At 37.8% G+C, this 285,117-nt stretch overlaps 20 protein-coding genes, 1 long non-coding RNA gene, 2 other non-coding genes and 8 pseudogenes across 35 annotated transcripts; 11 read left to right on the forward strand and 20 right to left on the reverse strand.

Moving 5' to 3' along the window:
• Positions 1-3,301: 3,301 nt before the first annotated feature.
• LOC147925504 (uncharacterized) lies at positions 3,302-3,643 on the reverse strand. The gene has a single exon (XM_087492643.1). The coding sequence runs from the start codon at positions 3,641-3,643 to the stop codon at positions 3,302-3,304; it is 342 nt and encodes a 113-aa protein (XP_087348769.1).
• Positions 3,644-12,621: 8,978 nt separating this feature from the next.
• Positions 12,622-13,833, reverse strand: LOC147925505 (uncharacterized). Its single transcript, XR_015585119.1, has 2 exons — positions 13,448-13,833; positions 12,622-13,115 (listed from the first exon to the last, which is right to left on the reverse strand). It is a non-coding gene; the product is annotated as an uncharacterized LOC147925505 (long non-coding RNA).
• A 4,625-nt stretch (positions 13,834-18,458) lies between these two features.
• LOC147925506 (uncharacterized) lies at positions 18,459-22,515 on the reverse strand. The gene is made up of 2 exons (XM_087490450.1): positions 21,741-22,515; positions 18,459-21,653 (listed from the first exon to the last, which is right to left on the reverse strand). Exon 2 carries the CDS (start codon positions 20,900-20,902, stop codon positions 18,860-18,862), a length of 2,043 nt encoding a protein of 680 aa, XP_087346576.1. The 5' UTR covers positions 20,903-21,653; positions 21,741-22,515; the 3' UTR covers positions 18,459-18,859.
• A 1,431-nt stretch (positions 22,516-23,946) lies between these two features.
• On the reverse strand, positions 23,947-31,811 carry LOC104774708 (putative F-box protein At1g65740). Of its 3 annotated transcripts, XM_087493377.1 has the most exons (3): positions 31,665-31,811; positions 30,234-30,251; positions 23,947-24,930 (listed from the first exon to the last, which is right to left on the reverse strand). In XM_087493377.1, exons 1-3 carry the CDS (start codon positions 31,782-31,784, stop codon positions 23,947-23,949), a joined length of 1,122 nt encoding a protein of 373 aa, XP_087349503.1. In that variant the 5' UTR covers positions 31,785-31,811. The 3 variants fall into 3 exon arrangements, with proteins under 3 accessions (XP_087349503.1, XP_087349502.1, XP_087349501.1); XM_087493376.1 differs by lacking the exon at positions 30,234-30,251 and having other exon boundaries at positions 23,947-24,964; positions 31,684-31,811; XM_087493375.1 differs by lacking the exon at positions 30,234-30,251 and having other exon boundaries at positions 23,947-24,911; positions 31,628-31,811.
• A 9,667-nt stretch (positions 31,812-41,478) lies between these two features.
• LOC147925507 (small nucleolar RNA R71) lies at positions 41,479-41,574 on the forward strand (annotated as a pseudogene).
• Positions 41,575-52,567: 10,993 nt separating this feature from the next.
• LOC104750369 (putative acyl-activating enzyme 12, peroxisomal) lies at positions 52,568-56,096 on the reverse strand. 2 transcript variants are annotated; one of them, XM_010472155.3, is made up of 3 exons: positions 55,726-56,096; positions 54,803-55,656; positions 52,568-53,713 (listed from the first exon to the last, which is right to left on the reverse strand). In XM_010472155.3, exons 1-3 carry the CDS (start codon positions 55,921-55,923, stop codon positions 53,026-53,028), a joined length of 1,740 nt encoding a protein of 579 aa, XP_010470457.2. In that variant the 5' UTR covers positions 55,924-56,096; the 3' UTR covers positions 52,568-53,025. The 2 variants fall into 2 exon arrangements, with proteins under 2 accessions (XP_010470457.2, XP_087347985.1); XM_087491859.1 differs by having other exon boundaries at positions 54,790-55,656; positions 55,726-56,033.
• Positions 56,097-66,780: 10,684 nt separating this feature from the next.
• Positions 66,781-66,887, forward strand: LOC147925508 (small nucleolar RNA R71). The gene has a single exon (XR_015585544.1). It is a non-coding gene; the product is annotated as a small nucleolar RNA R71 (small nucleolar RNA).
• An 11,825-nt stretch (positions 66,888-78,712) lies between these two features.
• LOC147925509 (transcription factor MYB3R-2-like) lies at positions 78,713-83,646 on the forward strand. Of its 5 annotated transcripts, none has more exons than XM_087493343.1 (9): positions 78,713-78,967; positions 80,037-80,297; positions 80,378-80,444; positions 80,545-80,605; positions 80,675-80,735; positions 80,820-80,903; positions 81,939-82,067; positions 82,188-82,675; positions 82,768-83,387. In XM_087493343.1, the coding sequence occupies exons 2-6, from the start codon at positions 80,252-80,254 to the stop codon at positions 80,867-80,869; spliced, it is 285 nt and encodes a 94-aa protein (XP_087349469.1). In that variant the 5' UTR covers positions 78,713-78,967; positions 80,037-80,251; the 3' UTR covers positions 80,870-80,903; positions 81,939-82,067; positions 82,188-82,675; positions 82,768-83,387. The 5 variants fall into 5 exon arrangements, 4 of the variants coding, with proteins under 4 accessions (XP_087349469.1, XP_087349467.1, XP_087349468.1 ...); XM_087493341.1 differs by having other exon boundaries at positions 80,820-80,861; positions 82,768-83,174; XR_015585327.1 differs by lacking the exon at positions 80,675-80,735 and having other exon boundaries at positions 80,797-80,903; positions 82,768-83,646.
• Positions 83,647-88,206: 4,560 nt separating this feature from the next.
• LOC147925510 (uncharacterized) lies at positions 88,207-90,898 on the reverse strand. 2 transcript variants are annotated; one of them, XM_087493344.1, is made up of 11 exons: positions 90,508-90,898; positions 90,310-90,412; positions 90,210-90,235; positions 89,824-90,048; positions 89,652-89,723; positions 89,470-89,562; positions 89,349-89,390; positions 89,150-89,254; positions 88,903-89,068; positions 88,702-88,811; positions 88,207-88,434 (listed from the first exon to the last, which is right to left on the reverse strand). In XM_087493344.1, the coding sequence occupies exons 1-11, from the start codon at positions 90,715-90,717 to the stop codon at positions 88,348-88,350; spliced, it is 1,239 nt and encodes a 412-aa protein (XP_087349470.1). In that variant the 5' UTR covers positions 90,718-90,898; the 3' UTR covers positions 88,207-88,347. The 2 variants fall into 2 exon arrangements, with proteins under 2 accessions (XP_087349470.1, XP_087349471.1); XM_087493345.1 differs by having other exon boundaries at positions 90,310-90,401; positions 90,508-90,734.
• Positions 90,899-92,201: 1,303 nt separating this feature from the next.
• On the forward strand, positions 92,202-100,587 carry LOC104750374 (uncharacterized). The gene is made up of 7 exons (XM_087490565.1): positions 92,202-92,428; positions 92,719-92,808; positions 95,634-96,239; positions 96,328-96,394; positions 96,641-96,720; positions 97,090-97,193; positions 97,303-100,587. Exon 7 carries the CDS (start codon positions 98,603-98,605, stop codon positions 99,722-99,724), a length of 1,122 nt encoding a protein of 373 aa, XP_087346691.1. The 5' UTR covers positions 92,202-92,428; positions 92,719-92,808; positions 95,634-96,239; positions 96,328-96,394; positions 96,641-96,720; positions 97,090-97,193; positions 97,303-98,602; the 3' UTR covers positions 99,725-100,587.
• Positions 100,588-106,199: 5,612 nt separating this feature from the next.
• Positions 106,200-109,831, reverse strand: LOC104750375 (NAC domain-containing protein 86-like). 2 transcript variants are annotated; one of them, XM_010472161.3, is made up of 7 exons: positions 109,471-109,723; positions 108,156-108,433; positions 107,739-108,071; positions 107,311-107,667; positions 107,130-107,214; positions 106,659-107,025; positions 106,200-106,577 (listed from the first exon to the last, which is right to left on the reverse strand). In XM_010472161.3, exons 1-7 carry the CDS (start codon positions 109,625-109,627, stop codon positions 106,364-106,366), a joined length of 1,791 nt encoding a protein of 596 aa, XP_010470463.1. In that variant the 5' UTR covers positions 109,628-109,723; the 3' UTR covers positions 106,200-106,363. The 2 variants fall into 2 exon arrangements, with proteins under 2 accessions (XP_010470463.1, XP_010470462.1); XM_010472160.3 differs by having other exon boundaries at positions 106,200-107,025; positions 109,471-109,831.
• A 4,998-nt stretch (positions 109,832-114,829) lies between these two features.
• On the reverse strand, positions 114,830-119,312 carry LOC104750376 (PH, RCC1 and FYVE domains-containing protein 1-like). The gene is made up of 9 exons (XM_010472162.3): positions 118,952-119,312; positions 118,532-118,618; positions 118,327-118,416; positions 118,144-118,230; positions 117,865-118,059; positions 115,889-117,784; positions 115,661-115,807; positions 115,212-115,573; positions 114,830-115,120 (listed from the first exon to the last, which is right to left on the reverse strand). The coding sequence occupies exons 1-9, from the start codon at positions 119,003-119,005 to the stop codon at positions 115,033-115,035; spliced, it is 3,006 nt and encodes a 1,001-aa protein (XP_010470464.2). The 5' UTR covers positions 119,006-119,312; the 3' UTR covers positions 114,830-115,032.
• A 5,300-nt stretch (positions 119,313-124,612) lies between these two features.
• Positions 124,613-132,546, reverse strand: LOC147925511 (uncharacterized). Its single transcript, XM_087492644.1, has 5 exons — positions 132,535-132,546; positions 131,897-132,094; positions 131,626-131,704; positions 130,872-131,509; positions 124,613-124,747 (listed from the first exon to the last, which is right to left on the reverse strand). Exons 1-5 carry the CDS (start codon positions 132,544-132,546, stop codon positions 124,613-124,615), a joined length of 1,062 nt encoding a protein of 353 aa, XP_087348770.1.
• Positions 132,547-132,897: 351 nt separating this feature from the next.
• On the forward strand, positions 132,898-136,396 carry LOC104750377 (cytosolic isocitrate dehydrogenase [NADP]). Of its 2 annotated transcripts, none has more exons than XM_087492941.1 (15): positions 132,898-133,333; positions 133,697-133,740; positions 133,824-133,933; positions 134,047-134,084; positions 134,192-134,269; positions 134,352-134,405; positions 134,486-134,587; positions 134,718-134,803; positions 134,905-135,008; positions 135,115-135,183; positions 135,283-135,398; positions 135,516-135,550; positions 135,652-135,794; positions 135,880-136,002; positions 136,095-136,396. In XM_087492941.1, the coding sequence occupies exons 1-15, from the start codon at positions 133,285-133,287 to the stop codon at positions 136,180-136,182; spliced, it is 1,239 nt and encodes a 412-aa protein (XP_087349067.1). In that variant the 5' UTR covers positions 132,898-133,284; the 3' UTR covers positions 136,183-136,396. The 2 variants fall into 2 exon arrangements, with proteins under 2 accessions (XP_087349067.1, XP_087349068.1); XM_087492942.1 differs by having other exon boundaries at positions 133,133-133,413; positions 133,669-133,740.
• A 952-nt stretch (positions 136,397-137,348) lies between these two features.
• On the reverse strand, positions 137,349-139,243 carry LOC147925512 (uncharacterized). The gene is made up of 3 exons (XM_087492645.1): positions 138,779-139,243; positions 138,582-138,632; positions 137,349-137,789 (listed from the first exon to the last, which is right to left on the reverse strand). Exons 1-3 carry the CDS (start codon positions 139,241-139,243, stop codon positions 137,349-137,351), a joined length of 957 nt encoding a protein of 318 aa, XP_087348771.1.
• Positions 139,244-144,799: 5,556 nt separating this feature from the next.
• Positions 144,800-145,405, reverse strand: LOC104750379 (defensin-like protein 17). The gene is made up of 2 exons (XM_010472168.2): positions 145,302-145,405; positions 144,800-145,199 (listed from the first exon to the last, which is right to left on the reverse strand). The coding sequence occupies exons 1-2, from the start codon at positions 145,363-145,365 to the stop codon at positions 145,021-145,023; spliced, it is 243 nt and encodes an 80-aa protein (XP_010470470.1). The 5' UTR covers positions 145,366-145,405; the 3' UTR covers positions 144,800-145,020.
• Positions 145,406-148,436: 3,031 nt separating this feature from the next.
• LOC147925513 (uncharacterized) lies at positions 148,437-150,881 on the forward strand (annotated as a pseudogene).
• A 3,075-nt stretch (positions 150,882-153,956) lies between these two features.
• On the reverse strand, positions 153,957-158,740 carry LOC104750380 (uncharacterized). Of its 3 annotated transcripts, none has more exons than XR_015583527.1 (16): positions 158,386-158,697; positions 158,210-158,293; positions 157,849-157,989; positions 157,627-157,697; positions 157,432-157,525; positions 157,090-157,167; positions 156,543-156,609; positions 156,334-156,419; positions 156,144-156,194; positions 155,600-155,654; positions 155,305-155,425; positions 155,024-155,204; positions 154,740-154,877; positions 154,538-154,650; positions 154,360-154,431; positions 153,957-154,275 (listed from the first exon to the last, which is right to left on the reverse strand). XR_015583527.1 is itself a non-coding variant. In XM_010472169.3 (16 exons), the coding sequence occupies exons 1-16, from the start codon at positions 158,647-158,649 to the stop codon at positions 154,160-154,162; spliced, it is 1,725 nt and encodes a 574-aa protein (XP_010470471.2). In that variant the 5' UTR covers positions 158,650-158,740; the 3' UTR covers positions 153,957-154,159. The 3 variants fall into 3 exon arrangements, 2 of the variants coding, with proteins under 2 accessions (XP_010470471.2, XP_087346035.1); XM_010472169.3 differs by having other exon boundaries at positions 155,600-155,647; positions 158,386-158,740; XM_087489909.1 differs by lacking the exons at positions 158,210-158,293; positions 158,386-158,697 and having other exon boundaries at positions 155,600-155,647; positions 157,627-157,693; positions 157,849-157,978.
• Positions 158,741-159,913: 1,173 nt separating this feature from the next.
• On the forward strand, positions 159,914-164,190 carry LOC104750381 (glutamate decarboxylase 2). The gene is made up of 6 exons (XM_087492943.1): positions 159,914-160,431; positions 160,526-160,730; positions 162,441-162,641; positions 162,771-163,239; positions 163,331-163,383; positions 163,524-164,190. Exons 1-6 carry the CDS (start codon positions 160,346-160,348, stop codon positions 163,995-163,997), a joined length of 1,488 nt encoding a protein of 495 aa, XP_087349069.1. The 5' UTR covers positions 159,914-160,345; the 3' UTR covers positions 163,998-164,190.
• A 227-nt stretch (positions 164,191-164,417) lies between these two features.
• Positions 164,418-165,580, reverse strand: LOC104750382 (peroxiredoxin-2C-like). The gene is made up of 3 exons (XM_010472172.3): positions 165,099-165,580; positions 164,901-164,980; positions 164,418-164,817 (listed from the first exon to the last, which is right to left on the reverse strand). The coding sequence occupies exons 1-3, from the start codon at positions 165,251-165,253 to the stop codon at positions 164,564-164,566; spliced, it is 489 nt and encodes a 162-aa protein (XP_010470474.2). The 5' UTR covers positions 165,254-165,580; the 3' UTR covers positions 164,418-164,563.
• A 13,546-nt stretch (positions 165,581-179,126) lies between these two features.
• LOC104701190 (peroxiredoxin-2B) lies at positions 179,127-180,773 on the reverse strand. The gene is made up of 3 exons (XM_010416841.3): positions 180,126-180,773; positions 179,909-179,988; positions 179,127-179,559 (listed from the first exon to the last, which is right to left on the reverse strand). Exons 1-3 carry the CDS (start codon positions 180,278-180,280, stop codon positions 179,306-179,308), a joined length of 489 nt encoding a protein of 162 aa, XP_010415143.1. The 5' UTR covers positions 180,281-180,773; the 3' UTR covers positions 179,127-179,305.
• Positions 180,772-182,300, reverse strand: LOC104789594 (alkane hydroxylase MAH1 pseudogene; annotated as a pseudogene).
• Positions 182,301-183,994: 1,694 nt separating this feature from the next.
• On the forward strand, positions 183,995-184,929 carry LOC147925514 (uncharacterized; annotated as a pseudogene).
• A 3,758-nt stretch (positions 184,930-188,687) lies between these two features.
• Positions 188,688-190,187, reverse strand: LOC104753587 (uncharacterized). The gene has a single exon (XM_087492647.1). It carries the CDS (start codon positions 190,185-190,187, stop codon positions 188,688-188,690), a length of 1,500 nt encoding a protein of 499 aa, XP_087348773.1.
• Positions 190,188-206,610: 16,423 nt separating this feature from the next.
• On the reverse strand, positions 206,611-211,624 carry LOC147925515 (uncharacterized). The gene is made up of 10 exons (XM_087492648.1): positions 211,600-211,624; positions 211,346-211,491; positions 210,925-211,072; positions 209,687-210,804; positions 209,134-209,351; positions 208,879-208,933; positions 208,291-208,823; positions 208,033-208,177; positions 206,916-207,866; positions 206,611-206,826 (listed from the first exon to the last, which is right to left on the reverse strand). The coding sequence occupies exons 1-10, from the start codon at positions 211,622-211,624 to the stop codon at positions 206,611-206,613; spliced, it is 3,555 nt and encodes a 1,184-aa protein (XP_087348774.1).
• A 55-nt stretch (positions 211,625-211,679) lies between these two features.
• On the forward strand, positions 211,680-211,786 carry LOC147925516 (small nucleolar RNA R71). Its single transcript, XR_015585614.1, has one exon. It is a non-coding gene; the product is annotated as a small nucleolar RNA R71 (small nucleolar RNA).
• Positions 211,787-227,496: 15,710 nt separating this feature from the next.
• LOC147925517 (uncharacterized) lies at positions 227,497-229,616 on the reverse strand. Its single transcript, XM_087492649.1, has 3 exons — positions 229,300-229,616; positions 228,549-229,110; positions 227,497-228,147 (listed from the first exon to the last, which is right to left on the reverse strand). The coding sequence occupies exons 1-3, from the start codon at positions 229,614-229,616 to the stop codon at positions 227,497-227,499; spliced, it is 1,530 nt and encodes a 509-aa protein (XP_087348775.1).
• A 259-nt stretch (positions 229,617-229,875) lies between these two features.
• LOC147925518 (uncharacterized) lies at positions 229,876-231,030 on the reverse strand (annotated as a pseudogene).
• Positions 231,031-232,661: 1,631 nt separating this feature from the next.
• On the reverse strand, positions 232,662-234,225 carry LOC147925519 (peroxiredoxin-2A pseudogene; annotated as a pseudogene).
• A 13,122-nt stretch (positions 234,226-247,347) lies between these two features.
• On the forward strand, positions 247,348-264,467 carry LOC104753589 (uncharacterized; annotated as a pseudogene).
• An 11,673-nt stretch (positions 264,468-276,140) lies between these two features.
• Positions 276,141-282,831, forward strand: LOC147925520 (uncharacterized; annotated as a pseudogene).
• Positions 282,832-285,117: the final 2,286 nt, after the last annotated feature.

The raw sequence follows: 285,117 nt of genomic DNA on the forward strand, positions 1-285,117 counted from the left end.
TGCTAGTTAGTTTGCTTGCTTGTTTATTTGCTTGCTGGGGTAGTCGGGTTGGGAAGTAGAATCCTGTTTAGGAGAAAGGGGTACCCAGGCTCACTGAGTAATCTTAGATTACTCATGATAATATTTTGTTTTGCAGGAAGCCTAAGTAAGTCTAGAGCTGGAGCAAACATTAGGGTACCGGATAGGGTTTTCTTGTGTTCTTTGTAAAACCCTATATTTTCATAAGTGATTTATGATAAATTATCCGACTATCTCTATATATTGCTTTAATGATTTATTTTAAATGTAATAAACTATTGAAGTAATATATTCGGTTTTCGGGAAAAGCATGGCAAGTTTGCAAATGGTACTCGGCCTTGTCCGGGTCAACACAACGCACCAGGCCACAAAGGTTGCAAAGCCTAAGTAGTCTCGGTTGCGGGTGGAATTGTGCTAGGGAGGACCGGTCGGGAAATCTGCAGCTTCCGCCCCTCGACTGGATCGCCTCGGTGCAGTTCCCATCATAGCGTCCCGTGGCTGTCCGATGGCCTGTGTGGTCATAGAACGGTTCGGGGGCGTTACACTCGGTGGACTTGGTTAACTACCTTTGTTGAGGCTGTCTACATGATGGTGTAGTTGAGGTGTTGTACCAGTTGCATGCCTTTGTGGTTGTAATACGGGTGTTCAATTGTAGTGAAGTGGAATGCAGCATATTCGGGCCCTAGTAAAACTTGTTTAAAAACTATCTGTTATTCAAGTTTTGCATGTTGCATTAATTGCTTGTTTATGGTTATTTGCTTGGTTTATTACCTTCGGCATGCTTTCTCTGATTTTTGTGATGTGGTGATTGATTCTTGACATCTATAGGTTGAGATGAGAATCTAATCCTCTGCAGGGACTCCAGAGACTCTCTAAGTATTTATCCCTGCAGGTAACCATTTGAGGGAAGCTAGAGGGCATGTTGGACGATAGGAGCCCGAACTATTTTTTTTTCCTTTGTATCAAAAAGGTATGTTATGTATAATCTTTTTGCGCTAGGCCTGGCCACAAAATCTACAAGTCTTTTGTTAACTTTGTGAAATATTTTACTTAATGAAAGAAATCGGTTTTATATTTTCGTGTGTACGAGTAATGTCTGATAATGACTTAGTCCGAGTCGGCTCAACACTTGGGCATCATTAGGGTTGGCAAGCCTAAGTGATGACTTAAGTTGATGTGAACGCCGGACGGCCTAGAGACTCGGACGGAGTTCTACGTCGTTGGACGTATGGAAACGAGTTTTGAGGGGAAATGGACGAGTATAATACGGAATAGAACAGAAGGAGGTGGGAAATCGATGGTACAGATGGCTGAACGCGGTAGCGGACAAACAGACCGGGGAGTACGGACGGTGGCTAGCGAACCGAGTAAGAAACTTGACCTCGGTTCTCTAGAGGATGATGGAATCGAAGTGGGACACAACTAACGATCAAGGAACGCCGTGTGCAGTGTACACGAGCGGTGGTGAGCATCGTACGCCGACTAGAAGAAGAGCGATCCCAGATCGATCCTTCTAGGGTTTCTTTCAAGCCAAGTCCCGGACTTTGTTGCGAGAAAGAGGGTTGAGACAATAAACAAAGATTCACTCTTTGGAAAATTATGATTTCATTCAAGTCTAAAGAGTCTAAGCTAGAGGCGTTGGGAGTTTAAATAGTGTAAGAGTTTAGAGGGGATTAGGGACACGCGGACTCGCTATGGTCCGCACACATTGCCTTTGACGCGTCTCCATAGACGGGGAACACGTTGCCCTCTATATGGTTTAAACAAGGCCACACATGTCACACTATTCCAACGTTGACAAGGGAAGACTCTAGATAAGTTCAAACGCAAAGTTTAAAGGAAAAAGACAAAAGAGAGGCCGCGTCCTTAGGCCGAGTGCAGATTGCCACATCATCAATGATAAACGCGGCGTTGCGTGCGTCCTTGGGTTAAACGCGGCGTTGTGCGGTAGGACTCGTCGCCTCGTTAAAAACTTCTCCGGTAAACCTCATGGGAAAAACCCGAAGTAAGGAAAAAGAGTACGAGTCATGATCCTACCGTCTTTGGTGCCCTCATCCTTGGGTAAGGACGTAGGCCGTACGGACGATCTCGCCGATGGTTGTCGTGGCCGAGTCGATCTCTTGGTCTTCTTGGACGAAAGCTTGGACGAAGTGGTTGATCCTTTGCTTGGACGTCCTGGATAAGCTCTTGCTCCACGTGGTTGCACTGGGAGTGATCCTCGGCATATTGGCTCCGAGTTGTCCCACCGGTGATACAAGTGTTCTGTTGGTGTCCGGTTCTGGTGTGAGTGTTCCTGGCCGCGTCTCCGATCCGGTGCTCACATCATTCCCTTCCCCTTGCGAAGGTTTTGTCCCCAAAACATCTTCGTCATCACCTGCATCAAACGGAACAAGATCAGCAACATTAAACGATGTTGATGTGTGGTACTCACCGGGCAGCTCAAGTCGATAGGCATTGTCGTTGATCTTCTCGACGATCCGGAAGGGTCCATCGCCTCACGGGCTGAGCTTGTCCTTCCTTTTCTGGGCGAACCTCTCCGGCCGAAGGTGTAGCCACACCCATTCGCCAGGTTGGAAGAGCATTTGCTTGCGTCCTTTGTTGGCATAACAGGCATATTGTTCGTTCCTCCTCTCGATGTTGGCTCCGACTTCTTCGTGCAGACGTTTGACCAGTTCGGCCTTAGTGGCTCGGTCTTGGCATTCGGTCTCGTCCGGAGGCAATGGTAACGCTTGGTTGTAGGCAAACTCGATGAGTGAGATGCATTCTAACGAAGTCCCTTTGTTGCTCGCAATAGCTGTACGTAGTAACGCACCAAGGGTCCGGTTGACGACTTTGGTTTATCCATCGGTTTAAGGGTGTACGGCGGTGGAATAGAGTAACTTTGTCCCCAGTTTCTTCCACAAAGTACGCCAGAAGTGACCAAGGAATCTTGGTTCCCAGTCCGAGATGATCGTCCGAGGAAGGCCGTGAAGACGGACCACATGGCTAAAGAATAGGTTGGCTAAGTGCACTGTGTGGTTGCTCTTGTGGCACAGGATGAAATGGGCCATTTTTGAGAACCGATCGACCACTACCATGATGGTGTCCTTCCGATGTATCGGCGGCAATCCGAGGATGAAGTCCATGGACAAGCCGATCCAAGGACCTGTCGAGACCGGTAACGGGGTGTAGAGTCCGTGGGGATGAGTGGTAGATGTGGAGGCTCGACACACTACGCACTGGCCGCAATGTTTCTCGACCATGCTCCGCATCCTTGGCCAGAAGAAGTGCTCTTGTAGCATGGCTAGAGTTTGGCCACGTCAAAATGTCCGGTCAGATCTCCTCTATGCGCTTCTCGGATCAATAGGTCCCGGATAGAGCCGGCTGGGATGCAAAGGTGCTGGCCTCTGAATAAGTAACCCTCATACACATAGAACTCCGCATAGTTGCCTTTGCCAAAGTTCTTGAAACATTCCCAAAAATCAGCATCATCTGCGTACGCGTCCTTGATGCTCTCAAACCCCAATACTTTCGCATCCATGGTAGTGATCAAGGCGTGCCTTCGGGAAAGGGCATCAGCTATGATGTTCTCCTTTCCTTTCTTATACTTGATAACGTATGGGACGGTTTGAAGAACTCCAGCCATTTGGCATGCCACCTCTTGAGATTGGTTTGGCCGCGCAAAAGCTTCAAAGTCTCATGGTCCATGTGGATTACACACTCCTGAGCTCGTACAGCTGCTTGTCATATGTGGGATAGTTGAGGATTGCACCGCTGAGCTTCTCGCTGAAATAGGCCACCGGTTTACCGCCTTGTGTGAGAAAGGCTCCAATTCCAACGCCGGATGCGTCACATTCCACCTCGAAAGTCTTGTTGAAGTCGGGCAGGACAAGGAGAGGAGCTTGAGTGAGACGCTTCCTGAGTTCCAAGAAGGCTCGTTCTTGTTTGGCTCCCCACTTGAACTCCTGGTTCTTCTTGATCACCGCGGTAAGGGGTGCGGCGACAGTGCTGAAGTCTCGTACAAAACGGCGGTAAAAGCTGGTAGTCCGTGGAACGATCGGACTTGGGAGATGCTAGTTGGTGTGGGCCATTCTTCTATGGCTCGGATCTGCTCGCCATCTACCTTTAGCCCCTGTTCACTGACAACAAAACCTTGCATGGTTTTCCATTCATCTCCTTCGTTCATCCTTGGTGGTAACCACTTTTGAGGTCGAACTTGGAGAAAATGGTTGAACCGCTCAGCTCATCCAACATGTCGTCCAGTCGCGGAATTGGGTGCCGGTACTTGATCGTGATGTTGTTTACGGCCCAGTAGTCGACGCACATGCGCCATGATCCGTCTTTCTTCGAAACAAGCAGGACGGGAACGGAACATGGGCTAAGGCTTTCTCGGACATAGCCTTAGGACATGAGCTCGGACACTTGTGGCTCTAACTCCTTGGCTTCGTCCGGGTTTACTCGGTACGCGAGATGGTTGGGCAGTTGTGCTCCAGGAACCAAGTCGATCTGGTGCTCAATGCCCCTGAGCGGTCGTAAGCCTTCGGGCAGTTCATCCGGGAACACGTCCAACTATCTCCTAAGCATGTCCTTAATGACGTACGGGAGTGTGTCCTCTAAGCCGCCTGTTCCTTCAACCAACAAATCTCTAAAAACCATCTATAAGACTTGGTTGGAGTCCCTAATGGACTTTCTAACGTCACTTGACTGAATTAGGAAGTTCATTTTAGGGTCCGAATCTTTAGACAACTTCATTTGCATTTCCCTAACTTGTGTTGGAGTTAAGGGTTTTAGACTTATACATTTGTTATCGTGTACAAACGTATACTGGTTGGTGCAGCCGTAATGCGATGTTCCCTTATCAAACTGCCATGGTCTGCCTAACAAGAGGTGGCTAGCTTGCATCGGTACTACATCACATAGGACTTGGTCCTTGTACGGTCCAACACTAAATGGGACGCAGACTTGGTCCTTCACGCGTATCACGGTCTTATCGTCTAACCACTTAAGCTTATAGGGATTGGGATGGCATGTGGTTGGTAAAGAATGTTTCTTGACCATGGTGGAGCTCGCTACATTCGTGCAGGAGCCTCTGTCAATGATCAAGCCACATACCTTCCCACTCACCGTGCATCGCATGTGAAAGATGTTGTCGCGCTGGTTGGAGTCATCTAGCTCGTGGCTGGTGTTGAGGATGCGTCTGATCATCAGAAGTTCCCCATTGTCGGATTCGGCTATGGCCTCCTCCATGTCCGCCACATCTTGGAATTGTCCCTCCGTCATTTTTCCTTCGGACTCGAGCTCTATGGACTCGGTGATGATCATGGTACGGGCGTTCGGACAATCGCGGGCATAATGGACTCGGCCTTGGCATTTGTAAACAAAATGATGTCCCGGCTCTGCACGTCATTGGTCGTCTTGCGGGGATCTTGTCTGTTGTCCCTGGTCGGATCCTTGGGCTTAAACTGCGAGTCGACAATGGCCGCTTTAGACTTCTCTTCTGGTCGGTTGGATGGCGATGTGTTTGGCAACCAGTTAGGAACACCTTGTCCTCAGGTCCGGCTTGCGGTTGCGAGCTTCTTTTTGATTTGGGTCTCTATTTGCATCGAAAGATGCAATAGTTCCTCAAATCCTTGGTACGGTTGACGCTCGACCTTGCGCACAATTCGATCTTGTAGACCATCGAGAAACTGGGCCATGAGGGACTCATCCGTATCTTCTACTTGGATTCAGTTGCTTAGGTGCTCAAACTCCTCGTAATACTCCTCAACGGACCGTGAGCCTTGAGTGAGTCTTCGAAATTTCTTTTGGAGCTCACGATGATAGAGCGGTGGGACGTAGCGACACCTCAGAATGGCTTTCATGACTTCCCAAGTGGCAATAGGCCAGTCATGGTTGCGACGCTGTTCAGCAACCAGGCGGTCCCACCCCGTGAGCGAATAGTCAGTGAATTGTGCCACGGCATAAGAAATCTTGCGTATCTCCGGGTAGTTGTAGCAAGAATAGATGTGATCCATTCGGCTCTCCCAGTCGCGGACAGCTTGTGCCCCGGTTTGATCGGACGTGGAGCATCTTCGTATCTGTCATCGCGAAGGTTCTGTTGCCTCGGACGCGGCTCATACTCATCGTCGGACTGGTCACTCTGTTCCGGCTCGTGTGTCCGTCTTCGTACAGGCGGCGGATCTTCTCTCAGAGGGTTTACGAGTTCAAGTCAGACCATTCGTTCGGCTAATTGTTCTATGCTGTTGTGAAGGGCCATTAAGGTGGCACCGATCTCCGGCGGTGGTAACGGAACCCCTGGTGGTTGTTGTGCGTCCATAGTGTCTGTGGTACGGACGGTGGTCGTACGGACTAACGGTGGTATGGTGTTTGGGGTTGATGGATGGACTGAAATCTCGAACGGCTGATGTCAAGAGCTGACTTCGGGTCACGAACGATGACCTGGACTTGGTCCGTACGCGATGTGCTGGTCGAGTGAGTCACATACCTCGTCAAACAAAACGAATATTCGTGAGTGTTCCGTTGGTGTCTTGGTTTGGTGCGAGTGTTCCTGGCCGCGTCTCCGGTCCAGTGCTCACATCAAAAGTGGTAGGAATAGCACCGATGGACTGGCTAAGGGTCTAAATAGGTTTTAGAACCTCGATCGGATCATTGGTGACAATTTCCAAGTAGGCTCCCAAGGTTGTTCTAGGTGTTCCCGGTTCGGGGGCGTTACACGGTTCAGGGGCATTACAGTCGGGTCCACATTTAGTTCATGTGAAATGACGTTTGGGTTAATACCTGTCATCTTGTCGACCGACCAAGCAAAGGTCGTTATGTTTTCCTTCAAAAAGGAAATTAAGTGAGCCCTGATTTCGCTTCCCAAGTCAGCTCCTATTTTGATTTCTTGATCCGGAAATTTTTCATTAATGAATATGGCTTTAGTGAGGTCGCTTCAAAGTTGCTTTCGGATTGGATTCTTTGCGACCTTGAGCTGTGGTTGCTATTGGATTAGTAGCTTGTGACTCGCGAGGTAACAGCTCCTGGCTACTCTCTGGCTTCCCAAGATCTCCCAAACTCCCTCCGGGGTTGGTAACTTAACGCACTGATGGTACGTTGAGGGAACTGCCTTCATCTAATACAACCATGATGTTCCCGTTATTGAATTGTAAGCTGCGGGACGGTCCAAGACTACCATTTTAGCACTCCTTGTGTGGACACTGGCAGTGCGATCGTCCCTAGAAATATTGACGTTTCGCTTGTGAACGAGACTAGAGGCAAGGGGAGACCTGCGATGTGTTCTCTTCCAATACCCATCCTAGTGAGGGTTCACAAGAAAATTAAGTCCACCAAACTGTCGCTGTCTAACAAGATGCGGCATACTTCATGGTTTGCAATGACTAATGAGATGACTAGAGCGTAATCATGAGGATAATCTAAATTTTCTGTTTCCTTTTCCAAAAAGACGATCTCGGGCAGGTCACTGCTGATGATATTTATTCACTTAGGGCCCAAACTCATGAGATTTCATTGATGATCCTTGATTGTCGTTACCGAATTGCAAAATAGACGAGATCACTTGTCTGACTGCTTCGGCTTCTTGGGAGGCGGAGAGTCGTCGTGAACATCGGGTGCTGCTGCTAGCTATTGATCAAAGTCATCGATGGTCACGTTCGACATCTCGCCTTATACGAATTTTTTGGCGAGAAGGTGCACCAACCTTTTGTTGTCTCTGGTAGAATGCCCATTGGCTTTGTGCAGCTTGCAATAGGCGTTCTCATCATGAATCCATTTGTTGCTTGGGTGGACTCCGTTCTTCGAGCATGGTGAAAAATGTGGTTTAGATGGTGAGCCTCTGGGGGAACCTGTTAGACCCAACCCTAAAATCCCGTACATAGCCGTACATACTATATAAAAAAATTTAGGACCTATCAATTTTTAAGTCATTCATTGAACAATATGCGACAGCGGTTAAGTAAAACGGGATAATAACTTAAATTCATGCCTTTAAAAATAAATATGAGGTTCCACTGCTGCGAATTTCATGCAATAGGCTAACACATCGTTTTAAAATACTAGAACGAACATAAACTACCCAAGCCACCATCTTCTCCCTTCCTTGCCTTCGTCACGCGAGCTGCTCAGTCACTTAAATCCAGTTCATCGAACCTTTCCTTTCCTGCGACCATAAAAGGAGGCGTAAGGAAACAAATTTGCTTAATGGAGCCATTATCCCGTCTCACTAGGCTCAGTCCAATAATCTCTATCTAACATATGGTCTATTCTAATCAAATCACGTAAGTTAATGATCACATAAGACAGTCGCCTAAATAATTTAGACCAACCATCGTTCATATTGCAATAGAACTCATTAACCATTAACCATGACAAGCAAGCAAAACAAGACTAAATAAACCATGAGTCAAGAGATCGACCAGAGAACTCGGCCACAATTACGCACTCACCTTCGGTTGTGAGCTTAGGTGCTAGTTTCTTGGTTCTACTTGCTAATCCGATCCCCGCCTCTACACGGAGATATCAACATCGTTAACAACCAATGTTTAGAACCATATTCCATCAACGGATCAAGGTGGGAAAACACTTACCATTCTCTTCTCGACTTATGACATAGGACCTCTCCGTTTAAGCTCCTATGGAAACTCTGCTTTCTCTCGCAACGGCGGAAGGACCTATCCTATATATAGTGTCGACCAAACCGCCTTAAGTTTACTCAAAACGATAAGCTCTATCGCTCCCTAAGTTCCCATCTTTTTTAACAACTATCCTTATCCGGTCAACTTTGCCTTTTCCGCGAGTTTCCATTTCTCTTGTGTTTCCATTCCCGTGAGCCGGCTTACATCTTTGCAAGATTCCCTAGTTCCCAGGCCATCCATCGGCCCACAGTCAAGTCGGTCCAACATTGTTCCATAGGCCCGATCCATTGTTCACCGATGCAACCTCATCCGACAGTTTCTACTTCACTGTCACTCTCACTATCATTATCACTACCACTCGGATTATCACTCGGACTGTCACATAGACTAAGTACAAAATCATCCCATTTTATCGAGAAACTTACATGCCTACATCATCTACATGAAAGCTAAGGATTCCGTTTCTTCAACTCAAACATCTTTTCACTACTTCGGTAGTCTCGAACTCTCCATTCTCATTCGGATCCCCTTAGTCTATCAAACTCATGGACAATGTCCTTTTATACCATGTTCCATACGGTGTATGTCCTGATACCGTCTTGATATTGTCCTGATACCGTCATGATGATTGTCCTAATACCGTCCCATCAGCGTACCGCCATCGACCCTCTGGACGAACGACTATCGACCCTCTAGTCGTACCGCTACCGACCTGTTAGCATACCATTATCGACCCTCTGCCATACCGTTATCGACCCTTTGGTCATACCGCTATCGATCCGTTAGCGTACCGCTATTGACCCTCTGGTCGTACCTCTATCGACCCTTTGGTCGTACCGCTCTTGACCCGTTAGCGTACCGCTATCGACCCTCTGGTTGTATCGCTATCGACCCTTTAGTGTACTGCTATTGACCCTGGTATCATACCGCGACTCGTAAAGCATACGTATCGCCGGTGCGGTGGAAACGGGTCGTTACAGAACCCTTTTGTGGATACTTATCCACTGCAAATTTTCCCATCCCGAGCAGTGTTTTGAACGGTGGCTTGGAAGCGACCTTATACTTTTGAGTGGCGGCAGCCTTGTCTCGTTCCACAACTATCTAGTTCGAAGCTCGGTGCAACGCGTCCTGGATAGTGGGGAATTGTTTAACAGTCAGTTCCTCTCGGAAGTGAGACTCGTGCCACAGTCCGCGAACAGCTTGCAATACCCGACATCTGCTTTATGGGGCTTGAGGTCAACTCGACTTGCTGTCAGCAAGAAGGTCTTCAGATGCGTGAAGCTTCCTTAATCGATTTCTAATAAATATATATGTGAACGCAAAATTAATTTTAAAGAAGTAGAAACCGAGTACTATTGATATCGAATCGAGAGAAAGAAGAAGAAGTGGATGATAGAAAGAAGAAGATAATTATGTGTCCACCTAGGAAAAAAAAACTGATGTGTATTAATTGTTTTAATTTGATTGGATATTGATTTTATGTGATGTGTCAACACCAACATGAATGTTAAAGCTGACGTGTCACACTATAAAGAAACTTATCCTAGTTTTATTGTATTGATTCATTGTATTTTATCGGATGATGGTCAATGTATCTAATTACAACAGTTCTCAATGTGTAGTCCATCGAGACAAATTCAATCCTATAAATAGGAAACAAAATATATATTAAATTTAAAAATATATTACAAAAATGAAGTTTAGATCTCAAATCATAATTTTACCAGTAATTATATTAGATTTTGTAAACAAAATTAGAATAAAATTATTTAATAATTAGTTTATCCTGGCTTGTTATCGAGTTACTCAATAAAGTTAATTCAAATAATTTTCTACCCAAAATAAATGTAGTTATATTTTGGGAAAAATAAAAAACCTATAGAGGAATATAAGCCAATAGATCTAAGAGATTTTCTAAAAACGCAATTACATAAACTCATAATGAATATTGTTGAACGTTTTTTGTAGCTCAATGTAACCCCTTAATTATATAAATGTATCTCTTAGCAACGGCTCTCAATTTATAAATCATCAATCATAATCAACGCTATAAATAAGAAACTAGACTAACCATGTGAATATAAAACAAACACAACACGACTAATAACAAAAAAAAACGACTATGAAAAATTCATTGAAAACACTCGTCGTTCTCTCTATAATATTTTGCTATGTCATCAGTCCATGTGATGGATTCAACCCGTTTGCTAAAACCGCTGTCTCTATCACCAACAATATCATGCCGCAAACAATCCTGAAAATAAGCTGTAGATCTAAAAATGATGATCTAGGTAAGCATGTGTTGCAGCGAGGACAAAGATTTCAATGGAAGTTTAGACCAAACTGGTTTAGAAATACATTGTTCTTCTGCAGGTTTGCTTGGAATAATCAAGTTAAATGGTTTAATGTATATACAGCTGAGAGAGATCAAGGTCATTGTTATGAATGTAATTGGTCTATCATGGCTGACCGTCTATGTATATCAGGAAACTTCGACAAAAAGTTTAATAGGTGTTATCAATGGAATTAAAAAAAAAAAAAAAAAAATTATTTGGTACAATCTCAGGTAATCATATTCATTGATATTAAACTTTTTTAAAAATTAATATGATTTGGTATTTCAACATCATTATTTAATATTTTTTACAATATTTATATATTACATAACTATGAACTTTAAATAAATTAGATGAATTATAACCATGAAATTTTTTTAAAAACGGAAAAAAACATTCAGCTTTATTGGATTAAAAGACAAACATGATCTCTCGACGGTACACAAATTTAATGCACTTACTAGTTATATACAAAGTCTTCTTACTTTCCTACCATGGAGTTACATTTAATTATATAATTTTGTGTTTTAAAGATATATTTTGGTTTCAGTTAAAGTGTTTGCATAAAATTTAATGAAAACAGTGTGTCGGTATATATATCTATTTTTGGGAAAAGATTTTCTATTTTTCCCGAGCTTCTTTAGAAGTTAGACATTAGAAAGGTAACAACCCTTTAGATTAAAACATAAGGTTTGAATTTGATGACTAAATTTGGCCAAGGGAAGGGGGGAAGGCATTTTACCCTCCTTCTAAACATATGCATAGACTTTTTCGTATAAAAAACACTAGATATTTCATTTTAAACATCAAAAAATATATTGAGAATTAGTTATAAATAATATATCATTTTTCAAAAATACACATTTTTCCGAAATATATATATATTTTTTGCCATTTTCATTTTTTTCCTCCTTTAATTTTTAATAGCCATTTTACCATTAAATGAAAAATATTTTAATCAATAAAATAAAAACAAATTTTTTCCACCAAAATATTTCCGACATATTTTCCTGCCAAAAAAATTTTGAAAAAAATTTCCCGCCAAAATAAGTTTTGTCAAAAAAATTTGACAAAATATTTCGACAAGACTTTTATAAGACTTTCCGTCAAAAAGAATTTACAAGACAATTATAATGTTTTTATAAAGTTTTAAACGATTTAAAAATATTTATAAGACATATATAAAGTTTATATATATATAAATATTATAAAACATTATACAAACATTATAAAAAACCTTATAAAATTTTTATAAAAACTTTACTCTCTAACATTCCGATTTTGAATTGACTTGGTCCTCGTATGAGCCTTCACTTTGGAAACCCATCTTCGAGTTCCCTTTGTCATCCTCATCCACTTTGATTCTTCTGAGTTCTCCGGAGGTCTGCGACTTTCTCGAACTCTTTCACAACTCCGCGAACCTGACAACTTGCGAGCCGGACCACCTTGATGTCGAACTCTTTTCTTTTGGTATAGCGGTTGACATGTGACTTTCTATGTTTGGAACACATGAATTAAAAATAAAATAAGGGCACAATAATATCCTGTGAGATCGGAGGTGTACCACTCTGATCTGAGTGATTCCGGGAGCGGAGGAGTTAATCACCATTCAAGTTCCAAACTGATTTGTTATATTGAGAGATTGTTCTTGAGTAAAATACGCAAATGGTCTAGATATTATTGCCAGAAAATTGATCCGTCCCTACAAAAATATGCTTCTTAAGATTTCTACTAAGAGCTTTCAATGAAGAACCGATCTGTTCCATCAATCTCGCATATTATTTATTAATGACAGCTAACGGAATCTTGACTTCTTCCACGAACTCTGAGGTGATTGTTGCGCTCCCGTCGATTTGGCCTGGTTTCTACCCACTTCCCCTGATCGGGCCGAACATCCTTTTTATTCCAGACCAAACCGTTTGCTCGAGAAGAGTCATATAATCGAAGTGATTTTCAGAACTGTCTCCCGATGTCTACAACATAAATCAGTTGTAGAATGTCATCGATCTTGCTTTGTTATACGGAGAGGAAGAAACCAGATTTTCTTCTTCATGAAGCCAACCCTATAAGAAAACTCTTTATTTCCATGCATGTATATTACCGGTTTCTTGATTTCTGCCACATATATCTTGAACTCGTCGCTGAAGCAAACCTATTATCACATACAAATTGACGTCAATTAGAAGACATAAAAAGACGTCTACTCTTTAATTATGTTTAAATTTAATTTAAAAAATTATAAAAATAATAACCACGTAGACTTCCTACATTGAAATAAAATAAATTTACATATTAACGAGTCAAATTAAACATGGAACGGTTGATTAAGCTAAATTTATTTGATTTAGGGTTTGCTTAAGTAGACTTATTTGTAGACTATTGGTGGTTGACTTTGTTATGCCATCAACCGTTATATTAAATTATCTTAATTTCATCGATAATTTAGCCTACCAAACCGATAACTGAACCTAACTGAATGCGTACCGATTCTTTGATTTTAACCTAACCGGACATCTCAGATAAGTATTCTCATCATTTCTCGCATGCGATTTGGTTTTATAACGCTTTAGCTAATTTTTTTGTTCGAAAATATATATGTTTTCATCGTTTTTTGTTCATTTAGTAGGGTTTCTCTAGGTTCGATGGGATCTAAGGGGATGATAGGGCGGCCCGGGAAAGGGTTGTTGTTAATGTCCACAATGGAGCACCGCCAAGATGTGCAGATGCTACGGAAGCGTTTGAGTTCGACAACGGAGAACAATCGAACGGCGATAGAGTTGAGGAGCTCCTCCGGTAAATTAGACCAATCTACTACCATTTCTCTCAAATCTGGTTGTTTCGGCTACTTTGGTTGTTTGTGTTGTGTGTGTTGTGTTGTGTTGTGTGAGTCACATATATATACATTTAAATAAAGACCTAAAAAGATTTCGAATCTCATTTAGGCTCCTTGCCTTTTTAACTTTTCAAGAAATACTAAAATATATAACCAAAAATAAGTCATTTCCATAAATGAAAATTGAATACATTGAATCTAAATGTAAAATATTGCACCGAAATTGCTGAGTATTATTTTCTCATTTTCTATTCAGATTTTATAGCATTAATGACTCTCTTTTTTTTGTCAAACCATTAATGGCTTTTATGTGGATTGTCTTTTTTGTCTTAAAAAATATAATTGGCTTTATAAAAAGTTTTTTTTTTTTGTCTGGTGAGTAAACAAAATTGATGTTTAAGTTATTATTATCCATAAAAAATTAACTCTTAGGTATATATATATTGTAATGAAATTTAATAGCTAGTAATTTTCAAAAAAACTTTTTAGTAGAGTGTCAAAAAGTAAATAGTGCCCAGTCAGAAAATAAGGGGTGTGCAACCCCTATTAAGAGGAAGACACACGAAATCAGCTGTGATTGAGTTTGAGACCACGAAATCAGAGGAAGATTCAGAAAGTGTTTTCAGGTTGAGAATAATGGAGGAGGAACTTATCAAATACATAGATTTGTTTTACCAATAGTCAATGTAAAGTATATACAACCAAGCGTTGATAGCTCAATTGGTAAAGACTCTGACAAAAGTCTAGAGGTCGCCGGTTCGAGGGACGACGCTTGGGAGGGTACCATATAAAATGCTCTGGTCTCTGGCCTGAGGGGATGTACGGGTCTAGGCCCGGAACCTCTTAGTAATTCAAAAAAAAAATGTAAAGTATACAAGAGACTAGTCATCATAAATTCATGTAACTAATTAAATTTTGGTCATCCAGCAAAATCTATGAAAATGATACTCTTTGATCACACTTTTATTTTATTTCAGGCACATTTTTAGGGTTCTTTTATTTTAGTTATCACTGTTACAACGGGCAATACATCACCAATTTGTAGATTTTATTTCATCCAAAATATGTAAGTATCACCAATGACCAATGTCGAAAACACCAATAACACCACCACTTTTGTTCAACCAAAGTACGACAAATTTACCGTAAATTACTCACTTTTATGAAATGGGGAAAACATCCTATTTTCCCATGAGAAATTGAGAACTATGATATCGTACCAGATAGAGCCCAAACTTTACCCTCGTCCTAGATGGCTTTCCTGAAATTCCTCCCAACCTATATACCCATATATCTTGATCTTATCGGTTGAAAGAGTAAACCGATAGAAAACCATTCATACCAAATACAAAACCAAAATTAAAACCCGAGTGACGTTTATAACCTGACCCGGGGTAATATGTCCAGAACACAAGTAAAATACCCAATTCCTCAAATCAAATCCCAAAATCCTAAAATAAAGAACCCTAAAAGAAAAAAAAATCTGAAATAGATCTCTGCTACCATGAGCAATGTTTCTGGAGCTTCGAGTGGTTCATCAAATGTCCGACAAAGTGGATTCGTCGTTGGTGTGCCTAAGACATGTTGGTGTGGGGAACAAATCGTGGCAAAGAATACCAAATCCGAGCGTAATTCTTGTTGGCGATACTTTCGATGTCGAGAAGCAGCAGGAAAGAAGGTAGTATGTTATGCTTTGTTTGAGATCGATTCTCATCAATTCTCATTGTTTTGTATGATATAATGTAGCTTGAGAACGATAACCACACCTTTAAGTGGGTGGATGAGGCACAGTTGGACGAGGTCACAACATTGGGTGTTCAAATGGACATACTAAAAGAAGAGATGAAAGAGCTTTCAATAGAGGCATTGCAAGACCAGAAGATGAAATTTGAGAAGATGCAAATGGAGTTCAAAAAAGAACTATTTGAGAGGGTCGTAGAAGTTTTGTTGGAAGCAAAAACTGAATTGCAATGTAAGATGAATAAGATCATAATTGTTTGTGTTTTCGGTTTTATGATCATGTTTGCCTTGTTTAAGCTAGTATGATGAGTTATTGTAAACTATTGTTTGGTTGTGTGCTCTGTTTTATGCTCTTGTTTGTCAAATTCTCTTGTTGGTGTTGCGACTCTAATTAATAAGATAAGCCATTCTACATCTCATAAAAGGCAGAACATGATGAACACATGTTCTGAAAAACAAGCAGAATGACAAGGTTTTGAAATCATGTTCTCAACATGATCACAGACCAAAAAACATAACCCTACTAGTCTCTTAGACCAAAATACAGACCCAACTATTCTCTTAGAACATAAAACAGACCCCTACTAGTCTAATATTCAATATTCAACTTGTGAAAGTCCCCCACCACCTTGTGAAAGTCCTCCACCACCTTGAGATAGTCCTCCACCACCCTGAACAACTTCTCCAACACCAGATTGAGAAAGTCCACCACCTTGAACAACTTCTCCTCCACAACCTTGAAAAGCCTGAAAGAACGCAAAAATACAAGTGAGAACAAGAAACCGATTATAACAAATATAATGAAAATATAATACATAACCGATTATAACAAACTAACCTATCGCAATGGTGATATAGATGATAGCTTCTATCTCATGGAAATACAAAACTCAAATAACAATGTCGAGGGTATATAGGTTGGGAAGAATTTCAGGAAAGCTATCTGGGACGAGGGTAAAGTTTGGGCTCTATCGGTACGATATTATAGTTCTCATTGGGAAATAAGACGTTTTCCCTATGAAATGGCCAAAAGTCTTACATTAACATGTTATTACACATAAATGAATTGAAAGTTAAAAATGACGATTGAAACTACAAAAGCCCTTTATCCTTGTATCTCACTAAAAAAGTTTTGAAGATATTAGATGATGCTTGGAATTAAAGAGAACTTACATTGAAACTTGTCTGATAAATAAAACTGAATTGACCCCTCGTCGACGATCTTGGTCTTCTTATGAAACCCTAGTCGGGCTGGGAAGCTGTGGACAAAAGCATCAGCGTCACCTCCAATGTTGGCACGAAAGGCAACGACGACGAGGCTCATTACCGTCCTCTTGCTCTCTCTACCGCTCCTCACCAGAATGACATCGTTTAGCTCTGCCCTATTTGTTTCGTTAGCTTTAATTACATTATTTCCTCCATACAGATAATATATTATTTTAATGTCTTTTCCATGTAAATGTAGTAATTAATAGGACCATATGAGATGAATACAATTTCTAACTTTACAATCACAATCACACACACATATATATAAGTGGTTCCTCTTTTCACATTACGTCTTAACTACGAAACAACTGCTCACGTGTCACCGTTTATCTCTTCTTGTATATACGCCTAAATGAAGAAGAAAAAGAAAATTAAACCTAACTTGACCGTAATATATAAATCAAACTGGTTTAAACTTTGTTTCAACCATAAACTTCCTCAGCAAACACGAGTAGTATTTATTTATCACGACTGACTTCAATATATATATAATTATAATGGTTTTACATCATGTGAACCAGAGCCCACCATCATATTAAAAGCTCAATCGTAACCCTAAAAATAGTGATGTCAATGACAAAAAATTGTTTGAAGGATTTCTTTTTTTGATAAAAACATTCAATAACGTTTCATATCTGAAGCGAGAAAGAAAAACATTTTTCATTATATGTTTAATAATTAAATTAACTAATCTCGTAAAAGGAAGTAGGTGATATAACACATTCAAACAACGTTTTTAATTCTAAAAAATCTTCTAGGCGTTGATAGAAACCATTAAATATCAAAAGCCAACATTGATTAAATAAAACAAAACAAGTAACAATAATAATGGTATTCCAATACATTCTAATACAAGAAAGAATTTGATTTTAATCTACAATAATAAAACTATCAACACATAATAACAAAAACCTAAAACCAAAAATATTACCAATGAACATTGTTAAAAATTATATTAATAATGATTATTTTAATTACAAACACATATAAAGACTATCCAAAAATATTAAAAAAAAATATATATATATAAAACATTTCCGCGATGCCGGTAATATCTTTAGGTTAATTATAAAATTAATTAATGTTAAGATTTAGCTCTTTTGCCCCCTTTTGCTTTTATCTTTCGCTCTAAGGCTCTAATGTTTAAGTTAATTAATTAGTTACTTAATAATAAGTTTCATGGAGTATGGTTTATAGCTTGATGACAATGGCACAATATCCCAAATCTTCGTAATTGTATCTCTTAAGAATATCTAGGCAGCTGCAACTCAAATCAGCTTTGATATTGCTTTAACTGTTTACTGAGAGCGAGAGGACGAAAACAGATTGCCTTGTTCATGAAGAAAACCCCTCTAAGAAGCTCTTTCTTTCCATATATTTAGGTCTCTTGATTTCTCCCACATATTTCATGATAGACTCCTGGTAAGGAATCTGCTTCCCAAGAACACACTCGCAGGGTTTTGAAGTTGAACGGACGGAAAGATGATGAACAATGGTTCGAAGATGAAACAAAAGATCGACGAAGAAGGTGAAAGGGTTGAAATGATGCAGCGGATGAAAAGGGGATTGAAATGAACTTCCAAGAGAGATGGAAATCTCCTAGACTTCAGGCTCGAATTCAACTTAGATATTACACACTAAGAAAAAGACAAGTTGAGAAGATATTACACACTTTTCAGATCAAACAAGTAGAAAAGAAGTTTTGATTACAATGTTTGATGAGTTACAAATGAGAGATACATGGTGCTTAAATAGAAAAGAGGGAACGAAGGAGAAGAGTCTAGAAGGAGAAGAGGTCGAGCACATGCAAGAGTCCACACTCATGCAAGCTAATGCACAAAGTCTTGGAAATTACAAAACAATAAATGCAAAGAGATAGAAAGAAAATGGGCCAAGGCTTTGTAATGGACCTTGGACCACGACTTGAGCTGGAAAAAGGGCTTGAAAATGTTACTTAGGCCTCATTAAAAACCTTGTCAAGAAAACCCAATGGGACAAAACTTGACCAAGGGAAAAAGAGCACGAAAGCAACATTTTACCCTTTACCGAGCACCTTAAGCTGTGAGCAATGTCATAGTGGTTTGAGCCACGTCTTCTTGGTTCTTTTTCAGCTCCTTGAGTAGTCCTTGGATGGCTTGGTTGAACCTCTTGGCTTTGGACCTTGTTAGCGGACCCGCCGGAATGATCAATGCCTCCTCCAGTACAAGCTGCTCCTTTGATGCTTCCGCTGGTACAAGCTGCTCCTCCGGTGCTTCCTCTGGTCCAAGCTGCTCCTCCGGTGCTTCCTCTGGTTCAAGCTGCTCCTCAGGTTCGTGCTGTTTGGTTGAGCTGGCCATAGTTTCATCATCCTCTCCCACTTGAAAAGGATTTGACCTCAAATCCGAATTATCTGCAAAATAAGGAACAAGATGAGAAACATTGAAACTACCACTAACTTTGTACTTACCTTGGAGGTCGAGTTGGTAGGCATTGTTGTTGATCCATTTGTGCACTTTGAATGGTCCATCAATTCTTGGCATTAATTTGGAGTCCTTTTCAGCTGGAAATTGTTTACTCGTCAAGTGTACCATTAGTTGTTCTCCAACCTCAAAGATCATCCTAAAACAACCATTGGATTTATGATCATGCATCAAAATATCTCTAATTCCGGTCCTTGCAAAGACTCTGGATGAAAGAATTGCTAAATCTGGGGGCTCCTCTTTTGTACCTGCAAAATTGTCAATACCTTTGGCAAAGATCAAGTGCGTCATTATAGTCATGGTACAATTCTGAGCTTGGTACAAATCACTATCCTTGTCATGTTCTGAATTTTTGTTGAATAAACCTAACCTTTTCTCATGGTTTTCTGAATGTAAAAAACTGATAATCAAAGCTCTCGAATCATGACTGCTGACATCTTGGTGCTCATCTTGATCCAAATCAGGTGGTTTGAATCGTTTATCTCCCACTTTCTTTTCAATTTTGATTATGCGCTTCTTGACCACTCTAAAATCTGTATTTGGCTCTTTTGACAAAGACAAGCGAATCATATCCGGGTGATCTTGGATAAGAGAGTCCTTGAGAATAAAAATACTTATCTTAAGATTGTTGGATATGAGCACAAGTATTGCATCAGGTGGTTCATCTTTGAGCATTGAGAAAGCTTTGACTATTTTTCCATGCTCTGCAAGATCTCCTACATCAAAAGGAAAAAGTTTAGGTACATAAGAAAAGTTTAAACAGATATTCATGTAATTGTTATTAAAATAGAGTTTTAGATTGGAGCATCCTTGGGCGATCAAAGTTGTTTTCCGGAGATACTTCCAGCTTCTAACTCCAAAATGATAAATCATCTGTTGGCATATATCTGGTAGTTTCTCCTTTATTTGAACAGAACATGTTTCTTCTCCAAAGTACTTATGCTTCTCCATGTAACCTGTTCCTTTTGTTGTACTCATGGGATAGAACAAATGCATTATACTTGAAATAGAGAAATCAAAAACATGATCTTTCACAGTTGGTTTGAAAAGCTCATTGTACAGTTTACCATCACACAACTCTTTTTCAAGCAAATGTCTCATGTCAGAAAAAGGTTTAACCACTACATGCTCAAATTTACTTTTAAATGGTTCCATTGCAATGCTACACAAAGAAACTCTCAAAGAAGAGTTAAAGTCAAGAAACTTCTTAAACAATAAACCTTTTGGCTTAAAGAACTTTTCAAAAGTAAATGTTTCAAAACTTGGAATCATTTTGTTAAAAACAGATTTTGAAACACAAAATTCTTTCACATTTTCTAAACCAAAACGTTTTTCATCTTGAGCAGAAATCATCACAAAATAATTAGGATATGTCCTAACCAAATCAAGTTCCTTACAGTGCTTTCTTGGGTAGTCACAAAGATATGGTATAGGTACTGGGTTTGGCACCATGTTGATCTGCTCCGAATCACTAATCAATCGCAAACTCATTTGTTTTGTTTCTAGTGATTCTTCTTCCTGAACCTGTAAAAAGGAATTAATTCTACTCGGTTGCTCCGGTTCCAAATGGGTTAGTTTTTCAAGCACAAAATCAGATTGAATTAAAGAAAGATCACACTTAGCTTGAGATAGAGTCATAGGTCCAGTTGGTATAACAACATCATCCTCAGCAATGAACTTTCTATCATTGGATTCTTCTCCAAGCTGTTTCTCCTCGGTTCCGGATTGATCCTTTCTTTCAAACTCCTTATTCTCCTTTTCTTGCTCTGCTTGCTTCCATTGTCCTCCATTAGAATCTGTATCTCAACACTTTTGGGAAAAGACAAGTGCATCATACAAGAATTGGAATTTTCTAAACCTTGATCAATTAATTCCTTGGATTTTGAAAGTGTAGAAGACTTACATTTCTTTGGTTCACCACATGATTCAAGCGATGAATTTTGACTTTGCTTGTGAATGACAATCTGTTCAGGTACCTTCTTTGGTTGAGATGTTGACTTAGCTTTCACCTTCTCAATTTTAATGTACTTGGTTAATGCCTCAAAAAGATCTGATTGCGCCTTAGCCTCAACAGATGTTGGGTTTCTCTTTTGGTCCGGGACTTTGACTGGTTTCTTTTCAGGAACTGCTTTGATTGTGGCATTGGTTGGTGGAGCACGGTGTAGTGCTTGTGGAGCATACTTGTTCCTTAGAAGTTTCTTAAGATCTCTCCACAATGTGATATTCGGCTCCTTGTAATACCAACGGTCATCAACTTCTTGCAACAACCATTTGTAAGCGTCTCATGTGAGTTGGGTAACTGCAAAAGCTAATCTCTCCTTTCCAGGTATGTCCTTGTAGTAGAACCAATCCTCCATGTGTTTCTCCCATTCAAGGTAATCTCCTTTTCCTGCAAATTTATAGAGTTTATGAGCTAAAGAGATTTTAGAATGAATCACAGATTTAGATTTGGGAGTGTGAGATGTTTTCTGTAAACTGCTTCAGGTTGATCTAGATGTGTCATCTGGTGGCTTGGGTTTAAGATCTTGGTGTTGTCTTTGACGTAGAGCACCAAGCTTTTCGTCAAGCATTGTTGCCATAGCAGCTGTGATTGATTTCGTGATTCTCCTTTCCAGGCTAGAGGTGGATGACTCTTCTTCTTCCAACGTCACCATGGTACCTGAAAAGACAGAAACAAAGATCCACCAGTAAATAGTTCTAAAGACACGTAAATGAAAACAGATCTGGGAAAATTATGAAAACGAATCCAAAAATTCTCAAATCAATTTTCAAAAATACTAGACTCAAAGACTATCCAAATGCAATTGATTTCGTAATTTTTGAACGAGTAAAACATTTTATAAAACTCTTGTACGATGAAGAGACATATCTGAAAATAAGAGAAAAGTGACGATTGGAATTCAAAACCTGATTGCAGAGCGGTTGCTCTGATACCACATGATAGACTCCTGGTACGGAATCTGCTTCCCAAGAACACACTCGCAGGGTTTTGAAGTTGAACGGACGGAAAGATGATGAACAATGGTTCGAAGATGAAACAAAAGATCGACGAAGAAGGTGAAAGGGTTGACATGATGCAGCGGATGAAAAGGGGATTGAAATGAAATTCCAAGAGAGATGGAAATCTCCTAGAATTCAGGCTCGAATTCAACTTAGATATTACACACTAAGAAGAAGACAAGTTGAGAAGATATTACACACTTCTCAGATCAAACAAGTAGAAAAGAAGTTTTGATTAAAATGTTTGATGAGTTACATATGAGAGATACATGGTGCTTAAATAGAAAAGAGGGAACGAAGGAGAAGAGTCTAGAAGGAGAAGAGGTCGAGCACATGCAAGAGTCCACACTCATGCAAGCTCATGCACCAAGTCTTGGAAATTACAAAACAATAAATGCAAAGAGATAGAAAGAAAATGGGCCAAGGCTTTGTAATGGACCTTGGACCACGACTTGGGCTGGCAAAGGGGCTTGAAAATGTTACTTAGGCCTCATTAAAAACCTTGTCAAGAAAACCCAATGGGACAAAACTTGACCAAGGGAAAAAGAGCACGAAAGCAACATTTTACCCTTTACCGAGCACCTTAAGCTGTGAGCAATGTCATAGTGGTTTGAGCCACATCTTCTTGGTTCTTTTTCAGCTCCTTGAGTAGTCCTTGGATGGCTTGGTTGAACCTCTTGGCTTTGGACCTTGTTAGCGGACCCGCCGGAATGATCAATGCCTCCTCCAGTACAAGCTGCTCCTTTGATGCTTCCGCTGGTACAAGCTGTTCCTCCGGTGCTTCCTCTGGTTCAAGCTGCTCCTCAGGTTCGTGCTGTTTGGTTGAGCTGGCCATAGTTTCATCATTTCATGAACTGGTCTCTGAAGTAAACCTGTTATAACATTCAAAAGAAAGTCTTCAAGAAGTCGGTAAATATTTGTTTTTGATTAATCAGTTTTAACAGGTTTAGGTTGTAAGAGATTCGAGAAAGGCAAAAAAGTTCTCCAGAAATGAACAGAATGGCTTACTGGTTACACTCTCCTAGACAATTTGTAATGGCTGCGGATTCGATTCTTGGAAAATGTCAAAGAGCTCACATTACTCAGCTACACTTGTTGTAAGGACAAAGGTTTTTTTTTATGAATAAAATTTACATTCATTCAAAAAAAAAAAAAAAAAAAGGTCTCTAGAGTTGGAAGTTGTATACGTGTTGTTGTATTCATCTCGATTATTAATGAACATCATGAAATGGATTTGTTTTGTTTATAAAAAGTTTTGGATCGAAAAATTTATACGTTTGTGAAAGAAGTTCTTTCATCTCAGATGTTTCCTCTGCAAGAGGTTTATGTCATGTAAGCTGCAAATCTAGAAAATGCCCTGCACATTTGCTAATGGAAGAGGCATATATTATTCAAGGGCGACACTCATTCTCAAATGGTAAAGTATGGTATGTTAGATAATTTCGTTCTGCCAGTTCATCTTTTTGTTGTATCCGTATCCGTACTGTGCTCGTCAATCTTCTAATGCGGTCTTAAAATATGTCAATGCTTCGTGTGTAAGAAGAAAGATATTTTAGTTGTTCTTATAATATGACATTGCATTGCTTTGTCTATAACGATGAAAAGTAAACATTATTATTATTATTAGAGATGATTGGTACTTTTAATTATAAAGAAAGTAGCTTTGACTTCCTAAACAAGTTTCAGAGAAAGCTAGGAGAAAGCATTTGGAAATAGCTCTTGGAAGAGTTTGATGGGATGATACTTCCATTATCATTGTCTAGCTTGAACACCTTAGTCCATAACTTCTCGGTGAAGTAAATAGAGTTTTGAAGGCATCCGTGAAACTCATGAGCTAAAACCGAGAAACAAGTATCGGGAGACATCATAAATGCTTTGTCTCCCAATGTCTTAACTTCTACCCATTTTGATAACTCCTCATCCATCTTGTAAACCTTGAAACCGACCGTCATGGAATAGTTCAATTTAAACCCACCTTTTCTCTTTTGGGGATTCTCTTTGGGGATGCGCTCGACAACGTAAAGCTCTCTACAACCTTCCACAAATCTCATGTCTCCCCAACAGCCATTAGTGATAGTTTCATTGACAGAAGCGCTTAGGAACCTAGAGATTTGAAGATCGGAACTAATACACCAAACAATGCCTTGTGAATCCAAAACGTAAGTTACCCCTTTGTGAACTATAATGTCAGAGAAGTGATCACCCATTTGTTCGAGTCTCCTCAAGACATTACCATTCCAGTAGGTTATATATCCATCCCAACGGATACCAAGAACTCCATGATGGTGATCTTCTCCTTCCTTGACTTTGACATGAGCACTTCTTTGGAATCCAGGATCTGTTACTCTTGCCTTGGCTTTGGTAAGAACAACATAGGCTTCTTGAATCTTGGAGACAGTGACCTTCAAAAGATTGAGGCTCTTGGAGTAACAGCGCAACGGATAACGCGAGAGAGGGTAAACGGGACAGATTCTCCTGGAGTTGATGATATCCACATCAGATTTGATTATCCAGCCTTTGCTCGGGGAGGAGGAAAGAGTGACTCGGAAGAAGGCTACGTGTGAGAGGACCGCACCGGGATTGCATCGGTAGACCACGTCGTGTAGTAGGGTTTCGCTAGGTTCGATGGGATTGAAGTGGATGACAGGGCGGCCCAGGAAAGTGTTCTTGTCAATGTCCACAGTGGAGCGCCGCCAAGATGTTTGTGTTCGACAACGGAGAACAATCGAACGGCGATAGAGTTGAGGAGCTCCTCCGGTAAATTAGACCAATCTACTACCATTTCTCTCAAATCTGGTTGTTTCGGCTACTTTGGTTGTTTGTGTTGCGTTGTTGAAACATGTTCTTTTGTATGTGTGATGATGATGAATGATGGTACAGATGATGGATGAACAAGTGGATGCAAGGTGTTTCAATTACCCTTATGTTGTTGCAGCATAAAGGATATCAATCCATAATGGATGTGATGCAAGCAATTAGGATGTGGATACTTATCTAAGTTAAGCCAAATGTGATGAATGTTTTTATCTAGCAACTAATGATGATGAAATGCAGATTGCAGAGTGGTTGGTCGAGTTGGAGTGCAGATGCAAAATAGAGACAAGACAACAATGGAAACAGAGTAAGACTAAAGTAAATCAAACTAGAAACTAATAATAAAGCTTGAAATAAAGAATCAACAGTTAAAGAAAGGTCCTGAGGATGGATTCATCGGCTGGGCTTAAGCAATGGTTATCTAGTTTGACCAACAAACCTCAATCAACAATGAGCTAATCTCTAGACAGTGATCTTCCAAGACTTGTTACTCCATTCTCATGGTAATAACAATGGAGCTTAGATACTCATAGACTAGCTCTCACTAGCTATTACATATAAAAGCAGACATTAAAACCCAGATCACTATTGTCAAAAATCAAACAAAACATCTAATCTCGTAGCATGCTTCATGATAATCTCTAGTGTTAGCCTTATCTAGCAACTTAGACATTGGTGTGATGCTAAGAAGCTTAAGATCTGTTCTTACCTTCTCAGTATAAGAGCATCATAGAGCTTATCTAATCTAGAAGAGATCTATAACAATAAAGCTTGATCAATCTAAAAGCCCATAACTTTTACCCAGCCTAATCCATCCTTAAGATCCTAAGCCACTACTCACAATCACTAAACATGATGAACAAAATCATAAACCCAGAAATCATTGAAACTTGCCTGATTAGAAAGATGAGATAGAGTTCTACAATATTGAAGAAGAAATAAAACTCAAATACTCAATACTTAGAAAGTTATGAAACAAACAAACATCAAAAGATTCTTGGTTTTTGGTACAAAAGTGGCTAAAGATCTTAACAAAAAGAAAGGAAAAAGTAGATAATCCCAAAAGGGTAAAATACTAGGTTCTAGATATTATTTCTGACTCTCTCTGACTTGTGGGCGGCCATGAGGTACAAGTGACTTATATAGGAGAGAGGGGAAGCCCTAAAATGGCTAGAAGACAAAATAGCTAGGCGGCTCGGTCAACTCGACTAGGTGCGGTCAAGTACATGGTTGAGTGGTCTCCTCTTCTGTTTCTTCCAACCGATCGAGTCCCTCCTAGCACACGGTCGAGTGGACTCGCGGACTTGGTTCCCTCTGCTATATCTCATTGATCCTCTTCACTTGGTAGCTCAAATCCTTCTCAGCATCCTTCCATACTCCTTAGGATCCAAAATCACCTGTTTATGCAAGAAACTATGCAAATGCAATGCAAATCTACTCTAATGCATAAACAATCCTAAAGCTACTCAATAATGGCCAAACTAGATATTAAAACATGCAAAAGATGTGAATATACTAAGGTGAAACAGGGTAAAATATATGAACATCAGTTGTGTTGTGAGAGTCACATATATATACATTTAAATAAAACCTAAAAAGATTTCGAATCTCATTTTGGCTCCTTGCCTTTTTAACTTTTCAAGAAATACTAAAATATATAACCAAAAATAAGTCATTTCCATAAATGAAAATTGAATACATTGAATCTAAATGTAAAATATTGCACCTAAATTGCTGAGTATTATTTTCTCATTTTCTATTCAGATTTTATACGAGTAATGACTCTTTTTTTTTTGTCAAACCATTAATGGCTTTTATGTGGATTGTCTTTTTTTTTTTCTTAAAAAATATAATTGGCTTTATACAAAGTTTTTTTTTTCTGGTGAGTAAACAAAATTGATTTTTAAGTTTTTATTATTCTATAAAAATTGACTCTTAGGTTTATATATATTGTAATGGAATTTAATAGATAGTAACCTAAGAGTCAATTTTTATGGAATAATAATAACTTAAAAATCAATTTGAGTTTGACGACGGAGAACAATCGAACGGCGATAGAGTTGAGGAGCTCCTCCGGTAAGTTAGACCAATCTACTACCATTTCTCTCGAATCTGGTTGTTTCGACTACTTTGGTTGTTTGTGTTGTGACTTGTGAGTTACATACATATCTATATTATTATTTCTGAAGTACATTTTGGTTTATGCCCTTCAAGTTTTACTTATTTAATATGTTTTATTTACAACATTAACCCCTAACAATTTTCCTAAAATAACTTTTCGTAAAAAATCAATTAATGGAACTATTTAAATCTACCTAATGTGATATGTTTATTGCCATAAATAGTTGGACAACATCTATACATTTCGATTTTTCCACAAACAACTCTACACATTAAATTATTAATCCCATAAAAATCTTCAAACCTATTTTAATAGATCTTTAGTGAAAAAATTTGTTAGTTTTCTTACATTATCTCGGCTTAATTAATAGTTTCCATTTAATATTTTATACATTTATTGAAGAAGTATACATAATATTAGCTTAAAATCGAGAATAGAAACAAACAATATCTCCAATTTCTTAAACAAGGATAACAAAAAGAACGAGTAAATGCTAACAATAAAGCGTGCAATCAAAATCAAATCTTTGTGTTAAAAACTTAAAATAGTTATATCAAAAAAAATTGTTCGATGAATGATTCTACAAATATGACTATCATATTTAAAACATATATATATTTAGCACATTTTAGATTGCAAAAAGATTTGATCACCACAATACGTATATTAATTTTAATATACATTAAACACATAAAATAACTATTACTTCTCACATATCTCCATTTTATTCGACATAAAAAACACAATCAAAAGCCTGACAGACTACTCCAGCCTCCATTAAAGAAGCCATAGCCAGATCAGTGCTTGTAACTCCGCGTGTAAGGGAGTAAGGCCTCTCCGGTGACTTCTTGCTCCCAAGAGGATCGTTGAGGCTTCGCCACTGCAACACCACCAGCCTAGACCCTGGAAAGGATCCGAATTTTTCCAAGAACCATCAATCTGACAACAGGGAAAACCGTTCCTGTCCTCCAATAAAGGCGGAGGATCCAGATAACGCGCCGAGTATAATTTGGCCTCCTCCCACAGTAATTTGTCATTAATCGCTTGATTCATGATCTCAATTGGCTCTACCTCGACACCTTGGAAAACCTATTTGTTCCTATCTTTCCAAATTGACCAAACAATCCAGGGAAGACGAAGGGCTATATCCGAAACCCCAGATTGAGAAGAAGCCCGCCAAAATATGAAATCTCAAATAATATTTTTACCAGTAATTATATTAGATTTTGTAAACAAAATTAGAATAAAATTATTTAATAATTAGTTTATCCCGACTTGTTATCGAGTTACTCAATAAAGTTAATTCAAATAATTTTCTACCCAAAATAAATGTAGTTATATTTTGGGAAAATAAAAAACCTATAGAGAAATATAAGCCAATAGATCTAAGAGATTTTCTAAAAACGCAATTACATAAACTCATAATGAATATTGTTGAACGTTTTTTGTAGCTCAATGTAACCCCTTAATTATATAAATGTATCTCTTAGCAACGGCTCTCAATTTATAAATCATCAATCATATTCAACGCTATAAATAAGAAACTAGACTAACCATGTGAATATAAAACAAAGACAACACGACTAATAACAAAAAAACGACTATGAAAAATTCATCGAAAACACTCGTCGTTCTCTCTATAATATTTTGCTATGTCATCAGTCCATGTGATGGATTCAACCCGTTTGCTAAAACCGCTGTCTCTATCACCAACAATATCATGCCGCAAACAATCCTGAAAATAAGCTGTAAATCTAAAAATGATGATCTAGGTAAGCATGTGTTGCAGCGAGGACAAAGATTTCAATGGAAGTTTAGACCAAACTGGTTTAGAAATACATTGTTCTTCTGCAGGTTTGCTTGGAATAATCAAGTTAAATGGTTTAATGTATATACAGCTGAGAGAGATCAAGGTCATTGTTATGAATGTAATTGGTCTATCATGGCTGACCGTCTATGTATATCAGGAAACTTCGACAAAAAGTTTAATAGGTGTTATCAATGGAATTAAAAAAAAAAACTATTTGTAACAATCTCAGGTAATCATATTCATTGATATTAAACTTTTTTAAAAATTAATATGATTTGGTATTTCAACATCATTATTTAATATATTTTTAGAATATTTATATATTACATAACTATGAACTTTCAATAGATTAGATGAATTATAACCATGAATACTTTTTAAAAACCGAAAAAAACATTCAGCTTGATTGGATTAAAAGACAAACATGATCTCTCGACGGTACGCAAATTTAATGCACGTACTACTTATATACAAAGTCTTCTTACTTTCCTACCATGGGGTTGCATTTAATTATATAATTTTGTGTTTTAAAGATATATTTTGGTTTCAGTTAAAGTGTTTGCATAAAATTAAATAAAAACAGTGTGTCGGTATATATATCTATTTTTGGGAAAAGATTTTCTATTTTTCCCGAGCTTCTTTAGAAGTTAGACATTAGAAAGGTAACAACCCTTTAGGTTAAAACATAAGGTTTCAATTTGATGACTACATTTGGCCAAGGGAAGGGGGCAAGGCATTTTACCCTCCATCTAAACATATGCATAGACTTTTTCGTATAAAAAACTCTAGATATTTCATTTTAAACATCAAAAAATATATTGAGAATTAGTTAGAAATAATATATCCTTTTTCAAAAATACACATTTTTCCGAAATATATATATATTTTTTGCCATTTTCATTTTTTTCCTCCTTTAATATTTAATAACCATTTTACCATTAAATGAAAAATATTTTAATCAATAAAATAAAAACAAAAATTTTCCGCCAAAAATATATCCGACATATTTTCCTGTCAAAAAAAATTTGATAAAACATTTCAAAAAAAATGTTTTCCGTCAAAAAGAATTTACAAGATTATTATAATGTTTTTATAAAGTTTTAAACGATTGAAAAATATTTATAAGAAATTTATAAAGTTTTTATATATATAAATCTTATAAAACCTTATACAAACATTATAAAAAACCTTATAAATTTTTTATAAAAACTTAACTCTCTAACGTTCCGATTTTGAATTGACTTGGTCCTGGTATGAGCCTTCACTTTGGAAACCCATCTTCGAGCTCCCTTTGTCATCCTCATCCACTTTGATTCTTCTGAGTTCTCCGGAGGTCTGCGACTTTCTCGTACTCTTTCACAACTCCGCGAACCTGACAACTTGCGAGCCGGACCACCTCGATGTCGAACTCTTTTCGTTCTTCTGGCATAGCGGTTGACATGTGACTTTCTATGTTTGGAACACATGAAATAAAAATAAAATAAGGGCACAATAATATCCTGTGAGATCGGAGGTGTACCACTCTGATCTGAGTGATTCAGGGAGCGGAGGAGTTAATCACCGTTCAAGTTCCAAACTGCTTTGTTATATTTAGAGATTGTTCTTGAGTAAAATACGCAAATGGTCTAGATATTATTGCCAGAAAATTGATCTGTCCCTACAAAAATATGCTTCTTAAGATTTCTACTAAGAGCTTTCAATGAAGAACCGATCTGTTCCATCAATCTCGCATATTATTTATTAATGACAGCTAACGGAATCTTGACTTCTTCCACGAACTCTGAGGTGATTGTTGCGCTCCCGTCGATTTGGCCTGGTTTCTACCCACTTCCCCTGATCGGGCCGAACATCCTTTTTATTCCAGACCAAACCGTTTGCTCGAGAAGAGTCATATAATCGAAGTGATTTTCAGAACTGTCTCCCGATGTCTACAACATCAATCAGTTGTAGAATGTCATCGATCTTGCTTTGTTATACTGAGAGGAAGAAACCAGATTTTCTTCTTCATGAAGCCAACCCTATAAGAAAACTCTTTATTTCCATGCATGTATATTACCGGTTTCTTGATTTCTGCCACATATATCTTGAACTCGTCGCTGAAGCAAACCTATTATCACATACAAATTGACGTCAATTAGAAGACATAAAAAGACGTCTACTCTTTAATTATGTTTAAATTTTATTTAAAAAATTATAAAAAATAATAACCACGTAGATTTCCTACATTGAAATAAAATAAATTTACATATTAACGAGTCAAATTAAACATGGAACGGTTGATTAAGCTAAATTTATTTGATTTAGGGTTTGCTTAAGTAGACTTCTTTGTAGACTATTGGTGGTTGACTTTGTTATGCCATCAACCGTTATATTAAATTATCTTAATTTCATCGATAATTTACCCTACCAAACCGATAACTGAACCTAACTGAATGCGTACCGATTCTTTGATTTTAACCTAACCGGACATCTCAGATAAGTATTCTTATCATTTCTCGCATGCGATTTGGTTTTATAACGCTTTAGCTAATTTTTTTGTTCGAAAATATATATGTTTTCATCGTTTTTTGTTCATTTAGTAGGGTTTCGCTAGGTTCGATGGGATCTAAGGGGATGATAGGGCGGCCCGGGAAAGGGTTGTTGTTAATGTCCACAGTGGAGCGCCGCCAAGATGTGCAGATGCTACGGAAGCGTTTGAGTTCGACAACGGAGAACAATCGAACGGCGATAGAGTTGAGGAGCTCCTCCGGTAAATTAGACCAATCTACTACCATTTCTCTCAAATCTGGTTGTTTCGGCTACTTTGGTTGTTTGTGTTGTGTGTGTTGTGTTGTGTTGTGTGAGTCACATATATATACATTTAAATAAAGACCTAAAAAGATTTCGAATCTCATTTAGGCTCCTTGCCTTTTTAACTTTTCAAGAAATACTAAAATATATAACCAAAAATAAGTCATTTCCATAAATGAAAATTGAATACATTGAATCTAAATGTAAAATATTGCACCGAAATTGCTGAGTATTATTTTCTCATTTTCTATTCAGGTTTTATAGCATTAATGACTCTCTTTTTTTTGTCAAACCATTAATGGCTTTTATGTGGATTGTCTTTTTTGTCTTAAAAAATATAATTGGCTTTATAAAAAGTTTTTTTTTTGTCTGGTGAGTAAACAAAATTGATGTTTAAGTTATTATTATCCATAAAAAATTAACTCTTAGGTATATATATATTGTAATGAAATTTAATAGCTAGTAATTTTCAAAAAAACTTTTTAGTAGAGTGTCAAAAAGTAAATAGTGCCCAGTCAGAAAATAAGGGGTGTGCAACCCCTATTAAGAGGAAGACACACGAAATCAGCTGTGATTGAGTTTGAGACCACGAAATCAGAGGAAGATTCAGAAAGTGTTTTCAGGTTGAGAATAATGGAGGAGGAACTTATCAAATACATAGATTTGTTTTACCAATAGTCAATGTAAAGTATATACAACCAAGCGTTGATAGCTCAATTGGTAAAGACTCTGACAAAAGTCTAGAGGTCGCCGGTTCGAGGGTCGACGGTTGGGCAGTTGTGCTCCAGGAACCAAGTCGATCTGGTGCTCAATGCCCCTGAGTGGTGGTAAGCCTTCCGGCAGTTCATCCGGGAACACGTCCGAGTATCTCCTAAGCATGTCCTTAATGACGTCCGAGAGTGTGTCCTCTAAGCCGCCTGTTCCTTCAACCAACAAATCTCTAAAAACCATCAATAAGACTTGGTTGGAGTCCCTAATGGACTTTCTAACGCCACTTGACTGAATTAGGAAGTTCATTTTAGGGTCTGAATCTTTAGACAGCTTCATTTGCATTTCCCTAACTTGTGTTGGAGTTAAGGGTTTTAGGGTTTCTTTCAAGCCAAGTCCCGGACTTTGTTGCGAGAAAGGTGTTGAGACAAGAAACAAAGATTCACTCTTTGGAAAATTATGATTTCATTCAAGTCTAAAGAGTCTAAGGTAGGGGCGTTGGGAGTTTAAATAGTGTAAGGGTTTAGAGGGGACTGGGGACACGCGGACTCGCTATGGTCCGCACACGTTGCCGTTGACGCGTCTCCACAGACGGTGAAAACGTCTCCCTCTATGTGGTTTAAACAAGGCCACACACGTCACACTATTCCAACATTTACAAGGGAAAACTCTAGATAAGTTCAAAACGCAAAGTTTAAAGGAAAAAGACAAAAGAGAGGCCGCGTCCTTAGGCTGAGTGCAGATTGCCACGTCATTAATGTTAAGCGCGATGTTGCATGTGTCCTTGGGTTAAAGGCGGTGTTGTGCGGTAAGACTCGTCGCCTCGTTAAAACCTTCTCTGGTAAACCTCATGGGAAAAACCTGAAGTACGAAAACATGATCCTACCGTCTTTGGTACCCTCATCCTTAGGTAAGGATGAAGGCCGTACGGATTGTCTCGCTGATGGTTGCCTTGGCCGAGTCAATTTCTTGGTCTTCTTGGACGAAGGCTTGGACAAAGTGGTTGATCCTTTGGTTGGAAGTCCTGGATGAGCTCTTGCTCCGCGTGGTTGCACTGGGAGTGATCCTCGGCATACTGGCTCCGAGTTGTCCCACGGGTGATACAAGTCTTCCGTTGGTGTCCGGGTATGGTGCGAGTGTTCCTGGCCGCTGATAGACAGGTTTTCACCCAGGGTATCAATCCCCTATGCAGTTGTAGTACAAAGGGTTATCAATCCAAGTGGTTGCGTATTGCTAGCAGGAAGGATATGATCAGAACAATGCAAGTCAAGCCAAGCAATTAGGGTTTTGGTTCTAACGATTCCTAAAATAAACAAAGTAAAAGAATATAAACAAGTAAACCACACGACCTAAGCACTCGATGCAAGCAATCGTGTACAGGATCGAGTGGGGTGATCGAGTATGCAAGTGAGATATGAACAGCTCGAGGTATTATTCGATACAGGTTTTATTCGAGTAAGTGAAAGAAATGCAAATAAATAAAATACGTAAGTTCCTAAGGATATGGGTAATCGAATCCTAAGTGTTCTAGACCAGTACGGATGCCTTACATGCCTCAAGCAATTATTTCCTAGACAATGAACCTCTAAGACGTTGTCACCACACTTTCGCACTAGCAACAACCAACCTTGAACACATTACCACACTGTCGCACTAGCAATATGAACAAGCAGGCATTAAGGACGATTCATTATTGTCAGTAGACTTAAACTCATCTAATTTTGTTACTCAGATTTAAGTAAACCTCTAGCATTGGCTAAATCAAGCATTTTATCTATTCCTTTCGGCCTGTAGCATTTGTAAACGCCCTAGATCCAATCTCAACCTTTCGGTATGTTGACAGCATTAAGAGCACCAATCTAGAAGGAAATCTATCAATCATTTACAATCAACTAAAGCATCCTAACCGATCAAGAACACAAAATCATCTATCCCATCCCTAGAAACTTTACTACACTACTCGGACATAGAAGCGAATAACAAAGCAATCAAAATGAATGAAAATGACATTGTATTAAAAGATAGAGTAGAGTAGAGAAAGTAAAGGATAGAAATATAAGAAATCTACAAAATAAAAATGCAAAACAAGAAGAAAAATGTTGAGTCGCTTAGTTCTCTCACAGAAGCTCTCACTCTCTGGTTTGAGGGTCTGCGGCGTGCTCCTTTGCAAGCTAGGGGAAGAGGGGGTTTATATATGGAAACCCATTTGACCTAGCTTCCCAGACCTGCCCGATGATCTACTCGATGGGGTACACGAGGGTGAAGTCGGGTTACTCCTCGGGTGGATCTTCGGGTTGCTCTTCATGCTCTTGGATCCTCCTCGATCGTGTTAGGGTTTGGACTTGTTCTTGCAGCTCGATGGCTCCTTCGGGTACATGCTCGAGTTGTCCTTGTTTTTCCCCATTTTTGGCTCTTTAGCACCTGTTTTCATCCAAAATATGCAAATGCAGAAATGCAACACCCTAAATGCTCTAAAAGTGAATTCCTACAGTAAATGACCTAAAAATGCTAAGTTAGAGGTATGAACAATGCAAAATATGGACAAAAAAGGATGCTAAAAACATGTAAGTTAGAGAGTTATCAGACCCCCAAACTTAAATCTTGCTAGTCCTCTAGCAAGGAAGTAAGAGGGTACGGTTTGAAAGTGGGGACTCATAACCTTAAGATGCTAACCGAAAGATTTAAGCTATAGTCCTTAAAGATAGTTTAATGGTGCTAAGATCAATCAACATACTTACAAATATTTTTCTATGCTTATTACCATGCATCGATCTAGCTCAACCTCCAACTAAAGATAAGGAACATCTCTTTCACATTCAATTAAGTGTTTGGCGAATTCTTGCAAATGGAAGGTGAATCAAGCTCAATCGGTTTCAAGGGTAAGGCTTTTTAGTAAGGTGGTTTCAAACAAATTCTTTGGATGGTTTTCTCTCAAAAGATGGAATGCTAGACAGTTGTGAAAACTATCTAAGACTGAGAACAATTTGGGCATACAAAGCTTAACTCTTGATGATTTACCCTTTTCTCATTCACTCTCATTTTCATTTTTTTTATTTATTTAAACCCCCTAGAATTTAAACTACCCACATCCTTGATTTTAACTCTCTTTTTTTACTCCCTAAGGTTTAGACTTTTAAACTTTAAACTTCTAGCTCTCTCTCTCACTTTTTTTTTTTCTTTTCTTTGCTAAACTCCTAATGTAGATATATTCTTCTCTTTCTTTCTAGGAGACTATAACAAGAATTCTTCTTTCTTTCTTTTTTGTTTACTTAGAGACTTAGAGCTAATTGATTCTAACCTTAGGGACTTTTTCTTCTTCCTTTTTTTTTATTCCACAACCCAACCCCAAATAAACATTCTAACCACCTAACCTTCAAAACCGAATCTATTAGCTAGTTCAAATTCTAACTTAGCTAAATCAAGAGCCAGTTCTTTGTCGTTCTCAATACTCTCAAGGTTTAACAACCTATAGCACAATGAAAGAGGACTCACTCAACAATTCACAACAAGATTTGAAAGAAAGGTTTGGGTTCATGGGTAGGACAAACGAATCGGGTTAAACGAAAAGATTGGTAAAAAGTGGAGTGCTAACCCGAGTTTGGAGTTACCATGAGCAAGTATTCAAATTCCATAAGCAAGACAATTAAAGTTCAAATTAAATCCAATAATATAGAGATGTTCTAATGTTCAAGCAAGTGGCGGAAGCATTCAATCGACAGAAAGGGTCTAAGGAAAGATTTTTCATTTTTTTCCAAAGACTGATCTAGCAACAATGAACTGTGACTAAGGGCTATAGCTTCAATCCTAAGGTTTGATTTTAAACAAGTTGGTTTTAATCATTATCCCCTAAGATGCATATGCGAAAGTCCTATATGAAACAAACTAGACTCAATCCTAATATGCAAATGCAACTACATGAACACTCTTTTCTTTTCTTTTTCTTAAAATTTTTCAATTTTTTTTTTTTTTTTTTTTTTTTTTTTTTTTTGGGTTTCTAATGCACATAGATGCAATGCAGACTCAAATGAATAAAACTAGCATGCAAAAATTTGAAATAATAAAAATAAGAAAATAAAACACAATGATAAATACATTCTAGGACCCTCCCCCAAACTTAAATTACACAGTCCCTGTGTAAATAAAAGTTTGAAAAAGAATCCAAGAATCACACAAAATGAATTAAACTAAATGCAATGTTATATACAAAGATCGGATGATAATGGTACCTCATGGGTTGGTGAAGAAGGAGGTTTCAACAGCCTCCATACTCGCCAACGTGTAGCCTGGGTCGTCTCCGGCTTCAGCAGGTGTTGGTGTTTGCTCGTCAGAGAGCTCAGAAATGCGCACTGACGACTTATTCGGACCAGCATCCGAGGTGTTGATCGAGGGTGGGATCGCGTAGTTCATCGGGTAGGGCATCGGGTAGTACGACGGAAATGGCGGAAAAGGTCCAGAATGATCACCCGTGTAATCACTCGTAGGGTGCATCGTGTATGGCGTCGTGAATGGCATCTGGTAAGGTGGAGGGAAGATCCCTGTGTACTGACCCGATTGGGTGCTCGATGGGTGCATCAAATAGTTCATCGTGTATCCCATCGGGTTGGGCGTCAGGTAAGCATCAGAATGGCTTCTCCGCGATGCCTCAGGTCGGGTGATGTTCTCCTTGGCTTGGGGCTCGTATGATGATGCTCTGTAAGGTTCTGGAGGTGGCAGTCCTCGAGTTCCTCCTAGCGGTCCGCTTCTCCCCATCCAAGTTGGTTCTTGTGCCGAGGTAGGAGCTGAGGCAAAACTTGTCTTATCTTGCAACTCCTTGATTTGACCTCCCATTGTCTTCACCGAACCGGTAATATCTTTTACTTTCTTCACCAAGAACTTGTTCATCCCCTTCAGCCAGACGATCCTCTTGTGAGCTTCCCTCACTCCAACCGGTTGCTTTTGAGAGCATACATACTCCTCAAAATCGAACCCCTCCAAGCTGTCTCCCTATCTCTGCCCGGTCTCCTCTCTCTTCTGAGCTTCGGACTCCTCCTCCGGGTTGTACAGCTCCTTCAACGGTGGTGCGAAGTCAATGTTGTCGCCCAGTCGAACCTTGGTGCATATGACATTAGGTAGAACCATTTGAGCAGCTCCGGCGGTTGGATGGACAAACTTGAACAGCGTCATGTCATTAGGCCTCTCATGGGCCAAAAATCTCGCCATCACGAGGTAGTCCGCATCCAGCCATCTTGGTTCATGAAAAATTCCCTTCAAGGGCACATCGCATGCCACTAGGATTGGTGTGACTAGTCCCCCAATGGAGATCTCTCCGCCTCCTTCTCTTCTTTTCACGGCCCACGATTTCAGATAGAGGAATTGATCGAGTAACACAAACAACATGATTGTATCAGCAACATCTCCAACTAGTGGTGTACCATCCCTAGTATTGTCCAAAACTCCACACAGTGCAATATCTAACAGCTGGAGCTCATGGTCGTTCACATTCCCATTCTCTTTTCTAACAAAAAGAGTGCATGCAAGGGACTTGTGAAAATACCTCAAGACAGGGCTCCTTATTTGAGCGGATTTGGAGCTTGTGGACTTGTAGGGGTTCTTGTCTTCTATTGTCAGCCATAGGGACCTCATTTCTTCTTTGCCTACCTCCATACCTTCCCCACTACCAGATTTGAAGCTATACAGCTTCTCCATCTCTTTGAAACTGAGTCGGTAGTCCTTTTTCCTCACGGAGAAGGTGATGAACCTGATCCCCCCATCGGGTAGTAGGGTCGGGTGGTCCTCAAAATAGTGCAGCTTCAAGGTTGAAAGGAAGTGGACCGTCTCCTCCTCATATGCTTCAAGGTGGGCTCGCATCCATTGGCCCAGGTGGCACATATCGAACAGGTACTCGACGTCTCTAGCGATGCCCAATTGCTTCATTGTTTCTCGGTGAGTGTAGCAGGTACCAGCAAAGCTCATCTTCCAGAAAACTTGAAGAGTCTTGCCGGAGTATCCACCTCCTTCTGCTTTAGCCTCCGAGAGGGTTGGCGGGTCCTCTCTCTCTGCTCCTCTTCTCTCTCTCGGTCCTCCTCCTCAGCGTGTTGATCCTCTTCCTCAACTGCTCTCTCAACCACCTTCTCAGCCTTCTCCGAAGCTGTTCTCTTCCACCTTGCAACCGCAGCTCTGCTCCTTGATCGAGAGGTGTGGATCTCCCCTTGCTCTTCTCCTCCGGCATCAGAATCGACCTCCATAGGGTCGGTAAGGGTCTTTTCAGACGTAGACAGGTCCCTACGTCGAGGAGAACAGCGGAGAGCACTCGCCATTGGACTCGGTGAGCGAATTCGGGGGCCTACTCGATTGGTTACTCGAGAATCAGGTCGGGTGGTGGATCGGGTTGTGCATCGGGTTGGGGAGGCTAAACGTCCACCCAACGGTTGGGAATGTGGAGCGTTTCCTCTTCCTTGAGACTCTCGAACTTCGACGGCATCACCTCCGGTTGTAGCAGCGGCGGAGGTTGATCTTCTTCCTTTCCTTTGGTAGATTTTAGGGATTGGCTCCATGTTTGATTCCTTGAGAAGAAAAAGGCTAAGTCTCGAGGTTAATAGGGTTAGTCCCAAAGAAATCGAATAAAGCTCGAGTTTGAGGGAGAATAGAATAGAAACTTTGGAAAGCAAAAACTCTAGGGTTGAGAGATATTTATCGGTGATGGAAGGGGAGAGAATGTCGAAACCCCTTAAATAGGCTAGGGTTTGGTTGGTGGGCTTCACTGAGAGTGGGCTTTCTTGTGGGATTCGTAACCCACTCGCCACCCGAGCAGGGACACAATCAGGCGCATCAAGTACGGTTTTGGGTTGACCTTTGGGTTCTTCAATTTTCGTCTTCTTAATTTTCCATTTTTTTTTTATAAAATTGCAAAAAGAGAAAAAGTAAATAAAAGTAAGTAAAACAAATAAGCTAAAATTAAAAGATACCTTTGGGACTTCCTCCCAAGTGAGCTTGTTTAAAGTCACTAAGCTTGACTCTTGATGCTCCTTAAGCATGGGGTCCATGTGGTAGAGGTTCTGGAATCCTCTCCACTGCAGTAGGCTGGTTCAACAGATTTTCCAGGTCTTGTCCAGGTTCTAAGGCAAATGTGTTGTTGACCTCTTCAAGATGTTGCACCTTCCTTTACTTGGTCTTTGTAAAGAAAGCTTGACCATCAATGGTTGGCCTCTTAATCCCCTTCTTCACATCAAACTCCATCTTGAAATGCTCACATGTTCTATTCTGATCTTGCCTTGCTTCACCTCGATCACAGCACCAACTAATGCCAAGAATGGTCTTCCTAGAATCAGCGGATCATCCAATTCCTTGTCCATATCGAGGATCATGAAGTCGGCAGGCACTTCCAATCTTCCAATCCTGAGAGGCAGGTTCTCCAGGATACCAATCGGATGTCTCACTGTTCTGTCGGCCAGAACAAAATACAATTTACTTGGTTTAAAATCAGTAAATCCTAGCTTGTTGGCAACTGAAAGCGGCATAATGCTAACTGAAGCTCCAAGGTCGCACAAACAGTTCTTGAAGATCCGAATTCCTATCGAACACGGCAAGGTGAAAGAGCCAGGATCTTCAAGTTTTTCCTCAATTCGCAGCTCAGGATCCAAGCAAACTCCACTTCTCAGAATTTCAAAACCGATCTCCTTGACAGCTTCCTTGACCTCATCCTCCAATCGAGCTGCTTCCTTGGCAGGTTCTTGCTGAAGCTCGTGTGGAAGCAAAAACTTAGGTGGTGGAGCTTTACGCTTAGCCATTCGCTCTGCAAGCGCCTCCAGCTGGATGTCAAGTGCAGCATTGAACCTTTCCTCTAACTCCTCTTCTACTAGTGCAGGTGGTTGAGGCTAATCTATCTTTTCAACATCTACTCGATGCATCATCCGATCAACACCATCGTGTAGGTCATCGGGTTCCACTTCGGGTTGTTCTTCGGTTTGCGATTCTCGAACCAGTGCTCGATCATCAACTCGATCAGTCTCTTTGGGTGAAGACTCCGGTTCATACTCGGATATGTAGTACTTGGCCTCATTTCTCATTGGGTGTTCCACCTCCTCCCCATATTGATCATCACTGTCCCCAGTGAGGTAGTCCTCATAGTCATCATCAAGGAAGATGGCTTGAGCAATTGCATAATCCTTGGGGTTTTGAACAGCTTTACCTGGGAGTTGGTTGATCTTTGGGGCTGGTTGGTTGTTGTGATGGCCTTCCAGGTATCGAACCTTTGTGTTAAGTGATTCGTACTTGGCATTGAGATCATTGTACCCTGAGTCGATCTTGTTGATCATCTCTGCGAACCGTTTCACGATGTCCATAGAAGCGGTAGCCTGATTCTGAATCATTTGCTGAATGAGACCGCGTAACTCAGCTTCTTGTGATTGGTTTGGTGGACCTTGGTTTTGTTGGAATCCAGGTGGTTGGTTGTAGGTTCCTGAATACTGCTGCTTAGGTGCATAACCTTGGTTATATTGGACAAAAGGCTTCTGTTGGATCTGGTTCCCTTGAACTGCAAATGGGTAAGTTTGGTCCTGAGGATTCGCAACATTCGGGTTCCGATAAGACAGATTTGGATTCGGTTTGAAGTTGTTGTACCCTCTGTTGTACCCTCCTTGGTTGTTGATGTAGTTAACATCCTCTGGTTGCATAGTCTCCCCATCTTGTTGTTGAAACTGCTCTTCCTCTGATATAGCATGAACATGCTTCTGCTGGTTGAGGAGCAGATCGAGCTTGTCATTGAGGGCTTTCATGTCCCTCTTGTACTTGGCATCTTCCTCTCCTGTAGATCGCACAGAGCGATCATATTCCTCATCGTAGTTGCCATCAGATTGAGCCAAGTTCTCCACTAGGTCCCAACCGTCATCAACATCTGTGTTGAGGAAGTCACCATGGCTTGCGGTGTCCAGCAACACCTGTATCTTGGGGACCACGCCTCGGTAAAGTGTGCTCAGCAATGAAGCATTACTGAAGCCGTGATGTGGGCATCGAGTAGTGTATCCCTTGAAACGTTCCCAAGCTTCACTGAACGTTTCGTTGTTCCTCAGAACGTTTCGTTCTGATTATTCATCCTCTCCTCAATTATTGATGGTTCTTGTTGAACTTGTTGTTGTCTGAGTAGCCGAGGTCTGTCGATGTTGTCGATGAAAGGACTCAGGTTTTGGCTACCTCTGGATCGTGTTTGCATGCACAGGTATGTGTCCGAGTGTGTACACGAGGATCAACTTGATCTAGGTGATCGAGTGAAGGGTCGGGTGGGTGCTCGGGTTGTACCTGAGATTCAAAACAAACAATGCGAAAGCAAACAAGTCAGTATCCAAACCAAATATAAACAAACAAACTTGATCTAGCAAGCGCTGAAATCTGAAACGTACCAAAAGTAAAACAACCAAATGGCAACAGCGCCAAATTGATAGAAAGGTTTTCACCCAGAGTATCAATCCCCTATGCAGTTGTAGTACAAAGGGTTATCAATCCAAATGGTTTTGTATTGCTAGCAGGAAGGATATGATCAGAACAATGCAAGTCAAGCCAAGCAATTAGGGTTTTGGTTCTAACAATTCCTAAAATAAACAAAGTAAAAGAATATAAACAAATAAACCACACGACCTAAGCACTCGATGCAAGCAATCGAGTAAAGGATTGAGTGGGGTGATCGAGTATGCAAGTGAGATATGAACAGCTCGAGGTATTACTCGATACAGGTTATCCTGTACCTGATCGGGTAAGTAGTCGAGTAAGTGAAAGAAATGCAAATAAATAAAATACGAAAGTTCCTAAGGATGGGGGTAATCGAATCCTAAGTGTTCTATACCAGTACGGATGCCTTACATGCCTCAAGCAATTATTTCCTAGACAATGAACCTCTAAGACCTTATCACCACACTTTCGCACTAGCAACAATCAACCTTGAGCACATTACCACACTGTCGCACTAGCAATATGAACAAGCAGACATTAAGAACGATTCATTATTGTCAGTAGACTTAAACTCATCTAATTTTGTTAATCAGAGTTAAGTAAACCTCTAGCATTGGCTAAAACAAGCATTTTATCTACTCCTTTCGGCCTGTAGAATTTGTAAACGCCCTAGATCTAATCTCAACCTTTCGGTCTGTTGACAGCATTAAGAGCACCAATCTAGAAGGAAATCTATCAATCATTTACAATCAACTAAAGCATCCTAACCGATGAAGAACACAAAATCATCTATCCCATCCCTAGAAACTTTACTACACTACTCGGACATAGAAGCGAATAACAAAGTAATCAAAATGGATGAAAATGACATTGTATTAAAAGATATAGTAGAGTAGAGAAAGTAAAGGATAGAAATCTAAGAAAACTACAAAATAAAAATGCAAAACAAGAAGAAAAATGTTGAGTCGCTCAGTTCTCTCACAGAAGCTCTCGCTCTCTGGTTTGAGGGTCTGCGGCGTGCTCCTTTGCAAGCTAGGGGAAGAGGGGGTTTATATATGGAAACCCATTTGACCTAGCTTCCCAGACCTGCCCGATGATCTACTCGATGGGGTACACGAGGGTGAAGTCGGGTTACTCCTCGGGTGGATCTTCGGGTTGCTCTTCATGCTCTTGGATCCTCCTCGATCGTGTTGGGGTTTGGACTTGTTCTTGCAGCTCGATGGCTCCTTCGGGTACATGCTCGAGTTGTCATTGTTTTCCCCCATTTTTGGCTCTTTAGCACCTGTTTTCATCCAAAATATGCAAATGCAGAAATGCAACATCCTAAATGCTCTAAAAGTGAATTCCTACAGTAAATGACGTAAAAATGCTAAATTCGAGGTATGAACAATGCAAAATATGGACAAAAAAGGATGCTAAAAATATGTAAATTAGAGAGTTATCAGCCGCGTCTCCGATCCGGTGCTCACATTATCCCTCCCCCTTGCAAAGGTTTTGTCCCCAAAATATCTTCGTCATCACCTGCATCAAACGGAACAAGATCAGCAACATTAAACAATGTTGATGTGTGGTACTCACCGGGCAGCTCAAGTCGATAGGCATTGTCGTTGAACTTCTCGACGATCCGGAAGGGTCCGTCACCTCACGGGCTGAGCTTGTCCTTCCTTTTCTGGGCGAACCTCTCCGGCCGAAGGTGTAGCCACACCCATTCGCCAGGTTGGAAGAGCATTTGCTTGCGTCCTTTGTTGGCGTAACGGGCATATTGTTTGTTCCTCCTCTCGATCTTGGCTCGGACTTCTTCGTGCAGACGTTTGACCAGTTCGGCCTTAGTGGCTCCGTCTTGGCATTCGGTCTCGTCCAAAGGCAATGGTAACAAGTCCATCGGGGTCAATGGTTTGAACCAATAGGCGACCTCGAATAGTGACTTATTGATGGCCAAATGAACCGCTTGGTTGTAGGCAAACTCGATGAGTGAGATGCATTCTAACCAAGTCCCTTTGTTGCTCGCAATAGCTATACGTAGTAACGCACCAAGGGTCCGGTTGACAACTTTGGTTTGTCTGTCGGTTTGAGGGTGTGCGACGGTGGAATAGAGTAACTTTGTCCCCAGTTTCTTCCACAAAGTATGCCAGAAGTGACCAAAGAATCTTGGTTCCTAGTCCAAGATGATCGTCCGAGGAAGGCCGTGAAGACGGACCACATGGCTAAAGAACAGGTTGGCTAAGTGCACTGCATCGTTTCTCTTGTGGCATGGGATGAAATGGGCCATTTTTGAGAACCGATCGACCACTACCATGATGGTGTCCTTCCGATGTATCAGCGGCAATCCGAGGACGAAGTCCATGGACAAGCCGACCCAAGGACCTATCGAGACCGGTAACGGGGTGTAGAGTCTGTGGGGATGAGTGGTGGATTTGGAGGCTCGGTACACTACGCACTGGCCGCAATGTTTCTCGACCAGGCTCCGCATCCTTGGCCAGAAGAAGTGCTCTTGTAGCATGGCTAGAGTTTTGGCCACGCCAAAATGTCCGGTCAGACCTCCATTATGCGCTTCTCGGATCAATAGGTTGGGGATAGAGCCGGCTGGGATGCAAAGGCGCCGACCTCTGAATAAGTAACCCTCATACACATAAAAATCCGCATAGTTGCCTTTCCCAGAGTTCTTGAAACATTCCCAAAAATCAGCATCATCTGCGTACGCGTCCTTGATGCTCTCAAACCCCAATACTTTGGCGTCCATGGTAGTGATCAAGGCGTGTCTTCGGGAAAGGGCATTGGCTATGACGTTCTCCTTTCCTTTCTTATAATTGATAACGTATGGGACGGATTCGAAGAACTCCAGTCATTTGGCATGCCTCTTCTTGAGATTGGTTTGGCCGCGCAAATGCTTCAAAGTCTCATGGTCCGTGTGGATTACACACTCCTGAGCTAGCAAGTAGTGCTGCCAAGTCTCCATCGACTTGGTTTGGATACACCACTCTCTTTTGGGCAATGGCTCTAGTCCTCAGTCGGCCTCTCGGTTGTAAAGTCACGGACTGCGCGTCCGGCTGCCCTCTCGATTGTCCCTCCTGGTATGTCATCCTCGGCCTCTTCGAACTGCTCTCTCCTTCCTCGAACCTTACATGCCCTTGGTTCAATCTCCTTAACTCAACCCTTTTTCCGATCCTCTCCCATTCTAGGTCTCTTGGTTCTTCCTCTTGATCAGCTACCACCATCCGCAAAGGTATGGCTCGAATAGGACTGTTGTGTCTCGGCACAATCTGGTCTGGTACTACTTGGTCTGGCACCACTTGATCTGGTCCACCATGGTCTCTCACATCTTGGCTTGAACTGGTCCTTGGTCTCGTGTCCTCTCTATGCTCCACACTTGCGTCAGCTTCTTGATCTCGATCTCTCGTTATCACTTCTTAATTTCTCCTTGGTTTTACCACCAAAGTCGGTATCCCCTCGTCATCGCTTGACAAAATCTCGATCACCTCCATCGGTTGTTCCACACTGGTACCTCCGGTCTCGGGTGTTACCCCATTCCCACTAGCAGCAGCTTCTTCTTCTGGCGTATACATCTCCGTCAAGAAGTTCAGAATCTTCTCGACTGCCTCCGGGTACTCTCTCATATAATCCTCAGTATTAATATCGTCGTAGTGATCCTCCACAAGTTCCAACAGCAAATTCTCTAACTTATCGGCGAGCTCAACCTCCGCCTGTCCATGATCTCCAATTGGAATAGTCTGAAAATTTCCTTGCGCGTCTATCCTGACTTGGATACGACTCGGCTCACCAACCTCCAACACAACCGTCTGATCATCCTGATCCACTTCCACCTCCTCCGGTCCTTCAAAGCATTCTGATGGATCGGTCTCTATAGATGGGTTAGCGTCATCCCCTCTAGCAAACCCTCTAAACTCCAAGCATCCGGGATACTACTCTCGGACTTAGTCGACAAATACCCATTGTGATGCTCATAGTCCTCATGTCTCGGCCCCTTATCTCCTAAACCATCCCCGCAACCTGATTCACCTGAAGACATCTAAACCCACAAGAAACAAGGTAAGATGCTATTCCATTCTAAGGTTCAACTTAATACTAGACAAGCAAACCACCGAATAAAATTTTGTGTTTTTGTGACACATTTACTCGATAAAACTTTGAAAAGCACAAGTGCTCGCGGGTTCGAAAACACCGCCCTGATACCACCGTTGTAACGCCCCCGAACAGCCGTACGACCAGACAGGACTGCGGACGGCACTGGGACGCCACATGTGTGGGAACCGCACCCTGGTGGTCCAGTCGAGGGACGGAAGCTGCAGCTTTCCGACCAGTCCTCCTGGACGCGACACCGCCCGTGGCTGAGGTTCACTTAGGCTTTGCAACCCTTGCATCCCATGCGCGTTGTGTTGACCCGGACAAGGCCGAGTACCATTTGCAACTTGTCATGTTTTCCCCAAAAACCGAATATATATTACTTTAATAATTTATTACGTTGAAAATAAGTCATCAAAGCAATATACATAGATAGTCGGATAATTTTACAGAAATCATTTAGGAAGATATAGGGTTTTACAAAGAACACAAAAAACCCTATTCGGTACCCTAAAGTTTGCTCCAGCTCTAGACTCACTTAGGCTTCCTGCAAGACAAAATAATATCATGAGTAATCTATGATTACTCAGTGAGCCTAGGCAAGGATGAAGGCCTGCAATGAAGTCGAGTCTTCTTACAACCCGCATGATCACTGTCACAATAGGATGATAGAGATAGATTAGAACTCCTTTTTATACACAAATCCATGTGTAACGTACCTTTGATGTAACACAGTATTTGTTTGAGCAAACCCAAGTCAGAATCTGTTGGTTCATGCATTCTTTGACACACGAAGTTGACTGCAAATTGAATGTCAGGTCTAGTTATTGTCAGATATTGAAGCTTCCCTACAAGACTGCAAAAATAGGTAGGCTCGGAGAACAGCTCAGGATTCATTTTGTCCAAGTTTTGTGGAAGTGGTGTCGGCATTGGATTGCAGTCGGACATAGCAGCGTGATGAAGAATATCTTTAGCATAGGCTGTTTGATGGAGAAAGTATCATTCTCAGCATTTTTGAATTGCAACACCAAGAAAGTAGCTCGGAGCTCCTAAGTCTTTCATAGAAAATCGTTGATTAAAAGACTTGAGGAGATCTTGGAGTAGATTTTGATCATTTCCAGTAAGCAACATATCATCAACGTACATGAGCAACACCAGAGATTTACCATTTTTATGATAGGTAAATAGAGAGGGATCAGACTTGGAGCAGGTGAATCCGAACTCAATCAAGTACTTGCTGAAGGTATCAAACCAAGCCCTCGGAGCATGTTTAAGTCCTTATAGAGCCTTTGTAAGCCTGCATACATGAGAGGGTCTCTGCGTATCGACAAAACCAGGAGGTTGCAGCATAAACACCGATTCCTGCAGTTCTTCATGAAGAAAGGCATTAGACACGTCAAGTTGTTTGATGTCCCAACCTTTTGTTGTTGCAACATCGAGAGCCATTCTAATGGTTGCTGTTCGTACTACCGGACTGAACGTTTCAAGGTAATTACGCCCTTCCTCTTGATCAAAACCCTTTGCGACAAGTCGAGCTTTGAGCTTGTCAACCAAACCATCAGGCTTTAGTTTGGTTTTAAACACCCACTTGCAACCCAAAATGTTCATATCTTCTGTAGGTTCAACCAAATCCCAAGTATGTAGCATGTGGATTGTCTTTATTTCGTCATATGCAACATCATTCCAACCTGGATGTTGTAGAGCAGCAGTAATCTTTCTTGGTTCTTTAGGAGCAAACCGAGAAGTAGCCCTGGGCAAAATACCCGGACCCAAAACCCGAACCCGAACTCGATCCGAAAAACCCAAAGCGAACCCGTATCCGAAAGAAGAGAATACCCGAATGGGTTTAGGATGTTTGAATTTCGGATACCCTAACCCGACCGGGTAATATCTTAAATCCGACTTAAATCCGATCAAAACTCGATGATCTAACAGCCCTCGTATAACCCCTACTCCTATGATCAAAGGCTATGATCACTCATCTCTATCTCTAACCCTTTTGATTTGTTGCTTTTACCTCTCACGGCCGGTTCGTTTTCCAGTTACAAGGTCTTTAAACACTATTTATCTGGATTTAAAGCTGGAAAACCTAAACTGCTTCTCATCTCCTCCGTCTGAGACTTCACGGATACATTCGCAGGTGATTATTTTTGTTTTATCTTGTATCAATTTTTGTCTACGAGTTGTACTCCGTTTCAATTTCTGTTGTATCTTGTATCAATTTCTGTGGGTTTTTGGATTTGTTTGTTCGTTTGATCAATTTCGGTGGGTTTTTCTCAATATTGCTTTGATTGGGTTCTGTTTTGGTTTGATTGGGTTCTGTTTTGGTCTAGCTTCATGATTTATTTGAAGTTCTATGTGTTCTTCTATTGAACTGTTGAGTAAAGCATGATATTGATATGCTAAGAAGTTCTGTTTTAGCTTCAATGGTGGTTTGTTTGTGTGATCGATGGTAATAGTTTATGTTTGAGATTCAATGATTAGGTTCTGTTTGATTGGGTTCTGTTTTAAACTTGATTTAAACTTGATTTCCAGCACCAGATTAAAACTTGATTTCTGTTCGTGTACGTAATTGTTCAGATTTTAGTAACTGGTCCAGGTTTAATTTAAAAGTCATGTATATATCGTTTTGTTTTACATTGTCATATATAAAACATAAATCTCTTTTCTTCAACTAACAATTTAAATTTTTGAATGGGTATGGTGGTATCCTGGACCATGGAATGAATATGAAACCGTTCGTTATTGCTGTTGAGAAAATAGCTGAAAGTGTGATATGGGAATTTATTTTTGTGGGTGTTTCTCAATATTGCTTTGATTGGGTTCTGTTTTGGTTTGATTGGTTTCTGTTTTGTTTGCTTTGATTGGGTTCTGTTTTGTTTGCTTTGATTGGTTTGAATGTAATCTTTGCTGCTTATATTCACGGGTTTCGTGTTGATCTTACTAACTTTTTTTTTTTTACAATTAGCAGATGGATTCTTCATCTCCACATCAACATGATCGAGATAATGATGCAGATGGATTTGAGTTTGACGACCAAGGAGAAATGATGAACCCCAGGACGATGGCCAGCATACGGACACGGACGAGGACCGGAGCGCACAAGGAACCAAGGACGCGGCTACTTCCGGAACTAGACGGCCATTCACCCAAGCACCAAACTTGATGCCCGGAGCCACCACAAGGAGACGGACAGCAGCAAGGACCACAAGGAAGAAGTGCCTCATCTTTGTCCAAGCTTTCGTCCAAGAACAAGAGACGCTCGATCACGGACCCGACGGACAGCGAACCGAGGCTCTTCTCACGGTCTTTACCATTACACAAGGGTGAAGACCTCCAAGTCATTAGGGAAAGTAGTACTCTTTTTCCCACCTTGGGTTTGTCCCAATGGGTTTACCAAGGGGGTTTTAATGAGGCTATAATCCCTAGTGCATGGTCGTGGACCACTTAGGCCACATGTCCATGCCATCATTAGTTATTTTCGCTTATGACTGTTGTCTTTTAAACTATTTCCTGTACGCTGCGTTTTAGTTTTACCCACGTGTTAGGGTTTGAGAGCTCCCTTATGTAAGCCATCCTATATAAAGGGGCTAGACCTCATCATGTGAAGGTAGACTATCATTAATAAAGAACAAAGTTATCTCTTTCCTCTCGTTTTTAGTGATTGAAACAAAACCCTAGAAGTTTCACGAACCGGATTCGTAATCTTCTAGCTTAGCCGTATCACAAGGAGAGCCATCCCTCGTGGGTCGCTACTTCAATCCACTTCTATCCCTTTCTCATTGAGAATCTAGCGAGTCGAGAACCTCCTTGTGAACCTCTCTCCGTCTGTTCTTATTGTTCCATGGTGTTGTTTCCATCCGTTCGCCGCTCCATCCGCCGTTCCTTTTCCATTCACGTCCCAAACCGAATCGTACTTCCGATCCGATCCGCTGGGTTTGCTCCGTCTGTACGTCTGTGGTTCACGTCCGTAGTCAGAGGCCATATCAGTTGGTATCAGAGCCGAAGTTCCTCGCAAGGTTGTGTCTTTCATCTCTTTACGTTTTGTAAAGTCAAGTTTGAGTTTTGGTTTGTTTGTCTAAATTTTTGTTCTTGCTAGGTCTTTAGTGTTCTTGAGCTGTTCTTCGTTTTGGTAGTCTAGATCCATAAATTTGTGTTCTTTTGCTTGGTCGTTGTTAGTGGTGGCCTAAAAACCACGTGTAGCGTTTAGAGCCCCAACGCGTGAAGTCCGCTTTTTGTTTTAGTCTTAGGTTGTCTTGTGGTGCTTTTGCTTTTGCTTTTTGATTTACCTTTTATCCAATCATTAGCTGTACAAGGCTTGTCTATTTTGCTGATCCTATCAAACAGAGAACCCACATGTTCATCCTTTGTGTAGGATCTGTTCGAACGGACACGCGTCACGGATCGACCGACGATAACGTTTGCCACCATCAGACACGACCGTACGCTGGAAGATTTATCAACCGCAGCAGTACCCACTACTGACCGCCATTAGTATCACTTTTCCAACCAACCACTCCGTAGGCCACCGTCCGACCAGAACCTGACCGCCGTCCGTACATTAGCCACCGTACGTACAGCAACCACCATCAGTACAGTAGCCGCCGTCCGTACAACCACTGCCGACCGTACATACATCATGGCCGAGCAAGCTGGAGAGCCGCTTCCACCCCCGGAGATTGGAACTGTCTTAGTCGAGATCCGGACTCAACTAGCCCAACTAGGAGATCGACTCCAACGGATAGAGGGCAAACATCGTCAACCTGCGGTTCGTGGCCCACCAATCTAGGACCGCCAACAACGCTATGATCCGGACCTAGGAGGGACGTCCGAAAAGGAAGACGATGGCCCACCTTACCGAAGGAGACGTCATCGCCGTATGGACGAACATGTGGACGATCAACCCTACCGTCCAATTGAACCAGGTCACAAAATCACGGCTCCAACGTTTGCCGGAAAGGTAGATGTAACGACCGACTCTCTCTGTAATGTCCCAGAACCGTCCTATGACCACGCAGGCGAACAGACAGCCACGGAACACTACTATGGGAAGTGCATCGGGGTGGTCCAGCCGAGGGACGGAAGCTGCAGCTTCTCGACCGGTCCTCCCTAGACGCATCTCCGCCCGCAACTGAGACTGCTTAGGCTTTGCAACACTCGCGGCCTGGTGCGTTGTGTTGGCCCGGACAAGGCTAGGTCCCAGTCGAACTCACACCAAGATAAATAAAACAACTTTCAATACTTTAATTACTTAACGAAATAAGTTCACAAAACATTCATAACGTTTTTGGTACCAAGCCTATAGCCAAAATGCGATAATTGAAAATACAACAACAAAACATCTTGCAAAGGCAACACAACACTACACCGGCTGGCCTAACGTCCTGCGCTCCCCTCTTAGGCTATTCCCACTAAGGTTACCTGCAAAAAAAATTTATGGAGTCTTGAGTGCTAACACTCAGTGAGTTCGGAAACCTAACAAGAAACCAAACCCAACCCCAGCAAGCAACACACAACATGCAAGCTAACTAACAACAACTACATGAAAAACTCAAATGCAACATGCAAGCCAAAAGCAAGAAAAACAAGCAAGGTAATATGCAAGTTAGTCATGCAACAAGTATACTATCAAAGTATACGCATGCGGAAGCTAACAAGTATACGTGAGATGGTACGTACGCAGTACGTGAGATGGTACGTACGCGGTACGTGAGATGGTACGTACGCAGTACGTGAGATGGTACGTACGCGGTACGGCAACCATTACCGAGAAGTGCCGAGAGCGGTACGACAACCAATGTGGAGAAGTGCCGAGAGCAGTACGACAACCATTGCTGAGAGCGGTACGACTATATAGTACTCTATCTTTTGCATTTTATTTTCTAATGAAAGTCATACGTATTAGATTTGATTCTAAAGATTTTTCTTGTAGGAAATAATTTGTGTGACTGAAAAGTATTAAATAATAGAATATTTTTGGTATTAAAATAAATTAAATAAGAAGTTAATATTTTGTAATTGACAATTTCAAAAGAATCAGTTTCACTTACTTAATTGATTTGTATTTCACTATTCATTTAGTTCTGAAATTGTAAAACAAAACCTAATTAATTGTAAGAATCAATGCATTAAATATATATACTAAATACACAACACCATAACATAAACGATTCAATAAAACAATTTTCTAATATTAAAAAAATATATATTTGAATATTTTTATTGGTCAACGCCAATTAACACTCAATTCTGAACAATGGTGTACCAGAATAAATTAGTCGTGATGTTAACCAGAGTCGACGACATATAATTAGTACATATGGACATGCAATACATTTAGTTCTTACTTTTCACTACATATAATAATTTAAGCTTAAAATATGTGATCATGTATTCTTGTTACGAATCTTACTTTTCACTCCAAGGTTATAGCATTCCTTGTGTCTTATCGCTTTGTCTCAAGCCTTACATCTGTCTAGTTCAGTATTCTCGTTTGTGTCTTGTTCTTGCTTCACACAAACCGTTTAGAACATTAAAGAGAAAAACACAAGAGACTACATTTTTGTTAAAGATCTTTTTATATAATGCTTACACAATAATACATAACATACGCGCGTATTGGTTTATCTCCACTTGCTACTCTAGAAACCTAAACGTTAATCATGACTCTTACACAACCCACACTCCTAGATACTAGGTTCACTTGTCCAAGCAACATTTAACAACTACACTCAACTAGACACTTCAACTAATGCTAGTTCCTTAGCCCATTAACCTTTATTACCTAAACTTCTTATGTTGACTTTTCTCCCTTCTTTGTAGTTGACTCTTCTTCTTCTTCGACAGCTTCTTCTTCTCTTCTTCGTGCTCTTCCTTAGCTTTGCTTCTTCTTCTTCGACTAATTCTTCTTCTTTTCATCAATGGCAAAAGACAATTATCATTCTTCATTACGTAATAGACAACCATACATACATATGTCTAGAAGTTCTAGATTCATAGAATCATAGAATCATAGAATCAAAGTCGAGAAGTAAAGTGATCAACACGCCGATGAACTTTTTTAGATCTAACATTGACCTTATCCTCGGCAACCAAACCTTTAGCGATGTCTCTTAGGTTAGGCTTAAGGATCTTTCCATTCCCGTTTTTAGGCATTTCCTCCAAAAATACCACCTTTCTCGGACACATAAAATGTGGCAGATTCTCACGGCAATACTCTATCAAATCTTTCTCTCTCATCACAGATTTACCTTCACGATCTTCTTTATCAGCCTTGCCCTTTTGTAAAACAACGAATGCACACGGGGTTTCACACCACTGAGAGTGAGGCATGGCCACGACGGCAACCTCAAACACTTTTGGGTGCTTGTAAAGAACATTTTCGACCTCAACACTGCTGATGTTTTCGCCTCCTGAGATGATAATGTCTTTCGACCGATCTTTGATCTCGATGTATCCTTCCGGATGAATCACACCTACGTCCCCAGTGTTGAGGCATCCATGCTTAAATGCTTCAAATGTAGCATTGGGATTCTTTAGATACCCTTTCATTAAGATGCTTCCTTTAATGACAATTTCACCCATCGTCTTCCCATCACGTGGGACACTCTCTTGAGTTTCGTTGTTCTTCACGTCAACTTCAGCTAGGCCTAAGACGCCTAGGCCTTGCCTTGCTTTTAGCTCCATTTGTTGATTTTCTGGTAATCTGTTTAAATTGAGTGATAGGGCTGTCATATAGTCTTAACGTAATGACAAATGTCATTTGTAAGTAAAAAAAAAAAGAGAAGATATTAAGCCATTCATTCACCTATCTTATTTAAGCTAATGAAATAATGTCATGTTATATTAAATTAAATCAATAAAATAGATATTAATAGATATTTTAAAAAAATTATTAAAAAATAGAAAAAATTAAATTAAGTAAATCAAAACCGATACATAATCTTGTGTAATTATAAAATTTAAACATTAGTTTCCTTTATAAACTCAAACTAATATATAACTTTGTGTAATTGTAAAATCTAAACCCTAATCTTCATTTATCAACTCAAACAAATATGTGATCTCTCTTAATTGTAAAATCTGAGCCCTAATTTTCATTTGTCAACATAAAATTTTGTTTAATTCTAAAAAAGATAAACCCTAACCATCTTTTATAACCACATATAATCTCGGTTAATTGTAAAATCTAAATCTCAATTCTTATTTATAAACTCAAACTGACAAATTGTATTGTTTAATTCTGAAATATAAATCATATTTATAAACTCTAACCGTCATATAACTTTGTAAATCAAAGCTCAATGATATATTATTAAATTTTAAAAAGTATAAATAATATGTTTTTTATTTTTTTTATTAGGTGGCATAGTCTGATTAATTGAAAAAGAATGAGGTGTTTTAGTTCACCCAAGTATTTTCCAAGAAAAAAAATACTCACTATTAAATTTTAGATAAAAGCAATTCTAAAAAAGACCAGCAAAATCTATCCGGCAAATATTAATAAACTAAAACTAAATTCTAAACTTCTAATACTAAACCCTAAACCTTATATAATAAATCTGAAACCCTAAAAACAAATATTATTAGACCCAAACTTTTAGATCAAAAACTAATCAAATTTAATTTTAATTTTTGCGATATTTTTGGACTAAAGAGTTTGTAATAGTATTTTAGGAAAGTGATGGTATTTTGCGGTTTGGAACGAAAAAAAATATTTATTGGTGTTATAGGGTATTTGCTTAAAAATGTCCTTTTAAATAATTAATGTTAAAATTATACCTATGATTATTACCTGTTCCACTCATCTGGCCACTCACAAAAGAGCACTGGACCAGTGGCCTCCGTAAGCCCATAGGCATGCGTAACTTGAAACCCAAACTGCTGAATTTTCTTAAGAAGAGCAGCGGGTGGCGGTGAACCCCCGGTCAGAACATGCACTGGCCCAGATCTATGTGACAGGTCAAGTGGATTACCTCGCAGAAGAATGTTGAGAACCGTAGGAGCACAACACATATGTGTCACGTTATGCATTTCTATGTTCTTATAGATCTCCGGGGAAGTCACGTGCCTCATACAGACATTGGTGCCCCCACGAGCCGCCGTTACCCATGTTAACGTCCATCCATTACAATGAAACATAGGGAGAGTCCAAAGATAGACAGGGCAGGTCCCCATTACCCAACCAATAATCATGCTTAATGAGCTCAAATATGCTCCTCGGTGAGTGATCACCACACCTTTTGGGTCGGCCGTGGTACCCGACGTGTAATTTAACGAGATCGGATCTTGTTCGTCTTCAATATTGAACATACGTGCGACCAACGAGGGCGTGGGCTCTCCTCTCTGGATGAGACCCTCATAGTCTAACTCCCCGGATGAAACCCTCTCAGGGAAACTGATCTCGTCAATGAATATGACCGGCAGGTTCAGTTGTGAGTCGGCATATGGTAGTAAATGGGTGATTTCTCGTGCTAAGGGCTCAAAACTCCGGTCAATGAATAAGAGCTTGGGCTTGGCGTGGTGGAGGATTGCGGCAATGGATGTTGCGTCCAGGCGAGTGTTGATAGGGTTAAGAACAGCTCCAGCCATGGGAACGGCAAAGTGCATCTCATACATGGCCGGTATGTTTGGAGCCACAACGGACACCTAAACACAACTATAATCACATACCTCTTATATGAATGAAAGAGAAAAAGAGAGAGAGTGACATATTACCACATCGTTCTTGGCGATGTTAAGAGATATGAGAGAAGCGGCTAGACGACAGCAACGGTCAAAGGTCTGAGGCCAAGTGAAATGAGTTTGTCCGTTAATGATCGAAGTTCGATTAGGATAACACTCCGCAGCTCTCTTTAAAAATGTTATAGGCGTTAGAGGGACGTTGTTTGCTTCACATAACATCAGATTATCCATCTTCTTCTTCTTCTTTTTAATTTATGTTTAGTGAATGTTTGTGTGAGTAAAGAGGGATATGCAGACAGATACTATATGTCTATAAGTAGAATACCAAATACTATAATTTATGTTTTTAAGATGGACGGTTGGTATTTAAAGAAGATATAAAACGCTGATAACTTTGGGAATACAAAACAATCGGTCGCTCAATTATTGCATTTAATTTGGGTCCTTTTCCTTATCAACATTTTTATGTGATCAGAATTTGAGCCACATTTTTGTTTGTGCTACTGTTCGACAGTGGTTGAGCCAAATAATTGTATCCATAAATTGAATAGAAATAAATTTGTATGTTTCGTCAATTTAAATCCAAAGGGTCACCGCCATATATAAATCTGTATATTAACGCTCTTAATTTGTTTTTGTTTTTTTTTTTGTTTGAATTTTGATGCAAGTAATGAAGTAATCAAAATAATGATATACGTCCATACAAAAGCATCTATTTAGATCATGGAAAATTTCTTACCAATAAAATTTATTGCAATTTTGACAGCTAATCGCATAAAGGACGTTGAGATTCAATTGGCCGGTGGTTTTTGTCCAACCAAATTTTTTTCTTTATGGTGATTCAAGTAATTTCGACCAGTTGTTTCAAGGGATAATTGGAAAAATAATACGTTTTAGAAACTTAATCTGAAATCGAAATCAGTACGTTTACTATTTATAATTAGCAAAAACCCTAAAGATGTTGACAAATAAAAAGGTTAGCAAAAACCCCATTTTTCACTTTTTTTTTTAACAAACGATATGTTTCATTCCATTAGATAGAAAATAACATACACAATAAGTAAGATAGCTTAAACATCAACATAAGGGGCATTCCTTAAAATCAAACTTAACAAGAATACAAGGAAAGATAGGAGCAAACAATAGAAGGAGCTATGAACCAATTATGGACTAGCAAACTGGAACCTGTGAGGTCAAGGAATATCGATACCGCTTCCATGATCGGGTCAATGGAACGGAAGGTGGCCATTGTCTTGAGTAGAAGACTAGGTTAGCAAAAACCCCATTTTTCACTATTTACTATTGTTTGACTGATTTGTATGTCATTAACAAAACATGTTATTTATGAATATGCCATTGAAATAGTTACAAATGATAGGAAAAAAACAATATTTTTTTGCATGATTTTTCTAAAACAAAAAGTTACAAAAATTAACATTTTACTTATTAGAATTGATAGATTATGTAGTAATAATAATATTAAAAAAATGGAATCCAGAGAATGAAAAAGTTGCCCTAAGTCATTTCTCTTCTCCCTTTTGGAATTTAGAAATGATGTGCTAAATGTGAACCTGTGAATCGATTTGTGAAGTTTTGGTGAGGGTGACGATCAACTCCAATGGTGGGTTTCGCTCGACACCCTATGCGGTTAGGTTGTTCGGTTCAATTTTTAATTTCCCAGTGTACGTAGTTGGTTTAGGAAAATCCTAACACTCGAGTTTATTAGAAAAACTCGACTTCCGAGAGTTTTTTAGCCGCTTTTGACATTCCTAGAGAGAAGAGAATATAGAAAAAGTTCATGTGGAAGCTCTAGAAGCTTTACCTGAGGTTCTTTGTTTCTGTTGATGAGTTTTTTTCCTTGAGGGTGAGGATTTAAGGTTAAAGACGTGTGAGGAAGGTTGTTGTGGTGCCAGTTTTGTCGTTTTGGGTTCAGAATCTTCTTATTCTAAAGCGGAGTGCATGTCCATGGTTTATTTATACTGATATCTCTGTTTCTCTATTCCATGAGTTGTTTAATATAGTTCTTTGCTTGTTTCTGTGTGATTTGTGGTCCCTATGGCATGTGATGGCTTCTAGTTGAGTCGTGGTTGGATTGGAGGCGGTGGGAGGCGGAGATCAGACCTTCAGCTTTGAAAAGAGCGTGGTCGGTGTTGATCGACACCATGTGGGTGTTGGTTGACACCAAGGTGGTGACGGCACAAGTGCTTTGGCGAGTATTGATCGGCACAACTATGGTTTCGGCCTTATCGAGATGGGTGTATGTCGACACCAGGTAAGTGTCGGTCCACACCAGGTGGCCAGTGTCGGTTGATACCATCATTAAGCAGGCGGCTAATGCATGTTTTTCTTACCTGGTTTGATTTGTATTGTTGTTTGATGCATGTGAAGATCTTATTACTTGCGTGCATAGCTAGATAAATGAAAGGATTGTCTCACTAAGTATTTTTGGAAATACTTATGCATCTCAATTGTTGTTTCTGGTGCATGTAAAGACAAAGTGTAATCGTAGAATTAAGACAATGAAAAGGCAAATGTTATAGAGGCTTATATTAGTTGCGTGTTCTTTACTTCTATTAGGTTGCTAGAATGAAACAATGTTGTCTATAACATATATTTAGGTTGATGGTTCTACGACTTTTATTTTATGAAATTGGCATTGTTGTATATATTGTCATTGGTTTATTCATTATTGGTTTATTGGATTAATCTTATAGAATTTTTTTATTGTTATCCGCTGATTGGTTTGAGTGTTGTTGTTAGATTTTTAGTGAGTGTAACTGGACAGGTTGTTTCACTAAATTTGGAAACAAATTTTTTTTTTTGCTATTTGTGAGAATTGCTCTAAAATATTACAAATTCTATATATACCCTTAATAATTTTATTTTATTTTGTATTGAATGTGGTGATATTTTGTGTAATATCTTACTAAAATAAATGTTATTTTATAAAATGTACTTAAAATGTTAATAGAAATGTTAATAAGTCACTGAAAACAAACCTGTCCAGGCAGAGATACTATATCTATACTGTATATCCGGGCAGAGATACTATATCTATACTGTTTCTACATTTTTAAATATTTTAATATATAGATCCTTCATAAAAGATGTGGGATGGATTTGCTCTAAGACATCGTAATAATAATGATGATGACGCATAGGGTTGAGGAGAGAGTTGACTTAGTTTGTATGGGTCGTCCGAATTGGTCTCCTGCTATTTATTAATGGGTCTTTTTTTTATTAATGAAACAGTGTATGGGTCGTCCGAATTGATCTCTTACTATTTATTAATGGGTCTTTTCTTTTATTAATGAAAGAATGTATGGGTCATCCGAATTGGTCTCGTGCTATTTATTACTGGGTCATGTTTTATTAATAAAACAATAGTATAGTGAAAGCATTTATAGCAAATTTAATTTATCTCTATATTAGTAAAAAAAAGTACAAAATAAAATTCAGGTTGGGTCAATTTGAAAAAAACCCAAAACTAAATTTTCAGATTTTTTTTTTTTGCTAATAAAGGGTACAAGATTGGCTCAAACAAGTCAATACTAAAGAATATGGTTAACATAATGCGGAACTGTGCGAACGCGTCACGCAAGATTATCCGTTTTACCATTCTGAGAGCACATAATGTAGACTAATGTAAAGGAGGTAAACTCCTCTTTATCCGTCTGGATGTCCTCCAAATAAGGTGTAAAAGCTGGTCACTCGGAAGGCGATGACACCATCTTCACTAGGTCAGAGCAGTCGGTAAGGAAAACAACAGATTGGTTATCCGCTCCAATCATACATCGCATGGCCCAGACAAGGGCCTCAATCTCAGTATAAAGAGGGGTCAGACTACGGCGAAGATTGGCAGCTCCCATACTGGGGACATCACCATAGGGCGACGTGCAGAACCACCCTCTTCCTGCATAATGGTCTGTTGCTTTCCAGGAACCATCTACAAAACAAATATAGTTCGACAAAGAACAAGGAACACTGAAGCCCCTGCTTCCCTGGGGAACAACCTCACTAGGAAAATTTTCGGATCTTATAAAATCGGATATTTAGTTAGGTGATAGATATTATTCGAATATTTTGCGAGCAGATTATCCATATATATTTTTAAATTTTGTAAAATATCTCTACCTACTTTAAACTAATATATTGAAAAAAATTATAACTCTCTTTTCAACTTCATTTGATTTTATTAGTAGTTTATTATATTTAAATACAAAATACATATAGAATAAAATATTCAGTTTTTTTGTTGCAATTTGAATTTTTTAAAACGGACATATATTACTCAATCAATAAAACACAATTTTGTATTGACAATACAGTAGCTCAGAAACATTGTAAATAGTGCTAATATGCTTTGAACTTCTAATGAGCAGGAATTTTGATATATAAAGCGTCCAATTATTTATTTGAGCAAATTTAATCCAGTTATTTCTTTGTTTGATCAGTTTCATGCAACATCACAACATGTGATTTGCCACTGAGTCGATCCTAATCTACCCAACCTTACCCACACAGCAACAGCTATGCACACTCGTATATTCACTCACCATCAAACCTACTCAAACAAATCTTTTCTTTTGGTTGACTCTTAACTCACACTTTCTTCCTCTAAAGTGCTAACCCTAATAAGATGCACTTCATTCACTTATATAGGCTTCAACAATCTTCACACCATTCCTCTTTGTCCAACGAGTACTACAATGCTTCATGTCCTTCACAGCCCATCTCTTTATCCAGTAGGTCCTGAGAAGTTCCCCATCATCATGTTGACTTTATGATGTGATTCTCCCAAGGTATCGACACTCTAAGGTAGGTAGACTGATAATCCTAGAACTCTGATGGCTCGCGAATCTGGATGATAAGGCGTGAGATAAACTCGAAAATCCTTATGCCCCAAAAGCTCTTAAAACAAACCAAACAAAGCAAGGCGGTGGAACTTTAGATAGAAGCTTCGCGGAGACAAATGACAAGGCATGAGACGAATCCCGAAAATCCTTGTGCCCTAGACTCTCTTATAACGACTCTTCAACCCTCAGCTAATGAATGGCAACGTCAAGTGCTGTGGAATCACTTGATATACCGAAAACTCTTTGATGTAACCCACCAAGGAGAAAGAACAAGTTCCGAAGGAACAAAGGAGTTTACCACTCTCAAATAAAAGATAAAAGACTTCTTGATTGATTGATTTTCTCAAATGAGATTACATGTGTTTATAAAGAGATAGAAAACTTGGTCACAAAGCCAAGTATTGATTATTCTTGAAACTAAAAACATTAAAGATACTAAGTTGAATAAAGACCCAACTCTTGGTGCATGTTTCCTTCCTCCAAAGTGAATTTTGGTGCATGTATCTCTTATTTTCGTCACTCTTCTTGGACCACAAAATAAAGTAATAATTTTGGGCTTTGTTGGGCTTGTATTAGGCTCAAAGTGGACTGGACTTGATAGATATCATCCCAAATACAATTTCTCATGTTTTGTTTGCTCCAAATATCTTCAAATATAGACTGAATAGCTCTAGTAAGCTGTTTGGTCCTTGCCCTTGTCATTGGTCCAACGGGTACAAGCAGAGCATCTTCAGGAACAAGCTCAGCTTCGACTTGATCATCCTCATTGCTTCCCATTATCATATCACTTTAACACCCAACTTGTAGCCTCCAACAAACACCTTTTAGGCTGAAACCTTTTTCGCCCATGCTCTTGCTACAGTCGAAGTTGCTCCCCATCTTCATACTCGATGTTGTTGCACTATCCCCAATGTGTTGCACTGGCAGTTGCAACTTGACATTTCTCGCTTAACCTGAAGACCTGTAGACACGACTTGTAAGTCTTATGGACATTCTGTTTCTTCACAATGAAACATAGGGAGAGTCCAAGGTAGATATTGTGACACCCTGGTATATGGAGACGTTTATAAGAATATATTTAGCCACCTATGTCACCAAAGTGCAATTATTTTTTCGGTCAAGGGTCATGAGAGAACTCTAGAGTTAAGCGTGTTTGAGCTGGAGTAATCTAAGGATTGGTGACCTTCCGGGAAATGATTGTCGAAACTGTGCGAATAAGAACAAAACACAAGGAAAGATCATGTGGTGATTTGTAGGGATGATAACAAGTCATTAAAGCCTCTTGGATGTAGCAAACTGACCGTCGGAGATGGATGGGCTCACGGCCTAGTGAGAGGACGTGAGGCCCATTAAGGAAGGGGGTCCATGGACTGGGATTAGACATGGGGCCTACAAATAGGTTACGATCGGGGCGTTACAAGTGGTATCAGAGCTTGATCTAGAGTTAAATCAATAACCCAAAGCACACTCAACCACGATCTAGTGGTGCCGTCGTAGTACTTCAGGGTCGAATCCACAGAGACCAAACGATACACTATGAAATTATATAGACCGAGTATAGCTAAAGCAAAGAGGAAGTTTGTTTTGCAAGTAACAGAATTAAAACAGAAAATAAATAAGAGTTTGTAAATTTAAAAGAAAGTATTGGGCGCAGGGAATCAATCAAGGGTTATGATCACGAAATTGGGTGATGGATTGGGATAACTTTAGGAACCGTTCTTGAACTCGGATCTCAAATATAAAAATAACCTATTGTCGCAGTGTTAGTTATCTAAGCAAGAAATCGAATGAACCCTAAACCGTCGTTTGGATCTAAACAATCCTAGCAAGCATTAAGTTCTAGTCCGATTATGTTCACAAGGTGCCCCAACTTCAACTGTCGTTGGCTAAGGATCACCTTGCTCACCTATGTTCTTTTCAAGTAATTCAACAACACTTTTGATGCCTAGATGAATTAAACCTAAGATCATAAACTAGGTAGCTAATCTAGTTTAAGCAATAAGAACAACAATAGATGAAGAACACAAGAGATCAATCCCAAATCTAACAACCTAAATCAATAAATCATAAAACCCCCTTTTGAAACCCGAAACCCAACAGAGAGACTACTCAGACATCGAACAGAAACAATCACAAATCAAATATGAAGAAAACATGTTTGAATTGCAAAAAGAGATAATAGGGTTCAGAATTCTTCTCCAAAGGGTTAGAAAGGATTAGAGATCTTCTCCCAAGCTTACAAGTGCTCAAAAACGGCGTAGAGTAAAGGTTGTCTTTCTAGGGGTCGAGCCCCGTGGTTAAATAGTAAAATAAATCCCTAAAAAGTCGGTGTAAACCAGAAAAGGAAAGATTGCGTCGGGGACGGGGACTGGTCGATCCCGAAAGGATCAGTCGATCCGGAATGAATTTCTGCTCTTACTTCATCTGCCTTCTAGCTCGATCAGACTTCAACCAATTAAGCTCCAGATGCATATTTTCATCCCCAAAACGCTCAGATTCCTTCCAAAGTCACCTAGAACCTGTAAAGACTCACAAAAGACAAAAAGGACTCTAAAAGCACACTTGGACCTAAGAAAAGACTCAAAACAATCCTAAAAACTATAGTTAAAACCCTATAAAATGCAGACACATCAATTCCCCCGGACTTGAATCTTTGCTTGTCCTCAAGCAAGAACAGACAGAAACTTAAGAACAGAGAAAAGGTTTGAAAGTGGAAACTCACATATTCTTTGGACCCTCTTCTTTGCACTCTTCATCACATCAAATCAAGAACTACCTTCTGTACTTTGCCCATGATTAGGATCAACACTCCCTACTCTGAACTCCACGGCCTTAGAGAACCTTCAGTCTCCCCATCGTTGTCTCTCTACATCAGATTAGTAAAAAGGTGCGGTCTTACCATGGGAGTATCGATCATTGAAGTTGACTCCTTCAGCCTCTTATCACCCAAGACCTCCTCTTATGCTCCCTTTCCTCTCTCTTTTCTCACTTCCAAAGGGTTGATTTCTCCCTAATTTTCTAGGGTATCATTTTATTTTTTTTATCAATCCTTTGCTCTTTTCTTGCAGACAGGTTTCCATGAGTTCCGAAGGATGCACGGGTTTACGCACAACCCTCGGTTCACTTCTTTTATTACCTATATCCTCTTCTTCTCATATTTTTTTTTCTTTTCTCTCCTTTTTTTTTTATTTTTTACTGAGTACTGAAGGGAAGAGAGAGGGGAAGCATACTTTGTGAGGAGATGCACGTCCTGTAAGGCTTGAAGGGAGGAGTCTTGTCCGATGTATACCAAGCCCCAAGGTAAGAAATTAAATCCGGTTAAGTCCTGTTAAAGCTAGAGTCAACTTCTGGTTCGACTTAGTGTTCTCCTTGGCGAGTGTCTTTTGGGGCGTGTTGAGACTGCTCATGTTCATTCCAAGCTTCATTCCAAATCAGAAGTACAAAAGTAATCATAAGAGTGTTAGTTCAAAGCAAAAGACTCCTACAAAATGATCATAGTTTCCCAATTTTTTTCGTTTTTTTTTTTTTAGACTCGATAAAAATAAGAAAATGGCTCAAAGACTCGAAAAATTAAAAGGAAGCAACCAAAGAAAACGACATTACTAACATGGAGACATCCCTCCCCCGGACTTACTTCACACTGTCCCGGTGTGAAAGGAAAACCAATAAAAGAACAAATCCCACAAAGAAAATAAGAAAAATGAAAAAGAAAAAGTAAGGACAAGAAACAAAAACCAGTGATCTCGCAGTTGGTGTCGGAGTTGTGTTGGCAAGGGTGGGGATCGATTGGTCTCTGAATGGGATCGATTGATCTGAAACATTATTGAACTTGGAGATACCCGCAGCAAACCAACGGGATCGACCGATCTGTAAGGAGGATCGATCGATCCGAAGCTCCTGGAACAAAAAATTTCGGATCTTCTGCGTTTGGAACCTGTTCCTGAAAATACTTAACACCAGACGTGATTTCACAGTAATAAATCCTAAAAACAAAACCAAAATCCTAAGACAAATAAAAATTAAAGGGTAAGCCAGCACAAACCCCATGGGTTGCCTCCCATAAGCGCTTGTTTAAGGTCTATAGCTTGACCGTGGTTTCAGGTGTCAAGTGATGGGAGGATGAGAACTCATATCAGAACAAGCTCTCCCATTCGTCAGCTTAAGCTCCAGAATTTTTTTCAGCATACCATCCATTGCTTCTTGGCCTTTTTCTTTAAACTCCGGAGTGAGGATGGCTGTAACCTTAGAAAAAGGCCGAGACTTTCCTTTACACTTCACCTTGTACTCAATGGTGTCTCTAACATATTTCTGGGGTACCAAGGTTATGTGAAGATCTGGTATTACTCTCTCTATCTTTGGCTTGTCTCTCTTCTTAACCTTCTTAGAAGAATGAGTGTATCCATCCAGGACTTCGTTGACCTCATTCTTATCACCATTCTCTCCCATTGTCATGACATCCACCTTCTTCTCATGTTCTACAACTAGACAAGAGCCATGTCGTATAGCTTTATTTGCAGTGATTGCGTTGTAGAAGACTTTATCATCAATGTTGGAGAAAGTGATCCCCTTATTAGGCAAGTCAACAACTGCTCCCACTGTTGCTAAGAAAGGTCTCCCAAGAATCAAAGGCATAACAGAACCCCCGCTCATTTCCACAACATGAAAATCTGTAGCAACCAAGCAATTCCCAACTCGAACATCTAAATTGTTAATGAAGCCTTGTGGAGTCGTGGTGACAGCATTTGCAAACTTTAGAGAAACCTTAGAAGCCTTCATATCATCAATCCCCAACCTCTCTGCAACAGCCTTAGACATTACGTTCACACTGGATCCAGTGTCACAAAGGGAATCCTCAAAGTTCACTCCTAAGATGGAGCATGGAACAACAAATTTTCCTGGATCTTCTAATTTGGGTAGTCTTTTCAAAGCTGGAGCATGAATGTTCTTCTTCTCTAGAGCCAAAAACGCCTTAACCTCCACCAAATCTTTTTCTTCAACCACAACATCATTGTAAACCTTCTTAAACAAAGAGATATGCTTTACTGCCTCTGTAAAGGAAAGGTCAGCTGTGAACTCACTCATAACTTCTTTGTACCGATCATACTTCTTTTCATCCAGAGGTTTCTTCACATGTCTTCTTGGAAAAGGAATTTGTGGCCTATAGGGCTTTGGTTCCACAAGAAGTGATTCCTTAGCATCTGTATCAGAGACAAACGAGCTGGAATTTTCCATACCTAAAACAGGGACTGACCGTTCTGTACGTAGATCGGTCAATCTGAGACTTTCCGAGACAAGTTCTTCGTCAATGACGGGATCAATCGATCTATAAGGGGGATCGGTCGATCCAACTTCTCTGGGGATCAAACTCGAATTATCAGAATGGATGGGACCGGCTGGTCTAGTCTCAGGATTGATCGATCCCGTCTCTGCGGAAGCCAAAAATGAGTTGATCCCACCATGGAGTGTTATAGCATTGCATGACTCTTTGTTCTTAGAGCTAGAAGAAATAGCAGAGACTCTCTTATCAATGGAATCAACACGTGAACTCAACCTCTCAAATTTCCCAGTCAAATCATTGTACATGCTATCAATCTTGACATTAATCTCAGCAGAACTTTTCTTATGGCCCTCCAACAGTGCTTGCATCATCAATTCGAGTTTGTTATCTCGTGGAGCTGCAGATGGAGCGTGGTATCCTTGGGTATTTGAGCTATTAAATCCAACACCTCTGTTCTGAAATCCTTGTGGGAAGTTACCTTGTTGATTATGTGGAGGATACACTTGATCTTGAGGATTCTCAACGTTGGTGCTTCTGTAGGAGAGATTAGGATGATTTCTATAATTCTGATTAAACCCATGATTCTGATAGTTCCCTTGTACTCCTACATAGTTCAACTCCTCTGTTCCCTCAAATTCTGAATTCACTCCAACTTGCTGATACGCACCCGTCTGCCCGTCGCACATGTTGACAGCTTGCTGATCTCTCTTCAAAAGAAGGTCTACCTTGGCAGTGAGACTCTTAATAACATCTGTATTCACGGAGCTAACAACACGCACAGAACGATCATACTCATGGCTATGATTGCTGTTACTCGCTGCAAGGTTTTCGATCAAGAGGTTTGCTTCAGCGGCAGTGTTAGTAGAAAAATCTCCTCTGCTGGCAGTATCGAGTGCCATCTGGTACTTCTGGTCAATTCCTCCATAGAAGATGTTCATAAGATTCTCTTGTGAAAAGCCATGATGAGGACAGTCCCTCATATACTCCTTGAATCTCTCCCACGCTTCACAAAAAGACTCTGTACCACCTTGTGAGAAGGTAGTGATCTTGCTCCTTAACATAGCGGATCGTGACTTAGTGTAGAAGTGGTTTAAAAATGCTGCTCTACACTGCTCCCAAGTGGTAAGTGATCCTCGGTCCAAGAGATTTAGCCATCTCAAAGCCTTATCTCCTAAAGAGAATTGGAACAAAGTCAACATGAGGTAATCATATGGAACTCCATTAGACCTTGTTGTACTAGCCAATCTCTCAAAAGCTTCAATATGGTCCAAAGGGCTCTCTGATGCTAATCCATTAAACACATGGTTCTGAACCAAATTGATGAGACTGTGCTTAATCTCATAGTCTTGTCTCGCAGGAGCAGGAGGTTGAATCGCAGAACGATTCGCAAATAGCCTGTTGTGAGCATCTTCATCCCTCAAGGTGGCTTGCCTTGCAGGTGGATTCAGTTCAGCTTGCTCTTGCTGGTTCTGCCTCTGCTGTTGTTGGACGACACCCAGCTGAGGGTTGGGCGGATTAGCCCCTGTATCTCCTCCTTCGGCCATAGGGTAGGCCTGGGTTCTTGCTCTCCGGTTTTCTCGTTCAAGTTGTGCTAACTCCTTGTTTCGCAGGTTATGCAAATCAGTAGGCTTGTGGCTTCTTGTTTGCATGCACCTGAAACGAAAGAGGAAGAACGCAAGAACAAGTCAGTAAAAAAAAGTAAAATAAACCTTAGACTAAACGTGAATCTAAAATTTCAAAGGCAATGTTATGGTCCCCGGCAACGGTGCCAAATTGATCTAGGCGTTAAATCAATAACCCAAAGCACACTCAACCACGATCTAGTGGTGTCGTCGTAGTACTTCAGGGTCGAATCCACAGAGACCAAACGATACACTATGAAATTATATAGACCGAGTATAGCTAAAGCAAAGAGGAAGTTTGTTTTGCAAGTAACAGAATTAAAACAGAAAATAAATAAGAGTTTGTAAATTTAAAAGAAAGTATTGGGCGCAGGGAATCAATCAAGGGTTATGATCACGAAATTGGGTGATGGATTGGGATAACTTTAGGAACCGTTCTTGAACTCGGATCTCAAATATAAAACTAACCTACTGTCGCAGTGTTAGTTATCTAAGCAAGAAATCGAATGAACCCTAAACCGTCGTTTGGATCTAAACAATCCTAGCAAGCATTAAGTTCTAGTCCGATTATGTTCACAAGGTGCCCCAACTTCAACTGTCGTTGGCTAAGGATCACCTTGCTCACCTATGTTCTTTTCAAGTAATTCAACAACACTTTTGATGCCTAGATGAATTAAACCTAAGATCATAAACTAGGTAGCTAATCTAGTTTAAGCAATAAGAACAACAATAGATGAAGAACACAAGAGATCAATCCCAAATCTAACAACCTAAATCAATAAATCATAAAACCCCCTTTTGAAACCCGAAACCCAACAGAGAGACTACTCAGACATCGAACAGAAACAATCACAAATCAAATATGAAGAAAACATGTTTGAATTGCAAAAAGAGATAATAGGGTTCAGAATTCTTCTCCAAAGGGTTAGAAAGGATTAGAGATCTTCTCCCAAGCTTACAAGTGCTCAAAAACGGCGTAGAGTAAAGGTTGTCTTTCTAGGGGTCGAGCCCCGTGGTTAAATAGTAAAATAAATCCCTAAAAAGTCGGTGTAAACCAGAAAAGGAAAGATTGCGTCGGGGACGGGGACTGGTCGATCCCGAAAGGATCAGTCGATCCGGAATTAATTTCTGCTCTTACTTCATCTGCCTTCTAGCTCGATCAGACTTCAACCAATTAAGCTCCAGATGCATATTTCCATCCCCAAAACGCTCAGATTCCTTCCAAAGTCACCTAGAACCTGTAAAGACTCACAAAAGACAAAAAGGACTCTAAAAGCACACTTGGACCTAAGAAAAGACTCAAAACAATCCTAAAAACTATAGTTAAAACCCTATAAAATGCAGACACATCAGAGCTGAACCTTGACGAGTGTGGAGTCGAGTGGGCTCACACCATCGGGGGTGATGGTTTTGGTGTGTAACGAGGACGTTACAATTTGTTAGTGGAAGTGAATTGTGACATGCTAGTATACAGAGAGGTTTATAAGAATTGATTTTTCCACCTATGTCACCAAAGTGCACTTATCTTTTCGGTCAAAGGTCCTGAGAGAACTCTAGAGTCAAGCGTGTTTAAGCTAAAGTAGTCTCAGGATGGGTGACCTTCGAGGAAGTAATTATCAAAACTGTGCGAGTGAGGACAAAACACATGGAAAGATCATGTGCTGATTTGTAGGGATGGTAACAAGTCTTTAAAGCCTTCCGGACGTAGCAAACCGGTCGTCAAGGATGGATGGGCTCAACGGTCAGTGAGAGGACGTGATGCCCATTAAAGAAGGTGGGCCCATGGACTAGGATTAGACATGGGGCCCACTAAAATAGGCGCTACAGATATGGAAAGTCCCCATTTCCCAACCAATAAGTGCGCAAAATGATCTCAATTATGCTCCCCGGTGTGTAATCACCACACCTTTGGGGTTGGCTGTGGCACCCAATATGTAGCTGAACAAAATCGGTTCTTGGTCGTCTTGAATTGGAACATAAGTGCGACCAACGAGGGTGTAGGCTCTCCCATCTTGATGAGACACTCCTAGTCTAATTCCTCGGAGGAAACCCTCTTAGGGAAATTGATATCATCAATAAATATGGCATGTAAGTTCAGTTATGAGTCATTACATGATAGTAGATAGAAGGTTCTCAGGCTAAGGGCTCAAAATTGCGGTAAATAAATATGTGTTTGGGATTGGCGTAGTGAAAAATTGCAGCAAAGGTTGTTGCGTCCAGACGAGTGTTGATAGGGTTAAGAACAGTTCCAGCCATGGCCGGTAATCTTTTAGTTTGAAAAAAGTTTGAATTGATTGATATCCCTTGTCACGTTTTCCCTGTGCTACTACTAATTAACCAACATGGTTGAGCCAAATAGTTGTATCCCTCTTCTACTCAATAAACTGAATATAAATAATATTTGTATGTTTCGTTAATTTAATTAATTATATAATATTTTTGTTTTGGGTATTTTTTTCTTTTGTTTGGTTAAATTTTGGATAATTAAAAATAAATAGAACATTTGCACCAAGGAAAAATTCCAACAGTCTCTCAAATATATTATTTTATTATTAATTATCTGAATTAATTATGGGCTATTGACAAAAATAGCACTATTTTAAGTTTTTGTTCCAAAACTAGCACACACTATTAAAAATTCCAAGTTTAGCACAATCTTTATTAAAATAAAATAAAATGAATAAGACCCTCACACAATTCGTTCTATCAATTATTGGAACTCCGACGAAATTTATGAGCTTTTGGAACTCCAGCGGAGCTTACGAGGAACTCCGACGAAGATGACAATGATGATTTCAAAATCCCTTCTTCCTCCCAGCTTTGGATTCGTAAACCTCTTTAACCTGCAAACAGAAACATCTCTCACCACTCTACAAACAAGAAGCCTAGATTCAGTCGTTATCTGGGAAAAGAGAATGTGACTCTGCCTCCATCTCCGCCTCCTGAATCTAGCTCCAACCCGTTTGTTGACTATGGTACGGATTTGCTTTGCTCGTCATCTATTCTTGATTGTAGCGTAGTTTGTATCCTATCAAGTATTCATTGCTCTATAAGAGATTTCACTACTCCAATTTGTTCTCTTGGGGAAGAGGCCCATGGTTTAGTTGATAAATTAGTAAATGATGTACGTTTTAAGGTGAATTGTGAGAGCTATTTATACAATTCTATGTAAGATATGTTATCAAAGTCGAGAATTCATCTTGGTTATGGGAAAACTCTGATTACAATTTAGTTTTAACCTAAAATTTGATAAGCTTGTATGTGTTTGATTGAATCTGGGCTTGGGATTGAAGAATTTTTTTATTTTCTATATTCTATTGCAGTTGGGTCTGAGGAAACTCTTGATTCTCTCTAACAGTGAAATGAAGTTTAAGGCATTTATGATTGAGAATGGTGGGAGTCTTTTAGAGAAGATGTTTCTTCCAACATTTGAAAAAATGGGGAAGACCTGTCATCTTCTTCTCACTAAAGAACACTAGGTATTCCTTTATAACTTTCTCAACGATGATGGAGTGTTCAGCTTCGCAAAGATGTTCTCTTTGAATGTTGTTTTTCTGTACCAAGCAGTTAGAAACATTGTTAGTATTTGTACTGAGTTCAGTGGTGGGTTAGCTTCAAATAAATTGTAGATCACTAGTGAAAAATCAAATCTTAGGTGTTTCTTATTGTGATTTAATTTTGTGTAGTAAATCGTCAGATGCTTCTACTGTATAGTTGTTGATGTTCAGATGATCGTGTATTAATTCGTTTCATAGTCACATTTGAAGATTAAGGAAGCATTGTTGAGAATTCATGAAGACTTTCCTGAAAATTATTCCATGATTTCAATATTTATTGCAGGAAATGGGGTTGTAGATTTCTCTAACCTACGTGTTCTATCTTAGATGACACAAGATGCAAGTATACTTTGGATATCTGCTGATGAAACTGTGTTCCTTTATTCAGTTTTACTTTATATATTGTTTAGACATATATGATGTTTATGTTAGGATTTTGCTTTAACTGTGACTGAACTTCATGAAAGATTGTATGAAATTCGAGAAGAATTCTATGAAATTTAGGAAGGATTGTACGAAATTCAGGAAGAATTCTATGAAACTCAAGAAGGATTTCCTTGAACTTCATGATGACTTTCATAGAAAATTTAGAATTCCAAAAATAAGTTTTTTTTTTTGACACAACAACTAGCTAGATTGGCTCATACAAGCCTATATGATCCAAACATCAGAATGTAAATGTCATTACCCCTCACTAGTGGAGTAATCTACAACTATTTGACACATTGAAGCAAAACACACAAAAATAGAGTTTTAGAAACACATTTGTTCAAATTTAGTAAAATTACAATAGTACTCAAGAAGGACACTTTGAAATTCAGGATATTTTTCATAAAAGTAGTGGAGTAATGATTGAAAACAATAAAGTGCATGAATTCATCATAGTTGAGTAATCAATGATACATATAAATAGAAGATTAAAAATTCATTTATTCTAATGTAGGAAGAATTTCATAATGTTTAGGAAGGATTGCATAATGTTTAGGAATGCGTTCATGAATTTTAGGAAGCTATTCCTAAATATACCAAAATCTCAAAACGGGAATAACTAGAACCAGAAGATACAAGCAGATTCATATAACTTTCACGCCAAATACACAAAGCAATCAATTTTGAAACTAAGAAGCCACAAATTCCAATGAAACCCATCAAAAGGGAAATTATCGAGGCTTGTGTACTCGAGACCATGTTTGTAATGACGAGTTCTCCTAAGCTCTTCACCGCAGTAATTGAAATTCTCAATCTGAAAATCATGCTCCTCATTTCGTCTTTCTCCTACGATTCCAATGGTGATTCTTCAACAAGCGAGCTTCCAATTGATGCGTCAACACTGTACGACTTCGAGAATCGTGATGATTTAAAAGACAACAACGAAGTTTCTTACTTTTTACCAACTACTTTGTTCCCAATGATATTATAACAAACACTTGGTATGCAACAACTGTGGTGTTGATATCTGCTGACTTCGTATAACACCCATCCAGTTTGGACATGTGATTCATCAAAGAATAAACATTGTTAGAAATTTCAAAACCAAACATAATCCATTAAACAATACTCTCAAGTTCTTATTCAATATGTCAAAACTGAATCAAAGTGACAAGAAAAGCTGCAAAACTGTACTCTCACATAATCCATTAAAAGTGATTTGCATCTTCTCCAACAATCACTAAACAATTTGTTTTATTTATTTTTTATTAGAATAGGTAGAACGCAACCTAATAAGATGAATAAAGTAAAACACTAATTACCTTTAGGATTTGTCTTTCCCTGAAGTTTTACCTCGTTTTCAATCACCTTCGTACATGCACCCATCTGCCGAAGATACTTGCCAGATCTGTGTCTAAATCTGCTGAAGAAGCTTTCAATGTAGAGATCTCTGTTGGGATTTGGGAAGCAGCTTCTCAACATCAACTAAAACGTGGGAGTCACATGCCTAGTCGTTTCTTGAGATCTCGATCTCAAGAAATTTAAGCTGCAAGTGGAGAAAGAGACTGGTGCCATAATCAAGACATTCCGGACAGATCGGGGAGGAGAATTCACGTCACACGAATTCAACTTGTTTTGTGAAACCACTGAATTGAGAGACATTTGACCGCACCATATTCTCCTACACAGAACGGAGTGGTAGAGAGGAGGAATAGAACATTAATAGAGATGACCAGGAGCACGTTGAAGCATATTAAAGTACCCAATTACTTGTGGAGTGAGGCGGTAAAACATGCTACGTATCTTCTAAACAGAGTTGCAACAAGGGTCTTGATCGAGAAAACTCTGTATGAGGTCTTCAAGGGACGGAAACCAAATATCGAGCATCTTCGTGTCTTTGGATGTATCGGGCTTGCAAAAACATAGACACCGCTTCTCAAGAAGCTGGACGATTGTTCAAGACCGTTAGTTCACCTCGGTACGAAGGCCTATCGGTTGTTACACCCAACTACTCGAAGAATTGTGGTCAGTAGGAACGTGGTCTTTGATGAATCAAAAGGATGGGAATGGAGCAGTGTAGTTAGTGAAGAATCTAGAAAACCAGGAGTGTTAAGGTTCAAGTTTGGGGAGTTTGGAAACAATGGTCTTCAAGGAGAAGATGCAGTCGAAGAAGGAAATTGATGTGTCTGTATTTTATAGGTTTTTAACCATAGTTTTATATTTGTTTTGGGTCTTTTATTGAGTCAAAGTGTGTTTTTAGAGTCTTTTTAGTCTTTTGAGAGTTTGTATAGGTTATAGGTTACTTTGGAAGGAAGCTGAGTGTTTTGGGGATCAAAACAAGCTTCTGGAGCCAGTTTGGTGAAGACTGATCGGACTAGCAAGCAGATGGAGCAAACAGAAAAAAACATCCAAGATCGGCTGATCCGCATTCGGGATCGACCAGTCCCGTACCCGACTCAAGTTTTCCTTTTTTTGTTTTAAATCAACGTTTAGGGTTTTATTTTGATATTTAAGTTAGAGGCTCAGCCTCCAAAGACATAAGCTTTATTTTCGGAGACTATTTTGTATATAGAGCTGGGAGAGAAGATCTCTAATCCTTCTTGACACTTTGGAGAAGATTTCTAAACCCTATTTTCTATTCTTTTGCAATTCAATTATGTTTTCTTCATCTTTAATTTGCTGTTTCTGTTTCTCCATGTCTGAGTAGTTTCTCTATTGGGTTTTGGGTTTCAAAGGGGTTTATGATTCTCTAATGATGGTGTTTTAGATTTGGGGTTGATCTCTTTTGTTCTTCATATATAGTTGTTCTTAAAGCCTAAACTAGATTAGCTACCTAGTTTATGATCATAGGTTTAATTCATCGTGGCACCAAAAGTGTTGTTGAGTTGCTGGAAAATAACTTAGGTGAGAAAGGTGGACTTTAGCCAACAAAAGTTGAAGTTGAGGCACCTTGTGAACAGATCAAACTTGAACTTTTATTGCTTGCTTGGTTTGCTAGATCCAAACGACGGTTTAGGGTTTAGTGAATTCATTGCATAAATTGTTAACGCTGCGAAAGTAGGTTAGCTTTACAACCGTGATTTGAGTTTTAGAACTGTGTCTAATGCATCCCCATCTAACCACCTTAGTCCGAGATTATATTCCCCATAGATTCCATGTGCCCAATATTTCCTTCTTGATTTAGAAACAACTTATTTACTTTCCGTTTGTTTAATTATTACTTGTTTCACAAACTTCCTCTTTTGTCTTAGCTATATTTGATCTTCATAGTTTCATAGTGCATTGCTTGGTCCCTGTGGATTCGATCCTGAAGTGTTACAACGATACCATTAGATCGTGGTGGAGTACACATTGGGTTTTAATTGACCTGTTGATCAGAAATCCTGAAGCAGAACATGATACAGAGAAAGATGAGAGTGACGTTGATGGAGATGAAACCACAAATGATATTCCCAGGCTCGAAACAGAGGATGTATCTGTACAAGAACAAAGTCAGCCGATGTTGAGGAGATCGCAGCGACAAGTTATAAAGCCCAAATATCTTGATAATTATGTTTTGATGGCTGAATTGGAGAGTGCGAAACTGTTACAAGTAGTGAATGGAGAACCATGGGATTATGATGAAGCCAAATAGCTTAAAGCATGGAGAGAAGCGTGTGAAGAAGAAATCTTTTCCATTGAAAAGAACAAAACTTGGGACTTAGTTGATCTTCCTTCTGGAGTTAAGCCAATTGGTTTGAAGTGGGTGTTTAAGCTGAAAAAAAAACTCAGACGGAAGCATTAACAAACACAAAGCGAGGCTGGTGGCTAGAGGTTATGTGCAGAAACATGGTGTTGACTTCGATGAGGTATTTGCTCCGGTAGCAAGGATTGAGACGGTACGGTTCATCATTGCAATGGCAGATTCTCACGGGTGGGAAGTTCACCATCTTGACATCAAAACCGCGTTTCTTCACGGTGAACTAAAGGAAGTAGTATACCTAACTCAGCGGGAAGGATTTACAGTCGAGGGAGGAGAGGATAAAGTGTATAAGCTGAATAAAGCACTTTACGGATTAAGACAAGCGCCTAGGGCTTGGAATCACAAGCTAAACGAGATTCTTAAGGAACTCAAGTTCATAAGGTGCTTGAAGGAACCGTCATTGTATCATAAACAAGAACAGGGTCACCTTCTTCTTGTTGCAGTTTATGTGGATGACCTCTTGGTCACAGGTTCGGGTTTAAGCATGATACTCGATTTCAAGAGAGGAATGGCCTCAAAGTTTGTAATGAGTGACTTGGGAAAGTTGACTTATTACCTTGGAATCTAAGTTGTTCAGCTTAACGGTAGTATAGTGCTCAAACAAGAAAAATATGCGTAGAAGATTCTTAAGGAAGCTGGAATGAGTAAATGCAATCTGGTTCAAATACCAATGGACTCGGGGTTGAAACTGTCTAAAGAAGCAAGAGAAGAGTGTATCGATGGACAAGAATATAGAAGGAACATTGGGTGCTTAAGGTATTTACTCAACACGGCCTGATCTCTCTTATTTCGTTGGTGTACTAAGCAGGTATATACATGAACCGAAGGTGTCGCATGGAGCAGCATTAAAGCAAGTCCTTCGATACTTGCATGGGACAGTCTCCTATGGTCTCGTGTTTAACCGTATGGATAAGAGCGGACTGGTTTGCTACAGTGATAGTAGTCACAACGTGGATGAGGATGACGATAAGAGTACAACTGGTCATATCTTTTACCTTGATGGGTGTCCTATCACATGGTGTACGCAGAAACAAGAGACGGTGGCTTTATCCTCATGTGAGGCAGAATTCATGGCAGCCACGGAGGCAGCAAAACATGTGATTTGGTTACAAGACCTTCCTGGAGAGTCCACTGGTGCGACAAGTGAGAGGGTAACACTTCGTGTTGATAACAAGTCTGCCATTGCACTTACTAAGAACCCGGTGTTTCACGGTCGGAGCAAGCACATACATACTAGGTACCATTTCATCCGCGAATGTGTTGAGTGTGAGCAGATAGAGGTTGAGCATGTTCCCGGGAGTGTGCAAAAGGCTGTCATTTTAACAAAGGGACTTGCAAGGATCAAATTTAAGGAAATGAGAAGTTTTATTGGAGTACAAGATGTGAAGGAAGATGATTTCAAGCTTAGAGGGGACAATGTTGGTGTAAGCTTGAAATAGCTTGGGGATCAAGCTAAGTATATTTAGGAGATATCTAAATATACATATCTAAAGATTTGGGAGTTATCTAAATTATGTAATATTTCCTAAAGGTTGATAGGAAAAATATTTACCTCTTCTCTATATAAACTCTAATGTTGAGTTGTGACATTAGACGTGAGAGAACAGAGATTTGAGAGAAGAGAACTTAAGTTTTTAAGTGATTTTTCTTAAGCAAATAAAGTGAGTTTTACTTTTAATCTTCTTGAAATTCTTAAACCTTGATTCAATAGACATAACATCTTAAAGACTAACCGTAGAGATGATCACTCATAAACATTTTCACTGATCGACCGACCATTTTCTATGCTAAAAAAAAGACTGGCTGATGTCCACTTGACCTCTAAAATAAACCACTTGAGAATAAAGTGATCGACTAATCTCACTTGTATTAGTAAAACTGTGAAAAATGAATTAAGTTTACGCTTCCTAAACCTAATTTTTAGTTAATCACCTTCTCATACAGTTATAAATCGCTGTCTTGACTGTCGAATTACAACTTGATAGCTTTTTCTCTACAACAGTCCACTTGTCCCTAGGCTTAAGACTCTCAACCCCTTTCTCATCCACAACTTTAGGAGGCTCCCAACCAAGCTCAATCGAATTCCAGCAATCTTCATCAAGGTTACTAATAAACGCTTGCATACGAACCTTCCAATACTCGTAATTCGTTGAATCAAGCAATGGTGGTCTTGACATAGATGTGCCTTCTCTGTATGAATTCATCACAAATAATTCAAAGCTATGCCTTACTTCCTGAACTACCCTCAACCTTGATCTACCCGAAACTAGACTTAATCTCTATCGAGAACCCGCTCTGATACCACTTGTAAATGCGGATGAGACAATAATAAAGTGCAGAAAGTAAATAACATAAGAACTTTGTTAACAAGGTTCGGTTTTTCCTACTCCCAGGGACCATGTCCAGATTTCGATTTCACTAGAATAAAAAAGCAAATACAACCTATTCGCAAACGCGTAAATCAAGCACAACCCTCTTAATTCACCATTTTGTTCTATAACATTAAATACATCTTCATGGCGTGCTTCAAGACCAAGAAAGTAGTGTATATCTTTGGGGTCTTTGAGTCTGAAACGTTGTGCTAGGGATTGAAGAGTTTGTTGGAGGATAGTATTGTTGTTTCTAGTGACGATTATGTTGTCCACGTAGAACATGATGTAAATAAGCCGAGTTCCAAGGTGAAGAATGAAAAGAGAATCATCCGCCAAGGAGTTTTTGAAACATGCACAAAGGATCAAACGTTTGAGTTCCTCATACCAAGCACAAAGAGCATGTTTAAGGCCATAAAGACCTTATGGAGGCAACACACATGATTAGGGCAATTGACATCGACAAAACCCTCGTTACTTGACATACACCTCCTTAGTTAAAGACCCTTGAAGGAATGCGTTGTTGACGTCAAGATGTTAGATTGTCCAATCAAAGTTGATGATGGTTTGAAGAACAATACGAAGAGTAGTTGCCTTGATCACTGGACTAAAAGTCTCAGTATAGTCGATGCCCTTGCGTATATTATACCCTTTGGCGACGAACCTTGCTTTGTATCTATGCATAGACCCTTTAGGTGAGTCCTTCAATCGAAAAATCCATTTCATATCAAGGACGTTTTGTCCTAGAGCAGGAGGAAACAGAGACCAGGTAAAGTAACATATCTGGGAGATGAATTCATTAGACATGGCAGCCCGCCATTTTTCATCGGCATGGGCTTGAATCACCGTGCATGGTTCGACAGCTTGTTTGGAGATGGCAAGGGCGTACTTGGAATTGGTTTTGACAATCCTTTTCTTGGTTCTAGTGGCCATGGGTGATGATTTATGAGTGGTGGTGGTGGAAGAACCGCAGCAAGAGGAGATACAGTCGGTGAGGCAGATCGCGATGAAGGAGTAACACTTGGGCCCTGATTGTTTGGTGGACTTGATGGTGTTATTGGGCTTTTGCGTGATGGTCTGGAGTGAGATGTTGATGCTGATGGGCTTGTGGGTCGAGAAGAATGAGCCGAATTAGTGATATTGTGCTCCAAAGGAGTATTGAGAGATGTGGGTGATGAGGAAAACAAAGCACCGACGAGTGAAGATGATGATGTCGGAATCGGATCGGTGGTAGAAAGAAACGGCGAGAGAGTGGCATGGATTGACGATGTGGAGGTTACCGGTGATGATGAATGATTTGAGCCTAGGGTCACCGGAGAAGATCTCACGACGTCTACGAGCGGTGCTGCAGTGAGCGGACCTTCCGTCAGTGGAGGAATCCAATCGCCGATTGGCTCAGATACATTGGGCACCATGGATAAGGTATGAAATGGAAATCGATTTTCATCAAATTGGACATGGCGAGAAACATATAAGTGTTGTGTTGAGGGATCGAGGAAAAAAAAGGCGTTATGGGTGAGAGAGTAACCGAGAAAGATGCATGGGGTAGAGCGGGTTTTAAGTTTGTAAAAACGGGATGGTCTTAGCCATGGAATATAGAGGCAGCCAAAAATTTTGAGTTTGGAATAGTTATAAGGTGTCCCAAATAGACGATGAAACAAAGAAGATAGAGAGAGAACTGAAGTGGGAAGTCTGTTTATGATATAGACAACAGTGACAAAGGCGTAAGACCAGTAGGTGATTGGAATATTTGATTTTGTGAAGAAGAGAGAGGCCAGTTTCTATGATATGATGATGGTGTCTTTCGGCGAGAACATTGTGTTCGGGTGTGTGAGGAGGAGACATCAAGTGATACTGGCGGTAGATAGGAAATCATGGAGGGCAATGAATTCTCCACCGTTATCGGAGAAGAGAGTACCAATTTTTGTTTGAAACCGGGTTTCAGTGAGAGCTTTGAATCTTATGAAGGTGTCTTTGACATGAGATTTCAGATTTAGTGGATAGAACCAGGTGTATCGAGTGAAGTGGTAAAAAATAATGAAATAGTGCTTAAAGGAGTCTATGGAGAGAATTGTAAAAGTCCACAGGTCGATAAAGATAAATTGCATAGGTCTTGTAGAAGAGATGGAGGTTTGAGAAAAAAGCTAGTTTATGAATTCTATTGAAAAGCAATCAACACATGACAACTGTTTGGATAAAGATTCAGAAAATGGTAAAGAAAATTTTTGAAATAACAGTTTTGATAATCAGACGAGAAGGATGCCCATGTCTTGAGTGCAACTCGGAGACTAAAGTCTTTACTGTGAGAGTTGCAAATGTAGTTACTTTTGGAATTGGCCACTCTTATAGTTCATTTTTAGTCCTTCCTTGGAGTAGGCGGGTCCCCCGAGCTGAGATCCTTCACTTGAAAGGAGGCCGGGAAAAAATTCAATAGACAAGTTATTGCCATTGCATAAGCCATAAACTGAGATCAAATTCTTTTGGATATTAGGTACATGAAGAATATTTGTAGGAGAGAGTGAACATGTTGAAGAAGGAAGAGAAGTGGAAACTGTATTGACAATGGGAAGCACTGCCATCACTGATGAGAACTTCATCGCCACGGGTGTACGGCTGACAAGTTGGCTAGATTAGAACTGATGTGGTGAGTGGAGCTAGAGTCCATGAGCCATGGATTTGAGCTTGAGGCATGAGCAAGGTTAGCACATGGCATCCATGAGGTTGGTGGAGTGGGCAGCAGTAGAGGCTGAGAGTAAGCATGAATTCGGATTAGGTTTTTACAAAATTGTTGAGGAACTATGATGACAGAATCTAATGATTTGAATCGATCAGAATCCGAGTCTGGTATCAGTGCCGCCACCCAAGTTATTTCTACCCTTTCAATTGACTTTTCTCGAGGGTATATTTTAATTTTGTTCGTTTCTGAATTGTATACATATATTGTGGCTACTTATTATGATGGATTTTGTTTTTTTTTTTTGTTTTTTTTGTGGTAAAAGATGCAAAAGAGTGAGTGGTCCTACGAGAAGATCAACTAAAGGAGGATGGACTTCTGAAGAGGTATGTAGATCTTTTGCAAGTTTTCATGTTTTGTGTGATTGAATTATTTTTTCCATGCATCATCTACAGGACGAACTTTGGACGAATGTTGTGCAGATGTACAAAGGGCTTACCAGCTGGAAAAATATTGGTAATTGATATTATTGTTATACTCTAAAACCAAATTTGTAACTCTTGGTCTCTTTGTTTAGTTGAGCGTGTTCCTGGATTGAAGGACAAGAGGAGCGAAGTCCAGTGTCAGCACCATTGACTAAAGGTTCTTGATCCAAACCTCTACAAAGGAAATTGGACAAAAGATGTAATTTTTGGTTTCCTTTATCGATATATGCTAGCTATACCGACGTTGTTTCAAAGGCTTTGAGACAATGATTGTCTCTTTTTAGAGTAGGGCTTGTCAATACCCAGGTTCTCTCATGAAAATGGATTGAGCTTTAGAAAAATGCTAAAGGTAAGAACACCTAGACACATACAAGAATAAAACTTTGTCTACCCAAAGGCTCCCAAAGTGTTTTATCCTAGCAATCTAAACCCAAATGATCCTAGTTCTACCCTTTAACTTCTTCTTTTCTTTTTCACCCTTTTCTCTTTTGGTTTTCAAGTCTTAGGAGATGTTTCTTATTTGATCTTTCTAGTTGGATGGGGGATTCTTACTTATTTGCTATGGTTCTCTTTTCTTCTTATTCTTAAGACATATAAGCACTTTGCTAGACTTTCCTTTTCTTTCTTTTCTTTTCTTTAATTAGAACCATTCTCAACATTTTTTACTTCCCATCCTTTCACTAGACTTTTACTTAAACACATTCTCCTCTTAAAGACTCTACTCTCTTTTCTTTCTCTTTTTCCTCTTTTCTTTTCATAACAGCCAAGTCCCAAACCCAACAAGTGAACCACCTAGTCCTATCTAGTTTGAAAAATGCAAACTAGAACTACACAAGGCTTTACTCTTGTCAGTTCAAACCTAACACTTTCTACCAAGCTCAATCCCAAAAAGACCTCACACACACAAGAATAAACATGGCTTGAAAGAAGGTTTGGTTTAGGGGTAGGGGAACTGATTCTTAATGAGGAAATCAGCTACTTTTAGTACTGAGTGGTCATATCTCTTGCTATATATATATATAAACAGGAAGATGACCTCTTAACTAAATTGGTTGAGAATCATATGAAGAATGATAGGCCTCAATGGTCGAAAATTTCAAAGCAACTCCCTGGTCGCATCGGCAAGCAATGTCGTGAAAGACCTTTTACATTGTTTTTCTTTTCGCATTTGGTTTCCATGCATCACATTTTTCCCATAAAGCTGGTTATGTTAATTTTTTGTTATGTATTTTAGGTGGCATAATCATTTGAATCCGACTATTATAAAAACTGTGTCGACTAGAGAAGAGGAACTCATTCTCGTTCAATCACAAAGAGAACACGACAATAAGTGGGCAGAGATTGCCAAGCTCTTGCCTGGAAGGTTTGTGCTAATTATAACTTAGAATAATACTGATCAACTTTGTCAGGTTTTAGATGAAGAGATAGTGGGGCTGGTTTGCCTTTTATTTCTCTCTAAAATCTTGGTCATGGAAACTCACAGGACGAAGAACAATATTAAGAACCACTGGAATTGCCGAGTGTGGACAACGTTTTGTCAAATAGAGTAAGCATGAATAGGCTGAAACTGTGGACAACGTTTTGCTGAGTGTCCTTTTGTACCACAGATTTGACAGCGTCTGAGATAAGTTTTAGGAGTCCGATGACTAGCAGAGTGCTGCTAGTTAGACCAGGTTGATGGAGAGTTGTTTTTGGACGCTGGTGATTGTTCTTGAAAGAGCGAGGAAGGTTGTTGGTGTAGTTCACAGAGATCGAAAAAGAGGAAGTAGTGGGAGCAGAGGCAAGCAACTTTGCTTCATAATTGAGGAGCTTCTCATGGAGTTTCGAGAGTGAGGGGGGCGGGGAGTGTCGTGAGCTTTAGTCTTATCAATGATGGGTTTGTAGTCCTCGGGAAGACCATCGAGGATGTAATCAATCTGATCTTCATAGGTTTCAGGTTTTCCCAGAAGAGAAAGTTGATCAAAATTGATGGTAAGTCCTTGAAAATACTCAACAATAGTACGAGATTCTTTCTTCCAGACATCAAGTTGGTGCTTGAGTTGACGATCGTGACTCTTGCTTAGGTTGGCATAGGTGGTTACCAAGGTATCCCATATATCAGCAGCCGTGAAAGCTCGAGAGAGAATTGGTTGGAAAGAGATGGAGATGGCACCAAGAATAGCTTTGTAGATCAGCTTGTCCTGGCGTTTTCACACGGTGAAGGTTGGGTTAGCAGAGGTAATCCCATTCTTGGTGATTGTGGGATCCGGTTTGGTGATGGCAGAGTCGAGAAATGGAACCAGATCATAGCCATCGACGAGAGCGTGGACTTGACCGCTCCACATAAGGTAGTTGGAGGCAGTGACTTTTGTCACGTTGTCCATGTTGATGTTGAGCATAGAGAAGGTGTTGAGAGGAACAACTTCAGTGGAGGCAGCGACCTCTGGGTTTTGGGCGTTTGTGTTTGAGGAAGACATGGTTTTTGCAGAAATTGAGAGTAGAGGATGAAGGAGAAGGAGACGTGAGAAAGAAGAAGCGGTTAGAAGTTTAGGTTAGGTTAGGAACGATCAGCTCTGATACCATATAAGATTAATGTGATTGATGATCATTAAGAATAGCATTGTACAACATATATACAAGGCTATGACTTGCTGATCAAGTATAAGACATAATTACAAGATATAAAGTTTACATATTTAGGTGATATGATTTAATCCTCTTCATATCTACACAAATCCAAAGAATTAGGTCGGTTATCTTTGTTTTTAATTAAGACTAGATCATGATGATCTCCAGTATACCGCGGAACAAGTTTTAATTTTAATTTTTTGTTAATGTATTTTTTAATATTAGTTTTGCTAATGTACTATTTTGTTAATTCTAGTGATTGTGTATATAACATGCGGTATACCGCACAATAATATTTGTATAACACATCATAATTATATCAGTTTGATTCCATATATCTTATATTGGTATTATTAAAATAGTAAAATGAAGATTTAACCCATATTGAAGTATCATATTAATGATATTTTATTTTTTAGTATTAAATCAATTCAACCCTGTCATGTCATATATAACTTGTCCTACAATATAACCCATTTCTATTATTTTCAATTATAATATTTTAAACTTCTTAAAAGTTTATTACTATATATGGATAAATTAAACAGTTCAATTAATAATTGTAACGTCCTGACCGCCACTTCTTAATGCACCTCATGTCCAATCTCAGTCCATGGGCCCACTTTCCTTAATGGGCCTCACGTCCTCTCACTAGGCCCTTGAGTCCATCTCTATCTGACGGTCGGTTTGCTACGTCCGAGAGATTTTAAAGACTTATTATCGTCCCTACAAATGACCACATGATCTTTCCCTGTGTTTTGTCCTCACTCGCACAGTTCCGACAATCACTTCTCGGAAGGCCACCCATCCTGATACTACTTCAGCTCAAGCACGCTTAACTCTAGAGTTCTCTCAGGACCCTTGACCAAAAAGATAAGTGCACATTGGTGACATAGGTGGCCAAATCAATTTTTTTAAACATCTCCCCAAGTCTCTGAAACCGGGGTGTCATAATTCACTCCCACTAACAGATCGCAACGTCTTCGTTGCGCATCAAGACCGTCACCTCCTGACGGTGTGAGCCCACTCGACTCTACACTCATCTGGGTTCGGCTCTAATACCACTTGTAACACCCCGACCGCCACTTCTTAGTGGGCCCCATTTTCAATCCCAGTCCATGGGCCCACTTTCCTTAATGGGTCTCACGTCCTCTCACTAGGCACGTGAGCCCATCTTTATCCGACGGTCAGTCTGCTACGTCCGGAAGATTTTAAAGACTTGTTACCATCCATACAAATCACCACATGATCTTTCCTTGTGTTTTGTCCTCACTCGCACAGTTCCGACAGTCACTTCCCGGAAGGTCACCCATCCTGAGACTACTCCAGCTCAAGCACGCTTAACTCTGGAGTTCTCTCCGGACCCTTGACCGAAAAGATAAGTGTACTTTGGTGACATAGGTGGTCAAATCAATTCTTTTAAACCTCTCCGCAAGTCTCTGAAACCGAGGTGTCACAATAACTCAAATTAAACTCGCGATATACCCTAGAACTATATTTGTTTAACACAATCTTATTTAAGTTTGACATACATTGGTGTTGTTAAAATATTAAAATTAAAATTTAACCCGTATTGAAATATCAGATTAATGGTATTTTATTATGATTATTGTTGATTCAAAATCGTCCCGTTATATATATATATAAGTCGTCATGCAATATAATTCGTCTATGTTATTTAAAATTATAATATTTTAAAATTTTTATTAAGTTTAGATATATCATTTATTTATTTTAAACTTCTTAAACATTTAAAATTTATTTATTATATACAGTAAATTTAATATATATATGTATGTTGAATACACATTTTTATATTAATTGGTAATATATGTCCGTTTTAAAAAAATTAAATCACAACATATTCAGAAAAATACAGTTTTATTAACTTTATCTATTATAATATGATTCATAACAATTAAAATTAATTTCAAACAAAAATGATAAAAAAATAAAAAATTTAAATATCAAATACATCTTCTAAATCTATATATACATTTTTGAAGTACATTTTGGGTTCTATCCTTTTATATGTATTTATTTAAAAACTTATTTACAAAGTTAATCCCTATATATTTCAAAAAATAGCATTATTTCAGATTTTGTTTCCTAAATATTTTACATTCCATTCCAACTAAAACAAATTACAGTAAAATAATTATGGAAACAGAAACTATGATATATTTAACCACACATTCTATTGTGTTTTGAAGATATTCTATCTTTGAATCATTTGCAAACAAAGAAAACAACAGTTCAATTCCCATTTTGTTTTCCAATACCTATTAGCTTTGATTTTTAACGCAAGAAGAACTTCGATTCACATTTATTTAAATATTATAATTAATATATATGTATATATCAACTTAATAAATTTTAAAAATATTACGAATATGTAAAATTAAAAAAATTTAAAAATACTATGTAATATGGTTATATAGTAGATGAATTATAAAGAGGACATTTTGAAATTAAGAAAATATCATTAAATTTGTACTAGCACGGGTTAAATCCTCATTTTATTATTTTTCAACACTATTAATATTAGAATATTGGACATATAAATTCAAGTTGATTTAACTAAGCTTGTCTAAAATAGTTAAATCATTAGGAACAATGTGACTTAATCATAGCGTATAAATGACTTATTATGTTTTCAAATCTCTTAATTTTTATAATAATTAAAAAATCAAAATAGAATTTCAAACATTAAACAAAACAAACTAAATATAACAAACAAATGGTCATGAAGTATATTGCGGTTAAAAAATTAATATAAATATTTAGCCGTATAAATGGCCGGAAAATCATCTATTTACAAAACATCCAATACTTAACGAACAAATACAACATAAAATATAGATAATAATAAAAATTATATGCACGCGGTGTACCGCGAGTTTTAAAATCTAGTATCAATATTAATTATAAAAAATTTATATATATGGATATTTAAAATATTTTAATTATCTATATTAACATTTTTGAAGTACATTTTGTGTTATGCTCTTTTACTTTTGTTTATTTAAAAAATTATTTACAACATTAACTCCTAAAAAATTTCCAAAACTAACATTACTCCAGATTTTGTTTCCTAAATATTTTACATTTTATTTCAGTTAAAAAAATAACAGCAATCAATATGGAAATATAAACAATCATATATTTAACCATACATTATGTTGTGTTTTGAAGATATTCTATATCTGAATTCTTCGTAAACAAAGAAAAAAACAATTTGATTCCCATTTTGTTTTCAAAAATCTGTGAGCTTCGATTGACAATTATTTAAATATTATAATTAACATATATAAACTTAATAAAAAATTAATTATTATGAATATGTGAAATTCTAAAATTCTAAAATACTATATAATGTGGTTATATAGTAGATGAGTTATAAAGAGAACATGTTGAAATTAATAAAATATTATTAAATTTGTGTTAACACGGGTTAAAACTTCATTTAATTATTTATCAACACTACTAATATTAGAATATTTGACCTAAAATCAAGTTGATTTAACTAAGTTGTATAAAATAATTAAATTATTAGGAAAAATATGACTTAATCACAGCGTATAATTACTGATTATGTATTTAGATCCCTTATTTTTTGTTATAATAATTAAAAATCAAAATAGAATCTCAAACACTAAACAAAACAAACTAAATATAACAAAGAAATGGTCATGATTCATGAAGTGTATTGCGGGTTAAAAAATAATATAAATATTTAGCCGCACTACAACTAGAAAATTTAGTTATTCCTCTATTTACAAAACATTCAATATTTAACAAATAGATACAACATAAAATAGAAATTATAATAGAAATTTTATGCCCGCGATGTACCGCGGGTTAAAATCTAGTGTTTAGTTATAAGAATAGTAGAGAAAGTTAACTAAAGTTGTTTAAATATGGATTTAAATAATTAATGGCATTCAATGCTAATAGTTTCCAAAACAAAGATTCTACAAAAAATACTAGTATATATGAGGCAAAGTTTTCCATAATGAAACCCAATATAAGTCAATTAAGTAGAAGTTTTGCAATCCGAACAAACCAAAGAACCATAACGAATGAGCTAAGCAAATATATATATAGTTGATTATTATTGTTGGTCTTCCCAACATAACTAGACCAACCTGCCATTTAGTCCAATGCATAATCCCCTAATAATCTTGGAAAAAAAAATCAAAATCTCTAACAACTATCATTACCAAATACGGTAAAACCTCTATAAATTAATAAACACTATAAATTAATAAATTTTGGTAGTCCCAAGTCGGGATAGTGTAAAAAATAAAAAAATTTGATAAGATAATAAGATAATATTTTTTTTTGAAATCCCTATGTAAAATATGGTCCCAATAATATCATAAATTAATAATCTTGTAAATTTACATATACTTTTTTCTGCTGCGTAAATTTACATATATATATATATATGTTTATACAGTAAAGTATATTTCTCTTAAACCTCATATTATAAAATAACTTTTATGTTGTATCTTCAAACTATAATGATATAAAATATTCTATAACATTTCATAAAACAGCTAAAACTTTTAAAAGTTTTCAATTTCTAAATATGCATCATTTACATTTTGATAGTTTGATAGACTATTAAAATAGTATAATTGATATTCTTATTCATAAATTTGAATATTTATGTTATTTTTATAAGTGAATTTGTCTATAATATTTGTAATTCATTGTCAATAATATTTTTTAATTATTTCAAATTCAATTCCAATACCATAAAATTTACAACATCCAAAATTCTAATCTTATTTTGCAAAAATTGTCTCAATTCATAATTTTTTAAAAATTAAACAATTAAAAATATACCTATAAATTAATAATTATTAATTTATACTATAAAATAATAGTTATTAATCTATAGATAAATTAATATCACTATAAATTAATAAAATTTCTTGGTCCCAACATTATTAATTTATAGAGGTTTTACTGTAATAGGTTCGGCGTGTCTTGTGGAATGCTTGGAGAGTTGTTAAAAAATAGAAACATCATCCACAAGCTGGAACTGTAGGAACTAACGGCATTGATGTGTCTCTATCACACATATCCGAAGTAATGTTTATGACTCGTTCACCCTGCCATGTTTAATTATGAAGTTAAAAAAATATGCAACTTAGAAACCAATTAATGTAAATGATATTTTCTTGAATTAAAACTACATTATATGAATATGTGGGTTGTGTTATTGACCAAATCTGGCTTTGGTTTGTAGTTAGTCCACCAAACTAGGGAATAAATTCATATAAACTAAATCACAAGGAAATGATTTTGTTACCTTAGTGATGAAGAGATTTAAAAAATTTCGAAGTAGTAAGATATTAGGGTTGGCTAGGTTTTGTTACCTTAGCGATGTTTCTGAAGTATGAAGTTGTAAAGTTTCCCGTTGGAAACAAGGCTTCCACAATATCAGCCAGTACTAGGTTTGGTTGTGAGATTGCTCCGTCGTACCAGTCTTCTCAGTTTCAAATTCCAAAACACGGTTGTTAGCTTAAACCGATAGAAAAAAAAAGAAAAAAAAAAACAATGTAGTAAGACTTTCTTACCAAGAGTTGTTCCGTTTCTAACCCTTTTGTCATATCTCCAGATGCTCTGATTCGCAAGAAACGCAAAACAAGAGTTATCATCCACGTTTATGTTCGCCAAAAACGTTGTCTGTGTGTAATTTTGAGGGTCTGACGATAGCGTTTCATCGATCACCGCATCCACAATCTAATAAAATCAAATTTGTAGAAGCAGATAAGTTTTTTGGTCATCAAAAAGATAAAAGCAAAACAAGTGTGTCCCGCTTACGCATAAAATGGCATGGAGTGCTTCCAAATCATCAGGATCAGTGATATTGTACGAGACTTTGTTTATAGATTTGTCGATATTTTCTCCACCCGCATCTTCTATAAACTGTTGTATTTGTAAGCAGCATGTTCAGTTGCAAAGATGTTTCCAGATATTTAAAGGAGTAATTAGAAGTTCCAAATGTTGCATTACTGAGTACCTTTAGCTTGTGTGATTCCTTAGTGAAACTCCAAATGCATCCCTTGAATGAAAAATACACACCATGAGTTCGTAAACACTGATGAGCAAAACTATCAGTTAGAACAATCAAGTTTTCTTACATTTTGATCATATCCCATCCAGGCTACAATTGGCTTGAAGGATTTTTTCTTGTTGGCACCCATTTGAGACAAGCAAGTATAGCTTGCTTTAACCTACAAGGTTCCATAACATACTTTATTAAGAGCAAGAATAGGCCATGTAGACAATTGCTTCAAAGAGAAGCACGAGTTGTGTCACTCACCGCATCATAGACTTGATTGGCTTTAGTTTCAAGATTGGTAAAAGCTCCAAGGAATTTGATCCACTCCGCTCGCTTATTCAAGATTAAAAACCAGCATAAACACAGATCAAAATGTGTAAAGTTGATCACTATTGGTTAGGTTCAAATGTATGCAAATATTATAATTTGATACCTGAAGAGGTGTGCCTTCACTGAGTGGGAAAAAATTTGCAAAATTGCAAGTCTGAGGTTGGTCAGTGTCGCTGATGAAATGCGCTGCGAACTGAGATAACACCTGCCCTTGTTGTTCACCTTCGTCAAGCTTAACCACTTCCCCTGCCTCATACAGTTTCAGAACACACGGTGAAGCTACCGCTTCCGATGTTATTCCCTTCAAGCTCCCAAGTAATCCAAGTAGCTGTGGATATAACAACAAACTTTGTTGTTCTGCTTAGAAACCAAATTTTCACCCATTCTAATGCGTGATCCTAAAGAATTGTTTACACTAGTGCCAACCAAAATCTAGATCTGATTTAACGCAAATCCAAATCTTAAAATTAGCTATAAAGGAGTGTTTACCTCAAAGAAAGAAACCGGAATGCCTCCTGAATAAGCAAACACAGAGAGATCTCAAAAACAAAGTCTCTAAAACAAAACAGGGCAAAAAAACAGAGCATACCTTGAGAAGATTGAGTGTCAACTGAGTAGTTGATTAGTGGAATCACATATGACTTAATCCTGGAAGTACAATACTTTGTCCGAACGGCCATTCTAGAAGAGTTCTACATATTATCCTCAGATTTTCAGACACGGACCATACCATACATTTGGAAGCAAAAGATAAGAAAAAGACAGGTTAATGATAAGAAGCAAGGACCTGAATAAGGAGATAGCTCTTGCCATCAATGGCGTTCTTGATGACTTTAAAGGTTTGTCCATAATAGATATGGAAATTCTCAGCATCTTCCACTTTTGAAATGCTTCCAACTTTTACATTGTTGGGAGCTCCGTTTGATTCTCTAACTACCATGCACCACAATACTAAAAACAGTACCAGAGGCCAGGAACCTTTAGACAATGAAGACATTATCACTGTTAATGGTGTTAAAGAACGAAGATAAAATCAACTAAACCCTTTATGAATTTAGATAGGCTCTTTTTGAATTCACACTACAAGTATCTGTAATGTTTCAAGAGGGTAGGAGAGAGAGAGAGAGAGAGAGAGAGGAGAAATATTTTATGACTATTGTTTTCTTTTGGAATGATATACTTTTTTTTAATATAGGCTAGCAATTCTATTGGAATGTACTTTTTGTTTTTTGTTTGGTTTTTAAACAATTGTGGAATTCAGATGGAATATTTTGCCTCACTGGACTTCCTTATTTAAGAGTAAATTTATATGCAATGCAACCACTATTTTATTATAAAGACCGGTACAATATTACATTCTACATATTTATGATGACTATATGGAGCTTTCTCTTATGAAAGTTCAAACATATATAAAAACTTAGGTGTCAACATTGCTAAGTCATGCGAATAAACCACTTACTCACTTGCCCATTACCATATAGAGTTTACAAACTCTAAAAAGAATAAAATGTCAAAACTTAACATTTCATTAAAAAAAAAAAAAAAAAAAAAAAACAAGAAGAATGAGGTATTAGTAAGGACTAAGGACTAAGAATATTATGTTCATTTTTACTGATGGTAAATATTAGTTTGATTTACCGTCAAGCTATTTTCGACCTACCTTCTTCATTACTCTTAAATGTAGAATAAGATTCCGGTTTAGAAATATAAAAAAAACTGTATTATTTTTTTTACTATGCACAACAAATAAGGATTGTAAAAAAATCTAGTTGTATGTATAATGATTTAGTTCTTTTAGTGAAAGTTAAAAGTCAGCCTGAATGGAGTGTAATCATGTTGAGGTCATGAAAAGATTGTAACACATACAAATAACTTCTTATAAAAAAAATATCACAAAGAAAATAGAAACTGATCAGGTTTTTTGATTGGAAGTGAGAACAATAGAGGTGGTGACCCGTGAAGAGAGAGCACGCGACTATTATTGATTTGTCATTTTGTGTTTCAATAGTTAGCACTTTCGCTTTCTTGTGATTTTCTGTCTTCACCCATTACGTCTCACCACGTGCATCCCATCCCCATTACCACAAAGCTCGAGTGCTCGACTCCAAAGCTTTCTGAGATCGTAAAGTAAAGAGATAATAATGCAAATCATGGTCATTTTTAAAGTATTATAGCTACTGCTAATAAATAACAGTAAAGGTATTAACACTATTGAATCTTGAAAGATATGGGGAGTTGATTTTTGTCCTTCTTTAATGTACCCAAGTAGGGATTTATCATATAGTCCACGCAAGCAATAGCCAAAGCCATAGTAGTACGTACGTAACGTATATAATAAGATTGTAACACTTCAATTCAATATTCATAAATAACTTAAAAACATTCGATGAACTTTGTAACGTAACACTTCAATCCGGCCCATTAAAGCCCAAATACCCAAGTCATTAAACGGCAAAGAGATGTGGGTATGTGTTGCTCGTGTGTATATCCTCCACTTGGTTAAGCCGCATAAGTCACCAACGCATCTCAATTTTAAACCCTAAACAGAAGAAGAAACTCTCGAGCCGCAGCCACCATTGAGTTTGCAACTGTTCGTTGTTGTTGTGGTCCGATCTGATCTGAAGGAGTTAAGATCGAGTTTTTTGCAGTGGTGAATAGATCTCGCTGCGAGGAAACCGTAGATAAAGATGTCTGATCAATTTGAGGTAAACCTTAGTTTTTCATATAAAATTTCCTGATTCAAGAATTCTAATTCTAACCATACGTGAGCAAGTATGGCTATATTAATTATTAAAGCTGATTTCCCACAAAGAGGGAAGCCGTAAAAAAAAAAGATTTAGCTGTCACATAGTATTCTAGCTTGTCGTGTCAACAATAATTGTATTTGTCAAAATATCCAAAACTCCTAATCTATTTTTGAACTGTTTCTTGTGTTAGAAGTTAGAAAGTGCAATAACTGGTTTGAACTACATTTCTGGATTTTTGACATATACAGATGACTCTTGCATGACAAGCTAATATTGTGACGGCTCGGCTTTATCTTTTTGGTGATTTCAATAGCCTCTCTAGACCTTTGATCTAGCGGGTAACAAGTCTATTTCAACATTTACACTTTTCATTGTACTTATTTATACCCTAACTTTGATATTATGCTGATTTGAATTGAGATTTAGTGATCAAGCCTTACTTGCTTAGGTTTGGCCAAAATTCTCTTCCGAAAGAATCTGAAATTCATTTTTAAAAAAATATGAAGTCAATGAATTTTCACCAACGAGCTAGACAAATTGCAAATGGAGTTAACCTTTGATTGATGAAGTGTTTGTGTCTATGGTAAAGTGTGACTGTGAGATCAATAACGATGAGAAGGAAGATGATCTAGGGACTTATCGAAACGACCGACTCATTTTTTTGTTTTTAATTCAATATTAAACTATTGATCTCATACTTAATAACATCTTAACCTCAATAAAACACAACAACAGAAATAAACATCAATAAACCAATAACATCAACCAGCAAATATCCAATAACCAATAAACCAATAATAATTCAATAGCACCTAAACCAATAAATCATTCCAAGATAAACCAAGGAACTAACAATCCTAAACAACATTCTAAAGACTCAATTCTTGCAACCTAGCAGAAGTCAGACAACAACCAATCGAGTCACTAAAACATCCTCCTCCTCATTGCCTTGATTCCACGATCACACTTTGTCTTTACCTGCACCACAAACAACAATTGAGATGCATGAGTATTGTCATAAACACTCAGTAAGACAATCCTTTCATCTACTGGGCTATAAACACAAGCGACTCATGGGCAAAATACCCGAACCCGATCCGAAAATCCCAATCCGAAATCGTATCCGAAATTTTAAAATACCCGAATGGTTCTAGGATTTATTTAAATCGGATACCTAAACCCGATCGGGTATTATCCGATATCAAAACGGATACCCGAACTAATACGAACATATATATATATTACTCTTAAACCAGTGCAAAATAGTAACTAGTGGGATATGACCCAATCACCTTAAGCATTTAATGGGTGCATTTTAACCATTTTCCGACTTTAATCTTTGTGACTAATATTAAAACCTTAAGTATTTATATATAATTAAGTGCAACTTTTTTTTTTTTTTGGAATTTTAGATAAGAGAGATTTTAATTATTATATTTTTATTGCATTTTTTAATTCACACTCATGAATTCTGGATAGTAAAATATTGTTTTTACATAGAAAAAAAATATAAAAAATGAAAAATACAAAACAAATAGAATATTTTCAACAATAAATATGTTTGCTATAGTTTTTCTTCACCATTAGTATCTGAGTCCGAAAGATTTGAATTCAGATTTGTTTGTAATTCGAATTAAATTCTAGTATTTTGTTAAGTTTAAGATGTAAATATTCAAAACGAAACTCAAATCTGAAATATATTTTGGGTAATCGGATACCCGAACCCGATCCAAACCCGATGGGTGTTTATCCGAACCCGACCTGAATACTAGAAATACCTGAATGGGTCTAGGACTCCTTTACCGAAATACCCGAAAATCCAAAATACCCGACCCGAACCCAAACGGGTACCCGAATGCCCAGGCCTAAGTGACTGACACTCCAATGTTTAACAATCAACAAACAACCAAGATAAACAAGTACCAGCCCCCTATTGAAAGGGTTGGTGTCGACCAACACTTTCTCCCAGTGTCGACCGACACTGCCTCCTGGTGTCGATGGACACCCTTCTTCGACCCGAAAACCTTAGCATCGACACTTGTCCAAGTCTCAGCGTCGTCAAATTCCTTGGTGTATCGACACCGACCCCGAAAATGCGCTCGAAGCCAAGAATCTGTTTATCGCTTCCCACTGCCTCCAAATCGTTCAAGGCTCACCCAAAAGCCACATAAGGCCATAGGAACCATGAAACAACCACAACAAGCAAGAAAATAATCACAATCTGACATAAAGCAAGCAAAACAAAGAAAATTCAGGCTTAAATTAGCCATGGTCATGCAGTCACCTTTCTAACAGAAGATTATGACCAGCAATTGACGAAAGCACACTCTTAGCAAGTCTTTAACACCATCCTAGCCTCAGATCTCTCAATAACATGTAGATTTCTCCAACAATCTCCCAAAAGTCTTAAGAACTTCTCTTTCTCTCTAGTTCTCTCTAAAAACGACAATGAGCGGCCACTGAAACCCTCAAGTCGACTTCTCCCTTAAATACTTTGGTTTAGGGATGTCACTTAAATCAAACCGAACCGAATCAAAGATTTAAGGAAAACCCATCGAACCGAAAATTGGTGGTGCACTCCCCCCCCCCCCCCCCACCCCCAAAATCTCATAATTTGGTTCGTGGATGTTACACTTATTGATTGTAATGGCTTTCTATGATTTATTGTCAGCTAGGTTGTTAGTTTTCGAGCTGTTGTTGGTTAGAATTGCCGATTAAGTTATTTGGTTATTGGATATTTGATTTATGACAATTGATGATTATTTGGTTTATTGTTGGTTTATGTTTCCGCATTGGTCTGATGACATGTTTAATGTTGGAATTTATTAGTAATTATGGAGTTATTAATTAATGAATTAAAAAAACGAGTTGGTTAATTTCAGTTTGGTTTCAGAGCCCTTACGTAGGACATCTTGAATGGATCGTTTTAGAATGATTTAGGAATATTTAATTGGTTTAATTATTTCTTATTGCATGATGCTTGATGTGATTCATTAATTGATTTAATTAATTATGTGGTAGTTAATCAATTGTGTGTGGCATTGAGTCCTAAAATCAACTTATTCAAGTCTTTATTGAGATTCTTAGATGAGAATACATGGTAAGTTGTATGTTTTGTTGTGTGGTGGTTTATAGTTCTTAGTTTTTATTCTTTGTAGCACAGATGGCAAGAGGAGCTGGCAGACGTGGTCGTGGAGGAGCCTCGAGAGTGACGGGAGTGTGGCCTAGAGTACCACCGCGGAGCAAGTTGGAGGTTCTCATGCGCATCAGGAGGAGTTCGTAAGTGTGACCAGTGTAGGTGCTAATGAGCCCGGTTTGGAAGCCGGTGTGGGAGCCGGTGAGGCTGACATTAGTGCTTGTTTTGCTTTTGTGGCCAATGTGGGTGCCAGTGGTGTTGGAGTTATGGGTGTGTGGGCATAGATGTCAATCGGGCTTGTGGCCCGCGGGCATAGCCCGTTAGGTGGCATAGCGGAGCGGATATGGGCCTTGTAATTGAAGCCCAAAAAATAGCGGGTCTGGAGGATTCATACCGTTTTGTCTGCGGGTGCGGCGGTCATGTCCATCGCGGGCAGTGGGTTATCCGATGGGCGATGAAAAATTCTGCTGCATCGTCTTTGTTAGTCTCCTAATTGGATGGTGAATCAGAGATTCGAATACGGAAGATATTAGGGATTCAGATGCGGAAGAGATTACGAGAGTGATTGGAAAGATGAATCGAGAGCACAAAAGTTTAATGCTACGGAAAACTACGAGAAAGATCTTGCAAGAGGTTCTTCTTCTTTTTCCATCATAATTCATAAGTCTCTTAAGATCTCTCAGTTTGTAATCCTACTTTACATGGGTTTGAGTATTTGCAGAGGTTGAACAACTTCTTGAACCCAAAGAAAGAGCAATTCTTCAACAAATCTGAAGATGATATCAACAGTAAGTTCTCTCAAGTGATTTTATCTTTAAGATTACATTTCACAGTCATTCTCATAGCAATCTAATGACCATTTGCTTCGGTTTAAATTCACAGTCATTTTTTTGATTGAGCTTTGTGCTTTGAGTTAGTACTCTATTGATGGTTTCAACGGTTCAACACTTTGTTTTTGTTTTTTCCAGAGCTGAATTAGTGATTTGTTTTTGTTTTTGTTACTCTCTTTACTGTTTGTTCTCTCAATTTGGAAGGATACTTCATGTGGTTGCGTTAAAGACACCTAAGCTCCGGGGACAAGCATGGTTGTCTTCACTGAAGTCACAAGCCAATGGTACCTTTTCTCATGTCTTAAGTTCCAGCTCTTTCCGTTATAAATTTGAGACTATAAAAAGCTCAGAAAGTTGCAGAGATTAACTTAGGAGTGGTAATTGAGTTTGATTGCTGATTATATTAAATTGAAGGAAATATGATGACATTAGATGTTGAGGGCAGACACAAGTGATTGCTAAGTAGTATACTAGTGAAATCTGAATTGCCATTACACATTACTATTCATATCATGGTGATGTGTGATGATCTGTTTGGGTGCAGCGGATACAATATGCAAAATCAAAGTCAGATTGTGTTCCTAAAGCCGAAGGGACTTTTGTGTTAATTTAGACGAAGCCACTTATTTTTTTAATTTTCTTTTGTTTTGTAGCTGGTGACATTGTTTGCTCTTGGGGTCGAGGAAAGGATGGGCAATTAGGTTACGGAGATGCAGTGGATCGACCTTCTCAAGTAACATGTTTACGTTGTTGCCATGTGAGATTCTTTTTTATTTGTCTTTAAAGTAATGAACAAAATTGCAGGATTTGGTTTCATGTGCGGACTTGAGTTTGCATCTAGTAACTCACGTCTTTTGGCTTTTCAGGTACTCAAGTCAATAGAGGAGAACATCGAGCTTCAGTGCAGGCACTATTGAGGATTCAATAGGATAGACCCATCAAAGTAGATACCAACAGTGGGACATGCACTATTGAGGATTCAATAGGATAGACCCATCAAAGTAGATACCAACAGTGGGACATGAACTTTGGTTTGGCTACAGCCTACAACAACCTTTAGGTAACCTTTGTCTAGCTTGTTTTAAAGTTCAAACCAAACCCTGTGACACACCTAGAAGCTTTGAAAGATAATTGAAAAATAAATATTTAGTAATTAGTAAATACTAACTAGATATTAAAAGATTTAGTCGTTTAGAGGTTGTATAAAAGCTGAAACCCTAAATAGTTTAGCAAATCACACACGACTTCATCGAGACACACGACTTCACGAGACACACCAAACGTGAAGTATTTGAATGCAGATGTGAAGTTTATAAGCCGGAACACAGCTGCAGCAGACGTTTACAAGTTCTATGAGAATGAAACAGAGAATTTAAAGAGAGAATTAGCTCACCTTCCAGGGAGGATTAGCTTCACTTCTGATTTGTAGACTGCAATCACTCATGAGGGCTACATGTGTCGAACAACACATTATGTTGACAGGAACTGGAAATTAAACAGCAAGATTATTGCTTTCTATGCTTTTCCGCCTCCACATTTAGGTATGCACATAGCAATGGAGATTCTAGAGAAGTGGAAGGATTGGGGAATTGAGAAAAAAGTGTTTTCCATCACGTTAGACAATGCTACTAACAATGACACAACACAAGAAATTCTGAAATCTCAGCTTATGTTGCGGAATGATTTGTTGTGTGGAGGAGACTATTTTCATGTGTGATGTACAACACATATTCTCAACATCATTGTTCAGATTGGCATGACAAATATAGGTGATACAATGGATAAGATCAGAGAGAGTATCAAATATGTTCAAGCTTCTGAAAAACGTGAGATATTTTTTGGAAAATGTTGAAGTGGTTGGTCTACAGTTGATACTGGGCTTGATTATGGATGTGAAAACTAGATGGAATTCAACATACAAGATGCTTGATAGGGCTCTCAAGTATGGAGCTGCCTTTGGTAATCTCAAAGTCATTGATGGGAGAAACTATAAGTTTCACCCTACAGAAGTTGAATGGTACCGATTGAAGCAGATTTGTGAGTTTTTGGAGCCTTTTGATGAAAACACTAATCTGATCTCAGGTTCAACATATCCAACTTCAAACTTGTATTTCATGCGAGTTTGGAAGATCAACAATTGGTTGATATCGAATTCACATAGTCAAGATGAAGTCACCACCTCTTAAGCGGTATGTGAAGAGAATGGTATCAAATGGTTTCAGCCCTGAGGAAGGAGCATTGCTTACCAAGGATGTCAATGCAGTTCTTTTGAACCAGCCTCCACAGAGGAAGAAGGAGAGAAAGCATGATGTGGTTGTCTCTAAGGAAGTGAGTCCAATAATTCAGTGTAGAGTTGCAGAGAAATTACCATATCTTGGAAGCTTTGTACTTGATTGCTCTATCTTTGCAAAACGGTTTGCTTACTCACTTTGTGATCTAGGCTCTAGTATTAACTTGATGCCACATTTTGTTGCTGTGAAACTAGGGATGACAGAGTTCAAGCCAACTCAGATTGCTCTTATCTTAGCTGATAGATCCAAAAGAATTCCTGAAGGTGTCTTAGAGGATATTCAAATTAAGATTGAAAACTTCATGATTCTCACTGACTTTGTGGTGCTGAAGTATGATAAAGAGCATAAGGACTTTCTCATCTTAGGAAGATCTTTCTTGGCTACAGCAGGTGCCATCATAGTTGTACAGAAGGGCCACATAGCATTGAATGTGGTAGGTTTGAGTATTAACTTTGAGATGGATAAGCTGAGGAGGGCTCCTACTATTGATGGACAAACTTTTTCGGTTGAGAAAGTTTCTGTTACTCGAGTTGCAGGCTTAGCATCGATCGATGCTACATTAGCATCGGTCTACATCCCTCCACATCCAAGACCGAACTTGTCCAAAACAGTTGCTCCTAGTCAGAAACCTGTTTCCAAACAGAAACCTCCCCATTCCACACTCCATAATCCTCAGGTAAGGCAAATGTACACATCTTCTGCACCCAAACCCCCTCCTATCATCAACAAGGCTTTCAAAGGTACAAAAACTGTTTTGCAGTTAACCAAGCTACAAGATTATCGTAGAGCGCTTGTTTCTTTTGTTGATGATATTGCAGGACACAAAAAAAGCAAACCCATCCCAAAATCCTGCCCTGGTCCTGTTCCTCATGTCCTTGGTAGACCTCACTCTTCTACTGCTTATACACCACCTTGGATGAAGAGGTCATGCTATGGGAGGCATTCACTGCCACGTTCTGATCCACCAGATGCCTCAGCTTCAACGCAGTCCAGCTAATGACTGAAAACAATCGCTTAGTGGGAGGCAACCCACTTCTAGGTTTTTATTTTCCTTTTGAATCATTTTTTTTTTGGCATTGAGTCAATTTTTGTTTGAATTTTGTTTGAAATTATGAACTGTCTATCTATCATGTTGCTTTTAACTTGTGTTTGAGTGCTTCTTAACAGAATAATCATCCAAGGATTGATCCAACAACTCATTAACACAACTAACTGCAACTAACAAGGAGTCTCGGCCAAGAATTCACCATTCGTCGAGAGCATCGATCGACACTGCAATGGTGTCAGTCGACGCTAATGGGTAACAGAAACAGTTCATCTTTTCATTACAATTTTCAATACGTTTTGTTTCTTTTAGCTTTCCTCTTACTTGAAAACACTAGGGAAAGTGTTGTTTAAGTCTGGGGGAGGTTAGTACTAACTACTAACATAGTTTTGGTTTTTAGTGTGTCAAAACCGATTTTTGAGTCAAATTTTTCAAAATTGTGTTGGGGACTATGGGGGATGTATTCAACTTGACATTTTAAGTGATTTGTGTGAAAATTACAAATTCTATGTTATTCAATCATGGATTTTAAAAAGTCTATTAAAATTCACTGTTATTGAACTGATGATTTAAAAATCTACTTTAAAATCCATTAAAATCCACAGTTATTGAACTGATGATTTAAACATCTACTTTAAAATCCATTGTTATTCAAAACAGTTTTGTGGATTAGGATTTTAATAATTTTTAGGATTCTGGAAGATTCTAGAGGATTTGTTTAGTTAAAAATATAGAAATCCAAATCTCATGGTTTTAGGTGGGATTTGAAAGAATTTTACAGAAAATCATATGAACTTCTCTAAAATCTATCAAAATTCTAAATTTCCTAAATCCCATCAAATTCTCCAAAATCATGGTTTGAATACACCCCCCTATGATTTTTCTTTTTAGGTGTATTGTCTTGGTTGATTAATGCTGCAGATTGAATCCACTAATCCGACTAATGAAAAATCCAATGGTTGACCAGTAAACCAGAGACATCCAAATTTCCAACGGAATTCATAAAAGCCTAAGGTAACTTCTGCACTTTTCTTTTATCTCATCAAGGAGATTGATGTTCATAGAGCTTGACTCCTTGTTCATACATGACAAGTAAGATTTTCAAAAGAAAATGGTATTCCTCTCCCTTATTTAAGTTGAAAAGATTATTCCTGAGAGCTTTGTTTAGAAAAAAAAAGAGAATAAAAGATGAGATGATTTTGATCAGTTTAGAAAGGTAGGTAAATTACCTGTGACCTCATTATTCTACTCTTGAGTCAAATGATCACACAAAGCTTGGAAACGAGGATAGGTAAATTATCGATGACCCCATTATTCGCCTACAACTTTGAGAAAAAGAATTAAAAAAAAAACAGCAAAGTAAGGCTCAAAGGAGGATAATAATAGAATAAGTCTGGGGGAGAGGAAGAATACCATATGTTGTAAAGAGTTATATCTTGCTTGTTATGGTATAGTACGGGAATGAGTCTAGAAGATTCTTGACATTGATCAAATTAATGAGACCCACCGATGAAGGCTTAACGGAGGAAGTAGTAGAATTTAGTTTGAATTTGGGATGCTATGAAAGTTAACGGAGAAGTACATGGTAGTTCAATTTGGATTTGTCTGCTAAGCATATGGATTATGGTTTGGATGATCATGGCATTACCTTAGAGAGAAAATGAGTTTCTGTGTTTTCAAACCTCTTTCACAGGTCTAAGTTTCTGTTTTGCTTGAGGGCAAGCAAATGCTAAGTCTGAGGGAGTTGATATATCATGGTTTTTATGGTTTTTAACCATGATATAAGGAGTCTTTTGATTTGGTTTCTAGGATTTTTTGAGTCTATATAGGTTTTCTAGGATTTTGGCATGAAAGGAGCAAAATAGAGCAATTAGAAAGGATTTTGGAGCATTTAATCAAAAAAATCAATTTGGAGTCTGATCCTATGAAGAGCATCGACCGACACCAAAGGAGCATCGGTTGACACCAAGCTGATCCGACACAAGACTTCAAAATTGGAAGTTTTACAAAGTTGCTCGAAGTTTTCCATATTTGCATCATTGGTCCCTGACGTGTTTTAGGACATATATATAGTGTTTTTGGGTTTTGTAAACCTTTAAGTTTTATTCAAGCAAGTTTTATTTTTCTGTAATCCTGTGAGATTTTGAGAGCTTTTGGGAGAGAGATCTGAACTGCTTTGAGAGAAGAATTCTTAAACCCCCTCTTTATTCTTTTAATCTCAATTGCTTATTATTCAGAATTATGTTTTGTTCTTCATTGAATATGTCTGAGTAGTTTGCTTGTTAGGTTCAGGATTTTTCACAGGGATTTTATGATTTATTAGATCTGTTTATTTAGAATTCATTATCTTTCTAGATCTTTATCATAGGTTGTTATTCATATTAATCATTGATTGGCCATCTAAAATTAATAACCTAGGAAAATAAATTGATATGAGAATATAATTGATTTTCCTGATAAAAACTTTTGATGAGCAAAATTATTTTCTGCAAAGAGATTTGATTTAGTAATTTTGGAAACTTATCTAAACTTGTTTTTAAAGCTGATTTTTAACCTAAAATTTTACAAAGAGATTTGGATTTTCTGGTTTTAAATTAAGATAATATTTGCAGTGAGAACTGAATTATTTTACAAAACTGTTTAGAGTTCTAGATCTGATCTTAATTGCTTGAATCCTAATTAATTTATTGATTTAATATTTCATAATTTCCTGAGAACTTCTCTGGACCTAGCTTTTTGATCATCTGAATTTACATAGCTTTTATTTAATATTTTGCATTGCTTTTCTTTATTTAAATCAACTTGTTTAGCGTAATCATAAAACTCTATAATTTATTGTGTAGACTTGAGTCCTTGTGGAATTCGACCCCTAAGTATTACAGTGACCTCTTAATTTGAGAGTGTAGCTTTAGGGTTAAATTTGAGCATATCACTCATTATCTAAGCAAGTTTGTTTGTGGATTCAACAACCTGTCAGCAAAGCAAAACAAGAAGAAAGTGAAGGTTGTTAGTAGAGAAGTCATGGCCCGCGGGCATGCCCATTAGTCTGCAAAGCTAGGTGATACTAGGATTTTTGTTTGTCCTAGCAGGTTCAATTAACCTTACGTGTTGTAGTACTTAAGGTGTCAATCCAAATGGGATGTTGCTACCACTCAAAATTCAATCAAGATTTCACAAGTCCAGCCAATTCAAAAGAGTGTTTGTCTAACAATCCTAGAATGATGAAAATGCAAAACAAAAATGGACTACAGAACTAGAAACAAAGATGTACGACAAGAAGTAAATATGAGTAAAAAGCATAAATGAGTCTAAGCGTGAACTAAACAACAAGAACCGAAACAGTCTCATGAAAGCAATAAAAATCAGAAAGATGGAAGTCCTAAGGATGGGAGTAATTGATGTCGGTGGAATATCCTAGTCTACAGAGTGTTTAACATGCCGCAAGCAAACTATCCCTAAACAATGAACATCACGACTTAGCTAATCCAATCTCTTGACAGAAGCTACTCAGACTCAACCACTTCCATACCTAGCTCTTGCTAGAGAAACATGGTCGAGCAGGCATGACAAACAAGTTCATTCACGTCAACATACATCCTAGACAACTAATCTCTTAGGCTAGGAATGCAAGTCTTTGGCAAAAGTTGGTCAGACATTTCATCGAACATCTTTTGGGTGTGGAAATATCTAAGACCTAGTTCCAATTGATCAGAGAGAAACTAATATTTCTAACTCTAGTCCAGAAGGGAATCATACAAATCAAAGCTTAAACACCCTACATCCTAAAATCCTCCATATAGTATATCCCATCCCCAAGAACTCTAACACTACTCAGATCCGAAATTCATCATCAAGAATGCAAACCCAGAAAACATTGAACAAAACATAGTAAGATAGATAGAAATGAGAAGAACAACTTTGTAGAAGAAATCCAATGCAAAAACTCAATAAAATCAAAGCTATCGGGATTACAAGATCGGAGAACGTTTTTGGTGGCTAGATAAACCTTTAGAAAAGAAACGAGATAAAAGATGTCTACGACAAAGACTTAACAAAATGTATATATAGTCCAACATGGAAAGCCCTAAACATAAAACGACAAGGTAAAGAGACGGTTTGGGAATCTCCTGAAGCGTGTAAGACAAAGCGTCTTCTGACATGTGTGATCGAGTCGGTGTGCGTCTAGTGGCTCGATTGGTATATGAAAGTGGCTCGAATGGTGTGAGTAGGATTGGCTCGAGCGGTGTGAGTGAAAGTGGCTCGAGCGTGGTTGGTGAAAGTGGCTCGAGTGTGGTCAGCTCGAAGGAGGTGCGGGGAGGTTGGCTCGAGCTGGGTATATACGCATCCACTAAAACGATGATAAATCTTGAACCACACCTCCGATTGGCTTGAAATAAACGACATTGGAAATATAACTCAATTCTGTACAACTTTTTTTAAGACGTCAAAAGCTGAATACCTAGACCAGGGGCTCGAGTGATGGCTCGAGAGTGGCTCGAGTGGTGGCTCGAGTGGTGGCTCGAGTGGTGACTCGAGTGTGGCTCGAGTGGTGGCTCGAGTGGTGACTCGAGAGTGGCTCGAGTGAGTGGCTCCACTGGTGACTCGAGAGTGGCTCGATTGGTGGTTCAAGTGGTGACTCGAGAGTGGCTCGAGAGACGGTTCCGGGAGTGTTGTGAGATTGGCTCAAGAGAGGGTTCCAGGAGTGTTGTGAGATTGGCTCGAGAGAGGGTTCCGGGAGTGTTGTGAGATTGGCTCGAGAGAGGGTTCCGGAGTGTTGTGCAGCGGATGGGTCGAGTGATGCGTTCCTGACGTCTCCTAGATACCTGAAATACTCTGAAATGCACAATATATGCAAGGATGATGCAAGAACTACCTAGACATGCAAAATGTATAGAAAGGACTAGAAATGATGCAAAACAATGAGTTATCCAAGCTAAATGCATGATAAATATATGCTAGGTATAGACAAAATATAGACATATCACTAGGCGGAGCGGGCATGGGAAGTGATACGTCGCTCGCCGCTCGTGGCAGACCTGTCTGCGGCGGATCACTGAAAATACAGGACCGTCACGGTCAGTCCGAACGGGCGCGGGCATGCCAGTTTGACATCTCTAGGTGTGGGATGAAATTGGAGAGAAATTTCCTCTCTATCAGATGTCTCTTGAAGTGTACCAGGTTGACCTAGTGGTTCAAAACCTGGATGAATGTGGCTGCCAGGAGGGTGCAAGCTGATTTGGTGTGGGTGCCTTTGTGGCAGAATTTAATGCCAAGTTTTCCTCTAGTAGGCGGGGGAGCGGTTGGAGTCGCAATCCCTTTGTGGTAGAATATAATGTCAATCTAAATGTCCATTGCATCATGCACAAAGAAATTGGAGTTGAATTCAACCACAAAATCATCCCAAGTCATCTTAGCATGCACTCTTCTGGAAATCAGTCCTCCACCACGGATGTGCATCTCCCGTCATGTAGTGCATCGTTAGGTCAACCTAGTACCTCTTGGGACATCAGAGAGATTGGAAGTTATGCTTCAACCTACTCATCCACTCATTAGGCTCACCAGGCTCAGTACTTCCCGAGAAGAAACCTGTACCAATTCTTTGCAACTGCTCCATCATCCTGAGATACGATGGGAGCTCCTCAGAAACTACAGCCCTCAACTACACTCCCACCACATGTATCACAACTGGAACTTGCACTAGTACAGATCTCGATAATCGTTGCAATAGAAATGTTAGTAGGTCCCCCAGCCAATCATCCCAATTCTAGGCTAACCGTGTTACAACTTCCCCACCCGGGAGTCCAGCACCAGAGGCCAAACCAGCACCGATATCAACTCCATCGGCTCCCCCGGCCCCGGCTCCCCCGGCCTTGGCATCACCTCCACTGGCCACACTCACATACCTTTATGCCTCAAGCAACATAAAAATAATTCACCAATTAAATTTCTAAACCGTTCTAAACACTCATTCAATCCGTTCTACAACATGACCTGATTAAAATTCTTTAATTAATGATCCCAAGAATTCCAACAGTTTACTTTGAAGCATTAAGCTCATTTTAATTGAGATATCACTTGGTAGACATTTTTTTTCGGGTTTGAACCATTGGTTAATAAAAAAATTGATAAGAAACATAATCTGGATATTAATGTTTAAATATTATAGTCTATGTATGCATTATAACAAAAAAAATAAGAAAAATATCTTTAGTAATAAAATTAACAAGTAAACAGTTTTCCACCCAATTTATCTCATATGGGCTGATCTTTTGTTGTCAAAAAGAATAATAATAACATTAACAAAAAAAACAATTAAACTTACTCATATTTTATATTGTACAGTGAATACTGAAATCGTTGACGTCCCAATCTATTCATGTATATGGCATGAATCTGCTCAGATATAATCTTACATAACAAAGGAAAAGAAACAAAAGATTGATCGTTCAGTCTGAGAGGTCATATAACTTAATACAGAAACAGAAAAGAACCACATATAATTCGAAGAAATCAGTTTGGTTTAGAGAAATGGGAAAAACAAAAGAGAGGAAATATGACCTAGCTAGTTTAAGGCATATATGACTTCAATACTCAAATAAGACTTATGGTAGAAACAGCTAAGATGATAGCAAGGGAAATCCCCAACTTCTTCAACAAGAAAATATCTTGAACCCACAAACCACGTTCATCAACTCTGCCTTTTTCCTTCTTCCAAATTTTTCTTCTCTCGACAGCATTTTCCATCATGAGTATTGTGCCCGGATTGTTGCAATCTCCTACCTTGGGCTGCGCCGAGTACCTTTCACTGCTTTGGTTTTTGTTATTGTTACCTCTTTGATGAACACAACGCATCAATAGAAGCATAGGAATGAAACCAAAAACATACGCGAGTTTTCTCCATGGTCCGAGAAATGTTGAGACTACTCCGTTCGTTTGAGGATTTATCTTTTCACGGACACGAGCCTCCTCTTTTGATGTCACGTTATGACAGAATTCATGGACACCCGTTGGATTTATATAAACTATAACGGTTTGCGATGGTACAATCTGTTGAAAGAATGTATTGGTTACTTGACGAGTTGTAACAAACAGTCCATGGCTAACCTCAACTTTCTTAACCACGTCAAAACGTGGCGAAATCTTTGTGTCATGATCACTCTTGTCCAAAAGAATCTCATTATGTTCGTTTTCTGAGAACTCAAGTGTAAAAGCATCATCCACATCTCCATTGTTGTTGTTAACGTCCATAAGATCTTCAAAAAAAAAAAAATAAATAACAAAAACAAATAAAGAAATGACACTAAAATTAATAAGATAAACTTAATTCAAGATATTTAAAAAAAAAAAAAAAAGCTACCTTGATTTTCGTGTTCTTGAGTATCTCTATGATAGCTCCAAATATCTTCTATAGGAACCACCGTTGAGTGTTCTTCAATGAAGCTCTGAAATTTGAAACAAGATCAAACATAAAGTTATATTTGATAACACCAGTCACATATAAAATATTTTGCACTTAAAATATATTGAAGTACCACTACCTTTTCTAGTTCCTTGCTTGATACTCCTACCCATCTCAAGTTTTCAACAAGCCTTTCTTCCTTATACCTCCCATAATGTTCTTGCATATCTACAGCCTTCATGTTCGCCTGTATGCATGCGAGTTTTTCTCCGGAATAATTAAAGTCTCCATTGAAGGTTCCAGACGCAGAATCAAGACTGTTCCGTGGCTCTTGGGAGGATTGAGCCAATGCTATGATCTTGCTCAACATTTCATCTGTATCATTAGCTACGTTGTTTCCCAAATATTCTCCGTGTGTGAGATCTTCTACATAAAGTGGTGGCACCGTTGGCAACATACGATTTTGTAGTCTTGCACATTCTAACTCTATCTCAACCTATTATGAGAGGAGAACTAAAGATTAGTTTGAAAAAAAAAGTTTACATTTCCATTATCATTTAAATTTACCTTCGTTGGAGGATATGAGATTGTTCCATATTGAGACTGAGCTGGGAAGTTGAAGGAGGTGTCATGCGACATAAACTGATTCCATTTGTTTTCTATCGTTTCCATTTCTAGCGATGACGTATTACCGAGTTGAGTTAAGCCTCCTGTGTCGGGTGAGATTGGATATTCCGAGTTTTCTAGGTTTTCATACATTCCATCGGTATACAAACAAGTACTAGAAGTAGATTGTTCACTATTAGTCGTTGCTTTGTTCTTCATGCCATGGTGTTGTTTTTCTTCTATCTTGTTGGCTAAACCACTCTTCTTGAACACTCGACAAAGTGCATACGCATCCTGGAATGTTCATATATACTTGGTAATTAATATAATAATTAAGAAAAAAACTTTTAAAAAATTATAACTTTGCCGTTTGGTTACTTGTATGCCGGATTTAGATTCACATTCTTGCTCTTCAAGACGGTACTCATGCATGACCCAGTCGGTACGTGAGCCATGAGGCGCTCTACCTCGGTAATATACTAACGTTTTCTTTGTTCCAACCGTCCGCGAATGTGAATTGACTTTACGATCTTTCCCCGTAGCTTTCCAGTAACCGGCTTTTGTTGCCCGGTTTGTTCTTGATCCATTTGGATATTTCCGGTCTCGAGGACTGAAGAAAAACCATTCTAGGTCTTTACTTGGCAGCAAGGACTTCCCTGCAAGTTTAGCAAACAAGGATCACATGATTAATAGAACATTGTAATTAGGTTTATCCAACATTAATTTGTATACACTACTTAAAGAAGCCATAACATGACATGAAAATCCAAAAGATAAGGAAATAAGAAAAGAAAGACATATAAAATTGAAGGTGAAGTTGAGGGTGTAAGAGAAGCTTCCAAAACCCTAAAGCACATGTGAAATTATGAGTTACTTTTTTTTTTTTAATCTTCTTAACTTTTTTGACTCGGTCTTCCGAATTTGTCTCACTAGTCATCACCGCATCTCTCGGTTTTATTACAATCTATTTAAAGAATAAAGATGAGGGTGGGTCCATTTAAATTTTATTCTAAGATAAAGTTGGGATCGTTATTATATAGATTTAGTTCATAAAGCATTCACGTTAGATGCTAAGTTCGATGCGTGTCCTAGAGATACATAACTTGGTACGTACAATATGATAAAATAAACTAAAAATAATATAAGTACGTTAGGAAAATAAATATAAAAAGAAAAGAACATATATCTTTGAAAAGAAAGGACATCAAGTGTGTTGAACAAAAAAAAAAGAGAGACATTAAGTGTCTCTTCTCTCTAGGGTTAAACTTTCAAAAGGTAGTTTCACATTATGTAGTTTTTAGAAATGAATCTGTAATTCGTTATCCTAATTAAAGTCCAAAAAGATTGATCTTACAATAAACGTATCAGTTAAATGATTATGACCTAAATAATTAGAGGAAAAACAAGATAGCCTCTTCTCGGTTGCTATAATATATATATTGTCGAATGATTCGAGTGTAGTTTTCTTGTGTTTTATTTTCTTAGTAAACTAGGGGCTTTGCCCCTTTGTCCGACCAAAAAAAAAAATCTATATATATTGTCTTATTTAATTTGAACATGACACACAACAGCTTGATGTATAGACGATGCAGAATCATAAACGTATACCTTCCTCGATGGTAAATGTGGATGACAATAAAATGATGGATATGCATATGATGAGAACAACATAAGAGGGAAGAGAGAAATATACCGGGTAAATCCCAAGGTTCGCATTTGTAAAGATCAATCTCGGGAATGATCTCTAACTCGATCGTTCGACCATTAATCTTTCGCTTGAGGTAGTATATGACAAGCTCTTCGTCAGTTGGATGAAACCGGAAACCAGGAGGCATTGAAACAGGAGCCATATCCACTTCCCAATGTTGTAGCTAGAACCAAAATGATTGAAGGGACAAATATGAACATAAATATGTAGAACTTGAGAGAGAAAAAAAGGAGAAGGAGAAGGAGTGTGAATATAAAGAGAGAGTTATATATAAGAAAGAGGCGTAACATAAGGGTTTGAATTCGATCGATCAGTGATGGAATTGTAAGAAAGACAAAAAGAGATTAAAATTATGTAAAAGAAGATGCAAAAAGCATTTAGGGTCGGTTGCCAATTGCAAACCCCACAACATATCTTCTTCCACTTTAAGTCTTTACCTTTTCTTTTTACTTTAATGTGTTTATATATTTCCGTGTAAATTTGATTCTCAGTACCGTTCTTATTAAGCTTTTTTTTAGTATCATCTTCCTCAATATTGGAAAATTTAAAATATCAAGCCAAGTTATGGTTAGGCTTAAACCTTCAATTCATTATCTTTTGACATTTTGAGATTTGGTTCTATTGGAGTTGCATGTTTTAACGATTTCATATCACCGTAAAAATTATCACTTTCTTTTTCTCCTCTCTTTTTTTTGTTTTTAATTTTTTTTCCTTCATCTGTTTATTCCTCGTAAAATCAGAACCCCAAAACTAAAAATAAAGTATTTTCTCATATAATTAATTATTTCGTTCCTTTCCATCATTTCTCCGTTTGATTCCGTCAACAAATTTCACCAAGATGATAGGTTGGTTATAAAAAGTAGAGAACAATATATCAATGTAATTATAATTTTACAAATAAGCTAGTTGTGTAAATCTAAAATCAATATAACTAATTTTAAAAAGTTTCTGACTCATCACACTTTTTTATTTTTGAATTATATTTAAATAATCTTCTATTGTTAAAAAATAAGTACGTAACATTGGTATGTTATGAAATAGGTGCATTAAGTAAAAAAAATTGAAACTAGACTTCAATCATATCATTTCAAAATCAAACAAAATTTTCTAACATCTGCTGAAAATTGCATTTTTTTTTTTGTTGGCAACATTGTGTTTTATTGAATACTAGATGAGGATCCGCCCGATGTGCGAGTTTAAAGTTTTATAAATGAAATTAAATTTATTAAAATTTGTTGTATGTTATATATAAATTTTATTTTTGTTATAATACACTGATTTATATCCATTTACAAATCTTTATCTATGTTACTATTAAAAGTATATTTTTTATACCTAAATGTACTCTTGTATGTTACAAAAATATTATTTATCACCATCTAGAAACTGTTTATATAAACACATAAGCCAAGTATATTACTTTCACTTCTGCATAGTTTTTTAATTACTAAAATTGTTCGCTCAAAAAACATTTTGAATAAAAAATGTATTACATAATATACTAATCAATGATGTATCATCACAATAATGTGTGACCACCATGGAGAAAACATCGGCTCCGCCTTCATCCCTTATGGAGAGAACCTTGCGTCCAACCTCCTCCACCATGGAGAGAACTTTGGCTCCGCCCTTCTCCATTGGAGAGATAATCTTGCGTCCAATCTCCTCCACCTTCATCCCTTACGGAGATAACTTTGTGTCCAACCTTCTCTACCATAGGGAGAACCTCGGCTCTGCCCCCCTTCTGTGTGGAGAAAATATGTTCACGTCTTTTTGATATCTCAAAATGGGTTGTTCCGACAACCAATGAAAGTAAAAACAATTTTCTAACTTCACAAAAAAATCTTTTGATAGTAACTAATGTTAAATTTCTCAATGTATTCGTGATAGTAACTATGCCAAAGTGAAAGTAAAATATTTGGCTTAATGTGTTTATAGATAACATAATATACTAATCAATGATGTATCATCACAATAATGTATGACCGCCATGGAAAAAACCTCGCCTCCGCCCTCATCCCTTATAAAGAGAACTTTGCGTCCAACTTCCTCCATCATGGAGAGAACCTTGGCTCCGTCTTCCTCCCTTAGAGAGATAACCTTGCGTCCAACCTCCTCCACCTTCCTATGTTGGGTAGATAACCTTGTGTCCAACCTTCACCATCATAGAGAGAACCTCGGCTCTGCCCTCATCCTGTGTGGAGAGAAAATGTTCACGTCTTTTTGCTATCTCAAAATAGCTTGCTCCGACGACCAATAAACGTCAAAACCTTTTTCAATCATCACAAAATCTTTTGATAGTAACTAATGCTAAATTTCTCAATGTATTGGTGGAAGTGTCTTTGACACACCATGATGTAGCCTCTATCTCTATAACGCTTCAATCGCCACATTGTTTAGTGAGCCCATGTCTACTCTCAGTCTATGGACCCATCTTCCCAAGTGGGTCCTACATCTATTCCCGGCTTGTGGACCAACCCATATTCGATGGTCGGTTTGTTACGTCTGGAAGTCTTTAAAAACTTGATTACCGACCTTACAAATCAACAAATGATATTTTCTTGTGTTTTGTCCTCACTCGCACAATTTCGACAATCACTTCCAGAAAGGTCACCCATCATGAAGTTCTCTCAAGACCTTTGACTGAAAAAATAAGTGCATTTTAGTGACATATGTGGCTAAATCAATTCTTTTAAATATTTCCGCAAACCAGGGTGTCAGAGTCTTTGAGCTCCTATGGATCTATCAACAACGAATTTATTTTTTTCCAATCTATCTGTCTATGTTTGTTGTACGCTTGTGTTTGATTAGCCTATTTTATCAATTCATTAGGTTGATGAGCTTTTATTCGTTATCTCCCTTTGGGATTGAATGAATAATGGTAACAATTATGTTTGTAAAAAAAAAAAAAGGGTTTATGACCAACCAAGCAAGGTTGAGAAATTGAAAGAAAATTAATTTGGCATAATTAAATAAACAATAGAAAATTATAAGCATGTTAATATATGAATCCCAAATCATTCAAAGATTAAAATATAAATTTAAACAATCTAAAAATACTACAATAAATTTTAAAATACAGTATTAGAAAAAAAAGACTTATATATTAATCTTTTTTTTGGTCAACATATTAATCTTACCTATTCCCAACTGAAAAAGGAGAAAGTAGTAGAAAATTTTGGCTTAAGAAAATAAGAAAAATTTACCTTCCCATTAAAATATATTTCCAATTAAACAAAATTGAAAGCAATGTTTTTTAATAAATTATTTAAATATGAGGCGATCTTTGATTGTATAGAAGTGAGTACAAAATTTTAGAATTAATAATTAAAAGTATATTTTCCTTAATCCTTTTTCTATTTTTTTAATAATTAATCACTTAAATTAAAAATAAGAAATAATATTATAATTTCGAATTTTATGAAATATATATATATATATATATATAATCTCCTTATAATTATTTTAAAAAACTTTGTTTTTTTTTCTAAATTCTGAAATTTTTTATAATTATATTTTTACTTTATTAATATTTTTTAAAACAAAAAATATTTTCTTTTTGTTGTAATCAAATTCTTCCTATTAAATATCGACACATGTCAAAATCTTGTTAATGACTAACTTTCAAAACCCAACTTTATATAATAAGATAGTGGAATAAATAAAATAACATAAACTATAATTTAACCCGAAAAATATGTTTAACCACCATCATAATTGGATCAATTTAATTTGAAATATTTAATATTTTAATATTGATTATGCTAATAAAGATTACACAAAACGGATTAATTATATTTTGAATTTATGTTAATGTCGTTCCAAACATGTCCTGATATGTACCCACAATGAAGTAAATTAAAAAAATTGGATATTCTGTTCAAAATGAAGAAATCTAATGTCACATTTTTCAAAGTAAGTTGAAATAAATTAAAAGATTCTCTTAAAAAAATACATCAAAAATAATAATCTAGATTTTAGGAGGTAGATTTATAGAAAATGTACAGCTCTTTGCACCTATTCTAAATATATATATATATATATATATAACAAGATAAGTTAAGTTCTATTATATGAATAATAATGAATTTACTAATATAATAATTATTTAAAGTTATATTAGAAATAAATTACCTTTGAATTTAAACTGTTATTTTAAATTAATGTGTTTCGTTAATTAAAAATGTAAGAAAATAGAATGTATATTATGTCAAAATACATTTAAATATCCAAAATAGAAGAAAAAGTAAATGAATATATCATTTTCAATAGGACTAGTAAGAAAATAGAAAATTACTAGAAGTTGTGGAATGTAGTAGAGCCAAAAAAAATTACTAAATCTCTTAGATGGACTCAATTACAGTCCGTAATAATATATATATATATATATATATATATATATAATCTTTTGCACATATTGTAGGTAAAAAACATTTATTTAAAAAAAATATATATAACTAAAATGAGATCAACCGATTTATGAAGTTATTATAATTGGTTAAGAAATTTTTTGACACTTTTCTTCTATTTTTTTAAATTTAAAGAAATGCCTTATGATTAAGTAATTATTGTTTGTGCGATAAAGAAATTGAACCTGGTCTAAATAGAACATTTCAATGTATGAAAAATATGTACAAATATGTAAAACTGATGATTCTAAGTTATAATGTCTATTGAAATTTTTTTGTCACAAAAGCTTTTCAGGATAAATGCAGAGTATAATATATTTTTTGGCTCTTGGCTAACAATAGAAAAACTGAGAAAATAAGTATAGATTGTTTGTGATCATGTTGATGTGTTAGTATTTTATTTCAGCATACGCGTTAGATATGATCTTATTATTCTGCATTTTTGATAAAGTTAGAACAACAAAAGTCCAAATTCAATTTATCATAAATAAATTATTCGAATTAAATCATTAAATTATTGAACATGCAACTAGCAATTCAACAATAAAAATAAGCCGACAAAACCAAATAAATGTTAAATAATATTTTGTTATGTAAAAATAAGAACGAATTAAACTTTGTATTTAGCTAAAAAATTATAAAATGGAATAGAGGAAGTATGATTGTAGCTTGTATAATTTTTAAATTAATCTAAGAAGTTATACGTATGAATAGAGATTTGGTTGTTGTTTGTTAGACGCCGTCCAAATAATTTTTTTTATGTGAATTTTGATTATTATTATTATTATTACTAGTTGTAATTTTTATATTATATCTTTGACCTATATTATAAAAGTTTATGATTTTCATCACGTTACGAGGAATTTTGTTTCATTGCTCAAAACCACAACAGTTTTCGTCACGCACATATTATATCTTAGTTGATCATCAGAATGTTTTTTATTAATATATACCATATTTATTAGAATTGTATTTCCTGTAATTTTATGTTCAATTTTTCTTAAATACATAATAATTTTTAGAAATAAAGAAATACTTTCTGCAATAGATATAATCACTAGCAAACATCAAAATGAATTTAAAACACGTTCAAGAAATCTACTCAGAGTTAGTTCATGCTTCAGCATCATAAGTTAGTTCATGCTTCAGCATCATACTTGTTATAGACCAAAACCTGCTTCTCTTCCCACCATCTTTGTGCTTCCTTCTCTGAAAACCTCTTCCGACTACAACCAAAGTTAGAAACAAATCACATAAACACTTAAAGCATACATCAAATCACATAAAACACTTAATCACACTTCACATTTTCTTTACCTAAACCGTACGCGTTTAAGCGTCTTCCGACCGCAAGGCAAAGCCGTGAAAGTTATATATACACCAGGCTCGTATTGCTCCACTTGTTCTGCTGTCGAGTCTTGTGTTCCGTTTTGGTGATGTCCTGTTCTTGTGATGGCAGGCGATGCATCTACTAATAGCTTAACGTTGCTGTCACGGTTCGAGGATTTCGTGACACATTTCTCTACAAGTTGTCTGTTTTCGGGTTGGGAACGAGATGTAGTGATTGGTGTGAGATATGGAATGGACACTGAGTCATCAAAGATTGGTGAGACTTGAGAAGGATTGCATGCAATGACGGTTTTAGGAGGATTGCTCGGTTTCTCTTTATTCGTTTGAAGCTGCAAGGAAGATACCGCGAAAATGTGAGTCACATAAATAAACAGAAAAGAGAAAGATGAAAAAGAGAACTATGTATCTTTCTTTACCTTAGACGCCAAGGCTTTGATTATCTCTTTCGCAGCTTTCGACTTCTCGGCTTCTTCTTTAGCAACTTCCCATGTCTTGTCGAGTTCTTGTTGGCATTCTTGCATCTTCTCATTGCCAAGTTCACATTGTGTCTGGAGATTTCTTATCTACATGATCATATAAGTGTACCTTTAGTGTCTAAAATGTTGATATTGTTACTAGTAAGAAAAGAAAAAAAAATTGTTTACCTCGGCTTTTAGCCTTTCGATTTCTTCAATTAAGATCTTATTCGACTCAGACGAGGTTGATGTCATTGTAGAAGATGGTCGCCTCGATGATACTGACAGATTCATAGGAGAACTAGTCGAAACTTTATCGAAATGAAACAGAGAAGGAACAGAGACTTGTCCCCATCGAGGCTGTTCACCTTGTGGAAGATTCTGCATCTCATTCTCTATTTCTTTTTCAGTCCAATCCTCAGATACCCTTCGTGTAGTAACCAGCTGCATCCTTGGAGTATGATTCTCCGTCTTGACATTTCTTGAAAACTCTGTTATACTCCATAGATGATCGAAGCAAGAATCACAAACCCTAGAGAGCTTGCTTTTGTTTGGTGCCAAGGAAGCATTTACAGCTTTCTTGCTACTACAAGCGTTACAAAACAAGAGACCACAGTTGTAACAGTTATGTTTTTTCCTTGTGAATCCAAAAGCTGATTTGCAAGAACTGCAAGCTGTTTGATCAGTCAAAGAGATCTCTTTATGCAAACATATCGCAGCCGTCAAGTTCAACCCACAAGCTATACTCTCTACCAACCTATCACCTAAAGGCTCAACAAGAACCGGCGAGTTTCTATCTCTAACGTCACCTAACCCAAGTTGTCCGTTCGTGCCTTTTCCCCAAGTATAAACATTTCCAAACGAAGTTAACACAGCTACATGGTGTGAACCGGAAGCAACATCCTTAACAAACTGCCGTGTTAGATTGCCCAAAACAACATTTATCGACTTGTCCTTTGCTCTTGGACATCCCAACTGCCCATGGATCGAGCTACCCATTGTATAAACCGTTCCTGAAATGCTGAGTGCAACAGTTAAAGTCCATCCACAAGAGACTTTTGTAAAATCATGATCAATGAGCTCTGTAACACAAGTTGGCACTAGCTTTCTCTTGCTATCTGTATGTCCTAGCCGTCCTTTATCTCCATCTCCCCAAGTAAACAGCTTTCCACAACTCTTAGCATTGTAAAACTTCCGGTCGGACGCGGTTTCAACTACCGCAGCAGTGTGCCATGGTCCACAAGAAACATATAGTACCTTCATACGTCTCAAAGACTCCACTTCTTTTGGTTTTGTTACACTCTCAAGACTCCCATGTCCAAGAACTCCAAAAGTTCCACTACCGTAAGTGAAAAGCTGACCACAACTAGTCACAATCGCCGTGTGCCACGCGCCACAAGCGACAATATAAACACTCTGAGATCCGCTTAAAACGTCGGATACTTTTCGAGTCAAGAACTGGCTTCCTGATTGTTCAATGGTTCCACCATCGATTCCCCATAGATACATCTCTCCTGACTCCGTAACAGCACACGTTTGATGATCACTACAAGCAACTGATCTAACAGCAACATCCTCGAGTGACTCAACGCGTTTTGGATGGTCGGTGTCGATGTTAACTTTAAGTCCGAGCTTACCACTGTTCCCATTGCCCCAACAAAACACTTCACCTTGTCTTGTAACCAGCGCAGCATGTTTTGCACCTAGAGAAATACTCTGTACATCAAACATTTTGGCAGATTCTAAAAGCTTAGGAGATAACGCATCGTTCTGATTCTTCGAGCCATCGATAAGACCAGTTATAGCTCCCCATATCATTATGTCCTTGAGGACATTGGATCTTGTAACCGGCTGTGTTATGACAGAAGGAGGTGGAGAAGCAACAAATCTCTGTGATGAGTTCTTGCAAAGTTCTGAACCTGTAGATTCAAAATCCGAGTTCCTAATATCATAATCTGTTTCATAGTAATAAGAAACAGGACCAATGGCATCAGATGCAGCAAAACTGTCGGAAGAACATGACAACCCGTTAGATAAACACCGCTCTTCAAGTAACGTAGATGGACTTCCACATAAACTGCGTATCTTCAAGAACATAACAATATACATCAAGAAATCGAAAAACAATCTCTAAAATATATAAAAAGAAATGGTTCTTTAGCTACCTGAGTGTAGTCAGGGGTCTCTTCAAGAAGTCCGAGATTCTGTTTCCTTCGGATAAAACCCGCAGGACTATTACTACAACTTTGAGCTCCCCTACTAGTCCGAAGATTCGTAGAGGTCCTAACGTTATGGTGCTTTGTTATCACAGCTCTAAGGCCTTTAAACCAAGATTCTGCTTGTGCTTTATCTTTACATATCTACATATATAACCAACAAAACATCTATAAGAAGTCTTGAATATTGCAACTAACTTGTTAAACAACATAATAACCAAAACTTACAAGATCAAGAGTGTGTTCTCCATTAGCATAAATGAGTGAAAAAGACTGTTCCTTTCGATCCGATTGAGCTTGTTTCTGAAAGTTTGGCTAAGAACAAGATAGGAAAACATTTCATCATCATCATCATCATCATCATCATCATGTTCCTTAATCTGAAAGAAATGTTTAAAATGAACTACATACCGTAATTTGTCCTCGGACAATTGTAATAACCGAACTCAATCTCAATTGTCTCTCCTCTTGTCCTGAGTACCAAATCAAGTACTTCTCATCCTTCAAAAAAACCAAAAGAGCAAAACTGTAAGCACCACAACTCTTTAAAGCTAAATGGTTTTTTTTTGTACACTCAAGTTTTTGGAATTGAAAGATCATAGAAAAAGAAACTTACCATTGAGAGTTTAAAAGGACAGAACTTTGGGTTTCCTCTTCTCCTACATTTCAGAAGCTGTGCACCTTTCTTCAAAGCCAAGATTGCCTGTAAATAAAACCATCAATAATTCATAACTACAAAAACCAAGAAAGATCTTGAATTGTATGATAGATCTCTAAATCATTTCGAAAACTAACTATGAAACAGAGTGATTGATTATAAATGTGACAGAGTGAGGACTAAAATTGTCATTTGAGGGAAAAAGAACAAAAACAAGAATTAAGACATAGTGTGAACAGTGATCTCTCTCTGCGGAGATAAAACTAGGAAAAATTCAAGAAATGCATCAGTTTCTTGATTTCTATAACCCAAAACAGAGTGTCAAAATCAAGAATCAGTATATGTGGAAGGGTAAAGCAGAGGAGAAACAAAAAGAACCTGTTCATCAGTTCTATCACGAGGAACTGTAGCTGAGATTTGCTGTTCGCCCATAGCTTTGTTTGTCAGAGAAGAAGAAGAAGAAGAAGTAGATTGGTGTATAAATAAATTTGTTTGGAATTTAGAGGAATGTGAAACAAATTTGTGTACTCTCTCCTCTCTCTCTCTCACACACACACAGCAACTCTTAAGGTGTTTTATATTCTTAGAATAATATTGATTTTTTTTTTTTTGCTTTTTTTGGTTTCAAGTTTAGTAGTAGCTAAAACAAGTGTAGTACAAATCGTAATTTAATACTTTTGTTTCCTTAAATAACCGAAAATTCAAGATTCTCCCAACGTTTATGCCACCGAGTTTGCTTGATTTAATTTTGTTTGCTGTTTTTTCTTGTCTTTTTGAATTTTTGATATCTTAGTAAATCGATTAAATTTAAATACATTTAGTTCACAAGTTCGAAGAGATTGTGCAAGGAAAAAGATTTGTAAGAAAACTTAATTTCTTGGTCAAAGTATTTAAGGACCATAACCCAAACTTCCAAAATTTAGATATAATAATCCAATCTTCGCGCACACAAAAAAAAAATATATATATATATATATATATAATAATCTAATTTAAATTCATAGTAATGAAATTGACTTAGAACTTAGGAAAATATCTTTGACAATTCTTGTTTTAGTAATTTACAATGAAACATTTTGTGATGTGATTATAAATAATCTTTTTTTAAGTTTTAATAGTTTTGAAAGAAATGTTGTGTTTACTTTCGTGATTTATAACTAATAGAACTTTAAAACTAAATAATGATATATAATCACTTTTTTTTTACTATTCACTTTTCAAAAAACATGAACTAACTATTCAATATTTTAACATATCGAGCAATCAATCAAAAAACTTTGTTTTAATAATAATTTATCATTGATAAAAGCAAACTAGTTATACATTCTTGTCCAATCAATTAAGATCAGAAAATTTGTTTTTGGGGATGTATATATTTTATTTAATATTGTAAAATATTATCTGTATAACTTTAGTGGTGTATTTTTGTGATTTTTAGAGCTGCATATTTTAGTTGATTTAAATCATAAATCGTTTATTTTAAATAGTATTTAATTTAATTAAAATGATGATTATAAATTTGTGCAAAAGTTAAATAGTGATTTGTTACTATCTAATCAGAATTCAAGTCTTAGAAATAATGTGTTGGCAATGTACGAGTATATAGATAGTGAGTCATTAGTTATATACTGTGTATACTCTTTAAAGCTAATTTTAACTTCATTAAGAAGAAAAAAAATAAGAGGAGGGAGAGAGTCGCACGTGTGCAGAAAACCACATGGGTTACTTTCAGTATTTTTCTTAATTATTACTTATTTTCTTCTGCAATTATTAAGTTTCTCTTTTTTTCTTAAATTTTTGTTTTTATTTTCCGCAATTATTAGTTTCTTACTGGTTGCCTCTCTATTTTCTTGTCCTTTTCCTCATTCTTTATTTTTTACTTTTGTTATTTTTCCATTAGACAACTGGCATCAAGACAAGAGTACGACACAATCCCAACATTGTCAACCTCTTTTGTAAGAAACCAAGCAAACACATACAAAACTCTACGTATTTTGCATATGTTTAGATTTTTAGCAAAACTAAAGTTGTAACTTTGTGATTTCAAAAAAAGAACAGTATATAAGATGTTTTTAACTTTTAAGGATGGAAAATATCATGATCATTAATAGTATTTATTCAAACTCTTTAATTGTCGAAATTCTTGCATGATTTTACTACAAATTCAATAATTATTTTATTGTAGACAAAGAATACGTTTTGAAATTAGTAACATATCATAATCGTTCAGTAAAATAGTGTGGTGGATCAGGTAAATGTAAAATCAGTGTGTTAAAAAATACAATATATTTTTTTAATTTGTTTTGTTTTTTTAAGGCTATAGGATCTTATCCAACCGGCCATCGTATTGTAATAACCTATCTATTCAACCATAAATAATGGCTATAACATATTATTAAATAAACATTAGTTATGCAAAACAGTATGAGAACATCTAATAGAATTAAACAAGAAAAAGAAAAAGTTAAAAAGTTAAAATATATCCTATAATTTGGAAATTTGGATTTGGAATATAGAGAGTACTATGTTTTACATAGGGGTATATATGTATAGACACTTTTAGCAATATCTCTCTTTTTCCGTAATTGGTTTTGGCGATAATTATATTTAGGGTTTAGCAGGAAGCCTCTGAACTCTGAAGGGATGTTGTACAAAGTCCCGAGTTCTAGTTCTGACAGTCGGAGAAGACTGCTTGCAAAAAGTATTTGATTTTTTTTTTTATTTAATGATTCTTGAATTAAAGAACACATGTGCCGCAAACTCAAGCATTCCATGGTCACAAAAGAAAACCTTTTAATGTATAATATATATAAAAACGTAGAAATTAGGTGGTCATTTTTGTACCATATAAACAAGTATTGTTAACCTACGCAATATAGTCAATGACCGTATCGTATGAGTATCTCTAATGTTGAAAAAAGTACCCATCACTAACTTTAGTTCTTTTTTTACTAACTTTAGTTTTTCATTTAAATAAATTTGAAAAGAAGACAATCAGTATCTTACGTACATAGCATAACATACATGCATGTATATGCATCACATCTGGTTTGGGTCACTAAAAAGTATATTCACGATTGGATGGTATCCCTTCGATACCAGAACAAGCCACACCTTAGGAGCCTTTTTTCAACGTTGATTCCATGCCTGAGGAGTTTGGGATCACCTAAGTGTCACGTTGGTCGTTGGTCATATCCAAATTATAACAATTCTTATAGATTGACTTTCAGTTCTATCAGATGCTCTAGAATGATTGCCATGATAATAATCATGTGTTGAGTAAAGGTTGGAGGATTTAATTTGGATGGTATGGACGGAAAATTCTAGAAATGATTTACAACTGTTTTAAAAAGTTCTAATTGAAATCGCCAAAGATAATCCAAAGATAGGATTCCAAAAGAGCAAGGGGCCCTAAGATATAATATCTACTTTATTGTAAAAAGGATTAGCTGGTTATCGTTTTGTTATTTGATATATTTTTTTTCTATCTTATAAATTGTGTCGTTTCATTTCTAATGTCAATTATAAATTTCCATATAAAAATGACTTTTTCTAATTATTTTTTATGGACAACACTTTTTATATTAGAAAACAATATGTAACTTCAAAACAACATTCGTTGTCTTTTAACAAAAAAAAAAAAAAAAAACAACATTCGTTGTAAAACGAAATAGATTTAATGGATATTTATTTCCAAAGTGAATGATAAGAAATGGTTTATTGGTATAACCGTATAAGTTAATTTAAGCACGTTAACACATCAGAGTAATTTAATTGATAGTTTCTTGGAACCTCCGACCTCATACATTGAACCGACGCATGAAATGTACGTAGTATATACGTGCCGAGGACGAACACACATGCCCATGCATCCTCGAACACTCACACACACTCACACTTCTATAAATATACATGTTTAGTTAATGTAGGCCGATGGCTATCTGTACGTACGTGGATATGCTAAAAACGATTTATTCATATTAATTTATTTCAAAGCTTATTATTATTCCATGAAAACGTGAGGCATTCATGCATGTAAAGCACTGAAAAAATATATTTATCTAATTAATAAAAGAACTATAGTTCGAGGGATGAATAATCTAATTAGGTCTCTGCCCAAATCGAGAAGAATTATGAACCCAAAGATCTTGATTACAATAATAATAATAAAAAAATTCTATTGCCATTCTAAAAATTACCATATTTTTGTTATTTCCCAAAATGTGGTTTATGAAGTCGATTACGAAGTTCTTTTCAGTTTGCTAAACACCTTCATAAATATGCTGAAAAAAATAATAATTTTTTTGTTGTTATATTTTGTGGTATGTTTGGTAATCCTCATAATTAAATGTTCTCACATTGGCCATTGGGATACCGGATTTGGATCCATCAGCCAATGTTATGCATCTGTTTAGAAGAGTTCAAGAACGTTGTCAGAGTATAGGTACGTTCGGTACAACCAAATGTTATGCATCTGTTTTTGCCTAGAACATAGAAAATAAAAAGCCAAACCAATAAAAATTGTTGGATTTGATTGATTGGTTTAGATAAAAAAAATCATGATAGTATTTGAAGAAGATTTGATTGGTTAGTGGGCATAAGATTTGATTCGTTATATTCAGTTTCTTGGGTCCCAAATGATAATAAAGAAAAAAACATTTCGTTTGTCATTTTTGTAATTGATGTATCAATTATTGTGGCGATAACATTCATGATTGTAAACTTAATTATAGGCCGTATGTCTTGGGATAATATCATATGTAATACAAATTCCAACTTCTACAAATACATAGTATTGTATACAAATTAATGTATATACTATATTATAGTTGAAACTTAAATAAAATTTGGGAGGGATAATACCAAACCCTATGATCTTAGGCCACATACCAGACTTAATTTATCCTACCTCGACTTCTTTTAAGGCTTCTTTGAAGTCGCTTTGGAACTTGATATCTTTGTTTTCCGTCTTTTTATTTGTGTGCTTAGGATTTTAATAAGATTTACAAATTTTGTTAGTAATCGAGACGAGAGCCATAGTTGCCTATGCTGTCTTTTAGTCTCATTATTTTTCTATCTACCGGGTTTTTTACTAACCAAATAAACTATAGATCTTATGATCTATTGTCATGCCGGGTTAGAGATCTAAACATGCTGAACTAGTCTTTTCCCGATTATCAAGATTCGATTTCGAGATATTGCCTACTTGGCTACTTTCCTAAAAAGATTTGTATAATTCAATAGGTTGAACTATATATCGATAGTGCATACTAGATTTACAAAGCGCTGTATACTCTATTAATAGATATATATTTTTTTTTAATTTGTCGTTTGGATTTTATTTTCAATCTTTTGGAGAGAGGAGGATTCAAACTTCATGTGCAAGAATCCTTGAGAGGTAGCAACGTCACTTATTCTTACGGATCCGAACAATGAAAAAATAGATTATAGTTCCATCTTCGTTTTGTGATATTCACTTTTTCCCATGAAAAATGGTGATCGAGTTTACTATATATGTACTTGAATTCAAAATAGTCTCATGATTCGAAGCAAAGTTATAGATCATGCATGTTAAGTCGTCGTCTTATAGCTACATTTTTCAGTTATGATGTGTGTATATTGTTCTTGACTTTTGAATACTCTCTCTTTTTTGGGTTCATTGGTTGTATGTAAGTTTCGTTTAAAAATAACTTTGCAAAAGAAAAAGAGCATTGTGTGGCTATATATACAAACAAATGTTATGAAATTCAACTCATAAAGATCTAGTTGACTTGCCCAAAAACAGAAAACAAAAAAACAAAAAAACAAAAGAAAAAGGTCTAATTGATAGTCAAAAACCAAATGCAAATTAATGATATTAAAGATCTCGTTGAGCTAGCTTTCAAAGAGACCATTCTTGATGGCTCTATCAATATGACGATTGGCAGTTCCATGTGTACGGAGATCGATTTGTGTCATTTGTTGTTGCCGCCAGTCCATATATAAGTGACAACGTTAATTAGTGATGATTTTCCTCAAAGGTGGTGAGAGACTTAGAATCTACAGGCCAATCAACGAGTTGAGTTCAATTGTGCGAAGAGAGATACCATTTAGATATCGAGTAATCACGATCATTTGTCTCAATGCATGGTCTATATGCAACGGTGGCTTCCCTCCTCTATCTACGTACAAATCCTACATATAACCGTGGTTAGCGTATCATCTGAAATGATATTTGTCAAGTTGTATGTTTTGCGTTCAAGCATGGCTGGTAATCTGATTTCTTTGCAATAGCAACACAATAAGGGAAGGAAATAATGATTTAGACGTATAAATTAAGCTTGTGTCACTAGACGCAATTTTGTCCATTTCAAAAAATTAATATATATATATATATATATATATATATATATATAATATTCACTTAATTAACTACAAGAAGAAATGTCTTTAGTAGCACTCTGATTACAAAGTAATTTTCCTAAACTAGAAAGAAATGGAAAAAAAGAATACAAAATATCCGTCTTTATTAGACAAAAGTATAATTACAGCTTTGAGAAAACCTGAAAGGCTGAAACGTTGTGCTATTGTGGTAGTTTTTTTAATAAAAATGATCTTGATTTTTTTTCGGTTCAGATTGCTATTACAAATTAACCCACACAGAAATATATAAAATTCGAAATCTCACAAAAATAAAATATATATAAAATTCAAAAAATTCTATTATAAAAAAATGGAATTAAATAAAATCCAACAGTATTGTTTATTTATACATGGCTTTGTATTTAATTAACTAGTCGGAGACAAGTCAGAGAAGTGCTTTCTACCATGTCTTTTAATGTTTGTCAATTAGCTCATACCACAATGTCTTGTTTTCATCACCTATGTCCATGTGGCATTTATAATAGCTGAAGAAATTATAAATAAATCTAATTTTATGGGCACATATATGGCTATAAATAATTTAGAAGTATCCAAACCAAATCTTATTATGATATATTGTTTGAATATTTTGTGAAACAATTGCATTTCAGTAATCAGTAATACTTAAACTCATTGAACAGATAGATGGATCTCCAAAGCATTCTCACTATAACACTAATACAAATCATTACACTACAAGAAAGCTGCCTATTTTCAAAAATACAAATCATCTGGTTAAAAACTCATCGAAAATTTTGTAATTAAATTAATTTATGAGGATTAAAAGTGGTCAAACTTTATGATCAACCACTTATTCGAACCAAATTTTGACCAACTTTATCTTGTTTGAAATTTCAATTATAATGTTAAAATATTGAATTAAAATAATAACATTCTAACTAAAGCAAGTCTTAAAGAGTTTGTCCAAAAAAAAAAAAAAGCAAGTCTTAAAGATAGTATAGAGAACTAAATAAATATGGTTTTAACTAGTATATTTATGATTTGTATTACTTTTAACTTTTAAGACTCGTTTTAGTTGTCTAGGACATATTTTAAGCTAAAAGGCCACTTTTTCAATAATACAAATACTTTGTCCATATTTTTAGTATTTAACGTAAACATGAACTCGTGTATGGTACTTGTAGATATTTCCTTCAGAATGTTTTTTTTTTACGAAATATATTTCTCACCGACCTTTGTAGGTAGTGTTTTACAAATAGCCCTTCTTTTTAAAGGCGAGGGAAAAAAATTAAATGGTTTGTCCAGCCAAATTTCTAATTTAATAACTCTTTTTTCAACAATATTTCAATGTAGACGTAACAATCAACCACTTTGAATTGTAAGTAACACAATAGTGAATATCAAAGCCTATAGTGTCGGAAATGTCAACTGAGTGACCATGTAATAGTTAAAGATTCATTTGATCGGGGCTTCCTGGTTTTGTACGTAGGACCTTTACAATAAATAAGGTAAAATCATTTATGTGACTGCTAAATTATACGTGCGAAGAGACGAGATTTTGTGTGTATAGAGAAGATGGGCTTCATATGTAAAAAAGAATTGGGAGAAGTAGGGTATGCATTGTTCATACAATGTTCCCTTTCGACTACGAAACATATATACAAGTCACAAGGCCATGTTCCTTGTTAGGTATTTGTATTATCCGAGGATGTGAAGATAAAGAGTTTTTTTTTTTATATAGTTCTAATGAATCCAAAACTTTATGTATAATTTTCTGAACCAATTCTTGACGGATCCAAATCTATCTTATATAAGTTTATATAACCTACACGGCCCACATGTTGTTTAGGTTACTAAATTATTAGAACGGAACTTATTAAAAATCAAAAACAGAAGAGAACGTCCTTCCTAGTTCGAGCCGTTTTGGATGTGATTCTTATTTTATTTAACAGCTATCCCGGGGCCAAAGGAGATAAAGGTCATGCCTCTAACTTCCAAGGGAAACAATACTGCAAGAAACAAAAAAATATATATCCGAGGAGTATCCTAAGAATTCTAGCGAGTTAGTTCGAACCATAAGGACCATAAGCCATGTAATTCATGTGTCTCCTCATAAAACAGACTGGGAATTTAACAAAGATTTTGAAATGTATTTACCAACAAAACCAAAACCAATTTTGACAATTGCGGTTTGCGGTACATATCAGCAACTGAAAAGAGGGGCTCTGCACAAAATGCAGCTAAAAGATTTTTATGTCAATGGACTTATGTAGACCCATTTCCCAAATGCTCTTGGCCTCTCGGATTAAAACAGATCTTTACCATATTTTAGAAGGCTTATTGTCTTCTAAAATTTTAAATCGTTTATTGTGTTTGGGCTCAAGATATTTATAAAAGCAAACCCAATAATAAAGTCTATGTACAAAAAAATATTTTATATCACAACTTCTTTTAGAAATACATCTACGTATAACTTATGTTTGTTTATATGAATTTTGATCATATCTCTAAACGGCAATCCACCGTGTTTGCTACTTCATTTCTTCAATCTATTGCAACTCATTAACTTCACTAATTGAAGTGCTTTGAGTGTTTATCACTATCTGATATATATTCCTCGTACACTCTCTCAAATCGGTTATCTTTTTTTGTCAACAAAAGATTAGTTAGACGAGTCAACTATGTGGAAAAAAGTTTACATATAAAACATGGTGCGGGGAAATACGCGCTTGGCGTGTAAAAGAATTCGTACTTACATTTGCGTTTCTAGAAATAAAAGATAATGAGAAGGTTGAGAACTCTTCCTTGTCTATCCTGATGTCGTCGAGGTACGCCGAGAACGCTGACCAGTCCGAAGGAAAAGACACCATCTTCACCAAGTCTGAAAAATTTGTAAAGAACGCCACATCTCTGAAGTCATGTCCGATCATGCACCGCATCGCCCAAATGAAAACTTCTATTTCAGCATGTAAGGGAGAGAAACTTTGTCGGAAATTTGTGGCTCCTCTGGTCGGCGATGTGTCTTGAAAGGAGGTATAAACCCAGCCTGCACCGGCAAACGGATCATCCGCTTTCCAAGATCCATCAACAAAGCAGTGATAACCCGTTAATAACGGAGGGAGAATGATGGCAGCCACCCTTTGCCGAGACTCGGTAGCGAGAGGGGTACAGATCAAATCCATACAATCCCCATCCACCTGAGCATGTTGCCACGACAATGCCTCACCTTCCGCAACCAAAACAATCTCTTCTGGTCACTCAACAATGTTCTCATAAGCCTGTGCATTCTTGGCTTTCCAGATATACCACATTAGCCATGGAAACACCAAAACCTGGGATGTATACATACTCTGACGGGAAAGAGTGTGATCTCACCATTATCTGTGCTAAAGCCTAAATCTGTCGAGCCATACACTAATTCATAACTGGTTTTATGTTTTTGTTTGTTTGTTTTTCTTACAAATATATGACTTTGTGAATACGCAAGTTTAGAATTTTACCAAAAACAAATGATGCTTTTTTTTGGTAAATGTAGTTTAGATAAATAAATAAAATTATTTAGATGTATTTATTTATCTAAACTACATTTACAAAAAAAAAACATTATGTGTTCGTTTAATACACTTTTTTAAAAAGTTGCCATATAAAATATGTTTGTTTAATTACATTTCCATCCAATTGGCTCGTTTGAATTAATTTAATATATACTAACAAAAAAACATATTTACATCCAAATGCATCGTCCAAATTAATATTTTAAGTCTTGTTCGTTTGATTATTTGACATTCCAATCATTCACATAAAATATGTGGATAATTTAGATGCATCTGCCAAAGGAACAAGACTTTAATCAGTTCATCTTGCATTTTGAGTAAGCAACATTATATACGGATATAGAATGAGTTCTTTGCATCTACAGGTTCGGTAGAGTATGTATGTATTGTTTTGTATAAAAATTAGGTTGCTAACCTAATTTGTACGTATTGCTTTTCTAATTATACTATAATTATGATTAATTTAATAAACAAATATATATATATATATAATATTTGATAAAGAGAACTTCACCAAGAATATTTGGTTATTATTCTCACTACTAACCAAAGTAAGCTGCATATCAACTAGGATAACTGGATAAGGGTAGAAAGGATGAGAATAACATATGTAATAATATTATTGTTAGTGGTTTTGGGTAGATTATTTTAAATCTTTGATACATATATATTTTATATGGTGTTGTAGCCCCTTAACCAAAGACATTTCTTGTCTAGTGTATTTATGAGCTCTTGATTGGATCCTATCAATTTTCATTATATAGAAGTTTTATATAAAAAAACAAATATAAGACAAGTTTTAGATGAAACAACGAAAATTGTATTCATGAATGAAAGAATTTTTTAATATAGAATCAAAGAAAATTTAGTAACTAATGGTATTAAACGGTAACTAACGATGTTATTGAAATTCTTTTTTTTTTTTTATTGTGTCTAACGAAAATTAGATTATTATTAGGAATGTCTCTTAGATTAATTAGATTCGTACGTCCAATCTCCTCTCCTAGTTAAACTACGTACTCGCGCGCCACTAATAAAACACTAGATCATTAACTTTAATTAAGGCAAAAGAAGGGAATGATAAGTGGAGTTTGATGAGAGCCCTGAAACGTCCACATCGAAATGGTTTTGGATAAAGTTTTGAGAATGCTAAGGTTTTAGTTAGATGACTGTTCCTCTCTTGAAGAGTCTTTTCATTGTTAACCATCAGAAAATAATCCATCTGATCCGTAAGACGACAAGGACACTCCAAAAGGAACAAAACTCATATATTCAGTTTTTGCTTCTTTTGTTAGGTGGCAAAAGTATCCCCACATCTAAGATCATCTTCTTCTTTTTTTTTGGTAAACCATCTAAGATGATCTATGTACATAAATGTTAGAGAGACAAAATTCCACATGTGTCAATTTTGGATCAGCTACGAAAAACATTGTCCTACACAGCAGAAGTGGTATTGGTTTGAGATTTATGAAATTTTTTGAAGAGTTCAACAAATTAATTAAAAGTGAATAAATGAAAGATTGTTAAAAATTGCTAGAGAGTTTTGTTGATTAGTTTTCTAAAATCCTCCAAACAATCCCTATATTTTTATGATACTTTTCATGACTTTATTTTGTAAAGAAAGTGTCTAAAATTATGAACCAATAACATATTAATTGAACTCATTAACAATTCTAGATTCTTTTGTTTTAATTGAATAACACAAAACTTTTAATGACTTTATAAAAGTCTGAATCTAATAACCCATATTTGTTAAAATTTTAAATGACTTTTTGCAAATCACTATCTAATAACACTAAACTTTAACAGAGTTTAACAAAATCTTGATCTAATAACAACAGATTCTACATAACATTTAAAATCTTTAAAAACCCAATTCAAATCTCAAACCAATAACCCCTAAAAGTGATTAAACTTTTTTTTCTGTGTTAAATAATAATAATTAGTTTGTACAAATTGTACTATATTGCCTGCCATATTGAATTAATGATACTAATGCATTAAATAACTACATATAGTATATGTTTGATGTTTCGTGTCTAAACTTTTGTAGTTATGAGCTTATGACGTTAAGAACAACATTATTGTCAAATTTAAAAACTAGGAACCATCAATATAAAAAAATTATTTTCATAAATATTTTAGAAATTTTTAATATAATATTTAGATAATTTTTTTTTCATTTTTAAAATATTTTAACGAAAGTTAATTTAATTTCTCTAATCTCACTTTTGATTTTCATATTAGGCTATATATTAACTATTGCTAATATATGTTTTAACAAGTATCCATACTTTTTTTTTTTTTTTTTTTGTCAACCAAACATTAAATTAGAAAATAATCTCAAGGTTGGTTGCCCAAACTGCAGGGAAAAAGTTTACAAATGAAGTTTCAAAAGATAAAGATCGCGAAGAACGAGCAAGACAGTCGGCCCGGACATTTAACGACCGCGGGATCCGTGAAAGCATGAAGACCGGAAAGGAGGATCGAAGTAAGCAGAATTCGTCCAACATGTTAGAGAAGGCGGGCCATTCATCAGGAGATTGCACCATCGCTACTAATTTTTCACAATCCGTCTCGAAACTTTGACAATCAACACCTGCCGCCAGAAGGGATTCCATCGCCCATATCAACGCCTGTACCTCCGAATGTAGGGGGGAAGGACTACGTCGCAGACTCCGTGCTCCTAATAGCAGATTGATATCCTCACTGTTACAAAACCACCAGCCCAGACCCACTAAAGGATCAGATGTCTTCCAAGATCCATCGACCTGACACCGAGGAGAAGGAACCCGAACCTCCACATGCAAAAGCTCTATGGAGTCTGAATAAGAGGACTTGGCCTCTTCCCATAACACTCTATCATTGGCTGCCTGATTGATAACGTCAATAGGCTCTGTCGTAAGTCCTTGGAATTTTTTTTTATTCCTGTCCTTCCAAATTGACCAGACAAGCCATGATAAGCGAAGGCTTATATCCGAAACGTTTGACTGGGATGGTGCTCGCCAGAATAGGAAATCTAGATCAAGCCATAAGGAAAGTCCCCGGAACATATGTCATCCGGAAATAAATCCCAGATCTGCCGCGAATGAGAGCACTCAAAAAGTGCATGATTTATGGTCTCCACCTCCGAACCACAGCGTTTGCATAAAGTATCACACCGAACACCCCGCTGAGCAAGACGTTCCATCACAAGGAGGGAACCGGAGGCAACCTGCCAGAAAAAATGTTGGACCTTTGTGGGAATCTCAAGTTTCCATGCATGTGCCCTAAGGGCCGTACACGTCGGCCCATATTCAACCTCTTTAATTAATTCACGTGCGAGCCGATAACCCGATTTGACCGAATATTTTCCTGACTTAGTATAGTGCGAGATCAATCTATCGGGTTTAAAGACTTTACTGACCTCCATAGATTGAATAATCTGTATATCCTCCGGGTTCATAAACTCTTCCAGGATTGGCATATGCCACTCCTTAGTAACTGGGTTTATTAAATGATTAACCATTAGATTGGGATGTAGCAATCTCTCGACCATTAGCTGGTCTTGGCTGAGAATCCAGTATCTAAGGATTTCGCTATACCGAAACCTGACAGTCCGAACCTATCAAGTAAAGGATATTTCAAAATTAATATTTATTCACTAAAACTAAATTATCTATACAAGTATATATAACTATTAGTATAGTTTAGTAAATGAAATTATTAGCATCATTTTGATATTTTTTCAATATATATTCAGAAATAATGAAACATATAAAACTGGAAATGGCTGTCATTAAAAAAAAAAAAAAAAAAGGATGCGGCAAAATATAAGAAATCAAACAAAGTGGATCTGGTTAGGGGTCAGCGTCTTTTACGGAATTTGTGATATATTTCAATAAATTTTCTATCTTGTGGACCTATCCCCCATTCCGGCATTCCCCCACCCCCAAAGTGCATGTGAAAGTGACCACTTCTCTGCCTTCTGATCCAACTAATCCATTGTCATATTCATCAACAGTAACCAAAAATGACTTTAAAATTTCAGTAACACGAACAAACCAAAAGAGACATTCTAAAGCCTTTTTATGTCTTAAATCTAACTTACCGACTTTTGCAAAAAAATTTTTACTAAAAATTTAATCTATCGATAATCAGCTAAAGCTTTTTAATTCGAGGTTTAAAGAAAAATAAAAAAATTATTAAATTTATTATGTAAAGCTAGAGTTTTTGTGGATTCGATTTTTAAATATTATAGTGATTTTTTAATTTGAGAGATTAATTCTAGAGTAAATTTGAGCATATCGTAGATGTGGTGAATGTGTTACTATGTGTTCTATTTAATAATTGGTTTGTTATGTTTTATTTAGACTAAGCAAATAGGTAGATTTTAAACTTGTAATTGCATTTCCAAGTTTGTTTTTTGAAACCGGTAGAGGATGAAACTTAAATTCATATCGTTGAACATATCTTTGAATTTTGTTGTTCACTCATCTCCTTCTAGAATTTAGTGGCGGCTAGTCTCTAACAACGAAAAAAAACAAAAGATGGGGACCGAAATGTAATAAATAATAATAACGGGGTCAAAATAATAAAACGTCATCGAACTTTTAAATAGCATAAATACAACCTCCTGAGACCTCCCCCAAGCTTTTCTTTCACCTACTTCATCACTCACCCACCAGCTCTCTCTCTCCTTCAACGACGATCTGCTTCTCCGGCTTGATCTTACCTCCGACGATCGGAAAAGATCCAATCTGATCGATTCAAATCCGTTAATCTTACGAAAAAACCGAAAGCAAAGAAGAAACTATGGCGTTTGAGAAGATCAAGGTGGCAAATCCCATCGTCGAGATGGATGGTGAGATCTCCTTCTCTCTCGATCGATCTCTCTTTAGTCAGATCTTTTCGTTTGATTTTGATACGAAACGAAACGTATTTGTGTTGTTACCTTCGCTTGCTTAGTTTTTATCGAAGTTTCGTTGCTCGTTCTGATCTGTGAGATAAGAGTTTACGCATGTGTAAAAACTCGTTGCTCGATTTGGTTTTGGTTTGTGATTTACGCTTTTTTTGATTTGATCATCTTGTTCTGAGTTTGTATTACGTTACAGATCGAATAAAAAAAACCTTTAGCTCTGTTTGTGAGGTTGATTGATTTAAGTTTATCTGAAGTATTTGGTGTATTTTTACTCATAGTTATGATTCATTGGTCTGTGTGATGTAGGTGATGAAATGACTAGGGTTATCTGGAAGTCGATCAAGGATAAGGTATGAAGCTAACTTATATTGATGCAGTTCATGTTTCGCTGTATTTGTGCATATTGAACTTCGTTTTCTTGAATGTTTTTCAGCTGATTACTCCTTTTTTGGAGTTGGATATCAAGTACTTTGACCTTGGTCTACCTCACCGTGATGCTACAGATGACAAAGTTACTATTGAAAGTGCTGAAGCTACTAAGAAGTATGTGTGTTTTGAGCTTGAAACATTTACTAGAATGGTTTTGTATCTCTGTTATACTGTGTGTATGTAATATTATGTTAATTTTAAACGTTTGTAATTTTGTTTTGTTATAGGTACAATGTGGCGATCAAGTGTGCTACCATCACTCCAGGTATGTCTTGTTAGCTATTTTGCAGTTGAACATTTTTTACCAGTTTTTTTTTTTTTTTTTTTTTTTTTTTTTTTCATTTTACTAAGTATTGGTCTTTTTTGCCGCAGATGAAGGCCGTTTCACTGAATTTGGCTTGAAGCAGATGTGGAGAAGTCCAAATGGGACCATCAGGAATATCCTGAATGGTAAGAAATTGCAAAATTGTAATGTTTAAACCTCATCCAATATCATTCTCTGTTTCCTTACATTGTGTTTTGTCTCTTACAGGAACTGTTTTTAGAGAACCAATTATGTGCAAAAATGTTCCCAAGCTTGTCCCAGGTAATTATTGACAATGGGCTAGTTTCATTAACTGTTTTTTTTGGCAAAGGGTTTCTGAGAATGTCTTTTTTTTTATCCAGGCTGGACAAAGCCCATTTGCATTGGAAGACATGCTTTTGGTGATCAGTATCGTGCCACTGATGCTGTAATCAAGGGACCAGGAAAACTGACTATGACCTTTGGTAAACTTATAACCTTTCATTTGTCAATTTATTTGGGACTGGCATTGCATAACTTTGCAATCTCTTTCTATTTCAACTTTCCAATTTATCTGATACTAATAAAATATGTTATGATGTTGATTTTTTTCAGAGGGAAAAGACGGGAAAACTGAAACCGAAGTCTTTACATTTACCGGTGAAGGTGGTGTTGCTATGGCAATGTACAACACTGATGAGGTATAGTTTATACTTCGCTTCCTTTCAACTAGAGTCCAAATTATTTACTCTTTTAGAGATTGTCCTCCCAAGACGATTAATATATTTCTCTTATAATACAGTCCATCCGTGCTTTTGCTGATGCATCAATGAACACTGCTTATGAGAAAAAATGGCCGCTTTATCTTAGCACAAAGAATACCATTCTTAAGAAATACGATGGCAGGTATGTGACTGTTACTTTTCATTATATGTTATCATGTAGTCCTTTCGCTCATGGTTGATGAGACTTTCACTGTCAATATTTAATGCATATTTGTTTTACTATAAAGATTCAAAGACATCTTCCAAGAAGTCTATGAAGCCAGCTGGAAGTCAAAGTATGAGGCTGCTGGAATATGGTAAGTCGCCTCTTTACCTTTTTTTTCATCCTATAGATATCATGGTCCCTTGTGTGTTACCCCTTCTCTGAGAATGACCTAAATGATCAAATGGGTTAGGTATGAACACCGTCTCATTGATGATATGGTGGCCTACGCTCTTAAGAGCGAGGGAGGCTATGTGTGGGCATGCAAAAACTATGATGGTGATGTCCAAAGTGATTTCTTGGCACAAGGTTTGTGTAAATCATAAATGAATATGCCCCTTAAGTACTTATGTCTGTCTTATTGTCGAATTCACATTGGTTTCATTATGTTTCCTGTTACCTAATTGTTTCTTAAAATGTGTGTAGGGTTCGGATCACTTGGATTGATGACATCTGTTCTGGTAATTCTCACAAATTCTCAGATATATCTTCACGCAGTCTCTTTAGGCTGTTACATGATTCTAAGTTTCTGCTTTTACAATGGCTATATATTTTTGATTAGGTCTGCCCGGATGGGAAGACAATTGAAGCTGAAGCAGCCCATGGAACGGTCACCCGTCACTACAGAGTTCACCAGAAAGGTGGTGAGACCAGCACAAACAGCATAGCTTCCATCTTTGCTTGGAGTCGTGGACTTGCACACAGGTAACAACAACAACAACAAAATGTCTCTAAATATTTTTTCATTAATAGGATGATGATTATATATAAGCCTATGTCTTTTAAACAGGGCCAAGTTAGACGACAACGCAAAACTCTTGGAGTTCACCGAGAAGCTCGAAGCTGCTTGTGTTGGAACAGTGGAGTCAGGAAAAATGACCAAAGATCTTGCACTCATCATTCACGGCTCAAAGTAATTAATTCAACGATTCTTCTTCCGCCTATAGTTCCATGTTCTAATCAAAGATTACTTAGATTTATGGTTTGTTGTTGTTTTGTTTCCAGGCTCTCGAGGGACACTTACTTGAACACGGAGGAGTTCATTGATGCAGTCTCTGCTGAGCTCAAAGCAAGACTAGGCGTCAAAGCTTAAGAAAATTTGGAAAAAATTCGAACGTTTCAGTTCCTAAGTTTCTTACATGGTTAGTGGGGTTGGTTGGGATCGGAAGGAATAAAAAAATGTAACTTTGGTGGAGAGGAATGTTGAGAACGATTTGTTTCCTCTCTTATAACGTTTCTAAATTATTGAAACATGTTTCCATTTTTATTCAGAACTCAATTTTATGTTTCTGATTGGTTTGATCAAATCCTTTTCTTTTCTTTTTTTCTTTTCTATCGATTCATGAGATTAGATGTATTAGACCTTCACTCCAGAACCTCTCCTAAGTTGTTCAAAATTAAACAAATTATATAATTAATATTAAACTAATCAAAACAATCTACTTACAACTTTAAACAAAATCATCCTTACAATAGAAAACCCTTAAAAATGTTGCTCAATCATTAAAGTATTAATTTTTTAAACAATTGTTTATTATTTATCAAATTTTAATAATCTAAAATGACTAAACAATTATTTGTTTTGGTCGAATAATTTTTTTTGGACAAAACAATTATTTAAATTATTTATATTACATTTAATAGAAAACAATAATATTTTACTAAATTCAGAATATTAAACATTTTACAAAATTTAGAATAAGTTTTATTGTTGAGTTGTACCAAATTTTTGCCAGATATGCTCAATCAAGTTTTTCTTCGGACGTTTATGCATTTTTGTATTATGAACGTCATTTCGAACGCTCGTCATATTAGTTAGATTTGTTGGTCTATTTGTAGAAAACGATAAATCCACATGAGAAGTTCTGCTTCATTCTCCCTGATAGAACTCTGATGGATCGTAGAAATTGTAGTCATGTCATTTATCTTCCACTATCATGTTATGCAATATGATACATGCTCTTATTATCTTGCCTATTTTTTCTTTATCCCAAAAAATGCATGATTCTTCACGATTGCAAATCGAGCTTGCAAGACTCCAAATGCACGCTCTACATCTTTTCGGCATGATTCTTGACATTGAGCAAAGAGTTTTGCTTTTAGACCATGTGGAAGTGTAATTGATTGGATCAAAGTTACCCATTTGGGATAGATACCGTCAGTGAGGTAGTACGCCATTTTGTATTGCCGTCCATTGACAACATATGTAACTCTCGGAGCTCGACCCTCTAGGATATCATCAAACACTGATGAACGGTCCTAAACATTGATATCATTTAATGTACCTGGTGGTCTGAAAAATGCGTGCCAAATCCATAAATCTTGCAATGCCACATCCTCTAGTACGATTGTCGGTTTTCCAGATCCACGTGAATATTGTCCTTTCCATGTCGTGGGACAATTCTTCCACTCCCAATGCATAGAATCTATGCTCCCTACCATTCTGGGGAAACCGCGATGTTCCCCAATATTCAGTAATCGTTGGAGGTCTTCCGCTGTAGGACTTCTGAGATACTCATCTCCAAAAAGTTTGATAACTCCGTCTACAAATTGTTCAAGGCATTTGTGGGCGGTTGTTTCAGCCAATCGTAAATATTCATCCACCGCATCTGCCGAACATCTGTATGCCATCATACGAACAACTGTCGTACATTTTGAAGTGCAGAAAGACCAAACCTTCCAGTAGCATCTCGTCTTTGTCTGAAGTATGGGACTCCATTCTCAATACTATTAACAATACGTACGAACAATGGTTTGTTTATTCTGAAGCGACGACAGAACATAGCGTGAGTGTAAGTTGGATTCTCACTAAAATAATCATTCCATAACCGAATGTGGCCTTCTTCGCGCTCTCTATTAACGTGCACTCTTCATAATAATGGAGTTGGTGGTACTTCCGTGTGAGTGTAGTGGTATTGAATCTCTTCCACTATACTATCAACTTCCTCTTCTACCACTTCATCAACTTCTTGATCAGAACTCCATTTAGACATTTTTTGTAATGAAAATTTGGTTTGTTGTAATGGAAATGGGTTGTTGTAAGGTTTATGGAAATTTGTATTTGTAGTAAGGCATGGAAATTTTGTTTTGGTTGTAACACCCAACTTTTTTTTTTGTTGCTGTTGAATATTTAACAAGAAGAAATGAAAAGAAGATAAAAGAAAGGAGAAGAATCGGATGAGAAGCAAATGAAATAGTAGAAAATTTTGTTCTATATATAGACCTAACAAAAGACACACGACCAAATAAAACCCATTCACGGGTCAAAATACATAAAGTCGACCAAACAAAACCAATTCACGGGTTGGACAAGCCGTCAGTGTCCTTACAAAAAGCCATACAAACCTTACAAAAGGCAAAAGCCGACCACACTTAACCCTACAGACCAAAGAGAAGCCAAATCCATACAATGTCACACTAAAAACAACACCCATTCACGGGTTAAAACACCACTTTGCTTGTCAGACAGCTTCCATTCGCTTGACAACAAACTTGTTTCCCTTCACGTGACAACGAGACAACTTCATATGTCGTCCCAAAAACCTGAAACAAAAGAACAAGACAACAAGAGTTAAACACAACACAACTAAAGAACAACACAACAAGAGTTAAACACAACAAGAGTAACATAACAAATGAAGAGAATCTAAACCTAAATGTTTGTCAACGAGTTTGTCTCTAAGTATTACTTCAGCGGGTGTTAGTTCACCCTTGTTACTCAGGCTTTCTAGCAATCTCATTTTGCGGTGCCTCTCTTTAGCCGCTTGTTCTTGATCTAACTTACCCACATAACCATCCTCCACATCACTACTCAATTCCGATTTGTTCCCTTTTTTCTTGGAAGCTTTAATACCCGGAGGACTCATCTGAGCTCCACCATTAGTCGAACTGGATGAGTATGCTCCTTCTAAAGCAAGCTTATTCCTCTTATGGCTATATTCGTCTATGATCCATTTCTGATCATGCTTCAATTCCCTCCAGCAATGCCCTAGAGTAAATGGCTTCTTCATGTCGTTCTTGTAAAGCTCATACGCCACAGTCATCACATCATCTTTTGATTCTCTATTTTTCTTTCTTGTACTCGCTTGTGAGTAACACCCAACAAACTTGTTAACTTGGTGGATTATCTTGTTCCACCTAGCCTTACATTGCATAGTCCCTCTTGCGTTTGAACCAGATGCTCCATCATTTGCTTTGTAATAGTCTGCAACCCTCTTCCAGAAGCTATCTATTCACTGCTCGTTACTTACTACTGGATATTTGCTTGTGTTAACCAGGCGCTTATGAGATTGACATCCTCATGTGCACTCCACCTCCTCCTACTTCCTCTGCCTCCCTCTTCTTCATTCTCATCTACCGTAACCTTAATACAGTCTTCAGATTCAGATTGGGTGCTAAAGTTAACAGGCTGAGAAGATAATTCAGAGCTGAAGTGGACAGGCTGAGAAGAGAATGTAGAGCTAAAGTGGACAAGCTGAGAAGAGAATGGGATGCTAAACTGAATAGGCTGAGAGGTTTGTGCGGAATTAGGAAGAAGACTATTATCAGAATTGTTGGAGTCTTTTTGAGAATTCAAAAGATCTACAAAATTATGCAGTGAAAACCCAAAAAGGTTTCTAGAATCCATTGATTGTGTTGTAGAGAAAAAGCTAATGGTTTAGGTTAGTGTTTAACATTGAGGGTTTATATTGAGCTCAAGGTTTGTTAAAAGTTAAAACTAAAGGTTAGACAAAGAAACTAAAGTTTTATTGAGCTAAAGGTTTGTAATGAGTGTTTAGTACAAAAGCTGTAAAGGTTTGTAATGAGTGAAAAGGTTTGTAAAGGTTTGTATTGAGCCAAAGTTTTATTGATATACTTTTCAGTATATCTCTATAAGTAGACAACTGAAACACTTTTTCATTAAATCTCTATGTTTAAAATTATTCCAAAAGTTGTGTTTAAAGTCAATACTAATTTCAAATACAATCATGCTTTTTTATTAAAAATTAAAGCAAAAATCACTTTCTTTGATTTAAAACCAAACCAAATCGACTTGAAAAACACCAAACAATATCACAATAAAAAAGAACAATAAACAGGTTTTTAATTTTTTTAAACAATTGAGCAAAAAAGACAACATCACACGGTTCATCCCAAACAAAAGAGAAACAAAACCTAACAACAATATATGAAAGCTAGAGGAGCATACCTTTTCAAGTAAGACAATCCAACCGCTTTTTCCTGTTCATGAACACCACTCTTCACCATTTAACCGCTTTTTCCAGTTGATGAAAACCTCGCAAAAAACATGACAAAATAGTCAATATTAATCACACAATTACACATACAAAACATCGAACAAATCTCACACTCTACTCCTAAGAACAACACACGGGTTTAAAACAAATATCAAACATTCTCACAACCAAATAGAACAACAGATGGTTCATCACTCTACTACTAAACCCATAGCTCACAATCTAAAACACAAAGACAAACATAAGCTAACAAGAACATATAACAAAGCTACTCATTCATACCTTTTCAATTAACAGCCAGATTAAGCTCTCTTCACCATTCATCCGCTCCCTCCAGTTGATGAACACCTCGCACAACACAAGGAAAAACAGTCATCTATCAGACAATCAATAAAATTAAACCGAAACCTGTTAACCCTCCAAACAAATCCCAAAATCAATTGAAAATTAATTGAACATCAAACAAATCTCAAAATCTATGCCTCATCTGACAAATTGACAGAAAACATTAGCCACTCTCACAATCAATCAAATTAAACCGAAGCCCTAACATTTAAAGGCCACAGGAGATGAATTACAACAACATGCAATAAATCAGAGATGAGAAGATGAACCTTCTCTGTCTGATTCGTTAGCCAGTGGACCTCGCCGTCCACTTTAGGCCATCAGAAGAAACCTCCGCCGTCGTTGTCGCAGAAGAAGAAACCTCCGCGGTCGTTGGTCGTGAGAACCAAAGCGTCAAATCTTAGGGTTAAGCCGATCGGAAAAGCCATCGCCTTAATAAACAAACAACTGATAACTCTCTAATTTACATGTTTTTAGCATCCTTTTTTGTCCATATTTTGCATTATTCATACCTCTAACTTAGAATTTTTAGGCCATTTACTGTAGGAATTCACTTTTAGAGCATTTAGGGTGTTGCATTTCTGCATTTGCATATTTTGGATGAAAACAGGTGCTAAAGAGCCAAAAATGGGGGAAAACAAGGACAACTCGAGCATGTACCCGAAGGAGCCATCGAGCTGCAAGAACAAGTCTGAACCCCAACACGATCGAGGAGGATCCAAGAGCATGAAGAGCAACCCGAAGATCCACCCGAGGAGTAACTCGACTTCACCCTCGTGTACCCCATCGAGTAGATCATCGGGCAGGTCTGGGAAGCTAGGTCAAATGGGTTTCCATATATAAACCCCCTCTTCCCCTAGCTTGCAAATGAGCACGCCGCAGACCCTCAAACCAGAGAGCGAGAGCCTCTGTGAGAGAACTGAGCGACTCAACATTTTTCTTCTTGTTTTGCATTTTTATTTTGTAGTTTTCTTAGATTTCTATCCTTTATTTTCTCTACTCTACTCTATCTTTTAATACAATGTCATTTTCATTCATTTTGATTGCTTTGTTATTCGCTTCTATGTCCGAGTAGTGTAGTAAAGTTTCTAGGGATGGGATAGATGATTTTGTGTTCTTGATCGGTTAGGATGCTTTAGTTGATTGTAAATGATTGGTAGATTTCCTTCTAGATTGGTGCTCTTAATGATGTCAACAGACCGAAAGGTTGAGATTAGATCTAGGGCGTTTACAAATGCTACAGGCCGAAAGGAGTAGATAAAATGCTTGATTTAGCCAATGCTAGAGGTTTACTTAACTCTGAGTAACAAAATTAGATGAGTTTAAGTCTACTGACAATAATGAATCATTCTTAATGTCTGCTTGTTCACATTGCTAGTGCGACAGTGTGGTAATGTGTTCAAGGTTGATTGTTGCTAGTGCGAAAGTGTGGTGACAAGGTCTTAGAGGTTCATTGTCTAGAAAATAACTGCTTGAGGCATGTAAGGCATACGTACTGGTCTAGAACACTTAGGATTCGATTACCCCCATCCTTAGGAACTTTCGTATTTTATTTATTTACATTTCTTTCACTTACTCGACTACTTACCCGATCAGGTACACGATAACCTGTATCGAGTAATACCTCGAGCTGTTCATATCTCACTTGCATACTCGATCACCCCACTCGATCCTGTACTCGATTGCTTGCATCGAGTGCTTAGGTCGTGTGGTTTACTTGTTTATATTCTTTTACTTTGTTTATTTTAGGAATCGTTAGAACCAAAACCCTAATTGCTTGGCTTGACTTGCATTGTTCTGATCATATCCTTCCTGCTAGTAATACACAACCATTTGGATTAATAACCCTTTGTACTACAACTGCATAGGGGATTGATACCCTGGTTGAAAACTTGTCTATCAACAACCTTCCAGTTTTAGCCGGAAAGATCAATGGATTCGAGGTGAATCAATTGATTTTTCCGGTTTCTGGATGAATCGTCTTCGTTTTGCCGTTTGGCTCGAGAGAGAACAGAGAGACAAAATCTGGAAAGAAAGAAGAAAATGGGAAAAAAAATTTACTTTTTATATTTACGCATCCACGAATCAGAAAACGTTACGTAGCGTTGCTCATGGGTTGCTCATGTTCTTTCCCGCAGAATCGATTCTCGACTTAATAGACCGAAAAATGAGTTTTTAATTCGATTTTTGGATTCCAATTGGAAGAGCAACCATGAGAGCAACTCCCACTAAAGATAGTCTTAGGGTTTTTTAGGTTATAAAATCACGGAGGTTTTACCATAATACACTCACCCAACCTTACTCGACTTCAGTTTTCATTTCACCAAAAAGTTTTGACCAATTACAATCCATACAAAAACCGAACTGAACCAGGCAAGACAAAAGCAATGCTCTTAGTTTAGGGAATAGTAGAGTCTGAAGAACTAGTTTGACGGCGAACAAGCATTTAAGAGAAGAGCAAAAGCCCAACCTGAGAGCAATTAAAATCTAATTACATGGAAGACTTGGGAACAGAAAAGGGAAGACAAAAAGCAAAAAGCCGTGTAGAATCATTGAAATTGAAAAAAGAGTGAAATACATATTGAAAAATTTAGAGATTTTCTATCTACCATAGGTTTTGATTGGTTACATTGAAATTTGTAGAAACATTTTTTTTTTGTAAATAAAATACTCACTCTGTTCCATAATATAAGCTTTCTAAGAAGTTTTTTTTTTTTTTTTAAGTTTATAAGAATATATGATGTTCTAAAAAATTTTATACTATATTTCATGTTGTTTGGTATTTTTGACTCTTTAAATACTGCAGTCTTTTTTTTGTTTTGATTAGTTGAACTGTTTTTTTTTTTAACTAATTATTAAATGATATCTAGGTTTTTAAAATTACTATTTCTTAACCTTTGTGGGATTGTCTACAACATCTTTTAATTTGGGACAGAAGTAATTATATAAGTTATCAATAAAACAAATAATAGTTTAAATGGGACCGTTTCAGATTTTTGACCACTTCATTTCACAATCCATAAAGTTTGACCTCTTTGCAAAACATCCTAAGCTAATTTAGTGTATACATACATTTGAAATGTTAGTTTTCGATTTGTAAATAGGTAACCAAGTTTTATTGAACTAATCTGAATTATCCAATTAGTCTCGGTCGAACTTTAAAAAGAAAATGAAAAAGCCATTCATCTCTTCTAGCTGCAATCCAATGGATGAGATATATGTCAGTTGCTCTGTGGTACGTAGATGAACCGTAACTAATGAGCCATTATTTATTTCATCAATAATGAAGTAACCTAACAGTCATTTTCGATATGCTTTGTCTTCTCACTAAATACCAGATTAGCAGCAATATGTTAGACTGTCTTATTGTCGCGAAATAGACGCATAAGTTGCGGATGAGAGACACCAAAACACAAAAGTAGTGAAACTCATCGAGGGATACTCAGCTAAAGCCGAAGAAAATGACACCACATCCTGTCTCTTCATCTTCAAAGCAACAGGTGAATCTCCCAACATGATAATAAAACTTGTAATTGATCGCTGAGGCATAGGACAGGCCGACCAGTCGAAATCGCAATAAGCCGTACGTGAACTGTAATTCTCAAGACATTTCCTTGACCAGGACATCCTATAAGATATCGAACAATACTTACGACAACATCCCAACGGCGGACCTACATAGAGGTTAGGGAGGTCAAGTGACCTGGTAAAATGTAAAAATAAAGTTTTTTGCATGTAAAACACTGAAATTCTTGTAGCAAAGTTGGTTTTCTTTATTAGTTTGACACACCAAAAACTCAGGTTCAATACTCTCATACTACAACAATAGTCTCTTTTTTTGTGTGTTTAATATTTAACTGCTTATAACAAAATTATTGACCTGGGCAAATTTTTCTCCTGGGTCCGCCCCTGCAACATCCCAATGTTTAATGTAAGGTTGTTTCATAAAGGTTCATCCGAAGGATGAAAATAAAACGGAGAAATGTCTGTCACCGTTATCCCATTACCGCCTTCCGCAGCTTACTTATTCGTCGTCGCAAGCTCTTTGTTGCGTTGTCCACCATAGTCCACAAAAGATTTGCGCATATGGAACACAAAGATCACTATTTTTTTTGGATAAAATGTGAATTTTCAAGACCAAATTTTATTTATATTGTATATATTTTAGGTGCTTTTTATTGTGGTACATATAACCTTACGTTATTATAACAACGAACACAAAAATACAGTATTACAGTGTACAAGTCATGTGATATAACTTGTGGAATGAAACAAGACTTATTTAACGAAGACACACACAGAACATGTAGCACCAAAGATATATATGTAGCACCAAAGATATATGATGCTTAACATGGGTAGTAACAGTAACACATGTGAGCTGGGAAGACATAGTTGCAAGATCCATGTTGTGCGCCCTCGAGTGTAATGCACTGATTCTTGCACGCATCGTTACTTCCACATATTCCTGACCATGTCCCACTTGGCTTCTCGCACCACTTTTGTGCTTCCACCATTGTAGGTGCTTCTGCATTTATATATCTCACATGGTTAATCATCAAAACATAAATGAAATATGAAATCTAAAACATATTTTTGCATGCATGCATATGATAAGATCATTACTCACCAAAAACAGCAAACAGAACAAGGGCAGCGAATATAAAAGTGATGATGGTTGAAAACTTAGCCATGACTATTAATTACTAGTTACTTTGTTTTCAATGGATGTGTTGTGTGTGAGGAAATAAGCCTAAGATCAACCTCTATTTATAGGAGCTAGCTAGTGTCTAATACTTGTTCGTAATATAGTAACGTGGTAACCTAGCTAATTAAACACGTCGTCTACTAATTTCCACGCAAATTACAAAATAATGAATTATAAATCTAGACCAGTTGACAAACAATGCTGATCAATGCTAGTTACGACACTCCGATCATCATTTTTAAGATTTTTTATGTAATGATTTGTGGAAATAAAAAAAAAATTACAAGAGCCAATACTTAGAGCAACTTCGACGCCTCCCAAATCTTCCTCGCAAAAACTATATTATAATGGAATTAGAAGCCTTATTAACCTTCAACATGTATATTTATCATATAAAATGTGACACAGAAAGGCTATAGATTATCACTTAAACAATATAAAGTAAACGTGAGTGTTACTGTCACGTACAGATAAAAAAACTAAAGTCCCTAAAATCAAATGCGTGTACAAGAACTAAATTGTGGTGGTCTAGTCATTTTTATTTGAAAAGGAGTTGTCCCGAGGAAAGTAAGGTAACGATGTTTTCCATAGGGAACGATCCACTTTGTTGTAGGGTGGAATCATTCCCGTAGATAGAAAAACATCGATCCGGATAAAAATTTCTATTACTATCATTTTATTTGGTTAGTCAAAATTGTATCATGCTATAAGAACATATATATATATATATATACACTCTTGTATATAACGTGTCGTAAAATAAAACAACTCCTATATTTGTACACTCAAGTCAAGTACGTAAACATTACACACATAGTATTGCTACGGTAATATGAGTTACTTTTACTAATTAGTATTGTGACTATGGATAGGATATATGATTATTCTGTAACAATTATTTTAGATATATTGAATGTGCTCTTTATGTACCAAATTTTTTGGTGTAATTTTTAGAGAATTTATTTGGCAATTGTTTTGAGATCGAGCGAATGAGGGATACATGACATAATAAATCAAACTGCGTACATGCATGGCTAGTCGATAAATCGTTCGATCCTTCTAAAGAAGTGAATTAATTAATTAATTATGTCGGCCGAGGGTGGAGTCTAATGACTGGCTGGTAACGAGCATGACCTTTGGGTGTTACACTCCAACGCTTCTATCACGAGAAAGCATCAAATACCATCAATTTCTATCTCTATCTTCTAAGTTATATTGATAAAATAGTTTATTATCGTCTATACAATATGTGATTATAATACTGTGTACCATTTTTTTTATGTAAAAGAAATGTAGAAAATGTAAATCTTATTACATTTTTTTTAAAAATTCTCAGTTAATATGACTATAGAAACCTGTAGAAAAATACAATACGCTAAGTACGTACAATTAGTAGATCCAAAATTTAGAGCTACTTCAACGCCTTCTAAATCAATTCCACCAGAAAATATATGTATTATATAATTTATGCATATAAAAGCACACATTACAACAAAACATGTCATAGCCGACTACATTTTACGACTATTATTCAGTCGCTAAATTTAGCGACTATTTGGTTACTCCGTTACGACTATTTTACGACTAAATAAAAACGATCGTACAGTAGTCGCTAAATTGCGACCAAATTCAGTAGTCGTCAAAATAGTCGCCATTTAACGACTACATTACGACTAATATATAGAATTATAAATGCAGTCGTAACCTTGTCGTTATATAGTCCCTCAGTTACGACTATCTAGGTAGACGCATACAAGTCACCAAATTAGGCGACTATATTACGACAATATCGGCGGATCGTACAGGTTGTCGCGTAGTAGTCGTTATTTAGCGACTATTATGCGACACTTTCGGTGGGTCGTAACATAGTCGTATAATAGTCGTAAAATATCGGTATTATAATTCACGTTTTTTTCGTTTGGGGGGGGTTAGTTCGAATAAATTTTCTAGCTCAATGGAATTGCAAGGCAAGCTTGCTTCTTCTTTCTAACGTTTTTATATATTTATAAATATGAAGGGAGATGAATATAGCTTATTTAAATATAGTTAATGATTATTTTGGGACATACAATATTTTTCGCCTTTGATTATTTCAGAACTAAAGAATATGATTAACTTGGAAGTTTTGAGTCTTGCTCAGAATCATTTAGACGGACCTCTCCCAATAGAAGGTACCCCTATGTATATTATTTTTTAATGTCGATAATATATATATGTGTAACTCATATTTGTGTTGATATTCCTAAACAGCCTCCCAAGGAAGGAATGGCTCAATGTTTTAAAAGTTAATCCGAGGGAAAACATTGCAGGAGAATATGAGAACAAAGAACCGACTCTTTTGCAAACAGAAAATGATGATGCTGTCTTGGTGACTACTATTGAAGATCTGGTTTTCGATAATTTAGAAGAAATAAATGAACCAATAAATCTTGATTATGATGTCGAAGATGCAGAACCAGAAGATGAATTTCAATGTAATTTATCATCTTCAGACGATGAAGTAGATGAAAACGAAGATCCTCCTAACTAATTATGCTTGTGTAAAATATTTGTATCAATTTGGATAATTATGCTTGTATCAAATATTATTAATAATTATGTTTCTATTAAAATAAATAATTATGTGTTTATAAATATGTGTTCAAAATATTAAACTTTTAGTTTAATTATGACTAATATTTAGTTTCTAAATATTAAACTTTTAGTTTAATTATTGTGACTAATTAGCGACTAATTAGGGACTAATTAGCGACTAAATTAAATAAATATGAATTAATTAATCTCAACCCAAATAAACCCGGGAAACCAAAATAATTTCCCCCAAAACCAAAATTATTTCCCCCAAAACCAAAAAAAATTCGATTTTCCCCTTTACCTAAAACCTAATTTTTCCCCCAAAACCAAAACTTTCCTCTTCTCTTCTCTTTGATAACTCCGAAACTCTCCTCTTCGATAACTCTTCGAAACTCTCCTCTTCCCGATTTCTCTTCTGAATCCCGATTTGCTTTCTCTTCTCTGTCTGTCTTTCTCATCTGTCTCCCGATTCTCTTCTTCACGATGGCTCCTACACAATCTGTAACGAAGTCTGCAACTAAGGCTCCGACCAAAGCTCCAGTTAAGCGAGGAAGAAAGAGGAAGATGGACCGTAATTTCTTCCAAAGAACCGAAGGGTCGACCCCCATCAAGGAAGCGAGAAGACCAAACCCTCTACCGCCACAATACAACTTTACGCCGGCAGCAGATTTGCCCCATCCTCAAACACCCCAAGAGCAAGACCACGTTTTCCCGAGACCCTCACCGTCAGGAGCACCACAGATCCGCAACTATCCACCGCCACAGACTCTTTTCCAGACCTCGGTGAACCAACAACGTCAGACTCAACAGCCTCTTTCGTCAGAGGAGGTCCAAAACAATCCGCGACAGTCTCCAGCTGATCCTCCACTACAAGACGCTCCACCGTCTCCAGCTGATAACTCTCAAGCTCAGAGCCGTCCATCATCTCACGGTAACAACTACCATGAAGGCTTTGAGGCTTCAAATCCGGAGCTCCAGGAGGACACGATTGTCACTCTAAATGCCCTGCTTAGAGTTCCAAACCGTGAGAAGTTTACCACCGTCCTCTCCCCCACACCGATGCCAAAGACGACCTGGTATTAATACATTCTTCTAATGAGCTTGTCTGTTTTGATTGTTTGAGGTGGTTAGTTTGAGGATGGTTAGTTTTAGAACATTAATCCGGAGCTTGTCTGAGGATGGTTAGTTTTGATTGTCTGTGATGCTCTTTGATGGTTAGTTTTAGTACATTGATGTCTGTTTACATTGTTCTTAATAGGTTCTGTTTTGTGTTGAGCCGGTTTGTTGGTATAAGTACTCAATCAAACAAACTATAACTGATTTGTTGGTATAAGTACTCAATCTTTGATGGTTCTTAATAGGTTCTGTTTTGTGCCTATATATATGTATAAGTACTCAATCTTTGACATCTGTTTTGTGTTGGACCTATATATATGTCTGGTTTGATTGTTCTTAATAGGTTCTGTTTTGCGTTGGTCCTATATATACATAAGTATAAGTACTCAATCTGTTTTGACATCTGTTTTGTGTTGTTCCTTATCTGTTTTAGAACATTGACATCTTTTTTGCTGTTTTGTGTTTGCAGGTTTACTCGTGACGAAAAATCGCGACTGGTAAGGAGCATTACTAAAATTTTTACAAATAAATTTGATGGTCCATACTACAGCTGGACATGTGTGCCTCGGGACAGACAACAGAGATGGTTCACCGAGTTTGCTGTACAGTTTTCTTCTCTCTTAACCTTTTCACATATAGGTTTACTTGTTGAGTTTCCACTAACATCATTATATTGCCTTTGCTATGTAGAAAACACACACATGGGATCCTTTGATTACTGGGACAGTTCAACAGTTTTTCGAGCTCATCTGCCAACGCCGGATGAAAGACATGATTTGAAATGCCAAGACTAGTGGAGAGCGACCAAAATGGATCAGAGATACTATTTGGCAAACAATGGTTGATTATTGGGAGACTGAAGAAGCACAACAAAGGAGTCTCACCTACTCTAAAGCTCGTATGTCTGATCGTGGTGGTCTTGGTCCTCACGTCCACTTATCAGGGCCAAAGTCTTATCAACAAATCCATACCGAAATGGTTAGTAACTTTTATATACCCATAAATTTTGTTTTTCTTTACATTTGGAGCTTTAAATGATGTCATAACCCTTGATTCTTTTGTAACATTGCAGGAAAGGGAATTGGGAAGACCGGTTAGTCTTGGTGAGGTTTTTATTAAGACACATACCAAGCCAGATGGTACTTATGTTGACCGGAAGGCGGAGCAAATCTCTCTCAATTATGAGAAGAACTTGCAGCAGAAGTTGTCCGACCTTGGGGAACATACTTCACAGCCTCCAGAGCTCACAGCAGATGATTACACAAACATCTTTATTCAGGTAAATATCACTTTTCACAACCCACATTGAATTATCTTTCGATTTCTACAGCCTCTTTATGTAGTGTTTTTCTCTTTGTTTTCTTGTAGTCTACTCAGAAAGATTCACGAGGAAACCTGTATGGAGTTGGAAGTCTTAAGCATACTCTTCAACCTCTTCTCAATGGCAAGGAAAACCAACAACAAGAGTCTGCAATGTTTCAGTCATTGCAAGAGCAAATGAGGGTAACTCAACGTCAAATCGAAGAGCAGGCTGCTTATAATTCTCGTCGTGATGCAGAGGTTGCTGCTCGTGATGCAGAGCTTGCTGCCCGTGAAGCACTACATTTCCAAGCTGTGGCTGAGCAGAAGGACAAGTTAGAGCATTTGTCCTTAGTCGAGAAGTACCTGCGCAAAACTGACCCTGCCTTTATAGAGTTTATGAAGACTCAATCAGCTGAAGCAACCACAGAGCCACTCTCAACCACACTTCCTGCAACAGCTCCACCTTCAAATCCGGTTCCTTCTCCATCTTCAAAAAGTGATGCTTTTTAGGTTAACTTCTCACCTACAATTTCATAGACCAAACTAATTAGCTTGTCTCTTTTGTTGAGCTTGTCTCTTTTGTTGAACTTGTCTCTTTTGTTGAGACACATGTATACTTGGTATGCATTTGTCTCTTTTGGTTTGTATATTTGTCTTGTGAGAAACTTGGTCTTTTGGTTTGTATTATAAATCATGGTTAATATGACTTTATTGTCTTAATCTTGTTTTTGTTCTATTTACAATATTGGTTTCATAATATTTTGAGAAACAGGTACCAATTTCAATTTAAAACATTTATAAATTTGTTTTCCACAAAACATTAGTCGCTAAACAAATTAAAATTACATTATTAATTTGTTTAGAATAGTAGCCAAATAGTCGTAAATCAATAAGCATGTTACGACTACGTTACGACTACAAGCAAAATTACTGTATATCATGATTAGTCGTAAATCCGTCGTAACCGAGTCTTCAAATGTTACGACTACACTACGACTCCTTTACAACTGCCTATATAACTGCTGGTTAATCGTAACTCTGTCGTATCGTAGTCGTAATTATTTACGACTCTGTTACGACTATGTTTACGACTACGGAATTTGGTCGTACAGTAGTCGTTAAATAACGACTATTTTTACGACTAATTCTTTTACCGACTAAGGATTTACGACTACACGTTTTAGCCGTAACTGAGTCGTAAACAGCAAATTAGCGACTACTTAACGACTCTTACTGTAGTCGGGAATAGGCTGTTTTCTTGTAGTGACATAAGCTTCATGCATGTATACGTTATGAGTCTACAGGAAATTAATTGAGAATTATTTGGTAAGTAGTATAGATATTGTTACATAGACCACAAAACGTAAATCCTTACAACAAATTACATATATTGGCTTACCCAAAAAACAAAAAAGGAACTATGACCAAGTAAACAGAACTTTGCTAGATATTTTTTATTTCTAATTATTATTATCTAAAATAATCCATGTAATAGTTGGGTCACTGGGTGGAATTAGTAAAGGCTGCATCATATAACAGCCGTATGAATTGATTGTTATATTGAGACGATAATTACATGTCGAAAACGATATTTTACGAAGATATGAATGTTTTATAATGGTGGAATAACCACAGTGTATGGTTTAAAAAATCATATCTCTGTTTTTAGGCCGACACTTGGTTCGCTATTTCTGAGAACTTGAAATACTTATTGACTTGATTTATAGATCGCTGTAAAATATTAGTCTATTTAATTATTTTCTTCATTTACAAGGTTCTAACTTCTAAGAGTATATAGCTTCCAATTAAATAGTGACTTTTATTAGTTCCAGATTCAGCATGTTTAACTGTAAAAAAGTTTCATGGTGAACTACAAAAAATACTCAAATAATTATTTTTACATAGCATAGAACCTACAAAATCCAAAACAAAAACCAAATTGCTTTTGCAGTATACAGTTAACTAGTGAAGTATAAGACATTCAAATCGCAACTCTATTAGAAACTATAAGGAAATTGACCTAGCTTTGGTTCATAAACTCTTTAAGCCATTGATGAAACAACAATGTCCATGAAGTATAGTTGATTTCTCATTGTGGTTCAACCCTAAGTACTAAAATGGTAGGATCATTACTACATTAAGACTTTAATTGACAATTTGTTTTTTTTAGGTACACAATTGACAAATTAATATACAATATTAATAATATTAATAGATCACAACAAGAAAACATGGTGAAATCCTACCAAATTTACTACGAAAATTTTGGTAAGACAAATTTCCTACAAAAAACTTACGATTATTTTACAAAAAACAGTTGTCGAAGAAAATTGAGAGGAAATTTACGAAATATAATCGTGAGAATTTCACAGGAAATTTTCTACAAAATTCTTTCAAAACGTAAAATCGTAGAAAAATTTGTATGAAGATGGAACAAATTAAATAGGAAAAGAAGGGTTAAGAATTTGGTAGGAATAATTCTTTCTAATTTATTACAAAAAATATACTGAAGTTATTTAGTAAAAAACTCGGAGAAACTTTTCCTACCAATTTTTTACGAAATATGTTTCCTACCAAATTTCTACCAATGGAAGAAATGTTTTCTACCAATTCCTACAAAAAAGTTAGTCGTAGGAAAATTGTAGTTTTTATTTATTAAAATTTATATACTTATAAATTTAAATTATGTATTTTACTTTACATTTACAAAATAATTTTTTTTTATCTATTTACTTATAAATTTAAATCTCTACTACTTATAGTTATAGTTTTATTTTAGAAAAATCAATAAACTTTTTCAAATTTAACCCTTAAAGTTTTAAATAAAGTCATTTTCTTAATCCTAAAACACTAACCGAAGAATTTATTTATTTTACTAAAATATTAGAAGATTATTTTCAAATAAAATGTTAGAACAAACATACTGGTTTCCATTAAAATTCCTATAATTAAGGCTTTCTCACACATTAATATAGTAATTAGTGAAAGCTTCTTATTGGCCAATATACTGAAACAAGGATTGCACTGCCACTGTTGATATATTGAATCCTACGGCCTATATCTTCTTCTTCCTTTTCTCTTCTTCTCCTATGTCTCTTTTACTCCACCGATGAAACACAGACTCGTGTCGTCAGTTTCAGTCTTGTGACAAATGAGATGATGATGAACAAAGAATTTACCAGTATCTTTCGAGCTTCGAGATATGATGGTAAATAAAAGAATTTTTAGGTTTTAAGTTTTCATATATGTCACAATAAATTTAATATTTACGTTTTCACAAGTATGGATTTGTATTTTATTATGTTACCTTCTGAAATCCTTCCAATGCAACTAGAACGGTCGGTTCTTGGTTTTTCTATAACTAAAGTTCGTTCGTTGTACCGAGAGTCTCTGGTCGCCAAATCTAACTCGATCACTTCATTTCCTCATGTGTTTGGACAGTCTAGTTCCAATGTCATGTCCTCGTCATTGTCAACGTCTTCAAGAATTGTTGTCCTCAAATTAGGTGTGCTTGCATCAAAAGAAGCTGAATCAACAACATTAGAACTGGAAGACACATTGTAAATCATTCACTAGACCGTTGTATAAATTATATACCATGAAGTTGTATTTAATCTGCGCAACTACAGGTTAAGCATCGATTCAGGCGTACCAAATTTAGGGATGAAAAAAAAGTACCAAACCCACAAATTTTTTGGGTTCTTAACTTCTTGGTTCTGATATTTTGTGAATACATCAAATGCCACTTTTGAAGACACTTTTGAACCAATTTCTGCATCATAATAATTTCATACTCTGCATGTAACTCGCTTTACACTATTTGTGATACCGTTGATGAGTTGCCCATAGAAACCGTAGATGGAATGTTTTAGCTTCTTCATCCCTTGAAAGACTTCCATCAATTCTGAAACCACAAAAAAGTAGTTTGAAATTTACACACAAGAGTTTAAGAGTATAATTTGATCGTTTGGGATGGTAGTTTCCTTACCCAGAATAAGACGTAACCGGAGGTAACTCATTAGCATTACAGATCTGGAGATGATCGACTTCTCAACAAAATCTAGAAAATACAAAACCACAATCTACGTTATCTTTGTAAAAATAAAATGAATACGTTCTAATTATCCAAGATCTAACTTCATATTACAGTTCTCAAATCCAGTTACCTGATTCAGAAGGCGGTTTGTAGTCAAGCCCATAGACCGCATATTTGGCATAAGCGAGTAGTCTCGTCCGTTTTGGGGCACCTAACTTCAAAGTGATTGACCGCACGAGTCCACTGTGATAGAGTAAAACAAGGAGTTAAGTGAACAAGGATGAACTCTTTCAAGATTTAATAAATAGTAAAACCGAGGATGAGGATTGTACTCTGTTCGCAGTACGGTTAGAAAATCAGGTGGAAGAGACCCCATGAAAGTTGTTACGTCTTCCAATCTCAAAAGCTTCACCTCCTGTTTCAGTTTTTGCCTCTCTTGTTCAGACATCCCTTTCCCCAGTCCTGATTTGCTATTACCAAGAGGCAGGGACAAGAATAAGTCTTTTTTGCATGTAACAATGTAAACGAAAACCAAAATGGTATCGTTATTAAAAAAAAGTCTAGTCTACGATTCTAGCTTTACAACAAAACAATGGTGGGGAGCAAACACACATACCTTTCACTAGTTCTTCCAGTGAATATGACAGGGAAGAATTTGGCATATTTTCCAACCCCAAACTGTTTCCCTAATTCTTGTATCTTTTTTGAGTCTAGAAGAATCAGAGCCTCCCACAACCGACAAAAGTCCCGCCTAAATCCTTCATCCAATGATTTACAGTTCCCGTGGTCTAGCAGAACTTTTCATCCAACCGTGAATTTGAAGAAGAAGATTGAACGTTCTATCATGAGAATCTGGAACTAGTGAGAGGTCGAATTGAATTGCGAACATAAAAGTACCTAGAGAGAAGCCATTATAGCCTCCGGGAGAAACTAGAATATTTCCAGGATGCGGGTCACCATGTATGAATCCGTGAACAAATATCATTTCAGCAAACACTTCAACCAACACTTTAGCAACCTATAGGAATATGGGGGGAAAAATTTAATGCTTCCGCAAAGAAATAAGAAACATATATTTGACAGCTCGAATGGTATGCGTATATTTGATAGATCTAACGCTAAGCGTATATTTGTCAGGCCATACTGCCAAAGCTGTATCTTTTTAACTTATGCCTAAGAAGTCGTTACCAACCTTTTCTGGACTTAAATTGGTGCTTTTGAGGGATTCCACATCGTCAACCTGAAACCTAAGGAAATTGGAGTTGGTTGAACATACAAGAATTACAGTACACACGAGCTGCATGAGGATCTCAAAGGATATAAAGTATAATATTATAATGTTAAGTTACATAAGTAAACCACAACTGAAACTCAAAGAGGTCCCCTGGTTTGGAAAATTTATCCCAAATTCAAATCTATAGCAAAGGGGAAATCAAAATCTATCGCGTTTTGAATTAATCACAGATAATTTCTATCAATTATTTATCGCAAAGAAATTGAGATATAGATTTTTTATTACTAGACAAGTTAAACAGCCAACACAAAAAAAATTAAACTTTTCCATTTTCGCTATAAAGCTTTGAATACTATCTCATTTCAACCTTTCTAAGTATTTAAATTCTTTGAGATGGCTTCAGACTTCATTCTTCACTTATGTCTTCTAAATGAATAACTAATAATTAAGATCTAGGATAACAGATTAACTGTATGAATGATTAATTGTGGAACGTCATTACCTTGAAACCCTTGCAGAACTGCATTGTCAGGACTTGAGTGGTTGTGAACTCCTATATATTTATATGGATGACAATATCAAGAAAACAAAATATCAACTCAACATGTCCTACGACTATGGGAAAATCGACATCAAAATCAAAGACAATTAATGATAATGGTAGTAAAGTTATGAAAACTCTTAAGTCATACCCAAAACACCGTGGGAACTGTAATCATTTTGTTATGTTTGAAATTTTTGGCAATTCTCTCTGAATTTTTTGCCTCTTGTATGAAATCTGTGGACAAGAAAATTAAAGCAGATATGAAATCATCAGATTCACTATACAAAACTCTAGAAAATAAAACACAAACACATGCGCACAATGCAGTGCTTGGTTCTAAAGTTTTAGGTTACTGACCAAGTTCCTGGGAAATTGACTTTACGAATTCATAAACTAGCCAATCAAATCTGTATTCTGGAAATATCTGCAAAGTGGAAGAAAAAAAAATAACAACTTTAAGAAATTATAAACGGCTGCATACGATTTGCAGCCAATAAATATATGAATCAGAGATGCACACACAGTTCAAGTAACTGCATCATTGATCACAACTAACAGGTTCCACAACAGCACAGGCTAAGGTCACAAACTCACAATCACCAGCAAAACAAATGAAACTAGAAGGAAGTAAACGAATGAAGTCATGACCATGCCCAAGCAGCATAAACTACTCCAGGACACAAGAGATATCATCTGCACCAGCAGTTCCCTGTCAATCATAATGAAAGTCCAAACTCCAAAACTATACGCTCAAATATTTTATCATAAAAAAATGATATTCACATCAAATTCCAGTATCCCAGATCAGTTGGTTATATGACATCACCATCATTAAAATCCTATTTCTTTCCTTTCATATTTAATGAACATCTATAGATATAAGGCAACAATAAAATACAGGAACCTTGGCGACTGATTTTGAAAGGAACGACATGATCGTTGTATCTAACTTCATGTTCTGCTTCAATCCAGGGTATTGCACCTATTTTAACATCAAAAAAAAGAAACCCATCAAAACTGAGAATCTGGCAATTAATATTAACAAGAGGACCAAGGTTTGCCCCATTTACGTCTTAAGAAAGCAGCATCAGGAATGACTAATGGTAAGTAAGATAGACAGGAAAAGAGAAAAAAGAATATCTACGAAAACCAAGTTTTAAAGTAACCCTAATGAATGATGAAGACATGGGGTTGTTGCAAAATGAACATAAGCAAACCGAAAGATTTATCTTGCAACGAAGTTAACCTTTACTGCTACTTTCTGATGATCATTCAGGACAGCATGATGTACTTGAGCAATAGATGCTGCCGCAATTGGTTCCTCATCAAAAGATAAAAATCTGATGTTTTATGTATGAGAAATGTTAAATCAGTACAACAGGACACCCAGACTTAATCAGTACAATCATAGATAGTTTAACAATAACTGTTCAAGACTTACATCTCTGTGAGATTTTGACCCAAGTTGCTTGTCAGAACGTGTTTTATTTCTTGAAAATTACAAGGAACTGCCTTCAATGATTTTTACAAGATAAAAAAAGTTTAGAAACAGAACAAACAATTAGAGTCCTTTCTTCAGACTGTTACAAAGTCATATATGTATCAAAAGACAGCAAAAGTTTACGCAATACACATAAAGACTTCAATATAACAGTAACCATACCTGGTCCTGCAAAGACGAAAGGGCCAAAGAATACTCTTTCGGAACAAGCTTCAACGTAGCCACAAACTGACCAGCTTTCACATAAAAACCTTTATTACTTTCACACAGTTTAAGAATTCGTCTAGCAGACCGTGAATGAACCTACAAAATACAAAAACAAACCAAATTGCTTTTGCAGTATACAACTAGTCAAGTATAAGACGTTCAAATCACTAATCTATTAGAATCCACAAACAAATTGACCCTAGCTTTGGTTCATAAACTCCTAAAGCTATTGATCAAACTTACAATTCCATGAAACAAATTTGAACATCAAGAAACTTCGAATCAGTGTTAAAGAAAACGTATAAAATTTGCAAACCTCTGTTAATCTCTGAAGGTACTCATCGGAATCTGATGGTAATCTACGCAAGCTATACTTGTAATCGGCGACGGTGAGAGTGATCTACAAAAGTAGAGAAAAATTAGAATCAATGAAATGGATTGGAATGAGAAAAAATGCTAAAACCAATAGAGATAAAAGGAAATTTTACGAACGGCGTAGATAGCGCGAGAAGAACGGACGACGCCTTCTACAGCCGTGGCGATTTTATTGGAAGGAGAGTCCCGGAAAACAGATACGACGGTGGCGGTGCCAGTGACGGCAGTGAGAGCAAGGCCGGTGACTGTAAATGCAAAGATCCGAGGAGACTTGGATCTACCGGGAAATTTGAATTTGCGGAGTGTCTCCATGTTTGTTGAGATGTCTTTGTGGGGTTTTGGGTTTTTTTCGGAGTAACGGAGAAAGAAGACGAACCTCATGATGACACTTTCTAAGTCGGGTCGGGTCGGGTCGGGTCAGATCGGGTCGGGTCTCATAAATACAACATACATCCATTATATGCTCTGCAATATGATTTAAATTCTAATTCACATCTTTAAGTATTTGTGCTTAGATGAAATATAAAAATAAATTTAAATACTCTTTGGGAATGTTTTGTTGATATAGACATTTGTTTTAATATCCAGAAAACAAAAGGATTTATTTATTTCATATGAACAATGAACACGTACATATTATATGGTAATGCCAAACAGATAGTACATAACTACAAATTTATACGTTAATCATGAAAAAAAAAAAAAAAAATTCATTTATTCAGAATGGACATAAATGAGGCAAACTACTACCAAACCAGGAGCTGTGATTGTCACCAGGAGGATTAATGTATTTTTTTCATCACCAAATTAGTTGTTTGTTGCAGTTTTGTTTGCAAGCTTCTTAGCAAATTGTAGGAGTAGATTTTTTATGTAGATTTCAAGCACTGTTGGACATAATCTTTGCACACATTTCTACATTGTTTAATTGAGAATGTGAGCCGAAAACATCATCGTTAATATAGCTACAATCATGAATACAATGTGTATTTTCTAAAATTTTCGAGTTGCTATAATGTACGCTTTTATTTAATGCTAAGAGGGATGTGAATTGTGATATTTTACTAACAAGAGGATTAGCATTTACCATTATTGCCAACCAAGAGTAAAAAAAAAAAGGGGATGATCCATTAATCAAGAAATTAGCATTTGGAGTGTTTACCATTGTTACCATTTATGAAGATAAGTTCACCACGAGTGATGTGATATTTCAAACCAAAGTTAACGTTTATATATACAAATAAAGGTTAAAGTTTATGTGTATTTAACTATATATGTTTTATTATGACTAGTTTAGTTTCTAAACTAAAGTTTTTATTTAGCTGCAAACCATTAAACTGTTGATGTGTCACCTTTTCTTTCTATTGGATGTATCATATTTGATTGGTTTTATTTTAAGTGAGTTGTTAATCTCTCATAACACAAAAATGTTGAAACTGCTGGATAGGCAGATTCGAGATGTCATTCTTGCAAAGAGCCACCGTAAAAATTCAGAAAGCTACTACAAGATTGGTTGAGGTTTGGCTAGAGTTTATTGGCTAATGGTTTCCAATTTTCAGATATTCTATTGTCTTCTATTTTTTTTTTTTGTGGCAAAAGCTATCTCATGTTTTAAAAGCTATTGTAAACACTACAATCGAGTTTCTTTGATGAAAATTCACAGATTTACAAAAAAAAAAAAAAAAAAAAAAAAAACACAAAAATGTTGACATGTCTTAATAGTTAATATAGGTAATACTTGCGGAAAAAAAAAAAAAACAATTTCCACGGTAAAGTAACTATTTTGTAGGTATCACTTTTATCAATTCTTTTAGTAGGTACAAGCATATATGAGAGTATATGAAATCAATTCGGTATATCTTTACGATCTTGTAGATATTTACATGCGAATATCGTTTTAAAATATATACAAAACTACAAATTATATAAAATAAAATAAAAAAAAAAGGAAAGACAGCCAATATGTAGGGTCACTAATCAATAGTATAAACGTAGCCTTTAGCTCTTCATCTCTTCATATCTTTTTGGTCTTCTTCATCATCTCTTTCTCGCTCACACACTCACAAGAAAGAAAGAAAAGATGGTTCTCGCAAGAACGGCAACGAATAGTGATGAATCTGTCTGCACCATGTTCGGATCTCGCTATGTTCGCACTACACTTCCCAAGTAAGTACACCAATTATGATCTAAGAGGAAATATATTTTCAACTCTTTTCATATTGATGGTTTTATTCTATTTCATTGATTGAAAAAAAAAAAGGTATGAGATCGGTGAGAACTCGATACCGAAGGACGCTGCGTTCCAGATCATCAAAGACGAGCTGATGCTTGATGGTAACCCCAGGCTTAACCTAGCTTCGTTCGTGACTACATGGATGGAGCCAGAGTGTAACAAACTCATCATGGAATCCATCAACAAGAACTACGTTGACATGGATGAGTACCCTGTCACCACCGAACTACAGGTCTAAATCTCTACATCTTTTGATCCATAATAATTAACTAATGGTGCTAGCTAGATCTTTTTCTTTGTTCTAGTTTGCTTTGGAATGTGCAATGGTTTCATTAAAAATATATTATTATTTTGATAAAATATGATTTAAATTTAAGTTTCGTTCCAATATACAGTACTTCTGTTTTTGTCTTTAACGAAAAAATTGGGTTATAGGTTCACGAAAATAGTAGAAAATTTGGATTTGTTCAAAAAAAAAAATAATAAAAGATTAGAGGGAGTGGAAGATGAATTAAAACTGCTGTTTAGATAAATTTAGTATTAATCCAACAATTTATTCTCTTAACAATATAGAAAAAGACAAATTTACATTATTAATTTCGTTTTTTTTGTAGTATTTAGAAACGAAAAATATCCCATACGTTTCTAGTTTTTATTGGCCGACATGTCCATGCTCTTAGACTAGTGGACTTGGTCGTTTTGTAAGTTGTTCTCTAACTTAATCTCTTGACCATAAATAACTGGTATTGACTTATGTTAAATTGTCATCAATTCTAGTGGGTCACTTGATATGAACTTTGGAAAAGAACACATTCGGTTTATCAATAAACCAATCGGTATATGCATCCGTTTCTTTTATTTATCTGAAATGAATCAAACAAGTAGTATGATTAAAGTTGAAAACTTCTAAATCATTGAGAATCAAAGTATGGGAGAAAAAGATGGCAAAGCAGAATAATTGAATAGTCGTAGGACAAAGTTATCACTCTTGTCGGCAACCTCTCTTTGATTTTTTTTTTTTTTTTTGGCAAGAGGGCTTAGCCTCTCTTTGTTTTCCACACATTATGTTTGGTTTTGATTGGTCCACGCAACTTTTTCCCACTAGATGGTATGGTACAATTTAATCGAGTATGCGTGGTAAACGTTGTATGTTTTGACAAAAGATAACAAGCAAAAAATGAATGAATAAACTGGAAAAAACAAAAAAAAAGGAAGATAAAAGTAAATAAATTGACATATGAGGATACAAACAGTTGCGACTTGTGATGAAACTTAGGAGGAGCCCACCCACCATAGAAATTTCGTGATTGCAAAGTCAATCGTCACATTGATTCTATCATGTGAAACTTTGAAAAATTCACCATTAAGAAATTGGTACTTGTTTGTTCGTATATGGATATGTGATGCCATCACTCTGTGCCTTTGGTGCTTGATAGTGTCAATATGATGATAGTAAAATATCACAGTCACACAGTGTACTTTATCGCGATTCTTATGTTGTCATCTTGTTTATATTTTTTTCTTCATAAAAATAGATAAATAGCACATTATCAATACTATAATATCTTTTAATTTACCAATATAAATTACCTTTTTTTTTTTTGATAAAAAGAAAGATACTTTGACTAATATGAATCAATCACTGAATTTGGTAGATTCATAAATGTACTCCTTTCTGTTTTTATGTGTTACTAGTTTAGGTTCTTAAGTCATGGATCAATGAGGTTTACTTGTTGAAAATTTAATGAATCAACAAAAAATGAAGAATAAACTAAGCTAGTACAGAAGAGATAAAGATTGACAAAAATAAAATAAAAAATAACAATATTAAATTTCGTTTTCAAAAATTAAATTAAAGAAACAATTGAAGAATGGTTACTTTTGTTATACTATATATTGAACTCATAATTCATAATTTCGTGTGTTATTTTTGGAAAAACAGAACCGATGTGTGAACATTATCGCTCGACTGTTCAATGCGCCACTTGAGGAACATGAGACTGCTGTGGGAGTAGGGACAGTTGGTTCTTCCGAAGCCATTATGTTAGCCGGACTGGCCTTCAAAAGAAAATGGCAGAACAAACGCAAGGCTGAGGGTAAACCCTATGACAAACCCAACATTGTCACTGGAGCCAATGTTCAAGTAAGTATCTATACATCTTCATCGTACAATGGTGAAAAGCATAATAGATAAAGAGAGGGTTTTAAGAATATTGTCCCAAAACATATATATTAAACATAGTAACTCATAAAGAAGGTCTAATATTTTCAGGTGTGCTGGGAGAAATTTGCTCGGTACTTCGAGGTTGAGCTCAAAGAGGTAAAGCTAAGTGAAGGTTACTACGTGATGGATCCAGACAAAGCAGCAGAGATGGTGGACGAGAACACAATCTGTGTCGCGGCTATATTGGGGTCAACACTCAACGGTGAGTTCGAAGACGTGAAGCGTCTCAATGACTTGCTGGTCAAGAAAAATGAGGAGACTGGCTGGAACACACCGATCCACGTGGATGCAGCAAGTGGAGGGTTCATTGCTCCATTTATCTACCCTGAATTGGAATGGGACTTTAGGCTTCCTTTGGTTAAGAGCATCAACGTGAGTGGTCACAAGTATGGACTGGTCTATGCTGGTATTGGTTGGGTCGTTTGGAGGGCACAAGAGGACTTGCCTGAAGAGCTTATCTTTCATATCAACTATCTTGGTTCTGATCAACCCACTTTCACTCTCAATTTCTCCAAAGGTATGTTATATATGTTTCACATTATATATGTAATTGAATATTTCATGATGTTATATTTATGTAACATGATAAAACTTTTTTGTTGTTGTAGGATCGAGCCAAATTATTGCTCAATACTACCAGCTCATTCGTCTTGGGTTCGAGGTGAGTCTAGTGTTACTCGTAGTAAACCATAAAACCATAGATCTTCATACAATATATATATATATATATATTTGGTCAATTTCTTTATTTTTTTGCTGACTCTAGTGAATTTTTTACATGGGACGTTTTGGTTTGAATAGGGCTACAAAAATGTGATGGAGAATTGCATTGAAAACATGGTGGTTCTCAAAGAAGGGATAGAGAAAACAGAGCGTTTCAACATAGTCTCAAAGGACCAAGGAGTGCCAGTTGTAGCCTTCTCTCTCAAGGACCATAGTTTCCACAACGAGTTCGAGATCTCTGAGATGCTACGTCGTTTCGGTTGGATCGTCCCGGCTTACACTATGCCTGCGGATGCACAGCACATCACGGTTCTGCGTGTTGTCATCAGGGAAGATTTCTCAAGAACACTCGCGGAGAGACTTGTGGCAGATATTTCCAAGGTGCTTCACGAGCTAGATACCTTGCCTTCCAAGATATCTAAGAAGATGGGACTAGAAGGGGTCGCGGAAAATGTGAAGGGGAAGAAGGTGGAGAGGGAGCTTCTGATGGACGTTATTGTTGGATGGAGGAATTTTGTGAAGGACAGGAAGAAGATGAATGGTGTGTGCTAAGGAAGTGTGTTCTGTTGTGTTTATGTGTGAACAAAGATGTACTCGTGAGGACTTGGCGTTTTATGTGTTGGTATCTCTATTTGAACCAGTTATTATGGATTCTATTATTCTATAAGCTTAAAACTCATTTTAAGCCGTTGTTAATTGTCATTGAGCTATTTGTGAAATAGTATTAAAATAAGTTTCCTAAGTATCTAATGCTTCGTAAGTTCAATGTGTGCCACCAAATGCGCTTCTCCATTGTTCATAAGGCTTACTCGTCGACCAAGCTATCTTGTTTGCAAACACACATTTCTGTAGTACAATTCCGGTTACCTAACTTTTAGGTTCATACCTACCATAGTCCACAAAACAAAGAGATTTGGTATGCATCTTGACGCGAATTACTCATATCTTTCAGGAATCAACCACAAAGAAAAATAATATCAAAACCAATTAATACTTTATTTTATTATATCAAGCAAGTCACACGCTGCTTTATTATGCATAAAATGAGGCTATAGAATCCTCTACTTCACATAGAGCGGTTTACATAACACAATACAATAAGCAAAAGATAAAGTTATCTAGAGAGCCTTGAGGATATCTTCGGCGCTGGAAATGGTGAACTCACCGCCAGATTCAACATTGGCTACAGACACCTTGAGGTTATCGAGCAACATAGCGAATCTCCTTGTCCTAACGCCCATACCCTTGTCCTTTAGGTCAAGCTCAAGTCCTAGTAGGTGTGTGTATTCCCCTGACCCGTCACCTACAAACTTCACGTGCTTGTTCTCTGTGTATGTCTTTCCCCATGCCTTCATCACATACGGATCGTTTGCTGCAACAATCAATGGTATATGACGGCGTCAGTACTTAAACAAAAACACATTTTGCACATCAAACATATCAGTTAATACTCACCGCTAAAGCAAATGATCTCATCAATACCCTTTGACTTAAACTCCCCTGCTTTCTCAATGAATCCAGGCACATGGCTCATACTAACCTCACAAACAAAAACAAAAAAAAACCACAACCCGGTTCTCAAATCGAAACTAAGGATCTTATAAAGCCAATTCCAAGGAGAAACCTGAAGAAAGTTTGAAACTTTATACATACCTGCAAAGGGGAGTGAAAGCACCAGGGACACCAAAGAAAACTACTTTTTTACCGGCGGCGAAAGAGTGAATGGAGACTGTCTGAAGCTGATCATTCTCATCGAAGAATGAGATCTTTCCGTCTGGTATAACATTGCCGACTGTAATTGGAGCCATGTGGAGAGAGATCTCTGAGGATTTGAAGCAAAATGGGCTAATGAATGAGTTTTGTTGGACTTGAAGATGAATATAATAGAATAGGTGTGTATATGGCACAATTTATAGTGTTTTACGGAATGGAAAATATATATCATTAATTGAATATATTTATTATCATTAAGAGATTTCTAAAATTAGTTTATCCAAAAATAAACTTTGTTTTCCAAATATATAAACATACACATTTATGACCACCACAAGTTGGTCTTGGATTTCTTGAAATGACTGAATCTGAATCCGTCAGGCGACTAGAGATATTCCTGCTGATGCAAGCTTTTTGGAGTTGAGCATTTCCTTGGATAAATCTTCAAGCCTTTTATCTTTTTATCTTTCATATAATTTGAATGATTCTTCCTCTATTTCAGGCTTTAAGTTGAATGCAATGCTTTGAATTTAAAACAAAAAACTTTTTTTTTCCAAATAGAATAACATATGTAGACATATTTGGAAAATCTTGTATGACAAGAAAAAATTGAGTTTTTTTTTTAATATATAACTATGTTTTGAACCCACGCGTATTTTGATATATTTTGGTAAAAATTATATATGATTAACGACAATTATGAAATATTAGCTTAAATAAAATTTTAAATTATAATTGATTGGTGAAAATTTTAATTTATAAAAATAAAAAGTCACTTGTGTTAAAAATTAAATTTTGATCAAAAGAATCATGAAATTAATTGGACGCACAGGCGAGACGGATCGAACTGGTGACCTAGCATATCCTAATCATGAACTGGTGACCTAGCATAAACCGTTTTTGACCATCACACAAGCAAAACATTTTTATAATCATGAATTAATCTGGTTTTCTCATATTTAAATGATTACCACCATCTATGTATTCATGAATTATTTTTCACTTTCTTACTTTTCATATTCTTTCTCATCATTTTCATTGTCAAATTTTCATGATAAATGTTATTGTTAGTTTTACCGTCCGATTCTTCATTATACTCTTGTTCTTCCTCTTCCTCATCAGCTTCGTCACATTCTTTCACTGATAATCATTTAAAACTTTTTTTTAGACTACCACACAACTTGTTAACCCATCAAACTCTAATACCAAAATCGTTGTCTCTTGTCTCGTAAAATTTGTGCAATTTTACAGACCAGCTTAATCACTACATGCACCTAATTATTGATACTTTCACCTGTATAGATCTACACGTAATGAGACTTTTCAAACCAATATCCTTAATACTACAAAATTGCAAATTACTTGTAGAGAAAGTAATATGAACACATGTATAGCTAATAAAACATGTGTGCTTGTCATCGATCCTTCTTCTTTAAACCTCAAAAATTAACTCAAACAACATCAAGTTAAGATCTTGTGATGTCAATCCTTCTTCCTTTGACCCAAAAGATATTTTTACAGAAACAATATAAAATCATCTATAAATTCATACTTAAAACCATGTTTAAAATTTTTGAGAGTTATATATTAATAATACTTAAACTTTCTATGGAGGTATTTATAATATTTTTAAACATCCTATAAAGTTTAAATATTTATAATATTTGAACTTTTTAAAAGTTTTAATAATTATAATATTTTAAACTTTTATTTTTTTTTAAATCTGGATGCCTAATAAATCAAGCTTCTTGCTCATTCATAATTGGAAGCATATTAGTCTTATTTATAATGGTTCTCAGCCATTATCTAAAATTTTCTAGCCGATGTGAGACGTTGTAAATACACTTATTTATAAGTATTTTAATATATAAATTATACTAAAACTTCTTATAGAGTTTAAATATTTACAATATTTTGAACTTTCTATGGAAGTACTTATAATTTTTTTAAACATCCTATAAAGTTTAAATATGTATAATATTTGAACTTTTTAAAAGTTTCAATAATAATATTTTAATTTTTTTTTTAAAATTTGGACGCCTGATAAATCAAACTTCCTACTCATTCGTAGTTGGAAGTATATTAGTCTTATTTATAATGGTTTTCATCCATCGTCTAAACTTTTCTAGCTGATGTGGGACGTTGTCCATACACTTATTTATAAGTATTATAATATAGAAATTTTCCATAATTTTAAAAATGTTAAATATTGAGATAGCTGATCGAGATGGGTATTTAAAAAATCTTAATATAGGCAATTCTGAAACTTTTTTAAAATGTTAATTAGTGACATGTCTAATCCCTATTGGTTGTTTTAAATCCCATGTGGACAGATTTAAGAGCTTATAGCTTCTTCTTTTATATAGTACTAGGTTTTGAATTCATGCTACGCGTGAGTTTATTTGCTATATTTTGGTTAAAATTTTATATGATTGATGACAGTTATAAAATATTAGCTTATATAAAATTTTAAATTACATTGACTGGTGAAAATTTTACTTTTTATAAATATAAAAGTCACTTGTGTTAAAAATTCAAATCTGATCAAAAGAATCATGAAATTAATTGGACGCCCAGGCGAGGTGAATCGAACTGGTGACCTAGCATATCCTAAATCGTTTCTTTGACCATTAGACAAACAATTTTTTTTTTATAATCATGAATTAATCTTTTTCTCATTTTTAATTGATCACCACCATCTATGTCTTTGTGATTTATTTTTCACTGTTTTCTTACTCTTCATATTCTTTCTCATCATTTTCATTATCAAATTTTCATGCTAAATGTCATCGTTACTTTTACCGTCCGATTTTATACTCTTCTTCTAACTCTTCCTTATCAGCTTCCTCACATTATTTCACTGAATAATCATTTAAAACCTTTTATTTTAGACTACCACACAACTTGTTAACCCATCAAACTCTAATACCAAAATTATTGTCTCCTGTCTCGTAAAATTGCAGTCACTACATGCATCCAATTATTGATACTTTCACCTGTATACTTACACGGTTATAGATCCACATGTATTGAAACTTTTCCTACAAAATTACAAATTACTTGTAGAGAAAGTAATATGAACACATGTAGAGTTAATAAAACATGTATGCTTGTCATCGATCCTTCTTCTTTAAACCTCAAAAATTAACTCAAACAACATCAAATCAAAATCTTGTGATGTCAATCTTGCGATGTCAATCCTCCTTCCTTTGACCCAAAAGATAGTTTTACAGAAACAATATCAAATCATCTATAAAGTCATACATAGAAACATGATTTAAATGTTTGAGAGTTAAATATTAATAATACTTAAACTTCTTATAGAGTTTAAATAATTAAAAATTTTAAACTTTCTATGGAGGTATTTATAATATTTTTAACTAACTATGAAGTTTAAATATTTATAATATTTGAACTTTTTAGTAATACCTTTTAAATTTTTTAAATTTGGACGTTTAATAAATCAAGCTTCCTACTGATTCATAGTTGGAAGCATATTAGTCTTATTTATAATGGTTCTCAACCATTGTCTAAATTTTTCTAGCCGGTGTGGGACGTTGTAAATACATTTATTTATAAGTATTTTAATATAGAAATTTAACATAATTTCAAAAATGCTAAGTAATGAGTTGTCTGATTGCTATTGGTCGTTTAAAAAATATTTTAATGTAGGAAATTCTCGACATTTAAAAAATGTTAATTAGTGACATATCGAATTCCGATTGGATGTTTTAAATCCTAGGTGGACAGCCTTAGGAGATTATAGCTTCAACTTTTATTTAGTATAGACTAGATGAGGACCCGTCCGATGTTGTAACATCCGCGAACCGAATTCCCGGTTTAGGGATTGCAGCGGTTGATGCAAGGTTGTTTTCTACGGACGAGTTTAAGTGAAACGCTGCGTTTTGGGCAAAAGAGAAGGGGAAAAACTCTTAAGTCGTTTCTTTTGTCTCATTAGTTGTTTTGGCTGCTTTTGAGAGAGAAAAAAGAGAGAAAGAGTGTTCTTGGTGATTTTCTGTGGATTAGTGGGTTTTTCTGGTGAGATCTTAGACTTAGGACGTTGTAGGAGCTTCCTAGGAGCATGTTCTTGATTTTTTAAGGTTCAGAAACTTCTTGGCAAAGGTAAAGGCAAAGTGTGATCGTGGAATCAAGGCAATGAAGAGGAGGATGTTTTAGTGGTTCGCTTGGTTGTCTGGCTTCTGTTAGGTTGCTAGAGTTGAGTCCTAGAATGTTGTTTAGGATTGCTGGTTCTCTGGTTTATGTTGTTTGGATCATTAGTATATGATTTGGAATTAATATCAGTTATTGGATTATGATTGGATTATTTATTGGTTATTGGTATCTGTTATTTCCGCTGCTGGTTGTGTTTGTTGTTAGGTGGCTAGTGGGTATGAGACCACTAGCTGTAGTGTATTTATTATTTATTAAAAAAAACGGGTCTGGTCATTTCAGTTTGGTAGCAGAGCCCTTACGGTTCTAGGTTTCTGTTGTTGATGTTGGGATTGCATGTTTTGATTGATTATGTGAGTTAGGCAATTGTGTGTGGCATGGAGTCCTAGAACATCCTCTTCGGGCCTAAAGTGTGATTCCACGGTGAGTTAATGTTTCTGTGTTATGATAATTGTGTGCTTAGCCTTCTGTTCATGGTAGTGCAGATGGATAGAGAGGATGCTGTCGCTGGTCGTGGTCGTGGTCAAGGACGCGGACGTGGTCGTGGACGCGGACGTGGTCGTGGTAGGGGCAGAGTCTCAGTGGTTAGTGAGACCGAGGACCAGAGTGTGACAGCAGAGGGTGTCGGCGAGTCGCAGAGTGTCTAGGGGGATTCCGTGAGTGTGGCCGGAGGGGGTGGTGTTGATGCTCCAGTAGCTGGTGATGTTAGGGCCCCAGGTGCGGGTGTCCCAGTGGGTGGAGTCCCGGATGTCGACCTTGCGGGTTTGCTGGCACAGTTGATAGTGCGGTTGCCGCTAGTGGCACCGACCCAAGCTCAGGTTGCCGCCAGTGGCACTGGCTCAGGCTCAGGTTATATCAGCATGCTGACAGAGATGGGTCATATTCGTACCGAGCGGTTTTCGGGAGGTACAGATCCTACCGCTGCGGAGGCGTGGAGGACGAGTGTGGAACGTAACTTCCATACTCTGAGATGTCCTGAGGAGTTTTGGGTTGACATTGGGGTCCACCATTTGACTGGTGATGCTCAGTTGTGGTGGAGTTCTGTGGCAGCCAGGAGAGTGCAGAGGGAGATGACTTGGGCTGACTTCGTCTTGGAGTTCAACCGCAAGTATTTCCCTAGAGAGGCACTCGATTGGTTGGAGGTGCAGTTCTTTCAGCTAGCTCAGGGAACTCGGTCAGTGCGGGAGCTTGACTTGGAGTTCTGTCGACTTCTGAGGTATGGAGGTCGGGATATGGAGTCTGAGGAGGCTCAGGTCAGGAGGTTTTTGAGGGCCCTACGTGATGACTTGAGGGTTCATTGTAGAGGGCGGAGTTACGCTACGCGTGCAGAGATGGTTGAGACTGCAATATGGGTTGAGGAGGATATCCTGGCACAGTCAGTGGCGGCTAGCCCAGCAGTCCAACCTAGCAAGGCACACCATCAGGGAGGTTCTAGCAAGGGTGGCAAGCCTGCGCAGGGAACCAAGAGGAGATGGGAGGCTACACAGAGGCCGGGTGGTCCGAGTTGCTTCAGGTGTGGAGGCAAGGATCACAAGGTTGCTAGCTGTCCCAAGAGGAGTGCTTAGACGACAGCAGATCGTGTGTGCTATCATTGCAGGGAGCTAGGGCACATCAGGCCTTATTGTCCCAAGTTGCAACCGGTAGTAGTGGCAGCGTTGCAGCAGGTGCAGCCGGGAGGGCAGCAGGTGGCACGGATTAAGCAGGCGCCACGTTTACACGACTGCAGAGACTGGTGGAACCAGTGCCGGAGCAATCACAAGTATAATTTCTGGTACTTTGTCTTTGTGAATTCTTAGTAAGTTCAGATTTTATGTTGTCCTGTGATAAACTGTTAGGTTCTCAACACATGAGGTTTGTGTAGGGACCTTTTTGGTGGGAGGGTCTAAGTCCCATGTTCAGTTTGACTCTGGAGCTACTCATAGCTTCATGACCCCGGAGTGTGGAGAGAGCGCGGGTATCGTAGGAGATCCCGGAGAGCGTGCAGGATTTGTTAGAGTTGTTGGAGGCAAGTTTCAGAGGGTCATTGGTCGAGCAAGGGGTATTGATATTCAGATCGCGGGAGATTCTTGGCCTGCGGATTTGCTTATCAACCCAGTGGAGCTTTATGACGTTAATTTGGGGATGGACTGGTTGCATCGGCATATGGTTCATCTGGATTGTCATCGGGGTAGAGTGGATATTGAGCGCTCAGGAGGGAAGTTGGTTTATCAGGGGATTAGACCGACTTCAGAGAGTCTCGTGATCTCGGCCATTCAGGCTGGTTCGATGATCGAGAAGGGTCGTGAGGATTATTTGGTTACTATGTCTATGCCAGAGTCAGTGGGGAAGTCTATAGTTAGCGGTATTCGGGTTGTAGAGGAGTTTGAGGACGTGTTCCAGTCATTCCAGGGATGTCCACCTTCTCGGTCTGATCTTTTTACGATTGAACTGGAACCAGGAACGACACCGTTATCCAAGGCTCCTTACAGGATGGCTCCAACAGAGATGTCAGAGCTGAAGAAGCAGCTAGAGGATTTGTTGAGCAAGGGATTCATCCGTCCTAGTGTATCACCGTGGGGAGCGCCGGTGTTATTCGTTAAGAAGAAGGATGGGAGTTTCCGCTTGTGTATTGATTACAAGGGTTTGAACCGGGTCACTGTGAAGAACAAGTACCCTCTTCCGAGGATCGATGAGTTGTTGGATCAGTTGAGAGGTGCTACTTGGTTCTCTAAGATAGATCTGGCGTCGGGTTATCATCATATCCCTATAGATGAGGCAGATGTGAGGAAGACCGCTTTCAGGATGATGTATAGGCATTATGAGTTTGTAGTGATGCCGTTTGGGTTGACTAACGCACCAACTGCGTTTATGAGGTTGATGAACAGCGTGTTTCAGGAGTTTCTGGACGTGTCTGTCATCATTTTCATCGACGACATCCTGGTTTATTCTAAGAGTCCTGAAGAGCATGCAGTGCATTTGAGGGCAGTTCTGGAGAAGCTGCGGGAGCAGAAGTTGTTTGCTAAGCTGAGCAAGTGTAGTTTCTGGCAGCGTGAGATGGGCTTTCTGGGTCATATTGTGTCTGCAGATGGGTTTTCTGTAGATCCGGAGAAGATTCAGGCTATCAGGGATTGGCCTAGACCGCAGAATGTCACGGAGATCAGGAGTTTTCTCGGGTTGGCAGGGTATTACAGGAGATTTGTGCAGGGGTTTGCGAGCAGAGCACGTCCTATGACTAAGTTGACGGGCAAGGTTGTTCCTTTTGTCTGGTAACACGAGTGTGAGGAGGGCTTTGCAAGCCTGAAGGAGATGTTGACTACTGCTCTGGTGTTGGCTTTGCCTGAGCAGGGAGAATCCTATGTGGTTTATACAGATGCATCTAGAGTGGGTTTGGGATATGTGTTGATGCAGCATGGAAAGGTGATTGCCTATGCTTCGCGGCAGTTGCGGAAGCATGAGGACAACTATCCTACTCATGACCTGGAGATGGGTGCTGGAGTTTTTCCCCTGAAGATTTGGAGATCTTATCTTTATGGTGCAAAAGTACATGTGTTCACAGATCATAAGAGCCTGAAGTATATATTCACTCAGTCCGAGCTGAACTTGAGGCAGAGGCGGTGGATGGAGCTGGTGGCAGATTATGATCTAGAGATAGTCTATCATCCTGGTAAGGCTAACTTGGTTGCAGATGCTTTGGATATGGAGTCTCTGGTAGGGGAGATTAGTGCGTTGAGTTTGTGTGCGGTTTCTCAGGAGCCATTGGGTTTGGTTGCAACTGATAGAGCAGATTTGTTGAGCAGAGTGCTGTTGGCTCAGGAGTCGGATTTGGGGCTGGTGAATGCCTCAAAAGATGTGACTCAGAGTATCAGGTTTCGACTAATGGTACTATTCTGGTGCATGGGCGGATCTGTGTGCCCAAGGATGAGGAGTTGAGGCAGGAGATTCTGAGAGAGGCTCATGCTAGCAAGTTCTCTATTCATCCAGGAGCGACTAAGATGTACCGAGATCTCAAGAGGTACTATCACTGGGTCGAGATGAAGAAGGACGTGGCTAGTTGGGTTGCGAGGTGCGATGTGTGTCAGCAAGTGAAGGCTGAACATCAAGTACCAGGTGGTTTGCTGAAGAGTCTTCCCATTCCAGAGTGGAAGTGGGATATGATTACTATAGACTTCGTGGTAGGTTTGCCAGTGTCCAGAATGTTTGATGCTATTTGGGTCATTGTGGACCGGTTGACTAAGTCGGCACATTTTCTGGCCATTAAGAAGACTGATGGAGCAGCGGTCTTGGCTAAGAAGTACGTGAAGGAGATACTCAGGTTACATGGGGTTCCAGCGAGCATTGTGTCTGATAGGGATTCCAAGTTCACTTCAGTGTTCTGGAGGGCATTTCTGGCAGATATGGGCACTAAGGTGCATATGAGTACAGCGTATCATCCCCAGACAGATGGACAGTCAGAGAGGACGATCCAGACGTTGGAGGATTTGCTGAGGATGTGTGTGCTGGATTGGGGTGGCGATTGGGCAGATCATTTGAGCTTGGTAGAGTTTGCTTACAACAACAGTTACCAGGCGAGTATTGGCATGGCTCCTTATGAGGCTTTGTATGGTAGGTCATGTCGTACATCGTTATGCTGGAATCAGGTGGGGGAGAGGAGCATGTACGGGGCAGATTTTGTTCAGGAGACTTTGGAGAAGATTCGGGTTCTCAAGCTGAACATGAAGGAAGCTCAAGATCGGCAGATGAGTTATGCCGATAGGAGGAGGAGAGATCTTGAATTTCAGGTTGGAGGTAGAGTGTACCTCAAGATGGCCATATTGCGGGGTCTGAACAGGTCATTGACTGAGACTAAGTTGAGTCCGAGGTATATGGGTCCGTTCAGAGTGATTGAGCGAGTTGGACCAGTGGCATATAGACTGGAGTTACCTGAGGTTATGCGTGCATTCCATAAGGTTTTCCATGTGTCTATGTTGCGGAAGTGTCTCCGCGAGGATGATCAGTTGTTGGCTAAGATTCCTGAGGATCTTCAGCCTAACATGACTTTGGAGGCGAGACCAGTGAGGGCTCTCGAGAGGAGGATCAAGGAACTTTGGAAGAAGAAGATTCCTTTGATGAGAGTCCTTTGGGACTGTGATGGTGTTGAGGAGAAGACTTGGGAGCCTGAGGCGAGGATGAAGGCAAGGTTTAAGAAGTGGTATGAGAAGCAAGCCGCGACTTGAGCTTGCCTAGCCTGGTCCCATATGTAATTCGTGGCTGGAGCGGGAATGGAGTATTCCAGCCCATCTCTCTTGTTTACTTGGTCGCTTGGGGTGGTTGGTTGTGCGACTAAGTAACAAGATGAGGTGGTGTTTGGGGTACAAAGTTTCCGCGAGGCAGTGTGTTGGAGGAAAAGTTCATGTTTTAGAAGTTTCTATAGGTGGAAAGTTTCCAGTAGTGGAAAGTGCAAAAAGTGGAAAGTTTTGTGTGAGTTAGAATTTGTCCATTTTTAGTTGCGGAGAGCCTTGGAGAGGGCTTGTGTGGCCTTTGTGGCGGGCTGTTTAGCCATTGTGTGGCCTTTGTGGCGGGCTGTTTAGCCATTATGTGGCCTTTGTGGCAGGCTGTTTAGCCATTGTGTGGCCTTTGTGGCGGACTGTTTAGCCATTGTGTGGCCTTTGTGGCGGCTGTTTAGCCAGAGTGTGGCCTTTATGGCGGGTTGTTTAGCCAGAATGCCTGTTGAGGCGGTCCTTCGAGTCAGATGGTCTTTGGTGGCGGTCTTTTTTAGGACATTTGTTTGGTTTTGGTGGCGGTCCTTTTTAGGACATTTGTTTGATCTTGGTGGCGGTCCGGTTTAGGACATTTGTTTGTCCTTGGTGGCGGTCCTGTTTAGGACATGTGTTTGGCCTTTGTGGCGGCCCGTTGGGCAGTGGGATGATCCTTGTGTGGTCATAAGGTATTCCAGTGAGGGGATATGTGGTTGGTAGGGCATCGTGTTATCTTACGCGAGCCACGGAAAGGAAACCTGGATAGGGATAGGACTCAGACGTGTTCAGAATTGCTTGCTTGCGACTCTTGGGGAACTTAGGTTCTCCTATTACCGTCATATTCTAAGACTTTGTGGCTTGGGAGTATGGCTGGTATATCGACTTCGGATGATGATCCGAGGGCGCGCTGTAGGGTGGCAACCTGAGAGACGAGTATTGGACTCCCTTATATACATTATGGCATGCGGGCTTAAGCCCGATGAGGAGCCAATATTATGGCATGCAGGCTTCGGTCTGATGAGGAGCCATTAAAAACTCAAGGTTTAGGCCTGTGAGTAAAAAGGAGAGTCTAAAAGTCGAGAGCAAATAATGCCTGGAGCGTGAGTCTATCGCCTAGAGGTGACCTTTCGTATGTCGGTCGGAGGAGTGCGGGCCGTTGAGACGGTAGCACGGGGGTCATTGGCTGAGTGTTGATCGAGATTCGAGGACAAATCTAAATTGGTGGGGGAGAATTATAACATCCGCGAACCGAAATCTTGGTTTTGGGATTGCATCGGTCGATGCACTATGTGCATCGGTCGATGCACTATGTGCATCGGTCGATGCAAGGTTGTTTTCTGTGGACGAGTTTAAGTGAAACACTGCGTTTTGGGCAAAAGAAAAGGGGAAAAATCCTTAAATCGTTTCTTTTGTCTCATTAGTTGTTTTGGCCGCTTTTGAGAGAGAGAAAAGAGAGAAAGAGTGTTCTTGGTGTTCTTGGTGATTTTCTGTGGATTGGTGGCTTTTTCTGGTGAGATCTGAGACTTTGGACGTTGTAGGAGCTTCCTAGGAGCGTGTTTTTGATTTTTTAAGGTTCTGAAACTTCTTGGCAAAGGTAAAGGCAAAGTGTGATCGTGGAATCAAGAAAATGAAGAGGAGGATGTTCTAGTGGTTCGCTTGGTTGTCTGGCTTCTGTTAGGTTGCTAGAGTTGAGTCCTAGAATGTTGTTTAGGATTGCTGGTTCTCTGGTTTATGTTGTTTGGATCATTAGTTTATGATTTGGAATTAATATCGGTTATTGGATTATGATTGGATTATTTATTGGTTATTGGCATATGTTATTTCCGTTGTTGGTTGTGTTTGTGGTTATGTGGCTAGTGGATATGGGACCACTAGCTGTAGTGTATTTATTATTATTATTTATTATTTATTAAAAAAAACCGGGTCTGGTCGTTTCAGATGTGCGGGTTTAAAGTTTTATAAATTAAATTAAATTTAATAAAAACATATTAAAATTTTTTGTACATTATTTATAAATTTTATTTTTATTATAATACACTGATTCATATCCATTTACAAATTTTTTATGTGTGTTACTATTAAAAGTGTATTTTTTACACGTAAATATACTTTATATTACAAATACAATAGAACCTCTATAAATTAATACTCGTTAAATTAATAATCTCTATAAATTAATAAATTTATTTGGTCCGAAGTTGGGACTAGTGTAATTTTGGACATAATTCGATAATATAATAAAATAATACTTTTTGAAAATCCTTTGTAAATATATGGTCCCATCAATAATATAAATTAATAATTATATAAAATTATTTAAATATATGTATTTATATATACATTAATTTTTATTTGAGTTTATTTTTAATATCTTTACTGTATTAAAATCTTTGAGTATCATCTTCAAAACATGATAATTGCTACTTTCATTTTAATTGGTTTTATAAAAATATTAATTATATTTTATTTTAAAACTTTTTTACCAAATTAGGAAAGTCTCTTTATAAATTAATAATTATTAATTTATCGAGAAATTAAAACCTCTATAAATTAATCGAATTTCATGGTCCCGACATTATTAATTTATAGAGGTTCTACTGTATATTCTTTATCACCAATTAGAAAATGTTTATATGAACACATTAAGCCAACTATTTTACTTTCACTTTTGCGTAGTTTTTTAATTACTAAAATTGTTGGCTCAAAAAACATTTTGAATAAAAATATATTACATAATATACTAATCAATGATGTATCATCATAATAATGTATGACCACCATGGAGAACCTCGGCTCCACTCTCATCCTTTATGGAGAGAACCTTGCGTCCAACCTCCTCCACCGTGGAGAGAACCTTGGCTCCGCCTTCCTCCCTTAGGGAGATAACCTTGCGTCCAACCTCCTCCCCCTTCCTCCCTTTGGGAGATAACCTTGCATCCAACCTTCTCCACTATAGAGAGAGCCTAGGTTCTGCCCTTCTTATGTGTGGCGAGAACATGTTCACGTCTTTTTGCTATCTCAAAATGGCTTGCTCCGACAACCAATAAAAGTAAAAACCTTTTTCTAACGTCACAAAATCTTTTGATACTAATGTTAAATTTCCCAATGTATTCTTAGAAGTATCTTTGACACGTCATGATGTAGGCTCTGTCTTTGTAACGCCTCAACCACCACCTTGCTTAGTGAGTCCATATCCACTCTCAGTCCATGGGCCTACCTTCCTAAGTGGGTCCTACATCTATTCCCGGTCCGTGGACCCACCCATATTCGATGACCAGTTTGTTATGTCTGGGAGGCTTTAAAAAATTGTTTACCGACCCTACAAATCAACAAATGATATTTTCCTGTGTTTTGTCCTCACTTGCACAGTTTCGAAAATCACTTCCAGGAATGTCACCCATCATGAAGTTCTCTCATAATCATTGACCAGAAAAAGTGCATTTTGGTGACATATGTGGCCAAATCAATTCTTTTAAACATTTCCGCAAACCAGGGTGTCACAGACTTTGAGCTCCTATGGATCTATCAACAACGATTTATGTTTCTCTAATCTATCAATCTATGTTTGTTGTAAGCTTGTGTTTGATTATCCTATTTTATCAATCCATTAGGTTGATGAGCTTCTAATTGTTATCTCCTTTTGAGATTGAATGAATAATGGTAACAATTCTGTTTACAAAAAAAAGAAGAGTTTATGACCAACCATTGAAAATTAGAAGAAAATTAATTTGACGTACATAATTAAAGAAACAATAGAAAATTATAAGCATAGTAATATATGAATTCCAAATAATTCAAAGATAAAATATAAATTAAATAAAACAATTTTAAATATAGTATTAGGAAAAGAAAACACATATATTAATTTTTTTTGGATCAACATATTATTCTCTACTGAAAAAGTAAAAAGTAGGAGAAAATTTTGGTTTAAAAAATAAGAAAATTTTATCTTCCCATTAAAAAAAGATTTCCCAATTAAACAAAGTTGAAAGCAGTGTTTTTGAATAAATTATTTAAATATGAAACAATCTATGTTTATATAGAAGTGAGTATTTCCAAAATTTAAAATTAATAGTTAACTCTATATTTTCTTTAATCCCTTTTTCTATTTTTTGTACAATTATTAAATTAAAATTAAAAATAAGTAAATAAAATTATGATTTCGAATTTTATGATATATATATAATCTCCTTATAATTATTGCAAAAAAACTTTGTATTTATAATAAATTTTGTAATTTTTGATAATTATCTTTTTACTTTATTAATATTTTTTGAAACAAAATATTTTATTTTTGTTGTAATTAAATTTCTCCTTTTAAATATTAATTTTTACACTTGTCAAAATTTGAGATTGATAATTTGACACATGTCATAATTTTGTTAATACTGGGTGAGACCTAACAAACAGCAAATGACAGCTCATTTCTCCGGTTAGTGAAAGTGAGACACAAAGTAGCAGCCCTCAAGATTAACATCTATTAAATGTTCGTTAACACATTTGAAGGCCAAGTGTGCATGATACCAACTTTTTGGTACGTGCTTATCATCAATCAGAACAACAATGGAAAGATTTGGTATGCATATTTTCACGTGAAAATTACTCAATTTCATAAATCAACCGTAGAGAATAAGACTAAAACCAACAGTTTATTACACCAAAGCAAGTCCATCACACACCGCTTTATTTTTATAATACCTACTTGTTTGAAAACGAGGCGATATAGAATACAGCGGTTTACAACAAAAGCAAACGATAAGTAACTTAGAGAGCCTTGAGGATATCTTCGGCGCTGGAAACAGTGAACTCGCCACCAGTTTCAACATTGGCTACAGTCACCTTGAGGTTATCGAGCAACAGAGCGAATCTCCTTGACCTAACACCAAGACCCTTGTCCTTGAGGTCAAGCTCCAGTCCTAGAAGGTGTGTGTATTCCCCTGATCCATCAGCTACAAACTTCACATGCTTGTTCTCTGGGTATGTCTTTCCCCATGCTTTCATCACAAATGGATCATTCACTGCAACAATACACACAAATCACTCCGTGAATACTCTTTAAAAACCAAAGCAAATATACACATTTGGATCCGTAAAACGCATCAAGCAGCCTAAGCCAAATACAACCCGTCTAATCTTAGAGCTCATCAGAGACCAGACCCTTCAAAGCTCAATTCATTGTACTCCAAAACTGTCTCATTCCAAGTTCAGAACATCATCTCCTGTCGATCTACAGAACTATCTAAACCCAACACCAACCACCATTCACAATTTAGCAAGTTTGACTAACCAACGAATTCAACATATTTGCACAAGTATACATGAACAGAACTCATCACAGAGATTAAAAACAAAACAATTAATACTCACCGCTAAAGCAAATGATCTCATCAACACCCTTTGACTTCAGCTCATCTGCTTTCTCAATGAACCCAGGAACATGCTTCATACTAACCTCACCAAACCAAAAGCAAAAACACAATTTTCAAATCAAATCTAAGAACCCATCAGCTAAGAATTAAAACCCACATCTTATAAAACTAAATCCAAGGACGAATCTGAAGAAAGTTTGAAGCTTTATACATACCTACAAGTGGGAGTGAAAGCACCAGGGACACCAAAGAGGATGACTTTTTTACCGGCGGCGAGAGAGTAAACGGAGACGGTCTGAAGCTGATCATTCTCATCGAAGAATGAGATAGTTCCGTCTGGTACAACATCACCGACAGCAATTGGAGCCATGATGAGATCTCTGCGGCTGAGAAGCAAAAGAGGCTAAAGAAAGACTTTGGTTGGACTTGAGACCGAGAGAAATGATATTTAGGGATTCGGACAATTTATCAGCGTTTCCCGGAATTAAATATTGCATTTTTTTTTTTTTTGGTTCACAAATATAGAATTTAATTAATTTCTCAATTTGATGTAAAAATCTGAAACACCCAAAAAAAAAAAAAAAATTCACTCACTCTTTTTTTCCCCGGACCGCTTAATTTTTTTAGTTACTCAATTTTAATTAGAGTCAATTTGTGTGACCGCTTATTTTTTTTAGTTACTCAATTTTAACTAGGGTCAATTTGTGTGATAATCAACATCACAAATAAAATTAAGAATATAGCAATAATTAGGAGAACAGGATGAGCGTGGAGAAAAATTATTATTTTAGTGTGTTGTAATAGAGGAGGAGAGTGGTGGCTGGTGGCCAACGACGATGGTGATCTCCGTCCTAATGAACAGCGGCAACGACAGTGATGAACTCCGCCTTTATGAACGGCGGTAACAACGATACAAAGGTATTGCATAATATATGTTCAGATCAAGTTACATCTCTTAGTGACTGTAACTTTAAGACCATGCTTCATGTAAAGAATAATAGAAGGAAATGGCTCGACCTTGTGTCCTTCAATGACCTTTATCTCATAGTTTTGTATAATTTTCACAGCTATTGTCTTCATATTCGTCATAACCACGTCTTTCCCCAAACAAGTCCTTGGACCGGCATTGAATGATAAAAACTTAAAAGAAGGCACATGAATCAACCTTCCACTCTCTGAAATCCATCTCTCTGGTTTAAATTCCGATGCATCTTCTCCCCAAACCGATTTCATTCTCCCCAATGAGTAAAGAAAAATGAAAATCTTTGAACTTGCATCGACTTTGTGTCCGCTCGGAAGGACATCCGAGTTTATAGGAGGCTTGTTCTGAAATGGAACCGGTGGATAGAGCCGTAGTGTTTCACACAATGCGCCATGTAAATACACCAACTCTTTTACCTCCTCAGAGTTGAATGATTCAAAGTTCTTGGTTCCTGGAGATAGTTTTGCGTTGATTTCCTGACGAATCTTGGTTATCGCCTTTGGGTTCTTAGAGAGAAGAAAGAAGAACCAAGTGAGAGCAGAGCCTGTGGAGTCTCTACCAGCTACCATGAAGTTTACGATAATGTCTCTAAGGAATTTTTCATTACTAGGATTCAACAACTTGTACTTGGTCGTATCGAGATTCATGCAAGACATCGACAAATCTTTAGAAAAAGAGTCAATATCTCCACGGGCGATTTCATCTCTCTTAGAAACTATGCACTTAGAGCAAATTCGGTCGAATATCGAGTGAGCTTTTTTAATTTTCAACTCATCTCCAAACCCAAACCATCTTTGCATCTTCCAAACCATCTCTGGCTTGACATGTCTGTACAATATCGCTTCCTCTGCTTCGTCTAAAGCTCTTGCAAACTCCATATGCGGCATTTCGATCGAGAGACAACCTGGATCAACCCCGGTTATAAGAACAAAGGAAGTGTCGAAACCAAATCTTTTGAACACGTCTTGTAAGTCAACGACCAATTTCTTCTCAGCAACGTGATCAAGAAGTGGGACAAGCCCTTTCTCTAGCTTACTCAAGCTTGTTTTTAGTGTAAAGGTTTGAAAGTCTTGATGATTGATAATGGTTTGAGCTGATTTCCTCAGATCTTCCCATAACTCTGAGTCCGCGTTGAAAATCCCATCTCCCAAAATATCGAATATCTTCTTGAACTCGGATCCTTTAGGATAATTCTCGAAGTTTGAGCTCAAGATGTAATGGATATTGGCTGGATCAATGGTGAGCAACATGTCGAGTCCCCCAAACCATGGGCCTTTGAAAGCAAAAGTCATGTTTGAGGCCTCGAGAACCTCAGTTGCATAGTCGAAACCCTGAGGGATCATCATGACGAGTAAACCCGGAAGCATACCGACTAACGGCCAGTCCGTCAGGAGGCGACGGTGAGATTTCTTGCTAATCAAGAAATATCCGAAAATGAAGCAGAAAAAAAAAGGAAAGAAATTGAGACTTCAAGTAGGGTTATCGAAGCCATGAGAGATTATTGAGAAAGTATATCTTCTTCTCCTTTTGAGATAACTTGGTTTTGTTCCCAGTACATATATAATACAACATAATGTACTTGTCTCTGTCGCTTGGGTAATGAAATGAGATAATAATATTTTACTTTATGTGGTTATTATTGATCCATTTTTATCAGTATGGGCCAAATTTGGAAATCAATGCATGAAGACATACTAGTTGTAATTACACAATTACGTAGTTATTTTTCGCAATTGATTTATACAAAGGACCTAGCTGGTTTCAATAACCAAGAAACCAATAAAAAAAAAAAAACTCTGATTGGTAACGGCCGTTGCTTTTGGCTGTAAAAACTTTGACTTTAAAATTTTAGCTGCAGAGAATTTAACTGTAGATGCTTTGACTGTAGAAACTTGAACTCTTAAAATCTGATTGTTTACCAAGAACTTTGTAACTGTTATTTTTATTATTATTATAAATATTAATAATAAATAAAAATATTATGTAATAAATCAATTCATATAGCACTTTAATGACAAAATAATTTTCATTAATGATAAAATAAAATTTTGAAAAATATAAGTCAATCAAATGTGTGATTTTGTATAAAAACTAATTAAAAACAAATAACTATAAGAATAAGAAATAAATAATTGAAGTTGTAGACATCAATTTATTAACTTATTAAAATTATAAATAATGCAAAAGTACATAAAAAAATCTATTAACCACTAATCAATGCATTGTTTGAATGTTATTCTCTTATTAATCATGAATTTCATAAACTCTTTTATAGTATTATTAGTGATGATGATGAAAAAATAAAATTTATTATTGAAATGGATCTTAAAAGAAAGAGAAAAAAATGAGAATAATTAATTTATAAAAATAAAATATGTAAAATATTTATATATACTTTTTGTAGAGCTTTTAAATATAAAAGGGAGAAAAAAAGAATGCTTTAAAAATTGTTTAGTTTTAAAGCATGAATTTGACTCTTTAACAAAAAAAGAATACAAGGAAGAGAAAAAAAAAGTAACTTTTAAAACTTAACAAAAATTAAAAGCCAAAAAAGCGTGATTGGCAAAAAAATTGGCTGTCAAGACTTTAAACATTTTTAAAGTTTTAAAAGTGTGTTACCAATCAGGGCCTAAATCTTTTAATTATGACGGCTTTGATCGGTAACTTAATGACGTTTTGTAATCCGACTATATAAAAGTTTGCCAATAAAGATATATGCATAATCACACTAGAGAAAGCAGAAAAAAAGTGTTTTCACCTAAAAATAAAATAAAAGTAAAAGATCATTAGGAAAATCAGTCGGTCAAAATAATGGATTTTTATTGTTTTACCCATAAAAATATTAGCAGTTATAAAAGTAAGATTTTTTTTTAACAATGAAACATATATTATATTTTTTGTTATGAATAATAGATGAATGCCTGTTATAAGGCCCATTTTCTAAAATTACTTGTAAAGTAGGTTTATTTTGTCATCAAGTAAAACCCTCTCTTTGTACTCCTATATAAAGGACCTTTCATTCATTGGAATAAGATACCAATACATTCCTCCTCTTTTATCTATCTATAACACGTTATCAGCACATTTTTGGAGCTAAAAGTTATGTCAAAACTCACTAGTCTTGATTTTGGAGCTCTTGACATAAGTGGAGACAAATACTTGGCATGGGCACTAGATGCTGAGATTCATCTAGATTCAAAAGATCTCCTTGACACCATCAAAGAAGGAAATCAAACTCAAAGCAAGGACAAGTCCAAAGCTATGATTTTGCTTCGTCATCACCTCCATGAGGATCTCAAGAATGAATACTTGAGTGTGAAAGATCCACAAATCCTTTGGAATGATCTAAAGGAAATTTATGATCATCAAAAGACTGTGATTTTACCTAAGGCTCGCTATGATTGGACTCACCTGAGATTACAAGACTTCAAGTTTGTAAATAACTTCTAAATTGGAATTATGTGGAGAGAAAGTCACAGATGCAGACAAGTTGGAGAAGACATTCTCCACTTTTCATGCTAATAACATTGTCCTGCAGACACAGTACCGTGAGAAGGGATTAATGAAGTATTCCCAATCATTTCTTGTCTTCTTGTAGCTGAGAAACAAGTTGTTGTTGACAAATCATGGACTACGCCCATCTGGTTCTGCTCAATTCCCTGAAGCGAATGTGGTATCCTACGATAAGACCAATAATAATGGTCAAGGTCGTACCATGGTCGTGGACGTGGATACGGCCGAGGCTGTGGTCATGGGGTTCAGTTTAAGAACCACTCTCACCAGAAGTGGGAAAACAAAGGTGGTTACAAACAAGAGAAATCAACATATCCGAATATATGTTACCGTTGTGGAGGAAAAGACCAATGGTCTCGTACGTGTCGTACCCCAAAACATCTTGTTGAGCTCTATCAACAATCATCAAGGAAAAGGGAAAGAAAGTGGAAACAAATATGGTGTTTGAAGATGATTTTGACTTTGGTGATTTTACTCACCTAGACATTCCCGATTTCTTCCCTTCTGAAGAAGAGAAAAACTGATCTAGCTAGATTTATTCAACCTTGTCTCTTATTTTATTGTCTTTGGCTTTTAGTTATTTGGATTTCTGATTTATTTTTATTTGATTTTTATATTCTATGCATTTATGTATTTTGAGACATGATTAAAGTTAATTTATTAAGATCTTTATTTATTTATGAATTTCTATTTATAATTTAATTAAGGAATACTTATATGAGATTAATTTATTTTTGTTTATTTATTTGAAGAACAATGAATGGTGGAGATTTATGCCTGGCCGACAGTGCAACTAGTCATACCATTCTAAAAAATAGGAGTTATTTCTCCTGTTTAACAATGAAAGAAGCAAGTGTAAGTACCATAGCAGAATACTAGAACCAGACTCCATCACTTCTCCCCCTTCTTGTGAACACAACAGTTAAAAACTGCTAAATCATTCTGGACAATGGATGATTCTGAATCAACCTGTAAACCACATCAATAAGCCGCTGAAGAGCTTGAGTAGTATCAACTAATGCTTCATACGAAACCTCTGCACTATCGTGACCAATATACGGCATTCGAATACTACCCAACTGAACAACCTCAGATGTAGAAGAATACCCTTCACCAGCTTGTCTTCCAACTGGTGATTTTAGCATCAGTTCATACCCAGTTCTGACATCCTTAGTATAGTATCCAGCAAAAATTTCTTCCTCTTCATCTGACCATTCAAGCGGACCTTGAACGATCTTGTATACTACTTGAGCTCGTTTGACTGAAGGATGATTCCTATGAACAGAAGGAACCCAATTAAAGGCTGACAACATCATGAGAGCTGCAACTTCTCCAGGTAAATCTCTAACTTTGAAGTTTGACCACGCAGACTTGTCTCTTCCACTTAGAACTTCTGCAAGTTCATCTTTACTCAACTTATCTACTTTTGCACTTGCTTTCCTCTCAGCTTTAGTCAATGGGGGAAGGTTAAAAGCCTGATTGATAACCTTGGGTGAAAAACTCATACCAATGTCCTCTCACAAACACTTGTACACCATCCCTAGCTCTTTTATTGGGCAGATTTGCATAAAACTCACAAACAACCTCTTTGACATAAATAGAGGGATCTTGAACAGTATCTCGTAATCCTAGAGACACTACTTTCTCTATGAACCCAAATTCATCAGTTTGAGACATGTCTAGTTGTCTTTCAGCTGCAACCTTCCTAGTAAAGATCTTAGAGTACCTTGTTTGAGCCGCCTTGGAAACAAACCGATCTGACTGAAATCCTGATTTAGCTCGAACATTCCAAGTACTTGGTTCTTCGGATCTGAATCGCTTTGACTTAAAAGCAGACTTCTCCTTTTTATTCGACACAACAGTTTTCTGTTCTTTACTCCTCTGCTTCTCTTTGTGCTGCTCAATCTGCTCTTGTACAGAAATCTATTCACATCCAATCTCTTCATCAGACTCTGAAGCAACATCCTTCCCTTTTCGCTTGCTAACAACTTCGACCTCATCGTCAGTTGGATTTTCTCCTTCGAGATCATCTACCCCTTGATTTTTCCCCGATTCACCTTTAGATGAATCATCATCGTTGTCGGATCCATACAGCACAATTCTAGGTTGAACTTCTTCAACATCACTCGGTTTATCAACCAACTAAGGTCGATTAGCAATACCATCACCTCGAGACATCTCCAATTGTCTTCCTCTACTCACCAATCCACTTCGAGTTGCCCTCAACATCTCCGATTCGTTTTTCTTATTGCTAGGTTTTCCACAAAGAAATTTCTTCGACACACCCGAAGCGCCTCTTGACTTCCTTTTTTTAAAAATATCTCAACAAAAGATTTTTTGGAACTTTTGGAAACTTCAAACATCTTAATATTCTCCTCAATATTTGAGCAAATCTTTTTACTAAACCCCTAATATTAACTCCGGTTTTCTCTATTCCACAACTGAACCTAATAAACCAAAATCCCTTCTTAATAACATTAAACTGTACCAGATTCTCATACCCTATCTTTCCCTGTTCCAGTTCTCGACCCATGTTGTGATTGATTCACATCTCACACTCACCAATCAAATTTCTTAATGTAGAGACTTGATTAAAATCAAGAGCTTTTGTGAAAATATCAGCTACTTGTTCCTCAGTATCAACATGCTCAATCAAAACTTGCTTTCTTTCAACCAGTTCTCTGATAAAGTGATGTCTCACATCAATGTGCTAGGTTCCTGAATGTTGAACTGGATTCTTAGAGATATCAATTGCACTCCTATTGTCACAATACACTTGTAGCACCCCTGAATCCATACCATAATGAGCTTTCTTTAGCTTATATACATACTCAGGCCTAACTGGATCTTCAAAACCTTTGGGTTGTTCAACATACACTTCTTCTCGTAAAATCCCATTCAAGAAGGCACTCTTAACATCCATCTGAAAAACCTTGAATTTCAAAATGCAAGCCATTCCTAGAAACAGTCGAATTGACTCAAGTCTTGCTACTAGTGCAAAGGTTTCTTCAAAATCTACACCTTCGATCTGCGTATACCCTTGTGCAACCAATCTTGCTTTATTGCAAACCACAACACCACTCTCATCAATTTTGTTCTTGAAATTCCACTTAGTACCAATGATATTCACATCTATTGGTCTACGAACCAGTTCCTAAACATCATTACGCTCAAACTGTTCCAGTTCTTCTTCCATGGCCATAATCCAAAAATTATCTTGAACAGCTTCTATGTGATCCTTTGGTTCGATCATTGACACAAAACACTCATAAAAAACGGTTTCTAGAGTTGTAAAGTAACTTGTCATCTTATTAAAGTCAATCTGAACTCCTCGAGTCTTCATTTTCTCATTCAAGTCTCCTATGACATCATATGCAGAATGATTCTTATGAACTTGTTTTACTTCTTCAGGTTTTGTAACAATAATGTCCAACTCAGAACCTTCATTGTGTGCTTTAGTGATACTTACTGGTTCTGAATCGCTATTTGAATCATCATCTTGTACAACTACATACTTCTTTTCAGCTAAGCTTTCCACCTGCATTGGTCCCATCAAATCCATGTGAATCAGATCCAGACTGACTTTGGCTGAACGTCTGGAACCTTTTTGTGCTGAATCTTGACTTGCTTTTCCTGATTACAAAGTCCACACACCATATTGTCTTCACCTTTAAGCTTAGGTACCCCTCGAATTATCTCTTTATTCACAAGAGTAGTAAGATTTCTTGTATTCATATGACCAAGTCGTTGATGCTAGAGATCTATACTCCCTTGAGCATTGTAGCATTTAATTGTATGTTTCTCCCACATGTAACAATTATTTCCAGATCTCACACCATATAACTTGACATTACCTGATTCATCCAATGCTTTGCAATCAACCTTTGTGAATAAGACTGACAATCCTTCGTCACAGAGTTGACTAATACTTATCAAATTGGCATGCAATCCTTGAACTAGATCGAAATTCACAAGCTGTGGAAGCTCTGTATCACATGTTGAACCTTTGCCTTGTATGAACCCATGACTTCCATCTCCAAAAGTTATTGTACCTCCTTTCAATTTCTTAATATTCTGTAGATTACTCTTGGTTCCAGTCACATATCTTAAGCAACCGCTATCGAAAATCCAAGGCTCTGCGTCTTCTTGTTTTTCAGTAATCATGGCCATATTGCATCTAAATCCTGATCCAGAAGCTACAATTGATCCTGATTGATATAGGTCAGCTTTCTTCATCCAACCTGTCTTCTAACTCCATTCCAGAAGAATCTTTCTTGACGCTTTAAGGTACAAACCTTCTGCCAAAATTTATAACAAAGCCGTTTGTAGTGACCAATTTTCCACAAAAATAACAGCTCATAGATCCATTAGAAACACCCGTAGATGTCTCCTTCTCAGATTGATACGCTCCAGCAGATACAAATTTGGTTGTCTGTGATTTAGCTTCCTTGTTCTCATTATAGCCTAATCCTCTATGAGTCTTCTCAGTTCTCCCATAGCTCAAAATCTTGTCAAGTTGCTTCGTGCCTGCAAACATATGAATCTTCCTATAATGTTGATCTAATTCAGATTGTAGTTCTGCAGATTTTTTCTTTCCTCTACGTAGCTCTTCTTCAAGATTGTTTGCTTTTGCTGATAAAACCAACTTCTCTTTCATCAGATCTAGCGAATCTTTAGCAATCTTTTTCTCATCCATCAATTCATCTTGCAAAGACATAACAAGTGCTTTTAGACGAAGTTTTTCTTTTATCAATCCTTGATTTTCCTTTCCAAGAGTAATAAGTGTGTTTCGCACTTCTTTGTAACTCTGAAAAATGTTAAGGACTTCTTCTCCTTCTGAGTCTGAATCAATTACCTCTTCCCCATTCTCAAATTCAGTGATTCCCACCATAACCACTAAATTAAGGAGCTCTTCTTCACCGCTGCTGTCACTATCTGAATCATCCTCAAAGCTAATCATAGACTTTTCTTTCTTAGCTTTAGGGTTACTCACACACTCATCATGTGTGTGTCCAGTACCCCTGCAAATTGTGCACTTAGCATCTCGCAACTTGATTGTTGGGCACTTTCGGATAAAATGACCATATCCCTTACTTTCATGACACTGCATATCAGCCTTTTTGTCCTCACTTGTGATTTTGAACGAGTTATCCTTCCTTTGACCTTGATCTATTCTTCTTAAAGCTCGATCAAATATTCTTACCAACAGGCCCACAACATCTTCTTCTTCTCCTTGATCAGTTATGTCTTTGCTAACTGCTATAGCTATTCCTTTTGGTGTCTTAATTCCATTAAGTTCCATCTCGTGTGCCTGTAGCATTCCGATCACTTCACCATAACTGAGATTTTCTAAGTCATAAGAGACAGTTAAGGCTGTTTTGTATCCCATGAATCTTGATGGAAGACATCTTAAAAACTTTCTGACTAACTTCTGATCCTTATAAGTTTTTCCAAGAGTTAAGGCTTCTTGTGCTATAGCACTCAACTTTGAACTAAAGTCTGAAATCGATTCATGCTCCTCCATCCTTAGATTCTCAAAGCTAGAGGCCAACATATCCTTTCTCGAACTCTGCACTTTTGTTGTACCTTCATAATGAATTTGAAGGATATCCCATGCTTCTTTAGCAGTTTCACATCCTTGAATCAATTCGAACTGTTTTCTCCCAACAATGCAATGAATAGCGCTTAACGCTCTTGAGTTGTACTTTGATCTCTTTTGTTCTTCATCGGTCCAGTCAGCCTCGAGTTTGGGAATTCGCTTGCCTGATTCATCTTTGATCATCGGTTCCTCCCACTTTTACAAAACAGTCTTCCAAGAAAGACGATCAATACCTCCTATGATGGATTTGATCCTTGACTTCCAAAACCCATAGTTTCCATCATCCAAGACTACTTTGTTGTTGTTGATCAGATCTCCGTAGCTCTCCATCTTGTCCGTAGGATCTCACCTATAGTAATCCGAACAAGTGTTGCTCTGATGATACCAATTGAAAGTGTGAGAACTTATGATCTGAACAATAAAACAACGATTTCTTTAAACTCGTTTGATTGATAGAAAATCTGTTTACAAGTTTGTTCTAAACAATTTTCTAACCTCTCAAAACTCTCTTAAAGAAACTTCTCGCTTTCTCTAAGTTCTTAGTTCTTTTTTCTAAAGACTAAAACTTAGTAGCTAGATTAACTTTCTCTTGTTTGTGCTAAAGCTCAACCTTGCCTTAGCACCCCTATTTATAGATCTAGGTATTGGCTATTTAATTAGCAAACTACCTAATCTAATTCTAAAAAGAATTGGACAATTTCATTTTTTCTTTATGGATTAGGAAATTATCATTTTTCCTCATGTTTACATTTCCATTGTAAACATGAAACTCTCGTATCTTCTATATGCTTCTAGCACCTTCTAAGTCCTTCTAGAGTAGTTCAAAACCATCTTCAAATGTTGCATCTTCACAAACTACTCATTCCTTAAGCTTAAAAAAGAAATACATGCTAGTAGTTGGCTAGTTTATATAAGGTAATCAACATTATAAAAGTAGAAGAGAAAACATAAAATTTCTAAAATCAAAATATTGAATCTTTTTAATTTGATAGATATACGTACCTATAGGCTACAACCTAGTTTATGGAAGTTTTGTATCTCACTCCTTTATCCCTACATTTACCGTGGTTTAATTTTTTTAAGCCGTCGTCATATTTTCCTTCGTTATAAAAGAGAACTTTGCAAGTCAATATTTGTCAACTAGACCAAAACACCGCAGAGATGCAAAGTAGAGAATGATAAAATAAGAAGGAATTATCCAAAAGTTGGTTTATTACTCATATCTTCTAAAAATTGCTCACATGTTTAGTGCCCTAGGTGTAATTACAATTTACCCTTTGGATTTAGTTTTTCGATTTTGATTAAAAAAATATAAAAAAATACACATCAGCAAATTAAATACACATCATTTTCGATTTTCCACGTTACTAGTCAGTTTTTTTTCCCAGAATCGAAAGTTACTTTTGTTTATATCTAATGAGAGGAAAGTGAACAGTTTTTACTGTTCACAAACCGCGAAAACAAAAAAATACTCGCTCTCTCTTGTTGACACAAATCTCTCTCTTGTCGATGAATCCTAATTCTGCCGGCGATATTCTGTCTTTCTCTACTCTCTCGTTGTTATCTCTCGCCGTCCACGCTCGATATCCTCATTCGCTCTTTTTCTCTTCGTAGTCGCTGTCTTGTTCGTTTCCGTCTAAGCTGTCGTCGCTGTCTTGTTCATAAACCGCGAAAAAAAAAAATCTCTCTCTCTCCCGTCGACACAAATCTCTCTCTCTCGTCGACGAACCCTAATTCCGCCGGCGATATTCTGTCTTTCTCTACTCTCTCGCCGTCATCTCTCGCCGTTATCTCTTGCCGTCCTCGCTCGGTATCCTCATTCGCTCTTTGTCTCTTCTTCGTCGCTGTCTTGTTCGGTTCCGTCTAAGCTGTCTCATCTTTCAGTTCCGGTATGTGTCTTCCTCTTTATTTTTGAGTTTTGCGAATGATTGAGGGTTTTTATCGATAGTTTACAGCTGATTGTCGACGTCATTGATTTACATATGATGGCTGATTTGTTAGATCTATTCGATTCGATGGCTGAATTATTGTATGCTTTACCATTGATTTATGATTTATTAATGCATGTGGCTGAGTGTGTTTGATGTTTGTGGCTGAGTTATTTTACAATTTCCGGTTGAGTTGTGGTTAACAATGTATTTGGGTCTGAGTTATCTTATGCTTTACGGCTGAGTTATGAATTGATGGCTGAGTTATCTTGTGCTTTAGAACTGAGTTATGTATTTGTGGTTGAGTTGTGGCTGAGTTATTTTATACTTTGTGTACGAGTTTGTGTTATGTTATGGCTGATTTATTTTATGATTTACTGATGAATTATATTTATCAGATGTCAATGGAGATTATCTCTGGAGAACAAGCAAGGGATTACCCCCCAAGACTTTACCTTGAAGGAAAGTCTATTCTAGATGGTAAAAAAATTAATAACAATTTTAAGATGGCAGATTTCCCTGAGATTAGGGAATCAATAGGACATGATGTGTGGAATGAAACGAAGAATTTACCTATTGGAATAATTTCTAAGCTAGTTGATGGTGAATTTGTGTGGTCTGGTAAGGTTGCACATTTCCTACTATGTAACCAGTTAATAATACATAAGAAGAAGCTTTGGTTTCTTATCAACCTATAAGGTTTAGCTTGAATGAATTTGCTTATGTCACGGGGTTAAACATAGACCCAATGCCTACAAAAAAGTTTGAACCTGAAGAGGACTACAAAGCGTTCTTCAAAATTTTGAAAGTGCCTGGTGGGGAAGGTCCAACGTTAGATGAACTCAGGGAAGGATTAAAAGTGTGCCGGGTATGGTTCCCTAAACCCCGTAAATGGTTGGGGCTGTTGTTTCTTCAAGCCATTGTGATGCGGACATCAACCCTACCGCCCAAACCGTTGAACCAGATCAAGAACCCTGAAGTAGTTCATCGAGTAGTACAAGAAGTGGTTCAGAGAACGTCTATTGGACCTAGATCGCATCCAAGTTAGTCCTATTCAATATTTTCGATCCTTGCAGGTTCCACCAACCATTACAACGGCTAGAAAGCGTGCTCATCAAGAGAGATCAAGTTTGCTTTTGTATTTTCTTTAATTAGTTTATTTACTTTCCAAAAATAATGGTTTGTGTTTGATTTTATTTTCTTTCCTTTGTTGCATTATTTTGCATTTATTTTCGGCCTTAGGGCTAGCTGAAGGAATCGTACAAAGTCTCCCTACAACAGTTGTACGATTTTTCACCTTTGATTATTAATAAAACGCTGAATTTTCTTACTTCTTCTCTTTAAGTACTCTTGAGAGAATAAATTTCTTCTTTCTCTTGTGTGTGAGATTCCACAAGGCTTAGTTCGTGTACTGTATCAGAGACCAATCACATCTTTGTGGTGTACTTCATTCCGCCAACACTTCCCCTTATCGATCCCACACGAGAGAAGCGACCGCCATCGTGTTAGATCTACATCATCGACCATCTTTCCTTCACAAGAGAGAAGCGACCGCCAGCTTGTGAAGCCATCATCTCTATCCGGTACAAGTCTCACCACCTAGTCTTGTATCATCTGGTATCAGAGCACAGTTCACACTGTTCCCTTGCCAGGTTTATCTTTTCCATTTACTCTCATTTGATTTGTAGCTTTTGTTTTATTTTATATATAAAAAAATCCTAGTTTATTTTATTTCACAGCCTTGTCTCTAGGTTGTTTAGCTTTTATTTACAAACCTTAAATAAAAAAAAAATATTCGCAATTTGTTTCATTAAGTTGTCTGTTTCACTCTCTGTATTAGTTGTTGTACTAGTTCACCTCGCATTTAACAAAAAAAAAATTATTATTATTATTTCATTTTTTTTGGCTTTTGTTTCATTGCTTTATTGTCTAATACTGCTTGTCAATCGTAATATTTCAAAAAAAAAAAAGTTTATTTCATTTTTTTTGTGATTTTTTTTTTCAATTCCTGTGGTACATTGATCCTTTGTTGTTTTTGTTTAAGCGCAGATCCGTTCTAGACACTCACTATGGGAGAAAACGCAGTAATACCCCAAGACGCCATGATGCAAATGATGAGAACCCTCACAGAGCAGTTGAGAGGACTTGGCGATAGGATAGGTCGTTTGGAGCAACCTCAGACGAGGGTTGATGTTGGACCAGATTCAGAACGAAGGAATGTCCGCGACGTGGAAGACGAATCCATTGACATGGATGATGATGATGATCCATCACCATATCCATTAAGGCGTCAACATCAGCGGAGAGAAGATCCTTTGATGTGGAACCGCGCTAGAGAGGTTGAACCACGAGAACAAAATCGAGTTGTTTAATTAATACTTCCTACTTTTGCAGGAAAGTCTAATTCAGAGGTTTACATGGACTGGGAAAGACGTATGGAATACATATTCCAATTTTATGGCTATGGAGAAGCCCAAAAGGTAGCCCTTGCATCGGCGCAGCTCACTGACAATGCCTTGTCATGGTGGGATAGGACGGTAGCCGATAGAAGGAGGCAGCGGTTTGCTACCATCAGCAGTTGGGGAGATATGAAGTACCTTTTAAGGTTGAGGTATGTCCCTGATCATTATCAACGAGACTTACAAAAACGTTTTAGAAAATTGTCTCAGGGAACAAGGATTGTGGATGAGTATTTTGAGGAATTTGGGAAGCTCATGAACTCTTTGTAGCTGGAAGAATCAAGTGAGTCCCTTATGACTCAATTCATTGACGGCTTGCAAGAGCGTATAGCCCAAAAGGTGGAGACATCGAACTACAACAGCCTACATGAACTACATCATAAGGCTGTACAAGTGGAACAGCAAATCCAGCGTAAGATGTCGTTAAGGAACCGTACTAGAAACAACACGCCTTGGAATGCAAGCAACAACCGGAGCATGGACAAAGGTAAGGCCGTGGACAATGACTCTAGGTTCAAGAACAAGTCTAATGAGGCACCTAAAACCTCTAAAACCGAACCAGGTAAGTTCCCTAACATTAGTTAATCTCGTACCCGTGACATTACTTGTTTTAAATGTCAAGGTAGGGGACACATGGCGAGAGAATGTCCAAACAAAAGGGTGATGATTGTCACACTTAGTGGAGACTATGAGTCTCAAGACGAGCAAGATGAGTACCAGACCAATCTAGAGAATGACAAGGAGTATCCCGACGTAGGAGAGCTCCTTGTGATCCGACGTATGCTGAGTGTACTTGTCAATCCCGAGGAAAAAGTTCAAAGGAAAAATATTTTCCACATTCGATGCCCAATCAAGAACAAGGTATGTAATTTGATTATTGATGGAGGGTCTTGTACTAATGTTGGACAGTTTAGGCCTTCAGAAAACAAAGCACCCGAGGCCATACAAACTTGGCTGAACGATGACACCGAGCTGAAAATTGTTGAACAAGTTATTGTATCATTCAGCGTCGGGAAATACCAAGATCAAGTCATTTGTGATGTAGTTCCAATGAGAGCCGGACATCTTCTTCTGGGAAGACCATGGTAGTTTGACCGAGCTACAACTCACAAAGGTCAAACAAACCATTACACTTTCACGCACAATGACCGTAAGTTCAACCTTGCCCCTCTAAGTCCTTCTGAAGTTCATGAGTTGCAAAAACACATTAACAAAGAGGTCGAGGTAAGGACTTCTAACCTTTATTTGAGATCCAATGAGATTTGTAAAACCATGAGTGCCAAGGGCACCGTGCTACTAATGTTGTTCAAAGAATGTTTGTAACATCCGCGAACCAATTATTTGGTTTTCTGGGATGGGTGTCGATCGACACCATGGTGGTGTTGGTCGACACCAAAGATTTCTAGTTCGGCCAGATTGATTCAATTGTTGATTTTGGTCGGTTTGGTTTAAGGAAAACCATAGACCCAGATTATTTAAGTGGCAAGTCGACCTAGGTCATGGAGTTATGTTGTTTTGGCCGCTTAACAGAGAGAAAAGGAGAGAAAACAGTTCCTAAAGGTTTTTGTGAGAGTTTGTGAGATTTCAAGGCTTGGTGGGTGAGATCTTGCTGTGGGAGTGAGGATTCAAGGCTAGGAACGTGTTAGAAGGTTGTTGGGAGTGTAGGATTTGTTGCTGTTGGTCTAAATCTTCCTGCAAAGAGGTGAGTGCATGACCATGGCTAATCTAAGCCTTTGATTTCCTTGTTCTTGCTTGTTTGTTGTTGTTTTGTGTGTTTTCTTCGTGGGGATTGGTTGCTATAGGTTTCTAAGGATGTTTCCGGCTTGGATTTTAAGTATTGGACGAGTAGGTGGAGTTTGAGAGGGAGATTCGACTCTCGACTTCGCAGCGGATCATAGTTGCAGGGGAAGTGTTGATCGACACCACTTGGACACCAGCAAATCAGGCATCAATCGACACTGTGGGGTAGTGTCGGTCAACACCAAATCCAGTGTCGGTCGACACTCGGCTGGTGTCCTTCCAGCGAGATGATGTTTGTTTTCCTGGTTTGTATGTTTTGTTTGTTGTTTGTTCAGAACATTGGAATCACTGTTGCTTGTGTGTATAGCCCAGTAGATGGGAGGATTGCCTCACTGAGTGTTTATCAAATACTCATGCATCTCAATTTGTGTTTGTGGTGCAGGTAAAGGCAAAGTGTGATCGTGGAATCAAGGCAATGAAGAGGAGGATGTTCTAGGGACTTGTTAGGTTACTAGAGTTGGGTCTTTAGAACTTGCTAGGTTGCCGGTTCCTTGTTTCCTGTTGTTTGACATTGGAATGGTTATGTTTGGATATTAGTTATTCTATTATTGAGTATTATTTGATATTGGTATCTGTTATTCCGCTGTTGTTTGTGATTGTGGTTAGGTGGCTAGTGTGTATGGGACCACAAGTTGTAGTTTATTTATTCTGATTATTATTTTATTATTATTTATTATTTTAAAAAAAAAACGGGTCAGGTCGTTTCAGTTTGGTATCAGAGCCCTTACGGTTCTAGGTTTTGGTTCACTAGGTTTCTGTTGTTGATGTTGGGATTGCATTCTTTGATTGATTATGTGAGTTAGTCAATTTTGTGTGGAATGGAGTCCTAGAACATCCTCTTCGAGCCTAGAGTGTGATTCCACGGTGAGTTTATGTTTTTGTGGTTTTGTGTTATGTTCAGATTGCTTGTTAGCCTCTGTTCTTGGAAGTGCAGTGGTTAAAGGTGTTTGAGTTGTTGGTCGTGGTCGTGGACATTGTCGTGGTCGTGGTCGGACGGGTTTCCGAGGCTAGTAAGTGTGTGGTCCAGAGTTCCACGAAGAGGTATGTATGAGGAGGGACATGAGGGGGTTAGCTGGTGAGTATGCCGGGGGTGCTGGAAACCCAAGTGTGGATTGCAGCAGGTGGAGCCCAGGGTCGAGATGATCGCTTGGCGGATCTGTTGGCGTGCTGTGGGAGTGGTTACCGAGAGGGGTACCAGTGCAGGCTCCAGTTGTACCGCATGTGGCGGGGTGCAACCGAGGGCTTCGGATGTTGAGGACTATCCATCTTTTGTTAGGAGGATGGAGTAGTTGTAGATGACCGGTACGAGATTCTTCTCGAGACGTATCGAGCCTAGAGGGGCAGATAGGTGTTCATATGCAGTTGGATCAGATATTTCTCTGTTTGGTGGGTAATCCAGGTTGATATGAGAAGTTGAGTGGGCAGGTGTAACATTGCAATGTTGTACTCAGACCATAGGAGGTATTTTTGGTCGGGAGATGTTTATAGTTGTTAAGGATTGTTGCTCCTGAGGGGATGTTGATTCTCCTGAATACCGATAGCTCGAGGGGCTGAGGGCTCTGAGAGTGGCAGAGGGGATGATGTTCCCCTGAGGGGATGAGTAGTTCCCCTCATATCGAGATCTTCAGGATTTGGTCCAAGAGTAAGACGGTATAACTCTAAGACACTGGTCTGAGAGTGAAATCAGTATGGCTCGAAGGTTTCGACCTAAGGGTGGAGGAGTTGGGAGCAAGCAATGCCTAGGACGTGAGTATAAACAAACCGATTGAATGTAGACCTCGAGAGATTGAGGTTGGTTTAATCTTGGGTTTTGGATGTATTGACCAATCGGTCAGGGTTTTACGACCAGAGCGGTTATGAATGTGTGGCTGTTGCGCCGGGATTGTGAGGCCGGTGGTGCTGGAGTCCCGGGAAGGGGAGTTGCCAGATACATAAGTTCACAAGAAGCCTTTATGGCAGGATAATCTAATCGTTGCGACGATTTTGGTTTACGTTCATTAGAGATGGACATGGTTGCTAGATTCAAGGTTTTGGTAAGCTTGTTGAGGGAAACAAGGCAAGTGGTTTGAGTTGACGGCTTGCAAAGCATTCGATGCGGTGAATAAGAATATGCGAACGTATGGTACTTGTTTGTTTTATTATGCTCGTATTGATGATTGGTTGTGGAAAATTGCTAAGTGGGAAGTTAATTTTGTAATAAGCTATCTTGTGGAATTTTCCTTAAGAGACAAGTTACTAGAGGTTCTTGGATGGACAAGAGGTGTTGATATTCGGGTGGTGGTGAATTGATGTCAGCATACTTGATTATTAGTCTAGTAGAGCTGAGGAAGAAAAAAGGGATTCTTACGTCTTATCACTGCACCGTGGGGAGTGTCGGTGTGGTGCGTCAAGTAGAAAGACAAGGTATGGGTTTAAGAGTTCGTGACGATGCTGTTTGGGTTGACAAATGCGCCAGCAGCGATTATGAGGTTGATGAACAACGTGTTTCAGGAGTTCCTGGACGTGTCTGTCATCATCTTCATGGATGACATCCTGGTTTATTCTAAGAGTCCTGAGGAACATGCAATGCATTTGAGGGCAGTTCTGGAGAAGTTGCGGGAGCAGAAGTTGTTTGCCAAGTTGCGCAAGTGTAGTTTCTAGCAGCGGGAGATGGGTTTATGGGTCACATTGTGTCTGCAGATGGAGTTTTTGTAGATAAAGAGAAGATTCAGACTATCAGGGATTGGCCTAGACCGCAGAATGTCACAGAGAGCAGGAGTTTTCTTGGGTTGACAGGTTACTACAAGAGGTTTGTGCAGGGGTTTGCGAGTAGAGCACGTCCTATGACTAAGTTGACAGGGAAGGATGTTCCTTTTGTTTGGTCACAGGAGTCTGAGGAAGGCTTTGCAAGCATGAAGGAGATGTTGACTACTACTCCAATTTTGGCGTTGCCTGAGCAGGAAGAACCCTATTTGGTGTATACAGATGCATCTAGAGTTGGTTTGAGGTGTGTGTTGATGCAGCATAGGAAGGTCACTGTCTACGCTTCGCAGCAGTTGGAAGCATGAGGACAACTATGCTACTCATGACTTAGAGATGGGTGCTGTAGTTTTTGCCCTGAAGATTTGGAGATCTTATCTTTATAGTGCAAAGGTATACAGAACATAAGATCCTAAAGTATATATTCACCCAGCCCGAGCTGAACTTGAGGTAGAGGCGGTGGATGGAGCTAGTGGCGGATTATGATCTGGAGATAGCTTATCACCCTGGTAAGGCTAAACTGGTTGTGGATGCTCTGAGTCGGAAGCGGGCGGCTTCGGCTCATGAGCAAGATATGGAGTCTCTGGTAGGAGAGATCAGTTCGTTGAGCTTGTGTGCGGTTTCTTAGGAGCCGTTGGGTTTGGTTGCAGCTGATAGAGCAAAACTGTTGAGCAGAGTGCGGTTGGCTCAGGAAAAGGATTTGGGGCTGGTGAATGCCTCAAAGGATGTGGATTCAGAGTATCAGGTTTTGGCTAATGGTACTATTTTGGTGCATGGGCGGATTTGTGTGCCTAAGGATGAGGAGTTGAGGCAGGAAATCCTGAGAGAGGCTCATGCGAGCATGTTCTTTATTCATCCCGGAGCGACTAAGATGTACCGTGATCTCAAGAGGTACTATCACTGGGTCGGGATGAAGAAGGACGTGGCTAGTTGGGTTGCGAGATGCGATGTGTGTCAGCTAGTGAAGGCTGAGCATCATGTACCAGGTGGTTTGCTGAAGAGTCTTCCCATTCCAGAGTGGAAGTGGGATATAATTACTATGGACTTCGTGGTTGGTTTCCAGTGTCGAGGACGTTTGATGCTATATGGGTCATTTTGGACCGGTTGACTAAGTCGGCACATTTTCTGGCCATTAGGAAAACTGATGGAGCAGCGGTCTTGGCTAAGAAGTATGTGAAGGAGATTGTCAAGTTGCATGGGGTGCCAGCGAGCATTGTGTCTGATAGGGATTCCAAGTTCACTTCTGTGTTCTGGAGGGCATTTCAGGGAGAGATGGGCAATAAGGTTCATATGAGTACAGCTTATCATCCCCAGACAGATGGACAGTCAGAGAGGACGTTCCAAACGTTGGAGGATTTGCTGAGGATGTGTGTGTTAGATTTGGGTGACCAATGGGCAGATCACTTGAGCTCGGTAGAGTTTGCTTATAACAACAGTTACCATGCAAGTATTGGCTTGGCTCCTTATGAGGCTTTGTACGGGAGGCCATGTCGTACACCGTTATTCTGGACTCAGGTGGGGGAGAGGAGCATGTACGGGGCAAATTTTGTTCAGGAGACCTCAGAGAAGATTCGGGTTCTTAAGCTGAACATGAAGGAAGCTCAGGATCGACAGAAGAGTTACGCCAACAGGAGGAGGAGAGATCTTGAGTTTAAGGTTGGAGATAGAGTGTACCTCAAGATGGCCATGTTGCAGGGTCCGAACATGTCATTGACGGAGTCTAAGTTGAGTCCGAGGTATATGGGTCCGTTAAGAGTGATTGAGCGAGTTGGACTAGTGGCATACAAACTGGAGTTACATGAGGTTATGCGAGCATTCCATAAGGTTTTCCATATGTCTATGTTGCGGAAGTGTCTCTGTGAGGATGATCAGTTGTTGGCTAAGATTCGTGAGGATATTCAGCCTAACATGACTTTGGAGGCGAGACCAGTGAGGGTTCTCGGGAGGAGGATCAAGGAACTTCAGAAGAAGAAGATTCCTTTGATGAAAGTCCTTTGGGACTCTGATGGTGTTAAGGGAAGGTTTCCTGAAATAGAAGTTTTTAAAAGAGAAAATATTCCAAAAGTGGAAAGTTCTAAAAAGGGAAAGTTTTATGGGAGTTAGAATTGTCCAGTTTTAGTGGTTGTGAGCCTCGAAGGGGCTAGTGTGGCCTTCGTGGCGGACTTTTGAGTCATTGTGCGCATGTGTGGCGGTCTTTTGAGACATTGTGTGGCCTTTGTGTCGGGCTGTTTAGCCATTGTGTGGCCTTTGTGGCGGGCTGTTTAGCCATTTGTGTGGCCTTTGTGGCGGGCTGTTTAGCCAATTGTGTGGCCTTTGTGGCAGACTGTTTAGCCAGAGTGCATGTTTAGGTGGTCCTTTGGGACAGATGGTCTTTGTGACGGTCCTTCGTGACAAATGGTCTTTGTGACGGTGTTTTGGGACAGATGGTCTTTGTGACGGTCCTTCGGGACAGATGGTCTTTGAGACGGTCCTTTGGGACGAGTGGCCTTGGTGGCGGTCTTGTTTAGGACATTTGTTTGGCCTTTGTGGCTGCCCGTGGGGCAGTGAGATGATCCTTGTGTGGTCATGAGGTATTCCAGTGAGGGGATATGTGGTTGGTAAGACATTGTATTGTCTTACGCGAGCCACAAGAAGGAAACGTGGAGAGGGATAGGACTCAGACGTGTTCAGAATTGTTTGCTCGCGACTCTTATGGGACTTAGGTTCTCCTAGTACCGTCATATTCTAAGCCTTTGATTTCCTTGTTCTTGCTTGTTTGTTGTTGTTTTGTGTGTTTTCTTGCTGGGTATTGGTTGGTACAAGTTTCTAAGGATGTTTCCAGCTTGGGTTTTGAGTATTGGACGAGTTGGTGGAGTTTGGGAGCGAGATTCGACTCTCGACTTCGCAGCGGATCGTAGTTGCAGGTGGAGTGTCGATCGACACCACTTGATGTCAGTCGACACTAGCAAATCAGGCATCGATCGACACTGTGGGGTAGTGTCGGTCGACACCAAGGCCAGTGTCGGTCGACACTCGGCTGGTGTCCTTCCAGCGAGATGATGTTTGTTTTCCTGGTTTGTATGTTTTGTTTGTTGTTTGTTTGGAACATTGGAATCACTGTTGCTTGTGTGTATAGCCCAGTAGATGGGAGTATTGCCTCACTGAGTGTTTATCAAATACTCATGCATCTCAATTTGTGTTTGTGGTGCAGGTAAAGGCAAAGTGTGATCGTGGAATCAAGGCAATGAAGAGGTGGATGTTCTAGGGACTCGATTGGTTGTTGTCTGACATTGTTAGGTTGCTAGAGTTGGGTCTTTAGAACTTGCTAGGTTGCCGGTTCCTTGTTTCATGTTTTTGACATTGGAATGGTTTTTTTGGATATTGGTTATTCTATTATTGAGTAATATTAGATATTGGTATCTGTTATTCCGTTGTTGTTTGTGACTGTGGTTAGGTGGCTAGTGGATATAGGACCACTAGTTGTAGTTTATTTATTATTATTATTATTATTTATTAGTTTTTTAAAAAACGGGCCAGGTCGTTTCAATGTTTAAGTATAGGTACAAGTGCGCTTGAACTACCCGATGAAGTACAAGTTGTACTAGATCAATACAAATACTTGTTTCCGGAGGAGATACCACCATGATTACCCCCTATTCGTGGCATTGAACATCATATCGATCTTGTACCAAGTTGTGCTCTACCTAACAAACCAACTTACCGAATGAATCCCGAGGAGTCTAAGGAGTTAAAGAAGCAAGTGTGTGATCTCATGGATAAAAGGTACATCACAGAGAGCCTCAGCCCGTGTGCGGTACCAGTTCTCTTAGTTCCAAAGAAGGATGGTACATGGAGGATTTGTGTAGACTGTCGAGCAATCAACAATATCACCATGAAGTATCGACATCCCATTCCAAGACTAGACGACATGTTGGACGAGTTAAGTGGTGCAATCGTCTTCTCCAAAATTGACTTGAGGAGCGGCTATCACCATGTCCAAATGAGGGAAAGAGACTAGTGGAAAACTGCGTTTAAAACCAAGCAAGGTCTCTATGAGTGGCTTGTCATGCCATTTGGGTTAACCAACGCCCCAAGCACCTTCATGTGACTATTGGTAAATTTGTTGTTGTTTATTTTGATGACATACTTATTTATAGTAAGTGCCATTCTGATCACATTAAACATCTAGGGTTAATTTTGAAAACGCTTCAGAAGGAAGGCCTTTATGCTAACCTAAAGAAGTGCTCCTTTTGTACTGATAAGTGTGTGTTCTTAGGTTTTGTAGTGAGTAAACAAGTCCTACAAGTAGATAAGGAGAAGATTAAGACAATAAGAGAATGGCCTACTCCAAATTCGATTGGACACGTTCGCAGCTTTCGTGGTCTCGCAAGCTTCTACAGGAGGTTCGTCAAGGATTTTAATACAGTGGTTGCACCAATGACTGCCGTGATCAAGAAAAACGTGCCTTTCTCATGGGGAGAAGCTCTATAACATTCCTTCAACACATTAAAGGAGAGGCTCACACAAGCACCGGTCTTAGCCCTCCCAGATTTTGAAGTTATGTTCGGAGTAGAGTGTAATGCATCAGGTTTGGGAATTAGAGCTGTACTACATCAGAGAAAAAGACCCGTGGCTTTCTTCAGTGAGAAGTTGAGTGGAGCTACGTTGAACTATTCGACCTACGACAAGGAGCTTTATGCCTTAGTTCGAGCACTAGAAACGTTGTCACCACACTCTCGCAATAGCAACAATCTCGCACTCTCGCAATAGCAACATGCCTCAAGCAATTATTTCCTAGACAATTAATCTCTAAAACCTTGTCACCACACTCTCGCACTAGCAACAATCAACCTTGATCACTTATCACACTCTCGCACTAGCAATATGAACAAGCAGGCATTAAGAACGATTCATTATTGTCAGTAAACTCAAACTCATCTAATCCCTTACTCAGAGTCAAGTAAACCTCTAGCATTGGCTAATTCACGCATCTCATCTACACCTCTCGGTCGCTGAAACGCCCTAGATCTAATCTGAACCTCTCGGTCTGTTGACAGCATTAAGAACACCAACCTAGAAGGAAATCTATCAATCATTTACAATCAAACTAAGGCATCCTAACCTATCAAGAACACAAAATCATCTATCCCATCCCTAGAAACTTTACTACACTACTCGGACATGATAACAAGGAACAAAATAATGAAAATGAATGAAACTTGCATTGTATTAAAATATATAGTAGAGTAGAAAGAGTACAAGATACAAATCTAAGAAAACTATAAAAACAATGAAATAAAAATGCAAAAGGAAAAGGAAAATTTTAAGTCGCTCAGTTCTCTCACAGAAGCTCTCGCTCTCTGGTTTGAGGGTCTGCGGCGTGCTCCCTTGTGAGCTAGGAGAGGAGGGGGCTTATATATGGAAACCCTTTTGACCTAGCTTCCCAGACCTGCCCGATGGTCTACTCGATGGGGTACACGAGGGTGAAGTCGGGTTACTCCTCGGGTGGATCTTCAGCTTGTTCTTCATGCTCTCGGATCCTCCTCGATCGTGTTGGGGTTTGGACTTGTTCTTGCAGCTCGATGGCTTCTTCAGGTACATGCTTGTTTTTCACCATTTTTGGCTCTTTAGCACCTGTTTTCATCCAAAAAATGCAAATGCAGAAATGCAACACCCTAAATGGTCTAAAAGTGAATTCCTACAGTTAATGACCTAAAAATGCTAAGTTAGAGGTATGAACAATGAAAAATATGGACAAAAAAGGATGCTAAAAACATATAAATTAGAGAGTTATCAGACCCCCAAACATAAATCTTGCTAGTCCTCTAGCAAGGAAGTAAGAGGGTGCGGTTTGAAAGTGGGGACTCATAACCTTAAGATGCTAACGAAGGATTCAAGCTATAGTCCTTAAAGATAGTTTAATGGTGCTAAGATCAATCAACATACTTACAAATATTTTTCTATGCTTATTATCATGCATCGATCTAGCTCAACCTCCAACTAAAGATAAAAAACATCTCTTTCACATTCAATTAAGTGTTTGGCGAATTCTTGCAGATGGAAGGTGAATCAAGCTCAATCGGTTTAAGGGTAAGGCTTTTTAGTAAGGTGGTTTCAATCAAATTCATTGGGTGGTTTTCTCTAAAAAGAAGGAATGCTAGATAGTTGTGAAAACTATCTAAGACTGAGAACAATTTGAGCATACAAAGCTTAACTCATGATGATCTACCCTTTTCTCATTCACCTCTTTTTTTTTATTAAACCCCCTAGAATTATACTATCCACATCCTTGATTTTAACTCTTTTTTTTTTATATTCCCTAAGGTTTAGACTTTTAGACTTTAAACTTTTAGCTCTCTCTCTTTTTTTTCTCGTTTCTTTCTTTGTTAAACTCCTAATATGAATATATATATATTTTTTCTTTCTTTCTAGGAGACTATAGCAAGAGCTTTTTTTTTTTTTTTTTAGAGACTTAGAGCTAATTGACTCTAACCTTAGGGACTTTTTCTTCCACTTTTTTTTTATTCCACAACCCAACCCAAAATAAACATTCTAACCACCTATCTTTCAAAACTGAATTTATTAGCTAGTTCAAATTCTAACTTAGCTAAATCAAGAGGAAGTTCTTTGTCGTTCTCAATACTCTCAAGGTTTCACAACCTATAGCACAATGAAAGAGGCCTCACTCAACAATTCACAACAAGGTTTGAAAGAAAAGTTTGGGTTCATGGGTAGGACAAATGAATCAGGTTAAACGAAAAGATTGGTAAAAATGGAGTGCTAACCCGAATTTAGAGTTACCATGAGCAAGTATTCAAATTCCATAAGCAAGACAATTAAAGTTCAAACTAAGTCCAATAATATAAAGATGTTCTAATGTTCAAGCAAGTGGAGGAAGCATTCAAAAGACACAAGGTTCTAAGCAAAGATTTTTTATTTTTTTCCAAAGATTGATCTAGCAACAATGAACTGTGACTAAGGGCTATAGCTTCAATCCTAAGGTTTGATTTTAAACAAGGAGTTTTAATCATTGTCCCCTAAGATGCAAATGCAACAATCCTATATGAAACAAACTAGACTCAATCCTAATATGTAAATGCAACTACATGAACATTCTTTTTTTTTTTTTTGTTTTTTAATTTTCAATTTTTTTTTTGTTTTTTAATGCAAATAGATGCAGACTCAAATGAATAAAACTAGCATGCAAAGATTAGAAATAAGAAAATTAAGAAAATAAAACACAATGTTAAATACATTCTAGGACCCTCCTCCAAACTTAAATTACATAGTCTCTGTGTAAATAAAAGTTGGAAAAATAATTCAAGAACCACACAAAATGAAATAAAATAAATGCAATCTTATTTACAAGGATCGGATGAAAGTGGTACCTCATGGGTTGGTGAAGAAGGAGGTTGCAGCAGCCTCCATTCTCGCCAATGTGTAGCCTGGGTCGTCTCTGGCTTCAGCAGGTGCCGGTGTTTGCTCGTCAGAGAGCTCAGAAATGCGCACGGACGACTTACTCGGACCAGCATCTGAGGCGTTGATCGAGGGTGGGATCGCGTAGCTCATCGGGTAGAGAATCGGGTAGTGCGACGGAAAACACAAAATGAAAAAAATATAAATCATATTTACAGACATGCCTTTGGGATTTCCTCCCAAGTGAGCTTGTTTATAGTCCCTAAGCTTGACTTTTAATTCGTCTTAGACTGGCGCGGGATCGTCGAGGCGCAGAGATGATTCCACCTCTGTGCTCTCATTTGCGATGTATTTCTTTACTCTTTGCCCATTCACAGTGAATTTATTACCTAGCAGAGTGACTGCTCCATAGGGAAGAACTTCCTTAATTTTGAAAGGTCCTGACCATCTAGACTTGAGCTTCCCAGGGAATATCCGAAGCTTCGAGTTGAACAAAAGCCTCTAGGATGTACATGTTTCCATTCGAGGGTGGGTTGAAGGGTCCCATGAAGTCTATTCCCCAGACATCAAAAATTTCGAAAGGTCCTGACCATAGGGACTTTGTCACCAGCTTTTAAGCCCTTGTGTCGAATCTTCTTGTCGTGAAAAGCCTTGGTTCTTTCTTTGTAGATCCTCGAATTATCATAAGCCTCCAGCCATATCTCCTCGAGTTCATGGAGATCCATTACTCTCTTTTCTTGGGCAGTCCTTATGTCTAAATTCAGCAGCTTGGTCGCCCACATTGCTTTGTATTCAACCTCGATCGGAAGGTGACATTTTTTTCTGCAGAGGAGCTGGAAAGGTGTCCGCCCAATCAGAGTTTTATAGGCGGTCCTATAGGCCCATAGCGCATCATTTAGCTTGAATGCCCAATCTTTTTTTGTGATTCCCACGATTCTGGCTAGTATCGCTTTGATCTGTTTGTTGCTTACTTCCACTTGTCCGCTGATTTGCGGGTGATAAGCTGCCGCGACTTTATGCTTGACTCCGTGCTTTTTCAACAATCCATCGAAAACCCTGTTAATGAAGTGGGTTCCTCCATCACTGATTACTACTCTTGGGATTCCAAATCTCGGGAAAATGATGCTTTTGAACATCTTCATTACGACCTTCTGATCATTCGTCGGGCTAGCGATTGCTTCTACCCATTTCGAGACATAATCGACTGCCACTAGGATGTACATGTTTCCATTCGAGGGTGGGTTGGAGGGTCCCATGAAGTCTATTCCCCAGACATCAAAAATTTCGACTTCTAAGATCAGCTGCTGAGGCATTTCATTTCGTCGACCTATGTTACCCATTTTCTGGCACGAATCACATTTTGCTATGAAGAGCTGGGCGTCCTTGAACATTGTTGGCCACCAAAGACCAGCTTGGAGTATCTTTTGGACTGTTTTGAAGGTGGCAAATAGTCCTCCATAGGTGGACCCATGACAATGCTCTAGTACTCCTTGAACTTCCTCTTCTGCTATACATCGTCTGAACAGGCCATCCGTCCCTTTCTTGTAGAGATAAGGTTCGTCCCAGTATTAGTTGTTGACATCCCTGAAGAATTTCTTCTTTCTTTGAGCGTCGTAGTCCTTAGGAATTTCCCCGCACACCAAGTAGTTCACGAAGTCTGAGTACCATGGGAGCTTAGCCGACTCGATTGCCATGAACTAGATCGACCTTGATGACTCGGGGATCGAGTATGCTATCGTGTGTCCGATCATGTGGCTCATTTCCTCCAAGAAGGCGATGTGCATCAGTCTTTCTTTGGGCATTGAGTTGTCTATTGGGAGTGGATCTTCGATTCTCATTCTGGACAGATGGTCTGCTACCCCGTTTTCAATTCATTTTTTATCCAGGATTTCTATGTCGAATTCTTGCAGAAGAAGGATCCATCTGAGGAGCCTAGGTTTGATGTCCTTTTTTGAGTAGATGTACCGTAGGGCGGCATGATCTGTGTAGACAATTACCTTTGAACCGACTAAGTAGCTTCTAAACTTTTCAAACGCGAAAACCACAACAAGGAGTTCCTTTTCAGTTGTCGCATACCTCGTCTGGGCATCGTCCATGGTTCTGCTGGCGTAGTAGATCACGTGGAGCTTTTTATCTATTCTCTGACCTAGTACCGCTCCCACAGCGTAGTCTGACACGTCACACATAATCTCAAAGGGATGGTCCCAGTTAGGAGCTTGAACTATTGGTGTGCTCACCAAAGCCTCCTTTATCTTGTTGAAGGCATCTAAACAGTCCTTGTCGACAATAAACTCTGCTTTCTTGCAAAGTAGCCGTGTTAACGGTCGTGCGATCTTAGAGACGTCTTTAATGAATCGCCTGTAGAATCCTGCGTGTCCTAAAAAACTTCTGACATCTCTCACTGATTTGGGAGGTTGCAGCTGAACCATTACTTCGATCTTGGCTTTGTTAACCTCTATCCCCTTTTCTGAGATCTTGTGCCCCAAAACTATTCCCTCCTGGACAATAAAGTGGCACTTTTCCCAGTTTAACACTAGATTGGTTTCTTCACACCTTTTCAGCACCTTGCAGAGGTTTGACAGACAGGATGTGAAAGAAGCTCCATATACTGAAAAGTCATCCATAAAAACCTCTACAATTTTTTCTATTAAATCCGAGAAGATAGATGTGATGCATCTTTGGAAAGTCGCGGGGGCGTTGCACAAACCGAAAGGCATCCTCCTGTAGGCAAAAGTACCGTAAGGGCAGGTGAAGGTAGTTTTCTCCTAGTCAGCAGGGTGAATTGGGATTTGGAAAAATCCACTATACCCGTCTAGGAAGCAGTAGTACGGGTGGTTAGCGAGTCGTTCCAGCATTTGGTCGATGAAAGGCAGCGGGAAATGATCCTTCCTAGAGGCTGCGTTGAGCTTCCTATAGTCGATACACATTCGATGACCAGTTATCGTCCTTGTTGGAATCAGCTCATCTTTCTCGTTTTTGACGACGATGATTCCTCCTTTCTTCGGAATGCAGTGCACCGGGGATACCTAAGTGCTATCTGATATAGGGTAGATAACTCCAGCATCGAGCAGCTTCAGAATTTCCTTTTTCACCACCTCTTTCAGGTTTGGGTTTAGCCGACGCTAAGGTTCCACACAAGAGTACGATTCATCCTCAAGGTTTATCCGGTGGGTCCAAAGATCAGGGGATATACCCTTGATATCATCTAAAGTATAGCCTATTGCTCTCCTATAGTTTCTTAATCGGGTGCAAAACAAATCAAATTCCTTTTCAGGTAGGCTAAAATTTACGATCACTAGATAACTGGAATTAGGGCCTAAGAAAGCGTACCTTAGCCCGGATGGAAGAGGTTTTAGTTCACTTTAGGCGCTTTAGATTTGGACCAATCGTCGGCGGTTTGGAGTTGCTGCTCGAGGTTGTGCTCGATCAATCTACTCGATGGGGTGATCGGGTTAGTGTCCTGGTTGGTTGGTGTCGAGCAGCTGCAGGACATGACATAGGAGTTGACCACTGACTCGTCCCAACTTCTATTGTCGAGTATTACTCCCTCTTTTTCAGCTTTTTTCATGTCCTCACTTAGCTCTGGTTCGATGACATCTAGAGAAGTATCAACCAATTCCGTGTAGAGCTCCGTTTCTTGATGCACGAACCCCTCCTTACCATCATTTGTCACTGCCATTTGTAAACAATCCCCTATCGCAATCTCCTCAAATGCCTCCTCACGCAGTTTTTCTAATCCCTCTATACAGAAGGTTTGCCCAACTATCGTAGGTTTTTTCATAGTTTCCCGAATGTCAAACTGCATAGTGAGGTCTTCCCCGAGCTTCAGATCGATCTTCCCGTTCCTTATATCAATCATTGCTCCTGCGGTGGCTAAGAATGGTCGTGCTAAGATAAGTGGATCCCTTGGCTCCACATCCATTTCCAAAACCACGAAGTCGGTTGGTATGTCTACTGACCCTACTTTGATCGGCAAGTCTTCCAAAATTCCGCTTGGCAGCCTCGTAGTTCGGTCAGCCAGAACCAGTTGGATGTCAGTAGGCTTGAATTTCTTGAATCTGAGACGTTTAGCTACAGTAAGTGGCATCAAGCTGACTGACGCCCTCAAATCGCAAAGACATCTTCCGAACTTTAATGGTCCGATCGAGCAAGGTAAAGTAAACGACCCCGGGTCGCTCAGTTTCTTAGGTGCGGCAGTTCTCTGAATTATGGCACTGCACTCATGGTTGAGTATAACCATCCCTTGAACTTGCTTGATTCGCTCCATGACTGCATTTTTCAGGAATTTCTGGTAAGGAGGTATCAAGGTGAAAGCATCCATAAGGGACATGTGAAGTTCGAGTTCATGCATCTGTTTCTCGAACAGTGCTTTATACTTCTCCAAGAGTTCCTTGCGAAATCGTCCAGAGAACGGCAGAGGTGGCTTGTAAGGTGGGGGAATGAATCTCCTTTCTTTTTGCTTTTCTCTTCTAAGTTTTTCTGCAGGAGGCGGAGTTACCTAAGGGTCAACCCGATCACCTATCCGAGTGGTGTGGTCGGGTGACGGATCGGGTTGTGCTGCGGAGGGCCTTGGTGGTTCGGCAGAAACGATCGGTTCACCGAGATCCTCCCAATCTATATCATTGTTGTCCTTAGTGATGTCCAGTGGTACTGTTCTCGGGGGTAATTGTCGGCCACTCCGTAAGGCGATCGCGTTTGCAGACTCCGTGTGACTTGTTGAGGTGGAAGCCGAGTTATCCGTAATCACCTGAATTCGAGATCCTAAGGCATCAAACTTGTTGTGAAATTGTTGGAAATTGGCTAACAGATGACAAGCGAGATTGTTGAATCCTGTATTAATGTGAATCGTTTCTGTCTTCTGAGTGGGTAGGGTTGTATGCATTAGGGAGAGTAAATCCAGCAATGACGAACTTGATGGCGGTATGGGGCTGTGTATCGGGTTTTGGTAAGGCACAATTGGATTTGGCTTGTAGTTGTTGTACCCTTTGTTGTAACCTCCTTTGTTGTTGATGTAGTTAACATCCTGTATCTGTATAGTCTCCCCATCTTGTTGTAGAAACTGTTCTTCCTCTGATAGGGCATGAACATGCTTCTGCTGGTTGAGGAACTTGTCGAGCTTTTCATTAAGGGATTTCATGTCCCTCCTGTACTTGGCATCTTCCTCTCCTGTAGATCGCACAGAGTGATCATATTCCTCATTGTAGTTACCATCAGATTGAGCCAAGTTCTCCACTAGTTCCCAACCTTCATCGACATCCGTGTTGAGGAAGTTGCCATGGCTTGCGGTTTCGAGCAACATTCGTATCTTGGGGACCACTCCCCTATAAAGTGTGCTCAGCAATGAAGCATTGCTGAAGCCGTGATGTGGACATTGGGTAGTGTATCCCTTGAAACGTTCCCAAGCTTCACTGAACGTTTCATTGTTCTTCTGAACAAAGACGGAAATGTCATTTCTCAGCCTTGAAGTTCTGGAGTTGGAGAAGAATTTGGCCAGGAATGCCTTCTTGCATGCTTCCCAAGTGGTGATGGACTCCTTAGGGAGCGATTTCTCCCAGATGTGTGCTTTGTCTCCCAAAGAGAATGGGAAAAGCCTTAGCTTGAATCCATCTTCACTGACTCCATTGATCTTAGTGAGGCTACAGAGCCTATCAAATTCATCCAGATGATCCAATGGGTCCTCCATTGGCAATCCATGAAACTTATTACTCTGTATCATCTAGATGAGACTACTCTTGATCTCAAAATTGTTGTTCTGCACAGCTGGTGGCACAACGCCATTCCTTTGAGTGTGAGTAGTTGGAGCATCTCCTGCTCCGATATTGGTCCTTGCTTGAGGAGCTGGTGGACCGTTCTGATTATTCATCGTCTCCTCAATGATTGCTGGTTCTGGTTGAACTTGTTGTTGTCTGAGTAGCCTAGGTCTGTCGATGTTGTCGATGAAAGGACTCAGGTTCTGGCTACCTCTGGATCGTGTTTGCATGCACAGGTAGGTGTCTGAGTGTGTACACGAGGATCAACTCGATCCAGGTGATCGAGTGACGGGTCGGGTGGGTGCTCGGGTTGTACCTGAGATTCAAAACAAACAATGCGAAAGCAAACAAGTCAGTATCCGAACCAAATATAAACAAAAGAACTTGATCTAGCAAGTGCTGAAATCCTAAACGTAGCAAAATGAAATCAACCAAATGGCAACGACGCCAAATTGATAGTTGGGTTTTCACAAAGGGTATCAATTCCCTATGCAGTTATAGTACAAAGGGTTATCAATCCAAATGGTTGTCTATTGCTAGCAGGAAGGATATAATCAGGATAATACAAGTCAAGCCAGGCAAATAGGGTTTTGTTCTAACAGTCCTAAAATAAATAAAAGAAAGGAATATAAACAAAGAAACCACACGACCTAAGCACTCGATGCAAGCAGTCGAGTACATGATCGAGTGGGGTGATCGAGTAACCAAATGAGATATGAATAGCTCGAGGTATTATTCTGTTGTTGTTTGTGATTGTGGTTAGGTGGCTAGTGGGTATGGGATCACTAGATGTAGTTTATTTATTATTATTATTATTTTATTATTATTTATTAGTTTTTTAAAAAACGGGTCAGGTCGTTTCAATGTTTAAGTATAGGTACAAGTGCGCTTGAACTACCCGCTGAAGTACAAGCTGTACTAGATCAATACAAAGACGTGTTTCCGGAGGAGATACCACCAGGATTACCCCCTATTCGTGGCATTGAACATCATATCGATCTTGTACCAGGTTCTGCTCTACCTAACAAACCAGCTTACCAAATGAATCCCGAGGAGTCTAAGGAGTTAAAGAAGCAAGTGCGTGATCTCATGGATAAAAGGTACATCACAGAGAGCCTCAGCCCGTGTGCGGTACCAGTTCTCTTAGTTCCAAAGAAGGATGGTACATGGAGGATTTGTGTAGACTGTCGAGCAATCAACAATATCACCATGAAGTATCGACATCCCATTCCAAGACTAGACGACATGTTGGACGAGTTAAGTGGTGCAATCGTCTTCTCCAAAATTGACTTGAGGAGCGGCTATCACCATGTCCAAATGAGGGAAAGAGACTAGTGGAAAACTGCGTTTAAAACCAAGCAAGGTCTCTATGAGTGGCTTGTCATGCCATTTGGGTTAACCAACGCCCCAAGCACCTTCATGTGACTATTGGTAAATTTGTTGTTGTTTATTTTGATGACATACTTATTTATAGTAAGTGCCATTCTGATCACATTAAACATCTAGGGTTAATTTTGAAAACGCTTCGGAAGGAAGGCCTTTATGCTAACCTAAAGAAGTGCTCCTTTTGTACTGATAAGTGTGTGTTCTTAGGTTTTGTAGTGAGTAAACAAGTCCTACAAGTAGATGAGGAGAAGATTAAGACAATAAGAGAATGACCTACTCAAAATTCGACTGGACACGTTCGCAGCTTTCATGGTCTCACAAGCTTCTACAGGAGGTTCGTCAAGGATTTTAATACAGTGGCTGCACCAATGACTGCCGTGATCAAGAAAAACGTGCCTTTCTCATGGGGAGAAGCTCAAGAACATTCCTTCAACACATTAAAGGAGAGGCTCACACAAGCACCGGTCTTAGCCCTCCCAGATTTTGAAGTTATGTTCGGAGTGGAGTGTGATGCATCAGGTTTGGGAATTAGAGCTGTACTACATCAAAGAAAAAGACTCGTGGCTTTCTTCAGTGAGAAGTTGAGTGGAGCTATGTTGAACTATCCGACCTACGACAAGGAGCTTTATGCCTTAGTTCGAGCACTAGAAACGTGGCAACATGATAGTTGGGTTTTGACCCAGGGTATCAATTCCCTATGCAGTTGTAGTACAAAGGGTTATCAATCCAAATGGTTGTCTATTGCTAGCAGGAAGGATATAATCAGCACAATACAAGTCAAGCCAAGCAGATAGGGTTTTTGTTCTAACAATCCTAAAATAAATATAAGAAAGGAATATAAACAAAGAAATCAAACGACCTAAGCACTCGATGCAAGCAGTCGAGTACATGATCGAGTGGGGTGATCGAGTAAGGAAATGAGATATGAACAGCTCGAGGTATTACTCGATGAATGTTATCGTGTACCTGATCGGGTAAGTGGTCGAGTAAGTAAATAAAATGTAAACAAATAAAATACGAAAGCTCCTAAGGATGTGGTAATCGAATCCTAAGTATTCTAGACCAGTACAAATGCCTTACATGCCTCAAGCAATTATTTCCTAGATAATGAATCTCTAAAACCTTGTCGCCACACTCTCGCACTAGCAACAATCAACCTTGATCACTTACCACACTCTCGCACTAGCAATATGAACAAGCATGCATTAAGAACGATTCATTATTGTCAGTAAACTCAAACTCATCTAATCCCTTACCCAGATTCAAGTAAACCTCTAGCATTGGCTAATTCACGCATCTCATCTACACCTCTCGGTCGCTGAAACACCCTAGATCTAATCTCAACCTCTCGGTCTGTTGACAGCATTAAGAACACCAACCTGGAAGGAAATCTATCAATCATTTACAATCAAACTAAGGCATCCTAACCGATCAAGAACAAAAATATCATCTATCCCATCCCTAGAAACTTTACTACACTACTCGGACATGATAACAAGGAACAAAATAACGAAAATGAATGAAACTTGCATTGTATTAAAAGATAGAGTAGAGTAGAAAGAGTACAAGATAGAAATCTAAGAAAACTATAAAAACTATGAAATAAAAATGCAAAACGAAAAGGAAAATGTTTGAGTCGCTCAGTTCTCTCACAAAAGCTCTCGCTCTCTAGTTTGAGGGTCTGCGGCATGCTCCCTTGCGAGCTAGGAGAGGAGGGGGTTAATATATGGAAACCCTTTTGACCTAGCTTCCCAGACCTGCCCGATGGCCTACTCGATGGGGTACACGAGGGTGAAGTCGGGTTACTCCTCGGGTGGATCTTCGGGTTGTTCTTCATGCTCTAAGATCCTCCTCGATCGTGTTGGTGTTCGGACTTGTTCTTGCAGCTTGATGGCTCCTTCGGGTACATGCTTGGATTGTCCTTGTTTTTCCCCATTTTTGGTTCTTTAGCACCCGTTTTCATCCAAAATATGCAAATGCAGAAATGCAACACCCTAAATGGTCTAAAAGTGAATTCTTACAGTTAATGACCTAAAAATGCTAAGTTAGAGGTATGAACAATGCAAAATATGGGCAAGAAAGGATGCTAAAACATATAAATTAGAGAGTTATCAGACCCCCAAACTTAAATCTTGCTAGTCCTCTAGCAAGGAAGTAAGAGGGTGCGGTTTGAAAGTGGGGACTCATAACCTTAAGATGCTAAGCGAAGGATTCAAGCTATAGTCCTTAAAGATAATTTAATGGTGCTAAGATCAATCAACATACTTACAAATATTTTTCAATGCTTATTACCATGCATCGATCTAGCTCAACCTCCAACTAAAGATAAAGAACATCTCTTTCACATTCAATTAAGTGTTTGGCGAATTCTTGCAGATGGAAGGTGAATCAAGCTCAATCGGTTTAAGGGTAAGGCTTTTTAGTAAGGTGGTTTCAAACAAATTCTTTGGGTGGTTTTCTCTCAAAAGAAGGAATGCTAGATAGTTGTGAAAACTATCTAAGACTGAGAATTAAACTACCCACATCCCTTATTTTAAATGCTAAATATGTGTTTGGCGAATTCTTACAGTTAATGACCTAAAAATGCTAAGTTAGAGGTATGAACAATGCAAAATATGGACAAAAAAGGATGCTAAAAACATATAAATTAGAGAGTTATCACAACATTACTTGTTATCCAAGGAATTCATCATTCACACCGATCATGAAACCCTCAAGCATCTCAAGGGTCAGACTTCACTTAAGACGAGGCATGCAAAGTGGTTGGAGTTCATTGAGACGTTTCCATACGTGATAAAGTGTAAGAAGGGTAAAGAGAATGTGGTTGCTGATGCATTGTCAAGGAGATATGCTCTCATAGCTACTATGGAGGCTTAACTAATGGGATTTGAACATATCAAGGAGTTGTACAAAGATGATCAAGAATTAGGAGAGTGCTACAAGGAGTATGGCAAAGGAGCATACCAAGCATTCTACCTGCAAGATGGGTTTCTATTTAGAGACAAGCGGTTGTGTATTCCTCAAGGTTCCATGCGAGAATTCATACTCACTGAAGCACATGGTGGAGGTTTTATGGGTCACTTTGGTGTCGACAAAACCTTGATCGTGGTAATGGAACACATCTTTTGACCCCATCTCAAGAAAGACTTTGAGAGATTTTGTGCTCGATGCATTGTTTCTCACAAAGCAAAATCCAGGTTACATCCTCATGGTCTTTACGTACCATTACCTATTCCTAACGCCCCTTGGGTAGATATTTCTATGGACATTGTCTTAGGATTGCCAAAGATTAAACACAAGGATTCAATCTTTGTTGTTGTGGACCGGTTCTCCAAGATGGCACACTTCATCCCGTGTGACAAGACCAATGATGCGACTCAAACCGCAAATTTGTTCTTCAAGGAAGTGGTGCGCCTCCATGGAATTCCAAGGACAATACTCTCTGATCTTGACACCAAGTTCTTGAGTCCATTTTGGAAGACACTTTGGAGAAAGTTAGGTACCAAGCTTCTATTCTCAACAACTTGTCATCCCCAAACGGATGGACAAACTGAAGTGGTAAACCGAACTCTCTCTACTTTACTTAGAGCCACTTTTGGTAAAAATTTGGCAACATGGGTTGATTGCATTCCTTTTATTGAGTTTGCTTATAATCGTGCTGTCCATTTGGCTACAAAACTATCTCCTTTTGAGATAGTCTATGGAATTAACCCTTTGTCTCCATTAGATTTAGCACCCTTGCCCCAGATAGAACAGGTTTGCCAAGATGGGCTAAGAAGAGGAGAAATCATCAAGAAGTTGCATGACAAAGCCAAAGAAAATTTGGAAAAGAAGAATGCCGACAACAAACGCAAGGCTGATTGGGGAAGAAAGGAGATGTTGTTCAAACCAGGAGATTAGGTCTAGTTGCATATGAGGCCTGAGAGATTTCCAACACAACGAGCCTCTAAGTTATCACCAAGAGGCGATGGTCCATTTAAAGTTCTTGAGAAGATCAATGACAATGCATACCGTTTGGAGCTACCAAAGGAGGTAAAAATTTCTCACACTTTTAATGTAGCTGACTTGTCTACTTATGATCCAGGAGATTCAGTTTTGAGGACAAAACCTTCTGCAGAGGGAGGGAATGATGCAGACATCAACCCTACCGCCCAAACCGTTGATTTACCATTGTATGCTTTACCACTGATTTATGATTTATTAATGCATGTGGCTGAGTGTGTTTGATGTTTGTGGCTGAGTTATTTTACAATTTCTGGTAGAGTTATGGCAGAGACCGATTACATCTTTGTGGTGTACTTCATTCCGCCAACACTTCTCACAGCTGCGTGTGAGTAAAATGGTTATGAAGGATAATGGCTGCGAGCTATATCATACGTGGCCAGATCAAGAATACGACCCAGCACTTGATCGCCTGGTCGAAGAAATACATGAGGATAAGTTTGTTAAAGGTTTTTGGGATGTTAAGGGTAGTGATAAGAAGAAAAAGCTAAAAGCTAAAGCATTCGTTGAGTCTGAATCTCCTCCTGCAAAGAAGCAGAAAGTCCAGAAGGTGAAAGTAGCTGCACAGGAGAGGAAGAAGAAAGGAAAAAAGGTAAGTGATATGGTGTATAGTGAGTTTGTAAACCAACATCATCTGGGCCCAATTCTTCAAACATATCGACCAAATCATTCCAAACTATGCTAGTCAGCATCTGGGGTTTATTGCCACCACTCGCACATATCCTCTTGAGCGCACGCATCTGGTATCTGAATAACGTTCTAGCCACCAAATTAAACTATGTCCAGACCGTTAAAGTATGCTTTGGATCCCTCGTGTATTTACGCTACAATTAAAGGAAAGAAAAGATAAGAGTATAGAATAATATCAATATGGTGGTTTGTTTTAGTGATCTTACTGCGAGGAGGAGAAACCATCGTCTATTAAAGTGGAGGGGAATCAAGCGGTACGTCGGCCACGCATGGTGCCAGTTATGTTGAAGTATTCCTCCAATCGCGATAGAGAGAACGTGAAGGAACTTGAACCACGTAACAGTGGTTTTGTCAACCCAGGAACCCACACCAGGGTTTAGAACCGGAATATTCTCCCGATCAGTGGCGCAAATGATCGCTTCGACATCTATAAAAAATTCTCCATCGATATGAGGAACAAATTCCATGTCGATAGGAAGATGTAATTGATAGACATATATGTGATTTAGGAGAATAGGAAGAGAAACAATAGAAACGAAGAATGAGATGGAAGAGAGTCAGACCTAATGAGGAGAATATAAAAGAGACACAATAGGAAAACGAAAGGTCACGTCGATTATTAGGTTAACTTATGGTTTCCCGCTAAAATATTGTTTTACGGCTGAGTTATAATATTTACGGGAAAACGAAAGGTCACGTCGATTCATATGACGGCTGAGTTATAATGCTTTGTGGCTGAGTTATACTAAGAAATATTCTGAAAGCAAACGACTAATTTATACGACTTGACGGCTGAGTTATAATATTTACGGGAAAATGGGAAGGTCACGTCGATTCATATGACGGCTGAGTTATAATGCTTTGTGGCTGAGTTATCACAAGAAATAATCTAAAAGTAAACGATTGATTTATACAACTTGACAGCTGAGTTATTACACAAAATAAAACAAATCTTCCTAACTACATCCGACAAGTTTTCACATTGTGCCCAACTTTCTTACATCGCGAACATGCGTGTTGCTTCCTAGGGCGTTTATTTTCAATGGCAACTTCCAAAGATGATTTAATCCTACGCTTCTTGGGCTTTCCTGGCTGGTACACAACAATCGGAGGCAAGCACGGGTGATTATCCACAGCAACAAGAACATGGACTAATTCATCTGGAGGCATGATTGAACCAGCCCATCCGTTAACCAAATCGAAACTCCTAAGTTTTGGATTGCACAGGGATATACGAGACACATCCATATGCTCTACAGCTGCGATTGCATGGATGCATGGTATTCTCTCATGGTCGAAACGACGACATGTGCATTTTTTAGTTCCAAATTTACAACGCGCAAAGATGTTCCATATGTCACTTGCAAACGTACAACATCAATCGTTTGTACATCCATAAGTCTTGTTGCGGTGAAACGGTCCTAGTAGGGAGTAGAACAAAAAAAAATGTTTTAGGCTGAGTTGTGAAAACAATTACGGCTGAGCTATGAAAATAATTATGGCTGAGATATGAAAACTATCTTGGTTAGGGCTGAGATATGAAAACAATTACGGCTGAGATATGGAAACAGTTACGGCTGAGATATGAAAACTTTAATGGTTATGGCTGAGATATGAAAACAATTACGACTGAGATACGAAAACTATTGTGGCTGAGGTATCAACATTGACGACTGACTTATGTAAACTTACCTGTAACAATTTCTCAACACCTCGAGTGAGGGTTGTTAGCAATAATTTCGTATCCTCTCTCCGTTCAGAAAACCATCTGGTCATCATATTCCGTATCGATTCTAGCAGTCGAACTATGGGAAGACTTCTAGCATTTGACAGTGCTTTGTTCATTGATTCTGCAATATTCGTTGTCATTAGATTGTACCTTTCACCCAGGAAATGAACACACACACACATTTGGACACCAGCTCTTTGGAGGTATCCATGTAGCACAGGATGACGTGCGCCAATCTCATTGAAAGCCTCATTAAAATCAGACAGCCTAAAACACCTTGCCGCTTTTTTCACCAGAGGGAACAAAGGTTTTCCTTTGAACTTCACCAAGATGTTCTTATACAAATGGTAAGTTCAAATTCCATGCGAAGCCAACAGATAAACTTCACCAATCGCTTTCCCTATTGACTTATGTCTCTCAGAGATTATTGCAAGATCCTTTTCGTCAGGACTGGTAACTTTGGGTTGTTTAAAAAACCAACGCCAAGACTCATCATTTTCAGTGTCAACAACAGCGAAAACTATTGAGAAAATTTGAAATTTACCATCCTGAGCTAGGGCTGTTAGAAGCGTCCCTTTGTACCTACCATGGAGAAACGTTCCGTCGACAACAACAATTTTGCGCATGAAAGGAAACCCTGCAATACTCGTACCAAAAGCAATAAAAACATATTTGAATCTTCCTTTATCATCTAATTGAAGACGCGTGACTATACCCGGATTTTCCCTTCTTAGCATGTATAAGTAAGAAGGCAATTCACTAAAACTTTCCTCAGGAGTTCCCTGATCGATATGTCTTGCATTCAACAACATCTGATATGCCTTCCAATAACCCATCTGTTGACACCAACAAATTAATAAATTATCCATAATATATAGATACCTCAGCCAATACATTCATATAAGTCAGCCGTAAATAATCAATAAGTCAGCTGTAGTATGTAAATAACTCAGCCTATACATACCTATAAGTAAGCCATAAAGAATCAATATGTAAATAACTCAGCCAAGACATTCATATAAGTCAGCCAGTTTGTATTAATAATACAGCCATACAGTAATGATATGTTAGGCATTATTTTCAAGATGTCAGTCGAAACATAGTAATTACCTTTATACGAAATTGCTTATTGAAAATGATTCCGACACTTTTTGGTTTAACTTCCGGACCAAGATCACCAAGATAGTCCCTGTAAAGACCTGCCAATGCATCAGCTGTTGCTTAGCGGGATCGAGTAGAATGTTTCGTCACAGAACATGTGTGTTCTAAATCGTATAAACAAACATGAAAATCCGGGTCATCCCCATGTACAGATGCACAAACTCTCCAAAGACATCCTTTAACCCAGCACTTCAGAATCACCATTCTCGGATTTGATATTGGTATATTAAAATCAAATCCATCCTTAACCGAAATAAGTTTCACGTGATTCTTGAACTTGTTTTTGCTCCTGTATCGTTGTCCTACAGCAACTTTTCGCGTTGACACTTGTAACCTAATAACCACGGCTTCATCTTCGATCCATCAAAGTTATCATTTTTATGAGCTCTCTTCTTAGGAGGCAGAGTCGGTGAGTCTTCCTCTTTACTCTGAGGCTCGCCCAATACAGAAACGTTCTCATCATCAGATGACTCACCACCGGAGTCGTCGAAAACATCAAGTCGGCTTGAAAATTCATCATCTTCTTGTTCGTCAGCTGCTTCTTTCACAGCTTCTTCTTCTTCTTCGTTTTCTTCGTCTTGGATCATACTATAATCATAACAAGTGCATTCAAATCCCCCACCGTCCACTTCGTATGTACATTCTAATTTCGAGTCACTGCTTGGCCGTTTCATACTTCCTCTAGCTCCACTAGTTTCTTTAGACTCTTTAGCCAAAAACTCCACACAGAGACGTAGCTGATCGATTTTCCATAGCCCCAAAAAATATTGCAGCTGTCGATCATTGGAGACAAAAACTGGTGGAGTATCATGTGCCATTAGTTTCAGTGCCTTGTTCTAGAACATGTAGCTCAGCTTTAGCTCATGGCTAAACGCATCCAATCCATAGTCTTCAAGAACAAGCTCCACAAGCTTGTCGTGTGTTGTGCCTCCATCTGTCTGCACAACTATACACCCTCTATCGTCGGTGTTAAATACATATCTCTGTTTCTTTACCCAATTACGGGAAACAACTAGTACCGGAACTGGATCCATGAAAGAAAATGAAGAACAAGGTGAAGAAAAAGTAGAAGAACTAGGTGAAGAAGAAGGTGAAGAAGAAAGTGAAGAAGAAGTATAAGAACAAAGTGAAGAAGAAAGTGAAGAAGAAGAAGAAGAAGAAGAAGAAGGTGAAAAGGAAGGTAAAAACCATGTAAATAGTTCACTTAATAACCAGTTGAAGAACAAGAGTCGAAGAAACGACGTTTCATATTTCCAGAGAAGAAAGATGATGACATGGAATGCTGACATGGATGATGCGTCCGACGTGCCAAGTCAGCCATCAAACAAATAATAACTCAGCCTAAATAAAACTCAGCCATCAAACAAATTATAACTCAGTCACAACATGAATAACATTACAGTAATTAAAAAGCAGAAAAATGGCTGTCAAATTCAGCCGTTTCATCAACTGAAAATATGTAACTCAACCGTATTGTTTAATAAGTCAGCCGTAATTGAATAACATTCTAGTAATTAATCTTTTGCTACTAAGTCAGCCGTGAAATAGCCGAGTTGTACGATAAGTCAGCCTATCACGGCTGAGTTATACTTTTTAACCATAACTCAGCCGTAACTACATCTCATAAGTGAGCCGTTTTTTATAACTCAGCCAGCTGGTGAAAAGTTAATTCAGCCGTGTCGTATTGATAACTCAGCCAAAATTTTGACAACTCAACCATCGGATGAAAACTCAGCCGTTAGGACAGCTGAGTTAGATCATAACTCAGCCAAAATTTTGACAACTTAACCATCGTGTGAAAACTCAGCCGTAAGGACGGCTGAGTTAGATCATAACTCAGCCAGATTTTAATAAGTCAGCTGTAACGCTTGGCTGAGTTATACTCTAAGTCAGCCGTCCACTCTTACTCAAATGTTTTTTCCATAAATCAGCCGCAACATACCTATAACTCAGCCATCATTACGGCTGAGTTATTAATACACGTCAGCGATTTCTGACGTGGCGTCTGACGTGGCAATGACATTTTTGTAATTACGTTTTTCCGGTAACATAAAACAAGGGGACACTGGGTATTTTGAAAATACCCGAAATATTCTAGTAAGAAATTTTTTTTTGTATATTCTGGTAATAGTACCTAAAATGTATAACATCTAAGTAAATCTTCCATAAAATAAGCTCACGTGCTTGTACTTACCGTATTCTTTATTTTCATTTAGCCACCCCTCATTCTTTGTTCTTCTTTTTCCTCTTCTTCTCGACTGTTTCCATAAGAATAAGTTATTTTGAATAACCCTTTAGGCAAATCAATTGTCGAAAACTTCATAGCCGAAGGCCCAAATCCGAACACCACCAATTTAGCACCAAATCAAATGTTTACTCACACATACATACAATTTAAATGTTTTCTAAAGTTACATTAAGACTAATAATTTGTGTATTTTAAAAAACACGATTTATTTTAAATAATAATTTGTGAATTCACACATGTCACAATACTATTTGTTAAGTTACTTGTGATCTATAAGATAAAAGATTGGAAAAGAAACAATAAACTGAAAATATTTATCATTTTGGGTTATTGCTTCCGATAAAGAAGAATTTTATTAAGATTATACATTGGTGAAAACGATAATAGCTAAAGTTGTCATTTATCTCTATCAGCAAATTTGGAAATATCTAAAATTTCTATCAGCTTATGATTGGTTTCTGAAAAATATATATATTTCAATATTTACAGTTAAATATATATGGTCTTCAGATGCAACCTGGAAGTATGTCAACGATGAAAGACTGCTATAGACTTTTATGTTGTTTGATTTGCACTGTACTTGATTTTTTTTTTCCAAAGTATTACACTACAGCATCAACCATCAGTGGTGAAAACCAAGTTGGTGAGACAACGTTTTTACAACATAATTAAAAACAGAGCAACGGTAGATTACAAAGCAGTTATAAAATAACTAAGGGTTTTTCCAAAGTATGATTATATATATTACACTACAGCATCAACCATCAGTGGTGAAAACCAAGTTGGTGAGACAACGTTTTTACAACATAACTAAAAACAGAGCAACGGTAGATTACAAAGCAGTTATAAAATAACTAAGGGATGATGGGGAGATAAGCTCAATTCCATATCAAGCACAATAAGACCAAAATTGCAATGAAGATCATTGGCTTTGGTTTTAAAGGATTTAACATAAGCTTTAGATGTGAAAGAATTGTACTTATCACCCCATCATTATCAAAAAGATTGCAGTTAAAAGTCTTCATGAATTTCTTCTACGACATTTCTTTGTCATCTGTTCAGCAGACCATAACACCACAAGGTGTACCAAAAGCATCCACTTTCTTGATCTGAAAAGTGAGTTTATTACCTGATTCAAACTAAAAGATTAAAACAAAAGGTGAAAGCTCAGAGATAAAGAAACTGATCCTTCTTTGAGATTCGTTTGTTGATCTGTTATCATGGAGCTTCATGCTCAGTCAGATAAAACCTTATTCCAGGATCCTTTCGACGTTGGCGAGTGTTTCTCTCATTCTCTACCTGAACTTGCTTTCCTTTTCTGCGCTTAGAACACTCTCCCCTTTCAAATTTCGTTTTGTCTTTCTCTTTGGTATCTTCTCTCGCCATTGATGAGACTCCTCGAAAGTCTGAGCTTGAAGAAAGACGAGTTCCAATCGGATAAGCAGCTAAGAATTCCTCCATGTTTGGCCCAGGAGCAGCAGGTCTTGGTGGTTGCGAGATAGGAGAGTAAGAAGAAATCTCAGAGCTTGAAGAAGAGTGCTTCTCGTCCAGAAAGCTGTAAATGTTGGACTCCTCACCTTCTTCAAAAGCAGGGGTTACTGGAACATTGTGGAAGTCCTCTTGGTAAACCGGTGGAACAAGATAAGGGAAGTGGGAGGAATCATGGTTGATACAGAACAGTTAGTACAAATCTGCTTAAGCTTTTCATACTCAAAACCTATCAAGGCTCCTTCTCCTGATTCAAAGCGGACTCTTCTAAAAAAACGCAAACTATCTGTGATTCCTATTGCTATCTTGACTCTTATGAAGGAGATCTGCGAAGTAGTTTCTTCATTGAAATCCAGCTCAGCAAACTCTCCAAGAGTTTTGGCAATAAACTTAACTGTTTCTTCGGAAATATAAGGTAGAGGTATACCTCGTATTTGGACCCAAATATCAATACTAGTGAGAAAATCAAGCTCAGGAAAGTCTTCCCACCTTTGCAAAGCAACAAACCAGTTATCAACCACCCAAGATCCCCTTCTTAGAACTGCAAAAAGATCCACCTCTGACCGAAATAAAAACTGGACATAGCTCTCTAGGGTTAAGAAGTCTCCCAATCAAGCTAACACGGTTTCTAGCTAATACACCAGCATAAGTGGCATGAGGGATAAAAAGTTCTGGATCATCTCGCCCTAGATCCATATATTGCAGGGAATTCCACAACTCGTCAAGACATAATAAAAGGAAGGAAAGGGAAGGAAAGGGAAAGAAAAAGGCTTAATAGAAGTATATGGAAAACTAAGAAGTTAATATATAAGAAGGAAGAGAGTGAAAATGATTATTTAACAGTAAACTTAGAGATCAAGAGATACGGCTCAAAAAGTCAAAGCCGACAAAAAGGAGGGTAAAGCAAGGTAAGCGATGATTATCAAAGTAATCACCGCTTAGGAAAGAGGATTTTTTGGTTTTGTTTTTTATGAAAGGTTAAAACATTCACATTAGATAAAACCTTAAAAAGTTATATATATAGAAGACGACGAGAAGGGGATACCGGTTACTGAATATTGCTGGACATCAAGTTGCAGTCCTGTAACTAGCTCTGTTCATGGTCAAAAAAACCCAGTGAGCCAAGTAGGAGCTCCCTGAGCCTTATAAGAAGATATCCGAAGGTCTGAAGTAACACTTTGTGCAATTATTTAGGCTCCATTGTTGCAGTTTGTCGGTTCAAAAAACAGAAACCAGTTTGGTTTATTCTTAGCAACCATAATGAGTGGAGAGATATAGAGCATTAATGCTGGCCATTGACTAGGATTGTGCATAGCTTTGATAATCTCCATAGTAGATGCACAAAAAGTCACATTCTCCAAATGCAAACTTGCCATACTTTCCAATGCCCATTCCCAACTCTTGAGTTTGGCATCAAAAGTTGAAATAACAGATGAATAGGATCTTCGGCTGTGAAGTATAACTTTACCATTAGGATCTCTTATCACCCACGAAGCACCCGATAAACACAGCCTTTTGGACCAAGAGAAACAAATATTACATTATACTTCCCCCTGGGCAGGCAGATACCATTTCTCTTGCAACGGTAACAAAGTTTTCTTATAAGAAATATCTTGACTATGCACTGCAGACCATTCTCTGGTAACATCTAAAGCTTTTTGCACAATAACATCCGATGACAAAGCAAAACCTTCAAAGAGAAGGCTGTTCCTAGTTTTCCATAAGTGCCAAAGAATCCAAGCAAAGGCTGACTTAGGCTCATCAATAGTATTCCCCATTTGCTGCAAGCTAAAAAGATGGTACATGTTTTCAAAAATCGAATTACCAAAGCCCATAAACGGAGATGGAATGTTTGATAACGCCCAGACTTGTCTTGCAAAGGGGCAGAGGAATAAGATGTGATTAAGTGATTCCACCTCTGCATTACAGAACAAACAACCATCAAAATTTCTTATTGCTCTTGTTTGCAGTCTTTCAGTCACAGCAAGGGAACCATGAAGAGCTTTCCAAAGGAAAATATGAATTTTTGGAGCAGTTTCCACCTTCCAGCAGGCTTTAAAGAGTGGATTCAAAGAGGGTTGGGTTTCTGCGTCAAACAGAGCAGCTTTCTTCTGCTTCCTAAACATCATATCATACCTAGATGTTACTGAGTAAACGCCATTTCTTGTTTCACCCCAACAAAAAGAATCTTCAAAACCTATTCTAGGCTTTATAGCTTTAATTCGATTAACCTCCAAGTGATGAAACAGTGAACGTAAGAGGTAATCATTCCAAACCCCTGTGTTTCGGTTGAAAAGATCAGCAACTCTAAGCGTAATGTTCATTAAAGAGTGGATGCCAATAGGTCTAGTTGGTCTGTTATCAAACAACCAATTTGTCAACCCATACCAACGTGTTTTTACCCCTGTGGTAAGTAAATCTCGACCAAAGAGAATACTTCTCCAGCCATAAGAAGGATTTCTACCTTTTGTTGCATTTAAAAATTCACCAGTCGCATAATACCTGCTTTTGACAAATCTTGAGAAAAGACAGTCTGTATTATAGAGAAGCCTCCAAGCTTGTTTAGCAAGCAAAGCTTGATTGAAAATTTCCAAATCCTTGAATCCAAAACCACCAACTGATTTAGGCAAAGTCATCTTCTCATAGTTGAGCCAATGAATTTTCTTCTTATCTTGAGAGTTACTCCACCAATAGTCCATCATTACAGAAATCAGTTTCTAAATGATGCCCTTAGGAAGCTTATAACAGGACATTGCATAGACTGGAAGAGCCATAGCAATAGATTTTAAAAGAACTTTTTTACCTCCTTGTGATAGATTTTTTGCATACCAGCCTGTTAACTTAGATTGAAGTCGATCCTTTATGAACTCCAACAGTTGTTGTTTTGATCCACTCATACATTCAGGGAGGCCTAGATATTTTCCGGTTCCACCCTCTAAACTAATCCCCAGATTCTCTTTTATCCAGTTCCCATCAAGATTTTTTGATTTAGTCCCAAAACTAATAGCTGACTTTTCCTTATTAATCTTTTGACCAGACACCCATTCATACTTCTGTAAGCAGTTCATCATCTCTGCACACTGTAATCTATTTGCTTTGCAGATAAATAGACTATTATCAGCAAACAAAAGATGATTAATTTCTGGACCAGAGTGGTGAAATTGAATACCAGTGATACAACCTCCCTTTGCAGCTTGATTGAAAAGATGTATCAAAGCTTCAGTGCATAACACAAAAAGGAAAGGGGAAAGAGGATCTCCCTGTCTAAGTCCTCTTTCCGGTTTGATTAATCCTACTGGTTTGCCATTTACTATCACTGAGTAACTAACAGATGAGACACATCCCATAATCCATAGAATCCACCGATCCTGAAAACCGAGAGCTTTAAGCATATCTTTCAAAAACATCTATTCCACTCTATCATATGCTTTAGACATATCAGTTTTTACCATCATAAACTCTAGAGAAATAGTTGGATGAGTGTGTAGACTGTGAGCGATATACATGAGCTATGAGGATATTTTCAGATATCAATCTTTCTGACACAAACGCAGCTTGAGTTGGAGAGACTATGGTTGGTAAATGCTTTTTCAGTCTAAGCAGAAGGATCTTTCAAACAATCTTATAGATCACTGAACACAAGCTGATCGGTCGAAGGTCTGTCATTTTTTTTTGGAGCTTTTATCTTAGGTATGAGACACAAATGCGTATGGTTCCAATCCCCAGGAATACAACCAGTATAAAAAAACTGGAGAACCTCCCTATTAACCTGATCTTTTATCACTGGCCAGAATTTTTTGAAGAAGAAACCCGTGAGACCATTAGGCCCTGGAGCACTTTCACTGCTTATCGAAAAGGCCGCCTGTTTTATCTCTGCAACTGTAATATTTCTCGAGAGATCTTGATTCATATTGTTTGATACTCTCGGTTGAAAGTTAAGAAGAAGTTCCCGAATCTTAGTAGGCGAGGAAGATTGAAACAGATCATTGAAATATGAAACCGCAACCTCACCTTTTGCTTTCTCTGAGAAATGTTCTACACCATTAGCATCTTGTAGGAAATGTAAGGAGTTTGTCATTCTATCAGCTTTCACTGAGGCCTGAAAGAATTTAGTGTTTCTATCTCCCTCTAAAACCCATTTTTCTGAACTTTTTTGTCTCCAATATATTTCTTCTTCTCCAAACGCAATTGCCAGTTCTCTTTTAATCGCATTTAACCTTGTGAAACATGGATTTAAATCTGCATCCAAGGTCGCCATTTCTTTGCGTAATCTTTTGATTCTAATTTCTGAGCTAGACCACACTCTTTTCTTCCAACTTCCAATGGCTGTTCTGCAGTTTTCAAATCTTTTCATCACAGAAAGGTTAATGCCTCTAGAACTCCTCCCATTCCAAGCACTCTAAATAACTTCCATGAAAGAAGGATCCTCAGCCCATCTTTTGTCAAACCAGAATTGTCTTTTGAATAATTCCTTGTCCCAAGTAAATTTAACCAAAACAGGTTTATGATATGATCCTAACTTCTCAAGAAACCATTGATGACTACTTGGAAACAGAGAAAACCAAGTCGGGTTTCCAAAGCAACGATCAAGCTTACATTGGATCCATTGTTTGTTCCTAACTCCACCCCAAGTGAAACCATTACCAGAACTACTAAGTCCTCCCATTTTATCCTCTTTGGATAGAATGGCGTTAAAATCTCCAATCATACACCAAGCTTCTGATCTAAGCAAACCAAAATCTCTGATTTTATTCCACACTACAGGTCTGAGTCCAGTAATCGGGTTACCATATACACACGTAATAAACCAAGCCTTGGAACCACAAGAAACTTTCATATCGATAATGTTTTTATCCACAAATAAAACTCTATATTTATACTATCTTTCCAGTAAATGGCAAGTCCACCACTAGTCCCTATTGGTTCAACAGTTTTAAGATTACTATAGCCTAGCCACCCTTGAACCTTTTTCAAAAAAACACTTGAGTTCTTCGTCTCCATGAGGAAAATATCAGGAAAATGAGTCTTTCTCATTTCCTTGAGATGCAAAAATGTCCAAGGATTCCCCAGTCCTCGACAATTCCAACTCAGGATATCTATTGATCTTGTGGCAGTTCACCTGGAACCACCAAATTTTTGTCTCTCTGGAGACTTTTGGCCAATCCTTTCCCTAGATCCTTAATAATAGAAGCATCAATGTTTTCCCCTTTGTTAACTAGAATAGAGTCTTGAGTTTTCAATTTTTTTCCTTTTCTATCTTTGGTATTCTTTAACCAAGATCTAGGACGTTTAGACGAAGGTAACACCTGTTGCAGACTAGTAGAGGAGGAAGCCTCTAAACTACCCGAACAGAAGACAGAAGGAGAGCAGTAAAAGGAGTTACCTTGAGACAGGCTCGAAAGTGGAGTTTGAGAACTCAACTTCTTCCTTGATATCGAGTCTCCGTTGATTGCATCAGCTAAAAGTTTTGATGGGGGATCGTTTTCAGTTACAGTATCTTTTCCAGGAATCTCCAACTCCTTGCCTTTATTCAAAGGCATTGTAGAATCTGTTGTAACAACCATAGTGTGAGATTCAAGATCTAGCTGAACAAACGGACATCTGCTCTTATCATGAGTCAATCTTTGACACCGAAAGCAGCGCTTGCGAATTCTCTCATAGTCTATTCCAATCTTGACCAACAAACCATTAGGAAGTTGCTGTTCTTTGAAATTTTTCAGACCCTTTGAAATATCAAGTGAAATTCGAACACGAACATAAGCCTTGCTTTGTGCCTCGTCCTTGTCAAAAGGAAACTCAATTACTTGACCTATACATCCAGCAATTTCTCCAATAGTATCCTTGGTATAGTGATTCACTGGTAGATTACGAAGCCTAATCCACACCAGAAGAAACTTTAGATAATTAACAGGGGGTCTTCAACCCAACGATCCATCACAACTCCCCAGTCATCTTGAGTCCATACCCCTGTCTTTAAGATCTCGTTTATATCTTCTTCATATTTAAAAATGAACTGAAAACGATCTCTTGATAAGGCAACACCTCTGACCCTATCATACAATCTCCAAATCCTTGGCATCTCTAAGATCAAAATAGACATACACTGATTATCAGGGTTTAGAAAGCGACCTATTAAACTTCATGTTTCTTTCAGACGAGTAAAATTGAGGAAGATTAGATAAAACCAGGGGTTTATCCTCTTCTGCTTCAATTTTCATCTCTTGAAGATATTGTTCCAAGTGCTTCTCCATAAGTGACAAAAGAAAACTTAAGAACAGAGTACTATGTAGAATTCGATCTTGTTTTTGTCTAAATCCGAACAGAAAATATTGATATCTCCGGGCAGTAGAAGCTTATCTCGTAAGGAAACGTTCCTACCTTACAGGATTGGGACGGCGATGTAATTGACGGCGGTAATGACGACAAAAGAAAATCAAACTTTTTCACCAGCTAAGAGAGAGAACAGAGCATTCCTTTCAAATTTTCATAACTGTCATTGTCAACACTGTACTTGATTTACAAGCTGCAACATACACATAATTAATGGAAAAACTGGAAACAAATGTTTTCTGTTTACAATACATTTTAAGCAGTTTTAAGAGAAAAAAAAAACCTGAAAGAGCATGTTGACAAAGTATGAAGAAGATTTAAAGAAGATACTCTGTGATTTTTTAAGAATAAATAGTTTTTTAGATCAGTAAAATTCGTTTTACAAAGTTTAGAATACATTTCTTACCATTTGTATAATAACAAAAAAAAATTCTTATGTATTCTAGGCATTGCAAATATTCTACAAATTTTAATTTTTGATTTATGTATGAAAAAATAATTCGGAATTTTATATGTTTTACGAAATTTGGAATATATATTTTATACTCTACTCTATATTCTATGAAATTCTGAATATATCTTCGTTCTTTGGATTACTTTACCTTCTACAATTGTTAGAATATGTTTTCTACAATTTACTTACGTTTGTACGAAAGTAAGAGTATATAACATTCGAATCAATGTGAACAATATCGCCAATTATAGATTTTTCTCTTCTAATCTAATGCCATTGTTAGAACAAGAAACTAAACAAAGATAACACGGGAGTACGAGAGAAGAACGTCTCTATGCTTCAGTTGAAACACAAGACCAAAACAGAGCATACGAGATCAAAGTGGGAACCGACCATGAAAGAGACTTAAAAAAAGTCAGAATTGCAAATGCAACAGTCAATATGTCCAAAATACCTTTTTTATTGGTGGTTCCGTAGAAGCAGACATCTCACACTTAAGCCGGATGACAACTTCTTCTGATTTTGGGAGATCCAAATACTCGGATGACTGAAGAGTAGAAAGATTCTTGTCTTTTAACTCCAAGCAAAAACGAACCAAAGCCTTATAACAAATTAAAAAGAATATATATTTTCGTAATCCAAAATCGATCTTTACCTTGAAATTCACTCCTGCTTGTGATAGTTTTTCAGCGTTCCACAACATTGTGATAGACCAACTCATGCGGTGCACTGACAACTTCTTTGTTGGAGTAATGGTTTTATAATTTTTACAAAACCGCTAACAAAGAAGTTGAAAATGGGAGGGTAAAGACTAATAATTAACCATTACTTAATTCACATTTTATATGGAACTGAAAATGTGTCGGACAAAGAGACGAGAAGAACCTAATCCAACAGTTCCAAGCATTAGGAAGAAACCATATGTAGGAAATGCAAGCCATGTCTTCGAAGAAAAATGAGTCTTGCATTGACCCTTACATGTCAGCCCCGGGTAATAGTAGTACAAGGAGAAGGCATACATTACCAATTCCTTCAATTCAATTCTTCTAATTCAGAATGCAACTCGGAAGTATGACAACGATGAAGAGACTGCTATAGATTTTGTAGACTCTGTGACCTCAAACGCTAGCAAGTACATGGTAAATCCAAACATCTTATAGCTGGTTTACGTATTCAAAATTTGTAGTTAAATCTTGATAACCCAGCGGTTTTGTAAAAATTATAAAACCTAAAATCTTGTTCAAATTGAAGAAGAAATTCATATTGCTAAAATAAAACGAAGGGTACTTCCCAAGTTGAGGACAATCAACTCTCTGTTTCTCCCCACCTCCTCTTGTCTCAACACGTTTTGCTCAAATCAATGCCTTTTCCTAATCGCTTTGTTCTTTCCTTTTGACTCCTTTATGTTGCTTGATTTGCACTGTACTTGGAACATAAGAGCACACAAGTGGCCAACACTTTTTATCTCCGGGTTCTCCAAGAACCCATTTCTTCAAGCATCCATCCTCTCCAATGACTTTAACAGAGTCGTGAGTGAGGTCGCATATAGTTTTTCCTTCTTTATCAAAAACCACAGCAACTTTCTTCTCCTCGTCAATGAAGAAACTCTTATCTGAAAGACTCTCAAGGTATGTTGTATCCATTGTGAAGAAATTGATCCATGACACATTGTTGGCCTCAATCTTAGTCGTAATCCATACCTTAAGCTTATATGTTTCACTTGTTTGAAATAAAGCCGCCATCTTCTCTTCTCTAACACAAGATAGTGATGCAAACTGGTTACCCCAAGCACTAAACGGCAAATGAAGAAGCGGTCCAAATCTCTCTCTTGTGAAATCAAAACAGATTATACGATCAATGGGTCCATGTGCGTTTCGTTCTACAGCACCCCAATAAGTGTTTCCCTCGAGAGTGAGGCCACGGTCAGACATCATTATACGCCAGTGTGGAGAGACATCAAGAGTAATCCATGAATCAGAATCAAAATTGTAGATTTCATACCGTAAAGCAGGGTTGTCGGGGTGAAGTTTGAAATCATCTATAAACCTCAAGATCTTGAAGCTACGACAAGATCTGTTTTGGCTATTATTTTTGTATCCAAGAGCATACTTGTAATAGTCTCGTCCTTTCAATGCACTTGCGCGGTTATATTTTCTGGTTTGGATCCACCTTGTTTCCCCCAAACTCGGATTCCAAACAACAATCTTAGTGTCATCGTCTTTCAAGATGCATAACAATAAACCCTCACAATGAAAGACTTGAGATATCTTGACTTGTTCTGAATCCTCTAGGCAAGTAAGTTTACCTAGAGACTTTATGGATAGATTGTCGTTCACGGCAATGCCCATTAAATGAACATTGTAATCCAACATCACAATCATCCGAGTCTCCCCTAATTCCTTTGCTGCTTCTTCTTCTTTGGCAATGCGCATCTCCATAAAGCTCCGGCTTTTGAACAAACCGTTCCAATTTTTGCAAGTTAATCTCACTGATCTCATTAATTTCCAAGGAACCCTAGAGACAATCTCCTCTACCAAATCCCTTGGAAGATTTGACATCGACCACGTCAACATCATCGTCATCGTTTCGAGTTGAACCAAGGGACCTTCACCATCAGAATCAACATTGGCTACAGTCACCTTGAGGTCATCGAGTAACAGAGTGAATCTCCTTAACCTGTCCTTGAGGTCAAGCTCAAGTTCTAGAAGGTTTGTGTATTCCCCTGACCCGTCACTTACAAACTTCACATGCTTGTTCTCTGGGTATGTATTTCCCCATGCCTTCATCACAAATGGGTCATCCAATGCAACCAACCAATTACAAGTCAAGCACAGTACACAGCCAAATACGATAACGTCCAAACAAATCGTATAAACTTTTCACACTGCATTCTGGAACTAAGCAAAAGGATGCAAGGAGGCACTAAGCACCTGGAACTCATCAAGAAGCGTAGAAAAGGCCGGCCCCTCTTCCGAAGCTTGCACCATCGATAATAACTCTGCAGAATCCGTCTCGAACCTCTGACAATAAATGCCTCTGGAAATGATACATTTCATCGCCCATAATAATGCTTCCATCTCCGAATGAAGTGAGGACGCACTGCAACGTTGACATCTAGCACCCATAACTTAAGTCTGATTTTCACCATCACCACACCACCATCCTAATCCTGAATTTGGTTCTGTTGATTTCCACGAACCATCTACTTGACAATGAACTATCATCTGTGGAGTATGCAAGGGATCCGTCGAATCGGGATCAATCCTTGCGACTATGCCAACCTTTTTGTTTAGTTGATCGAAAACTATTGTTTTCCAAAAATACAACAATTTGTTTTAGCCTTGAAATCTTACTGATTAAAACTTCGAAAATATTTTTATGGTAATATCCTCTAATACTGGGTAGGGGTGGGAGGAAACAATTATGTCATTTTTTTCAGTAATACTAGGTTTTCACCCGCGATACACCGCGGGACTAAATTATAAATTATAGTATTTTAAATAAACAAAAATTCACATAATAATACACACTAACATACCATATAGGCCTATACCTCTGTTTAATTCGAGAAAACAAAGCTAAGTATTTTAAAATTTTATATTTTATCTAATAACAAATTTAATGTAATTAGGTTCTAAACTGTATAAAATTGTAAGAAGAAGAAAAGTATTCTTTAGAAGATTATAAATTAATTAGAGCAAAGTAAATTAATTGGGAATTTGAAAATATAATTGTTCAAGGCTAAAATTATAATTTATAATTTATAATTAATAAAGAACAATATTATTGTTTTAAAAACTCAAACAAATCAAAACCCGATCTCTTATATTTCTCTCCGGCGAAGCTTGTGATGAATTTTCCGATATGGGATCTTCATTTATGATCTCAGATTTTACATAAAGACTAAATCGCTCAATTGAAGCTTTAATTAAGCTTTACTTTGATCCTGTGAAGCTTCAATCAGGTACTAAATCGATGCATATCATCTATTTCGCTTTCTTCTTCTTCTTCATTTACGCGATTCCAGAGTTTGAAATTGTTGGGTTCTCTGAAATTCATGAAGAAATTGTGACTTATGGCTCTATATAGAGGAATTAGCAGATTCTCTAGTTTTATTGTTCTGTGATTTTGGTTTTGTTGGCTTGATTGTAACGTTGTGTTTTTTTCCAGGAATGTACCATCCACAAAATTCAAGAGATTCATCTCTGACGTAATTATAAGTTTTTCTATTTGATTAACTAAAGAAATAGCTTGATATTGTCTAAGTGAATAGAGAATAGAGAATAAAACATCAATTTTGCTGTAATATATATATGAATTCTGGTTGGTGCTATGATGTTTTTGAAGGTTTGTCTAAGTTGTGTATGTAACTATAGGTATGGTGTAAGTATGGTGGAGATCTACTCTGTTTTCGGTGAGTGGAAACTTAATGACAAACTTCATTGGAGATTTTTCATCTATACAACCAAAGGTGGATCACTTTGTGAAGTTGCTGAGAATATCACATACAAGGATTTAGTTAAGACCGTTTTTGAAGATTTCGGACTTGATGGTCTAGTTAAAGAGATTTCACTCAGCTATGAACTTCCAAGTATGAAATTAATGGTAGAAGATTCTCCTCCTATCTTCATTCGCAATGACCGCCAAGTGTGCACTTTTATCAGAAAGATACAAGAAAATCCTGAAATAGGACGTTTGTGTGTATCGGTAAGTACATGACTCTTACTTTTGTTTTTACTGTAACTTTCTTATACTTACTTCTTCATAGTTTTATAACTTTATTCTTCCTGTAGGAATTTGATCAATCATTTGGAATGCATGGCAGTCCCACAGACTAAATTATAAATTATTGTATTTTAAATAATAATTTTTCATTCATTTAGTTTTCAAATTCCCAATTAATTTACTTTGGTCTAATTAATTTATAATTTTCTAAAGAATATTTTTTTCTTCTTACAGTTTTATACAGTTTAGAACCTAATTACATTAAATTTGTTATTAGATAAAATATAAAGTTTTGTTTTCTAGAATTAAACAGAGGTATAGGCCTATATGGTATGTTAGTGTGTATTATTATGTGTATACAATTTTTTTTTTGAATATCAAGAATGTATTATAGTATGTGTAATATTTTGTAGTTCATATACTAAATAATTTATAAATTAATTTTCCAAACTATGATTACAAATCTATAGTATATGAAATAAACTAATAGTTTTAGTGTTGATTATATAGTCCTAACCCGCCATGCTAGATGGGTCATGCAACATTTTCAAAAAAATTTAATCCGCAAAAACTCATCATACGAAACCAGTGAAAGTAAAAATAGTATATGAGACTAAAAGTTACTTTTTATGTAGAACAATTACACCAAAATTATTGGCATTTGCAATTATGTTTGTTAATTTTTAAAACACTTAGTTTCTATAAATAAAAAATCAAATATATGTAGAGTTAATTTGATTTTAAAATTAATTATTAATTTCAATGACATGCTTGTAAATATGTTTCAACTCCAGGATTTATTTGCTAAATGTCTCCAAAAATGTATATATAGATTAATATATTGTAAATATAATAATATTTTCATAACAAAATACTATCCTTGATTATATATATATATATATATATATATATAAACTATAGACTATAAAGAACTTTATCTATAGTACTATTGGACTAAACAATATCAAACGGGTAATGTTTTTATGTTGAAACTAACAATACTTTTAACATTTTTTTTTTACAACAAGAATACGTAACCTTTCTATTATTGTTAGAGAAATACCCTAGGATGGCACAACTTTGAGTTTTTGTTCCAAAACTAGCACACACGCTGGAATGTTTCAAAACTAGCATTTTTTAATATTGAGTATTAATAAAGAACAATATTATTGTTTTAAAAACTCAAACAAATCAAAACCCGATCTCTTATATTTCTCTCCGGCAAAGCTTGTGATGAATTTTTCGATATGAGATCTTCATTTATGATCTCAGATTTTTCATAAAGACTAAATCGCTCAATTGAAGCTTTAATTAAGGTTTACTTTGATCCTGTTAAGTTTCAATCAGGTACTAAATCGATGCCTATCATCAATTTCGCTTTTTTTTTCTTCTTCTTCTTCTTCATCTACGCGATTTCAGAGTTTGAAATTGTTGGTTTCTCTGAAATTCAGGAAGAAATTGTGACTTATGGTTCTATATAGAGGAATTAGCAGATTCTCTAGTTTTATTGTTCTGTCATTTTGGTTTTGTCGGCTTAATTGTAACGTTGTGTTTTCTTTTCAGGAATGTACCATCCACAAAATTCAAGAGATTCATCTCTGATGTAATTGTAAGTTTTTCTATTTGATTAACTAAAGAAATAGCTTGATATTGTCTAAGTGAATAGAGAATAGAGAATAAAACATCAATTTTGCTGTAATATATATATGAATTCTGGTTGGTGCTCTGATGTTTTTGAAGGTTTGTCTAAGTTGTGTATGTAACTATAGGTATGGTGTAAGTATGGTGAAGATATACTCTGTTTTTGGTGAGTGGAAACTTAATGACAAACTTCATTGGAGATTTTTCATCGATACAAACAAAGGTGGATCACTTTGTGAAGTTTCTGAGAATATCACATACAAGGATTTAGTTAAGACCGTTTTTGAAGATTTTGGACTTGATGGTCTAGTTAAAGAGATTTCACTCAGCTATGAACTTCCAAGTATGAAATTAATGGTAGAAGATTCTCCTCCTATCTCCATTCGCAATGACCGCCAAGTGTGCACTTTTATCAGAAAGATACAAGAAAATCCTGAAATAGGACGTTTGTGTGTATCAGTAAGTACATGACTCTTACTTTTGTTTTTACTGTAACTTTCTTATACTTACTTCTTCATAGTTTTATAAATTTATTCTTCCTGTAGGAATTTGATCAATCATTTGGAATGCATGGCAGTCCCACGGACTTTCCAGGTGGTAGGGTATGGTCCGGAAATCACTCCTCTTCTAGTTAGTGTTTGGAAGGTACAATGTCCGCCAAAAATACAGCATTTTATGTGGCAAGTCATTACTGGGTGTATTTCGGTTTCAGCCAACTTGAGGCGGCGGGGTCTTCGTTGTGAGCCAGGTTGTGCACGGTGCGGTGCCGATGAGGAGACAATGAATCATGCTATATTCACATGTCCACCTGCTCGGCAAGCGTGGGCTTTAGCTCACGTTCCCGTGGGTACCGTCTCCTTTCCGACGGAGTCGGTTTTTGCTAATGTTGACCATTTCCTTGGACCAGATAAGCCGGCGTCACAGGTTTTGGCTTTTCCATGGCTCATGTGGTACATTTGGAAAGCTCGGAATTCTCGTGTCTTTGAGATTTATGATGAGTGTCCAGAGGAGGTCGTTCGCATAGCGGATGGGGAGGCGACATTATGGCAACAGGCTCAGGTGGAGGGGGAGGTTGAGGTTTCCCCTTCACCTCCCTATGAGCCTAGTATTCGGTTGAGAGGGCTTTCATCTTCCCTCCCTCTTACATACTCAGGTTATAGGTGTTTTGTGGATGGATCTTGGAAAACTACTGATCATATCGCTGATGCAGGATGGGTTTGCACATCCGCTCAGGATCCCTTGCCAATTATGGGGGCCCCGAATAACAGGCTTTGGCCTATTGGTTACTCTCCCACTTGTAAATTCCCGATGTCGCGGTTTCGAACCTCCTCGATGTGCATTTGAGGAATGTCATCCTGATTTTTTCTTTTTTTTTAGGAATGCCATCCTGATTTTCTCTAAACCCTTCCTAAACAACTTTCATACTTTCCCTAATCTGTACAAATACCATCCAAAATAAAAAAAGTTTCAGAAAACACACCATTTACTAAGTATCTTTAACATTTAAATCATAATCCCAAAATACACAACATATGATTCCAATAAATCCATTGTAAAATTTATAAATCCATAGAAGAGTCTACCATCTGAAAACAAAAAACAACCTCTAAACATCTCAATCTTCTTAAGTATGATATCATGATAGATATCAAAGCATAACTTGGCTCTTATATCTTCTGAAACCTCTTCTTTAAGTCAACTCATCATCTCTTCTATGCCCATTGAGTGACATTCCACCATTTTAAGAATGAATAATCCACAGTTTGCATCAATCTTAATGCAACGAAAGAACCTTTTAGGGCAGAAGACTTTAATGGAATCAGATCAACTGTTCCTATGTTTCTTTCAGTGCCTAAGAGTTAAGGTATCATCTCTGCAATACACACAAATAGTTATTAGATATATATCATAAGCATAAGATTCACATCATAATCAAATAAGTTCGTACCTGCAATTGGTATAACATGAGTTTTCCCAAGTCATCTTTACTCTCATGAGTTCGACAATCAAAAACAGTAATCTTCCTGAACTTGAAGCTTATTTCCATACCAATGAACTGTTTGTATGTAGAGTTATAGGCAATACCAATCTATACTGATGTGATCATGAGACCATCCAAGACGACGCTTGAGTCTTGCTCAACACGAACGAAGTCAAAGATCAATTCTTCCAGCCAAACGACTATTTGGGATACATTCTTACCTCATTTGCAGCATATCTCGAAGTGGAATCAGTCCAATCAGAGTTCAGATGAAGGAGTTATTCATTTTACAAATCAGGTGAACTCATGGCTACACGATTTGGACCTACGAGCATTCAACGGAGGATTCCGACCAAGTCCGAAGGATTCAAGGTATGAAACAAACTGTTCTGGAATCTTGATCCATCCTAGAATCACTGAGAATTGGAAGCACATTAAAAGCAGTTCATACTTGAACGATCTGGATATTTCAAATCAGTGGATCTGCCCCTGTTCCAGTTTCGCGTCTGAGCCAAATATCGTGTTACACAGACTAACCCAGCATCAATTTTGACACGAAATCGGTTGGAGGATGTTAATGGATATCTTATGTTTCCAAAAATCCCAAGAACACAAGATCTGGCCAACAAACCACAAAGTTACGCTTCACATGAAGAATTTTAGGTCCAGTTGGTTTAGGTGCTTCTTGAATTATGTTTGGCAACCTGGAGGTGTTTCTACTAAGCCCAATGTAAATAAATGGTACAGCCCATGTTGTTTATCATCAGCAAGTTGGACCAAAGAGTCAAAGAGAGAAAAGATCAAGGAAACCCTTAATGGATCAGTTCAAGAGCTTATGGCCAAAGAGAGCATGGGAAATACTATTGGGGATGATACCTATTATGTCCAGCCCACTTTGAGCCTAATTCAAGTCTAAGAAAGCCCAAAATAATCACTTTATTTTGTGGTCAAAGAGTTGAAAATGGAGTTCAACTCACCTTGGGAAGGACACCTTGGGAAAACAAACTTCAAAGAGTTGAATCTTCATTCAACTATCTATCATTATTGTGTGTTAGTTTCAAGAATAATACTTGGCTTTGTGACCAAGTTTTCTATCTCTATATAAACTCATGTAATCTCATTTGAGAATAATCAACTAATTTTCCTTTTCATTTTAAGAGTCTATCTCTTTGTTCTTTGTCTAGAACATTTCTTTGTTTCTTGGTGTGTAATATCCAAGCAACAACCTCCTTTTGCTGGATTAGTGTGTCATATCTAGCAGTGATTGGAGTTGGGAATATCAGCAGCCTTCCGAAACTGCTGTGCGACCCCTCAATCCATCAAATCTCCCTTGTTGCACCTTGCACCTTGGCGAGTTTTTATCCTTTTTAATCCGGCTGAGTGATCCTCAAATTTTGGGCGTATCATATACCAATGAACTGCCACTTCTTAGTAGGAAGACAAACCGAAGGCAACTTCCCACTCACAATATCAGTGACATCTTTTGGAAACACAAATTATGATTTAAAGTTATCTTTCTTGAAATTGAAGTATGCAACTTTCAATTTTGAAAAAAGTCTGGCCTCAAAAAAGTTGATTTCGGAAGTCTCTTGTTGTGAAAATAAATGGGATCCTGGTTTCTTCTCAACCAAAGTAATCCCAGAGCTGCATCAATATGCTACATTTAAAAGAAGAAAAAGACTTTTAGTGTCTTAGGAGAAATAGACACGATAATATTTGATAATCTGACATTCAGGATAGGATTCATGAGTCCAGCCAACACAAAAGAAACCGAAACAAAATTTGTGAGCAGTACCGTTTCTTACAAATTCATCTCTGGTCTTCCCAGAAATTTTGACCAATGTGAGGTTAATGGTTCTATATCCGTTATTACCCTGAAATTATCAAAAAACATTATCTTATACTTAGATAAAAACTTACTTTTAAAAGTTGATGAGAATTGTTAAAACATCACACTAACCCTGGTCTGATATTTTAGCTCTTCCAAGAATTTAATTCTTCAATGTCATTGAAAGTTGGAGACAGGAAAGGGTTGAACATTGGATGAATAGCAGATGTGGTAGGGTTTCTTGGTGCTTTGTATGGAGCAATGGTTGAAAATGATGGAGTTGTGAGCCGGTTGCTTCGCCTTGGAACATGCTTCTCACCATCACCATCAACTTTTTGCTTCTCACCATCACCATCAACTCTTTGCTTCTTTCTTGGAATGACAATTTTATCCTTCTTATCCAGCTTTCTCTTTTTTTTCCTGAAATCAAGATGTAACAAAGAAACGTGTTTATGAATGTCTTCTTTGTACTTTTTACAAAAATCAGCAATGATATATACAAAACAAACAAAAACTGAATTAAATTGACATACTTCACATGAACTAAAACAATTAAGATCGAATGATAGCCTCTCGTCACATGATTTAGCTTTGATGTCCTTTTGGAACATAAAAACATATGAGAAAGTTAAAAACAGATGGTGTTGTGGATTCTGTTTGCCTTATTATAATTAATTGTCATGTTATACCTTCTCTTGTGGATTCTGTTTGTCTTCTTTTTCATCATCACCATCACTTGGGCTCACTCCTTCTGGAACATTGATGGGGACATCAAGTCATCATCAACCAAGGATATGGGAGGAGACACCAATAAGACGACCAAGACTCTTGGAGAGAACCAACCCGAGCGTACCAAAGACATATGTCCCTTTCTTGGAGCATATCAGACAAACCAGGAGGATTTAAGCTACAAATCAACTTATTTAAGAAACCTAAGTCATCACGGAAATACAGAGAAGTGGAATTGGTTTAATCACTTGCAAAACAGACTTTAGCGAGCAGGAGAGACATCTAAGCATTCACGAGGCACATCTAACCATATAGGAGAGTCATCTAATATCTTTCCATGCACCAGCAAGCACCATATCAGGCGGATCTCCTTGTCCTCACACTTTCCTTATATAGCCGCATTCACACTTGGGGCAATAACTATCCAGCAGCTTTCTCACCAAGAGTGCTGCGTTTTGGGCCACCTCTATGACGACCAGAATGTTCCAGAGAAGCTCACATATCACCTTAAACCTACCATATTCAAAGGAGACACCACTTCCCCTATTTTGATGGATTTCTTCATTATTGCCCAACGGCTAGTTTGCAATTATTGCATGATTTCTTTCTTACTTCTACCATTTTAGAACGTTAGTCTACTCTTGTAAGAGCCCTATATAAATCTCATTTCGCCTTTGTAATAATGACCTTTCAATCATCTAAGAAATAAGAAAGAGTGTTTTGTTTTATTCAAAGAGTGTCTTTGTTTAAGCAAGTTTGTCTTTAAGTTTTATTTGAGAGATTCATTTGATTCTTGAGATTTAAGAGTTAGATTTGTTTGTGTGATTCAAACAAGTCTAGTTCTCCACCGATTGAGAGAGTCAATCAAGCCCACGGATTGAGAGAGTCAATCAAAGCAACACCACCACCTTTACCGTCGTATCCATCTTCCGCCAACGCTTATTGATCAGTTCTTGATCACCGTTTGTTTATAAGATTGCGGAGTGATTCCAGATCCTATATCATACATGATGACTTTGTTTGTCATCTTCTTCTTTATCAAGAACATCATTTAGATTCTCACCTTCATCCACATGATGACTTTGATTGTCATCTTCTTCGTCATCACCTTCCTGAGGAAGGTTTTCTTCATCATAATCTTCCTGAGGAAGGTTCTCTTCATCATAACCTTCCTGAGGAAGGTTCTCTTCATCACCCTACAAGCCAAAACCGTTTTAGGAACCTTTATTAGCTTAAGAATACTTTCCTATAAAATTAAATAACAGGAAAAAGTTGTATAAGAAATCTTACATCCACAACTGAATCGAGCTTTTGGGTAATCTCCTCAGTTTGAGTCATTTCCTCATTTGTTAAATTGAGCTTTTCGGTTAACTCCTCCGTTTGGGTTAACTCTTCCGTTTGGTTTTTCCTTGGAGTAAAGAACTGGAGATGAATTATTTCATTTGTCAATATAATGTGTTAGAATATTTTTAAAAAATTCTAAGAATCATTTCATTTACCTCAACAGTTAAAATTTCTGGATTCGGTTCACCTTCATTCTCTCTATCCAAGAACCGTATTTGTTCTTTTCCAAAAAATTATTCTTTCCTTGATTTGTCCATCAAAACACTGATTCCATTTTCAAGAATTGCTCGCACTCTTCCTTTGCTCCATTTGTTTTCATACCTAACTTCAACTTCTTGCATCAATTGTAGCTGAAAAAAAATTAGAAGTTTTTGGTACATTGATTAAGAATACTTTTCCTATCACTTAAAATACAATTACCAAACCAATTCTTACCTCCTTAGGAATGTGAGTCTCAGAAGTCAGAGCCACATGCATTGTTTTTTGTTCAGTGGTAGACTTGTTAGATGGTCAGATCCCATCACCACACTGCAAATATAAATCGTTTTTAGGAAGCTTTAGTGCATAATTAATAATACTTTCCCTAACATTCAAAATACAAATAATAAACAAATTCTTACCTCTTTAGGAATCTGAGTCTCACATGTTTGAACCACATGCACTGTATTTTGTTCAGTGGGAGAACTGTTAGTCGGACGGATCCCATCACCACTCTGCAAATACAAATCATTTTTAGGAAGCATTAGTACATAATTAAGACTACTTTCCCTAAAATTTAATTTACAAGTAAAAAACACATTTGTTACCTCTAAAGGAATCTGAGAGTCAGAAACTTGAGTCGCATGCTCTGTATTTTGTCCAGCGCATGGAGAACTGGGGAATGGAGGGTTTGTAATTGGAAAACTGGGAAATGGAGGCATTCCACTTTCTTGATGTAGCTCCTACAACACAAAATGATAACGGTTAGCAGTTACATGCATGAAAAAAATTATTAAAGAGGAAGCTGGAAGTAGATTAAATAAGATATATTTTTACCTGATCGTCTGTATTAATAAGTTTATATCTTCCCAGACTCTCCTCTATTTTTGATAACCGGCAATTGATATCTTTGAATCCATCTGTAACAATCATATAGTTTGTCTAGTTTCTCCATTAGTGACTCTCCAGAAGAGGATGGCTTTAGTGTCTCCTTGTTACAAAACTGGTAAGATTTGATAGCAATATCTTCCATCACTGCACCAACATCCAATGTTTTTTTTTTCCCAGTCTTCAATTGTCAATTTGTATCCCTTGTGCAGTACTTCTGTTAAGATACTCAAATCTTGATCAGGAGTGTCTTCCAAGAAGACTGTATCTTCTGCATCATCAGGTATCGATGGTAATATGTGAATAAGCTTGAGCTGCACACAAACAATTTCTATTTAGTGAGACAGTCCTAAATTACTATTAGTCGTTCTTGAAATTAAAGAGAATATAACTTACATGGTTTGATGCTTCAATGTTCTCCACTTGAGCAATCGATGGATTAACTGTATGTGTGTATTTTTCACACATGTATGCTGTTGGTCGCTCAATTACACTCAATGTGCTGAAAGAAGACTTTAACATAGGAACAAACTCAAGGATCCATAAGTGCAATGCCAACGGATATCCATGTAAGTCATATTTAGGCTTCGTCAGATTTAATTGGACATTCTTCTTTACTGATTTAATCAGAAGATTATATGCATATTTCCCCCATGAATAATTAGCCAAGAGATCCAGATGCTGAGCCCTCTTAAGGTTTTTTGCGGGAAGCCTTTTACCTTTGTACCTCTGAAGGAAGATGCATTTTATATGGATCAGCATCGCAAGAGAGAACCTTTCATCTGCTGCCTCTGGATCAGTTTCTTGTAGAATATCCAAAAGATCTTCATATGTGTGAGCATCTTCAGTGTTAGCCCAGTTATAACGATTCTGCCGTTGATCTTCATCACCTCTCCATTCAGTGCATTTCAATCCAGTGACCATATGGAATTCTCTTATTGAGAATTTCATAGGTTGTCCTCCAAAATGCAGCCATAGTTCATTTTTCTCTGATACCTTTAAACTTCTGCTCAGAAAACAGTGCACTATCTTCCCCGACATCATCAATCCTGTGTTGATAACCTTCAAAATTGGTTCTAGGAAGGAATTCTTGATCCTCTCATACTCTGCAACCGAGAGGATGCTTTTCGCTTTTGTGATGCCATCGTTGATTGGAAACTGGTTTATCTTCACTTATGATTGCGGTTTCTCTCAAATGTTGAAACAAAGTTCAAGAAGTTTGATATTTGTAGGGAAAGAATCACCCATATCCTGAAACATATAAAAGAAAGGGAAGAAACGCATATAGTGTCAGGAAAGTGATCCTAAATTATATAGATGCTTTTATGAATTTTAACAAATTAGCATCAGACTCTAGCATTGCCATTGTACTCAACAAAACTATCATCCCCTTTGTTACATCATTCCGCTCTTGGCCATGACTATCATCCCCATTGTACTCAACAAAACTATCATTCACTCAACAAAACTATCATCCACTCAACAAAATTATCATCCACATTGTAACCGACAATTTAGAATATTTTTTAACTAGAAAATCATAAGAATCTACTGAATTTTTCACCCAAATTGTTTAGATTTTTGTTTCACACACAATTGTTTCAAATATCACACACTATCATTTCAAATTTCACCCTATTATTTTACACAAAATCAAACACACAATCACACAGTTTCTACAATAGAAGGAGAATAGTAGAAATTTACTTAATTTTCGGAAGAACCCACAATAATTTTCTTAATTTTGCATCCAATTGATTTAGGTTTTTTAAAAAAAAATCAAAATTAGACACACATAAACACAGCGATAAAGAACCGCAAATCGAAATATGTTGAGAGAATGGTGATTACCTTTAATTTCTAACCGTGACGAGATGAAGCGTTTATAGTTGCTTGTATTATCTGATGGCGAAATTGAGAAGATGGTGTATAAGTCGACGCGATTCAAATGATTGAGAGCACGAAACGGCGGGACGAAGCGAGACAATAATATAGCAGCGATGACATACACAGGTAAAACGGTGATCATATGCTAACCACCGCCGTATCAGATATCTTGGCGACGGAAGAAGATGCGATTTCGAGAAAGTGAAGGTGAAAGTGATCTCTTGGGCTTTGAGAATATTTTGAGAGAAATAAAACTTGATGGACTATAGTTTTTGTTGGCCCAAAACTCTTTCATTTTAATTTTGTGCTAATTTTGTCATTTTTAAGAGTTACTGCTAACTTTGGAACAAAAACCTAAATTTGTGTTATTTCTGTCAATTTTATTTTTGCAACTTTTAAAAGGATAGAAAAAAACAGAAATATATAAAGAATTATAACAATTTTATTCTGCTCATCATTATCCTATCTACAAAACAAATAAACAAATCTAATTTAATGATGCGTAAATATATATATACGCTTCTATCTTCAATTCCTCTCTATCAAGTTTCTTATTCGTTCCCATGGAGAAGCAGGAGACGCTGAAACCTTCCGCCCAACACTTGAACGAAGCTGCCTATAAGCTTCTTGCGAATCCCCACATCGAACCGACAGTGAGATTCATCGCCTCCCTCACAAAGCCAACAGGGAATCAACTGATCAGAACCAAGTTCTTCTGTTTCTGCGTTGACTCTTACCCGGCATGTCTCTCTCTCAAGCTCATGCGAATCTATACCTCGAAAGAGCCACGTGTCCATGAAGGGATCAGAGAGAATGCGGTAAGGTGTCTGAAAGTGCAACAGAGCTCTGAAGGTAACAAGTAGCTGTGAAGTAGCTCAAAGGGCTGATATGCTGACGTGGCGTGACGTGGAGAAATATTGTGGACACAATGACAAGATGCGTGAGAAGGAAGGAAGAAGAGATCAAGATATACTCGAAGATATTGAGAGTATATTTGATAAGAAAAGATAAGGGAAGATATTTTCTTAGAGATAAGGAATATTTCCTTTTAGTTAGGATACACAAAGATCTAGGTTAGAGATCGTTTGTGGGGTTATAAAGTAACGAGGGCTAGTCGCAAAAAGATTTAGCACTTGTGGGATAAAAGTTGTGAGTTTTGTAAACCTTCAAGCAAATACAAAAGGTTTTGAAGGTGAGTGTGTTAGAACTCTTTTAGATCTACACAGGATGTTGTGGTAGATAAATAGGAGAGTTAGCTTTGTGTCAAGTCTTGTAAGAAAGAGAGTTTTTATAAGATTGATTAAAAGTGTTAGCTTGGCGCATTCCAAGTGTGTTTATTGCGTGTTTTGAGTTCTCTATACCATAACAATTATTATCAGAGCAGACACCTGATAAAAAGTTCTGATATCTTTTTCAACAGGTGAGATCTTGCGACTATGGTATGGAGAAATCACTGGAGGTTGTTACACTACAAGGTCCATTGAAGCTGGATCCAGAATGCTTTGGTTACTGGAAAGTCTCAATCTAGCAGATCATCTTGAGCATTGACAAGGAAGCTTGGTTTGCAATGGAGGACGGCTGGTCTCATCCAACTAAGAAGAATGAAGATGGTGAACTGGTGCAAAAACATCGAAAGAAGTGGACTGCTGAAGAAAAGGCTGAGGCCAAGCACAATTCGCAGGCCTTGTCAGTCATCTTCAAATCTCTGCCAAGAGATATCCTCAACCAAGTTCAAGGTTTCGTGTCAGCTAAAGAGGCCTGGGACATTCTCATAGTCATGTTTGAAGGCACTACTCGAATTAGGCGCACGAGGCTGGGCATTCTTGCATCTGACTTTGGGAACCTGTAAATGACTGAAACAAAATCTGTGGCGGATTATAGTTGCCGGTTGAGTGGTATTGCTCAAGAATCTGTTGTTTTGGGTAAACGATACAAGGACAAGAAGCTGGTCAAGAAATTTCTCAGACGTATACATGACAAGTTTCAACCGCACAGATCTGCTATTGATGTGTCTTTGAATTGAGACGAGTTCAAGTACAATCAAGTTGTTGGGATGATGCAGGCGTTTGAGATGCAATTAAAGAAGAAAGAGAAAATGAATGCTAAGTCATTTGCTCTTAAAGCTGTAGAGGAACAGAAGCTTGTTGAATCTCAGGAGCTTGAAGACGAAGAGAAGGTTGGTCTGTTAGTTAAGAAGTACTTTTGCAAGATGGAGAGAGGTCAGTGAAAGGGGACTATGTCACTCACGGGTGCCGATACTGATAAAGGATTCAGGAAGAGTGAAAAGTCAGAACGATAGTGTGCTGAATGTGAAGGATATGGGCATTACAAGGCTGAGTGTCCAAACAACAAACGTAAGCTCTCTCTGCAATGCTATGGATGTAAGGGTTTTGGTCATACCAAGACTGATTGTCCATCACAAGGTAGTAAGCTAAAGTCATACGTTACTTGGAGTGAGAGTGATTCAGATGAGGAAGATGACAAAGGAGAAATCCTGAACAATTTTATCGCTCTACTGGGAGTTATTGAAGAAGATGAAGGAGATGAAGCACTGCTATTGAATGAGGATTTTGGGAAGAAGATTGAGTTTGACTCAGATGAAGAGGAGGCTGACCTGTCAATGGAAGATCAGATCGCACTTCTTATTCAGACTATTGTGCAAAAGACTCAAGATAACAGTGAGCTGTCTGCAGAGAGAGATACGCTTCAGTTAAACATTGCAATGATATCTAAGGAACTTAGTGAAGAAAAATCCAAGTCATTGCGCCTCGAGAAGCAATTGGAGGAACATTGCAATGATCATCTCTTCAGAATGTTAAGTAAAGGAACCAAGGATTTGGACATCTTACTTAGCAATGGAAAATCAAGCACTGCAAAGTGGGGTCTGGGATATCAAGGAACCAACTCCGCTAAGGCCACAAAATTTGTTAAAGGACAGACCTCTGAGTCGAAACTCCAAGATCAACCTGGTCAACGCAGTCAGTTTCCTAAGACGAATTATCATCACAGACGGATAAATCTGCAGCATGAGATGCCTGAAAGACAGCCGTATGGGGCACATCGCTATCAACAGTCTGTACAGAGACCTGTTGGTCTCAGCAGGAGAAGTGGATGCTGGTATTGTGGTCACTTAAATCACTATAAGGCCCATTTCTACAAGTTTCAGAATCGTGTGACGAATCTAGTGTAGAATGGTAGTTTCTATCCAGCTGCCAGAAGAATTAATCAAGGGTATGTCAGAAGAGATGATCTCTACTGTCATGTTGCCTACACAGCGGGAAAAACTGAGGTTGATCAGGCTAAATGGTACTTTGATAGTGGATGTTCCAGACACATGACAGGTGCTCTTGACAATTTGGCTCACATTCGAAGATGGAGGAAAAGGCACAATTCAAGGAAAGGGTGCAACTAGTGGTGACACTCAACCACAACTGAAGGACGTGTTCTTGGTGGATGGTCTTAGGGCAAATCAGATTAGTGTCAGCCAATTGTGTGACGAAGGATTGGATGTCACTTTCACCAAAAAGGATTGCAAAGCTGTTGATCAACAAGGGTCTGTCAAACTCACAGGACGACGGTCTGGGAATAACTGCTATATGTGGAAATCTGAAACGCAACGTCTGAATGCTACTGCGAAGTTAGACACAGAGTTGTGGCATTAGAAACTTGGTCATTTGAATGTTCGCACCATGATGAAATTGGCAAACCAAGAAGTTGTTCGAGGACTGCCTAAGTTGAAGGCTGATCCACACTTCGTATGCGGTCCATGCAACAAGGGTAAGCAGATCAAAGCATCGCATGGGTCCCTTACAGACATTCGCTCAAGTCATGCACTACAGCTAGTTCACATGGATCTGATGGGGTCTATACAAGTTCAGAGTATATATGGTCGTTGATTCATCTTTGTAATGGTGGATGACTACACTCGCTACACCTGGTTAAGGTTTCTTCGTAATAAATCTGATACTCTTGAGTGTTTCCGTATTCTTGCGTTGCAGATTAAAAGTGATAAATGCTCAATCGAAACCATTCAAAGCTATCATGGTGGTGAATTTCAGAACGATAAGTTTGAGCAATTCTGTGGACATCAAGGTATCACTCATCAATACTCTGCTCCAAGAACGCCGGAACAGAATGGTGTTGTTGAACGTAAGAACAGAACACTGCAAGAGATGGCACGGGCGATGTTGCATGGTAATCAGGTTCCTCATCGATTCTGGGATGAAGCTGTGAACACAACTTGTTATATCATCAATCGTGTACATGTGCGTCCATGAACCAGTAAGAATCTGTATGAGCATTGGAAAGTGAAGTCTCCAACTGTGCATTATTTCCATGTGTTTGGATGTCTCTTCTATATTCTAAATGATAAGGATCAGTTGGGCAAATTTGCTCCAAGAGTGATGAGGGATCTTTCGAGGATACTCCGGTCATAGCACTGCTTTTCGGGTGTACAACAAAAGTCAGTGATCTGTCCAAGAGACTGTCAATGTGGTGTTTGACGACACTTCATTCCTACGGAGTGAAGTAGTTCCTCTTGTCTCAGACACGGACCTGGTGACTAATGCTGAGAAGTCTGTGCCAGAAGCTGCCAGTCCTGTTGTTTATGACAGGCCCGTTTCACCACCTGGTTCAGAGCCTGTGACTTCTCAGGTTCATAGGAATCACTCCTCTACTGACGTTATAGGTGCGATTCAGGGGGTAGAGTCACCAGAGGGAAGCATATTGACTTTGCTCAGCTGGCTGGGAAGAAACAAAAGGTTGTCGTTCCAGAATCTGTCTCTCAGGATTCTGATGTAGTGCAATTTGCATGTTTTGTTTCTTCTATTGAGCCCAAGAATTACAAGGAGGCGCTCCGCGACGAGTTCTTGGTTGCTGCTATGCAAGATGAGTTGGAACTATTTGAACGAAGTGATGTTTGGGAGCTCACTCAGCGTCCTGTTGATGTCAACGTCGTAGGAACAAAGTGGATATTCAAGAATAAGAGTGATGCGAGTGGTTGCATTGTAAGGAACAAGGCAAGGTTGGTAGCTCAAGGGTATTCTCAAATAGAGGGAATTGATTTTGATGAAACTTTTGCTCCGGTGGCAAGGTTGGAGTTAACCAGGTTTATGTTTGGTATGGCATGTGCTCTGAAGTTTACTTTGCATCAGATGGATGTTAAGAGTGCCTTTCTAAATGGAATACTGCAAGAGGAGGTTTATGTTGAGCAACCAAAGGGTTTTGAGAACTCGCAGCATCCTGAACATGTTTATCGACTGAAGAAAGCCCTGTATGGTCTAAAGCAGGCACCACGAGCATGGTATGAGAGACTGACTACATTTCTGATGGATCACGGATACAGTCAAGGAAGTGTTGACAAAACGTTGTTTGTTCTTAACAACAACAATGATCTGATGTTCATACCTATTTATGTGGATGACATTGTCTTTGGTTCCACTTGTCAGCCTCTCGTAAAACAGTTTGTGGAAAGCATGTCTCAGGAGTTTGAGATGAGTATGGTGGGAGAGCTAAGATACTTTTTGGATTGCAAGTTGAACAATCAGCTGATGGGATTTTTGTATCTCAAAGTACTTATGCTAAGGAACTTGTACAACGTTTTGACTTGGATAAGAGTAAAGAAGCAAAGATTCCAATGGGCGCAAACGACAAACTCTCCAAGGATGAAGAAGGGCATGATGTAGATGAGAGACTTTACAGAGGAATGATTGGGAGTCTATTATATTTGACTGCTAGTCGGCCTGACATATGTCTGTTAGTAGGAATCTGTGCACGCTATTAAGCAAAGCCCAAGATGTCGCATTTGCTTGCTTTTAAGAAGATCATCAAGTACATCAAAGGGACATTGGACTTTGGTATCTACTATACCAATGATACTAACACCTGTCTGAGTGGATATTGTGATGCTGATTGGACAGGTTCTGTGGATGATCGTCGCAGCACAAGTGGAGGTTGCTTTTTCATGGGCAACAATATGATATTATGGCACAACAAGAAACAAAATAGTGTCTCTCTTTCAACTGCGGAAGCTGAGTACATTGCGCTAGGAAGCTGTTGCACACAACTCCTTTGGATGCGACAAATGGACTCAGATTATGGTATGAATTCTGATACTCTTTTAATTCATTGTGATAATTTGAGTGCAATAAATATTTCAAAGAATCCTGTTCAGCATTCACGAACCAAACATATAGATATTAGACACCACTTTGTTCGTGAACTAGTTGAGCCGAAACTGATCGAGATTGACCATGTGAGCATGATTTACAGTTAGCTGATTTGTTTACCAAGCCTCTGGACTTTAACAGATTTGTAAATTGGAGGAAGTCCATTGGTGTTTATGAGTTCTAACTTGTTTTACCTAAGATGTGTTGATCAGAGACAGGAACATGAGCTAGGACAGATCATGGAAATCCTAGAATATATAGAAGATCAGCACTCTGTAAGAAACTGTGGGAAATAGCTGCCTGTCATGTCGGTCTATCCATTCTGTCAAATGTTTTCATGATTAAGGAGGTCAAAGAGCTGTGAAGAGACACACACATAGATTCTCAAGAGGAAAACACTGACTTGGTGATGAAGTTCTTATGATGTCACTGTTATACATGTCGGTGAAACAACTAACAGAAGGCTGTGACACATATATAATAATAAAAAAATATATATATGTATATGTACTATTCAAAGAGAGAATCTCCAGCTGCCTTAACATGTTGGGTTGGATTGCAGACTAAAGGCATGGCATTGTGAAAGACTACCCACCTGCATCAAGTCTCTCATTTTAACAATTCAAGAGGTTATGTAGCTCATGGCAAATGTTTTGAACAAGTGGTTGACACGGCAAAGGTATGGTTAGTACTGTGTTCTCTGTTTCATTTTTTAAACCTTTTATTTTTTAAATAAAAATAAAAATAATATTAATAAAAAAAATAAAATTTTTGATTTTGCTCACATGTGTTATTTCTCGATCTGGGTGCCTTCATGTTCGTTGTTCGTGGATGTGTGTATCTGATGATTTGAGTCATGAACAGATACAGTTTCCCTTACAGGAGTGGAGAATCTGATTTATTAGGATCCTGTGATTAATGCACTTGAGATTAAAAAGGGAAAAGTATCCGATGTACCATAACAGATTCATTGAGTGTTTTCAGGGTAGAGTTATTTGATGGGCCGAGGCTTAACAGCCCAAATAAGTTTCAAGAGGGAGTATAAAAGGAGCGGCTAGGGTTTTGAGTTTTTCTCATCCTTGCGATTTCAGATCTTTGTCGTTTAAGCTTCTAATTTCTTTCTTCCTCTGATTTTTCTCTCTAACTCTTGATCACCATGAAATCTGTGTTTAGCGGTTTCCACTATGATTCTAGCTCAGATGAGGAGTTTCACACCCCTCCGTCAGCCCTACCTCCGCCATCTCCTTATGTTTCGATTGATCCTACAACGGCGATGGTCATCTACAAACCCCGAGACGAATCAACTACAGCCGGTGCCTGAGAATCCTTCTCCCAGACCGGTGTCTGTTGAAGCGGATCACGACACATGCGACTCTTTGTCTTCTCTACCAAGAAGGACAAGATCTCGCTTTCCGGTGATTGATCTGACCGGTGATGTGCTTGCGCTATCAAATTAGGGAATCTCATCCCGTCTGCGTAAACGACAATCAGCTGCTGATGCAGACAGCCGCGATACGAAGCGTCCGTCTCTTAGCAGGGACAAGGGTGTGTCCACCTCTCGCAGTGATCCTTCGAAGGAGTTTGATTCTAAATGGTTCATATCCGCTGATGCTGCTCGAAGGTATGGTTTCTTTTCTTCTAGAACCATTGCTGCTGAGGTGTGCTACTCTCTGGGAGTAGATGATCCGGTTAGGGAGATGCTTGATCAAGTTGGGTTGTTGAAAACAGTCACTCAAATCAGATCTTATGATTCCTATGTAGTCTATGAATTCTGGGCAAATCTTCCAGCAGTGAAGGTTGAAGGGAACTCGGTTAATATGTTAGTCCGAGACTTTGTGTATGAGTTTTCCCCAAGTCGCATTAATGCCCTGTTCAGACTCCATACAAACAAAGACTGCAGACAGCTGCAATTCTGGAGGAGGATCTTGCTCTCTTTTTATCTGGTGGTAAAGTGAAGACTTGCAAGCAGCTGGTGTCGACGACAATCAAGGACTCGGTAATCAAGGATTTGAATAAGATGTGCTGCAGCAATTGGTCCCCACGGTGAATACAGGGTACATCTCAGCAAACAGAGCCATGGTGATCTACATGATCATGCATTGCATTCCGTTTGATTTTCGGAGAATGATCTATGATCAGATCATCCAGTTGGGTCTTAAAGCTCAGTCTGGATTTCGTCTACTGTTTCCCAGTCTCATTTATTAGCTCCTGGATGCTCAGCGCCCTGTTCCGAGTCTTCGGCAACAAGACACGAAGAAGGCAAAGGGCAAGAAAATTGTGCCACGGCCTGCAGAGGCGGTTCGTCACAGTGGTGAGTCGACAGAGCGCAAAGCCATTCGGTTGGCTATTCAGATTCTGCAAAATGCCTTGGACGCTTGTAAGTAATCACTTCTCTGTGTACATTTCTAAGTTTTCCTGATATTTTTGACTAAACTATGCAAACCAAGCAGGGGGAGATGAGTCTGATTCAGATGCTTGAGGGGGAGTATGAGCTGTGGGGGAGCTGTTTTTTGTTTTTGGCTGTTTAACTCCTTATTGTTCTTTTTCAGACTTGTATTTTTTTTATTATTGGTTTTGAGACTTGTTCTGGTTTGTCTGACATTTTGACTGGTCATAATGCTTATTCGTTGATCGGTTAACCTGCTGTTGCTTTTGAGAATTGTGATGCACTGTTGGTACAGTTGTGTTTGCTTTTGGGTTTTTGCTGCTTGTGTATGTGTCAGCAGGTTAAATACGATGGATGCCTTTTTGCCAAGTTCAGTCAAAAAAGGGGAGATTGAAAGTGCAACATAGCTCTGAAGGTAACAAGTAGCTGTGAAGTAGCTCAGAGGGCTGATATGATGACGTGGCGTGATGTGATGACGCGGAAAAATATTGTGGATACAATGACAAGATGCGTGAGAAGGAAGGAAGAAGAGATCAAGATATACTCGAAGATATTGAGAGTATATTTGATAGGAAAAGATAAGGGAAGATATTTTCTTAGAGATAAGGAATATTTCCTTTTAGTTAGGATACAGAAAGATCTAGGTTAGAGATCATTTGTGGGGTTATAAAGTGACAAGGGCTAGCCGCAAAAAGAGTTAGCACTCGTGGGATAAAAGTTGTGAGTTTTGTAAATCTTCAAGCAAATACAAAAGGCTTTGAAGGTGAGTGTGTTAGAACTCTTTTAGATCTACACAGGGTGTTGTGTTAGATAGATAGGAGAGTTAGCTTTGTGTCAAGTTTTGTTAGAACGAGAGTTTTTATAAGATTGATTAAAAGCGTTAGCTTGTGATGTTCATATATTTTACCCTGTTTACCCATAATATATTCACATCTTTTGCATCTTTTGCTATCCATTTTGACCATTATTGCATAGCTTTAGGACTGTTCTTGCATTAGAGTTTAGTTGCATTGCATTTGCATCTTTCCATGCATAAACAGGTGATTTTGGAGCTTAAGGAGCATGGAAGCAATGCTGAGGAGAAGTGAAGCAATCATGAGGAGAAAGCAAGAGTGTTAAGGCTGAAGAACCAAGGTCCGGAGTCCCACTCGACCGCCCACTCGACCAGACAATCGACCATGTGCTGAGAGTTATTCGACCGAGTGGAAAGAGCACAAGAAAACCCAACTCAACCGGTCAATCAACCGAGCACGGGGTCGAGTCGGCCGAGCCACCTGGCTATTTTGTCTTTTAGCATTTTTAGGGCTTCCCCTCCTTTTTCCTATTTAAGGACCTTGTACCCTGCAGCCAAAGAGTCCAGCTTTTTAGATAGTCAAAAACCTAGTTTTTACCCTTTTGGGAATTATTTCTTTTGCACTTTTATTTTTAGATCTTGTACCTCCTTGAAGGAGAAAAACATAAGATTCTTGGATTTTGTTGGTTCCATAACTTTCAAGATATTAAGAATTCGTGTTTGATTCCTTCTTCAATATTGTAGATCTTTGCTTTATCTTTCTATTGATGCAAGTTTCGGTATTTTCTGGGTTTATTACTTTGTTGTTCATCATGTGTTCTTGTGAGTAGTTGCTTAGGATCTTGAGGATGGGTTAGGCTGGGTTGTGTTTGAGGTTTGTTTGATTTGGTCAAGCTTGATTGTTGTAGATCTCTTCTAGGCTAGATGTTCTTAATGTTGGTCTTATAACTGAGAGGGTAGGATCTGATTTCAAGCATCTTAGCATCACACCAATGTTTAAGAAGCATAGATAAGGCTAGATCTAGAGTTTACCATTAGGCTTGCTAAGAGATTAGAGGTCTTGTATGGTATTTGACATATTGCTTAATGCCTGCTTGTGTAGATTCTTTACTTTGTGAGAACAAGTCTAGAGATGCATGAGTTTGATTGTTTCTTGCCATGAGAGTGGATTAAACTTGTCTTAGAAATATATGTCTAGAGATTAGCTCAAGTTGTTTGAGATTTGTTGACCAAGTTAGATGACCTCAATCATAGTCCAGCCCATGAATCCCTCCTCAAGGCCTTCCTTGTTTATTGATTTCCTAGTTTAAATCCTGTTGTTTGATCGTTGTTTGATTTGCTTTTGTATTGCTCTGTTTTTCTTGCATTGCTCTGTTTTCCGGATTTGTCCAGCTCGACCCTGCACTCGATCTACACTCGATCGAGTGCTTGCTCGAGTTCATCCCCAGAACTTTCGTTTATGCTTTGTAGTTGTCCTGTCTTATTTCTTGTCTCATTCTAGTTGCATTTCTGTTGCATTTACTTAGTGTCCTGTTCATTACTTGCCTTGCATTAGTTCATTACCATAGTTTCTATTTCTGTTCAAGCTTCATAACTGTTATAATCATTCTGTTTCATTTACATTTAGCACCTAGTTCTAGTAGCTTTTACATTCTGCATTTTACATTTCATCATAGGATTGTTAGTGACAAACATCCTTAATATTTGGCTTGACTTAGACATATATGCACATCCTGATTGCTTGCAAACACTCAGATTGGATTGACACATCTTATACTACAACTGCATAAGGGAAATTGAAACACCTTGCTTTCACCATTGTTCATCATCAGATCATTCATTCACATTCCATTTCACTCACCAAGAAAGATATTAGTTTCAATTTGGCGTCGTTGCCCATTTGAGTGTTTATTTGTGAAAATTAGGGTTAATATCCGTCTAAGATTAAGTTCCTTCGATCACTCGAATATTTCCTCTGCTTGTCTGTGTTGAGTTTCAGGTACCCACTCGACCATCAACTCGAGCTGACGCTCGACCGTTTGCTGATCGAGTGACCAGTCGAGTCACGACCCGGATGCATTTGTCTTCTCATCTCAGTCAGCTCGACCTACAACTCGAGCCTGTGCTCGACCGAGTACCTGTTCGAGTCAGTAATGATGTTCCACAACAGTATGTTCCATTACATACCCATGCAACATCAACCAGTATACCAAGCTAAATTGTATCCCTCTCCAGGATTTCAGCCCAACCAAGGCCAAGAACCTGACTTAAGAGCTATGATGCAACAAATGTTGCTTGGGCAAGCCAATAAGCAGATTGAGGAAGCAAGGCAGTTTGCTGAGCTGGCCCAAACGTTGAATTCTTATTCTAATGACCTGAGTAACAAGCTTGAGAGTGTGACCTCTAAGGTCAAGTACATGGAGAGCAACATTGATTACACTTCCGCTTCAACGCCAAACCAACTTCCTGGACCAGCTATTCAAAACCCAAGGGAGTTTACAGCTAAAGCGATTCACTTCTATGAAATGTTGTCACTGAGGACAGTGAGATTCAAGGTGGGGAGGATTCATCACTAATTGAAGCCCAAAGTGAAGGTTTTACTCAGCAGACTGAAGCAGAGAAACCACTCGACCAGGTGCTCGACCACACACACGATCGAGTACATGACCGAGTGACCAATCGAGTTGAAGACACATAAGCTGTTAAGCCTGCTAGATACATTCCTCCTGCTTACAAACCACCTCTACCATTCCCAGGACGTTTCAAGGCACAAAAGCTGAAGGAACTAAGGGAAATTATTGAGAAAAGATAAATAATGGCTTTGCAACAAGAGGAAGTGATTGAAAAGAAGGAAGTGATGGCCATACAACAAGAGGTTGTCATTGAGAAGAAAGAGGAAGAGAGAGGACCTCCCTTGGAAAAATATGCTCAACATCCTGTCCTCAAGGACATGCTTCTTGAATTATCCAAGCAGAAGGCTCAAGATCAAGACATGAAGGATTTGAAAGAGATTGGGAAAGCTATTATCCCAACAAAGCTTGAAGATCCAGAGTCATTTAACCTACCTTGTTCCATCAGCTATATGCACTTCAACAAGTGTCTATGTGACTTGGGAGCTTCAGTGAGCTTAATGCAATATACAGTTGCTGAGAAGTTGGGGTATGAACATTTTAAGCCCTGCAATCTCTATATTGGCCTAGCAGATAGATCAAAGAGGGATGTGCTTGGATTAATTGAAAATTTTCCGGTCAAGATAGGGGAGGCTAGGATTCCAACTGATTTTGTGATCATGAACATGGATCAAGAGCCAGAAGATCCTCTCATCTTAGGGAAACCATTCTTAGCCACAGATGGGGCTGTAATTGATGTTAAGATGGGAACCATCAAGCTCCACCTTGCTAAAGACTTCACTATGAAGTTTGACATCAAGAATTCAACATATCAACCTACTATTGAAGGTCAACACTTTGTGGTAGAGAGAAAAGCAAGTTCTGAAGTTTTTGAGGATGGAGAGGACCCTAGGATTAAAGGTTCAGCCCAAGCCAAGACTGTCCAAGGGCTCAAGGAATCAGTTCAAGTGTTACCTGGTTTAGTGAAGGAACTTCAAGTTCAGCTCAACAAGAGTTCTTTGAAGAAGGCAAGACCAAGACTCAAGTTTAAGAAGAAACAAAGTTCAAGTGTTAAGGAGGTAGTGATCAAGAAACAGCACCAAGGTTATCAAGTGGAACCAGGGGGGGATTTCAACACCTCCTTGGACTCCAAACCAAGCCTGTAAAGGCATCAAAAGTCAAGCTTAGTGACTTTAAACAAGCTCACTAGGGAGGAAGTCCCTAAGGTATCTCTGTACATATTGTTTAGGGTTTTGGTATTTTGATATTTGTTTTGGTGTTCTCATGATCAGGGAAGCAAGGGGGTCTAAACATAAGAAGAAAAACAGACTCGGCAGCCAACTCGACCACCCCACTCGACCGGGCACTCGACCGAGTACCAGTCGATGGCTATAGTCGAGTTGCCTCCTTCATCACCTCCAAATCCAAATCCAAGCTCCCACTACACCTTTGACAACATGAATGAGGATGTAGACACTTTCTTCCACAACCAATAAGGTACCAACATCACCACTTCATTGTAAATACCATTTCATCTCATGTTTAGTTTTCTTTTCAATCTTGAATCCTCATACAAATTTTTCTTACACAAGGGACTGTGTAATTTAAGTTTGGGGAAGGGTTTGAGATAGCATTTGACATTGTTTTCTATTTTCTTATTTCAAATTTTTAGCACAATCATGTTAGTATTTGCATAGCATCTAAGGCATAGAAAACCCCTAAAAATTTGAAATTTTTTGCAAAAATCTTTATAAAAAAAAAAAGAGTGTTCATGTAGTTTGCATTGCATATTAGGATCTTGTTTAGCATGTTTCATGTAGGACTGTTAGATATTTGCATTGGAGATCTATGATGAGTTTTGCCTTGTTAGCTTGCTAGATTCACCAATCTAGGATCAATGCCCAAGTTAATAGTACTTTGATGCTAGTTGAGTGGTTAGAAGCATAAGATTGAACCAAGCCTTGAATTCTTGCATTGCATTTGGTCTAAATTGAAGCATGTTGTGATTTGATGCCATTTCCTACTTATAGGAACTTAATATTGACTGTTAAATATCAATGTGTGCATTGCTTTAAACTCATGGATATCATATACATATTTGGATCATCTTTCTCCTTTTTACCACTCTTGTTGATCCAAGTAGCTGATTGAATCATTAAAATCAGTTTCCAATACCCTTAACCAACCCTTCTTTCAAGCCATGTTTATTCTTGAGTGTATAAGGCTTATTTTGGGATTGAGCTTGGTAGAAAGTGTTAGGTTTGAACTGACAAGAATAATGCCTTGTGTAGTTCTAGTTTGCATTTTCCAAACTAGATAGGACTAGGTGATTTCATTGTTGGGTTTGGGATTTGGTTGTTTGAAAAAGAAAGAAAAGAAAAGAGGAAAAGAGAAAGAAAAGGTTAGAGTCTTTAGGAGGGGAATGTGTTTAAGTAAAATCAAAATCTAGTGAAAGGATGGGAAGTAAAAAAATTGTTGTTGAAGATGGTTCTAGTTAAAGAAAAGAAAAGAAAGAAAAGAAGAGTATAGCAAAATGCTTTTATGTCTTAAGAATAAGAAGAAAAGAGAACCATAGCAAATAAGTAAGAATCTCCCATTCCACTAGAAAGATCGAATAAGAAACCTCTCCTAAGGCTTGAAAACAAAAGAGAAAAGGGTATTTGAGAAGAGAAGAAGATAAAGGGTAGAACTAGGATCATTTGGGCTTAGAATGATAGGATCAAACACTTGGGTTACTTTTGGGTAGACAAGGTATTGTTCTTGTATGTGTCTAAGTGTTCTTACCTTTAGCATTCTTCTAAAGCTCAATCCATTTTTTATGAGAGAACCTTGATATTGATAAGCCCCACTCTAAACAGAGACCATCATTGTCTCTAAACCTTTATTTCCAAGCCAAATGAGTTTAAAACATTGCATAAGATTGATCCATGTTCTTGATTGAATGAATGTTAAAGGAAATAGTTGATTTGAATGCATGTGGACATCTAAGGCTCAAATCAGTAAAGGTTGTGATAGGCTTGTCTAAAATCTTTAAGTACAGCTCATTCAGCTTGCATCATAAAACTAGTAACTTGGACATTGATTATAGATGGTCTATTTGCAAGCTTTAGGAGCTGAGATCCCACTTTCAAACCTCACCTACCTTCTTATGTCTTGTTCATTTGCTTGAGGGCAAGCAAAGACTAAGTTTGGGGGTGTTGATGTTCATATATTTTACCCTGTTTTCCCTTAATATATTCACATCTTTTGCATCTTTTGCTGTCTATTTTGACCATTATTGCATAGCTTTAGGACTATTCTTCTATTAGAGTTTAGTTGCATTGCATTTGCATCTTTTCATGCATAAACAGGTGATTTTGGAGCTTAAGGAGCATGGAACCAATGCTGAGGAGAAGTGAAGCAATCATGAGGAGAAAACAAGAGAGTTAAGGCTGAAGAACCAAAGTCTGGAGTCCTACTCGACCAGACACTCGACCGTGTGCTGAGAGTGACTTGACGGAGTGGAAGGAGCACAAGAAAACCCAACTCGACCGGTCACTCGACCGAGCACCGGGTCGAGTCGGCCGAGCTGCCTGGCTATTTTGTCTTTCAGCATTTTTAGGGCTTCCCCTCCTTTTTCCTATTTCAGGACCTTGTACCCTGCAGCCAAAGAGTCCAGCTTTTTAGATAGTCAAAAACCTAGTTTTTACCCTTTTGGGAATTATTCCTTTTGCACTTTTATTTTTAGATCTTGTACCTCCTTGAAGGAGAAAAACATAAGATTCTTGGATTTTGCTGGTTCCATAACTTTCAAGATATTAAGAATTCGTGTTTGATTCCTTCTCCAATAATGTAGATCTTTGCTTTATCTTTCTATTGATGCAAGTTTCGGTATTTTCTGGGTTTATTACTTTGTTGTTCATCATGTGATATTGTGAGTAGTTTCTTAGGATCTTGAGGATGGGTTAGGCTGGGTTGTGTTTGAGGTTTGTTTGATTTGGCCAAGCTTGATTGTTGTAGATCTCTTCTAGGCTAGATGTTCTTAATGCTGGTCTTATAACTGAGAGGGTAGGATCTGATTTCAAGCATCTTAGCATCACACCAATGTTTAAGAAGCATAGATAAGGCTAGATCTAGAGTTTACCATTAGGCTTGCTAAGAGATTAGAGGTCTTGTATGGTATTTGACATATTGCTTAATGCCTGCTTCTGTAGATTCTTTACTTTGTGAGAACAAGTCTAGAGATGCATGAGTTTGATTGTTTCTTGCCATGAGAGTGGATTAAACATGTCTTAGAAATATATGTCTAGAGATTAGCTCAAGTTGTTTGAGATTTGTTGACCAAGTTAGATGACCTCAATCATAGTCCAGCCCATGAATCCCTCCTCAAGGCCTTCCTTGTTTATTGATTTCCTAGTTTAAATCCTGTTGTTTGATCGTTGTTTGATTTGCTTTTGTATTGCTCTGTTTTTCTTGCATTGCTCTGTTTTCTGGATTTGTCCAGCTTGACCCTGCACTCGATCTACACTCGATCGAGTGCTTGCTCGAGTTCATCCCCAGAACTTTTTTTTATGCTTTGTAGTTATCCTCTCTTATCTCTTGTCTCCTTCTAGTTGCATTTCTGTTGCATTTACTTAGTGTCCTGTTCATTACTTGCCTTGCATTAGTTCATTACCATAGTTTCTATTTCTGTTCTAGCTTCATAACTGTTATAATCATTCTTTTTCATTTACATTTAGCACCTAGTTCTAGTAGCTTTTACATTCTGCAATTTACATTTCATCATAGGATTGTTAGTGACAAACATCCTTAATATTTGGCTTGACTTAGACATATATGCACATCCTGATTGCTTGCAAACACTCAGATTGGATTGACACCTCTTATACTACAACTGCATAAGGGGAATTGAAACACCTTGCTCATTCCATTTCACACACCAAGAAAGATATTAGTTTCAGCTTGGCGCATTCCAAGTGTGTTTATTGCGTGTTTTGAGTTCTCTATACCATAACAGTGTCTCCACGCTTTTTTCATCTTAGAAGAAGCGTCTTTGAATTCAGAAGTGGTTCACGTACTCTCGCCTGAACTCATATCTTGCCTTGAAGAACAAGTCATCTCGGAAAGAATTTTCAAGATTCTTTCCATGCTCGTGAACAGTATCGCGTTCGAGATATTCACCATTCACGAAGAAACGTGGGTTGACTTGCGTGAGTTTATCTCCTGTAGAGCTGAGGCAGAGTTTGCAAAAGCTGTTTTCGTGTTCACGAGCTTGTCCATGCCTTCGGATGAAGAAGAGTTTGTGATTCCACTCATGGATAATCTTTTACCAGCGATCTTGAAACGGTTAGGAAACGTCCACGAGGGTTCGGGTTCGAGCTAGTGGGGTTTAGCGTTCATGGGTGGGTTTTGTGCGGCGGTCATTTGTTGGAGACGACAGGTGTTGCTTTGGTGGAGAATCTTGTTGATGAGATGTTTAAGTCTGTGAACAGAGGAATGGAATTAGGGTTTCTTGGGAAGGCTCTTCGGGATGTTGAAATCGCTGTGGTGCAACAGTTATGGTGGTATTGTACTACCAAGTTTAGATTCGTTTTAGGTTTTATTAGGAGGATTGATGCGATGATCAGTGAGGAGACAACGAAGGATGTGTTGCAAGGGATTAAGATGGTTGTGGAAAAGAAGATACGTGAAATTGGTTGAAGAGATTGATAACGATGATCACAAAGATTGGCTTCATCAACGTCATTGAATTTTATACTTTTCTTCTCTGAAACACAATTTTGATTTGTAGGTTTTTGATATGAGTAGTGTGTTATGTTTTGTGAAATAGTTTTTCAGGACTAACTTTTTTTTGGCATAGATTTGGTATTTTGGTTTGTAATGATTTTTTTTTTCAACCGAACATTAAATTAGAAGGTAACTCCAAGATTGGTTGCCCAAACTGGAGGGAAAGAGTTTACAAAGGTAGATGCAGAAATTAACAATCATGAAGAGCGGGCGAGACAATCAGCCCGTGTATTGGACGTACGTGGGATCCTCAAAAGCAAGAAGGATGGAAATGATGAGCGAAGTAAGCTAAACTCATCCAACAGATTGGAAAAAGCGGGTCATTCATCAGGGAACTGCACTATCGCCACTAGTTCAGCACAATCCATCTCGAAAGTCTGACAGTTAACACCCACCTGCAAAATAGATGCCATCGCCCAAATCAACGCCTGAACCTCCGAATGTAGAGATGAAGAACCGCACGCTGGCCTCGTGCTCCCAATAATAACGTCCTATCTTCATTATTGCACAACTACCAATAACGTTCTATCCTCAATATCCCAGTAATAACGTCCGTTTGTAATGATTTTTTTTTTTACTGATGATGACCAAAGTTTTACGATATGTAATGTTTTGACTACACCAAAACGAAAATTTTCATTTCTTTCCAGTAACTGGACCGGATCATCTTGCATGTACACACGAAAAAAAAAACCTCTGTTCCATGTTATTTTTTTCTTTTAGTTTTCACATTCACAAAATAATAATTTTAGTTTTAGCAATACATTCATCATTTTCTATTGCCATGTTAGTCCAGACCAGGGATCGATTCTCCCCAAGCGCAGAATTGTTAGCTTTATCTCTTTGGCCACATGGATATAGGTCTATTGTTTGCGGCCTATTCGAAAACCTGGGGGACCCTACCCATGAGATACCCTCTCCCTAGAGATTAGTTTCGGACTCCTCCATAGGTCTGAGGATTTACCTGAGTTACAAAAAAAGAACACCTTGTCATAACTTTACATATGATTAAAATTAATTGATTTTAGTTATATATATATATATATAAATTATTGTGGAACATAAAAACCTATAAACTATTTCTAAGAAGCAGAGGAAATCTTTATTAACATTTATGAAGTAAAATTTTAGAGAGTAGCCTTTGTGTTAGTAATTATTTACAAAGAATGTAATTGATTTAAACCTCTAAAATTTGAATTCATACAATTAATCATCAAAGTAAAGAGTTTTGTTATTGTGAACCTTCAAAGTGGCTTTTATATTTACATATCTATAAAAACTAGGTTTTGAACCCACGCTACGGGTGGGTATATTTGATATATTTTGATGAAAACTATATATGATTGATGACAGTAGTAAAATATTATCTTAAAAAAAAATTAAATTAGTATTAAGGAAAAAATTAAATTTTAGATACACAATTTTTAAAAATATAAAAATCAGTTGTGTTATAAAATCAAATCTGATAAAAAAAAAATCATGAATTTAACTCGACATCCAGGCGAGGTGAATTAAACTGATGACCTCACATATTCTAACCCATTTCTTTGACCACTCGTTTTGATATTTAATTGATCGCTACCACATATGTTTTCGTGTTTTTTATTCAATGTTTTCTTATTCTTCATATTCTTTCTTGTCATTTCTATTGTCAAATTTTGTGGTAATCTTCACCATTACTTTTACCATCTGGTTCTTCGCTATACTCTTTTTCTTCTTCATCCTCGTCAACTTTTTCACTTTTTTCCACAAAAAAATCTTTTTTTTAGACTACCACACAACTTATTAATCCATCAAACTCCAAGAACAAAATCATTTATTTTCTCATTAAAATAAAAAATAAGATAAAAAATAAAAAATTAATGAAAAAATATCAACTTAGCTATAAAATCATACACAAAAATATGTTTTACAGCTCATAAGAAATAAAAAGCACAAACGTAGATAAATAAGATAATTTATATTTTACATAAATATTTATAATATTTTAAACTTTTTAAAGGTTTCGAAATATAAATTTTGAACCTTTTAAAAAGTTTCAATATTTATAATATTTAAAACTTTTCAAATTTAAAAATTATAATATTTAAAAACTTCTTAAAAGCTAAGAACTTTTAAAAGTTTCAATTTTTATAATATTTAAACTTTTAAAAAGTTTCAATATTTATTATATTTTAAACTTTTAAAATATATTTAAAAACTTTTTAAAAGCTAAGAACTTGAAATATTAAAACTTTAAAATTTTTTAAATCTTATAATTTATTTTCTTGAAACTTTTTAAAGTTTTAATTTGATCAAATAAAAAACCGGATCAAACCGAATATACTTTTAAACTTGGACACCTGATAAATCAAGATTTCCTATTCATTCGTTGTTGGAAGCATATTAATCTTATTTATACTAGTTCTGAACAATTGTCTAAAAATTTTCTAGCCGATGTGGGATATTGTGCATAGTTCTTTTATTTTCATAAATTTAAAATTTTTCTTTTTCTAAAAAATTCTGGAAATTTTAAAAAATGTTAATGAATAACATGTTAAATCCTGATTGGTTGTCTAAAATAATTCTTAATATTAAAAATTCTGGAGATTTTTAAAAAATGTTAATTAGTGAAGTGTCTAATCACAATTGGAGGTTTAAAATCCTATGTGGACGCCTTTAAGAGTTTATAGCTCCTACTTTTTATTAGTATAGATTAAGGGAAAAAATGATTCATCAACAAATAATTTATTTTCGTTATAATTAATGACATAGGTTTAAATTTTTTATTTATCATTAATAATGTATGTTAAAATTCAAAGAAAAACAACAAAATTTCCTTATTTCTGTTGTGAGTTCTCTCTTTTCTCACTTACGGCCGGAAACTTGATGTTCATTATAGTAGATCTAAAAGGATATTGGAGTAAGATTTTTAAAAAAACCCATTTACGACGAGATAAAAGAGAGGGCCACATAAAAAAATTATTTACTTTTTGTAATTTTAAAATAAATTATTAATGTTTTGCAAAGTCTTCGGTTCAGTTTGGACACACAGTGGATGAGTTGGCAAAGACGGAAATTGAGGGAATTTTAGGAATAACTAATCAGGGTGGCATGGGCTCTTATCTGGAAATTCCTGAGAGTTTGGGGGGTCAAAGACAAAGGTCTTTTCTTTTGTTCGGGATCGTCTGCAGAGCCGGACGACCGGCTGGTCCGCAAAGTTACTTTCAAAAGGAGGGAAAGAGGTGATGATTAAGTCTGTTGCGACGGCTGTTCCGACTTTTGTAATGTCTTGTTATCGTCTGCCCAAGACTATTACATCAAAGCTGACTAACGCTGTGGCAAATTTTTAGTGGAGTACAAATGGTCAGACAGGAGGTATGCATTGGATAGCTTGGGAAAGACTTTGTTGCAGCAAACAGCTGGGTGGCTTGGGTTTCAAGAGTGTTGATGATTTTAACACGGCTTTACTGGCAAAGCAGTTGTGGTGATTGATAGATTGTCCAGACACACTCTTTGCCAGGGTTTTTAACAGGGTACTACCGGAACTCTGATCCTATGGATCCTATACGGTCCTATTCACCCTCATATGGGTGGCGCAGTATCGTATCTGCTCGCTCTCTGGTGAACAAAGGGTTCATTATATGGGTTGGCTCAGGGACCTCCATCTCTATAGGGGCTGATCCCTGGGTTCCGGCTAAATTCCCGAGACCAGCCTTAAGTAACGGTCATTCTAAGGACCCAACTTTCCGGTTACCTCATTTAATTGATCGTCGAACGAATACTTGGCGAAAGGATCTGCTTACGCAGCATTTTGATCCTTTGGATGTCGCTATGATTGAGGTGATACCTCTAAGCAGTTGCCCCAAGGCAGATTATTTCGGATGGCACTTTACTAAAACTGGAAAATATACGGTAAAATCTGGGTATGAGACGGAACGCTTAGCTGTTCACGGTCCTTTTCGGGCATTCGGATCTGGTCCCTCGATCACTCCCCTCCTCGCTCGGGTTTGGGAAGTGGAATGTCCTCCTAAACTTCAACATTTTTTGTGGCAAGTGTTATCGGGATGTATTTCGGTGTCGGCTAATTTGCGCTACATGCTGAAGTTTATCCCCGCTACATGCTGAAGTTGAAGCTTTCATCTGGGCGCTGCGATGCATGATTGGACATGACTTCCGGGATTTGGCGTTTCTTACCGACTGCTCTGACTTGGTGAAGATGGTGTCTTCCCCAAATGAGTGGCCAGCCTGTGCAGCATACCTAGACGACATTTGGAGCGACAGGGAGAAGTTCTATAATTTCTCTTTGACTTACGTTTCTCGTAGTGCTAATGTACGAACGTAATCTTTAGCACGCCAAGCGCATGTATCTCCGCATCATGTTTTGTTTGTAGACAGGTTTCCTCCAAATTGGCTCGTTTGAGTTTATTCTTTTGTTGACAAAAAAAAAATATTAATGATTAATATAAAAATGAATTAAAATAATTTTTAAAGCCATCTTAGTATTTATTATGAATTTTCATGTAATCAATTTACTTGTTAATTTTAATAGATCCGTGAATACGAAAGCCACATTTTTTTTATGGTTTGGTCTTATGGCAAAAAAAGGATAAAAAACATGGAAGCAAAGAACAATCAGTCCACCGACTTCAATAAGGAATCAGCGAAGTGATAAACACAATCAGTCAATCGACATCGACAAAAACAATAATGTTTTTGGCGTCAATGAAGTGATAAACGATTTTGAAAATTCTCCTAGATGACACCTCAAGGAGAAAGAAAACATGCTGTCGAAGGGCGATTACTTGGAAGCCTTTCACAGGTAGTCCGAGGATACTGAGCCGTCAACAGCGTCGAACATAGAGCTCTCAATCACCGACTCCACCCACGTCAAGTAAGAGACCTTCTTTGAACAATCCATGAGTTTTCTCAGAGCGGCACCACGCGAACCAAAGGAAAACGAAACCGCTAGCTCATTCTACCAAGCTCTTTCCCCGAGGTTGGCTAGCACAGAGAAAATCTAAGAATACGACCAAACGCTAAACAATCCTTAGGTCTTATGATATATTATGGTTTTTACGGTTTTTAATCATGATATAAGTGTGCTTTTTGAGTCTTATGATTTGTTTTCTAGGTTGTTTTAGAGTATTGACAGAGTTTCTAGGATTTTGGCATGGATTGAGCAAAGTGGAGCAATTTGGATCGTTTTGGAGCATTAATCCAGAGGAAATCAACTTGGAATGATTCAGAGAGAGGGTGTCGAGCGGCTAAACTAAGCCTTTTTACAAAAAGATTTGAATTAGTGATTTTGTGCAAATTAAACCTGTTTTTAAAGCTGATTTTTAACCTTGAATTTTACAAAGAGATTTGGATTTTCTGGTTTTAAATTTAGATAATAATTGCAGTGATAACTGATTTATTTTACAAAACTGTTTAGAGTTCTAAATCTGATTTTAATTGCTTGAACCTTAATTAATTTACTGATTTAATATTTCATAATTACCTGAGAAATTCCCTAGCCCTAACCTTTTGATCCTTGATTTTTCAGAGCTTTTATTTAATATTTTGCATTGTTTTTCAATATTTAAATCAACTTGTTTAGGTTAATTATAAAACTCTATAATTTATTGTGTAGTCTAGAGTCCTTGTGGAATTCGACCCCTAAGTATTATAGTGACCTCTTTATTTGAGAGAGTAGCTCTATGGTTTAAATTTGAGCATATCAAATTTTAGCGCCGATGTCGGGGACTCTTTGATCTACCATTAGATTTGAGTTTTTAATTTCGTCTAAATTTTTATTTTTATTTTCTACTTACACGTTTTTGTTATTCTTCTCTTTGGTGTTTCAGGTGCATGGCTCCTAGACGTCACACAAGGAGCAACAAGACTAGTTCTACTGTGAAGCTTTCAAACCAAGAGTTGGGAAAACTTGAGCATGAGAACAGAAAACCAGCCACATCCTTGAAGATGGTTAGCACCATCATTTTGACTCGTGATGAGGATGGTGCTTTAAGGGATCAAGAGGGCCACTTGCGCAATGAGCAGGGCCAAAAGCTTGATGCAGAAGGCAATGTGATTGCTGAAGCTGTTGTCAACGAGCAAGCTGTTGTCAACCAGCAAGCTGGTGTCATTAACGGGCAAGCCGATGGTGTCGACCGACCACGTCCAGAACCCGGTTCAAAGACAGGATCCAAATCGAGACTTGATCAAGACCATTGCAGACTTCAACAGAGCTGACCTGGTTTATCAGAACCGATCTGCAATTGTTCCTCCTCCATTCCAAAGGAATGACTCTGAGCTAAAGCCTGCTTACTTCCAGCTGGTTGGGCAGAGACCTTTCTCAAACCTGCCCAATTAGAAGCCTTTGGACCACATTGAAAATTTTGAAGATCTTGTGACTAATATCAAAGCTAATGGAGTAACTGAAGATTACATCTATTGCAAGCTCTTTCCATACTCACTTGCAGGATAAGCATCTCAATGGTTGAAACAGTTACCAGCTGGATCTTTAACATCTTGGCAAAAAATTAAGGTGGCTTTCATTAATTATTTTTATGATGATGCTATGTCTGATGAGTTGAGAGTGAAGCTGTCCTCTTTCAAGCAAAGACCAGATGAAGCTTGCAAGGCAGCTTGGCTGAGATTTAAGGCTTATCAGAGGGACTGTCCACACCATGGTTTTTCAAGAGTGCAGTTGCTGAGTATTTTCTTCAAAGGGTGTGATTGGGAATATCAACTAGCTTTAGATGTTGTAAGTCATGGGAATTTCAAAACAAGATTTTCAGAAGATGATGAAGCTTTGATTGAGAATCTAGCCTCCAGCAATATTACTTAGAGAGCAGATGCTGAAAGGAAGAGATTGAATGGAAGATTTGATTCAGACCAGTCAGTCCAATTTGCTGCTGAGGTTGAGACATTTGAGACAGAGCCAGAGAATACAGAGGAGAATATCAACTATGTGTATGGAGTTGGGAATCAAGATCAGAGATTCGGTAATCAGCAAAACAACAAGCCTTACAGTGGGAACTCTTCAGGCTACACTTCCAAGCCAGAGTATCAGTAGCAGCAACAGGGCACTGAGTACACAAGGACTTATGGTAATAACTCATATCAGTCCCCTCCTCCGAAAACAGCTGAAAGTAGTAAGATGGAAGCTATGCTTGAGCAGATTTTGCAAGGTCATGAGCAAATGACAGTGACTTTCAATGGGAAGCTTGACAATGTCTACACTGAACTTAATGGGAAATTTGAAGCTTTGAACATTCACGTCAAGAAGTTGGAAAGTCAGGTTGCACATATAGTTGGATCCGTCAAAAGGCAATATGGGTTTTTCCCTGGGAGAACTGAGTCAAATCCCAAACATTCTTGTAATGCCATATTAGTGAGAGGTGAAGATGAAGGTGAAATTTTTTCTGCAGAACAAGGTGAGCAATTGACGGAGAATTCGACTTCAGACGATGGTGTCGATCGACACCACCTGGGTGTCGGTCGACACTCATCTCATACAGAACTTGAAACTACAAAATCTCCGATTCCAGCAGCTGTTGAGAGGGTGTATAAGCCTAATGTCCCTTTTCCTAAACCAAGAAGGTCCAAATAGGAGATTGAAGAAGCTAGATGCAAGGCTATGATGGATAAGGTGATGATTGAGATACCTTTGATTGATGCAATAAAGCTTTCACCACCACTTAAGCGGTATGTGAAGAGAATGGTATCCAATTGTTTGAGCCCTAAGGAATGAGCACTACTTACAAAAGATGTCAGTGCAATTCTGTTGAACCAGCCTGTTCAAAGGAAAAAATAGAAGAAGCAAGAGGTGGTTGTCTCTGAGAAAGTGAGTGCAATGATCAATAGGATTGCAAAGAAGTTACCAGATCCTGGAAGTTTTGTGTTAGATTGTTCTATCTCCACAGGAAGGTTTGCACACTCACCTTGTGATCTTGGCTCTAGTATTAATCTGATGCCGCATTCTGTTGCTGTGAGACTTGGGATGACAAAATTCAAGCCAACTCAGATTTCCCTTATCTTAGCTGATCGCTCCCGAAGGATTCCTGAAGGTGTCTTAGAGGATATTCAAATTAAGATTGGAAACTTTATGATTCCCACTGACTTTGTGGTGCTGTAATATGACAAAGAGCCTAAAGACCCTCTCATCTTAGGAAGATCTTTCTTGGCTACAGCTGGTGCCATCATAGATGTGCAGAGGGGAAACATAACACTGAATGTGGGAGGTTTGAGTATGAACTTTGAGATGGATAAAATGAGGAGGGCTCCTATTATTGATGGACAGACTTTTTCTGTTGAAAAGGGTTCTGCAACACGAGCATCAAGCTCAGTGTCGATCGACACCGCTGTAGCATCGATCGAAACCCCTCCATGACTAAGCCGGAACTTGTCCAGAACCGATTGCTCACAGGATATTCTCTATGCTTCAAGGTAGGAAGCTGCTCCCACACAAAAGACTCTCCACTCCACACTCCAGAGTCCTCAGGTAAGGCAAAGGTATGCATCTTCTTTACCCAAACACCCTCCTATCATCAATAAGACCTTCAAAGGTACAAAAACTGTTTCGCAGTTAACCAAGCAACGAGATTATCGTAAAGCGCTTGTTTCTTCTGTTGATGATTGTGCAGGACATAAAAGAAGCAAACCCATCCCAAAATGCCACCCAGGTCTTGTTCCTCACATCCTTGGCAGACCTCATGCAGCTACTACTTATACACCACCTCATGCACTGCCACGTTCTGCTCCACCCGATGCCTGAGCTTCAACACAGTCAAGCTAACGACTGAAAACAAGCGTTTAGTGGGAGGCAACCCACTTAGGTTTTTCTTTTATTTTTGAGTCATTTTTTTTTCTTTATGCATTGAATCAGTTTTTGTTTGAAATTTGTTTGAAATTATGAACTATCTATCTATCATATTGCTTTTAACTTATGTTTGAGTGCTTCTTAACAGAATAATCATCCAAGGATTGATCCATCAACACAACTAACTGCAACTAACAAGGAGTTTCGGACAACAAAACATCATTCGTGATGAGTGTCGATCGACAATGAAATTGATGCAGCAGCATATACCATCTTCTTATTTTCCATTTATCTATGTTTACTTATCTTCGTATTGGGCTTTTTATTATTTTTGTTTGCCTATTATGGCTACGTCGGTTTGAACATTGCTTGAGGGTTAAGTTTAGACTTCTAGGGTTTATTATTCAAGGGTGTATAAATACTCTTAGCTATGTATCGTAATAGGTGGTACTTTTGATTTTAATAAACCGAGAAAGCTTTTCTCAAACCGAAGTCTTTGAATTCAGCTCTCTTTCGATCCATTGATACGCAAGAAAGCTTGAACTCCGAGCAACGAGCGTTAACTCTTGATCCATTGATACTTGAGTTTTCAATCGTTATTGTTACGGTACATTAGTTGGTATCAGAGACAAAGATCCTAATCATGCCACCAAAGAAGACCCTTCAGGCTCAACTTGACGACCATAATGACGAGTTCCGACGGATGTTAGCGGAGATGCAACTGTCCGTTCTATCCTAAGTGCTCAACGTGAAGGTCCTGTTTTTCAGCGGCGTGAAGATCCCGTTTTTGATGACATTGATGCGGAAGATGCCTTCGATGCTAACCCTTCTGCACCGATTGGTGGTGGTCAGAATCGCGAGCAGCCACACCAAGAAAACCAACACCGGGGAATCATTCCAGCACCGCGCGTTGATGAGAGGCGTTGGGAGTCGGGTTTCCGGATGGACTTACCGGAGTTTTCTGGAGGTCTACAGGCAGAAGAGTTTCTCGATTGGCTCAGTACAACTGAGGAGTTGCTGTCGTACAAAGAGGTTCCTGATGCGATGCGTGTCTCTCTTGTAGCCACTCGATTTTGTGGACGTGCTTCAGCATGGTGGCAGCAAACTAAGGAATCCAGAGCTCGAGCAGGGAAGGAACGTGTCACCTCGTGGGCTAAGGTGCAGAAGTTGATGCGTAAAGCTTTTCTTCGGTATAATTATGCTCGTACTATCTATACCAAACTTCAGAATTTGCAACAGAATGCTGTCTGTTGATGACTACGCCACTGAATTTTTTTCCTTGTTAGCTCGTAATTCCTTGACGGAGACTGAAGATCAGTTGGTCTCTCGTTTTATAGGAGGTCTACGTCTTTCCATTCAACATACTCTGCTTCAATTTAACCCGCTCTCTGTTTCAGAAGCACACCAGCGAGCCTTGTTGATTGAACAACATTTTCGAGTTCCAACAACTACTTGGAATGCTCCTCGTGGTCGCTAAGCTTCTTCGTCGGAGACAGGACTTGTGAAGGCAGGGGAAAGTCACGTTAAGCTTCTTGATAATTCTGAGGGAAACGTGTCACTGGGACAACAACGTCCTCCTGCATTTAAGTGTTTTAAGTGTGGAGAATCAGGTCATCGGCAGTCGAACTGTCCACTTCTCAACCGTCGTGGTCTCTTTGTTGGTGACGACCCTGTTTACGATGAGTATGGTGATACCAAAGACCGAGCAGACGATGTTGGAGAACAGTTAACCGGTGATACGGGAACGTTATTGATGATTCGACGTAATCATCTTGTTCCTCGTTCTGCTGAAGAATCATAGTTGCGTACAAATATTTTTCAATCTACTTGTACGATTCGGGGAAAAGTGTGTCGTATGATTATTGATTCGGGAAGTTGTACAAATATCATCTCTGAATAAGCTGTTGCAAAGTTGGCTTTATTTACGGAATCTCATCCCGCACCGTATAACTTGGCGTGGTTGAACTCTAAGACGGATTCGCGTCTCTCTAAACGATGTCGGGTGCCCTTTTCTATGGGCCTCAACTACAAAAATTTGGTTTGTGGTGATGTTCTCCCTATGGACGCATGTCATCTTCTTTTAGGGCGCCCATGGCAATATGATCGTCGAATTATTCATGATGGTTTCACTAATAATCATACCTTTACGTATGAGAGGAGGCGTATAACTTTGATTTCGTCTAAGTCATCGTTGGAGGCGTTAGTGAACAGTGTTGAGGAGGCACCAAAAACCACTCCGACCATGGATGCTAAGCCAGTGCTTTTTGTGCATAAGTCACGGATTATTGAAGAGGTTCAGGCGGAGAATGTTGCCTTTGTTTTGATGTTAAAGCCTAGTGATTTTGTTACTCCATCGGTGATACCGGTTGCTTTTCGTGACCTTTTGGATGAATTTACTGATGTGTTTCCTGTGGATCTGCCAAATGATTTACCACCCTTGCGTGATATACAACATTGCATTGACTTAACACTGAATGCGGTGTTGCCAAAACGTCCTCATTATCGGATGAGCCCTATGGAACATGATGAATTGCGACGTCAGGTGGAAGCTTTGCTTACTAAGGGACATGTGCGTGAGATCTTAAGTCCTTGTGCTGTTCCGGCTTTACTCATTACGAAGAAAGATGGATCATGGCGGATGTGCGTTGATAGCAGGGCGATCAACAAGATCACAGTGCGATACCGGTTTCAATTCCTCGTTTGGATGACCTGTTGGATCAGATAGGTCCTGCTTTTATTTTTTCGAAGTTGGATCTCAAGAGCGGTTACCATCAAATCCGTATTCGACCTGGAGATGAGTGAAAGACAGCGTTTAAAACGAGGGAAGGCTTGTTTGAATGGCTTGTCATGCCTTTCGGTTTGTCGAATGCACCTAGCACGTTTATATGTGTTATGAATCAAGCCCTCTGTCCCTTTATTGGTCGTTTTGTTGTTGTCTATTATGACGACATACTAATCTTTAGTTCCTCTTTGGCAGAACATCTTGGGCATTTGCGTGAGGTTTTAATGGTGCTCCGTCGTGACAAGTTATTTGGTACAGTCAAGAAGTGTGCATTTGGTGTCGAAGAAGTGCTTTTTTTGGGCTACATTATTTCCGGCAATGGACTCAAGGTTGATCCGTCCAAGGATGTGGCCATTGAATCTTGGCCTACACCAATATTTCCTCTGCTTGTCTGTGTTGAGTTTCAGGTACCCACTCGACCATCAACTCGAGCTGACACTCGACCGTTTGCTGATCGAGTGACCAGTCGAGTCACGACCCGGATACATTTGTCTTCTCATCTCAGTCAGCTCGACCTACAACTCGAGCATGTGCTCGACCGAGTACCTGTTCGAGTCAGTAATGATGTTCCACAACAGTATGTTCCATTACATACCCATGCAACATCAACCAGTATACCAAGCTAAATTGTATCCCTCTCCAGGATTTCAGCCCAACCAAGGCCAAGAAGCTGACTTAAGAGCTATGATGCAACAAATGTTGCTTGGACAAGCCAATAAGCAGATTGAGGAAGCAAGGCAGTTTGCTGAGCTGGCCCAAACGTTGAATTCTTATACTAATGACCTGAGTAACAAGCTTGAGAGTCTGACCTCTAAGGTCAAGTACATGGAGAGCAACATTGATTCCACTTCCGCTTCAACGCCAAACCAACTTCCTGGACCAGCTATTCAAAACCCAAGGGAGTTTACAGCTAAAGCGATTCACTTCTATGAAAAAGTTGTCACTGAGGACAGTGAGATTCAAGGTGGGGAGGATTCATCACTAATTGAAGCCCAAAGTGAAGGTTTTACTCAGCAGACTGAAGCAGAGAAACCACTCGACCAGGTGCTCGACCACACACACGATCGAGTACATGACCGAGTGACCAATCGAGTTGAAGACACAGAAGCTGTTAAGCCTGCTAGATACATTCCTCCTGCTTACAAACCACCTCTACCATTCCCAGGACGTTTCAAGGCACAAAAGCTGAAGGAACTAAGGGAAATTATTGAGAAAAGAGAAATGATGGCTTTGCAACAAGAGGAAGTGATTGAAAAGAAGGAAGTGATGGCCATACAACAAGAGGTTGTCATTGAGAAGAAAGAGGAAGAGAGAGGACCACCCTTGGAAAAATATGCTCAACATCCTGTCCTCAAGGACATGCTTCTTGAATTATCCAAGCAGAAGGCTCAAGATCAAGACATGAAGGATTTGAAAGAGATTGGGAAAGCTATTATCCCAACAAAGCTTGAAGATCCAGAGTCATTTAACCTACCTTGTTCCATCAGCTATATGCACTTCAACAAGTGTCTATGTGACTTGGGAGCTTCAGTGAGCTTAATGCAATATACAGTTGCTGAGAAGTTGGGGTATGAACATTTTAAGCCCTGCAATCTCTATATTGGCCTAGCAGATGGATCAAAGAGGGATGTGCTTGGATTAATTGAAAATTTTCCAGTCAAGATAGGGGAGGCTAGGATTCCAACTGATTTTGTGATCATGAACATGGATCAAGAGCCAGAAGATCCTCTCATCTTAGGGAAACCATTCTTAGCCACAGATGGGGCTGTAATTGATGTTAAGATGGGAACCATCAAGCTCCACCTTGCTAAAGACTTCACTATGAAGTTTGACATCAAGAATTCAACATATCAACCTACTATTGAAGGTCAACACTTTGTGGTAGAGAGAAAAGCAAGTTCTGAAGTTTTTGAGGATGGAGAGGACCCTAGGATTAAAGGTTCAGCCCAAGCCAAGACTGTCCAAGGGCTCAAGGAATCAGTTCAAGTGTTACCTGGTTTAGTGAAGGAACTTCAAGTTCAGCTCAACAAGAGTTCTTTGAAGAAGGCAAGACCAAGACTCAAGTTTAAGAAGAAACAAAGTTCAAGTGTTAAGGAGGTAGTGATCAAGAAACAGCACCAAGGTTATCAAGTGGAACCAGGGGGAATTTCAACACCTCCTTGGACTCAAAACCAAGCCTGAAAAGGCATCAAAAGTCAAGCTTAGTGACTTTAAACAAGCTCACTAGGGAGGAAGTCCCTAAGGTATCTCTGTACATATTGTTTAGGGTTTTGGTATTTTGATATTTGTTTTGGTGTTCTCATGATCAGGGAAGCAAGGGGGTCTAAACAGAAGAAGAAAAACAGACTCGGCAGCCAACTCGACCACCCCACTCGACCGGGCACTCGACCGAGTACCAGTCGATGGCTATAGTCGAGTTGCCTCCTTCATCACCTCCAAATCCAAATCCAAGCTCCCACTACACCTTTGACAACATGAATGAGGATGTAGACACTTTCTTCCACAACCAATAAGGTACCAACATCACCACTTCATTGTAAATACCATTTCATCTCATGTTTAGTTTTCTTTTCAATCTTGAATCCTCATACAAATTTTTCTTACACAAGGGACTGTGTAATTTAAGTTTGGGGAAGGGTTTGAGATAGCATTTGACATTGTTTTCTATTTTCTTATTTCAACTTTTTAGCACAATCATGTTAGTATTTGCATAGCATCTAAGGCATAGAAAACCCCTAAAAATTTGAAAATTTTTGCAAAAATCTTTATAAAAAAAAAAGAGTGTTCATGTAGTTTGCATTGCATATTAGGATCTTGTTTAGCATGTTTCATGTAGGACTGTTAGATATTTGCATTGGAGATCTATGATGAGTTTTGCCTTGTTAGCTTGCTAGATTCACCAATCTAGGATCAATGCCCAAGTTAATAGTACTTTGATGCTAGTTGAGTGGTTAGAAGCATAAGATTGAACCAAGCCTTGAATTCTTGCATTGCATTTGGTCTAAATTGAAGCATGTTGTGATTTGATGCTATTTCCTACTTATAGGAACTTAATATTGACTGTTAAATATCAATGTGTGCATTGCTTTAAACTCATGGATATCATATACATATTTGGATCATCTTTCTCCTTTTTACCACTCTTGTTGATCCAAGTAGCTGATTGAATCATTAAAATCAGTTTCCAATACCCTTAACCAACCCTTCTTTCAAGCCATGTTTATTCTTGAGTGTATAAGGCTTATTTTGGGATTGAGCTTGGTAGAAAGTGTTAGGTTTGAACTGACAAGAATAATGCCTTGTGTAGTTCTAGTTTGCATTTTCCAAACTAGATAGGACTAGGTGATTTCATTGTTGGGTTTGGGATTTGGTTGTTTGAAAAAGAAAGAAAAGAAAAGAGGAAAAGAGAAAGAAAAGGTTAGAGTCTTTAGGAGGGGAATGTGTTTAAGTAAAATCAAAATCTAGTGAAAGGATGGGAAGTAAAAAAATTGTTGTTGAAGATGGTTCTAGTTAAAGAAAAGAAAAGAAAGAAAAGAAGAGTATAGCAAAATGCTTTTATGTCTTAAGAATAAGAAGAAAAGAGAACCATAGCAAATAAGTAAGAATCTCCCATTCCACTAGAAAGATCGAATAAGAAACCTCTCCTAAGGCTTGAAAACAAAAGAGAAAAGGGTATTTGAGAAGAGAAGAAGATAAAGGTAGAACTAGGATCATTTGGGCTTAGAATGATAGGATCAAACACTTGGGTTACTTTTGGGTAGACAAGGTTTTGTTCTTGTATGTGTCTAAGTGTTCTTACCTTTAGCATTCTTCTAAAGCTCAATCCATTTTTTATGAGAGAACCTTGATATTGATAAGCCCCACTCTAAACAGAGACCATCATTGTCTCTAAACCTTTATTTCCAAGCCAAATGAGTTTAAAACATTGCATAAGATTGATCCATGTTCTTGATTGAATGAATGTTAAAGGAAATGGTTGATTTGAATGCATGTGGACATCTAAGGCTCAAATCAGTAAAGGTTGTGATAGGCTTGTCTAAAATCTTTAAGTACAGCTCATTCAGCTTGCATCATAAAACTAGTAACTTGGACATTGATTATAGATGGTCTATTTGCAAGCTTTAGGAGCTGAGATCCCACTTTCAAACCTCACCTACCTTCTTATGTCTTGTTCATTTGCTTGAGGGCAAGCAAAGACTAAGTTTGGGGGTGTTGATGTTCATATATTTTACCCTGTTTTCCCTTAATATATTCACATCTTTTGCATCTTTTGCTGTCCATTTTGACTATTATTGCATAGCTTTAGGACTGTTCTTCCATTAGAGTTTAGTTGCATTGCATTTGCATCTTTTCATGCATAAACAGGTGATTTTGGAGCTTAAGGAGCATGGAAGCAATGCTGAGGAGAAGTGAAGCAATCATGAGGAGAAAGCAAGAGAGTTAAGGCTGAAGAACCAAGGTCCGGAGTCCCACTCGACCGCCCACTCGACCAGACACTCGACCGTGTGCTGAGAGTGACTTGACGGAGTGGAAGGAGCACAAGAAAACCCAACTCGACTGGTCACTCGACCGAGCACCGGGTCGAGTCGGCCGAGCTGCCTGGCTATTTTGTCTTTTAGCATTTTTAGGGCTTCCCCTCCTTTTTCCTATTTAAGGACCTTGTACCCTGCAGCCAAAGAGTCCAGCTTTTTAGATAGTCAAAAACCTAGTTTTTACCCTTTTGGGAATTATTCCTTTTGCACTTTTATTTTTAGATCTTGTACCTCCTTGAAGGAGAAAAACATAAGATTCTTGGATTTTGTTGGTTCCATAACTTTCAAGATATTAAGAATTCGTTTTTGATTCCTTCTCCAATATTGTAGATCTTTGCTTTATCTTTCTATTGATGCAAGTTTCGGTATTTTCTGGGTTTATTACTTTGTTGTTCATCATGTGATATTGTGAGTAGTTTCTTAGGATCTTGAGGATGGGTTAGGCTGGGTTGTGTTTGAGGTTTGTTTGATTTGGCCAAGCTTGATTGTTGTAGATCTCTTCTAGGCTAGATGTTCTTAATGCTGGTCTTATAACTGAGAGGGTAGGATCTGATTTCAAGCATCTTAGCATCACACCAATGTTTAAGAAGCATAGATAAGGCTAGATCTAGAGTTTACCATTAGGCTTGCTAAGAGATTAGAGGTCTTGTATGGTATTTGACATATTGCTTAATGCCTGCTTGTGTAGATTCTTTACTTTGTGAGAACAAGTCTAGAGATGCATGAGTTTGATTGTTTCTTGCCATGAGAGTGGATTAAACATGTCTTAGAAATATATGTCTAGAGATTAGCTCAAGTTGTTTGAGATTTGTTGACCAAGTTAGATGACCTCAATCATAGTCCAGCCCATGAATCCCTCCTCAAGGCCTTCCTTGTTTATTGATTTCCTAGTTTAAATCTTGTTGTTTGATCGTTGTTTGATTTGCTTTTGTATTGCTCTGTTTTTCTTGCATTGCTCTGTTTTCCGGATTTGTCCAGCTCGACCCTGCATTCGATCTCTACTCGATCGAGTGCTTGCTCGAGTTCATCCCCAGAACTTTCGTTTATGCTTTGTAGTTGTCCTGTCTTATCTCTTGTCTCCTTCTAGTTGCATTTCTGTTGCATTTACTTAGTGTCCTGTTCATTACTTGCCTTGCATTAGTTCATTACCATAGTTTCTATTTCTGTTCTAGCTTCATAACTGTTATAATCATTCTGTTTCATTTACATTTAGCACCTAGTTCTAGTAGCTTTTACATTCTGCAGTTTAGATTACATCATAGGATTGTTATTGACAAACATCCTTAATATTTGGCTTGACTTAGACATATATGCACATCCTGATTGCTTGCAAACACTCAGATTGGATTGACACCTCTTATACTACAACTGCATAAGGGGAATTGAAACACCTTGCTCATTCCATTTCACACATCAAGAAAGATATTAGTTTCAGCTTGGCGCGTTTCAAGTGTGTTTATTGCGTGTTTTGAGTTCTCTATACCATAACAGTGTCTCCACGCTTTTTTCATCTTAGAAGAAGCGTCTTTGAATTCAGAAGTGGTTCACGTACTCTCGCCTGAACTCATATCTTGCCTTGAAGAACAAGTCATCTCGGAAAGAATTTTCAAGATTCTTTCCATGCTCGTGAACAGTATCGCGTTCGAGATATTCACCATTCACGAAGAAACGTGGGTTGACTTGCGTGAGTTTATCTCCTGTAGAGCTGAGGCAGAGTTTGCAAAAGCTGTTTTCGTGTTCACGAGCTTGTCCATGCCTTCGGATGAAGAAGAGTTTGTGATTCCACTCATGGATAATCTTTTACCAGCGATCTTGAAACGGTTAGGAAACGTCCACGAGGGTTCGGGTTCGAGCTAGTGGGGTTTAGCGTTCATGGGTGGGTTTTGTGCGGCGGTTCATTTGTTGGAGACGACAAGTGTTGCTTTGGTGGAGAATCTTGTTGATGAGATGTTGAAGTCTGTGAACAGAGGAATGGAATTAGGGTTTCTTGGGAAGGCTCTTCGGGATGTTGAAATCGCTGTGGTGCAACAGTTATGGTGGTATTGTACTACCAAGTTTAGATTCGTTTTAGGTTTTATTAGGAGGATTGATGCGATGATCAGTGAGGAGACAACGAAGGATGTGTTGCAAGGGATTAAGATGGTTGTGGAAAAGAAGATACGTGAAATTGGTTGAAGAGATTGATAACGATGATCACAAAGATTGGCTTCATCAGCGTCATTGAATTTTATACTTTTCTTCTCTGAAACACAATTTTGATTTGTAGGTTTTTGATATGAGTAGTGTGTTATGTTTTGTGAAATAGTTTTTCAGGACTAACTTTTTTTTGGCATAAATTTGGTATTTTGGTTTGTAATGATTTTTTTTTTTCAACCGAACATTAAATTAGAAGGTAACTCCAAGATTGGTTGCCCAAACTGGAGGGAAAGAGTTTACAAAGGTAGATGCAGAAATTAACAATCATGAAGAGCGGGCGAGACAATCAGCCCGTACATTGGACGTACGTGGGATCCTCAAAAGCAAGAAGGATGGAAATGATGAGCGAAGTAAGCTAAACTCATCCAACAGATTGGAAAAAGCGGGTCATTCATCAGGGAACTGCACCATCGCCACTAGTTCAGCACAATCCATCTCGAAACTCTGACAGTTAACACCCACCTGCAAAATAGATGCCATCGCCCAAATCAACGCCTGAACCTCCGAATGTAGAGATGAAGAACCGCACGCTGGCCTCGTGCTCCCAATAATAACGTCCTATCTTCACTATTGCACAACCACCAATAACGTCCTATCCTCAATATCCCAGTAATAACGTCCGTTTGTAATGATTTTTTTTTTACTGATGATGACCAAAGTTTTACGATATGTAATGTTTTGACTACACCAAAACGAAAATTTTCATTTCTTTCCAGTAACTGGACCGGATCATCTTGCATGTACACACGAAAAAAAAAAACCCTCTGTTCCATGTTATTTTTTTCTTTTAGTTTTCACATTCACAAAATAATAATTTTAGTTTTAGCAATACATTCATCATTTTCTATTGCCATGTTAGTCCAGACCAGGGATCGATTCTCCCCAAGCGCAGAATTGTTAGCTTTATCTCTTTGGCCACATGGATATAGGTCTATTGTTTGCGGCCTATTCGAAAACCTGGGGGACCCTACCCATGAGATACCCTCTCCCTAGAGATTAGTTTCGGACTCCTCCATAGGTCTGAGGATTTACCTGAGTTACAAAAAAAGAACACCTTGTCATAACTTTACATATGATTAAAATTAATTGATTTTAGTTATATATATATATATATATATATATATATATATAAATTATTGTGGAACATAAAAACCTATAAACTATTTCTAAGAAGCAGAGGAAATCTTTATTAACATTTATGAAGTAAAATTTTAGAGAGTAGCCTTTGTGTTAGTAATTATTTACAAAGAATGTAATTGATTTAAACCTCTAAAATTTGAATTCATACAATTAATCATCAAAGTAAAGAGTTTTGTTATTGTGAACCTTCAAAGTGGCTTTTATATTTACATATCTATAAAAACTAGGTTTTGAACCCACGCTACGCGTGGGTATATGTGATATATTTTGATGAAAACTATATATGATTGATGACAGTAGTAAAATATTATCTTAAAAAAAAATTAAATTAGTATTAAGGAAAAAATTAAATTTTAGATACACAATTTTTAAAAATATAAAAATCAGTTGTGTTATAAAATCAAATCTGATAAAAAAAAATCATGAATTTAACTCGACATCCAGGCGAGGTGAATTAAACTGATGACCTCACATATTCTAACCCATTTCTTTGACCACTCGTTTTGATCTTTAATTGATCGCTACCACATATGTTTTCGTGTTTTTTATTCAATGTTTTCTTATTCTTCATATTCTTTCTTGTCATTTCTATTGTCAAATTTTGTGGTAATCTTCACCATTACTTTTACCATCTGGTTCTTCGCTATACTCTTTTTCTTCTTCATCCTCGTCAACTTTTTCACTTTTTTCCACAAAAAAATCTTTTTTTTAGACTACCACACAACTTATTAATCCATCAAACTCCAAGAACAAAATCATTTATTTTCTCATTAAAATAAAAAATAAGATAAAAAATAAAAAATTAATGAAAAAATATCAACTTAGCTATAAAATCATACACAAAAATATGTTTTACAGCTCATAAGAAATAAAAAGCACAAACGTAGATAAATAAGATAATTTATGTTTTACATAAATATTTATAATATTTTAAACTTTTTAAAGGTTTCGAAATATAAATTTTGAACCTTTTAAAAAGTTTCAATATTTATAATATTTAAAACTTTTCAAATTTAAAAATTATAATATTTAAAAACTTCTTAAAAGCTAAGAACTTTTAAAAGTTTCAATTTTTATAATATTTAAACTTTTAAAAAGTTTCAATATTTATTATATTTTAAACTTTTAAAATATATTTAAAAACTTTTTAAAAGCTAAGAACTTGAAATATTAA

The sequence above is a fragment of the Camelina sativa genome, chromosome 16, assembly GCF_030686135.1.
Source record: "Camelina sativa cultivar CO46 ecotype springtype chromosome 16, ASM3068613v1".
Taxonomy (NCBI): Eukaryota; Viridiplantae; Streptophyta; class Magnoliopsida; order Brassicales; family Brassicaceae; genus Camelina; species Camelina sativa.

What these genes read in the sequence shown, in the direction of transcription:
- LOC147925504 (XM_087492643.1), bottom strand. Translation starts at nt 3,643, where the DNA reads ATGGCTGGAGTTCTTCAAACCGTCCCATACGTTATCAAGTATAAGAAA.
- LOC147925506 (XM_087490450.1), bottom strand. Translation starts at nt 20,902, where the DNA reads ATGACTCTATCTCAAGCTAAGTGTGATCTTTCTTTAATTCAATCTGAT.
- LOC104774708 (XM_087493377.1), bottom strand. Translation starts at nt 31,784, where the DNA reads ATGGTAGTAGATTGGTCTAATTTACCGGAGGAGCTCCTCAACTCTATC.
- LOC104750369 (XM_010472155.3), bottom strand. Translation starts at nt 55,923, where the DNA reads ATGGATAATCTGATGTTATGTGAAGCAAACAACGTCCCTCTAACGCCT. An exon ending in ACATCGCCAAGAACGATGTG is followed by an intron (nt 55,657 to 55,725) that starts GTAATATGTCAC and finishes AGTTGTGTTTAG; the next exon opens with GTGTCCGTTGTGGCTCCAAA. An exon ending in TGGCCAGATGAGTGGAACAG is followed by an intron (nt 53,714 to 54,802) that starts GTAATAATCATA and finishes CAATTTAAACAG; the next exon opens with ATTACCAGAAAATCAACAAA.
- LOC147925509 (XM_087493340.1), top strand. Translation starts at nt 80,252, where the DNA reads ATGGCATCCATGAGGTTGGTGGAGTGGGCAGCAGTAGAGGCTGAGA. An exon ending in TCAATTGACTTTTCTCGAGG is followed by an intron (nt 80,445 to 80,544) that starts GTATATTTTAAT and finishes TTGTGGTAAAAG; the next exon opens with ATGCAAAAGAGTGAGTGGTC. An exon ending in TACCAGCTGGAAAAATATTG is followed by an intron (nt 80,736 to 80,796) that starts GTAATTGATATT and finishes CTCTTTGTTTAG; the next exon opens with TTGAGCGTGTTCCTGGATTG.
- LOC147925510 (XM_087493344.1), bottom strand. Translation starts at nt 90,717, where the DNA reads ATGTCTTCATTGTCTAAAGGTTCCTGGCCTCTGGTACTGTTTTTAGTA. An exon ending in GTGAAGGCACACCTCTTCAG is followed by an intron (nt 89,724 to 89,823) that starts GTATCAAATTAT and finishes ATCTTGAATAAG; the next exon opens with CGAGCGGAGTGGATCAAATT. An exon ending in AGGAATCACACAAGCTAAAG is followed by an intron (nt 89,255 to 89,348) that starts GTACTCAGTAAT and finishes CAAATACAACAG; the next exon opens with TTTATAGAAGATGCGGGTGG.
- LOC104750374 (XM_087490565.1), top strand. Translation starts at nt 98,603, where the DNA reads ATGAAGTCACCACCTCTTAAGCGGTATGTGAAGAGAATGGTATCAAAT.
- LOC104750375 (XM_010472160.3), bottom strand. Translation starts at nt 109,627, where the DNA reads ATGGCTCCTGTTTCAATGCCTCCTGGTTTCCGGTTTCATCCAACTGAC. An exon ending in TCTCATATCCTCCAACGAAG is followed by an intron (nt 107,668 to 107,738) that starts GTAAATTTAAAT and finishes CTCTCATAATAG; the next exon opens with GTTGAGATAGAGTTAGAATG. An exon ending in TCAAGAACACGAAAATCAAG is followed by an intron (nt 107,026 to 107,129) that starts GTAGCTTTTTTT and finishes TTTTTTTTGAAG; the next exon opens with ATCTTATGGACGTTAACAAC.
- LOC104750376 (XM_010472162.3), bottom strand. Translation starts at nt 119,005, where the DNA reads ATGGGCGAACAGCAAATCTCAGCTACAGTTCCTCGTGATAGAACTGAT. An exon ending in TTGTCCGAGGACAAATTACG is followed by an intron (nt 118,231 to 118,326) that starts GTATGTAGTTCA and finishes TCTTGTTCTTAG; the next exon opens with CCAAACTTTCAGAAACAAGC. An exon ending in TCAAAGCCTTGGCGTCTAAG is followed by an intron (nt 115,574 to 115,660) that starts GTAAAGAAAGAT and finishes TCTTCCTTGCAG; the next exon opens with CTTCAAACGAATAAAGAGAA.
- LOC147925511 (XM_087492644.1), bottom strand. An exon ending in AGATTATTCAATCTATGGAG is followed by an intron (nt 131,705 to 131,896) that starts GTCAGTAAAGTC and finishes TTTTTCTGGCAG; the next exon opens with GTTGCCTCCGGTTCCCTCCT. An exon ending in TATCTTTTGAAACTTCATTT is followed by an intron (nt 124,748 to 130,871) that starts GTAAACTTTTTC and finishes GGTTATATGTAG; the next exon opens with GATTTGTACGTAGATAGAGG.
- LOC104750377 (XM_087492941.1), top strand. Translation starts at nt 133,285, where the DNA reads ATGGCGTTTGAGAAGATCAAGGTGGCAAATCCCATCGTCGAGATGGAT. An exon ending in AAAACTGACTATGACCTTTG is followed by an intron (nt 134,588 to 134,717) that starts GTAAACTTATAA and finishes GATTTTTTTCAG; the next exon opens with AGGGAAAAGACGGGAAAACT. An exon ending in AGTCGTGGACTTGCACACAG is followed by an intron (nt 135,795 to 135,879) that starts GTAACAACAACA and finishes TCTTTTAAACAG; the next exon opens with GGCCAAGTTAGACGACAACG.
- LOC147925512 (XM_087492645.1), bottom strand. Translation starts at nt 139,243, where the DNA reads ATGCAATGTAAGGCTAGGTGGAACAAGATAATCCACCAAGTTAACAAG. An exon ending in GTGAACTAACACCCGCTGAA is followed by an intron (nt 138,633 to 138,778) that starts GTAATACTTAGA and finishes CTTTTGTTTCAG; the next exon opens with GTTTTTGGGACGACATATGA. An exon ending in TGTCACGTGAAGGGAAACAA is followed by an intron (nt 137,790 to 138,581) that starts GTTTGTTGTCAA and finishes CCCATACTTCAG; the next exon opens with ACAAAGACGAGATGCTACTG.
- LOC104750379 (XM_010472168.2), bottom strand. Translation starts at nt 145,365, where the DNA reads ATGGCTAAGTTTTCAACCATCATCACTTTTATATTCGCTGCCCTTGTT. An exon ending in TGTTCTGTTTGCTGTTTTTG is followed by an intron (nt 145,200 to 145,301) that starts GTGAGTAATGAT and finishes ATATAAATGCAG; the next exon opens with AAGCACCTACAATGGTGGAA.
- LOC104750380 (XM_010472169.3), bottom strand. Translation starts at nt 158,649, where the DNA reads ATGAGGTTCGTCTTCTTTCTCCGTTACTCCGAAAAAAACCCAAAACCC. An exon ending in ATCAGAAAGTAGCAGTAAAG is followed by an intron (nt 157,168 to 157,431) that starts GTTAACTTCGTT and finishes ATGTTAAAATAG; the next exon opens with GTGCAATACCCTGGATTGAA. An exon ending in CCGGTTACGTCTTATTCTGG is followed by an intron (nt 154,276 to 154,359) that starts GTAAGGAAACTA and finishes TTGTGGTTTCAG; the next exon opens with AATTGATGGAAGTCTTTCAA.
- LOC104750381 (XM_087492943.1), top strand. Translation starts at nt 160,346, where the DNA reads ATGGTTCTCGCAAGAACGGCAACGAATAGTGATGAATCTGTCTGCACC. An exon ending in GTTCGCACTACACTTCCCAA is followed by an intron (nt 160,432 to 160,525) that starts GTAAGTACACCA and finishes AAAAAAAAAAAG; the next exon opens with GTATGAGATCGGTGAGAACT. An exon ending in CACTCTCAATTTCTCCAAAG is followed by an intron (nt 163,240 to 163,330) that starts GTATGTTATATA and finishes TTGTTGTTGTAG; the next exon opens with GATCGAGCCAAATTATTGCT.
- LOC104750382 (XM_010472172.3), bottom strand. Translation starts at nt 165,253, where the DNA reads ATGGCTCCAATTACAGTCGGCAATGTTATACCAGACGGAAAGATCTCA. An exon ending in GCTTTCACTCCCCTTTGCAG is followed by an intron (nt 164,981 to 165,098) that starts GTATGTATAAAG and finishes TTGTGAGGTTAG; the next exon opens with TATGAGCCATGTGCCTGGAT. An exon ending in TGAGATCATTTGCTTTAGCG is followed by an intron (nt 164,818 to 164,900) that starts GTGAGTATTAAC and finishes TGATTGTTGCAG; the next exon opens with CAAACGATCCGTATGTGATG.
- LOC104701190 (XM_010416841.3), bottom strand. Translation starts at nt 180,280, where the DNA reads ATGGCTCCAATTGCTGTCGGTGATGTTGTACCAGACGGAACTATCTCA. An exon ending in GCTTTCACTCCCACTTGTAG is followed by an intron (nt 179,989 to 180,125) that starts GTATGTATAAAG and finishes TGGTGAGGTTAG; the next exon opens with TATGAAGCATGTTCCTGGGT. An exon ending in TGAGATCATTTGCTTTAGCG is followed by an intron (nt 179,560 to 179,908) that starts GTGAGTATTAAT and finishes GTATTGTTGCAG; the next exon opens with TGAATGATCCATTTGTGATG.
- LOC104753587 (XM_087492647.1), bottom strand. Translation starts at nt 190,187, where the DNA reads ATGATCAAAGATGAATCAGGCAAGCGAATTCCCAAACTCGAGGCTGAC.
- LOC147925515 (XM_087492648.1), bottom strand. Translation starts at nt 211,624, where the DNA reads ATGTTGCTCGAAACCGCAAGCCATG. An exon ending in GCTCGAAACCGCAAGCCATG is followed by an intron (nt 211,492 to 211,599) that starts GCAACTTCCTCA and finishes TGCGATCTACAG; the next exon opens with GAGAGGAAGATGCCAAGTAC. An exon ending in ACAGATCATGCCGCCCTACG is followed by an intron (nt 208,178 to 208,290) that starts GTACATCTACTC and finishes ACGGGGTAGCAG; the next exon opens with ACCATCTGTCCAGAATGAGA.
- LOC147925517 (XM_087492649.1), bottom strand. Translation starts at nt 229,616, where the DNA reads ATGAAAGTTTCTTGTGGTTCCAAGGCTTGGTTTATTACGTGTGTATAT. An exon ending in CATCAATGGTTTCTTGAGAA is followed by an intron (nt 229,111 to 229,299) that starts GTTAGGATCATA and finishes TGAAAACTGCAG; the next exon opens with AACAGCCATTGGAAGTTGGA. An exon ending in GGCCAGTGATAAAAGATCAG is followed by an intron (nt 228,148 to 228,548) that starts GTTAATAGGGAG and finishes CTCGGTTTTCAG; the next exon opens with GATCGGTGGATTCTATGGAT.